We start from the raw sequence: 288358 nt of genomic DNA, 5'->3' as shown, positions 1-288358 counted from the left end.
AAATCTACAATAAAATATATAAATAGTGGAGGATTACCCAAGAATGTCATTGTGCTGATCATTCCTTTCATTTGCTTTTAAATTGCAGAGATTTGTAAATCAGAAAACATTGCTTAATGGTCACACAATATCACGGGTAGTATTGCACTGAAGGCACACTGTGGGGCTGATTTCCTAAAGCTATTTTCAGTGACAAACATCAAAATTAAGAGGTGTTTACTTCAAGCCTTCAATTATGTGAACAGATGTTCCTGTTTTTTCTGTTTTTTTTTTCCTTAATTTTATTTGTATTCCTCATACATACTGATTTATTTATATATTTAGAGTCAGCACACTTTAACTTCCCTGGTCAGCTCCAGAAGTAACCTGTCTGATGTGTTGTAGTGAAGGTACCTATAGATACATAGGCAGATTAGAAAACAATAAGGTGATTTCAAAATAAAGAAATAGGTAGTAAAAACATAAATACTGCTTTTTGTTTTGTTAGAAATTAGAATTAACTGTATGCAAAAACATACAAAAACACAGGAAATATTTTTAAGTCATTTATAACAGTGAAACTTCTGAGTGTATTTTTATCATCTTTCCTTTGCCTGCTGATTGGTAGCTTGCATTAAACATCTGGCCACAACATGTCCCTAAACAGGAAGTTAATAAGAAGTGAGGGTCGTGGGGTCAGCCAGTGTTTCCTTTTCAGAATTCAGTGTTCTGACTGTGCTTGATGGATATTTTATCCCTGGCAAATTACTGAACTTGGAGACGTAATTAGCAAATCTGTTTATTCAATCATAAAGCTTTCCTTTCTTTGGGTCCAGTTCATGAAACATTCTTCCATGAGAAATGTGATGTAGCATAACTAGCACCATTATTTTGGCAGTGCCGCCTACTTTTTTTCCCCCCTATTCCTGTTGGTGGTCCAAATACACCATCATTATACCCAGATAAAAGATAGAAGTAGTCACCATGTGATTTGAGCTTGCCAGTAATTATCCTGTTTTGAGGCAGATGGGCTCGTTGCTTATTCAGCTTTTCTGTGTTAAATAAATCATTTCCTGACTTTTTACATTGATCCCTTTTAACGGCCTTGACTTTTTCATGTTTCCTGGTGGTAAATCTGTATTGGAAGAGAGTGGGATGTTAAATGAAATAGACTCCCTGAATCGGCAAGGCTTCATACATGGAGGAAGCCCATTGTCTGGATGTGTGATACATGATTTGGAGAATTACTGAATCATTTCTAATGTGGCCACAGATGATTTAGCAAGCAGATGATTTCCTGTGAAAAGAAAAGCCTCCTTTGTAGTTTATAGGGAAGCTGGATTCTCTTGTACCTAGATTGAGGCCTGGGTGAAAGCTTAGGCATAATCTTTTCATTTAATTTCACATTACAGTAACAATACATTCATTACCTACAACTGCAGAGATCTTATTAGGACATAATTATTATTTTATGAAGTCAAGCAGATATTTGCTATTAAATAAACACAGTCCACATTAAGAGGTCGGTGAGCAGTGTGCAACGCAAACATCAGGTTTTCTATGCCTAAACACTCTGGGCTTGATTCACTAAGACAAATAGCATGCCTTATCAGAGATAACATGCCTTATCAAAATTAACATGCCTTATCAGTGTAGCATAGCGAACTTATGCCTGCTAATTGGCAATGATGAGAGCTCCACTCATCCTACTTTGATCCCCTGCGAGTTCGTAGTGCTCGCTCTGCTACTCTGATAAGGCATGCTAACTTTGATAAGGCATGCTATTTGCCTAAGTTAATCAAGCCCAGTGAAAGCAAAGTACTAGTGGTGGCATCCTGCTAACTCAAAGACACAAGCATTGATTAGTTATTTGCCTCCTTAACCTCCCTGGCGGTACGCAGATTTAGAGGCTGCATCCGCGGGAGGATTTTTTTAAAATAACAGTTTCGCTATATGCCCAAGCTAGTACTTCGCTAGCTAATTATGTACCCCAAGCCCCCGGCAACCACCTGAACCCCCCGATCGTTGCCAGTAATATTTACCCCTCCGCGATTCCACGAGAGCCACAGCTTCACGATCCAGCTTCACTGTCGTTATGGCAACGATCATGACGTCATGCACAGTCCTGATCCTCCCCATAGCGAAGCCTGCAGCTGATTGGGAGGCTACGCCATCATGGGATCCCTGGGGGGTACGTATAACGGCGGTGATCGGGGGTGATCGGTGGGGACCGGAGGCACTTGGGGGACATAATTATCTAGCAAAATGCTAGCTGAAGCATATTGCACAACTTTTATTTTAAAAAATCCTCCCGGGGCCATACGATCCCCTGCGGCGGCTAGCCTAACACTGTGTTGGGCTTACTGCCAGGGGGGTTAAAACAAAAGGTATTTGTGATCATTCGGATTTAAGTGTGTAACGGTGAGTACCCACAATGCATCACTACTGAATATGCAAATTATCTCTTTATGCCCCTGAAGCCAGGCTTACTTCCAGAACCACTGGTGTATGGCACGCCTATTTCACAGAGCCACATCAACTCAACATGCAGACAGCCTGTTTCGGACTTTTGGTCCTCATCAGTGCATGGCAGGGATTGATATGGCTCTATAGCTCTAGCATTGATTGTGAGAAATATCTTCAGTCCATTTTCATATATATATGTTTTTCTCGTCCATCTCTTCTCTGAAAATAGGATGAATGGGAGTCATGATAAAATCATGCTGACTGGTCAGAATTCTGATATCTTGGATGATGATGAGATAGAGGATGACACGATTCTGGATGAAGATGAGGAAGAGAATGACGCTGCAGAGAAGTCAATGAAAGAACCCAACTCGAGTCTACTTGAAAACTGCCACGACAATGACTTTGAGGAAGAGAGTAAAGTTGCATTAAATTGCAAAGTCTCCCCCAGCAGGTTAGTGCAGAAACAGAGTAGGCTCAAACTCATCTCTAGGCAGGGTTATGTCTGGAACCAGCTGCTTCTAAATACAGTAAATTCCCGCTTATAAGCTGACCCCCCACTTTTTGCCTAACAAATATGCCAAAACCTATAACCTGCTGATTGGCTTACCCCCAATATGCCATCTTCACCCCATGCAGATTCCACATTTAATTGTGCTGTTGGGGGCAGAGTGCACTGCAGAGAGCGCTTCAGCATGAATAAGTACCCCTCCTCATTCCAGCTTGAATCCTCTAGTGTCGTGTCCAACTTTTCAACTGGCGATTAGAGCTTAAGGCTCACTGTCATGTGACCACAGTGAGTCTGTAGCTCTAGTGGTCAGTGTGGAATGCTGCCCAGCAGTAAAGGAGGCAAGCTGGAGCGAGGACATCCTGCAGTAGCGCTCTCTGACTAAAGCTGAACCTCTCACTTTACCCCACAAAATTTGATTGTCAAAAAGCCTATCCACGGTGGTATACATTATGTGTTCAGTTCCAGAGTGCCATAATGTCACTCTAGGCCTGATCTGCAAAAGCATCTCTGGTCGAGACACCAATGGAGACCATAAATTATTAATGTAAACCTGGTCTGGATTTATTTTAAAAAAAAGTCCAGTTAAATGGTACTTTTCTGTGTTATATTAGAATGCAGTAAGTGGTTGCTGAACTAGAAATTGTGGACCTTCACAGTGATCACTCATGATGAATACTCTTTGGCTTGACCATGCTCAAGTATTATTGGTTCACTGTCCATGCAGTCTTAAATGCCTCAAATATCAAAATGTAGTATTGTCCCCCATAGTTTACTCAGTTCAAGGCAATTAGTGAGATTCTCTCATATTCCAACTGTGTTAGCGAAGGATGACATAAAGAAAAAACATTCTTAATTCTTATGGCAACAAAGGTTGCCATAAAAATTCACAGCAGCAGGCTCTGTGGTTGGGGCTGCGTAGGAATCTCATGCTGTTTAGTGTGCAAATATTAGGGGTACAGACAATTGTATGAGAGTACAGCCTGAAGCTCTGAAAGTCCATGCTGCAAGAGATGGTCAAGAAGGTAACAGATACCTTCAAAACAATGAATTTGACATAAGTTAGCTTATTGCTGATCCCTTTCAAATGTTCGACTCTACCATTTAGCAACAAGCGTTAGCTCACACTCACATAAACATTGACAGGGAGAAAAGACATCAGGAGACAGACACTGGCTCTGATCTGCACCTACATTTGGTAAAAGTTGTAGATGGCTGGGCTAGCATGCATTCAACAGGCTTTAGGCAGTACATTTGAATTCGTAGTCTTGGATGCAGCCCTGTGTTGGTGCATTTTTAAAAGTCAGAAAAAAATGAAAACTGTATTGTGTATGGATTGGCTCATCTCTTTAAAGATGTAACATGAAAAGAAAATAGCATGAAAATGGAAAAAAACATTATAAGCAGGTATTCATCTGGGATAAGTGAGGGTGCAGGGCAGTATTGTACCTAATTATTTTGTTTTGTTACCTTGGTTGAACTTGGGCGCTGTCTTTTTTTCAACCAAACTACGGAGCTACCCATATGTAATACTTACGAAGTACTAGCCGTTCATTAGGACATACTGTATAGAAAGTTTCCCTACTCAAGTCTTAACTAAAAATTGAAGTATTTTTTTTAGATAATTCTAAATGAGATTGGCTATTACGTGTTGTGTATGGTTTTGGTAGTGTCTTAAAGATTCATACTCTGTTTACATTTTGTAGGTATGATGATGAAGATTTCAAAACTGGTCTGTCTGCTCTGGACCATATAAGGCACTTCACAGATAGTCTTAAGATGAGAAAAATGGAAGAGTGTCAATATAACGATGATGATCTCGCTGCTTTCACTGCTTCACATTTGGCAGAGGATCTAAAACAGCCACTATATAGGAAATCCAAGTCCCAGGTAATTTGCAGATGATTGCTTGTGAACTAAAAAAAAGTTAACTGTATATTTAAACAATCTGCAAAGAAAGATTTCATTAGAACTATTTTACCACACTGTGTCTGAAGGACCTGGAAGATGATAGATTTGTTTGTGCTTATTGCAAAATCTCTTGAAATAGGCATGTTGCAAGAATGTGGGCACATAAAGTGGGCATCTGGTAGCTCAAAGTTTTTGCTTCTACTTCATCTCTGCTAAAATGAAGAAATTGTGGGTTTTATTGAGTGCCGACTAAAAGATCCATTTGACTTCTGATCATCACATAGTATTCAATAAATCAAATTGAGCGCTAAATGGTACTCCGTTATTTCATTCCATCACCAACACCCATCACAGTGCAGGCTTACCGGCTTCCAAAAGAGACCCAGAGTATAAGGTCTAAGCATCTGTATATTAGCCACAACAATCACAGCTTTCCAATTACGTCTCAAGTCTCCATATGTCCGCCGGCCTCTTTCCAACAGTATGGATGTTCCCAGCATATGTATAATGGGTAAATAAGTAGATCTAAGTGTATCTGTTTAAAAGACCACTATTTATTAATCATAAAAGATCTAATACAATACTAACTTCCGGGCCCTAGCAACAGGGACCCGCAGTAGAATAGCGCATATACACAAGCATATCTCAATCGGGTGCCGTCTTTTCATCCGGGCTAGCGGATGGTGGATGGAAGACTGCACCCCATTGAGATGGAAGCTGTGATCGTTGTGGCTAATATACAGACGCTTAGACCTTGTAATTTGAGTCTCTTTTGGAAGCCGTAAGCCTGCACTGTGATGGGTATTGGTGATGGAATGAAATAACGGCGTACCATTTAGCGCTGACGTTGATTTATTGGATCTGAATGAAGTCTTTCTGAAGACTTTTAACTTGTGGCTTGCTTATTGGACTCTTTTTTAACTTTTGCGCGGATATTGTGTTTATGCATCACATAGTATTGCTTATAAGATCGGCGTAAATAAACACCATGTGGCCTTGAATTTCCCTGCCTTTAGTTACCTGAAACCAACAGTGATAAGAGGCTCTAGGGGAACAACAAGTCTATTCAGTGCAGAAAATAGGAATTTGTTGCAATTATATAGAAAGAGGAAGGGGAGGTGGTGATTATATAGAAGAGAAAAAAGGGAAGGTGGCTTACCTCAATAACAACACATTCATAAGTATAAATATAATGCATTTTTAATAAGCACAGGCAACATGTTTTGTGGGTCTCTGCCTTCTTCCTCAGGTAAAATACAGTGCCAAAGGGTTTCCAAAGTCAGGTGCAGAGCGCCTCCCTTTTTTCTCTTCTATTTGTTTTTAACTCAGTTTTATATACTCCTGGACGCCTCTTACTCTCTTTGTTCTCACAGGAGATGTTTTCATACCTAGTCATCAATAAAATACATTTTTAAGCCCCTAGCAAACAAGAAGATACTAAAAATAAGTTTAAGATTATGTCTTCTTTACCCAATTTTAGTACTTTTTTAATGTCCAGGCACAATACAATGAAAATGTATCTCCTGGGAGAAAGCTCAGAAGAAAAGTTAATTATAGGTACCCTGAGCAGTAGATAAAAATGAAATCAGTACTTACCTGGGGCTTCCTCCAGCCCTCCATAGGCCACGAGGTCCCCCAGCATCCTCCTGGCTCCTCTCCTGGTGCTGCTGGCGACTTCATTACCGGCGACACCGGGGCCCAACACTTCCTGAATGGTGACGTTCAACGTTATCACGCCGGCCGCTACGCATCATCGCGGCACCCAGTGTGACAGTCCTGCCAATGCGTGGCTCAGAGTTAAAAAACAGGACTGTCACGCAGGGCACCGTAATGACGCGTAGTGGCCGGCGTGATGATGCGGAGCGTCACCATTCATGAAGTGTTGGGCCGACACTCTTCCTGGGTGTCGCCGGTAATGAAGTCGCCAGTGGGACCGGGAGAGGAGCCAGGAGTACGCCGTGGGACCTCTTAGCCTATGGTGGGCTGGAGGAACCCTTGGGTAAGTACCAATTTCATTTTTATCTACTGTTCATGGTCCCTTTAAATAGGGACCCTTGACCAAATTCCATCTAGCGGATTACTCTTTGTACCATGGAAGATAAAAGTAAATAAATATAACATTATATTGTAAATTATTGAAACATAGAAGTTAGACAAGCTTTGTATGTTTGTACCTCCAACTATACAAGCATATAAAAATGTGTTTCCTTTTTTTCTTTCAGGCATATGCTATGATGCTGTCACTGTCAGACCAGGAACCACTGCATAGTGCAACCCATAATTCCTCCAGTATGTGGCACAACATGGCAAGGACAGCTGCTGAATCCACTGCTCTACATTCTATGAGCCATGTATGACATCATGATGGTGCCTCTTTGGGACCAAGTCCAAAACTCAGCATGGCTCTTCCATATGGGACTGTTTAGGGAAAAAAAAGACTGAAGAGCAGGATGCCTTACAACCTGCAGGGTCATCACAAAATCTGCTGACCTTAAACTGAATAATTTTAAAAAGAAACTATTTATTCTCATTGTTTTGTTTTGCACAGCAAAGGCAGCTGCTGAAATCCAGAGCAAAAAAAAAAAAAGGTGGACTATGAAGAATATGGACTACGGTGGACGGCAAGTCTTCCAGATCATTTTTGTGTTATCCTAACACATTTACAAGCACTCAAAGACAGAAAACAGCTTTTTTATACAAACTCCTTTGCTACAAATGTGGCATAAAAAGTCGATTCAACGCAGACGATTTCTATAACGCAAGCTTCATGTATTTAAACAGAAGTAGCTATTTACAAATGTACATTATCACTTAATGTAGAAAAATAACAGGGAATCATTTGTTCTTTCCTTAATTATGTCTTAATTACTTTTCTGGGGGAAAGAAATGATGTGTATATTGTGAATTTTACAAAGTTCAATACTCAAAAAAGAACTTAAGTCATTAAAGGGCCATTTTCCACAGTCAATACCACTACTATATCTTACAGTTCAATGTTTGCCAAATCATTTTGTTAACATTTAATTTTAGACAATCATGTCATTGTTTTTGACTTTTTGCCCATGTACTTGTATTTATTTCTTTTTTTTAATGTTTGATTTTTTTTGTCAGTTTAAGATAGCACTGTTACACTTGTTATGTTGTCAGAGGCACTCACAGATTTTCCAGTGTCTGGGAAAAAACAAATTCTGTATGTTTGTGCTGATTGTTGTGTTTCAATCTTTAACATATCCTTTCTTCTAAAATGAAAAATTAGATGCAACTTAATTTTTTTTTTGGAATGCAGTTTTTGTTCTCTTGTACAAATTGTATTAATTTTTTTTTCATGCGCGCATGATTCCTCTGATCAAAACTGTTGCTGTTATTTTTGCTGTTTGTCTGCAAGCTTGTGAGTTGTTATGTTCCCGTTAATCCTATTTGTAAAATGAAGTGTTCCAATCCTGTTTAAAATGTGTATTTTATTTTTTCCTTTGCTTTTGAGGGACCAGATTTAATTTCCATATTTTTTGTAATCTCATTTTGAATTAATTGAGGTACTTTAATTGTTTTGTACAATTGTAATTGTTACACATTCAAGTACATTATTTTGGGAGGACTAAGTACATGAAAATAAAGAACTACATTGCTGGAGGTCACTCTTAATTCAAGTGCTCATAAAAATGTAATGTATCCTTAACTTTTTCAATGTATGTTACTTACTATTGGCATACACAAATCAATATATGCAGTTATATAAAATTGTAATCACACCACATTGTGCACTTTTTGAGGCAATCATTGCTCAATGCATTGATGTGCATTTTTTCCATAAACAGTTGGGAATTCCTAAACTATGACAGCATTCTATGTACATCATGTGGGTACAGTCAGTCTGGTCTATCTCCTCATCACTTAAGCTCTCCCAGTTGGCACAGAGAGAAAATGTAATCTCCTGCCACAGCCTGTCAGTTCTTATGGATCCTTGTATTATTTGTCTTTTAATATAATTCAAGCAAAGCCTTGATCCTTATTATTAGGTATCCATATTAAAATAAAATATAGCCTACCTCCTCATTTCCAGCCAGTCCTGCCTCTAAAATGCTGCAAACAAAGTTAGGGAATGCATCTTGAACACCTTCATTATAACTGACAAAATGCATTCTACATTCATTACACACATGTATGGCAACTGCTGTTTGTCTTGTCCATACAACTGCATCTAACAGTGCAGTCATTCCCTGCTCTGCGTTTATTATGCAGTCTACAACCTGACCCATGCATTGCAAACGTTCCAATATAATCATAAATGTTTCTGCTGTAAACATTTTATCTCCTCTCACATTGCTGCTCCTCACTGATTGACTAAGGACAGTCCAGTGTAACACAAGGATGAGAAGGGAGACGCTGCTGAAGTATGATTAATGCTGTACTCCCATTTGTTTACAAAGCAAGCTAGATATGACAGTGCAGTTTCTACGAGAAAAAAAAGAGTAAGGGATGAAATTACATTAGCATTGGCTTCAGTCAGAGGTAGCAAAGATGGTAATGTCTGAAACAGTTTTCTCTGTATTTAATGTATAAAATTCACTGAAATCAAAACATGGACAAGTATTTACTTATATATGTGTTGTTTTTTTCCTGGGATAGTATGGCTGTCCCTGCTGCTTTAAGCACACATCTGAACAGTCACGTCAACTTAAGAAAGATAAGCAATGTTCATGTGCTGTTTAGCACATTAAAAGTCAATGCAATAGCCATGGTTTGTCTGGGCACTTATTCTGTAGATGCACCAATTCACCAATTTTTGTTTTTTGTTTACTGCATTGACCAAATTGCCAATATTTCAACCACCAATATCATTCCACCACCACCATGTTATAGTATAAGTGTAGTTTTAAAACATTTTTCATGATAAAATGATTTTAAAAAGAGCCCCTCACTCAATAATGCAAATATTTTGTGTAAGTGACTTTAATGTCCTTAATCACTTTTCACATAGCAGTTGCAAGGAGGTTTCTTCCATTCCCCATCTTCAGTGCCACTGTTTGTGAGAAGCAGCCAGGTGGAACCTACAATTCTCTTCAATGTATCTACTCACTCTACCAACTCAGAGGAGCTAAAGCATTTATGTGCCTTCATTGAATAGTCCAGCCATGAAATGATTTAGTCTCCTGACATCATGTTCTGCTTACAGTGAGCTGTTGTAGAGGCTTTACTTGATCGTATAAATCCAGAGAAAAAAATTGCAAGTATTTCTTTGCAACTTTTTGGACCATAATATTATATATAAATAGGATTCTCCAAGATAATCTCAGCATAGAATCAAAAGGTTAGGCAGAACCATTGTATTACTATACAGTAACACACCCAGGGCTGGGCTGAGGCAGAGGCTTGAGAGGTGCCAGCTTCTGGGCGAAGAGACCTGAGGGGGTGCCTGTATCCCCTTAATTCCCCCCTTCTCTATCCATTACAGCGCAGTTGGAAGTGGAGCATGCTGCTGTAGCAGATACTCATGTGTCAGCACCAGGATCTCTATTCAGCCCCATAGCAGTATCACATGTCTATGACTCTTCTATTGGTGTCTCTCATTACATGATACCCCTAGAAGGGGTCAAAGAGAGGCGAAACTGTGACAGGGCTGAAGAGAGATCCTAGAGCCAAGAGGTGAGTAAGTTCTCCAACATGTTTTGCTTGTGACTCTGCATATTGGAGGGGGAAGGGGGGCATGGGAGGGGGAGCTACCTAATACTGGAAGCACATCTGCCTACCTATACTGGGGGGGGGAAATCTACCTAAAACTGGGGACACAACTGGCTATCTGTACTGGGTGGTGTGGGCAGGCTCGGACTGAGCCACCGATGGTCCCATCGGTGGGCCCCGACTGCCCCTCCTCCTGAGGGCCCCAGAGCTAAGAGGGAGGGGGGGCAGCTTGAAAGGGGGGGAATTGGGCACAGAGCGGCGGGGAGGGGGGGAAGCGTCCCCCCCCCCTCCCTCACCTAGGGGCCCCCCCTTCCGCGCACCCCCTCCTCCAGAAGTGCAGCCAGCAGCGAGCGGAGAATAGCTACAGAGATGATGCTATCTCCGCTCCGAGTCCGCATGCCGCTGCCCTGCTGGTCTCTGTCTGCTGTAGTGACGCTGTCCAATCACGCTCTCGCAGTACTTCCTGCGAGAGCGTGATTGGACAGCATCACTACAGGAGACAGAGACCAGCAGGGCAGCAGCGGCATGCGGAGCGGAGATAGCATCATCTGAAGCTCGGACGGTAAGCTATTCTCCGCTCACTGCTGGCTGTACTTCTGGAGGAAGGGGGTGCGCGGAAGGCGGGTCCCCAGGTGAGGGAGGGAGAGGGGGGAGGCTTCCCCTCTGATCTGTGCCCGCTGATCTGTGCCCTCTGCCCCCCTTTCCAAGCTGGGGGAGGGACTTGCATTGTGTGGGGGTATCTCTGCCACCAACCTGATTGCATTGTGTGGGGGTATCTCTGCCACCAACCTGATTGCATTGTGTGGGGGTATCTGCAGCCAACCTGATTGCATTGTGTGGGGGTATCTCTGCCACCAACCTGATTGCATTGTGTGGGGGTATCTGCAGCCAACCTGATTGCATTGTGTGGGGGTATCTGCAGTCAACCTGATTGCATTGTGTGGGGGTATCTGCAGCCAACCTGATTGCATTGTGTGGGGGTATCTGCAGCCAACCTGATTGCATTGTGTGGGGGTATCTGCAGCCAACCTGATTGCATTGTGTGGGGGTATCTGCAGCCAACCTGATTGCATTGTGTGGGGGTATCTGCAGCCAACCTGATTGCATTGTGTGGGGTATCTGCAGCCAACCTGATGGCATTGTGTGGGGTTATCTGCAGCCAACCTGTTTGCATTTTGTGGGGGTATCTGCAGCCAACCTGTTTGCATTTTGTGGGTGTATCTGCAGCCAACCTGATTGCATTTTGTGGGGGTATCTGCAGCCAACCTGATTGCATTTTGTGGGGGTATCTGCCATCAACCTGATTGCATTGTGTGGGGGTATCTGCCGTCAACCTGATTGCATTTTGTGGGGGTATCTGCTGCCATTTGACTACTCGATGAATTATCATGAGGCATGTAACTACTTGAATATTTTTTAATCTAAAATGTATCTGGTCAGACCTAATCTCTGTGAATAACACCGCTACTTATTTTGTGTTTTGTATTTTTTTTTTTAAGTCTGCCCATGACTCATCATGACCACGCCGATGCTTCAGTGCGTGGTGACACCCATTTAGTTTCGCTGCAGCGCGATGCGCGCGCCGCATTTAGACATATCCCTATTGGAGACTGTCCTCAGAATTGCTCACAATCTATTCCCTACCATAAAGTCATGCAAAATTTCTAGAGTACATGTGTATGTGAGCCCAAAATGGGGGGGGGGGGGGAGGGAGGAGGAGGAGAGGGGGGTGGGCCCCAGGCTGAAACTTCCTTGGTGGGCCCTTGGTGTCCCAGTCCGACCCTGGGTGTGGGGTTACCAAATATTACAAAATATGGCTACCTAAAATTGGTGGCACATCTGGCTACCTAGATTGTGTGTGTGTGTGAGGGGCCAAAAACTGGGGGCATTTATGGGTACCTATTCTGGGTGGGGGTATTTACCTAATGCTAGAAGGACATCTAGCTTTCAATATGGGGGCGGGAACATGCCTAATATTGGGGCACATCTGGCTACCTGTACTGGGATAGAGGGGTACCTCATACTGGGGGAACATCTGGCTACCTGGCCTGTACTGGGGTGACCTACGTTATACTGGGGGCACATCTGCTGCCTATACTGCAGCGGGCTTAATCGGGGGGGGGGGAGGGGCGCACTTCGGAATCTCTGCAAGTTTTTCCCATGTACATCAACTAATGTAAGAACTGTCATACTTATAGTCAGGGCGGCAGTAGTGGTAACATGCAACACATAAAGTTGGCTATAATAGTGCAATATATTGTAAGAATTCCTGAAAATGGCAATGAGTTCTGAGTATGTGAATGAAGAGGGAGGTAAATAGTCATTATTGTATTTTTACAGAAAAAGTAACTGATTTGGTTTACTGTATCATCATGATCACCATTTAAGTAGATGAAGGTTGGATAATGAAAGCCATATGCCTCAGGTAGCCACAAAAGGTAATTTTGTAGATTTGGTTTTGATTGATTTAATCAATATCACAACCCTAATTATTGTAACAGCCATTTACTCTAAGAGAAAGCCTGAAGACTAGACATGGCTCGAACCTCCGAATTTCAGTTCGTGAACCTCGAACTCGAACTTCCGCAAGAAGTTTGGTTTGCGCAAACTTTTCGAACTGCAATAGACTTCAATGGGGAGGCGAACTTCCAAAACTAGAAACATTTATGCTGGCCACAAAAGTTATGGAAAAGATGTTTTCAAGGGGTCTAACATCTGAGTTTTTGCATGGATGAGTGGAATACATGCCAAAAGTACCCGGAAAATGTCTGGATTTGACGCTCAGCATCATTTTAAGAGCAGAAATCACATTGCATGCTAAATTGGAGGCCTTAAGTGCTTTAAAACATCTTGTGTATACATCAATCAGGTAGTGTACTTAGTGTACTGGTTCACACTGACAGACCAAACTCACTGTGTAACGCACCGCACACAGCTGTCTGTGTAGTGGCAGCCCTGCTGGACTGGTGCACACCATGACGAGAGTGCAGGTAATGGAGGCTTTCCAACCCATATGGTCGGCGGGCTGAGGTAGCTCAATGACAGAACAGTGACTGTTCAGCTGATCAAATTTGGTCTGGCCACAATGAAGCAACGACCTTATCATCTTGGATGTGCCCCCCCCCCCCGAGACACTCATATAGCCGTCGGTCATTGCTTCATTGTGATACACAAGCCCCTTTACAGGGGCAAGGTAACGATCACGAAGGGGAATTGACACATGTACATGCCTTTTGTTTTGTTGTTGCAGCTGCAATGCAGGCAGAAAAATTAGGCAGGCATGTACACGCACCAGAAAAATTAGTATAGCGGCCGCTTCCACCTGGATTCCTGGACCCTGTTGGTGGTGGCAGAGAAGGCAGTAAAGCGGCCTGCAGGCAGAGATGCTGTGTGGGGGGTGACTTAGTCATGGGGCAGGCAGTCACACGGCATGCAGGCAGAGATGCTGTGTGTGTGGGGACTGACTTAGTCTTCTGGCGGGCAGTAGCCCTCCGGGATCCATGCCTCATTCATTTTGATAAAGGTGAGGTACTGAACACTTTTGTAACCTAGGCAATGTCTCTTCTCAGTGACAATGCCTCCAGCTGCACTGAAGGTCCTTTCTGACAGTACGCTTGAGGCAGGGCAAGACAGAAGTTGGATGGCAAATTCTGACAGCTCTGGCCACCCAGTAGTCTAAGGGTTCATCGCTGCTCACAGACAGTGTCTACATCCACACTAAAGGCCAGGTAATCGGCTACCCGACGGTCGAGTTGTTGGTGGAGGGTGGATCCGGAAGGGCTAAGGCGAGAGACGTTGGACTAAAGAATGTCTACATGTCCAACATCACCATGAGATTGCTTGAGCATCCTGTCCTTGCCTGTGTGGACATGGGAGGAGGAGGATTACTAGCAGGGGCACCTTTATTCCGTTGTGCGGTGACATCACCCTGAAACGCACTGTAAAGCATAGTTGCCAACTTGTTCTGCAAGTGCTGCATCCTTTCTGCCTTCTGGTGATTTGGAAACATCTCCGCCACTTTGTGCCTATACCGAGGGTCTAGTAGCATGGCAACCCAGTACAGCTCATTCTCCTTGAGTTTTTTATACAAGGGTCCCTCAACAGGCTGGACAGCATGGAAGATGCCATCTGCACAAAATTGGATGCAGACATACTATCCATCTCCTCTTGCTCTTCCTTATTGATGTCAGCTAAGTTCTCCTCCTCCCCCCAGCCACGAACAATACCACGGGAAAGTTGAGCAACACAAGCCCCCTGTGACACCTGCTGTGGTTGTTCTTCCTCCTCCTCCTCCTAAAAAAACCACCTTCCTCATCATCTGACTCCTCTTCCCCACACGACTCTTCCTCCTCCTCCTCCTCCCTCTTCTGTGCTGCCGCAGGTGTTGAGGAATTATCTGCTTCTGCTGAGAATTGATCCCACAACTCTTCCTCCTGTTCCTGTTCACGCTCCTCCACAGCTTGATCCACCACTCTACGCACGACACGCTCCAGGAAGAAAGCATATGGAATCAAGTCGCTGATGGAGCCTTCACTGCGACTCACCAGGTTTGTCACCTCCTCAAACGGCTGCATGAGCCTACAGGCATTTCGCATGAGTGTCCAGTACTTCAGCCAGAACATCCCCATCTCCCCAGAGCACGTTCTTTGACTGTGGTTGTAGAGATGCTGTTTGACGGCTTTCTCCTGTTGTAGCAGGTGGTTGAACATCAGGAGCATTGAATTCCAGTGAGTCGGGATATCACTAATCAAGCGTCTCACTGGCAATTTGTTTCTCCGCTGAATATCGGCAAAGCGTGCCATGGCCGTGTAAGACCGCCTGAAATGCCCACACACCTTCCTGGACTGCTTCAGGATGTCCTGTAAGCCTGGGTACTTAGACACTAATCTCTGAATTATTAAATTCAGCACATGTGCCATGCAGGGTACATTTGTCAACTTTCCCAAATTCAAAGCTGAAATGAGATTGCTGCCGTTGTCACACACCACGTTGCCGATCTCCAGTTGGTGCTGGGTCAGCCACTGATCCACCTGTTTTTTCAGAGCAGCCAGGAGAGCTGCTCCAGTGTGACTCTCCGACTTTGAGGCAAGACATGTCTAAGATGGCGTGACACCGTCGTACCTGGCATGCAGCATAGGCCCTGGGGAGCTGGGGCTGTGTAGCTGGAGAGGAGATCACAGCACCGGTAGAGTTGAACTGCCACTCAGCCAAGGAGGAGGATGACAGTGAAAAGGATGTAGCAGGGGGAGAGGAGGTGGCAGTAGGCCTGCCTGCAAGCCGTGGAGGTGTCACAACTAGGTCCGCTGCACAGCCATGTACTCCCTGCTTGCCAGCGGTCACCAGGTTGACCCAATGGGCTGTGTAAGTAATGTACCTACCCTGACCATGCTTGTCAGACCAGGCATCCGTGGTCAGATGGACCCTTTACCCAACGCTTTGTGCCAGAGATGACACCACTTGCCTTTCAACTTCACGGTACAGTTTGGGTATCGCCTTTTTGGAGAAATAATTGCGGCCTGGTATCTTCCACTGTGGTGTCCCAATGGACAAAATTTTTCGGAGGGCCTCAGAGTCCACTAGCTGGTATGGTAAGAGCTGGCGAGCTAACGGTTCCGCCAAGCCAGCTGTCAGACGCCGGGCAAGGGGGTGACTGGAAGACATTGGCCTATTCCACTTAAAGATTTCCCACACAGACACCTGGATGCTGCTGTGTGCAGAGGAGCAGGAACTGCTCAAGTTGAGAGGCGGAGTGGAGGAGGGTGGCTGTGATTGTGAAGGTGCAAGGGAGAAAGCGGCTGAAGATGATGCACCTGAAGGAGGAAGAGAAGAAGGTAGGTGGCTTTGCTTTTGTGTGCTGCTTTTCCTCAGGTGGTCTTCCTATTGCAGTTTGTGCCTTTTCTCCATGTGCCTTCGTAAGGCAGTTGTCCCTACGTGGCTGTTGGCCTTTCCACGGCTCAATTTTTGGCGGCAGAGAGAACAGAAGGCATTGCTCTGATCTGAGGCAGACGCACACAAAAAAAATCCACACCGCTGAGCCCAGGGTTGTGGGCACCACGGTGGCATCAGCAGCTGATGTTGAAGGGCATGTTGGCTGGTTGTCCATAGGTGGTGATACATGGCGCCGGACACAGCCACCAGCTGTCTCTGAGGACGAGCTCCCCCTGCTTCTTTCAGCAACTCATCTCCTCCTACTCCTCTCTGACTCCCCCTCTGAACTGTCCCCTTGGTCATCTTGTCTATTAGGATCCCACGTGGCATCGGTATCATCATAATCATCATAATCATTCTCCCCTGATTCGCTTTCCTTAGACACCTCATAAACTGCACCAACAGCAGGTACTTCATTATCCTCCTCCTCACACCTTACGTCCATAGTGTCGCCTAACTCAGACATACTTTGGGCCAGGGCTGCACGAAATCACGTTAGCACGACCTCGAACAGACCTGCCGGGTGGCCTGCCTCTGGCTCTGCCTCTGCCTGTTGTTTTGTCCATATCTGGGGTGGGGGTGACGTGAAAGGTATGCACTGACTTGACTAATACAATGTGCAGTCACACAGGTGCAGTGAAAGGTATGCAGTGACTGGTATTACAATACAATGTGCAGCTGTCACACAGGTGCAGTTAACAGGTATGCATGGACTGGTATATTACACAGCGTGTGGTCACACAGGTACTGTGTACAATTATGCAATGACTAGTATTACAAATTTGCAGCTGTCATGCACACAGGTACCGTGAACAGGTGCAGTGACTGGTGGTATATAACACTGTGTGCGCTCACGTAGATAGGTAGGTGCACTGAACAGGTGGGTATGCAGTGATTTGGTATTACAAATGTGCAGCTGTCACACACAGGTAGTCACTGAATGTGCTGGGCCTGGCAGTGGCACAGTAGGAATTACCAAGTGGCCAAGGTCCAGCAGCTGCGACTGACTGACAGGGCTGTATATGCAACACAAGTGTCTGTGGGACAAACACACACAAAAAAAATAGATCACAAGGAAAACATTAGCTCTCAAAAGAGCTGTTGAGAATGAGGAGTGCTTTTTAGCAATAAGTATCAGCAAGAAGGAGCAACCTAACAAGCCTGACACAAGAGCCTAACTAAGCTTTCACTATGTCAGCAGGTTCTCTCCCTTTTCTAATTACTGCAGCCACACGAGTGAGTGAAAAGGCTGATGCTGGCTGTGTTTTATAAGGGGGGGGGGCTCCAGGAGGGAGTGTAGCCTGATTGGCTACCCTGTGTCTGCTGACTGTGATGTAAAGGGTCAAAGTTGACCCTAATGATGTAGTATAGGGGGCGGGTCGAACTCGCATATAGTTTGAGGTTCACCGCGAGTGCGAACCACCGAAGTTCACACGAATAAGTTCGCGGTCGAACTGTTCGGGCCATCTCTACTGAAGACATGACATGTATGGAGACCTAAAAGGGCTTTTGAGAATATTATGAAGTGTTTGTTTCTCTAAGTCCATGCCAAGACCGTACTACCCAATCTTTACTTTTCTGGGAGATCACGTTCTTTTAATTAATCCTGTAGTAGCTCAAGGTATGATAGTAAAGCATAGTATGTAATGGTGGCACCTCAACTCAGCATGTGCATGCCACCTAGCACTTCTCTATATGAGATAGGACTGCAGGAACCAGATAGTAGTGATGAGGGAATATGGCCATTTTTGTTTCACATTAATTTTCATGAAAATATCACATTTTAGCACAATAGACAATATTTGTGAAAATATATAGGCATGCCAATAAGAAAACACTCTTTTGAGCAGTTTAGAATTAATGCAAAAATATGTGGGTAAGGGAAAACTCACTTTTGTCAAATGCATTGAAGTCTATCTCCCATATGCAATTAACTTTTTCTCCTGCGTTTTCTTGTAGGTGATATTTTTTCATCTTGTATTTAAACTCCTTTTTTTAGCATTTTGGATATGAGAAAGTGCCAAAAATAGTTTAAAAAGTACTATCAATATTATTTTGTGCATTTTCTTGCTTAACCACTTGCCGACCAGGGGATTTTTCTGTGATCGGTGCTGCGTGGGCTCTACAGCCCGCAGCACCGATCAGGAGTGCAGCAGGGCGATCAGACTACCCCCCTTTTTTCCCCACTAGGGGGATGTCCTGCTGGGGGGGTCTGATCTCCGTCCTGCGCATTGAAGGATAGGCTACAGCCTATCATATGCCGGCAATTCCTGGCCAATCAGAGGCCGGGGATCGCCGATCTGCCTTACAGCGCTGCTGCACAGCAGCGTCGTATGATGTAAACAGCGGGGATTTCTTCCCCGCCTGTTTACATTTTGCCGGCGAGCCGCGATCGGCGGCTCTCCGGCTGTTCACGGAGACACCCTCCGTGAACTGACATGGAAAGGCTGCTCGATCGAGCGGCCGTTTCCATGGTAACACGCAGACTACCAGTTTACGCCAATCGGCGTTAGCTGGTCGTCAAGAGGTTAAAGGTGATAAAATGGCATGGCAAACTATCACATAGGAGAAAACTCAGGAGATAATGTTAATTGCATATGGGCCAATGTGCATGAGGAAAAATAAGACCATTACACAGATGAGAATATGGGCCATATGCAATTCTCTTTTTCATCTGAGTTTTCTCCTAGGAGATAATTTTTCATCTTCTATTTAAAATATTTTTTCACTACTTTGCAATGGAAAAAGTACCAAAAGTCTGTGAAGATGTACAGTCAAAATTATTTTCAGTATTTGTTTGTTTGCTGGTAGTTTAAAAGGCATTTTATTTACAAGTTGCGAAAATTTTACCTAGGAGAAAACTCAGGTGAAAAAGTGAATTTCATATGGCCCTATGTGTGAAAAATATATGAGCCTGCATGCAAAAATACATTTTAAATTTAAAAACAGCTGCGCCTCTGGTAGGATGTCCTGATTCACAACAATACTCTTTCACTGTACCTAGAGTAGAGAAGGCAGGTACATAGCGAGTAACTTCCGGTACAGCACACTGTGCGGAGTTACTTTCACCACATGCAGGATGGGGACACACACTCTACTTTTAGTTCCCTGATCACATGCAATCCTCTTGTTCTTAGGCGTATCAGTAATACATTTCTCTAAAATATACAAATGCAACATAGAAGCGCTTCTCATAGTGTAAAAGACCTTTTTTAATATGGCCTAAAAGCCCCAATAAAAATGATGCGTACCAAACATAGAATAAAATCAGCATATCTCACATATCCATATTATGGCGTACAGGTCTCTCTGCATATTATGGCGTACAGGTCTACATGTTTCGTCACTAGGGGGCGTGACTCATCAGCCCTTGATGAGTTATGCCCCTAGTGACAAAACACGTAGGGTGGAGCTTAGGACACACACGCTACCCCTTCCTGGAAAGCACGGAGGATCTACAAGCAGAGATGTGGAGAGACCTGTATGCCATAATATGGATATGTGAGATATGCTGACTTTATTATATGTTTGGTATGCATCATTTTATTGGGGCTTTTAGGCCATATTAAAGAAGTTTTTTTACGCTATGAAAAGCGCTTCTATGTTGCATTTGTAGATTCTGGATAAGTGTATTACTGATACGCCTAAGAACAAGAGGATTTCTGGTGATCAGGGAACTAAAGGGGGAGTGTGTGTCCCCATCCTGCATGTGGTGAAAGTAACTCCGCACAGTGTGTGTGTTTGCACAAGGGTGTGCTGTACCGAAAGTTACTCGCTATGTACCTGCCTTCTCTACTCTAGGTACAGTGAAAGAGTATTAGTGTGAATCAGGACATCCTACCAGAGGCGCAGCTGTTTTTAAATTCATTGGTTGTGAGGAGAGATTTTCTTACTCAGGGCAGCAAGCAGCCAACTGGACACTGATCTGAGATAAGGTGGAGAGCGCTGTATCATTTAAATAAGAAACAATACATTTTCATTAAAAGCATTGAAGTCAATGGACACGAGTAAATACAATTTAAAAAAAGTTCAGATTTTTACAAGAGTGCATATTTTGCAAAAATCCATTATATTTTTGTTAATATTCAGTTAGTTGAAAATGCAAATTTTGATGCGAAAATTACTTTGGTGAAAATTCAAGCTCATCATTCTTAAAGCAGATCTGAGATGAAAAACGAACTATAAAAAGTAACTTTTCTATATACCTTATCTAAAGTTTAGATAGTTTGCACAGCAAATCTAGCAGCAAACAGCTTTAATGGAATATGATTATTTCTTCCTGTGATACAATGACAGCAGCCATGTTGTTTGTAAACATTACACAGAGGCAGGCTTATCTGCATCTTGAGCAAAAAAACCTAATCCCCCCTCCTCCTCCCTCCTCCCCTCTGCCTCTGAAACCTCTGACTAGTAATACCTCCCCCTCCTCCTGCCCAGACTGAGCTCCCATGAGCCCTTGCTACTGTCTGAATGTGCCTTGGCTCTCTGAAAACCTGTGGGGGTGGCTTGTTTAGTTTATAGGGAATTAGAGTATTAAAACAAAAACAAAAAAGTATTTGGCTTGATGAATGCCCTATAAACAATAGGAAAGGAACACAATTATGCAATGTGTAAAAGTTCATCTCGGATCCACTTTAACTACTTGCCGACTGCTCCACTCCAATTGGCGTGAGCAGTGCGGCAGCCCCAGGACCTCTCCACGCCCATTGACATGAACGGCTGTCTATGGGGCTAGCAGGAGATCGCGCATCTCCTGCTCGGAGGGTGGAGCTCCGCCCCGCCTTCAGTCTCCGAGCGGAGATTTCCGCTCGGGAGACTTAGACGGCGAAACTGCCATCTAATTGCTTTGTACAGAGCTGCGATCTGCAGCAGCACTGTACTGGGGACAGCTGTGTGACACTGGGACACAGGGAAGTTATCCGCTGTGATAGGCTGAAGCCTATCACAGCCGATCGCACTGATTGGCTGGCGGGGGAGGGAAATGGGGTAATAAAGTTAATAAAAAAAATCAGGATTTTATTAAAAAATAATATAAATTTAAATTTTTATAAAAAACAAAACAAAAACACTGTGTGTTGACTGTGGGGGCGATCAGACCCCACCAACAGAGAGCTCTGTTGGTGGGGAGAAAACAGGGGGGGGGGGAATCATTTGTGTGCTGAGTTGTACGGCCCTGCAGCTTGGCCTTAAAGCTGCAGTGGCCTATTTAACTAAAAATGGCCTGGTCACTGGGGGGGTTAACACTGCGGTCCTCAAGTGGTTAAGTAGCAGAAACATGGTCATAGCCTTAATAAACTGATTGGCCCCTGGGTAAGTAAATAAGCTGCACACCTTACTGCCTATGAAAAAAAAAGCATTGAACAGCAGGGAGCAGTGCAGGGCACTCATGAACTAGTTAGCTCAGCAATAGCCTTACACTGTATTGTTTACATTGGTTCCACCTTATCTTTACTAAAAAAAAAACAGTAACAAAAACCAGTGCTAGTTAGAACACTATGTATACCCAAAACCAATCAATCAGTCCATGGTTTGTTATAGAAAACATGCTGCTGTGGAAATGCCTTCCAATAATATTCCAGTACCACTGGGGCAAATCCTTAACCAACTGCCATAAAACTCAGCATTGTCTAGTATAGACAGTCCCCTGCATAAAAACAACTCGAGTTACAGCATTTCAGAGATACAAATGTAGTTGTCTCCATGTGCAAAATACACAGTGCTGTTTTTTTATTACATATTTTTGTTGTTAAATATTACAAACTAACATTCAGTTTGTATCAACTTAAAATATTAGTATCTCATTGACCATCATCTATTGATCATTTCTGCAAACATACAAATCTTCTTGAGCAGGGATAGGGAGAATGTAAAAGTACACCTAATTTGTTGTGGCTGCATATGGTACTGGATAAAGGTACTGTCTTTGACAATGTAAATCAGCGTTTGAATTCTGGCTGAAGCAGTATGGAGTCCTTGGGCAAGTCTCCCTAACAATGCAGGGTGGCCTACTGAACGCACCTTTAGTGGTTGCAGTTCTTAAGCGCTTTGAGTCCAATTAGAGAAAAGTGCTATACATATGTTAACATAATTATTAGATTAACTTTTTGGGAGTTTTTTTGCATCTGTCAGTAATAGAATGGCAAACCAAACCCACCGGAGGCTTCCAAAATGATCACTCACTACTACTTCTGGGAAGAGGGACATATTAAAGAAAGTTGTCTAGTGGGTGCTGCGCCCATGCACTGGGAATTTATGAGATACATGCGGCAATCACTGTTTACAAAAAGTCCCTGTATTAAAATACAGGGAACGTTCATGTAACATATACATTAATGGGAAAGAGGTTGTTACATTACTTTATTTGAGGAGTCTGGTGACACAGGTAGAGGATGGAATTTTGGCACCAGAGGTCCTCCACCCAAAGAAGATAACAGTAGTGCAAGTGCATGAAGACACTGGTAAGTATTCATGGCATTAATATATTAAATTAAAACTGGCAAGGTGAACAAATTAGTTATTAGTATTGGAATCGTATAGTTAACAATACATTTTTGTTAAAGGACCACTATCACGAAAAAAGTAGGCAGTTAAAATCTGACAGAACCAACGGGTTTAGGGCAAGTCCATTTCCTCATGGGGGGATTCTCAGAATTGTCTTTGTTTTCAACAGCATTTCCTGAACAGCAGTTGCAAAGTCTAACTGACAAAATAGTGTGCAAGTGAGTAGGGAGGCTGACTGGTATCTTACTGTTTTTGCAGTTAATCTGCTGTTCAGGAAATGCTGTTGAAAACAAAGAAAACCCTAAGAATCCCCCATGAGGAGATGGACTGGCCCAAAACCTGTCGGTTAGGTCAGATTTTAACTGCCTACTTTTTTCGCGATAGTGGTCCTCTAATAGGAATTTGTTTAAAAAAATGTATACATATAACAATATGATTTTCAACTTGATCGGAGTAGATCGTATAGGAAAAAATCCGCCAGGAAGATTGAGAAATCAGCTATATATGCATGACTATATGATCATTTTTAATCTATTGTGAGCAACTGCTCTTCTATTTTTATACCATTCAATCTGATTTATCTGCTTGAAATATAAAATCGTTCATAAAAATTGTACTGCTAACGGGCCCTGTATGGTGACATACAGTTTGTTGCTTGAACAAAATGCCAATTGCTAGGGCTGAGTTAGAATATTATCCAAAGTCATTTTTGCATTGAAAATTACATTTTCACATGTAAACATACCGATATATTTGTGAATAGGCAGTACATTATCATTTTATACAATGCATTTGAAACAAACTGTCAAATGTCCTATGCAAATTTGTATTTGGAGGAGAAATCCCCCCCCCCCCCCCCCCTCATATACAAACAGTGAAAAGTCCACGGGCCTAAGCTAATGACACTGTATCACGAGAGTCACAGATTAAGGTGGGAGGTACATCAAGCCTCCAAACAACTAAAGTCCATACACATGCAATCCAATCCGGACTCGACTCTTCAGAACCAATTGTGGAATTTATTTGCAATAAATAGCGGTTAAACAGCAACAAACAAGCACAACGTTTCGGGCTGTCTGCCCTTTCTCAATGGCCTCCAAGCACTTGAGAAAGGGCAGACAGCCCGAAACATTGTGCTTGTTTGTTTCTGTATAACCGTTATTTATTGCAAATAAATTCCACAATTGGTTCTGGAGAGTCGAGTCCAGATTGGATCGCATGTGTATTAAATTCTCCCCCCCCCCCCCCTCATTTCTGTTGCAAAAAGAAACATTAGCGTAATATTTTTTGTGATCATGTGCTATATTTAGTTATTTATTTATTATATAGCGCCAACATTTTACGCAGCGCTGTACAGAGTATGAATTATCTTGTCACTAACTGTCCCTCTTTATATATGCCATATTGATCTTTTCCAAGGGTGCCCATTGAGTAGATCGTGATCTACCAGTAGATCGCAAAGGACTTTATGGTAGATCCCAACCACACTACATTTTCTATTCTGTATATGCAATTGTGCTCCTAAAATTGTACATAGGTAGATCATTTTGACTTACTAATTTTTTAAGTAGCTCACAAGCCAAAAAAGTGTGGGTACATCATTTACTATGGCACCAATCTTGTTTGCATGATATAATTCTTAAACATTCTACTTTATACTGGTGGTGTAGCAATAAGGGATGCAAAGGTTCAATCCAAGATTAAAGTTCCTCTTTAAATTCAGTTCTTATCATTTAGTAAAATATTGCCCTGTATTACTAATAAACTGTATATATGAGTGTATGGGGTAAAGCACACATAAAGTTTACAGCGATTTACACAGCATACACGCATCACTTACATTTCCTGATAGAAACGCATGTATATGTTACTGTATATATTCACATACTAACCAACATTACATTACCTTTACTGCTAGCATATGGAGATACAATATGTATAAGCACAAGTTTACACAATATACATTACTTTACTAGTAAAGTAAACTGTGTGGACAAAATTGGATTTCTCTACTATGTATAGTGAGTGAAATAAGTTGCTTGTTTGCCTCTGACCAAGAAATAACCAGTCTATAATTTTAATGGTAGATTCACTATAGGTCGTAAGGCTCATACACACATCAGACTATAGTCTTTGGAAAATAAAAGATCACAGACCAATCTTACCACCCTTCATGTAGTAGGAGAGCCATACTCTACACAGTATAATCTATGGAGCTGAACTCCCCATCAGAAAAAAAATCTTTGCAAGATGCTGCACACAAAGATGCTGTACAGACACAAAAGATCAGTATCTGCAAAAGATCTGTTCCTGCCAAAAATCCATTCCTGCAAATTGCAATGAAAGTCTATGAGATCTGCAGATCATCATACACACATGATTTAACTGACATTTATCTGCAGATCAGATCCACCAGGATGGATTTTCAGATCTGCGGATGATTGCTTGATCTGCAGATGAATGTCAGTTAAATCATGTGTGTATGATGATCTGCAGATCTCATAGACTATCATTGCAATTTGCAGGAATGGATTTTTGGCAGGAACAGATCTTTTGCAGATACTGATCTTTTGTGTCCGTACAGCATCTTTGTGTGCAGCATCTTGCAAAGATTTTTTTTCTGATGTGGAGTTCAGCTCCATAGAAAAGACTGTGTAGGTATGGCTCTCATACTACATGAAGGGTGGTAAGATTGGTCTGTGATCTTTCATTTTCCAAAGACTATAGTCTGATGTGTGTATGCACCTTAAGAGAGGCATTTACCTATTGGGAAGCTTAGTCTGGCACTGCTATTGTATTGGTTGGACGTGAAGCAGTGTCCGTTGCTTTCTTCCTTATGTGTGGTGGTTGAAGGTGGCAACGATTTTATTAACTAGGGAACCAAATAGGGCCTCATTTTCAGTTGCTACACTTACTGATCCTGCTGCTGCCCTAATCTCACTCACACCAGAGCTGGTTTGGAAAGACAGTTAGAAAAGGGCCCTAAGTTTATGCTGCTTTGAGCCACAAAACAAAAACAAAACAAAACAAAAAAATAGCCACAAATGCGCTAGCAGCGCTCCTACTTGTGGGTAAGTCTGTGGGACATCGAGCTTTCACTGGTTAATGCAGAGACAAAAGCAATGCAGCAATGCAAAGAATGTTTGTGGCCTGTAAGCTGGGGAAGCCTCTATGTAGAGTATGTCTAACTGGCAGGTTTTTTTCGTGTCTTACATTCATGTAAATATAAGCTGTTCTCTCACAACCTTTTGATCTCCTGTGCCTGATTGCTGGGGTATTTAGGAAGATACCCATACCATACAGATAAGCTAACCCTACTCCTGCTTCAAGCTGTATTACTAACATTTTCAGTGGCTGACAAAAACGCAGTTTTGTCTACAGGGCATTCTCATTTTACACATGATTAAATTACAAGAATTTGAAAAAAATATAATTTGGCAGATTTGCCATTTTATTTGCATTACATAGGATGCTTAAAATGAAATTACAATTTTGTAGATGGGAAAAAAGCATTCCACTTAGTTCAGCTCTATATATTAGATTTCCTACCTTGATTTGAACAGAGATAAAATGATTCATCCGATCCCTTGCTAACAGCACATTGCCCAGCACTATGGGAGTTGCTGGGTAGGACTAACTTTAGAGAGTGCATGAAACTGCTCTCATTTCATGGCAGGAAAACCTGTTATTTTTGGACCTTATAGATATGCAGGCTAGACATTAAATATGGAAAAAATAATTTTTCATAAAATTCAATTTTAAAATTAATTGTTTAGCACAGATTTGGTATTCTACTGAGATTTAGAGACATATTCACTAAATTGCTGTAAAATTATTTTAATAGCGCTTCCATTCCGTTTAATAATACTTCCATACCATCAATCTCCTGCCACTCATGCAGTACATAGAAGGTATGACAGAGGTCATTCAACAATTAGGCACATTAGGACAACAGAATGTGGGTACCCAACATCATCTGAACTTGGTTTTGGAACAGTTAACGCACAACACATATAAAGTTCAGGAGTACACTCAGAGGCACATTCAAATAATTCTTCAGAAGATGATTGCACATGATAGGAGTCATGCATGGGAAACAGCATGCCTGTCAATGCAGACCGAGTTAACAGCAGATTTTAAGATAATGTCTCAAGCCTTTTCAGAAGTTTAAACTCCTTTACAGCTGAGACTTGACAAGGAGCGATTTATCGATTTTCCTGGGGAAGGATCTTTTGCATGGAGGAACCAAGATGTTTGGGTAAACAGATGGAAAGGGTGCGACAATTCTTTATGCACCGCTACTTCCTTAGTTCCTACCGATGGAGAAACCCAGGTAGTTTTTCCAGTAGTATCCCTGGGTACACCTGTTTCCTCAACACATGTCTTACACCATGACCTGAGAGGTCAACATTTTTTGGTGCTAGACGGGGAGGTGAAACAAGTAGACTTGCCGTCGTGCTGGCATTTCTCAGAGAAGTATCTGTGTTTGCCGGGGCAAGTCCGGTGAAGTGAGGAAATATGCTGGCTCAATAACACAGAATGTACTGCTGCCATTCAAGAGATTCATCCTAAAACCAAACCAATATCTCCTGTGGCTGAAGGAAAAGTTTGTTTTTTAAACATCATGTCTAATGACACAGTCATGGTACATTTTGTTCCGACCAGGTTGATCTTTCGAGGGGAACTTATTGTGTGAGCGGAGATCCCATATGGATCAAGTCATCAAAGTTTGATTACGTCATTCCTCAAATTGTTAAGAGAACTCTAAAGTTCAAAGCTCCACAGGAAGTTCCCATCCTGAGAGATAAAACGCCATGGGACAAATGGGTACAGGTTTTGACACAAGATCACACTTTGTTACAACGGTTAAACAAACAGAACACTAAACTAGAGGTGATATTTCACCATGATCAAGGTGATCTTAAAGAGAGTCTGAAGTGAGAATAAATCTCGCTTCAGAGCTCATACTTAGCAGGGGCATGTGTGCCCCTGCTAAACCGCCGCTATCGCGCCGCTAAACGGGGGTCCCTTCACCCCAAACCCACCCCCGCAAGACTTGGTCGTAGTCTTGGTCGTAAATCTTCCCTTACTGGAGGCAGGGCTAACGGCTGCAGCCCTGCCTCCAGTCGCGTCTATCAGACGCGCATCGCCGCCTCTCCCCCGCCCCTCTCAGTGAAGGAAGACTGAGAGGGGCGGGGGAGAGGCGGAGATATGCATCTGACAGACACACGTGGAGCGGGGCTGAGGCAGTTAGCCCTGCCCCAATGCGGAAGCGCTCCCCCGCTTTACGGAGGGGATTTGGGGGTGAAGGGACCCCCGTTAAGCCGCGGGATAGCGGCGTTTTAGCAGGGGCACACATGCCCTGCTATCTATGAGGTCTGAAGTGAGATTTATTCTCGCTTCAGACTCTCTTTAAAGAGGTTGAACACAAATATAATCAGGTGAGTTCCAGTCTGACATGGTGGAGAAGGTTTCTGGCGATGCTCCAGAGACATTCGGACTGGGCCTCTGCAGTTCAAAATTTCTTCCTACACCCACTGGTCGTAGTGATGGGGATGACAATTTTGGGCATCATACAGGTGAGTTTGTTTGTGTGTGAAATTACGCAAACAAATTAACATGGTTAAGAGATTGGTGCCACATAATCTCATGAACCAATATTTCCAAATTAAGCAACATACGGGGTTATGGGTATAAGTTTCAGTTGTACCTATGATGGAGCTGATTATTTAAAGGCGTTTTTTCTTAGAAGACACGTGGCACTGCTCCTTTGTTTAACAGACAAACAAGTTTCACTTTTCTGTGATCATGCAATTTGTAAGTGATACGCAAGTGACGCAAATGCTGAGAATGTGGTATATAGGGACCTAGAAGTAGGGCATCCCCAGATAGCCTGGTTACAGGAAGGCCAAGAGGTCTTGCCCTCTCTCCCAGGGATAACCATCTAGAGCAGAGGAAGTGTGTGAGCACGAGCATCGAAAAGTGAAACATAAAGAAAGGAAACGGGTGTTGTTGGAATCAGAAGCAGGGATCTGCAGAGTAAGCCTTTTTAGGGGGGGGATGTTATAATTTAAGTAGGCCTCAGTTATTTGGTCTGAGTTTAGGTAAAAGGCTTGGTTCACAGAGTATAGCTTTAAGTAGAGTTTCTCGCAGAAGAGATGATGCAGTCAGTTACCAGGAATATGTTTCTTGTGGAAGGTCATAGGCCTAAACTCCCCCAGACGGTTAGTCGACAGAAAGGTAAACATAGCCAATATTTACCAAACATGGCATTCCTTGTAACTGGGTTAGAGAGCACCCGGAATATTAATTAAGTAGGTGCGTGTCATGACACCACGAGGGGTCAGAGCCAATTGTAGGTTTGGGGGGGGGTGGCTCAGATGATGACACATTTAACTCTTTCCTGGTTGGTATTAAAGCCACTGACGGGCCTACAGAGAGGCACTTCTCTTTGCTGGCTTTCAACCTTTTACTCTTATTTATGTTTTGTCATTTTATATAACTGTATGCTGTATATACGTAGTGTAGATGGAACGTAGGATAGACATAAGAGGAAACCTGATTGCATGCAAGGGAATCAAGAAGCTGCAACGCAAAAGACTTACTACAGAATAATCTGCTTGGCTAAAGATGTAACGAACTGTACTATTTTATTTGTTGACTGAATAAACTCCTAAATCCTGAGGACGCCTTAGACGTTTATCTCCTATGCTGTTGCTGTGATGAGAGTCGAGATCTCACACTTCCTGTGAGATGCGGATCTAAGGAGTTGCTGGTGCCGAACAAAGGTGTTGTGTTGTTGCCCATGGCAACCAACGTATAGTTTCTTACAAAGACATGTTTGACATGAACCAAATACAGCATTTTAGGAAAATAAATTCATAATAACTGCAAAGCATGGAGGTGGAAGTGTCATGGTTTGGGAAGGCTTTGCTGCAGTAGGACCTGACCGGCACACCATCATAGAATCCACCATGAATTTTGCCATGCATCAAAAGGTGCTTGAGGAAAATATGAGGCATCTGTAAGAAAATTAAAGCTGAAGTGGAACTGGACCCTGTAACATGACCCAAAACATACCAGTAAATCCACCAAGGACTGGATCAAAACTAAAATGGAGAGTCCTGGAGTGGTTGGGTCAAAGCCCATATCCTAATCCCATTGAGATGCTGTGGGTTGACTTAAAATAGGCTGTACATGCAAGAAACCCCTCAAATATTTCACAGCTGAAAGAATTCTGCATTGAGTGGGGCCAACGTTCCTCAGACTCATGTCAGAGACAGTTAGATGGCTACAAAAGGCATCTAACTGCAGTAATTTTAGCCAAAGCAGGTAAAACTAGCTATTACGGGTAGAAAGTCCTAACATAGTCCTTTTTTAGAACACACTTTTTTTTAAACATCTTCTGCTATGAGTAAATTAAGGTTCACTTTCTTTTCCAGAGTTAATAAAAATAAAATTAGACATCAGTATGTGAACATTTCTTAATAAAGAACTAAAAATCTAATAGGGCATCCTATTTTTTCACAGAACTGTAAGCAAATTAAGTAAAGGTAAAATGATGCATGAGGAGAAGAATAGTCATGGCAGTTGCAGTTTTTATTTTTTTGTTTTTCTACAGGATTTATGGTTTACATTTGCAAACTATGAATAGCAAGCATGGTTATTCAGTGCAATACCACTGTGTGTTGCATACTCCTTATAGCATCCATTTTAGCCAATCACTACTATTCTGATTTACATCTTAAAAAATGCAAGAGACTTCTTAAAATATGCACAGAAATGCCCCATTCCTTGAGAACCAAAGGAAATGAAAACAAGTTATTTAAAAACATGATATATTGAAATAGGGAAACAAATATAGCAAGGCCTCTTATCTGTGGTTCATTTACTTCACAAATCTTAAGAGAACTGAAAAATATTGCTGTTCATATACGGGACCACATAAAACTGTACACACTGATTTCTCATTTTCCTTTAAAGGATATAAGTAGATAAGTTAAGTTCTCCCTTCCACTAATTGGGCTGCGGCCTGCAATATAATGGGATCATTAAGCCAAACAGCCCCTCATAAAGACTGTGATGTTTTAGGCAAGATAAAGGAAAGCTTGTTCTCGCTTTCTCCTTACCTCACTTTAAAAGAGTTTTTTTTCCTTTTCTCCTAAATATGTGGACAACATATATAGAGGATCTTAAACAGCCTGACTTTTTATTTGTTTGGGAACGGCAAGTTGTATATTTTTATTTAACAAATTCAGCTTATTACTGCAAAGAAAGTTGATTCACAATTGCTTAACGAAGGTAATTTTCCATTTGGGAATTGATTTATTTATTTAGCAGGGACTTTAAAAAAGTCAAAGCATGAACTGATACAGAACACAGAAGCCTATTTATCAAATTTGTTGAGCAATAATACTGTAATAAGCTTGGTCCTGGCCTGTCTTGCTGAAGTATTGCCCTACAAGGAAGGTAGGACAAGGGCTTGAAAGCTGTTTGCCCTGCAGGCAGGCTGTGATTGCAGACCCCTTTTTTATTTTTTATACTATTAAAACTACCTGCATTATCGGTTGCCAAGTTTTAATTAACTACTTTATTGCCAGGAGGTGAGGTTAAGAACAGGCGGGCATGGGATTATTTTTATGAGGATGAAAATGATACACCTCAAATATAAACAAGCAAATGCCATTCTGGCACAACCTGATTACCTTTCTGGAACTTTCATTACTCTAATCTTATGTTTACCAAAGTAAAGAATCCTGTTTATAAATCTGTTTCCTTTTTTAAATATATTCACATACTAACCAACATTACTTTACTTTCACTGCTTGCAACTAGCATATGATGATACAACATTTATGTACATGTCTACACTATACACACTCGCCTAGTAAAGTAAACTATGTGTACAAAAGTGGATTTTCCTGCCATGTATAGTGACAGAAAGAAGTATTTTATCCTCAGCTGATTTTGCTTGTTTGTCCTCTGACCAAGAAATGACCAGACTATAATTGTAATGGTAGGTCTACTGTAGCTGTGAGAGACAGAACAACAACAAAATAACCTTTAAAAGCTCAGTGCGCTAAAGTTAGAGCTTGATGTGAATTCTAATGACTGGGATAAGGATTTGAACCCCTATCAACAGATGACTTAGCACTTGGTGGTAAATAGAGATGGCCCGAACGGTTCGCCGTGGTTCACGATTACGGCGAGCCGGGAACTTTTCCGGAAGTTCAGTTCGCCCCCATAGTGCATCATAAGGATCAACTTTGACCCTCTACATCACAGTCAGCAGGCACATTGTAGCCAATTAGGCTACACTCCCTTCTGGAGCCCCAGCCCCCCTTATAAAAGGCAGGCAGTGTCAGGCATTGGACTCACTTGTGTGCCTGCATTAATCAGAGAAGGGAAAGCTGCTGCAGACTCTCATAGGGAAAGCTTAGTTAGGCTCTTGTAGACTTCTTAGCTTGCTCCTGGCTGATTCTTATTGCTAAAAAAGCACCCCTCAACAGCTCTTTTGAGAGCTAATCTTGTTCTTGTGATCTATTTTGTTTTGTGTGGCCCACTTGCATTATATACAGCCCTGTCAGTCAGTGTCACTGTGCCTGTCCGGTACCTGTCTGTGTGTGACAGGTGCACATTGTAATACCCATCACTGCATATACCTACTACCTGTTGTTCACTTCAGTGCATATACCAGGAGTTCCGAGAACGGCAGCGCCAGCGGGAAGCACAGCGCCAAGAGCGACTGCGCCAGTGGGATCTCCAGGACAAAGAGCTACGGCTCCAGCATGAATTGGAGTTGGCCCAGCTAACCCAATCGAATCAGCACTCTTCACTATGTGTTTCGGTGGAGAGATGCGAACCTCTACCCGTGACCCTCACAGCAAAACTTCCTGCCATGGAAGAGGGCACGGAACGAAACTTTCCTGTATGCACCTCTGAGAGGGTGTACCATCAGGTTCCTGTACCTGACAGCCAGAGAACCCTGGTGCTGGACAGTCACAGAACACTGTCCCAAGACTTGGAAGGAGGTAAGCCTACTGCATTCGCTCCTCCTGGTCCGGTGAGCTTTGTGCCACCGAAACCTGCAGCTGCTGCTATTGCTGCATCCCAGTCTGACACACCTGCCATTCGCATGTGTAAACTTTGTGGCGAGACCGGTCACATACAGTTCTTCTGTCCCAAAAGGGAGAGAATGACCGTCCCTAGCCCGAAGATGGCTAGCAACCCTGACCCATCACCTGCATCACCCTCTGCACTGCCTGTCAGTGTGACAGAGATGCTCTACGGTTCCGGAAATCGTCACAGTGCTCCAGTGGACGACCAGATCATCTTCTGCTCCAGTTCTCCAGAAGCAGATGTCCCCTTGATCTGCTCCCACCTTGCCACAGAGGAAGGTATTCTCCCACAAAAGCTCCTCACCCTGACTGGAGTCAGGCCCAACCACCACAATCCTGTTATCCCAGGTCCCAGGAAGGCCGGATGGGGGGTGGGTTTTCCAGAGCGGGCCGGTGCTGAGATTCCCTTTCCTCCTGTGCTTGGCACTGATCTAGGCACGCTGAATTTTCTGCTGATATGCAGGAGTTCCCAGCAGGACTCCCTGACCACCAGGTACTGTACAAGCGTTTGGGAAACCAGGGAGATGTCAACCCCTTACCTGCTATGGCTACTGTACCTAACGCCGCTGGGCGGGAGGTACCCTCAGATTTATATGTACCAGCAACTGACTGTCTTTTATCTCTTTCTGCACCTGTTATTACTAATGAAATTGCATGTGTCAGTGATAATTGTGATAGAAACGCTGTACATTCTTTGGCCATTACATGCCCTATGGCCAGCCGCATGAACTCAGAGCTGACAGCAGGGATTCCCTCTGACAATTCTGACTTTCAGGCGGGTGACACTCATGCTAAAAATGACATGTCATGTTATGCAAATAATGTTGTGCATGTTTGTGAGAGTACGCTGGATGACGCTTTCAGTGTCACCAGTAGTCCGGACACAGGACTATCTGGAGAAGTCTCGACTTCCCCTGATATCTCTGACCCTCAAACCAATGTCAATATTTTTGATTTTGATTTACCCAAAAGGTGATGTTTATTGTAGTGTACCTGTGCAGACAGACACATACAGTACTGTTGGTAACCTGAGCTCAGAGCCTGCAGGCATTCCTGTCAGCTCTGACCCCAGAGAGTTTGGTTTTCAGCAGCTGACCTCAGATCGCACTAGGCAGCTGGCTGAGATTTGTAGTCCCACATCCGTGAGGATACTACAGATCGACTTCAACCTGGGTGTACTTAATGGCCAGCCCACTAAGCCGCCAGCAGTGGAAGCTCCACTACAGGTGTACAGGGAGAATGGTAACTACTCCAGTGAACCCATTCCCCATGTAACTGACACCCCAGGTGAAAGCATGGTCTATGTGGATCTGTTAGAAGCCCAGTCCGACAGAACGCAGTTAGTTCTAGGAGAGTATGGCCAATTAGGGCAGGAAGACACAGGTCCCCTGTCAGGCTTGATTGCTCCCACACGAGAATTGGCGGATGATGTGAATGTCACCCCCCACCTCTCGTACTCCCAGAAGGCCTCGCTGAAGCGCACTGCGCCCCCACAGCGAAATCTTCGCAGCAACCCTGGGCAGGATACAGCCGTTCACAGAAGGGACCCGGGGACTCCCAAGCCCCTATGGCAGATCCCCTACAGCGCCTCTCCGGAGGTGCAAGCAAAAGTAAAGATGAAGTATGAGGAGATGTTACAGATGGCTGTCCTCCGCAAATCCTCTAGCTCACAGACCACCAGGTTCTGTGAGGCCTATAGGATGCCGGACGACATCCCAATAACCGTTGCGTATCCCATGACTCCTCTCGGTGATCTGTTGGATTGGGGGGCATCCGCCAACTACCTAACGATCATGGATCGGATGCTTCGGATACTGGCAGGTTCCAACTGTGCCTGAGGTGCGCCTGGAATCCAAATTCACCCTGCCCTTGGACTTAAACGCCTCGATGCGGATGTCATTTGGTAGGAGGAATGCCCCAGCCACCTTCCAACAGGCCTGGAACGACCTGTTGAAGGGCAAGCATGGTTGTACAGTCACGTACCCGGATGAAATCCCTGTGTTCTGCCCGACCTGGGAGCAACACTGCGATTACTCGTCCCTGGTACTAGGACAGCTGTCAGCTGACAATATGACCGTTGAACCAGACGCAGATCAGATTGTCATGACAGAGGTATAGGCCTCTCTGGGAACAGCGGGATACTACAGGACATTTGCTGAGTCCTGTAGCCTCCTGGCTAAACCACTGACCAACATGAAAAGGGCAACCCCCAAGGTCATGTGGAACCCGGGCTTTCCCACTGTAATGAGCCCAAGTAGCAAGTTGGTATTGCTTCAGTCAACGTCCTGCTAACCGATCCTTCCCCAATTTTGAAGGGGGGGGGGGGGGGGGGAGATGTGACGCCGTCGATATGACATATCGAATGCGTCATGGAGTTACGAATCCCAGTTTCTTCGCAAACCAACCAAACTGACATTTGTTGGTTTAAAATCCACTTTTTTTTTCTCTTACTTTCTGGCTGCTAACAAACACTGGCTAATTACATAGCTTCTCTCCAAGGGTGGAATTTGTCACCTAGCCTTGCTGGGGGTTATACAGCCCATCCATCACAGATAAGGCTGACATATATCGTAAACCCCAAGTTTCTGGCAGAATGGTGTCTCTAGCATTCTCACCTCCACACAAAACTAGCAAATGCCCAGATCTTATCAGTTTCTCTCTGGAAGCAGATGACCTGCTGTGACCTCAGGAATCCCAATATTCATATGTTCTCCATATTTCCGTCATAATTCCTGGCATAGCAGATCTCCCTGCCCATGAAATCTGCACAGGTTGTGGGATTCCACAGGGCGCTGGTTCTGACAGGTTTACGGACCAATCGGACTGCCAGATCTAGCGTAAGATTGTTTTAAAATAACCCTCTAATACCCCAGGGGTCCGATACCTCAAGTTTGGTATCAACGTTCTTGATAAATTCTGACAAACGTAAAAATGTTACCATATTTAACATAACTTATATGGTTTGCAGATGAGCACAACCTATCATGATTCATTTATATTCTTGTATCTATGAGAGGGGCGGAGATCTCCTGTTCCAAAGAGGTGTGTGATCCACGCCCCCTAACCCCTCCTTGCTGGAGTGGGGGCTATAACTACAGAGAGCCCAGAAAGCTCTGGGTCCCAAGTCCATCATCTGGAATCTTTGTCTATAACATCTGACAGGCCAGCAGGACTCTGGCCACATGGCAAAACCGCCATCTTGGACTTTCAACAAAGACTTGCTATTGCCGCATGGACTACCAATAACGGTATTTGAACTGTATATTAAGACGTTCTGTTTCTTTTCATCTCTACTCTCTATCAAACCAAACTGTTCTAAAGTAAGCTGTGTGTATGTAGTTTAGAAATAAACTAATGATTTTATAGTTCAGTCTTGTGCCTTTTCCGGTCATCTGATTGCTGCTATAACGAATCTGCCCTCTGAAGAGTCAGTCCTACTACCGCATTGTTTTATGATTTGCTTATAACTTGTTGATTTGCTAGCTAGGTTGTAAGGATTAGCTAGTATCCGATTTCCTGTGCGAAATCAATAACTTTAGTTTTCTCGATTGGATACAACCGAGATTGCATCATCTATGGACCCAGTAACCTTTCTTTAACGTCGCATTGCTCACAGTCTTTAAGCCTTCGGAAGTGACTATTACCCGAACGGTGACTGGAGCATGTCGAACGTGATTGGGCTGGCTACCGTATTATGATAGCGTTGGAGACTGTCTGCTCCATACAACCAGACAGTGGTGGCAGTGTATTTACCCGATTTCCAGCGTGAAATCGATATATTTTTAGTTTACAGATTGTACATACAATCAGAATTGTACATGTATGGGCACCTCCAACCGATCTTAACCGTTTACTACGCACACAGTGAATTTGCCTCCAGCAGTCTCGAGTGCATGAGACCTGCATGGCAACAGTGGCCTAGTAATACGGGATTGGTGGATGTTTGTCCAATTACATACTGTCGGCAGCTGCGCGACCAATCTTTGTGATCAGTCTGTTCCCGTACTTCCTGCGTATGCTAACGGGAGCAGATTAGACGGGATTGGCACGCTCTGTCACCTTTTCTTTCTTCCCTCTGAGGATCCAGCAACCGGTCTCGTTGTCCGTCTGTGCCCATACTTCCTGCGTACGCTAACGGGAGCAGATCTGGACGGGATCGCGGGGCTGAATTGTCACAGCCTGTATGCCTGGTCAGTGAAATAGCTATTGTTGGCGCTCTACGTTTCTGTTTCACTAGACTCATTTGACACCACAGTACTGTGTTTTGACAATATTGTGTTAAGCAGATTCACCTATTATGTATGACTTTCAAATTAAAGTGTACCAGAGGTGAGAGGGATATTGAGACTGCTACATTTATTTCCTTGTAAACAATGCCAGTTGCCTGGCAGCCCTGTTGATCTTCTGACATAAGCAGTGTCTGAGTCAAAACCCTGGAACAAGCATATGGCTGATCCAGTAAAAACAGAGTCAGCGGAGTACCTGATCTGCTGCATTCTTGTTCAGGGTCTATGGCTAACGGTATTAGAAACAGAGGATCAACAGGGCTGGCAGGCAACTGGTATTGCTTAATCTCCCTGGCGGTATGACTATTTCAAGATTTTAGGGTCTTTTCTGAACGTTTCAGACCCTAAAATTAGGAAACAATCATGCTACCAGAAAGCCAGCAGCAGCCCAGCACTCACTCACCTCCCTGGGTTCCAGTGCTGCAATTTTATCCTCCGGGTAGTGCTATATCACTTTGATGAGATCAATAACAGCAATCTCACCAGAGTGATTCAGAGCATCCAAGGACAGGAAGAAGAATGGCTACCAACGTCTGGATCCCCAGGAGGTGAGTAAAAGCTCCTGCTGCCCACCATTGACTTGCATTAATGCTCCGGCAGCCAGTCCGACCTCAACTTCGGAATACCACCAGGCTAAAAGGAGATAAATATGGCAGTCTCCATATACCTCTCACCTCGGGTTCCCTTTGCGTAGGATTCTGACTTTTTGCTGAAGTTAGACTACCCCTTTAATTTTAACAAATACATACATATAAGAAGTAAACAAAAAAAAAAGAAAAGAAAAAAAAAAACTTTTTATTGAATAAATACAGGAGGAAAATATTTACTTCAATTTTCAGGAACACCATAACTGCTATTCATAAATTAAATTTATGATTTCATCACTAAATATTTCCTTAGCAAATGAAGAGTCTTTCTATTAGCATTCTGTGGAAAGTTCTGACTAAACTCCTTTTAACAATACATAATCTCAGTGGGGTTATCAGTTAAGACATGCATTGCTGTGGCTCCAATCAGGGCAGTGGGAAAACCAGTTTCTATATAATACCAGGAGAAAAAGTGGAAGTCAGCGATTGATATCAACACAATGATAGGAAAAAGTATCTAGAAGTGCTGGTTACATAATCTCTTTCTTGAAAATGCAACTACATTCAGTTTGAAAGGTCGGCTCCAGCAATACCAGCATGACATTGTGACGCCATTGTTCTCAAGGCTCCACAACAAGAAATGTCTTTAAAAGATACAACACTAATACCTTACTTCACATTATTAACTCCATCATTGACAAAATATCACTTTACCATTAAGGATAATAAAGCAACACATTTCTAATGAATATATCAAGGGAATCATTTATGTTACTCTTCTAAAATCTGCAATAGGTTTTTTTCCTTCTTTTCTTTTATTTTTTTACTACATTATTCATTCTTAGAGGCCTATTTCTGTATCGGCATTAACAATACCAATTATTAGTTGGCATTTTTAATACAAAAAAAAACTGTGTATGTATGAATGGACAGATCTCTAGTGCTGCATTGTGAGTTTTTATCAGCTACTTTTCTAAAAATTACAAACGTTTTCTTTTGTTTTTCTTTTTAACTTCATTGCTCATTTTTAGGTACCTACTTATTAACATGAATTAACAATGCCAACTCTGAATTGGCATTTTAATGCAAAGGGCAAAAAAATAGGCACATTATTTATAAAGATTGCTAATTAACTCAGTTGCCTGCAGAAAAGCTCGATAGGATAAGGTGAACCTTCACCTTAGGGAAAAAACACAAAGCCAACAGGAGACCGATAGCACAATATGTTAGTATTGTTTGGAGTGAAAAAAAGCCAACAAAAAATATACTCACAAGGTGGGGTTGCAATCAGGGGCAACCAACCACTAGAAGCAGATAGGGAACACCAACCCATCTCCACTCAGGAAATCCAGATTTGGCCGGTTGTGATTTGATTGCTAAGTCACTGCAGGCCAAAGGTACACCCACCTCCATGAGAAAGCGGGGAAGGTATAAAACACAACACGGGTGAAGAGGCGCCCAGGAAGGATATAAAAGCACAATAAAATTGTAAAAAAGGAGGTGGCTTACCTCTCCAATGACACTAGCGAGGATAAACAAAAATGAGTTTATTTGCACAGGCAACACGTTCTGTGGGTTCTTGCTTACTTTCTCGGCCAATAAAAGTCCACCAACAGTATTTTTTTTATTAATTTATTTGTTCTTTTGTTTAAAATAAATTTGTGTATTTTTTTCTCAACCCCCCACCCCACAGTTAATCAGCAGGATTGTCTCTTATATCTCTCCCTCTCTCACCAGCCTATGAGATTGATCCTTTTTCTGTGCCCTCCAGAGGACAGCCAAGTAACAGGGCTGTCCCCAGTACAACGCTGCAGTAGATCGCAGTGCTGTACAAGGAAAAGAAATGGCCATTTCTTTGCTGTTCAGTCTGCTAGTGGCGATTGCTACAAGATTGCAGCACTGTGCAAATGATTTGTGCCTCTTTTTTAATATTAACAGCCTGTAAGCTCCGATTGAGGCTGGAAGGCTGTACGCGGGCGTCTCCCCATTCCTCCTGCAGTGAACGGGCACTCGCGTGAGAGCTCGTTCCCTGCTAATCTCGTACACCATGAGATGACGCACCAGTGCATCCCGGAGGAAGGAGGAAGCCACTGTGCGGCCCCCATCCTGTGTTAGGCGGTTGGTGAGTGGTTAAAATTAACACCTTACCTCCGACACAATCCCATAATTACCCAAATAAAAATTTTGAATAAAAAAAAGACAAAATCAAATACATAAATACTTACCATAGGGATTGAACTTTTTAATATGTATGTCAAGAAGGTATATTACTGTTAATTTTGATAATATGGGCTTGTAAATAGTGATGGTTGCAAAACTGAAAAGATGCACCTTTATTTCCCCAAAAAATATTGTCCCCATACATTGTACTAGGGAAATATTTTAAACGTTGCAATAACTGGGACAAATGGGCAAATAAAATGTGGGAGTTTTAATTATGGTAGCATGTATTATTTTAAAACTATAAAGGCCAAACACTGAGAAATAATTAATTGTTTTAAATTTTTTATTATTTTTCCCATTAAAGTGCATTATGAATGAAATAATTTTTAGCAAAATGTACCACCCAAAGAAAGCCTAATTGGTTGCAAAAAAACAAGATATAGATTTTGTTGTGATAAGTAATAAGAAAGTTATGGGTGAATGAATGGAAGGAGTGCTGAAAGGTGAAACATTGCTCTGGTACAGAAGTGGAAAAACCCCTCAGTAGTGAAGTGGTTAACAACATTACATGTCATATAGATAAGAAAATTGTTAATAGCCCAATAGTAACATAAATACTTGTATTTTGCCCTATGTTAGAGTCACCATAATGGCATAAATTATTATGTGGTTAGTGTGGCACAACTTACATTGCGACTTAAAGAGTAACTGTAGTGATAATAATGTAATTAATAAACTTGCTTAATTTTTTTTTTTTTACAATATATTTTATAAATCATTTGGTCAGTGTTTGCTGATTGAACAATCTTTCCTCTCCCTGATTTACATTCTGGAATGTATCACTAGCAACATCTTTAGTTCTGCCAGGTGATCTCTGTGGAATGTTAGTGTACTGAGGGTTCTATGCACAAAGGGAGATACTGCTTGCTTGGCACAATGCAATGTGGTTCCCAGACAGCAAACTGTCAGGGCCATGACCCTAATATCACATTGACATCACAGTGTGGAAGGTATTTCACCACAATATCAGCCTACAGATGTCCCTAATGATCTATTTGAGAAAAGGTAAAGATTTTTATTGAGAAAGGGGGTATCGGATAGTGACTGTCATGAAGTTCAATCCTGGGCTAAACTTCATCTTTAACCACTTGCCGACCGCACGCTTATACCGTGCGTCGGCAAAGTGGCAGCTGCAGGACCAGCGACGCAGTACTGCGTCGCCAGCTGTAGGCTGATTAATCAGGAAGCAGCCGCTCGCGCGAGCGGCTGCTTCCTGTCAAATCACGGCGGGGGGCTCCGTGAATAGCCTGCGGGCCGCCGATGGCGGCTCGCAGGCTAAATGTAAACACAAGCGGAAATAATCCGCTTTGTTTACATTGTACGGCGCTGCTGTGCAGCAGCGCCATAAGGCAGATCGGCGATCCCCGGCCAATCAGCGGCCGGGGATCGCCGCCATGTGACAGGGGACGTCCCGTCACTGGCTGCACAGGACGGATAGCGTCCTGTGCAGCCTCGATCGCCGGGGGGGCCAGGTAGGAGGGGGAGGGGGAGGATTTCGCCGCGGAGGGGGGCTTTGAGGTGCCCCCCCCGCAACACCCAGGCAAGCAGGAGAGATCAGACCCCCCCTGCACATCATCCCCATAGGGGGGAAAAAAGGGGGGCAATCTGATCTCTCTGCCTGCAACCTGATCTGTGCTGGGGGCTGCACAGCCCACCAAGCACAGATCACTCAAAACAGCGCTGGTCCTTAAGGGGGGGGGGGGGGGGGTAAAGGGTGGGTCATCAAGTGGTTAAAAATAGGATTTCACAGTAATTCTTTATGTGACATGTTTTACATCACTTTTTCTGTATAGCGTTTGTACATAATTCTATGATCCTCTTTTGAAATCTCTTTAATAAATAGGACCAATAATACAGTACACACACATAAAAAAATGAAAATGAAATATAAAGAATGACTTTCATGTAATAATGAAATTAAACAAGGGAAGCACTCTTGCTTGGCTATATATCTGCCATGCTCTGGTTCTGTTGGTGACATCCCTATGAATATGGTGCATGAACTTCCTCTCTTCACCAGCAGATGTCCTCATGAACTTTGTCTAGAATCATGTTGTTTCTCTGCCTGCCAGCAGAGGGCTCACTCCTCCTGAACTTGTATTCCTCTACGGACTGTTGTTGGGAGGAGATTTGGAAGCATGAGCACTAATCCAGTTCTAATTCATCTTTCCTGTGTCCTGGCCCTCCTAGCCTGAGTTACCGGTCCTTGTTACCCGTGTCCTGTTTATCCTGTATTCTTGTTCCTTTTTACTATCCTGTGTATGACTTGCTTATCTCTTGAGGATTCTTTGCCAAAGCGAAAACATTGTATGGTTTGATCTCCTATTTTATGACTTGCTTGTATGACTACCCGTCCTACGTCTTGCAAATTGTCTTGTGTATAAATCTGTAAATATCTCTTGTATATATTTACCAGGTTCCAGGGTTTGTGTGCACACTATTGCATATACACTAGGTTACTTTGCATTACTCCTTATGGAAGGAAATCTATTGTATTTACTCCGGTTGGCATCTTGTAACGATTGGTGTCAGCAAAACAGATTTTCTGATTATTGGTGATCTGCAGTATCACCAATAATAGAGATGCTATACCTGATTATGTGGTGATCTGCAGAATCACCAATAATGCTAGTATAGCCAGACACAGGACAACCAATATGAAATAGTGTTTGGTGCAACAGTAATGAGTAATAGGAGATCTCCCGAGGAGCGGGTGATTCAGACAGTACTGCAGTCAATGATCACCTGAGGAGCAGGTGATTCAGACTGTACTGCAGCCAGTGGACACCTGAGGAGCAGGGACCACTGACTGAGCTGCAAGGATGATCACCTGAGAAGCAGGTGATTAAGATTTTACTGCAGCCAGTGGACACCTGAGGAGCAGGGACTACTGACTGTGCTGCAAGGATGATCACCTGAGGAACAGGTGATTAAGATTATACTGCAGCCAGTGGACACCTGAGGAGCAGGGACCACTGACTGTGGTCTACAATGATGGCAGAGATAAAAAAAAATAATATCCCCAAATATATTTAATATTTTCTGTGAATCATATTTAAGTTCATATAGCTTACAATCTTTAGGGAATAATATGTATATTTGCAAATACTGTGGATTTAATCAGATGAAGATTTTTTAATAATAATAATAATTTGAATGTAAAAAACATTAACATATTTTACAGTACTTGTACATAATGTAAGCAGGACTCCAAGGTTTAGATGAACAATCATAAAATGATGTCACAGGAGGTAAGAGATAAGTACCCTGCCCAAAAGAGCTTATAGTCTATGAAAATCTAATAGCTGTGTTCAGCAGATCATGTTCATATTGAAAAACGAACAAAACAAACAAACAAACAAACAAACAAACAAACAAAAACTTACTTTGAAAGTATCTGCGTTAAAAGTCTATAGGAACACATTTCATTTTTATTTTATTTTGTTAAATGATTATATCCCACAGAGTAATACACAGTCTTTGATGTCTCTTCCCAACATTAATTTAGACTTTAGGTAAAAATGACTGGGGCTGGACGGCTGTGGAATGTAGTGCACATCCCCAACAAATAAATAGTTATTCTCTCCCATTTCCTTTTCCTTCGTATTAAATCTAAAATAGGATCGGACAGATTAAGTAAAATAAACTAGTTCTTATGCTGAAAACACTACAGGATGTTACACGCAGCATAAAAAAAGGGATTTCTTTAGTGCAAGTGAAATATCAACAAACTATAATTAGGAGTAAGGGGAATCCCTATGGCTGCGTCTTCAGAACTTTGCACGTTTTCCTGCCTCTAATTAATTTTTGAAGAAACACTAAAGCTTAGCTATGGCCATTTAAAAATAAAAATATGCATGTACAGAAATTGAACAGTTCTACGTGGCCAAAATAATATTATTCTAAGCAACCATTCTTGAGAGTCAGACATGTCTATGTACCATAACTTTGTCAGTGATCTCAAATTACTTTATTTGATTTCTGCAGACCAAATATCAGCTCACCACTGTTCTCCCATAGGCCTCTGAGAGGAAAATGAAGGTGCGAGGTTACCCATTTGCTGTCTGTTCCTGTAAGCAAATTTATAGTGGCTGAAAACATAATGAATTAGCAGCACTGTGCAATGTAATAGAGCCTACACAATGTGCCAACCCTCTCTATAAAGCCAAATTTAAAGTACAAACACTGGCAACAGTTAAAGGAAATTTGTTGGGTCACAATAAATGACAGTACTAATTAAGTTGCCAAATGTATGGCCCTTTGTGGTGTCTGCAATTAACTTCTATAATTCTCAACATAACAGAATGCTCTATCAATTAACCTGCTCCAACTTTTGGACAAACTGTGACCATTTAGGCTTTCGTCCCACAATTATTTTAAACTTCCATGAAACTTTAACATTTTCAGAATCTATTTTTAATGAAGTTAGCAAGTATTATAAGGCTATCTTTCAGGCTGGATTCACAGTCTTCAGTTGCATAATGCATGCAGTGGTGCTCAGCAGAGCTCGAATATTCGAGTAGCTCGAATATTCGAGCTCTTTTTCAGCTATTCGAGCTCGGTATTCGAGCTCCGAATAGCTGGAGATATTCGAATGGGCTATTCGAGTGAACTCGAATAGCACGTTCACTATTCGCGCTATTCGAGCTAACAGCGCTATTCGAGCTCGAATACCGAGCTCGAATAGCGTCATAGCCCAGATTGATGTCCTTAGAGCCAATCAGAGGGCTCCCAGGCCCTCTCACGGCAGCCAATCACTGAGGGGGACCCTGGCCAGCCCCTACCCTATAAATAGCGGCCGCCATGTTCGGTTTTTCAGTCCTTGCCTGACTTTGTACAGAGAGAGATCTGCTCCTTTGTGCTTTGGCTTAGCAAGAGCTTTATTGTGGTCATTCACCTAGCGTTTTTGCTCACATACACCTCCTATATACACCTATATTGTTGTTAGTTAGATAGACATTGTATTTTAGTTAGTAGCTTGTGTGTTACTAGAGAGCCAGCTGCTGCAGGCAAGCTTACACAACTTTAGGCCTCAGGGCCTGCCTGTGTGGGCAGCTCAGCTGTTCTCTCCTGTCCTCTGTTAGTTTATTTCTTCTCATCTATACCAGTATTTCTGCTGTCCTTTACTAGTACTACTGAGTGATTGTATTTTGTACTGTAGTTATATAACTGTACTAGGACTAACAAGGACACTCACTGTCACTGTTTGTTCATAGCTCCTGCGTGTGACCGTGTGTGTGTGCGTGCACTGTCTGTAGTGTACGCACACTCTATTTCCTTCTGATTACTGATTAATTATTGTAATTTCTAGTTGTACTTCCTGACTGTTACTACTTACTTACTGTACTAGGGACACTCACTCAGTCACTGTTCATAGGCTAGCTCCTGCGCGTGTGTGCGCGTGCGTGCACTCACTGTCTGTAGTGTACACACACTCTATTTCCTTGTGATTACTATTGATTATTGTAATTTCTAGTTGTACTTCCTGACTGTTACTACTTACTTACTGTACTAGGGACACTCACTCAGTCACTGTTCATAGGCTAGCTCCTGCGTGTGTGTCCATGTGCACTGTCTGTAGTGTACACACACTCTATTTCCTTGTGATTACTACTGATTACTGAATCTGATTAAGTTGTAATTTCTAGTTGTACTTCCTGACTGTTACTACTTACTTACTGTACTAGGGACACTCACTCAGTCACTGTTCATAGGCTAGCTCCTGCGCGTGTGTGCGCGTGCGTGCACTCACTGTCTGTAGTGTACACACACTCTATTTCCTTGTGATTACTATTGATTATTGTAATTTCTAGTTGTACTTCCTGACTGTTACTACTTACTTACTGTACTAGGGACACTCACTCAGTCACTGTTCATAGGCTAGCTCCTGCATGTGTGTGCGCGTGCACTGTCTGTAGTGTACAAACACTCTATTTCCTTGTGATTACTACTGATTACTGAATCTGATTAAGTTGTAATTTCTAGTTGTACTTCCTGACTGTTACTACTTACTTACTGTACTAGGGACACTCACTCAGTCACTGTTCATAGGCTAGCTCCTGCGCGTGTGTGCGCGTGCGTGCACTCACTGTCTGTAGTGTACACACACTCTATTTCCTTGTGATTACTACTGATTATTGTAATTTCTAGTTGTACTTCCTGACTGTTACTACTTACTTACTGTACTAGGGACACTCACTCAGTCACTGTTCATAGGCTAGCTCCTGCGTGTGTGTGCGCGTGCACTGTCTGTAGTGTACACACACTCTATTTCCTTGTGATTACTACTGATTACTGAATCTGATTAAGTTGTAATTTCTAGTTGTACTTCCTGACTGTTACTACTTACTTACTGTACTAGGGACACTCACTCAGTCACTGTTCATAGGCTAGCTCCTGCGCGTGTGTGCGCGTGCGTGCACTCACTGTCTGTAGTGTACACACACTCTATTTCCTTGTGATTACTACTGATTATTGTAATTTCTAGTTAGTGTACTAGGGGACACACTCACTGTTCACTGTTCACACTTACTGATTACCGATTATTGTATTTTGTATTTGTACTGTACTAATCAGTTAGCGATCTAATCACTTAGTGATTAGTGTCACCTCACCCACCAACCCACTCCATTAAAGTACCCCACTTTTCACCCGCCCTTTTAAAAAACTTTTGTGTTTACGCCCAAAACATCTAAGATGTCTGGAAGTGGCAGCCAGCGCGGTTTGGGCAAGGGGAAGGGCAGCAAGGGAATCAGGAGGAGAGGGAGCAGCATTGTGGCAAGCCGCGGCCGCACCACCATGCACAGTTCCGCAGCAGCAGCGTCAGTGGCTAACATTCCTCCTATAGCCACTGGCCGTGGACGCCTTGGGCACCGCCCAGCAGGAGCATCTGCAACTCACGCTGCAGAGACACAGCAGCAGCAGCGTGTAGCACCTGCTCCGATTTTCCTCCAGCCGGGTCGGAAACGTCCCATTGAGGAAAAGGATGCAGACACTGTGGTGCAACTGATGACGGAGGATGAGCAGCCCGCCATCAGCTCTGCATCCGAGGCCTCCACCCTCACCACCACCACCACCACCACCCCTGTTCGCAGCAGCCGCCCAGCAGGGCCTGGGGAGGAGGCCAGTTCACCGTCACTCGCCGACCTGTCATTCAGCAGTCTTTTGACCCCAGGCATCATGAGTAATTTGTCTGCTGTTGTTGGCGATCTTGAGGAGGAGATGCTGATGGGCACTTTGGGGGATGAGGGATTGGACAGCAAGACTGTGGCGACAGTCAAGCAGCCCATCCATGCATCAGGAGAGGAGTTTGGGGGGTCATCATCCCAGCAGGACATGTTTCAGGAGGGGGAGGATGATGATGACACGGTGACAGACAGAGACTGGGTGTCACCAGCTCCAGGGGATGTCGTCATCAGCAGCTCTGAGGAGGAGGAGGAGGATGCGCTTGTGGGCCTTGCAAGGAGGCACATCATTGCAAGCATTGGCAGCAGTAGGCAGGTCCCACAGCCTGCTGGTGTCTCAGGCTCAGCAGCAGCAGCAGCAGCATCTGCCAGTACCACCACCAGCCGCACCCAAGCCCCCCCCCCCAACCACCACAGGGAGACAGGCAGCAGCGGTTCCATGCCGTAGGGGGTTGTTTTTGTCACCAATCTGGCGCTTTTTCACCATGCCCACTGTGGACAGCAAGTACGCCACTTGCAACCACTGTCAGCAGAAGTTGAGCAGAGGTGCAGACCCCTTAAAGTTCAGCACCAGCTCGCTCATCAACCACCTTGCTGCGAAACATTTCCACAAGCATGAGGAGTTCCAGAGGCTGAAGGCATCTGGTGCTGGCAGTGGCACCACACCCATCACTGCACAGCCTTCAGCAGCAGCAGCAACAGCAGCCACCTGCCCTCCTGCTCCTCCAGCAGCACCAGCAGGAGTGCGGAAACGCACTGCTCCTCCCCCCTCTGCAACTCCTGCCGCCGACACTGAGGCCTGTTCTGGCAGCCAGTCCTCAGTGGCCTCCTCTGCTGTGTCTGCTGATACCCGTGCCAGCAAAAGGCCACGCCAGAGCCTTTTGAGCGAGTCCTTCCAGGGGGTGGTTAGGGCTCTGCCTCCCAGCAGCCGTCGCGTGCGTCAGCTGAACGGCTTGCTGGCACGGGCCATGTGCTCCCAACTCCTGCCGTACACGCTCGTGCAGGAGGGGAACGACATGCGTGCGCTGCTTGCTTGTGCAGCCCCAGACTGGCAGCTCCCCAGCAGACACTTCTTCACCCGCAAGGCCATTCCTGCACTGCACCGCTTTGTGATGGCCAATGTGGAGCGAGGGCTGGAGCACGCAGTTGGTAAAAGGGTCCACGTCACCATGGACTCCTGGAGCAGCCGCTTCGGGACAGGCCGCTACCTGTCCTTCACTGTCCACTGGGTCAGCTTGGTGGAAGGGGGTGAGGATGGGAGAGCAGCAGCGGGCACAGCAGCAATACAGTGGGTGGTGCCACCCCGCAGGGTCAGGGGAACTGCAGCAGGTTCCTCCGATCCTCTGCCATCCTCCGGCACACCTGGCCAAACCCCCCGCCTCAGCAGCAGCGTGAAGGCCCGCCACTGCCAAGCGCTGCTGCACTTGGTCAGCCTTGGGAAGACCAAGCTGACGGCAACCCATGTGTTGGCCAAACTCCAGGAGCAGGAGAGGATTTGGCTGACCCCCAGAGGCCTCAGAGTCGGAGAGGTGGTTGCCGACAATGGGGCCAATCTGGTTGCCGCAATAGACAGGGGAAACCTGACCCACATCCCCTGTCTTGCCCATGTGCTGAACCTGGTGGTGCAGAAGTTCTTGCGCACCTACCAGGGGATGGGCGAACTGCTGGAAACGGCAAGGAACGTTGTGCGTCACTTCGGGCGCTCGGCTGCAGCCTGTGCGAGCCTGGAAGACGTGCAAAAGGAGCTGGAGCTGCCACGCCATCGGCTGATCCTTGACGTTCCGACTCGCTGGAACTCCACCCTGGCGATGTTGGAGCGTCTGGTTGAACAGAAGCACGCTGTCAACCAGTACCTTGCCCTGGCCACTGTTTCCGCCGCTCAGAGAAGGGACAAGACCAGCAACATCCCGTCCATCGTCCCCGATGATGACTGGAGGCACATGCAGCAGGTGTGCTTAGTGCTGGCTCCCTTTCTGCAGGCCACTAACATGGTGAGCAAGGACCATGCTATGGTCTGCGAGTGGGTGCCCCTGGTTTGTCTGCTGAACAGGGCCCTCGATGCTTTGCTGGAACAGAGAGCGGCAGCCTTGGACCAGCAGGAGCGGCAAGCAGCTGCACAGTCCACCTCTGAGGGGGAGGAGGAGGAGGACTTGGTGGAGGTCCCTGACCTTGCTGCTGATGAGGGGGATCAGCACAGTGCAGCTGAGTTGGTGCGGGGGTGGAGAGAGGATGAGGCTGAGAAGGGAGAGGAGGAGGATGAGGACATTACTGCCGCCAATGTGCCAGCACACGTGGCCCGCCTTTTCCCAATGGCAGCGCACATGCTGACGTGCCTGCGCAAGGACCCCAGGGTGATCCAGATGAAGCAGAGGGAGGACATCTGGATCAGCATGATGTTGGACCCACGCCTCAAGGGGAAGTTGAGCCAGTTCCTGCCGCCTGCAGGAGGAGACCCAGCGCAACAAATAAGGAGCTTGCAGCAGGCCCTTGTTGAGCGCTTGGAGGAAGCCTTCCCCCAGCCTTCCACCCCCACTGTCCAGCCAGCACAGAGGCAGCAGCAGGTGCCTGCATCCAGCAGCAAGCGCCCCACAGACCTGCTGTCTCTCAGCAACGAGCTCTACAGGACTGTAGAGGCTCCGGCAGCAGTGACTAGAGAGGAGGTGCATGCAGCAGCATCCTCCTCCGGTCACAGCCAGCGCCTGACCCGAATGGTGGCTGACTACATGGGGTCCTACAGCGGGCTTGACAGCGATGCCCCTGTTGATCCCATGGAGTATTGGGTCAAGCGCCTGGAGATCTGGAGCGAGCTGGCGCAGTACGCCCTGGAAGTGCTGTCCTGTCCCCCTTCCAGCGTGCTGTCCGAGCGCTGCTTCAGTGCAGCTGGTGGCGTGGTCACCGAGAAACGCTCACGTCTGTCTCACAAGTCTGTGGACAGACTGACGTTTCTCAAGATGAACCAGGCATGGGTGGAAGGCGAGTTCCTGGCCCCTGTTGTCGGCGAGAGGGGGACATGAACTGAAGAACCATCATTAATGTGCCTTACCACCCTTTACCACCTCCTGGCTCCTGCTCACTAAGCCAGCCTGGTTCACTTTGACTATTACGTCGCCTGCAGCCACACATTTTACACCTACAGTGGGCTGCTGTGTACTGCCCTTCTGCTGTCTGTCTGTGTTTCCCACTGTCAGGGCACACAGATTTACCTTCTGCTGCCACTCTGCCACCAGCTATTACGTCAAACAATAGCTGCTCACATAATTACTCCTCCATTCCTCCTGCTGCTGCTGCTGTCTGTCTGTGTTTCCCAAAGCCAGGGTACACAGATTTACCTTCTGCTGCCACTATGCCACCAGCTATTACGTCAAACAATAGCTATATATCTGTGTAATTTGTTTTACAAACAAAACCAAAAAACCATAAAAAAAAGGTTTAATTTTTCTGAGGTGCCCGGGTTGAAAACTGTGTTGTCCCAGTTGTGTATTGGACACAATGTGGGCTGCACGACTGCTGTCTGGGACCTCCTGTTGTGTTTATTTACGCCCTGGTATCACCGCTAGGTACCAGGGTTATTATGTCACGCTGCCTGCCTGCTGCCACACTCACAATACTCCTCCATTCCTCCTGCTGCTGCTGCTGTCTGTCTGTGTTTCCCACTGCCAGGGTACACAGAATTACCTTCTGCTGCCACTCTGCCACCAGCTATTACGTCAAACAATAGCTGCTCACATAATTACTTCTCCATTCCTCCTGCTGCTGCTGCTGTCTGTCTGTGTTTCCCAACGCCAGGGTACACAGATTTACCTTCTGCTGCTACTATGCCACCAGCTATTACGTCAAACAATAGCTATATATCTGTGTAATTTGTTTTACAAACAAAACCAAAAAACCATTAAAAAAAAGGTTTAATTTTTCTGAGGTGCCCGGGTTGAAAACTGTGTTGTCCCAGTTGTGTATTGGACACAATGTGGGCTGCACGACCACTGTCTGGGACCTCCTGTTGTGTTTATTTACGCCCTGGTATCACCGCTAGGTACCAGGGCTATTATGTCATGCTGCCTGCCTGCTGCCACACTCACAATACTCCTCCATTCCTCCTGCTGCTGCTGCTGTCTGTCTGTGTTTCCCACTGCCAGGGTACACAGAATTACCTTCTGCTGCCACTCTGCCACCAGCTATTACGTCAAACAATAGCTGCTCACATAATTACTACTCCATTCCTCCTGCTGCTGCTGCTGTCTTTCTGTGTTTCCCAACGCCAGGGTACACAGATTTACCTTCTGCTGCCACTATGCCACCAGCTATTACGTCAAACAATAGCTATATATCTGTGTAATTTGTTTTACAAACAAAACCAAAAAAACATAAAAAAAAAGGTTTAATTTTTCTGAGGTGCCCGGGTTGAAAACTGTGTTGTCCCAGTTGTGTATTGGACACAATGTGGGCTGCACGACCGCTGTCTGGGACCTCCTGTTGTGTTTATTTACACCCTGGTATCACCGCTAGGTACCAGGGCTATTATGTCACGCTGCCTGCCTGCTGCCACACTCACAATACTCCTCCATTCCTCCTGCTGCTGCTGTCTGTCTGTGTTTCCCACTGCCAGGGTACACAGAATTACCTTCTGCTGCCACTCTGCCACCAGCTATTACGTCAAACAATAGCTGCTCACATAATTACTTCTCCATTCCTCCTGCTGCTGCTGCTGTCTGTCTGTGTTTCCCAACGCCAGGGTACACAGATTTACCTTCTGCTGCCACTATGCCACCAGCTATTACGTCAAACAATAGCTATATATCAGTGTAATTTGTTTTACAAACAAAACCAAAAAAACATAAAAAAAAAAGGTTTAATTTTTCTGAGGTGCCCGGGTTGAAAACTGTGTTGTCCCAGTTGTGTATTGGACACAATGTGGGCTGCACGACCGCTGTCTGGGACCTCCTGTTGTGTTTATTTACGCCCTGGTATCACCGCTAGGTACCAGGGCTATTATGTCACGCTGCCTGCCTGCTGCCACACTCACAATACTCCTCCATTCCTCCTGCTGCTGCTGCTGTCTGTCTGTGTTTCCCACTGCCAGGGTACACAGATATACCTTCTGCTGCCACTCTGCCACCAGCTATTACGTCAAACAATAGCTGCTCACATAATTACTCCTCCATTCCTCCTGCTGCTGCTGCTGTCTGTCTGTGTTTCCCAAAGCCAGGGTACACAGATTTACCTTCTGCTGCCACTATGCCACCAGCTATTACGTCAAACAATAGCTATATATCTGTGTAATTTGTTTTACAAACAAAACCAAAAAACCATAAAAAAAAGGTTTAATTTTTCTGAGGTGCCCGGGTTGAAAACTGTGTTGTCCCAGTTGTGTATTGGACACAATGTGGGCTGCACGACTGCTGTCTGGGACCTCCTGTTGTGTTTATTTACGCCCTGGTATCACCGCTAGGTACCAGGGTTATTATGTCACGCTGCCTGCCTGCTGCCACACTCACAATACTCCTCCATTCCTCCTGCTGCTGCTGCTGTCTGTCTGTGTTTCCCACTGCCAGGGTACACAGAATTACCTTCTGCTGCCACTCTGCCACCAGCTATTACGTCAAACAATAGCTGCTCACATAATTACTTCTCCATTCCTCCTGCTGCTGCTGCTGTCTGTCTGTGTTTCCCAACGCCAGGGTACACAGATTTACCTTCTGCTGCTACTATGCCACCAGCTATTACGTCAAACAATAGCTATATATCTGTGTAATTTGTTTTACAAACAAAACCAAAAAACCATTAAAAAAAAGGTTTAATTTTTCTGAGGTGCCCGGGTTGAAAACTGTGTTGTCCCAGTTGTGTATTGGACACAATGTGGGCTGCACGACCACTGTCTGGGACCTCCTGTTGTGTTTATTTACGCCCTGGTATCACCGCTAGGTACCAGGGCTATTATGTCATGCTGCCTGCCTGCTGCCACACTCACAATACTCCTCCATTCCTCCTGCTGCTGCTGCTGTCTGTCTGTGTTTCCCACTGCCAGGGTACACAGAATTACCTTCTGCTGCCACTCTGCCACCAGCTATTACGTCAAACAATAGCTGCTCACATAATTACTACTCCATTCCTCCTGCTGCTGCTGCTGTCTTTCTGTGTTTCCCAACGCCAGGGTACACAGATTTACCTTCTGCTGCCACTATGCCACCAGCTATTACGTCAAACAATAGCTATATATCTGTGTAATTTGTTTTACAAACAAAACCAAAAAAACATAAAAAAAAAGGTTTAATTTTTCTGAGGTGCCCGGGTTGAAAACTGTGTTGTCCCAGTTGTGTATTGGACACAATGTGGGCTGCACGACCGCTGTCTGGGACCTCCTGTTGTGTTTATTTACGCCCTGGTATCACCGCTAGGTACCAGGGCTATTATGTCACGCTGCCTGCCTGCTGCCACACTCACAATACTCCTCCATTCCTCCTGCTGCTGCTGTCTGTCTGTGTTTCCCACTGCCAGGGTACACAGAATTACCTTCTGCTGCCACTCTGCCACCAGCTATTACGTCAAACAATAGCTGCTCACATAATTACTTCTCCATTCCTCCTGCTGCTGCTGCTGTCTGTCTGTGTTTCCCAACGCCAGGGTACACAGATTTACCTTCTGCTGCCACTATGCCACCAGCTATTACGTCAAACAATAGCTATATATCAGTGTAATTTGTTTTACAAACAAAACCAAAAAAACATAAAAAAAAAAGGTTTAATTTTTCTGAGGTGCCCGGGTTGAAAACTGTGTTGTCCCAGTTGTGTATTGGACACAATGTGGGCTGCACGACCGCTGTCTGGGACCTCCTGTTGTGTTTATTTACGCCCTGGTATCACCGCTAGGTACCAGGGCTATTATGTCACGCTGCCTGCCTGCTGCCACACTCACAATACTCCTCCATTCCTCCTGCTGCTGCTGCTGTCTGTCTGTGTTTCCCACTGCCAGGGTACACAGATATACCTTCTGCTGCCACTCTGCCACCAGCTATTACGTCAAACAATAGCTGCTCACATAATTACTCCTCCATTCCTCCTCCTGCTGCTGCTGTCTGTCTGTGTTTCCCAACGCCAGGGTACACAGATTTACCTTCTGCTGCCACTATGCCACCAGCTATTACGTCAAACAATAGCTATATATCTGTGTAATTTGTTTTACAAACAAAACCAAAAAACCATAAAAAAAAGGTTTAATTTTTCTGAGGTGCCCGGGTTGAAAACTGTGTTGTCCCAGTTGTGTATTGGACACAATGTGGGCTGCACGACCGCTGTCTGGGACCTCCTGTTGTGTTTATTTACGCCCTGGTATCACCACTAGGTACCAGGGCTATTATGTCACGCTGCCTGCCTCATTGACTGCCTGCTGCCACACACTCATCCTCCTCCTCCTGCTGCTGAATTTACCTCCTGCTGTCTGTGTGTTTCCACTGCCAGGGAGCACATACAATGGCGCTTCCAACATGCGTGCGCCACCAGCTATTTGTTACGCTCAAAAATAGCTGCATTTCTTTAAAAAAACAAAAAAATTATATATACTTTTTATTAATACTGTGTGATATTATTTTTAGAGGTGTCCGGGTTGAAAACTGTGTTGTCCCAGTTGTGTATTGGACATGATGTGGGCTTCACGACCGCTGTCTGGAACCTCATGCTGTGTATTTACGGCCTGGTACCACCGCTAGGTACCACACAGCCTATTATGTCTCGCTGCCTGCCTCATTGACTGCCTGCTGCCACACAATCATCCGCCTCCTCCTGCTGCTGCTGCTGCTGCTGAATTTACCTCCTGCTGTATGTGTGTTTCCACTGCCAGGTAGCACATACAATGGCGCTTCCAACATGCGTGCGCCACCAGCTATTTATTACGCTCAAAAATAGCTGCAGTTCTTAAAAAAAAAATATAAAAGAGAAATAAGTGAAGAAGAAGAAGACGATATAGAAGAAGAAGGAGAAGAAGAAGAAGAAGAAGAAGAAGAAGGAGAAGAAGAAGAAGAAGAAGAAGGAGAAGAAGAAGAAGAAGAAGAAGATGAAGAAGATGAAGAAGAAGAAGATGAAGAAGATGAAGAAAAAGAAGATGAAGAAGATGAAGAAGATGAAGAAGAAGATGAAGAAGATGAAGAAGAAGAAGATGAAGAAGATGAAGAAGATGTAGAAGAAGAAGATGAAGAAGATGTAAGAAGAAGAAGATGAAGAAGATGAAGAAGATGAAGAAGATGAAGAAGAAGAAGATGAAGAAGATGAAGAAGAAGAAGATGAAGAAGATGAAGAAGATGAAGAAGAAGAAAAAGAAGATGAAGAAGAAGAAGATGAAGAAGAAGAAGAAGATGAAGAAGATGAAGAAGAAGATGAAGAAGAAGATGATGATGAAGAAGATGAAGAAGATGAAGAAGAAGAAGATGAAGAAGAAGAAGAAGAAGAAGACAATATAGAAGAAGAAGAAGAAGATATAGAAGAAGATATAGAAGAAGAAGATATAGAAGAAGAAGATATAGAAGAAGAAGAAGAAGATATAGAAGATAAAAAAAGAATAAGAAGAAGAAGAAGAAGAAGAAGAAGTATATACAGTACTGAACAAAATTCTGGACACAACTTCTCTTTCCACCTTTTTTTTTTTTTAAGGAACATCCCCACATAATCACTTGCTGTTGTTACTTGGAAAAAAAGATGTTTCTTGCATCATTCACCCTCAAAACAAGTGTTGGAAGCTATTTAAGGCCAATTCGAATAGTCAGCTCGAATAATGAGCTCGAATACCGACTCGAATAGTGAGCTCTAAGTCCGAGGTCGAATCGAATAGTAAAAAATATTCGACTCGAATATTCGACTAAATTCGAATAATTTACTATTCGAATTCGACCAAACTCGAATAATAAAAAGGGGTATCCGAGCATCACTAAACGCATGCATTAAAATGAGTGTGAACTGCAATGGAGTTTGGACATAGTCTTTAACCTCTTGCCAACCGCCTAACGCAGGATGGCAGAGAGGCTCTGTTGTTCCTCTGTGATGCCATATGGCGTCATCTTGTGAGGAGCGAGATTTGACGCACGAGTGCAAGCTCCCGTCAGTAAACACAGAAACAGCCTGCCAGCCAGCGATCGGAGCTGGCAGGCAGTTGTTTTTAGCATTTAGTAATTATATATTTACATAGCGCTGACATATTACACAGTGCTGTACCGAGTATAGTCTTGTCACTTAACTGTCCCTCGGAGGGGCTCACAATCTTATCCCTGCTATAGCCATATGTCTAAGTATGTATTGTGTAGTATGTGTATCGTAGTTTAGGCCAATTAAAGGGGAAGCCAATTAACTAATTTGTATGTTTATTTTTTTTATTTCAGTCTGTTTTTTATTAATAAAAAATAAATAAAACCAGGAGCAGCAATGAAGTACATCCAAAAGAAAGATCTATTTGTGAGAAGAAAAGGAAGTAAAATGTATTTGGGTTGTAAGTTGTATGACCGAGCAATAAAAGTTGTGTAGTGCTGAATTGTAAAAAAATGGCCTGGTCACTATAGGGGTATAAACCTCTGGTCCTGAAGTGGTTAAGGTGAGTCTGAAGTGAGAAAAAAAATACTTACCTAAGGAGAGGGAAGTCTTTAAATCCTATAGAGCCTTCCCCTCCCCCTATAGAGCCTCCCCCTTTCCCTATAGAGCCTCAGTACGCTGGCTTCCCGGTTAGCAGTCTCTGATGGGTCAGAGACTGCTCTCTGCCGCTGCAGGAAGAGCTTTGGAAGTCTTTGGGAGCCTGAGTGCTCCCAAACATGGGCCACTCTGTATTGCGCATGCGGGGGGGGGGGGGGCAGGAATGACAGGACCAGGAGAGGAATGGGAAGGCTCTATAGGACCTAGAGCCTTCCCTCTCCTTAGATACCGTAAGTATCTGTTTTTTTATTTCAGTTCAAATGCCCTTTAATAAAAAGCTGACATGTAGCAATTTAGAATAACATGATCCATTACAACACAGAGATGTGAACAGCCTCTAGCTAACATACAGCCTTGTATGGGCAGTGAGTTGAAATGTAGAATTGTTCTGCAATGCAACTGAGCACTGTGAACTAGCCCTCAGACATCTAGGGTGAAATTCAATTATGACAGTAACATAAATATTAGGCCACATCACATACACTTTACTTTAGTGGCTGATTCAATGGCAAGCAATGTTAATATTTGTGTTGAGATTTTATTGTGATCATTTATTCACCTGGTGCATAAAAAAAATCAGCTGGGAGATTTCTATTGTTGTTAGCAAGATTTATTTAAAAAAACATATATCACAAGTTGCCTACTACCAGACTTATTCTAATTTAATTATTGATGTTATTGTAATACTTTTTATAATCAGTGTAACCCATTCCTCACAAGCATTGTTAAAGGGAACCAGAGGTGAGAGGAATATGGAGGCTAGCACACAGTATTTATTTCCTTTTAAATAATACACAATGCCTGACTGTTCTACTGATCCTTTGCCCATAATACTTTAAGCCATAGACCTGAACAAGCATTGTTGACAAATCTGACGAGATTAGCCGCATGCTTGTTTCATGTGTGTGATTTACTGAGCAGAAAAATCAGCAGGACTGCCAGGCAACTGGTATTGTTTAAAAGGAAACAAAAATATGGCAACTTCCATAGGTCTCACACCTCTGGTTCCTTTTAAAGAGACTCCGTAACAAAAATTGCATCCTGTTTTTTATCATCCTACAAGTTCCAAAAGCTATTCTAATGTGTTCTGGCTTACTGCAACACGTTCTACTATCACCATCTCTGTAATAAATCAACTTATCTCTCTCTTGTCAGACTTGTCAGGCCTGTGTCTGGAAGGCTGCCAAGTTCTTCAGTGTTGTGGTTCTGTGATGCATCTCCCTCCTCCAGGCCCCTCTCTGCACACTGCCTGTGTATTATTTAGATTAGTGCAGCTTCTCTCTGCTCTATTATCTTTTACAAGCTGGATAAATCGTCCTCTGAGCTGGCTGGGCTTTCACATACTGAAGAATTACATACAGGCACAGCTGTCTGCACTCTGCAGGAAGAAACAGCCTGACACTTCAGTGGAAGATAGCTGCAGAGGGAAAGAAGCACACAAATGATCTCTTGAGATTAAAAAGGAAGGGTGTATACAGCCTGCTTGTGTATGGATGTATTTTCTATGTGTGGACATACTGTACATCAACCTACTTCCTGTTTTGGTGGCCATTTTGTTTGTTTATAAACAAACTTTTTGAAACTGTTTTTAACCACTTTTAATGCGGCGGGGAGCGGCGAAATTGTGACAGAGGGTAATAAGAGATGTCCCCTAACGCACTGGTATGTTTACTTTTGTGCGATTTTAACAATACAGATTCTCTTTAAACCTTTTTTTACCCTTCAAAGGTGTGTGTGTGTGTGTGTGTGTGTGTGTGTGTGTGTGTGTGTGTGTGTGTGTGTGTGTGTGTGTGTGTGACCTATATATTATATTTCTGCTAATCACCCCGCCCCCTTACCATATTGTGGAAATGTTAGGAGTCACTTATCACCACACCACACATTGGGTGTTTTGAGAATGCTTCACAAGCATAACCTGTCCCATATATTTTTCTTATCAGTGTTATTGCTAGATATTTTGATTCATCCTTTTGGATGATGCTCTGGGCAGGCAAAGTAGCTTTCAAACTTAATCATGTGATTACATATTAACATGTCTGTCATATTATTTTGGAGCATACCCCTTTATTAATGGCTGCTGTGGCCATGTTCCTTCTATGATGGATAACATCATTGCATGCATACCTTGACCCATATATATTTCTGTGAAGTATTCCATAATTCTGTTTCATATGATAGACTTGACCATTTTCAGAAGACCTGGAACCCGTGGATCACTGATGCAGATAATGTAGGCTTGACCAATATATTATATTTCTCCTAAGCACCCCACTTACCATATTGGGGACATGTTGGGAGTCACTTATCACCCCACCTATTGGGTGTTTTGAGAATGCTTCATGCACCTAACCTAGCCCGATCCATATCTCTTTTTCATCAGTGTTTTATTGTTATATATTTGGATTCATCCTTTTGGATGATGCTCTTCTAATGAGCTCAATTGCTTTTTTAATTGACATGCACATATCTGCTATCCAATTCTGGATCTGGAATATGTTACTCCCGCTCTTTACTCAAGTTTTGCTGTCTGTACTAGTCTCTGTAATTACTAAATATAGGGGAAAGAGGCACCCAGGAGTAATAAAATACTTTACAAACAAATAAAATGAAAAAAAGGTGAGGTGGCTTACCTCAAGGAAGACAAACTCACTTAACCTCCTTGGCGGTAAGCCGCGCAGGAGGTTTTCTCCGGCCCTGCTGGGCCAATTTGTTTAATTTTTTTTTTTGCTGAACGCAGCTAGCACTTTGCTAGCTGCGTCAGCACACCGATCGCCGCCGCCCCACGCTCGATCGCCGCTATCCGTCGCGCCATGCGCCCCCCCCCAAGCCCCCGTGCGCTGCCTGGCCAATCAGTGCCAGGCAGCGCTGAGGAGTGGTGCGGGACTCCCAATGACGTCCCGACGCCGGTGACGTTGGTGACGTCATCCCGCCCCATCGCCATGGCGATGGGGGAAGCCCTCCAGGAAATCCCGTTCTTTGAACAGGATTTCCTGATCGGAGATCGCCGAAGGCGATCGAAGCGGGCGGGGGGATGCCGCTGAGCAGCGGCTATCATGTAGCGAGCCCTGGGCTCGCTACATGATATAATAAAAAAGAAAAAAAAAACTGCTGCGCTGCCTCCTGGCGAATTTTTTTATACCGCCAGGAGGGTTAATAGAAGAGTTTATATTGCACTGGCAACTCGTTTTGTGGGTACTTACCCATTTCCTCAGTCCAAATAGCAGTGCAAAACAGTACTAGTAGCCGCAGATAAGGCGCATCTCATTTCCCTCTTTTTCCTCCTGTAATGTGTAATTTTTTATCACCCCCTACCTTCATCCTCACTGTAATTACTGACTGTGGGAAATTGACTCCTTCTTATTTCTTATGCCATCTGATTGAATGTCTGACTGTATCTTTGTGCAAGGTTCAATAAAAAACCTTTGAAACTAAGTTTACATAGAAGCTGCAATTTCTTTGCATATTACTGACAATCTTTATTGGACATACTTTATATTTTTGAGTTGACTGCTAATGACATGCTAATGTTGCTACAGATACTGACTGAACATTCTCAGATCTATTGGTATAACAATTGCCATGTTAAAGGAATACTGTAGGGGGGTCGGGGGAAAATGAGTTGAACTTACCCGGGGCTTCTAATGGTCCCCCGCAGACATCCTGTGCCCGCGCAGCCACTCACCGATGCTCCGGCCCCGCCTCCGGTTCACTTCTGGAATTTCTGACTTTAAAGTCAGAAAACCACTGCGCCTGCACGCCCGTGTCCTCGCTCCTGCTGATGTCACCAGCAGTGTACTGCACAGACACAGACCATACTGGGCCTGCGCTGTGCGCTCTTGATGACATCAGCGGGATCGAGGACACGGCAACGCAGGCGCAGTGGTTTTCAGACTTTAAAGTCTGAAATTCCAGAAGTGAACCGGAGGCGGGGCCTGAGCATTGGGGAGTGGCTGCGCGGGCACAGGATGTCTGCGGGGGACCATTAGAAGCCCCGGGTAACTTCAACTCATTTTCCCCCGACCCCCTTACAGTATCCCTTTAAATCTAAGAGTAACATATCTTCTAAAATTGTCACATCTAATATGCACATTACACAGGGAACCCTGTAGGGGCTGTTTTACTTCACACACTACTGTCACGTCAATGGAAAAAGTGGATTTTTGAGTCAAGCTTCTTACTATAGTATTCCCACTCTTTACTGTACATCCTGTATCTAGTTTCATAAATATATGTCCTGAGCTGCACTCACTTGGGATCACAATTTTGTTTTTATACCGCAGTTCACAGTTTCATATTACATATCTCATACAGGATGCATCATCATATCCTGCCAATAGGACTGACTACTTTTATTCTTAAGACTGTGTAGTAGGTTGGTTGTAGAAAAGATACACAATATATACATTCATTTGTACTATTAGTTATTAAAGTATATTATTGCAATGCATCTTTCTTCCCATTTTGTATGACAAATACTCAACCAATTTAATTATTTCATGTTTGAATGTGCTGTTAAAAGATTTAATGTTTTTTGTTTCATGGTGTTTACTCCACTATTATTGGTAGCGATAGATATATTTGAACCTGTGAATCAATTTAATGTTTTACATTGTGAGGCAAGCATTATTGATTAGTCCATCCTTTTACTTTATTTTATATAAAGAAGAACTGTAAGGAGATTTTTTTTCACAAAACAAAGGAAAAGAGAGTGGGCCATATGCAATTCACTTTTTTTCCTGCGTTTTCTCCTAGGAGATAAATTTTCATCTTCAATTTAAATGAACTTTTTAGCACATTGCAATGGAAAAAATACCAAGTAGTAGGTGGAAATTACTGTCAAAGTATTTATTTGCTTGCTGGTGATTTAGGCCTCTTTGACAGTGCGACGTTAACGACACACGTTAGGGGAGTTCACAACGCAGAGTAACGCCCAGTAATGCAAAGTCTGTGCGACATTCACAGTGCACACGTTGCGTTAGTGAGTAACGTGATGCGTTTTGAAAAAGTGCTGCATGTTGTGCGTTCAGCAATGATTTTGCAGCATTGGAGATGTTGCACATGCTCAGTAATGACAACAATGAATATTGGAAAAAAAAATTACCGCATGCGCCGTTAACATTCTATCTGACTATGCGCCAGTTTCGTGCTATCTGATGCATGCGCCATTTTCATTCTACCTAAAATACATATGTTTTTTGTTTGGTTAGCTACAGCGCATGCTAAAGTAGTTTTTATCGTATTTATTCGCAATAATAATGCATATTTTGTGTGCCCGAAGTGATTTATGTAGTAAAATATAGGTAAAAACATAATTTATATAACAATTTTATAAAGATATGAAATTACTAATAAAGTCAGTCAATAAGGTCGCACCGGAATGCATAATTAAGTGCGATAATGAGGTCGCACCAGTCAGACGTCATTACGGTAATTAGTACCACTATAGATATAATTTTTTTTAATGGTATTTGTTCTTATCAACTACAACATGGTAGGTCATAGAAAGGCAGCAGCACATGGTCGTGGAGGTGCCCATGGAAAGGGAAAAGGGAAGCATAAGCGTTTCTGTTTGACGTGCAGGATCTGGTGGCTAGGGTCCAATCCAAGCCGCAGCTGTATGACCAGCAGCATCCTAAATATCAGGACACTGCTGCCAATGCCATCATTTGGGAGGAGATAACTGCATCATTCTATGAGGATTGGGAAAATTAGGAAAACAAACCTGAGAAAAGTAAGTAGCATTGTGAAACGACATTAAAGTCCCATATTTTGTAATTTATAGATACTTTGTAATTATGTTGTGTTTATTTGTTTATATATAAGAATGGAATGGGAACTATTGATCACAAGTGCTTATTAATCAGGTGTGTGGTGGGAACGCCATTTGATGTCTAATTAACCCCTGGCCTCTCTTCCCACAAGTGTACGTTAACCCCCCTGGGCCCTTGCTGAGTGTTGCATGTTCACCTGTAATGGTGGCTTTATTAGTGGCCTCTTCCTGTGCCTGGCATTGTTCTTGATTGGCACCGTGCCTGTACCACATGTCACCACCACATGCACTGATGTCACTACATGCTCAGGTGTCACATGGTACAGTTGTTCGCTGTGGCATTCATGAAGATGCAGGATAGAGGATGAGGACAGAAATCACACCTGCATGACTGGCGATTATGGAACACTCACCACGGGCCCAGGGAGGCAGATAACATGGGAGAGTGTCGCAAGCACATGAGTCCGGCGCTCTGGTGATTTCAAAAAGATTGATAGTGAAATGTATTGGCAATCTAACTTTATTGTGTGGTTAACCAGTAGATCTGTCTTTGATCAGACTCAATTATAGAGGTATCTATGTCAAAGTCAATCTGCTGGCAAATCGAAGAAGGGTATGGCTTCCTAAAGGTGGCCACACACCATACAATGTTCATTCAATCTGGCTGTACAATCAATCTCCAAGTGCTGTTATACTACATGGATATTGTTACGATTGTATTACAATGGTACATTCCGATTGCATGAAAATTGTATGGTGTGTGGACACCTTTAGAGGTCTTATGGAGTCCATCCCTCAACAGGTCAGAGCTGTTTTGATGCCTCAAAAGCTAACAAAACGATGTATGGGCAGATTTGACCAAGAGACAAATCACTCTCTAATAGAATCTGATAAGAGAGAGATCTGTTAGCTGCCCAGTGCTTATACAACCCAGGCCGATTTCTAATCAATTGAATGCTGAAATTGATGTGGATTTGGCCTTGAGATGCTGCATCTGAATGGCTCACCGCCTCCACACTGTCCCCCTAATGTTAAATGTACCCCCTGGTGGCCAGTGCAAGGTATACATTACCTTTCCGCAGCCTCCTCTTGTACATTACCTGTCCACTAGCTGTGGGTGCACTCTGTTCTTTAAACATGCTGGCCATGTGGTTGCTTGGTAATGTGGCTGCATGTATGTCATCTGACGTCACACACGCACCCTTTATAGGAAACCACGTGGTGCGTGTGTATGGAGAATGGAGTGCACCAGGAGCTTGCGGAGGGACAAGTGGAGGCAGTGGACAGGTAATGTATACCTTGCAGCAGGGGGAAATTTAACATTGAGGGGACATTGATGGTGGTTTAGAAGCATTGGTCAATCGTGCACAAATTGCACACCGTTCCCGCCACACACATGATCAACCAAGTCAGCTCAACATCTTCCAGCACATGCGATTGACAATGCGACCAATTTTCGTCCTGAAATCGGTTGCATTGTCGGTTGGGCATGCACTTTGTGGCGCTGTTTTTCATCTCATTCAATTATAATAATCAAATCGGATAGTCCAAGTAGCCAAGTAGCCTGATGTTTGGCTATCTAAAGGGTATCTATATGCAACATCTGGCAGGTGAATTAGGTGTTTTGGCTGTAGTTACATGATTTGTTATTTGTCGTTTTTGTATTGTAGTTTTGGATGTTCGTGAACGGTGGAGATCGCTTTGCGATAATTACAAGCGGGACTTGGAAAAAGTCAAACATACGGAGCAGAGTGGTGCAGGTTCCTCAACAGGCACATATTGCCATTTTGAGCTGTTGGATTTCTTAAGACCATGCTTTGAGGGACGAGAGTAAGTATTTTGTGCATTATGCTTTGTCAACTAAAAAAGTATGATTATAAAATAAATATCTATATGTATACTTTATCAACAGGACAGAGGATAGTTAATGTCCAAGTTCACAAACAGCAGCTGTGGAAAACATTCCAGACACGGACATGAGTCAGGAGCATGGTCTTGCACAGCCATCCACCTCTCAGACTGAGCAGCCTCTAAGGAAGCGATATCAGCACGAAGCACCATCAAATCGCCAAATAGATAAAAGTATGCTGTCAGCATTTCACCAACTAATGGAGAGATGGCAGCAGCCGCAGCACAGTCAGTCCCAGCTCACTGACCCACAAAAAAGGGCAAATGGTTTAGTCCCATTAATGAATTTAGTGCCTGCACATCTCCATCCACATATATTGAAAGACATAATGGATGTGATAATGAAATATCAGGCACCTCAACCTACTCAGACCGTAGACCTCAACAGCCAAAGTACCTCCCACGACACAATGGCCAAGGCACAAGCAGCTATCAGCAGCTCACATACCACCTTGAACAGCTCACAGGAGACACTGGCCAACATTCATCCACCCATGTTGCCTTTCCAGGCTAGACCGAGATGTAGCATGGGAGCACCAAATGTGATAGGTAGGCCACAAATGACAACTTTAACCACTTGCCGACCGCACGCTTATACCGTGCGTCGGCAAAGTGGCAGCTGCAGGACCAGCGATGCAGTACTGCGTCGCCAGCTGCAGGCTGATTAATTAGGAAGCAGCCGCTCGCGCGAGCGGCTGCTTCCTGTCAAATCACGGCGGGGGGCTCCGTGAATAGCCTGCGGGCCGCCGATGGCGGCTCGCAGGCTAAATGTAAACACAAGCAGAAATAATCCGCTTTGTTTACATTGTACGGCGCTGCTGCGCAGCAGCGCCGTAAGGCAGATCGGCGATCCCCGGCCAATCAGCGGCCGGGGATCGCCGCCATGTGACAGGGGACGTCCCGTCACTGGCTGCACAGGACGGATAGCGTCCTGTGCAGCCTCGATCGCCGGGGGGGCCAGGTAGGAGAGGGAGGGGGAGGATTTCGCCGCGGAGGGGGGCTTTGAGGTGCCCCCCCCCGCAACACCCAGGCAGGCAGGAGAGATCAGACCCCCCTGCACATCATCCCCATAGGGGGGAAAAAAGGGGGGCAATCTGATCTCTCTGCCTGCAACCTGATCTGTGCTGGGGGCTGCACAGCCCACCCAGCACAGATCACTCAAAACAGCGCTGGTCCTTAAGGGGGGGTAAAGGGTGGGTCTTCAAGTGGTTAAGACCCCAAATGCCATGCCAACCACCACGGATGCAAAGATCCCGCCCACCCTTGTTCATATATCCACAACCCATAGCCACTTTCCGGCCCCCAATATCCCAAACACCTATTTCGCCTATTTCTATTGAACCTACAACCATTCCGCCACATACCTACCCTCAGCAATATGGTGAGACTCAGCAGCCTCATATGTACCATACCTATCCCTACCACCAACAATATGAGGAGGCTCCATTGGAACAATACCACAGTTCCACAGCCAAACACAGAAAGTAGCTCCAATGTTGCATCCACACATGTTCAAAATGTTGAAGATGATACTCAATATCTGTGATTTTGTTTTTGTTGGAATATTTGTTGGTTGTAGTGATACTCTCTCAACTATACCAATGAATGTATATATTATTTTTGGAGTAACTTTATCGTATTTGTGTTAACAGTGAAATAAACTGTGAATATGATTTACTATTGTCATTGGATGTGTGTAACATAGATTGACCATGTAAGTGGAACTGCAAGACGAGTCACGAATGTGTTACCACATGTAATGGATGTCCATTGTTACAAACGTAGTAGAACTCTACTCAACGCATAGGACAACTCACATGTGTAACCCATTGCATGACCAAAAATCTTATGTATGTGTTATTTATTAATACACTTATATATAGCCAGTGGCAGCTTCAGCTTCAGATTTTTGGGGGGGCTCAAAGGGGGCACGAGGGCTGGCAGGCCGGGCTTGGGGGGGGGGGGGGATTTGCGGCGCGCATTTGGGCGTGTTCATGATGTCATGTGGGCGGGGCTAACTGTAATGTAGTTGTACCAGCTAACGTAGTTACATGAAAAAAAAATGAAGTAAACGCACATAATGACAGGTAGCCTTTCACCAGTAAATGCACATAAGAATCAGCTTTTCAGCAGTTAATGCACGTAATGACAGACAGCGTTTCCTCATTAAATGCACATAAGAGACAGCTTTTCACCAGTTAATGCACATAATGACAGACTGCATTTCTGCAGTAAATGCACATAAAGGGACAGCTTTTCACCAGTTAATGCACGTAATGACAGACTGCGTTTCCGCAGTAAATGCACATAAGAGCCTGCTTTTCACCAGTTAATGCACGTAATGACAGACAGTTTCCCCATTAAATGCACATAAGAGCCTGCTTTTCACCAGTTAATGCATGTAATGACAGACAGTTTCCCCATTAAATGCACATAAGAGACAGCTTTTCACCAGTTAATTCACATAATGACAGACTGCGTTTCCGCAGTAAATGCACATAAGGGACAGCTTTTCACCAGTTAATGCACATAATGACCGACTGCGTTTTCATAGTAAATGCACATAAGGGACAACTTTTCACCAGTTCATGCACATAATGACAGACAGCATTTCCCCAGTAAATGCACATAAGAGACAGCTTTTCACCAGTTAATTCACATAATGACAAACTGTGTTTCCGCAGTAAATGCACATAAGGGACAACTTTTCACCAGTTCATGCACATAATGACAGACAGCATTTCCCCAGTAAATGCACATAAGAGACAACTTTTCACCAGTAAATGCACATAATGACAGACAGACAGTGTCCCCAGCATAGGTAGCCAGGTGTATAGATGTCCCCAGTATATGTAGCCAGGCGTATAGCTGTCCCCAGTATATGTAGTCAGGCTGGTGGTGGTGGGCTGGGGGCCCCAGGGCACCTCAAGCCTGACTGGTGGTGGGCTGGAGGCCTCATGCCTGCGTGGCTGGTGGGCTGGGGTCCCAGGGAAGCTCAGGCCTGGCTAGTGGTGGTGGGCTGGGGGCCCCAGGGCAGCTCAGGCCTGGCTGGTGGTGGTGGGCTGAGGGCCCCAGGGCAGCTCAGGCCTGGCTGGTGGTGGTGGGCTGGGGGCCCCAGGGCAGCTCAGGCCTGGCTAGTGGTGGTGGGCTGGGTGGAAGGGCTCAGGCCTGGCTGGTGGTGGTGGGCTGGGGGCCCCATGGCAGCTCAGGCCTGGCTGGTGCCAACATCACATGTAAAAAACATCATTAAAGTTGGCTGGCTTGGCTGCCCACCCACCTTGAGTCTTCCTCCTGCTGCTGCTGAGCGGCTGTCAATGGCTGGCTGTCCTCCTCCTCGGACATAGTGTGCCGCGTGCTGTCCGTGAGTGAGTCACTCACTAGTAGTGAGTGACGCAGTCTGGTCTGGTGTGGCTGGCGGCTGCAAAGTCCCCCGGTGCTGCCTGCTGCTGTTTAACTGCTGGCCGTCATACGAAAAGCGGCAGCAAGCCTCTCTAAAGCTGGGCGGGCGGGTCAGGCAGGCGACTGAGGCGAGGCAAGCGCATTGCACACTGTGTGCGTGTAACGTGACGGACGTCTTCATCGTCACGTGACACACAAATGTAACCGCTAGGAACGTTCCTGTGCGGGCCGCTCTACCATACCTCCCAACATTTGAAGATGGGAAAGAGGGACACTTAAGCCACGCCTCCTGTGCGGCCTTAAGCCACACCTCTGCTTTTGCAGGAGGGTGACAATGGGAGGAATGAGTTTGCGGAGGAGGGTGACAGTGGGTTGGAGAGGGTGACACTGGGTGGAAAGGGGGGTGCCAGTGGGTGGGGGAGAAGGTGACAGTGGGTAGGAGGAGGGTGTTAGTGGGTAGAAGGTTGACACTGGGTGGGGAGGAGAGTACCTGTGGGTGGAAAGGAGGGTGACACTGGGTGGGGAGGAGGGTGCCAGTGGGTAGGAGGAGGGTGCCAGTGGGTAGGAGGAGGGTGTCAGTGGGTAGGAGGAGGGTGCCAGTGGGTGGGGAGGAGGGTACCTGTGGGTGGAAAGGAGGGTGACACTGGGTGGAGGAGAAAGGTGCCAGTGGGTAGGAGGAGGGTGTCAGTGGGAAGGAGGAGGGTGACACTGGGTGGGGAGGAGGGTACCTGTGGGTGGAAAGGAGGGTGCCACTGGGTGGGGAGGAGGGTGCCAGTGGGTAGGAGGAGGGTGTCAGTGGGTAGGAGGAGGGTGCCAGTGGGTGGGGAGGAGGGTACCTGTGGGTGGAAAGGAGGGTGCTACTGGGTGGGAAGGAGGGTGCCAGTGGGTAGGAGGAGGGTGTCAGTGGGTAGGAGGAGGGTGCCAGTGGGTGGGGAGGAGGGTACCTGTGGGTGGAAAGGAGGGTGACACTAGGTGGAGGAGAAAGGTGCCAGTGGGTAGGAGGAGGGTGTCAGTGGGAAGGAGGAGGGTGACACTGGGTGGGGAGGAGGGTACCTGTGGGTGGAAAGGAGGGTGACACTGGGTGGGGGAGAAAGGTGCCAGTGGGTAGGAGGATAGTCTCAGTGGGTAGGAGGAGGGTGCCAGTGGGTGGGGAAGAGGGTGCCAGTGGGTAGGGGGGTCTTCAGTGGAGGGGGGAGAATGCCCGTGGGTGGGGAGGAAGGTGCCCCTGTGTGTGAGGAGATTGCCCTGGGGATAGAAGACAGGAAGAAAATGATCGAGGCGCCAGCCGCGCTAATAAGGGATGCGGGAGCCTGCTTTATTCCTCCCTCCCTCCTCCCTTCCTCTGAATGCCCCCACCTGCTGTGAATGTCCCCCCGTAGGCAGTGTGTGCGGAGCAGAGCGGAGCGGTAGGTCCTCTTACCGCAATCCATGCTCACCGGCAACTAGTCTCCTGCTTCATAGGAAGGGAGGAGGGAGGGAGGAATAAAGCAGGCTCCCGCATCCCTTATTAGCGCGGCTGGCGCCTCAATCATTTTTTGTCATCTGACAGCCAGCAGCCAGCCCCCCTCCAATCCTCCTTCTCTTCTTCTGAAAATATGCAAGTACAGACTTGCGGTGGCCACGGCCAGCGGGGGGGCTTTAAGAGGGGCTAACAAGTTGCCAGCTGGGGCTGAAGCCTGGGCAAGCCCCAGTGTAGCGCCACCACTGTATATAGCAATGTTTGTAATGTAATTTTTATAATGGCTAAAAATTACATCACACACAAGGATGGTTATTGTGCAAACATCCACCACCATTGCACATACACATACATTCCAACTTAGAGTGGCTGTGTGTGGCAGGAGATTGAGTGTGCAGGTGTGAGGGTGCAGGGACCAACAAAACAAATATATGGACATATATATGTTTGGTTTGTATCTGGTGTGTATGCACATTTTCCATTTGTGTACAGGTCCATTACAACTTAATTAGAAGTACTGAAGCCATGTTAGAATGTACTAAAAGCCTTTATATTTTTTATTCCCTAAGGAAAAAAAAATAAACAGTAAGAAAACATGAAAAACAATATTTTTAAAAACAATACATTATTCATCCCCTTCAGAGGAAGAGTCCTCAATTATGGCATTTCTTTGCCAGACATGTTGTTGCTGGGCTTGTTGCTGGGCTTGTTGCTGGCCTTGTTGCTGGTCTGGTTGCTGCGGTGGGGCATCAGCAGCCCTCTGTGCCCTTCTCTGTCTTGAAGCTGTATACATAAAAGAAACACACATGTTGGGATCAAATATTGTACATAGACAAGTACAATACTATGTAAATATCATGTTCCAAATTATCATTAAAAAACAACATTCTTTTATGAGTAGTACACAGGCCACACCATTATGTAATTCCAATAGCAAACAGCTAACATCCATCATATTTTACACTACCTTAACTATTACCTAAATAAACATCAGCAGACAGCCTATCTAACCTTATCTTGTTGAGGCTAACATCCTGTACTGCGAGGGTCCCTACCACACTATTCTCTCAGGATGCTTGCATTAACAAGGTAAGGTGAGAGGGGCTGATTGCTGATGTTTAATTCAAACTTTTTGAGCAGAGAGGGGGCAGCCTGTTTGGGGGGGGGGGGGGGGAGTGTTGAAATATTGATTGTGGGTGAGGTGTTTGTACTAATCAAATGGTGTGTGTTGATGTCAATGTGGGCCGTTGGTTTTGGTTTGGTGTACAAAGAGGGCCAGGGCCGTATTTACCATAAGGCACTGTAGGCACGTGCCTACATGCACCTGATGATAAAACAGCGCCTCACTGTCCTTCCAAAGTTACTCCCTTCCACTCTGCCTATGTAGGGTCCCAAGGGGAGTGTACATGATAGGTTACTCACCCAGGTGTCAGCATTCCAGTGACCATTTCTCACTGCAGTTGGGGGCACCTCTAGCTAACTAATAACTGGGAGCACCTCTAGTAACTTAATATTGAGGATAGGTCTGTCTACCTAATACTTATGGAGCCATAGATGGTACCATTTTTTAATACAATCTTATCATTTGTATTTAGTATAAGGGTAATTTAAGTAAATATACTGGAAGGATAATTTAGACAGTTCCCTTATACTACATAGAATTGTTAAGATTGGCTGAAAAAATTAGTACCATGTATGGCCACCTTAAGGGGCAACTGTAGATACCTATAACTAAGTGAGAAATAACAGTTTGGCCATCAATTACACTTGCGGTGGGGTTTGCCAGGTTTTCATGGAGGGTGAAATCTAGGGTGCCAGGACATATGTGCCTATAGGATCCTGTGATGTAAATCCGGCCCTGAAGAGGCCCATTACTATTTTGTGTAAAAATGTGTACTATACAAGATTGAAAACTTCAACAATTGGTATAGGACTTAAGGCATTAACAAGGTCTGCATGACAAGTGGGTAAAAATTACCTTCAGCCAAGTCCCGCCTAATTATGCAGATGTAATCCAGATCCCGGCCCTTCATTTCGGACCACCTTTTTTTTATGGCTTCCAGCGGGTGGTACCGATGGTACTTTCCCAAAATTTTGTTTTGTACCCACATCAGGATCCGCCGCTTCTAAAAAGCGGGTCTGCACCAGATCGTATTGGCATGAAATCATGAGCTAAACATTGAAAAGTAAACAATCAGTCCATATATTGTACAAGCTAAACATACAATCACATGTGTTACAGTCACACTGTAGTAACAGTTTTAGTTATGGTAGAATTAATCATTATTGTTCATAACATCAGTGATTAGGCTATGAAGCATTTCCATTGGCTAGCGAAATGCATTACATCTATATATCACACACAACAGTCCACATTGCACAATATAAATGTAATGAAGTGTGTGTACACAACACAACTATATTCATATAACAGACACAATGAAAACCACATTCCACCATTATGGACAAATATACTTTGCTCAACTTAAGCAGCAGAAATAACAGTATGACAGTGTAAAAACATCAACAATGTACTACATTGAATCATGGTTTAGAATCTTACTTGTGCCAAAAGAAGGTTGTCATCCTCTGTAGTGTAAATGCAGCAGGTGGCATTATTCTATCCGTTGCATCCAATGCACAATACAGGAAGTGTGTACAGTAGCTTCCTGTTGACATATGATTTATAAAAGTCGCATGACCGCTTATCGGCGCATCACATGCGCTGTTATCGTCGTATGTATGCGCCAATATCGTCGCATTGATAATACGTGTGGATTGTCAATGTGCCGTTTTCATTGCATAATGGAAAGTACACAATTTATATTGTTTGATCATTCATGCGCCGTTTTCGTCACATCCATGAAAAAACTAATATTGTATGTACATTCAATTACTATTTTCCCATATTGAATGACTGAATACTTACCACATACAGGATTTAAATTACTGCGAGATTGTTGGTCCCACAATTCAACATGAATGTTGTTAAGCCCCTCTGCCAACAACAAGGCCTATCTCATAGAGGGGACCCTACACTATTTAAATTTGATTGCCTACTAAAAAAAAAGGTAATAAAAAAAAAGTGCATGAAGAAAAAAAAAAAAGGCTAATTGTCCTGCCAATCAACTCGACCCTCATGTAACAAAAAAATGAACCAAATCATCACGGAGTGACAAGCAATCCCTTGTACCCCGTGGTGGGTTTGCCCGGACATCGCGCAGATGGCAGACATCACTGACATCTGGCGATACACCCTCAAGGTCCAAAACAGAATTGTGCAACACGTATGTTGCTTTCACAACAGAGATGGCATTGGAAACATTCAGGTTGATGGAAGTGTGCAAAACTTGCCACTTATTGGCCAAAACACCAAAGGCACACTCCTCAACCTGCTTTGCTCGGGACAAACGAAAATTAAACATGGTACGATTCCTGCAATCCACAGACAAGTACCGAGAAGCAAAAGGGCGCATGAGGTGTTGGCTGAGTCCAAAGGCTTCATCGCCAATGAGAGTGAATGGCCAAGGAGGACCAGTTGTGCCAGGCCAAGGCGTGGGGGCTGGGAAGTTCAAGCTATCATTCATCATGTTGCGGTAAAAATTGGAATGCTGAAAGATGAATGAGTCACCTGAACTCCCATATGACCCCACATCAATATAGATAAACCTTGACTTAGCATCAGCTATAGCTATCAAAACAAGAGAAAAATATTTCTTGTAATTAAAATAATTGCTGCCACTGAATGGAGGCATGACTCGCCGTATGTGTTTGCCATCAATGGCACCTAGGCAGTTGGGGAATTTGGTCTTCTCCCAAAACAAATTGGCAATTTCTTGCCAATTTGCTTCCTCCGGTGGGCGAAGATGCCTAGGTGCCACCCGCAACCAGATGGCTCGGCATGTGTCGTGCACTATGTAGCTGATGGTCGACATCCCCAGCCGGAAAAAAAATGCAGGGAGGAAAATGATTGGCCTGTTGCAAGGTATCTGAAAAGAGAGAAAAAATTTAAAAACCATATCATACAGTAAGCGCCAATAATACATGACATACACATGAAGAATATCCAATAACTACTATCACAATACCTCAAGGTCACCAACAGCTTCTCCTCCGCAGATATGCTCTGCCGAAAGTTGGTGTGACCCTCGGTGAGATCAGACCTCACCAAATCCAGCAGTACATAAAAACTACAATACAGACAAGAAACAAAACATTCATCAACACATAACCACTATTTCACAATAAACATAAAAAATACTTGAAAAATATATATATATATATATATAGATATATATATATATATATATATATATATATATATATTTCCAACAATACATATTACATAGTTTATACTGCATATCTAGCTGCAAACAGTTTCAACAGTTTATGATTATTTATTCCTGTGATACAATGAGGGCGGCCATGTTCTGTTTGTTACATTGTCACAGGCTGAGGGCTGGAGATGCTATCAGCTTGCCTGTGTGTACATTCAGTCCCCTCTCATCATCCCTCCTCCCCTCTGCCTCTGAAATCAATGGCTAGGAACCTCACCCTCCTGCTTCCCACACTAACCTCCCATAAGCAAATTCTACTGTCAGTAAATGGCAAGGCACTGTGAAAAGCGGTAGAAGGACCTTGTTCAGATCATAAGGAATTGTAGTCTTATAACAAAAATTGAAACAAATTCCACAAACAGAATGTCAAATATCCTATATAATAGGAACACAATTAGACAATTACTAATTATTTATGTAGGACACACGTTAAAACATAAAACAAAATTATGCAATTTTACCTGGAAATGGACATCCTCGTGTACTTGAAAAACCTTAAGGAGTCCTGCAACAGGTCAGGAAAGAGGGTGTAAAAATGCCCTCTTAAAGGACGGTCCACTAGTAGGGGATGGACCCAGAACTGCCTAATTCAACGCCTGCAACGAAGAAGATGCATACAAAATAACATGCACATGCCACCAAGCACCATCTCTTCCTCCAAATCCATGTTTCCAACACCAAACAACCCACAATAATATAGTCATCATTGTGTGACAAAAATGGCGCACCCAGAGACGCTTAAAAATGACATCATATCACTCGAATGCAGTGTTCAACGGCGCACAATAACGTCCACCTTTAACTACTACATGCGTTGCGTTAGGGGCACATTGTGTGACCTTAACGTCGCATCTAACGCAACGAAAATATCACCTAGGAGAAAACTCAGGAGATAAAATTAACTGCATATGGCCCAGTGTGTCATAAGGAGAAGAAGGAGATGTGTAGAAAAAGTGCCTCATGCAGCATGGGTGGAATTATGTTTACTATTGGTGCGCAGGGCTAGAGGGTTTTTTTTTATTCCTTTAGTTGAAGACACACTCTTTTTTTCCTTATACAGATATCCAAGTTTATCCAGATTGCTTAGGGCCCTGTTTCACACTAAAAATCGCTGCAAAATCTCTGCTATTTTGACATAATTCTGTTTTCAATTCTCGTTCAGGGAGCGATTCTCATTTCCTGAATGAGAATTGCAAATACAATCATTGAAAAATGTTGCCACGATTTTCAGTATGAAACAGACTGCTTTTCCTACTGTGTAATTTTCTGCCATTTCTGCTATTTTACTGCTCTCCACTAGGCTGCTACATCAGTGCCCGTGTCTAAGTCTCCTATATCTACAGTATTATACCTTGTTACTGATAATAATGGCTCAGTATCTCAACACTCATAGCTCCTACACACTCCAAAATTTATGGTACGGTAGGGAGTGGACCCCCCCAAACTACCTTTGTGCCAAATTGCAGCCACCCCACTATATGTTTGAAGAGGGGCATGGCCCCCTTGTTGGTGATCTTTGGAGGCTCAGTTGTTGATGGGGGAGGAGAGGATACAGAGCAGGATCCAGAGGCTTCCTTCTCCTTAGATAAGTACAGAGGAACCTTGGTTTGAAAGCATAATTTGTTCCCGGAAACATGCTTGTAATCCAAAGCACTCTTATATCAAAGCAAATTTCAGCATAAGAATTAATGAAAACCCAATGGATTTGTTCCATAATCCAAAAACAGCTATAGTAAAATGGTGTATATAAAAAAGGAAACAAGACTTTCACTACAACTAACAGAATCATTGCCATCTGTTCAGTGCTGGGCGTAATGGAAAAAACTACGCTTACGGATCATTACGCGTAATTTTACGCTATTACGCATTACGGAATTACGCTTACGGCGTAGACATTTATCTACGGTTCATGTCTGTAATTACGCATAGCCCTTATGCAATTACGCGTAAGAATACCGTAATGCAGGTTGTTACGTTATTGCCTTACGCGTAATTTCCTACTAGCAATTAATGCGCAAGGCCATGCTCCCAAGCGGAAAAATTGACGCATGGATCAATGTTAGGTAGTCGCCAACTTTAAGGGTTAATAGCAAAGCCCCCTTAATTGCTTAGAGCCTCAAATTTGGAGAATATATTAAGGAGATCAGAAGGAATAAGAGGAAACATTTTATTTTCAAAAAGACCTTATAGTTTTTGAGAAAATCGATGTTACAGTTTCAAAGGAAAAATATATACATTTAAAAACCCGCCGACTTTAACGGTTAATAGCAAAGCCTGCTTAAAATTTAGGAACACCAAATTCCCAGGGTATATTAAGGGGATCAGTGGGAATAAGAGGAAAAAAATTTTTTCAAAAAGACCTTATAGTTTTTGAGAAAATCGATTTTTAAGTTTCAAGGGCAAAAATGTCTTTTAAATGCGGAAAATGTCAGGTTTTTTTTGCACAGGTAACAATAGTGTATTATTTTCATAGATTCTACCAAGTGGGAAGAGTTTTACTTACTTCGTTCTGAGTGTGGGAAATATAAAAAAAAATGACGTGGGGTCCCCCCTCCCAGACCTCTTTAACCCCTTGTCCCCCATGCAGGCTGGGATAGCCAGAATGCGGAGCACCGGCCGCGTGGGGCTCCGCACCCTGACTATACCAGCCTGCATGGTCCATGGATTGGGGGGTCTCGGAAGGGGAGGGGCAGCCAAGCTTTCCCCTCCCCCTCCGAGCCCTTGTCCAATCCAAGGACAAGGGGCTCTTCTCCACCTCCAATGGGCGGTGGAGGTGGAGGCCGCGATTTCCTGGGGGGGGGTTCATGGTGGCATCTGGGAGTCCCCTTTAAAAAGGGGTCCCCCAGATGCCCACCCCCCTCCCAGGAGAAATGAGTATAGGGGTACTTGTACCCCTTACCCATTTCCTTTAAGAGTTAAAAGTAAATAAACACACAAACACTTAGAAAAAGTATTTTAATTGAACAAAAAACATAACCACGAAAAAAGTCCTTTAATATTCTTAATTAACCATTAATACTTACCTGTCCCTTTAAAAGCCAGTTCCCACGCAATATCCTCAGAAATTGGCTAATCAGTTACAATGTAACAAAGTTGTAACTCCACCGCACCCGACGTCTCTCGCCGCTCACCCGCCGGCCGCCGCATACACTTACGCTAAGTCCCCGCCGGCTCCCGCCGTTCACTCCGCCCACACCTGTCACCCATATACATGCTGGCACCCATGGGTGCCAGCATGTATATAGGTGACATGTAGGAGAGGCGGGGAGGGCAGCGAGAGCCGGCGGGACTTAGCGTCCTGCACGGACCCGACAGAGCTCTGAGCTATATAGCTCAGAGCTCTCTAAGCATCTTTGTATTTGGGCTCCAAGGAGCCCCATTGGTCGTTAGCAGACCAATGGGGTTCCTTCTGATTTGAAGGAACCCCATTGGTCTGCTAAGGACCAATGGGGCTCCTTGGAGCCCAAATACAAAGATGCTTAGAGAGCTCTGAGCTATATAGCTCAGAGCTCTGTCGGGTCCGTGCAGGACGCTAAGTCCCGCCGGCTCTCGCTGCCCTCCCCGCCTCTCCCACATGTCACCCATGGGTGCCAGCATGTATATGGGTGACAGGTGTGGGCGGAGTGGACGGCGGGAGCCGGCGGGGACTTAGCGTAAGTGTATGCGGCGGCCGGCGGGTGAGCGGCGAGTGACGTCGGGTGCGGTGGAGTTACAAAGTAACAAAGTTGTTACATTGTAACAACTTTGTTACATTGTAACTGATTAGCCAATTTCTGAGGATATCGCGTGGGAACTGGCTTTTAAAGGGACAGGTAAGTATTAATGGTTAATTAAGAATATTAAAGGACTTTTTTCGTGGTTATGTTTTTTGTTCAATTAAAATACTTTTTCTAAGTGTTTGTGTGTTTATTTACTTTTAACTCTTAGAGGAAATGGGTAAGGGGTACAAGTACCCCTATACTCATTTCTCCTGGGAGGGGGGGTGGGCATCTGGGGGACCCCTTTTTAAAGAAGAATCCCAGATGCCACCATGAACCCCCCCCCCAGGAAATCGCAGCCTCCACCTCCACCGCCCATCGGAGGTGGAGAAGAGCCCCTTGTCCTTGGATTGGACAAGGGCTCGGAGGGGGAGGGGAAAGCTTGGCTGTCCCTCCCCTTCCGAGACCCCCCAATCCATGGACCATGCGGGCTGGTATAGTCAGGGTGCGGAGCCCCACGCGGCCGGTGCTCCGCATTCTGGCTATCCCAGCCTGCATGGGGGACAAGGGGTTAAAGAGGTCTGGGAGGGGGGAACCCACGTCGTTTTTTTTTTATTTCCCACACTCAGAACGAAGTAAGTAAAACTCTTCCCACTTGGGAGAATCTATGAAAATAATACACTATTGTTACCTGTGCAAAAAAAACTGACATTTTCCGCATTTAAAAGACATTTTTGCCCTTGAAACTTAAAAATCGATTTTCTCAAAAACTATAAGGTCTTTTTGAAAAAAAATATTTCTTCTTATTCCCACTTCCCCTTAATATACCCTGGGAATTTGGTGTTCCTAAATTTTAAGCAGGCTTTGCTATAAACCGTTAAAGTCGGCGGGTTTTTAAATGTATATATTTTTCCTTTGAAACTTTAACATCGATTTTCTCAAAAACTATAAGGTCTTTTTGAAAAATGTTTTTCCCTCTTATTCCTTCTGATCTCCTCAATATATTCTCCAAATTTGAGGCTCTTAGCACTTAAGGGGGCTTTGCTATTAACCCTTAAAGTTGGCGGCTTTTTTATATTATATGGGAGCGTAATATTACGCGATTACGGCAGACTGTGTAATTTCAATAGGAGTTTACTGTCTTACGCGTAATTTGTTACGCATAATAACGTAACCTATGGTCTACGCGTAATTAATTACGTGTAATACCGTAACCTTACACGTAACGCTTACGGTGCATTTGTAGTGAATTACGATGCGTAATTACGCTAATGCGTAATTTTGGCCCAGCACTGCATCTGGCTTATCCCAACCTTTTTTTTGGTGTGGCTTTAACATGCAACTTATCCAATGGTAGTTACTTTTGAGGATTTCATGGAAATGTGACTTTGCACAGTCTCTACACTCAGATTAAGTACAATCCTGCAGCGTTAAAAGGTGCGCATACATTAGAACGAATATGGGCAGATTCAACCAAGAGACAAATTTATCTCTAATCGAATCTGCTTAGAGATAAATTTGTCTCTAGTCGAATCTGCCCATACACTACAGGCCGATTCGCGGCTGATTTCAGCATGAAATCATCAGGGAATCGGCTGAGCTGCTGAGTCCGCCCCGCCGCTGCCCCAAAATGTATAAATGTATGCAGTGTAGTACATTTATACATTGTCCTGTAACAGCTCGCCGGGTCCATTCGTCCATCTCGCTGGTAAGCCGCATACACGCTAGCAGCACATAGCGTCTGATGTCAGACGCTATGCGTCTTCGTGACGTCAGACATAGAGCCGCCGATGTGTATGCGGAATCCGGCAAGATGGACGGAAACCGTGTGGAGGCTGACACCGGACCGGTAATGTATAAATGCACTACACTACATACATTTATACATTGCGGCAGCAGTGGTGGGGGTTTCGTCGTCTCGTCGCTCGTTCGCAATTCGGCAGCCGTACCACCGCGCACCCGACCAACCAACTTCGGCCCAAAATTTTCCAGCATGCGCGATCGACTGTGCGGCTGTAACGATCGGTGTAACACAGAGAGGATCTGATCACCGGTGATCTGCAGTATCACCGAGAATACAGATATATACCCGATTATTGATGATCTGCAGTATCACCGATTATCAGATATATCTCTAACCTCTGGACACCTGAGTAATATGAGTGTTTGGTGCAACAGTAATACTTTGAGGAGAGCACCCGTGTCGAGGGTGCCAGGCAGTAAGAGATACTGCCCAAGAACAAGCTCCTTCCAATGGCCTGAGGCTCCCCAAGGGGAGGAGTCAGGCTGAGAGTGGGAAGGACCAGAGTGTGAGTGACACCAATGGTGGAGTGTCACTGACAGATCTGTGAACTATCTCTAAACAGGGGAGATAGTTCTCGAGGTCGGACAGGCCAGGTCGGCAACAGACAGACAGATCAGATACAGAGACAGGAGACAGATACGGAATCCAAAGACAAGCAGGGTTCAGCAACAGAGTATCAGATATAGCGAAGTACCAAATCAGAGATCAAGAGAGTGGTCAGGAAAGCAGGAAGTCATAACAGATAATAACAATGCCTAGTCTGAGGTAGAGTTGGGCGAACATCTAGATGTTCGGGTTCGGGCCGAACAGGCCGAACATGGCCGCGATGTTCGGGTGTTCGACCCGAACTCCGAACATAATGGAAGTCAATGGGGACCCGAACTTTTGTGCTTTGTAAAGCCTCCTTACATGCTACATACCCCACATTTACAGGGTATGTGCACCTTGGGAGTGGGTACAAGAGGAAAAAAAATTTAGCAAAAAGAGCTTATAGTTTTTGAGAAAATTGATTTTAAAGTTTCAAAGGGAAAACTGTCTTTTAAATGCGGGAAATGTCTGTTTTCTTTGCACAGGTAACATGCTTTTTGTCGGCATGCAGTCATAAATGTAATACATATAAGAGGTTCCAGGAAAAGGGACCGGTAACGCTAACCCAGCAGCAGCACACATGATGGAACAGGAGGAGGGTGGCGCAGGAGGAGAAGGCCACGCTTTGTGAGACACAACAACCCAGGCCTTGCATGAGGACAAGAAGCGTGCGGTTAGCATGCTTTGTACCGCCATGCAGTCATAAATGTAATAAAGATAAGTGGTTCAATAAACAGGGACCACGCGGCAACGCTAACCCAGCAGCAGCAGACGTGATGGAACAGGAGGAGGCGCAGGAGGAGAAGGCCACGCTTTGTGAGACACAACAACCCAGGCCTTGCATGAGGACAAGAAGCGTGCGGATAGCATGCTTTGTACCGCCATGCAGTCATAAATGTAATAAAGATAAGTGGTTCAATAAACAGGGACCACGCGGCAACGCTAACCCAGCAGCAGCAGACGTGATGGAACAGGAGGAGGCGCAGGAGGAGAAGGCCACGCTTTGTGAGACACAACAACCCAGGCCTTGCATGAGGTACCGCCATGCAGTCATAAATGTAATAAAGATAAGTGGTTCAATAAACAGGGACCACGCGGCAACGCTAACCCAGCAGCAGCAGACGTGATGGAACAGGAGGAGGCGCAGGAGGAGAAGGCCACGCTTTGTGAGACACAACAACCCAGGCCTTGCATGAGGTACCGCCATGCAGTCATAAATGTTATAAAGATAAGTGGTTCAATAAACAGGGACCACGCGGCAACGCTAACCCAGCAGCAGCAGACGTGATGGAACAGGAGGAGGCGCAGGAGGAGAAGGCCACGCTTTGTGAGACACAACAACCCAGGCCTTGCATGAGGACAAGAAGCGTGCGGATAGCATGCTTTGTACCGCCATGCAGTCATAAATGTAATAAAGATAAGTGGTTCAATAAACAGGGACCACGCAGCAACGCTAACCCAGCAGCAGCAGACGTGATGGAACAGGAGGAGGCGCAGGAGGAGAAGGCCACGCTTTGTGAGACACAACAACCCAGGCCTTGCATGAGGACAAGAAGCGTGCGGATAGCATGCTTTGTACCGCCATGCAGTCATAAATGTAATAAAGATAAGAGGTTCCATAAACAGGGACCGGCAACGCTAACCCAGCAGCAGCAGCAGCACACATGATGGAACAGGAGCAGGCGCAGGAGGAGAAGGCCATGCTTTTTGAGACACAACAACCCAGGCCTTGCATGAGGACAAAAAGCGTGCGGATATAGCAGCAATGCTTTTTGCCGCCATGCAGTCATAAATGTAATACAGATGAGAGGTTCAATAAACAGGGACCGGAAACGCTACACCATCCCAGATGTTCATTGGTCATGTTACTTGGTTGGGGTCCTGGAGTGTTGCGTAGTCATTTCCAATCCAGGATTGATTCATTTTAATTTGAGTCAGACAGTCTGCATTTTCTGTGGATAGGCGGATACGCCGATCTGTGACGATGCCTCCGGCAGCACTGAAACAGCGTTCCGACATAACGCTGGCTGCCGGGCAAGCCAGCACCTCTATTGCGTACATTGCCAGTTCGTGCCAGGTGTCTAGCTTCGATACCCAATAGTTGAAGGGTGCAGATGGATTGTTCGACACAGCTACGTCATCTGACATGTAGTCCTTGACCATCTTCTCCAGGCGATCGGTGTTGGAGGTGGATCTGCACGCTTGCTGTTCAGTGGGCTGCTGCTGCATGGGTGTCAGAAAATTTTCCCTCTCCAAGGACACTGCCGATACCATTCCCTTTTGGGCACTAGCTGCGGCTTGCGTTGTTTGCTGCCCTCCTGGTCGTCCTGGGTTTGCGGAAGTCAGTCTGTCGGCGTACAACTGGCTAGAGGAGGGGGAGGATGTCAATCTCCTCTCTAAAGTCTCCACAAGGGCCTGCTGGTATTCTTCCATTTTGACCTGTCTGACTCTTTCTTCAAGCAGTTTTGGAACATTGTGTTTGTACCGTGGATCCAGAAGGGTATAAACCCAGTAATTGGTGTTGTCCAGAATGCGCACAATGCGTGGGTCGCGTTCAATGCAGTCTAGCATGAATTGAGCCATGTGTGCCAGAGTCCTACCAGAATCCTCATCATCCTCTTGTGAGCGTTGTGATAGTTGTTGTGATGCATCATAGTCGTCACCTTCCTCCTGGTCTGCTTCTGCTGACCATTCGCGCTGAATTGTGGAAGTCCAATGTGCACCGCTCTGGCCCTCGTCAGTGGTGGCATGAAATTCCTGCTCCAACTCCAGCTGTTCCTCCTCCTCTTCTTCGTCATAGCTGCTGGGGCCAGCGTTCCCTGAGGCGGATGGCCTGATGTTGGTACCATCACGCTGATCGTTTTCTCCTTCAGATTCCCCCAGTTGCATCATGACAGCTGTTTCCTTGATTTTCAACATTGACCTCTTCAGTAAACACAGCAGTGGTATGGTAATGCTGACTGAAGAGTTGTCACTGCTCACAAGCAACGTGGATTGCTCAAAATTTTGGAGGACTTGGCAGAGGTCCAACATGTTGGCCCAATCGGATCCACAGAAGCTTGGCAGCTGTCCGGATGCGCCTCGGTACTGCGCCTCGGTACTGCGCCGTCATGTACTGGACCACTGCACTCTTCTGCTCACAAAAGCGTGCTAGCATGTGCAGCGTAGAATTCCAGCGCGTAGGGACATCACACAGCAAGCGATGGTGGGGGAGATTGAAGCGCTCCTGCATCTTGGCGAGTGCCCCCGAAGCAGTACTGGAATTTCTACAATGTTTGGCCACTCGACGCACCTTCAACAGAAGATCGGCCACGCCTGGGTATGTCCTCAGGAACCGCTGAACTACTAGGTTCATCACGTGCGCCAGGCAAGGGATGTGTGTCAGCTTAGCCAACCTTAAAGCGCGAATGAGATTACTCCCATTATCACACACAACCATGCCCGGTTTCAGGTCCAGCGGTGCCAGCCACAAATCCGTCTGTTCCTTTATTCCCTTCCAAATTTCCTCCCCTGTGTGCTGCTTATCCCCAAGGCAGATCAGCTTCAGCAACGCTTGCTGACGCATGCCAACAGCTGTGCTGCACTGCTTCCACGATCCTACTGCTGCTGGGTTAGCGTTTCCGGATGAGGTACAGCTTTGAGATGCGTTGGAGGAGGAGTCAGAGAGGTAGTTGCTGCTGTTGTTATCCAGTGGGAGGGACGGCGGTGCAGCTGTTTGCGGCATGGGCAACACCCGCGCCGTAGCAGGTGAGGAATCGCTGCCAGGCTCCACAAGGTTCACCCAGTGCGCAGTAAGGGAGATGTATCGACCCTGTCCGAACGCACTCGTCCAAGTGTCAGTGGTGAGGTGAACCTTGCAGGCAACGGCATTCTTCAAGCTTCGGGTTATTTTGCTGACCACGTGCTCATGCAACTCAGGCACTGCAGAGCGCGCAAAGTGGTAGCGGCTGGGAACCACGTAACGTGGGATGGCCACTGACATCATGCCCTTGAAGCTGTTTGTCTCCACCACTCGATATGGCAGCATTTCGCAGGCCAGAAGCTTGGCTATGCTGGCTGTTACTGCCACGGCCCGGGGGTCATTTGCTGGCAATTTCCTCTTGCGCTCAAACATCTCCGACACAGACAACTGAACCGTAGCGCTGCACACGGAAGGGCTGTTGGTTGTTGTGTTTGATGAACACTGGGAGACCTCAAGAGCACTACTCCGGAAAGTGACAGTGTCAGCGTCGTCTGATGTTTGTGAATGTTGTGAACCACGCAATGGCTGGGCTACTGCTGCTGCTGAGGCGGGTCTGGTGGTGAGTCTGGTGAACCCAAGGGAGGCAGTGTTGCTGGTACCCTGTCCTGCCGCGTTTGCCCACAGAGTGGGATGTTTGGATAGCATGTGGCGGCTCATGCTGGTGGTGGAGAGGTTGTTAATACTTTTCCCCCTGCTCAGGCGGGTCTTGCACACCTTGCAAATCGCCATGGTAACATCCTCAGTGCAGTCTTCAAAGAAAGCCCAGACTTTGGAGCACCTGCCTCCTTGCTGGCGATTTCTGTTTGCTCCTCTTTTGCCTCTCACTTGAACTTCCACGCTTGTGGTGCCTGAAATTGCGCGCCGCCTACCTTGTGACACAAGGCGAACTCGTGCAGCAGTGGGTTCTTCAACAGACTCATCTGTGCTGCTGCTACGACGGCGATGTTCTCGTTCACAAACAAAATCGGGGTCTATGTCCACATTGTCCATACCCTCCTCTTCCATCTCCTCAAACTCATCATATGTCATTGTGGGGGGCCGCCGCCGTGGAGTAGAGCTCCCCAGAACAACCTCTGCGCAGCTCACTCCAACGTCGTCTTCCAGATCTTGTCGGCCGACCTCCTGCAATTGCAACCCCTCCTGCCCAACTTGCTCTGGGATTTGGGTTTCCGAGTCCTCCTCGGACTCGCCTTGTATTTCAGTGCGCGGTGCATTTCCCACAGTTAATGGTTGTGAATCCGGGCACAACATTTCTGGCTGTTCCTCCATTGACCTTTGAAAGGTGGAAGTTTGTTGGGCTGGGAATAGCTCCTGCGAATACCCCATTGTGTCCTGAGGTAATTCATCGGACTGGTTATCTGGCAGTTGTGTGCGTGGTGTCGCTGCCGGTTGTGTCAGCTTTGTGCCCACTGGCTCCTTGTAACTGGCTGAGGACTCGGACCTCGTGCGTGATGTGCTGGTGCTGCTTAACCCACTGCTGGACGCTTGAGAGGTCATCCAAGTAATTATCTGGTCCTGTTCTTTTGGATCTGTGAGGGTTGTTGTCCTGGACAACATGGGTGGTATTGAGTGGGTTTTCTTGGGTGCTCCCCTGTGGCCTGTACGTGAACCGTCAGGGGAAACACCTCTTCCCTTGCCCCTTCCTCTTTCACCGGATTTCTTCCTCATTTCACTTATCCTTACAGTACACGCTGACTGGCAGCAGTACAGTGGCAGTACAGAAATGCTATACAGTACCACTATTCCCAGCAGCGACACAGAGCACAATGCTATACAGTGGCGGGTGAGCGGTGTACCACTATTCCCAGCAGCGACACAGAGCACAATGCTATACAGTGGCAGGTGAGCGGTGTACTACTGTTCCCAGGCCTAGCAGACACAGAGTGGAAGTAAACACAATGCTATATAGTCTGGCTGAGCGGTGTACACAGAGTGGCAGTACACACAATGCTATATAGTCTGGCTGAGCGGTGTACACAGAGTGGCAGTACACACAATGCTATATAGTCTGGCTGAGCCGTGTACACAGAGTGTCAGTAAACAATGCTATATATAGCGTGGCTGAGCGAGGTACACAGTGGCAGTACACACAATGCTATATAGTCTGGCTGAGCGGTGTACACACAGTGTCAGTAAACAATGGTATATAGTCTGGCTGAGCGGTGTACACAGAGTGTCAGTAAACAATGGTATATAGTCTGGCTGAGCGGTGTACACAGAGTGGCAGTACACACAATGCTATATAGTCTGGCTGAGCGGTGTACACAGAGTGGCAGTACACACAATGCTATATAATCTGGCTGAGCGGTGTACACAGAGTGGCAGTACACACATTGCTATATAGTCTGGCTGAGCGGTGTACACAGAGTGGCAGTACACACAATGCTATATAGTCTGGCTGAGCGGTGTACACAGAGTGGCAGTACACACAATGATATATAGTCTGGCTGAGCCGTGTACACAGAGTGGCAGTACACACAATGCTATATAGTCTGGCTGACCCGTGTACACAGAGTGTCAGTAAACAATGCTATATATAGCGTGGCTGAGCGAGGTACACAGTGGCAGTACACACAATGCTATATAGTCAGGCTGAGCCGTGTACACAGAGTGTCAGTAAACAATGGTATATAGTCTGGCTGAGCGGTGTACACAGAGTGTCAGTAAACAATGGTATATAGTCTGGCTGAGCGGTGTACACAGAGTGGCAGTAAACACAATGCTATATATAGCGTGGCTGAGCGAGGTGCACAGTGGCAGTACACACAATGCTATATAGTCAGGCTAAGCCGTGTACACAGAGTGTCAGAAAACACAATGCTATATATAGCGTGGCTGAGCGAGGTGCACAGTGGCAGTACACACAATGCTATATAGTCAGGCTGAGCCGTGTACACAGAGTGTCAGTAAACAATGGTATATAGTCTGGCTGAGCGGTGTACACAGAGTGTCAGTAAACAATGGTATATAGTCTGGCTGAGCGGTGTACACAGAGTGGCAGTAAACACAATGCTATATATAGCGTGGCTGAGCGAGGTGCACAGTGGCAGTACACACAATGCTATATAGTCAGGCTGAGCCGTGTACACAGAGTGTCAGTAAACAATGGTATATAGTCTGGCTGAGCGGTGTACACAGAGTGTCAGTAAACAATGGTATATAGTCTGGCTGAGCGGTGTACACAGAGTGGCAGTAAACACAATGCTATATATAGCGTGGCTGAGCGAGGTGCACAGTGGCAGTACACACAATGCTATATAGTCTGGCTGACCCGTGTACACAGAGTGTCAGTAAACAATGCTATATATAGCGTGGCTGAGCGAGGTACACAGTGGCAGTACACACAATGCTATATAGTCAGGCTGAGCCGTGTACACAGAGTGTCAGTAAACAATGGTATATAGTCTGGCTGAGCGGTGTACACAGAGTGTCAGTAAACAATGGTATATAGTCTGGCTGAGCGGTGTACACAGAGTGGCAGTAAACACAATGCTATATATAGCGTGGCTGAGCGAGGTGCACAGTGGCAGTACACACAATGCTATATAGTCAGGCTAAGCCGTGTACACAGAGTGTCAGAAAACACAATGCTATATATAGCGTGGCTGAGCGAGGTGCACAGTGGCAGTACACACAATGCTATATAGTCAGGCTAAGCCGTGTACACAGAGTGTCAGAAAACACAATGCTATATATAGCGTGGCTGAGCGAGGTGCACAGTGGCAGTACACACAATGCTATATAGCCAGGCTAAGCCGTGTACACAGAGTGTCAGAAAACACAATGCTATATATAGCGTGGCTGAGCGAGGTACACAGTGGCAGTAAACAATGCTATATATATAGTGTGGCTGAGCGAGCGGTGTACTACTGTTCCCAGCAGCGACACACAATGACTGGGGGGGGACCCTGGCTAGCGTGGCTGGAGAGCGAACTACCCTGCCTGCCTACCCAAAGCTAAACCCACAGAGAAATGGCGGAGATATGACGTGGTTCGGGTATTTATTTACCCGAACCACGTGACCGTTCGGCCAATCAGAGCGCGTTCGGGCCCGAACCACGTGACCCGTTCGGCCAATCACAGCGCTAGCCGAACGTTCGGGGAACGTTCGGCCATGCGCTCTTAGTTCGGCCATGTGGCCGAACGGTTTGGCCGAGCACCGTCAGGTGTTCGGCCAAACTCGAACATCACCCGAGCAGGGTGATGTTCTGCAGAACCCGAACAGTGGCGAACACTGTTCGCCCAACACTAGTCTGAGGTGTGAGCTCCGTGATCATCAACACCCTGGAACTAGTCTGATATATAACAGAGTGGTAATACAGTTCCCTAGTCTTGGGTGTGAGTTCATTGATCATCAACACCCTGGAACTAGTCTGAAGTATAACAACAACAACAACAACAACAACAAATAACATTTGTAAAGCGCTTTTCTCCCGTGGGACTCAAAGCGCATAAGCATGGCTCCGACCATCGTGGTACAGGGGAAGAATTTTATAAATCTGGAAATGCCAGGCTAAACAGGTGGCTTTTCAGTCTGGATTTGAATAGCTCCAGGGATGGTGCTGTCTTTACTGGGTGTGGTAGGGAGTTCCAAAGAATAGGGGCAGCATGACAGAAGGCTCTGTCTCCAGATTTTTTGAGGTGCACTCTGGGAGTGACCAAGTTTATAGAACTTGCTGATCTGAGGTTGTGAGGGGTGTGGTGCAGCTTCAGCAAGTCCTTCATGTATCCAGGGCCCAGATTGTGCAGGGATTTGAATGTCAGCAGTCCAATCTTGAAGAGTATTCTCCATTCTACTGGTAGCCAGTGCAGTGAGCGAAGGATCGGTGTAATGTGACAGTGGCGAGGCTGGTTTGTTAGCAATCTGGCAGCAGCATTCTGCACTAATTGCAGGCGACGCAGGTCTTTTTTGGGGAGGCCAGCATAAAGGGCATTGCAGTAGTCCAGCCGAGATGTGATGAAGGCGTGGACTAGGGTTTGAAGATCCTCTGGGGGAATCAGATGTTTAATCTTTGCAATGTTCTTCAGATGAAAGAAGGAAGATTTAACTACAGATGAAATTTGGTTTCTGAAACTCAATTCCCCATCGATTAGTACGCCAAGGCTGCGCACAAGGTTGGAGCTGTTTATGTCTGAATTCCCAATCCTGATTGGTGTTGCTTTAGGATAGAGCTGTTTTGATGGCGAGCACTGGCTTTGGACAAACAGGACCTCAGTTTTGTCAGCATTCAGTTTCAACCAGTTATCATTCATCCATGCCTGAAGCTCAGCTAAGCAAGAGTTTATTTTTGGGGTAGGGTCTGTTCCACCAGGTTTGAAGGACAGGTATAGCTGTGTGTCATCGGCGTAGCAGTGGTACGTCAGGCCATGTCGTTGGATAAGTGTACCGAGTGGCAACATGTAGATTGCAAACAGCAGAGGGGATAGGATTGATCCTTGTGGCACTCCGAATTGTAGAGGTGCAGGTTTGGACATTATAGGTCCTAGGGATACTCTCTGTGTTCTGTCAGTCAGGAATGATCTGAACCACTGGAGGACTGATCCACTGATGCCACAGTACTCCTGCAGTCTGTTAAGCAGGATTTCATGGTCAACTGTATCAAAAGCAGCTGAGAGATCCAACAGGATTAGGATGGAGCATTCCCCTCTGTCCCTTGCCATGAGCAGATCGTTGCAGACTTGGATGAGGGCTGTTTCACAGCTGTGGTGTTTCTTAAAGCCAGATTGTAGAGGGTCCAGGATGTTGTTTACTGACAGCCTGGTTTCAAGTTGCAGATAGACAGCCTTTTCAATAACTTTACCTAAGAAGGGGAGGTTGGAGACAGGTCTGTAGCTGCTCATAGCATCTGGATCCATGGAAGGTTTTTTGAGAAGGGGCTTGATGATTCCTTCTTTTAGAGAGGTAGGAAACCTCCCTGCTTGCAGAGAGCAATTTACTATTTTGTGAAATGCTGGACCAAGCAGGTCAGGGCATTTCAGCATATGTTTAGTTGGTCCAGGGTCCAGGTCGCAGGTTGTCTGGCGGAGACGACAGAGGGTGTCTGAGATCTCTTCCTCACTAATACTTTTGAAATCAGTCCAGGGTGTTAGGTTGTTTTTGCAGCTATTTCCATTAGTTGCATGAGTCTTGGGTGCTGTGGACTGAATGAGAGACCGAATAGAAGATACTTTGTCAGCAAAGTAGCAGGCAAATTTCTCACATAGCTCCTTTGAGGGAGTTATAGTGGGTTTTAGACAGGATGGATTACATAGTCTATCAACTGTGCGGAATAGTTGGGCTGGTCTGTTGGCGGCCTTTGCGATCTCCTGTGATAGGTAGGAGGATTTTTTCTTGGTGATCGCATTTTGGTAGCTTTCGCGGTGAGAGACAAGGGTGTGTTTATCTTTTGAATTCTGAGATTTTCGCCACTTCCTTTCTAGTCTGCGCACTGCTTTCTTTAGGTCCTTTAGTGAGCTGTCAAACCACCGTGCATGGTGAAGTGGTGTAGATCGTTTGATGCGAACTGGAGCGAGGGCGTCATAGGCAGATGACACTGCATGGTTGTAAATCAGGACCATGGAGTCTGGGTCTGCGCAATGATTGGTTAATGCGTCGAAGTTGAGGATATTCTGAACGTGCTGGGGTGAGACATCTTTCAGTGAACGGTATTTTATGAGTTCTTTATCGCTGGTGCTGTCAGAGAGAAGTGGATGGTGTGGTGGTCTGACCATACCACTGGGTTTATATCCATGTGTGATATTAAAAGTCCGGAATGAAATATAAGATCCAGGGTGTGCCCTTTCGTATGGGTGGGGAGGTTGATAGCCTGAGAGAAACCCAGTTCATTCATTATGAGAAGTAGTTCACTTCCTAGCTGGGAGTCGTGATCATCCACCCATGCATTGAAGTCTCCCAGGATGATCCATCTAGGGTGTTCCACTGTTACGCAGGATAAGAGTTCAGATATTTCCTTAAGAAAGGCTGGACCATTTTTTGGGGGGCGGTATATGAGCAATATGTTGATGTTTACTTCTGCTGACAGTTGAGCTGCAATACATTCAAAGGTTTCAGTGGGGCCTATGGGCAGGGGCCTTATGTTCAAGGAGGATCTGAAGCATATGGCAACCCCCCCACCCTTGCCGACTTGTCTCTCACAGTGCAAGATTGAATAATTGGCCGGCACGGTTGCTTCAAGAGTTGGGCCTGCATGCTTCCCAAGCCAGGTCTCTGTCAAAAAGGTCAAATCAGAGAGCTCTATTAGGTCATGTATAGTTGCAGTCAGCATAACAGGATGGTAATACAGGTCCCTAGTCTTGGGTGTGAGTTCCTTGATCATCAACACTCTGGAACTAGTCTGAAGTATAACAGAATGGTAATACAGTTCCATAGTCTTGGGTGTGAGCTCCTTGATCATCAACACCCTGGAACTAGTCTGAAGTATAACAGAATAACAATACACAGATACTGACAAAAAGGTCTGAGTGCTACCACGTAGTGATCGCAACGGCAGACACCAGAGAAATGACCAGCACCCAGTATATATACTATAGCGCTCTCCAGCACCTCCCCTAAGTGCTGGGCCAATCAGAAATGGTTGAATTGTCAGCTGACCGGCTTGGTCAGCTGACACCCTTCTGGCTGTCATAAAAGTTCTGCCTCTCCACGCGCGCGCGCATCCTTCTGAATCTGAGTGGACTATCAGTGCCAGCCACACCAGACATGTGTTGCAATATATCCGCTGTGCAGGACGCGGAACCAGCCGCACCGCTATCCGAGCATGCGGCGGTTTCTCCGCTTTCAGCCATGCTGACAGATGTAGGCCTATGCGTGCAAACCGCCGTGTCAGATGCGGAATCCGCCGCATTGGACGCGGAAACAGCCGCCTTGCTCTGAGCACCCGCGGCGGCTTTTCTGCGTTTTCTCACAGCGGCCAATTTTTGTCCCGAAATTGGTCGCTTTGTCGGTCGGGCATGCACTTGGCAGCACCAATTTGCATCAAATTCGATTATATTAATCGAATTGGATGCTCGATTAGTTGGTTGGTCGGCTAGTGTATGGCCCCCTTAAGGGAAAAGAGCTATTGGCTCAGTTGTGGTGATGTGACACATGTATACTTTTTTGGTTGTATATCAAGATGTTGCTTGTGTATCAAGTCAAAACTTACCAAAATAGTAATAGTAAATAGCAAAAATGAATGCCGGCCAGAGCGGAGGAGAGCGCCGACGCCGAGGGAACGTCAGGAAGGTGAGTGGATCCTCTTCTTCCACTCCTACCGCTGCTGTTGTAATAGTGATCACTACGATCCGCCAGCGATCATAATAATCACGCGATCAGGAGCCAATCGCTATGGCTCCTGATCACTGAGAGGAGATGTCAGCTGTCATGTGACAGCTTATTCTCCCCTCTCTGGTGCGCACGATTGCGTCGGGAGCGGAAACAGCAGGTGGCGTAAATCCTATACCGCATCAGGCTTAGACAGCCCCAAGTGCAGCATAAGATTTACATTACGCGGTACGGAAAAGGTTGAAGGCAACATCCTCTTTCTTTCTTTATTTTTATTGCATGAATTCAACTTTTCTAATTTTCAAATTTTGCTACCACTTTCTCATCTAAGTGTTTTTTTGTAAAATATATATATGAGAAAGGTTCTTAGCCAGAACAAATCTCCATAACTTCAATGCAGCTTCAGCCTGGCATTGGCGACCACATTACATGAAATATTTAAGTGAGATAGTTTTATTATGTACAGATAATCTCTCTGTTTATTATTGAAGTGTTTAATGACCAGTCATTAAAGTAGATTCAGAAAGGTTTTCACTCAAACCACTAGATTGTCAACTGAGATCACAGACTGTTTCTTTGTGCCGTGAATTTATAATAGTATCTTAGTTTCAGTTTACGTTTAATTTAAACAGTTTGTAGAATGATTATTTTTCTTTGGCATTGTAAAACATTCATTCTCTTTGTTTATGCTGATGAAAAGCCTAGACTTACTCCTGACAGTTAATGTAAATATGATATATCAAGCAGTACAAGGAGCGCAAGAAGGAGCTTTTAGAACCTGTCTCATTTAGCAAAAGATACACACCGCCTGCAGTAAGTGAAAGCTCTCAAAACACAGAACGCGCAGATAAGCAGCAGCTTAACATGTGATGCATACTTTCAGAGTCTTCCAATAGACTTTGCTGAAACTTAGAAAAAAAGGGCAAGGTCAAAAATGTGGATATGTACAATATATACAGCTTCTGTTGGTAGCTGAAAAAGGCTTTCTTCTACATTTAAACAGAAATTGTTCAATGAACATTTACAGTTTTTTTTTAATGTTTAAATGGAAGATTCAGCCAGATTAACAATTGATTAAGTGATAAGTATAGACGTGTGTAATCAAAGCCCATTTCCAGCGCCATTTTAAATACACCATCCAAGACTATAGTAAGCACAGTGTCTAAATGTTATCTTTGGGTGCCATACAAGGCATTTGCAGATACAAATTATATGTTTAAAATGTGCTCATTAGTGATGGTCATGTCGAGGAGAACTCACGGAGAAGCATGTGATTTGTTTGATCAGATGATAGATGGGTAAAGCTTTGATTTGTTGTGATCACACCCTGCTTTAGTACTGGATCATGACTAGCATATCAGAGACTTAAGGCCTGTGCTCACCTAACGATTTTTCCAGGCATTTTCGGAATTCCGCCAGATTGAAAAAGCAATTCCCTTCCGACCAAATGACCAATGGACAAATGACCAATTTCCGCCTAAAAATCCATTAAAGACCATCCCTACTAGAGAGAGAGAGAGAGAGAGAGAGATCTGGGGTTCTCTTCGGACAACTGTTGAACACAAAAGGCAAGGCCATGCCTGGCTACAAATCCTTAGAAAGAGCTCATTTTTCTCTTGGATTGATCATAAAGGTACATGCTAGGCTGGCTTTAGCATGTAGTGTGGTTGGTGGTCTAGGGAGTAAGTCAGATACCTACTACACACTGAGACCTGGGTTCAAATCCCAGCCATGGTATGTAAGGTGGCTTTTGAAAAACTGCAATTCCCTACAAGATGATCTATGATATAAGAATTTTCCGGAAAATTCCGCGGAAATAAAAAGATTTCCACGGAATTCCGTTTGAGAGGTTTAGCAATTCCGTTCCGACTGCCGGAATCGGAATTGACCTAATTCCGGCCGGAATCATGGAATTAACAATTCCGCGGAATCCAGCGAGCATCCCTAGTCGCGTGGCGTCGTGCATTGCATACCCACCGGTTGGAAGATGAAGGAAGGTGGATCGGGAAGGTTGCTCATCGTCAGGGACACCTGACCAAACTGATCACATGCTTCTCCATAAGTTCTCCTAGACATGGTCATCGCTAGTGCTCATGTGATCTGAAACAGCCCTGCTGGAATAGATAAAGGCAATATCTTTGGCTCAGGGCTGCTGTTGCTTCAATCTTCAACAATTCTGTGTAGTTTGGCTGCTTGGGGTTTATAAAATAGATTTTTAAAGTGTACCTACACTCATCATGTTTACTTGCTTCTACTGGGAAGTAAGCAGGATGCTTACTATTGAATCAGATAAAGCCTAGCAAAGAAACGGACACTTACTTAATAAAAGCACTTGCCCTCAATAGGTCTTCTCTCTGAATCCATCTGTCTCCAGGGGCTGATCTGAAGTGGTGTAGTGGTCCCACATTTTGGCCCCATATGACTGCTCTACATGCATGTTCCCACTCCCATCTCTCCAATTTGTATGCAGGCTTTGGGTGGAGTTACTTACAGGGACATAACAAGAAGTACTCAAGCCCCCAAGCAAAACTGTTGTCATGAGGCCCCCTTTTCCCAACACTTCCCTTCCTCTTGTGGCCAGTTACATGTTTCCCTCACAGCACAGCAGAGCAGTGTATACTTACCTGTTCCAGTGCTGCATCAAGTTTCCTCAGTTCTTTTAGGGCAGCTGCACACTGTGTGTCTCTATCTTCCAGTTAAATGACATGCTTCAGGAGCTGAAGAATAATATCGTAGAGCATGTAGCTACTGGGAAGAAGAGAACACCCGATGCAGCATTGGAGCCGGTATATACACTGTTCGCTGTGCTTACTCTGCAATGTGGGGAGAAGAAGTGGACTCCCTTAGCCCTCAGGTCCCACCGCAGTTATGTGAGGCATGGAGGCCATTGATTTGGCAGTAGTTACGTATTATTTTAAATTAAATTAAATTAAATAAAGGTAAAATAATCGAGGTGTAGTGAATGATGTGATTTGGTTCAATGTTCTGTGTATAGCACTGTGCAAAAGCATAATATAAATGTAAAACAACCACAAAAAAAGACCATCTGTATGAAAAATGACACAGTGTAACCCCCACCTTCAGATCAAATTCAAACTTCTTGACCCCCTTTCAAGGCTACACTTACTATCCTGGTCTAAACTCTTCCACCCACTGTCCATCATTACAGTCTGGGCAGGAGACCTGAAGGTTTTTTTAATTTTGCCTGCCATTAAAAGCAATGGGGTTTGCTTTCAATTTCCCTGTGAAAGTTTGCAGTCGAACCCATTGATTTCAATGGAGGGCAAACTTTAAAAACCTTCTGGGCATATTTGCAGCCACAGTTTCATTAAAAAGGTGTCAAAACTGTCCAAAAACCGAGGCAGTGGCATGGCAGAGGGTATCAATGGCAAATGTGCACCCCAAAATACATATTCTGCGCAGCAACAAAAAATAACAGCAGGATCAGTCCTCAAATGGACTATTGGGGTTCTTAGCTGGTGAACTACAAGGAGCATAACACCCATGGAGGCAGCGACACAGTACTGGATCACACATAAATCCTATCTATCAATCTATCTATCTATTTATCTATCTATCCCTCAATCAGCAGCACAACTAACCCTACACTGAATCCAGGCATACTGGCTGCCAGGTTAGTTTATTTTATGGTGTGTGTGTGTGTGTGGGGGGGGGGGGGGGGGAGTTGCAGTAGAAATGCTTAATTGGTTGTCCTTTCCAACCTGACTTAAGGGTGAAGGGTCAAAAATGGTTCCATGTTAAAGTATGGGCAAATGCATCACATAAATTTCACTGTAAGTGTGAAGAGCAAATGTTCGTTGGGAACTGTTCCCAAACAAACATGTTTGTCCTTCATCACCAGACTGTAACTTGTTTACTATGAGTACAAGCAAAGTGTAGCAGCTTATTTCATTCATATTAAGGTTGCCATGCGTTTATCTTTAAAACGGTGTAAACTAAATAATGCAAATGCATTTTATTATTGAGCAGGAGAGCATGTTACTTCAACAAAGAGAGAAGGAGAGAAATAGATGGGGAGAGAGAGATAGAGAAAAAATAACTTCTGGAGATAGGGCAACATAGGACATAAGTAGAAGTATTCTGGGATAGTCCTGTGCCAGCAGAACAATACAGGGATTGAGCAGAGAAGTGACTCTGTGTTTGAACAGTGGAATGACACAACATTTTTTACATGCCTCTTAAATAAAGTTGTGTAGATTTTAGTCTAGTCTCACCCTCTCCTGAGGGCCTGCATTTATGTAATAAACATGGCAATGATGAAAAACTTTAGTAATGGATAGGCTCTATAAATATTTAATATGCACCAATTTACTGAATAAATAGGCAATTCTGCTCATTACAGGACTGTGTCAGAACAGCACAGAATATCTGCCATGAGCTCATGAGCAGCTGTTTCCCTTCTATACAATATTCAGCACAGGTCAGATGTCATGAGGCCCACACTGCATTTGTCAACTGTACCCATATAATGCTTGATGCTAGTCTCTTTATCATTGCCAATTTCTAGTCAAATGTTATTCCTGCATATTGGGATGAGTTAGTTATATGATGTAAAGAAAAATAAATTCCAGCAGTAACAGAAAGTAAGTAAATGGCACAAAGGAAAAGAAAAATTAAGGCCTTAGCAATTTTTCGGCATAACATGGAGTTTTTGTAAAAATGCTGACAGGTAATTTATTATTACCAATTCTATTATATGACCATTTGGGATTTTGATTGTGTACGTAGGTAGAAAAATGCCAGTTTCTCGGAGCGCAGGTCAGCGTGGGGGTACAGAGGGAATTGTCTCAGCTCAGGTTGCATTAGTGTAATTTGCACAACTATTGCAGAAAGAGAAGAATGTTTTCCAGCTCTCTGATGCCGTGAAACAGATCCCTGTAGGTAAGGCCAAGCGTAGACACAATCTGAATGAACTTGTTTTGCCATTCAAGAAGCTGTCTGAATTAATTGTGAAGTTCCCCTGATTATATGGCTGTGCATAATACACCCCCTAATCAAGCCAGGATTTAAATTACAGCCTGGACTGTTTAAATTCTAATGGTAGTCTTGTTTGTCAGAGAACATGCATATTATGGGTCACGGAATTTATTTTCATTATTCCAAGCTACAAAAGAACAATGTTCTAATAAAAGAAAAAAATACAATGCCATGCAGGAATTTGGACATAAACTTACCTGTTAGGAAGTTTGCCTCCATAGTACAATACTGGGAAAATCCATACCCTGACACTAGAATATGAAAAGATGATGGAGAGTTCACACCCTCTCTGTCTTCCCAATAAAAGGAGATGTTACTGGTAGAATATCAAAACTAAACCAAACCAAATCATAAACCAAGACAGTTTACATTCTCTTCACACTTCTAGAGATAAATAAAACTGCCAATTTCATAGTTTCTAGCGAATATGTGTCTCTTTTTGTGTAAACAAAAATGACTTTTTTAAAAGACAAGGCTCCCCATGAAGTCACTCCTCACCCATATAAGCTTATGCCCCAAGTGAATGATTTTATCCTTAAAGTGGGATTGTCACCCATAAAATCAAATTCCATTTACCCACTACTCTGTGTTTATTAATCAGTCTACATCCTGATCCTGCAATTCAAGCATTCCAATATGATCATAATTGTTTCTGCTGTAATTAATCTTATCTCAGTCAACCTGGCTTTATTCTGGTACATTGCCGGTGAGTGGGAAGCTCGTTATCTCCCCTCCCACATTCCTGCTCCTCACTGATTGGCTGAGGACAGTTCAGTGTGACATGAGGCTGAGAAAGGAAATACACCTCACTCCTCTGCAGAAGTTGCTGAAATACGATCTGTGTTGTGCTCACATGTGTTTACAAACAAAACAAGCTAGATATTACACTGCAGGTTCTACAGAAGTCAGTGGGGAGAAGGGCTGGCAATGAATACACCTACACCATTTCAGACAGGAGAAAAAAAAGTAAGGGAGGAAATTACATCAATATTGGCTTCACTCAGAGGCAGTAAAGATGTAAAATGCCTGAAACAGTTGTCTCTTTATATACTATATAAAATTAACAGCTAAAATAGAAATCCTGCTGATGATTCAGTACTCAGAACCACGGCCAAGTTTGTTTCTTACTGAATTTTCCTTCTTGTATTTAGCAATGTACAGTAGTTCTAGACATTGTGAATCCCTTGTAAATGACAGTGTAGCCTTTCATCTTATCATGATTCTTATCATGGTACTCTACTATCTTCTTTCTAAACTCCAGACTGATTTCCTTTGTCTTTGGCATGGTGAATAACAGCATTCCCTTCTATGTGTTCAGGTGCCCTGTTCATTGAAGTCCTCAGAGTCTTTTTATGATTGATGATGATTAAATGTTGTTAGGAAGCTATTGACTACATGTGTTGAAATCAAGGTAGAATAAAGTGCTGGGCAGTTAACTTTATGTACCAGATGGAATAAAAGGAATACAATTTTGGAAAGCATTCACATTGGTGCCCAACGTTTTACTCTACCTTGCTTACTGGACATGCACTTCAGCTGTGAGCACAGTGTGTAACCATTTTCCATCTTCTGGGCTGTGCCAGTATGCAGGTGTGTGTCGGCTTCTCTAATCTTTTGGTGGTTTGACTGCAGGTGTTGTTAGGAAGTCAATTGACTGCACAGGTGTTTTTTCAAACCTGATTGGTTAATTACTGTAAGGCCCCTTGCACATTGCAAGCAATTCCAATTCTGATTTTTAATCGTTTTTTGCAGGCGATTCCGATTTTTAATCGTTACTGCATGCTGCATTTTTTCTGCATTTTTCTCTTTTTCTGGTAGCATTCAGGGAAAATCGGAATTGCAAATCGGAATCGGAATCGCAAATTGAATTTGCAGTGTGCAGGGAGCCTAAGTGTGTTTTTTTAAAGCAAACATTCACACGGGGTTAATATTTTTGACCACTCCATTTTCACTATTTGAAATAAAGCAAAGATGGAGGTGAAGTCAACCAGGGTATTTTTAGCATCACTGCACATTAATTTAGGTGGAATATATTACTGATAATTACTGAGATATCATACCAATATATTACCGATAATTATAATATCTGTAATATTTCACCACTATCCATACCCTCCTCACATTATCCTCCCCCTATGGACACCTAACACCAAACTCCCCCTGTGGACAACTAAAACTAACCTCCCCCTGTGGACAACTAAAACTAATCTCCCCCTGTGGACACCTAACACTAACCTCCTCCTGTGGATGCCTAACACTAACCTCCCTCTCAACACACCTAACACTAACCTTAGCCATATTATAGCTGAACCCTGTTCCTATCCCCTCAAAATAACTTATCACCCCTTACCACCCCTGGCATTGTGTAAGTTTATCCACAGTGTAGCCAAATTCATTACCATTTATTAAGCTGTATTATATTATTTTCTCTAATGATTCGGAGTTTGCTGCTTGGAGGATCTCTCTCTTTTCTGTCATTCTGTCTCGGATACATACATATCATTTTTTGATCTTTATTCACATTTTGTAAAAAGAGACATACATGCACTGTAAAAAGTGAACATAAACATAAAGAGAAGCTTTAAATCTGGAACTGAGAAGACCTGAAAGAGGTGACAGTTCTCTTACGGGACATATCCAGCACTTAGGGTAACTTCAAAATAAACTTAAAAACCCACAGCCATTCCCTATCCTCAGGGCAAGGAATATTCAGGTTACTTAAAACTCATCAGAAGAGCAGTGAACAATTAGTCTACTGAATCTGCTGATTCATTATGAGACATGGAAATGTTTGAATGAATGCATAATGGAGAAATTCTGCTTGAAAGTAGAGGAATATGGAGAACATCGGGAACAAAGCTATCTTGACTTAAATGATTATTTTGAGTCAACATTGCTTAATTCAACTTTTTTTTCACATCTTTGTAACTTATTACACACTTCACTGAGTACACAGAGCAATTCATTGGTGCAAAAGATCTTATAAACTAATGTTCCCAACATACTTGTATAAGCACAGAAACACAAACCTCTAAAGGTGTTCATTAATGGATATTTTCAACAAATTCATTCAGATTCAAAGATTGTCAGCACACCTGAACTGTGATTAACCTTGTTGCATTTTACTTACCTGGGGTTTGTTTCTTTCAGCCCCTGTAGTCCTTGGCATCCTCTGGGTCCTCTCCGTTATCTTGCTGGTGACTCTTTAAGATGTGCAACCTGAATGGGAGCTGTGATGAGTGGGTATGCATGGCCCTTTCCATGCACCCTTCTCGATCGTATTCACACGTGCATGAGCGGTTCCCGAAATAATGATCCGCGCATATGCAAAATGCTCCCAGCGGTGGTAGCACAATTGAGATGGGTGAACAGATGGCAAGATTCACATTCGGGTCTCATATCTTACGGAGTCCACCAGCGAGAGAACGGAGGGGACCCAGAATGATTTACTAAAACTTGTACTGTTAGTGAGTGTCTTAATACGGATATCCTGCGCATAACACATATTCATTATTCAACGGATCCTCTTCTCCTGCAAAGTTTTAGTTACCTGCTGGGCATCCTCTTGTGAATCAGTTAAGGGGCTCCACCTCCCACTGAAAAACACCACTACTCGAGATAGAGAAAACCTGGTGCCGTTTTTCAGCAGAGGTTTCGTGCCAGACATCCGCTTTAAGAATTTGTGCCGGATATCTGCTTTAAGAATTTGTGCTGGATATCCGCTTTAAGAATTCATGCCAGATATCTGCTTTAAGAATAAGTGTGCGTTTTCTGCTTATCACCACTGAACTTAGTGTAGCTTGTGTGAAAGGTAGTGTTTTTCAAGAACAGCACAAATAATGACCTTCCTGGCTGTCAGTATCAAGGCTGTGGAGTCAGAGAAGTCAGTGTCAGAAAAATGTTGTGATTGGCAATAGCCATGGCAGCCAAAGTAATTGCTATGGGGCCTGGAGCACATTGGGCCCAAGTGGTAATTGATGTGTTAACTATTAATTTTCCTGTGTTTCTTCACCCTCTGACTTTACCTCAGTGCCCATAGACTATTTGCAGTGTAACTTGCATAGGAATTCATATCGCCCATGCCCAGTCAATTCATATCCTATTGGGTAAGGACAGGTGGCATCGATAGAGTGCCTAAGATTGCTTTGGGGCCCCATAATCCCTAGCAATGCCTCTGTACCGACTCCACAGCCCTGGTCAGTATAACAATAAGGCCTGCTGGTTTGCAGTTTAACCTTACTGTAAATCTGTACATATCACAATTCTCTCCAAAGTAGTAGTTATGTTCTTGCTTACGCTTTGAACCCTGATTGGTCCATTTCTGTTTTTTATAAACATATGAGTAACAAGTTATGCATGTTTCTTTTGAAGCATCTCAGTGTGGCTGCTAACCTGATTTACATTAAACGGATGAATGAAATAATCATTCATCTCATAAATGTTTACAGTTGTGTAAAAAGCTATTTCAACCCGGGAAAGTGCTTTTCTATAAGTTCATGTGTGCCGCCTCATTATCCGGCTAGCACCAGCTGTGCCTCCCTGCTTTGCATTGTCTCACAGTGACCCTTGCTTCTCTATATTTCATCCCCTCCGAGCTGCTGGTTTGAGTAAAATGTTTAGCTCATTGTGATTAATTCTGCCACAAATTAGCTTGAAATGCTAAAAAGGTAACCTGAGAACAATTGCATTTCTGCAGCACTTGCCAGCAGATGTCTCTTATTTACTTGCTTATTTCATTGCATAATAAGTGAATCTTAAGTAATTGTGTGATCTGACAGATATTTATTTACAATCCTTGATTCATTCAGTGAGCTGGCGGGATGATTTGGAGACCACTGTTTGGAGAGGCAGACGTGATCGGCACTCATGCTTTTATATATCTCCGTGAGCTGCTGCAAATGTCAGGCCGCTAATTAATTGGATTTGGACTTGTTTTCAAATTAAATGAATGGAATCGAAAAGCTATTGATGTACAGCTCAAAGTATGGAAATTATAGCTAGCCACACATGATATATGCATGTTGCAATGAGATCACACAATTATGAAGTATATATATATATATATATATATATATATATTTATATATATATATATATATATATATATATATATATATATATATATATATATACTGTATATCAGCTCTAGCAATGTGTGTTCTATTAGAGAAAGAAAGAAGGCACGAGATGCTAGCACTGGGGAACTGTACCTATCCATGTCCAGCATTCATGTAAACATTGCAGAGACAAGACAAACAACTGAGGCTGGTTATTGAATTGCCCGCCTTCTTCCCCCCATTCCACAGCTGTCTGTGTGGATCCTGGACATGAATAAAGGCTCAGTAGCTCAGTGGCAAGCGAGTTATTTTGCTCAATGGAATTTTCAAGTAGCTGCTACTTTTTCGACTATGTGAACGTAGTAAGAATGTATAGGGGGATAAAAGAAACCAAAAAGCCCTCCTACTAAAAAAGCAAAGCTTGGTGTAATTGCCTTCTTAAAACAGAAGGAAATTTGCAATAATTCAGTTATAAGTGAACATTTGTGGTTACCCACAATGCACTACTACTAAATATGCAAATTAATTTGCATATTTAGTAGTAGTGCATTGTGGGTAACCACAAATGTTCACTTATAACTGAATTATTGCAAATGTCCTTCTGTTTTAAGAAGGCAATTACACCAAGCTTTGCTTTTTTAGTAGGAGGGCTTCGTGGTTCCTTTTATCCCCCTATACATTCCTAGTAGTTTGGGTCACCCTGAGCTGCTTGGCTACTCTGTTGTACTGGTCCAAGCCCTATTGTGTGTAAAACTTAAAGCTATAGGCTTGCTATACACCAGTGGTTCAGGATGCTTGCTTGGCTTAACAAGGGCGAAAAGGGGTAACTTGCATATTTAGTAGTAGTGCATTGTGGGTAATAATCACTTATAACTGAATTATTGCAAATTTCCTTCTGTTTTAAGAAGGCAATTACACCAAACGTAGTAAGAAGACCTTTTAATCATGTGCATGGGTGTGTGCTGAGAGGTAAAACAAGCTGTATATTTAATTTCTGTCACCTGGAATGATTGTTCAGGAGTAAAGACATATTGCTTAGGTCTATGCCTAGCAGCCTGTTCTGTTCTAGTGGTAGAGGAGAGACAGGACAAATCAACAAATTCCTGCAGGAACAATTGAGGTTGGTTGTTAGTCATCTAGCACAAAAGATAACAAACACCTCAGTAATGTCCTACACCTTAATGTCATACACCTTAAGGTAGCCATACATACAGAGATGAGAAATACATAAAGGCAGATTCAACCAAGAGACAAAACTCTCTCTAATCAAATCTGATTTGTGAGAGATCTGTCGTCTGCCCATACACTTCAGGCCTATCCCCGATCAATTTCATGCTAATATCGATCAGGGATTGGCCTTGTGCTGCCTCCTCACCTGTCCAATGCTAGGGCCCCATGTCAAATGTGCCCCCTCCCCCAGTGCCCTGTGCACTATACTTTACCTGACCATGTCTACCGCTTGCTGTGGGCTCTGCCACAATCCACACACATGCGCTCCACGTTGTTGCCAGCGTTTACGTGGACATGTGTGACATCACACACACACGTTACTCCAGCAACCACATGGGGCGCCTGTATGTGGATTGTGGCAGAGCCCAGAGCCAACAGTAGAAACGTATGGGTAAAGTATAATGCATCGGCACTGGGGAGAGGGCACATTTGATATTAGGGGGGACAGTGCCGGGATTTTGTCTCGTTAGTTGCTCACCCCAATATCATTCACAATTACCGCCCCTCATCCGATCGACCACAATGGTCCAACATCTTGCAGCATGTCTAATTGATACATGCAACCAATTTCTGCATGAAATTGGTCGCATTGTCGATCGGGCATGCTCTTATTGAATCAGATGGTCGATCGGCCACCAAGTCATTATAGGTATTGGCCACCTTTAGTCTAAAGACACCCTGGATTTTTGCTTAGTGATTGACTCAGCTGAGGACAATCTAAGGTATTTATATAGCTTAAGATTGTGCCCTTTCTCTACTCCTTTGACTGCACTAGTTTTGTGACCTGGACTAGAAGTGTTCTGTCTTATCCTGTTTTCAGACATACATGTGCTTGCCAGTTTTAGGTGGAAGTCATCAATCTTTCTGAGTATACAAGGAAAATGGAGTATCTAGAGTGCCTACATAAATATGGGGAAAATGTGCTATGCTAAGTTAATGTGAACACAATCTCTGGTGGAGGATAAATACAAGGCTTCATAAAGCAAGAGCATTGATAGCATAGCCACTGCCACCAGAATGACTATTCACCTCCGTATTGGTGGTCCATGTGGGCAGCAAAAGTTAATCTGGCAAAAATAGTCTAGCATTTGAGAGCTAACTTATTACTCATAATATTCCTTATGTAAGCTACCAGCAGAATGTCCTGGGGACAATATATGATAATGCCATAGCAAATGGTACAAACGTTAAAGCATGAGCACCTTCTCCATCCTCCCATGCCCGTTGATTACTAATCATTTAGACATTATACAGGATAGATGCAGATACATGATACTTAATAATTCTCCACTTACAATTATTCTTGGCTAGTGCTGCTTCCATGTGCTTATACTCAGCTGAGAGACTGTACAAATGAATGAACATGGCAAAGGTTCAGTATTTGGAACACTCAGAGCCCAAACACTAGCAAAGGCAATGGTGACAGAATTTGCCTGGGCTTTTGGGGATTACAGTCATATTAGTGCTATTTGGATTTTTTTTAATGTTATCAACCCTAAAGGTGGCCTTCAGAGGAAAATAAAGTCTCTGACTGGCTTCCTCATTCACAGATAAACCACTAATTGGTCAGAGTAGATGTGGGACACTGCTGCAGTCCTTCAGAACACATCAGTCTCCAATAAGGATCTTATTATACATTAGTATGAGACAACCGCGCTTTAATTACAATCTAATCCTAGGCCGAGTCATCATACTTAGCACTAGAAACTAAGATAGTGGCTGCTTAAATTTTTTCAATTTTCTTAACATAGCACTAGAGAGGTCAAAAGACCTATTAGTGATATATCAGGGACCCATACAGTAAATTCTTTTGATCCAAAATATTCCAGCTGTCTTCCCTATCCAATAACCAGTCTGTCAGTGGCCATACTGGAGATATTGAGTTCCTGTTGTAAGATTCTATAGGTGTGAAATTATAAAAGCAACATACAAACAGAGGACCTGAAATGTGTTACCGTATTTCAGACCAATGTAGAAAAAAAAAGAAAAATCTACTGACAATGTAAATATGGGTCAACCAATCTCTTCAATCTCTGTTGTAGCTTGTGAAAAAGACCATCCACACTCAATACAAGGTGACAAGAGGCCCTGATTAGGATAGTTGTTCTTCAACAGACAAATAAAATCACTCAAATCGCTCAAGCTATTAATGTCTATGACAAAGACTTATGGCCCATACTCACGGGCTACAAATGTCGCCGAAACACGCGACGCGCACGTGTTGCGGCGACAGGTCGTCCGTGAGTATGGGCCGTTGAACGGGCGCGCACCCCGAACAGTCGCCCTTCGCTGATGTCGCCAGGCGATTGAAATGTTCAATCGCCTGGCGACAGTCGCCACCGCAACTCCGCCGCAGCTGTCGCTAGTCCGCATGAGTACGCAGACTAGCGACAGCAACCTCTATTGAGGTATGCAGAGCTTCTGGCGGGGGGAGGAGGAACGTCGGCGACAGCTTCCGTCGAGCCATTGGTCCCTCTTCCGCGTGTGTACGCGGAGGGACCTGGCGAGGAGCTGTCGCCGGCCTGTCGCCCGCTTGCTCACGTGTGCTGGCGACAGGCCACTTTTGATGCCCGTGAGTATGGGCCATTACAGGGACGTGTAGGTACAATGAACAGCACATTTTGTGAGGGTTACCAAGGTTCAATAAACTGTAGAGTGAATAATAAACCATCAGTGAAGGAAAAAAAAATCAATAAAGGATAACTTAATGGAATAGCATAAATACAAAACCCTTAGGTCATTAATACAGAAAACTAAAAAGTACACCTTTACAACAAATAACATATGTTGTATAGTAGCCAAATGAGTATAATCTGTCTACAAACAAACTTTTATGCTTCTACTCCTAAAAATTATTTTTTTAGATATCCCATGGTTTATATATTTTAAACATTTACAAACTAGATTGAAGGTTTTGTTGCCTCGGCTCAGTGCCAGTCTAATAAGTGTCCCAGAGTTAGAAAGAGATCAATAGTTCATGTATTGTATCTCCCTTTGATCTCAGAAGTTGTATTCTGCCAGGAAAAATGTTATGGTTATGGCTGTAATCTGCTTATCTGTGATATTTACTGTCTTCCCGAAAAGCTACCGACCAGACAGAAGCTGTCACTTCCATGCCTAGAAATTAACTCTTTCAGGCAGCAAAATAAAGCAAGTAAAACAGCCTGGTTATTAATATGTTTTGCATTGTACACATACACATGTTTATTTCATCATGTAACATGCCGCCTCCGGCACACTTTAAACCTTTGACAATAAAATCCTGAAGAGATCTTGTCAATGGCATCCAATGATGAACATATTCAAGCCAAGACGCAATTCTTGGCAGTCAAAAGATGAAAATCTTTTCCATAGACATTAGCCCTAGTGGTGGGCTGCTAGAGGAAAACAAACCCTTTGCATGGCTGACTTATTTACATCTCAGCCACTCAGGATCTCAGGATACTCTGGCAACTGACTGGCTTAGTTGTGTGCAAGATGGTAGTAAGTCTGGTTTGCCTTTCAAAGCCATCCCTAGAGATTAGAAATGTTACAAAAAAAGATAGAAAGAGCCAATATGGCAGTTGATGCTTGCCTGATAGATAGGGGGGACTGCTATGAACCTTTGGATTGCTGTAGTTAGCAAAGTAATTTAGCATTGATGCACTAAAAATGTACATCGTTTAAACAGTGCCTAATCCTATCCTTCCTGCTTCCCCTAACCCTAATAAAATTAGCCTATCTAACTATGCATGAGACCCTCACCCTAAGCCCCCTAACCCTGACATTGTAATTGTACTTATAGCTTTGCATACTCTGGCAGACAATTTGGGAAATATTGTCATTTTTTGTTTTTACAAAATATGATTGACCATGCCCAAAGTGTTCTCTTTCATCTATAGCTAGTGGTTGGGCAAACCCATTATTATCACACAGTTGTGTCTATGACACCTGGAAGCACCCAAATAGCCTTAATCAGAGGATGACATCCCCTTGATGTTTTGGCCTCATAAAAATATATGGTACACACAAATCGGCACTCACTGGTTAATTGGAAGAAGGACAATTATCCACACAGTCTGTGTATACAGTAACAAAAATTCAATGAGATTCTGGGCACTTGAAATTCACCTGCACACTTCAGCCACATGGAAAGCAAAATAACTGTGAAAGGACCTGAGTGAGAAGTAAAACTTTATAAATAAGTAAATGTCAATCAACAGTGTTCAAACATCTAGCATCAAAATACCTGGAAATAGTCATTTGGTGTAATAAGACCAAACGTTATGGTCAATACCATTGAGGCTATGTTTAGAGAGGAGCCAAAAAGGCCTATGATGAGAGGTACACTATCCCTAATGTGACGCATGGAGATGTTTTGGGGCATATGAAGTACAGGAGCAAAGGGAATTTGGTCAGTGTTCATGGCAAGATGAATGCAGCATATTATCAAAGAATATTGGAAGGCAATTTGCAGTCATCAGCCCAGAAGCTGCTCATGGGACCTATTTAGTCTTTCCAACATGACAATGATCCCAAGTACAAGGCAAAATGGATCCATCCTTGGTTACAGCAGAAAAACAAGTAAAGGTTATGGAGTGGCCATCCCAGTCTCCTGACCTCAATATCACTGAGACACTTTACGGAGATCTCCAATGTGCAGTTCATGATAGACGCCCAAGAAAAAATTTACAGATACTTAAGGCTTTTTTTAAGAACAACAAGTAGCTAAATTGCCATCACAGAAAATTAAGTCCCTCATCCATAACTATCACAAAAGACTACAAGCCATCACTAATGCTAAAGGGACATTGTGAGAAAACGCGGAAAAGCCGCCGCGTGTGCTGACAGCAAGGCGGCTAATTCCGCATCCAGCGCGGCGGTTTGGACACAGAGGCATGCGTCTGGTACTGGGAGTGAACGCGGAAAAGCCGCCGCATGTACTGATAGCGGGGCGGCTGGTTCCGCGTCCAGTGCGGCGGTTTGCACACAGCAGCATGCGGCTGGTGTGGCTGGGTCTGTTAGTTCACACAGATTCAGGAATACGCGCGCGCGCGCTGAGAGGCAGAACTTTTATGATGGCCAAGGGGGGATCAGCTGACCAGGCTGGTCAGCTGACCTCAGAGCTAGTGGCTATTGGTCTATCACTTAGGGTGGCGCCAGAGAGCGCTACTCTATATATAGTTACGGCTGGACACTCACAAGTTGTCTGCCGTTGTGAACACTACGTGGAAGCACTCAGACCTTAGTCAGATCCAACAGTGTGTTTGAACCAGGAGGACCTGGGAATTAACACTGAGCCAGATTACCACTGTATTATTATTGTGTTATACTTCAGACTAGTTCCAGGGTGTAGAGACCATGGACCTCACACCCAAGATTAGGGAACTTGTGTTATCATTCTATTATACATCAGACTAGTTCCAGGGTGTAGAGATCACGGACCTCACACCTAAGACTAGGGTTTGTTTGATATCTGTTATGACCTATTGCTTTCCTGACTATCCCTCCGCTCGCTGATTCGGTACCACGCATATCTGATTATCTGTTGCCAACCCTGCCTGTCTTGGATACTGAACCAGCATTCTGTCTTTGTACTTTATTTGTCCGTGTGTTGCCGACCTGGCTTGCCCGACCTCGAGAGCTATCTCTCTCCTTTAGGAGATAGTCTCCAGATCAGTTAGTGACATCCACCTTCAGGTGTCACTCACTCACTGGTCCTTCCTACCTTCAGCCTGAGACTCCACCCCTTGGAAGATCTCAGGCTGCTGCAAGGTTCTCGTGCTTCTCTAAAGAGCAGTGTTGCCCACACTGCCAAGGATCACCTGCTCATCAGGTGGGTTACTCAAAGTTAATACTGTTGCACCAAACACTCACGATATACATAGGTGTCCAGAGGTTAGCACTATATCTGTATTATTGGTGATTCTGCAGATCATCAATAATCAGTTATATATCTGTGTTCTTGGTGATACTGCAGATCACCAATGATCAAATTCTCTCTGTGTGCTGACACCGATCGTTACAGAACGGCAGACCCAAAACCAAATGGATGCACTCAGCAGCCGTCTTGATGCACTCACCACTTCGGTGGAGAATTACAACCGAGTGCTGGACAGTCATCAGATCCAGATCAACGCTTTGTCTGGGACTGTACATGTCTTTCAGACGGCTGTGGATACAGTGCGATCTCCTCCTAGCACAGACATACGTATGCCTGTACCCGAAAGGTTTTCTGGTCACAGATCTGACTTTCAGAATTTTAGAAATAGAGTGTTGTCATACTTTGAGTTAAGACCTAATTCATCAGGAACCATGGCGCAGAGAATCACATTCATTAAAACTCTGTTGTCAGGGGATTTCCAGACCTGGGCATATAGTCTTCAGACAGGGCATAAGGCCCTAACCTCGGTGGAGGAATTTTTTAAAGCTATGGATATAATTTACGATGATCCGGACATTGCCTCTACCGCTGAGCAGAAGCTCAAGACACTATGGCAGGGCAAGGGTCCGGTGGATAATTATGCAGCGGAGTCCAGGAAATGGGCAGTTTTGGCTAGATGGGACCCATTCGCACTTCTAGACTGTTTTTTGTCAGGGTTGTCAGACGCGGTCTCTGACCTAAAGTTGGGTCATCCTGAGCCGAAGTCCATTGATGAGGCCATTTCGTTAGCCGTCAGAGTTGATCGTCGCCTACGTTATCAAAGACAGACTCGGAGTGGGAACAATGTGAGATATGTTTCTTACGCCGCACCTTCATCTGTTGCATCCCCACCCGTTTTGCCTCCACCAGAACCAATGCAGATTGGTCGGTCAAAATTGTCCCGGCTGGAGCGCAGGCGCAGTGAAACAGAGCAGCTCTGTCTATACTGTGCAGAGGAGGTTCATAGAGTACAGAATTGTCCCAAGAAGTCGGGAAACGCTGCCGCCTAGGTGTAGTCGGAGGTAATACCCTAGGCGCGCAGTCGTTACCTCTAGATGATAAACGTTTGCTCCTCCCTGGTACTATATCTTGGAAGGATAAGACAGAGACTACTGAGGCCTTCATTGACTCTGGCTCAGCAGCCAATTTTATGGATTACGAATTTGCTAAGAAACTGGGCATTCCCATTTCCCCGTTAAAACAACGGATTCTAGTCACTGCAGTGGATGACTCTCCTCTGCAGAGTAAACACCCTCTATCTCAGACCCCAGAGATAAGGGTTACGGTGGGGGTGTTACATAGAGAGAATCTACAGTTTCTGGTCTTGCAGATGACAACCTCCACGATCATTCTTGGTATGCCATGGTTACAACTTCACTCTCCTCAGATCAATTGGGCTTCAGGTCAGCTAACGAGCTGATCTACCCATTGTTATCATCATTGTCTAGCGAGGGTAACATTGGGTTAAACCAAGATTCACATGGAGGGGTTGCCAGACCAGTATTCAGAATTTGCGGACGTGTTTTGTCCCAAGTCAGCAGATAAACTTCCTCCGCATCGTCCTTTTGATTGTCCCATTGATCTCAGGTCTGGTTGTATGCCCCCTAGAGGTCATCTCTATAATTTATCTGGGCCAGAGAAATTAGCCATGCAAGAATACATCCGAGAAAATTTAGCGAAAGGCTTTATTCGTCCCTCTCGGTCACCAGCAGGGGCAGGATTCTTTTTTGTGAAAAAGAAGGATGGAGGCCTCCGTCCATGCATTGATTATTGGGGCTTAAATAAAATTACAGTAAAAAAATTGTTATCCTCTGCCCTTAATAGACGATTTGTTTACCCAAGTCACCAATGCTAAGATTTTCTCGAAGCTGGATTTAAGGGGTGCATACAACCTTGTGCGTATCAGGGACGGTGATGAATGGAAGATGGCCTTTAACACACCCGACGGGCATTACGAGTACCTGGTGATGCCCTTCGGGTTGTGTAACGCTCCGGCCGTCTTCCAAAAGCTGATCAACGAGGTCTTCAGAGAGGTTTTGGGCAAATTCGTCTTAGTGTACTTAGACGACATACTAATTTTCTCCTCCAACCTCTCAGAACACAGGAAACACGTGGGGTTTGTGTTTCGAAGTTAAGACAGAATATGCTGTATGCTAAGTTGGAAAAGTGCATTTTTGAAGTGACCTCTGTCGCCTTTCTGGGGTACATAATCTCGACCTCTGACCTCTCTATGGACCCTGGAAAGGTGTCAGCTGTTTTGGAGTGGCCTCAACCTGTGGGACTGAAAGCTCTCCAGAGATTCCTGGGGTTTACCAACTACTACAGGAGGTTCATAAAGGGGTACTCTACGGTGATTTCACCTCTCACCAGTCTCACCAAGAAAGGGGCAGATACTTATCACTGGTCCCCAGAAGCCCATGCTGCTTTCTCCACTCTGAAGAAATTGTTCTGTTCTGCACCCATACTGAGACATGTTGACGTCACCTTCCCCTTTGTTGTGGAGGTAGATGCCTCAGAGGTAGGGGTAGGGGCTGTGCTGTCTCAGCGTTCCGGTTTGCAGGGAAAACTGCATCCTTGTGCCTATTTGAGAAAAACTACGATATAGGCAATAGGGAACTTCTAGCCATCAAATTGGCCTTTGAGGAATGGCGACATTGGCTAGAAGGGGCAGAACATACTATTACTGTTTACACTGACCACAAGAATTTAGAGTACATTGAGGGCGCTAAGAGACTTAGCCCCCGACAGGCCCGGTGGTCGTTATTTTTCTCAAGATTCAGATTTGTAATCACGTACACCCCTGGTAGTAAGAACATCAAGGCTGATGCCTTATCCAGGTGTTTTGAGCCTGAGACAGCACAGCCCTCAGACCCAGAGACCATTATCCCTCAGAAAGTGGTCCTGGCAGCCACTGAGACCTGGAAAGACTGGGCTGTCACTTTAAGTCCGTTCCAACAAGATGTTCCAGAAGGGAAGCCTGAGGGGGTCATGTTTGTACCATTGCCTTTTCGCCTACAACTGTTGCAGCTGTTCCATTCCCACAAGAATGCTGGGCATCCTGGGGCCACCAGAACTCAGGATCTCATTGCTAGATTTGCTTGGTGGCCATCATTGGCAACAGACTGTAAGGAGTATGTAAGAGAGTGTGCAGTGTGTGCTAGGAGCAAACCCTCCCGTCAGGCACCTGTGGGAACATTGCAGCCTTTACCAGTTCCGAGTGAACCGTGGACCCATTTGTCCATGGATTTTGTGGGCGAACTCCCCAGCTCTGAGGGCATGTCGGTCATTTGGGTGGTAGTCGATCGATTCAGTAAGATGGCCCATTTTGTCCCCCTGAAGGGACACCCCTCGGCCCAGGAATTGGCTGATCTCTTCATCCAACATATTTTTTGGCTGCATGGCATTCCAGAAAATATAGTGTCAGATCGGGGAGTCCAATTTGTATCCAAGTTTTGGAGAGCATTTTGCCATCAGTTAGACATGGAGCTTTCTTTTTCATCAGGCTACCACCCACAGACCAATAGTCAGACCGAAAGAGTCAATCAGTCCCTGGAACAGTTTCTGAGACGTTATGTTGCAGATGCACAGACCGACTGGGTCAAATTTTTGCCGTTTGCAGAATTTGCACACAACAACCTGAAAAGTTCCTCTTCAGGATTTTCCCAATTTCAGGCGGTGACAGGAAAATCACCTAAGTTCACCCCATTCCCAGTGGCTTCTACTCCGTTTCCAGCCCTGGAGAATTGGCAGAGGTCTTTGACACATATTTGGGGAATGGTTAAAAGAAATCTGGGGAGGGCTTTTCAGAACCAGAAGAAACAGGCTGACAAGAGACGTTCCATAGAATGGGAATTTCTTCCTGGAGACTTGGTCTGGGTGTCCACACGACATTTGGCTCTAAAGCAACTGTCACCCAAGTTGGGTCCCAGATTTGTGGGTCCCTTTCCAGTAACCAGAAAGATCAATAATGTCACTTACGTCATTGATTTCCCCACCAGCATGCGAGGTGTGAGATCATTTCATGTGTCCTTGCTCAAGCCGGCAGTGCACGTGGATTCCGCTCCCCCCCCCCCCCCCCGTGTTAATTGATGACCAACCTGAGTATGAAATTGAAAAGATTCTGGACTCACGTCTTGTGCAGAACTCCGTACAGTATTTGGTTCACTGGAAGGGGTATGGCATAGAGGAAAGAACTTGGGTGCCAGACTGTCGTATGCATGCAGAGGAATTAAAGAAGGAATTCCACAACTTGCATCCTGGAAAGCCTGGTGGGAAGTGTCCAGAGTCCACTCCTCAGGGGAAGGGGTACTGTGAGAAAACGCGGAAAATCTGCCGCGTGTGCTGACAGCAAGGCGGATAATTCCGCGTCCAGTGCAGCGGTTTGCACACAGAGGCATGCGTCTGGTACTGGGAGTGAACGCGGAAAAGATGCCGCATGTACTGATAGCGGGGCGGCTGGTTCCGCGTCCAGTGCAGCGGTTTGCACGCAGCAGCATGCGGCTGGTGTGGCTGGGTCTGTTAGTTCACACAGATTCAGAAATACGCGCGCGCTGAGAGGCAGAACTTTTATGATGGCCAAGGGGGGATCAGCTGACCAGGTTGGTCAGCTGACCTCAGAGCAAGTGGCTATTGGTCTATCACTTAGGGGTGGCGCCAGAGAGTGCTACTCTATATATAGTTACAGCTGGACACTCACAAGTTGTCTGCCGTTGCGAACACTACGTGGAAGCACTCAGACCTTAGTCAGATCCAACAGTGTGTTTGAACCAGGAGAACCTGGGAATTCACACTGAGCCAGATTACCACTGTATTATTAGTGTGTTATACTTTAGACTAGTTCCAGGGTGTAGAGACCACGGACCTCACACCCAAGACTAGGGAACGTGTGTTATCATTCTGTTATACTTCAGACTAGTTCCAGGGTGTAGAGACCACGGACCTCACACCCAAGACTAGGGAACTTGTGTTATCATTCTGTTATACTTCAGACTAGTTCCAGGGTGTAGAGACCACGGACCTCACACCCAAGATTAGGGAACTTGTGTTATCATTCTGTTATACATCAGACTAGTTCCAGGGTGTAGAGATCACGGACCTCACACCTAAGACTAGGCATTGTTTGATATCTGTTATGACCTATTGCTTTCCTGACTATCCCTCCGCTCGCTGATTCGGTACCACGCATATCTGATTATCTGTTGCCAACCCTGCCTGTCTTGGATACCGAACCAGCATTCTGTCTTTATACTTTATTTGTCCGTGTGTTGCCGACCTGGCTTGCCCGACCTCGAGAGCTATCTCTCTCCTTTAGGAGATAGTCTCCAGATCAGTTAGTGACATCCACCTTCAGGTGTCACTCACTCACTGGTCCTTCCTACCTTCAGCCTGAGACTCCACCCCTTGGAAGATCTCAGGCTGCTGGAAGGTTCTCGTGCTTCTCTAAAGAGCAGTGTTGCCCACACTGCCAAGGATCACCGGCTCATCAGGTGGATTACTCAAAGTTAATACTGTTGCACCAAACACTCACGATATACACAGGTGTCCAGAGGTTAGCACTATATCTGTATTATTGGTGATTCTGCAGATCATCAATAATCAGGTATATATCTGTATTCTTGGTGATACTGCAGATCACCAATGATCAGATTCTCTCTGTGTGCTGACACCGATCGTCAGGGCCGGATTTGTACTTTTTTCCACCCTAGGCCCACTGTCACCAACCGCCCCCAACATTAACGCTATTTCCCTCTTAAAAATCGCTAGTGGGGTACTGCATATGCACAGCCAAAGCTACACACTTCCTTGATCGTACTCCAATGGCTGGCAGTATTTTACTCATGCGCAGAATACTCCCATCCACAGGAGCACAACTGAGGAGGTGCATGGCAAGGGCCGCACATACGCAGTAGCCCACAACTGGTCTAGTGGGCAAGCTTTTGGATGGGGACATCGGCACAATGTAACAGATAAGGAGAAACCAAGGGACCCGTAAGGCTATGAGGGAATGGAAGAAGCCCCAGGTTAGTAAAATAGAACTTTTCTCCTGTCTCAGGCAGGGCCGGGCCGAGGCATAGGCTGGAGAGGCTCCAGCCTCAGGGCGCAGTGTAGGAGGGGGCGCAGAATTCATTCAGCTGTCATTCCTAATTGTGTTTGAAGCAGAAAGAAATAAGAAAAGGGGATACATAGCAGTGACTGCAAGCCAGATAACTAGATATTAAGGTGTTGGGGAGGTTGTAGGCCCTGTGGCACCTCTTAGTCTAATAGCAATCAGTGTGTGATGGCTGGGGTGGCAGGGATGGAGGAGGGGCCTCTTAGTGTAATAGCAATCAGTGTGTGACGGCTGGGGTGGCAGGGATGGAGGAGGGGCCTCTTAGTGTAATAGCAATCAGTGTGTGACGGCTGGGGTGGGAGGGATGAGGGAGGGGCCTCTTAGTGTAATAGCAATCAGTGTGTGACGGCTGGGGTGGGAGGGATGGAGGAGGGGCCTCTTAGTGTAATAGCAATCAGTGTGTGACGGCTGGGGTGGGAGGGATGGAGGAGGGGCCTCTTAGTGTAATAGCAATCAGTGTGTGACGGCTGGGGTGGGAGGGATGAGGGAGGGGCCTCTTAGTGTAATAGCAATCAGTGTGTGACGGCTGGGGTGGGAGGGATGGAGGGGCCTCTTAGTGTAATAGCAATCAGTGTGTGACAGCTGGGGTGGAAGGGATGGAGGGGCGCACTTTGGTGTCTCAGCCTTGGGTGCTGGAGGACCTTGTCCCGGCTCTGGTCTCAGGTACACTGAGAAAGAAACCTGAGATATAGGCCTCAATTTACTAAGCTTATCAAACACTTTATCAAACGTTTGATAATTTTCCTCATGGGTAAATCTAAAATTCACTAAGGTGTTATAGATTTATTGATCATTTCATCGATAAAACATTCAATAAATCTAGAACACCTTAGTGAATTCAAAATTAGATTTTACCCATGAGGTAAATTATCAAATGTTTGATAAAGTGTTTGATAAGCTTAGTGAATTGAAGCCAAAGTATAAGGTTTTACACTTACCTGGGGCTTCCTCCAGCCACCTTGAATCCATCTGCTTAATTGCCGTCCTCCTGATCCCCTATATTATCCTGCAGTGGAGTCTGTGATCGAGCCCAGTCTTGCGCCACTGCACATGTGTGGTCCCAGGTAGAGATGTTGCGAACTGTTCGCTCGGCGAACATCTCTGGGGCTTTTACTACTTCCGGGTCCCTCTGACCCGGAGTAGTACGCCTGCGCTGCCCGGCAAAGCGCGTCCTAAATCGCGCTCCTGTTGCCGGGCACTCTCTGCGCATGTGCGTGACGTCGTTCATGACATCACGCACATGCGCATAGAGTGCCCGGCAACAGGAGCGCGATCTAGGACGCGCTTTGCCGGGCAGCGCAGGCGTACTACTCCGGGTCAGAGCGACCCGGAAGTAGTAAAAGCCCCATGCTTTCAGAGATGTTCGCCAGCGAACGGTTCGGGAACCGTTCGCTACATCTCTAGTCCCAGGCTGGCCACATACACCCTAGAATTGAAATCCCATGGCTGGGAAAGTTCTGTGCAAATAATGTTGCGCAAATTGCACATGTGCAGAACACTCCCAGCTATGTGTGATTGGTCCCAGTGAATCACGACAGGGCCAGTTGGGGAATTTATAGTGCCAAACTGCGAAAGTACAGGCTGTACAGCGATCAAGGAGCTGGACTACAGGGCTGTGGCTGCTGTACACATCTAAATAGAAGCTCACAGAGTGGACAGAGGCAGATCGAGAGCATTAGAATCCCAGTGTGACAGCCTTATGTATCACAACAAAGAGAGGATGGGGACTGGTAAGAAGCCCCCTAGGTATAGTTATCTTAAGAAATTAGGACATTTGTTTCCGGGGTGGGGGGTCGGCACAGTGAACATCAGTCATACAGTATAGTAATTTCAATAATGTCTACTTACAGCAGCCTTTATCTCCCCTGCTGTCAGACCCTCTGGCATCACACACGCTGGGAGTGAGGTGATCGCTGTGCACAGCAGAGAAACTTTTTTCAAGGAGGGGGAAGAAGGTCTGGACTCTGGAGCTGCACGCTGCCTGCACACTAGGATTCTTATCCATGATAAATCAACCACAGCTGCACCGGGAGACACCAGACCTTCACATCCACTCCACACTCCTGGCTGGCTGACGTCACATTGATTGATGGAGGTTAGAGAGTGTTACGGCTGTATAGGAAGTCACCGCTGCCCGGGGCGGACTTGGGAGAGAGAATCTGCCTGCAAGAAGCTGCAGCCTCACAGTGAGTGCACTGCTCCTAGCTGGCAATCGCAGAGCTGCTCTGTTCACACAGACAGGCTCAGACGGACAGTCAGAGCAGGGCGGCTGCGGACTTCCAGAGTGGGCGAGCAGCTCTTATGGCAGATGACAGGTGCATTCCGCCCTTCGGAATGTAGCAGATTCTGTCGCCCTAGTTCCAGGCCTCGGGTGCCTGCCCCTAAATCCGGCCCTGCCGATCGTTACAGAAATACAAAGCCTTAAGAACCAAGGGTGTATGAACTTTTGGACAGGGACTGTCTCAATATTTTCTTAATTGTTATGATTGTTATGTTTACTTAATGATTAGGTCAATTTTAGATGTCTCATAGTTTAATTAGAATCCCATTAAAAATAAAACAAATGTGTTGCCTGATTAATCAGGTTTTCTTTAACAAATGGTACACATTTTACAAAATCTGCAAGGGCATATACATTCATGAACATGAAAACTGTACTAACCTCTTCCAAATAAAATACACATTGCTACTAATACCAATAAGTTGAGCCAAAATGACTTCGCTATGCTAAAATAAATAGTTTGACCAAGAGCAGCCCTACAGGCGGTTGAGCCTGGAAATTCAACAGGTGAGTCATTCAAGTGAGGTAAGTAAGGCATATTTAAATATAGACCTATAAAAGGGCACTTTTTCCTTCATTCATACTATTTGCACTTCAAACTGTACTGACAACATATCTTCATACTTCAATATTATCTGAAAATGGTTAATATTCTCTTTTTAGATAGATGTGTTGAGAAAAAGTTTGGCTCTTCAACCAAGTTTTAACCAGGATATACTCGGAGCTATAGTCAGTGATTTGATGTACATTTAAAATAAATAAATAAACTCCATGAGGCTTCTTCAGTGGCAGACTAGTCTTGAATCATGCTGGTGATAACAGTACTTTTGCATACACTGGGACTAGGATCCATGCTTGACTCACAGCACATGCCAGTCTAACATTACTGAATGCCCATTTAGATTGTTCCCATTCAACATTCCTCTCTGTTGAACTGTCCCTATTTCCATCTCTCATTTGTTGACTCAAAGAAAGTGGTAGTAAAAGATTCTATAATGAGAATCGGGCTTGCGGTTTGGGATGTAGAAAGTAAAATACAGATGTGAAGGATTTATGTGGACAATTGATATCCCTTGTAAATTTGCACAAACACTGTTACAAAGGAGACAAAGGCGGTGATAAATATCCCAAGGAAATGGAATATTTCCAACGAATACTTGCCATATGTTTCTTGAGAAGTCATGAATGTTAATGGAATTGTACAGAAACTTTATATATATGTATATCAATCAGCAATTTAATAAATATAATGTATAATTGTATGAGAAGCAAATCTAAACACTAATCAAGATATACTGAAAAGAAAAAGAACATTATCATGACAGAAAGACCTCTAGAACAAAATGATAGCATACTGGACAGTACAAAGCTCTCTTGTTTCATTATTCAACTTGTGTGTCTTTCAACAAAGAAATTATGAACTTTACTAGTTAATTTGTATTTCAAGAAATGTTACTCAGAAGAGTACAAGGTTTCAGACTGAGGTCTCTAATAAGGATGAGCTTTGGATTCAAGTAAAAGACAAATTTGACAGAGCAAATTTTGATGAGCAAAAATGCCAATATTCTTTTTGTATGAATTTAAAAAATTAAATGTTCGAGTGAAAATAAAATTTGAAAATCATTTTGCAAGTTCTGAGAAAATACCATAAATGGTTTTGCAAACTTATTTTCGAGGAAGCAGCACAATGGTGAGTATATATTCACAGATATACTCAAGGGGTTGTCTATTGTCTGATTGGTTAATATTGATGAGGTTTCTTGGTCAACAGTATTGCATGGAATCATGGGACTCCAAATATGGAGTAAAAGAAAATACGTACATATTTATTTTTGCATTAGCAAGTGCACTTTGAAAATGGCCCGTATTTTAACAAACCAACATTTTGATTTTCATGTTACTTTCTTATATTTGTTGTTAGTGACCATATTGCAAGATACATGTTTGCAAATATTTTTTCAAAATAGATTTTAAGCATTTTTTGCAGTGAAAATTAATAAATATTTGAGCTCAACACTCAAATTTGATCAAAATAATATGTGTTCATGTTCAGTCAAACAAATGAACTGTGATGTTTAAGGAAAAATTCAAAGGGCTTCCATGAGGACATCACTGGGATCTGAAGTCCTGTCTAGCTTGCTTTTAGCTACATTCATTTTATCACTCTTCAGTGCTTTAGAAATGTTTCTAACTTTAGTGTTGGCCCTTCAAAGGAAAACAAAGCCTTGTGAACAAATATGCTATTGATTGGCCAAGGCACAGACAGCGATAAAAGACACTGAAAACTGTGAAAATGAAGGGAATTAGTTCCTTAAAAAAATGCAGTTGACTTGTACTTAGCCAGTTCACCTCTTCATAGTTTCATTACTTTAGAGCTGGTCCCTACTCACTCTAGCAAACACCTCATGTTCTGCAACCTAAGTTTTAAGCTGAAAGCAATGTTTGGTGCTATAATATGCATGGATAATAATGAAGGACATGGTAGAGTAGGGACCAGTTCTAAGTAAGTGAACCATGAAGGGGTGAACTGAGTATAAAGTAACTGCAATTTATTATTTTTATTGTTTGTTTTTTTTATGGGGGGGGGGGTAATACCATCCATCTTGACAGCTTTCCGTTGCTTTTATTGCTATTGGTTTTCCACCGTGTTGTGTGCCTGTATTTCATGGCAGAGGGTTACTTAGGGCCTGTTTCCACTACACGCTGAATGGATGCAGAATGGATGCAGAAAAACTGACTCCAATGAATGCCTATGGGAAAATCTGCATCAGAAAAATCCAGTTTGGTGGAAACAGGCCCATAGGCATTCATTGGAGTCAGTTTTTCTGCACCCATTCTGCATCCAATCTGCGTGTAGTGAAAACAGGCCCTTACTGTTTACATATATTGAAACAGTAAATATTATCTTCACTGAAGAACCTTTAACTGACAGTTAAAGCAGCTGAAATATGAAATAAATATGAAATAAGCTACATATTCTCACATGCAACTGATATTTTAAAATTATTTTAGGGCCTCAATATATATTTAGTTGAAATGTGGGAAAATTAGTTCTTTCTGTGCCAGAAAGGAAAGCACTTTCATGTATTTTTAATGAAAATATTAATCTAATAAATACCAATGTAATGACTGAGTTATTTACTAAATTGATGAAATTATATTCTAATGCTATAGACTCTGCTTTAAAAAATGTATAGTTTGGGGATCTGTCACTTTTTTAAATGTACAGCCGCCTCCACAGGAGTGTTAAGGAAGGGTTGAAATCTGGCTAAAAATAATGATTTTCACTGGTAGATATACCTTCTATAATATAAACATCAAATGGTGCAAAATGATTTGCTACAAACACTGACCTTACCTTCATTTCTGTTTTCACATCAAGCCTGTTACTTATGGGTAGGAATGAGCTTCAAGTCTCTCCAAAGTCATTTCCTCATTGACATTTTTTAACCTGATGAGAAATGTTCATGAAAATATAATGCATGTTTGCAAGATATACATTTTTGTAAAAATAAGAAATTTCTCCTAAAGGAGTTTTCTTATTCATTTTGAGTTTAACCATTTCACAACTGAGGGGTTTTACCCCTGAAACACCAGCGCTATTTTTACCTTTCAGCGCTGCCTCCATTGTAGTATTTATGTACTATGATTGGTTATTGGGGACTGGAGAGTCCCCATAACCAATCATTGTACTGCAGAGCCGGGGTGTGTGCGCGCGTGCGGGTCGCGGGGGCGCGCGATCGCGCGCTGCACATTTGATTACGTTACATTGTTTTGAATGAAGACGGCTTCTGTTTAAAGCCGTCTTCATTCTACTCGCAATCGGCGAGGCTAATTGGATTTAGGAATGCTCGTTCCTAACATCCAATTAGTCACCTGCTGTGCGGGCTGGCTGGAGTGTGCGCGAGAGTTCCCCGCCCACTCCCAGCAAGTAAATAAACAAGTGCGCCTTTCTCCGTCCCTGGGGGTGAAGCGGTGCGCAGAGGGACGGAGAAATTTAGCACTGGGGGGGGGGTGAAGTGCTTAATGCATTTTGAAAAAGTTTTCTTTTTTTGTAACTATTCCAAGCTATGCAAAAATGTGTTTTCTTTTCCACATTGACTTCAGTGCAGTTGGCAAAAAATATGTTCTTGCTTTCTTACATATTTTCCAGTATATTTTTATCTGTGTAAAAATGTGTTTTTGTTTTCATGCCTTTATGTTTTTGCTAATATTCTCATGTGTGCAAACATGTGAAAGTAAATGGCCTATCATTGCTCATCACTACTTGTGGGTAATATGGGGCAGGTTCTAAAGAGCACTGAAGTACAAATATAGGTTCCCCTGGCTGATGGATGAGCAAATGGGACAGGTTGCAGTGCTTCATTAAGTGTTGGGTTAAATGTGGTGATTTTGGATGTATTACATGAAATAGTATATAGCCTTCCAAGTAGAATGAGAAGTGCTGTCCAGCTGTAGGCAGCATTTTCTGAGATGCTGGCAGATCTGCGGTGAGAGCTAAACAAGGCCCTTAATAATCTTTGGTACTCTATTTCAGAGTATTTCATCCTTTAAAGGCTCAGGTAAGTTAAAGCAGATAGGATACTTCAGGGTCCAGTAATTTCAAGTGGTATCATTAAAACAACATTGGCACTTCAAAGCATGGGCGTAACAATAGGGGATGCAGCCCCTGCTCTCGCCGTGGGCCCAGCCCCCCCCTGGGGCCCGCTCAGGGCTGTTTTGGGGGACTGGAGGGGTTGCAGCATGAGGGGAGAGCTTGGTAGCACGTCAGCGAAGAGGGGGGGTGGTCCCCCCCTCCCTTATCTCGGGCTTTCCCCTCTGTGGTCCTCTCCAGCATTGAATAGTGTGTGTATGCAGGCAGCAGGCAGCGGCAGATACATACCTTCCTTCCATTCCACCGATGTTCCTCTCTCTAGCTTCTGACACGACTTCCTGTATAAACAGGAAGTAGCGTCAGACGCTAGAGAGTGGAATGCAAGAAAGGTATGTATCTGCTGCTGCACGCCACCTGCATACACACACTATTCAATGCTGGAGGGGAGCGCAGAGCATGCTCTGGCTTACTGAAGCCTTTTCTAGTTGCACTGTCTCTGTAATATATCTAATCTTCTTTTCATTGTCAAACCTTGTCGAGCCAGGGAGGAATACGCTGCCTCTGCTGTAATAGGGAGAAGTTATGCACATCCCCTCTATGCCCCCTGCAGACTCTGTGTGTGTGCTGTGTGTATGAGCCACATGCAAGGTCTCTGCTCACAGCCAGCCTGTCTGTGACCTTGTGAACAGCTGTGAGTGCAGAAAGATCAGTTCAAAGCCTAGACAAGCAGCTAAGGCAACAAGTGGGAGAACCATTCCAGCAGTCAAGTCACATTTGAGAGGAGTCTCTACAAATGGGCACCTGTTCTGATGATTTATTTCCTGTTTGGCGGCCATCTTCATTGTTTACGAAAACAATGTATAAAAAAAGTGATTATATCACCAAGAAAGCAGCAGGAGCAGTGAAAATGTCACAGAGGGGGCTAGGAGAAGACAACAAATAGGCTGGTAAGATTTTCACAGTACAGATTCTCTTTAAAGAGACTCTGAAGTATCTAAAAAAAAGTTTTTTTTATTTAATAAATATGCTTAATACTTTATTCCTAACTAAACCAGCGCATCCCCGCCGCAGTACGCTATCTACATCCCCCAAACTACCCCCTACCTCTCCCCCGCAAAATCCTCGACTTTGTTGGTCGTGGATTTTGCTGCCCTAAGTGCTTCTGTGTGAGGCAGGGCTATGGGCTGCAGCCCTGCCTCACACGCGTCTGTCAGCGGCGGATCTCCACCTCTCCCTCACCCCTCTCAGTCTTCCTTCGCTGAGAGGGGCGGGGGAGAGGCGGAGATCCGCCGCTGACAGACGCTTGTGAGGCAGGGCTGCAGCTTATAGCCCTGCCTCACACGGAAGCGTTGCCTGGATTGCCCCCCGGGGAGTTTGGGGGGATTTAGATAGCGTACTGTGGCAGGGATGCGGCGGTTTAGTTAGGGATAAAGTATTAAACATATTTATGAAATAAAAAAACTTTTTTTAGAGACTTCAGAGTCTCTTTAAGGGTGGGTAGCACAGATACACCTGTAGCTGTAATGGTACATTTTTTATCATCACAGAAATGAGAGATTGTGTCAAAAGAAGTGATAGCCATGACCATAAGTGTGCTATTTTTATACATACATACATATTTCAACCAAGAAAAATAACATACTCTTCTTCTTCTCTTTGGCATGTTACGTTGGCAGGAACACACCAGCTCTTTGATCATGACAAACTATTCTTCTTCTTCTCTTTGGCATGTTACATTGGCAGGAACACACCAGCTCCTTGTTCATGACAAACTATTTTTCTTCTTCTCTTTGGCATGTAACGATGGCAAGACTTTGGAGTGACAGTGACAAAATACAAGGCCCAGCTACAAGACAAAACACAAATGCAATAACAAACTACAAAACTACAAAAACAAACTACTAGCCAGGATTTGAACCCTGGTCTCCCATGTCAAAGGCGGTGCCCTTAACCAGTACACTATCCAACCACCACAATGCTGCAGTGTGTTATTACGCCTTGTAATTACAACTAGTTGTAAATAACACCCAACACTACACACACAGTTTCTTCCCACATCCCCCAAAAAATAGAGACTAGTTAACTGGCTTCCCCTAAATTTGCCCCAGACTACTATGGACATGACTATAGGGGAATATGAGTAGTGACAAGACTGTATACCGTGAAAGATGTCAGCACTACATCAATAATACTATAAAAATGTATATATATATATATATATATATATATATATATATATATATATATATATATATGTGTGTGTGTGTGTGTGTGTTTTTATTACAGTATATTTTAGCAGCTACTTAAGATAGACCACTTTATTATCAATCAGGCTAGCTGTTAACAATTGCACATGTGATCCATCCCAGTTTACAAGGGATTGCATGGGAGGATAATTTAACTGACCACTTGACCTGTGCTACATATAAAAACCAATTGACTCAGCTACGAGCTTGTAAAAGCCTATCTCCTATAAATCCTGCATCCTTTCTTAAATAGCCTTCTGGCAAAAGTATGTGTTTTTCTATGCTCTTTTTTTTTCATCCACGACACTGCAGGTTTTCTGGCCAAGCCAACCATACGGTATCATTTTGAATTTCAATGTTCAGCTGTCTTGACTGAAAGAATGAATGTTTGTGGCTGACGTCGGCAAATTTATTTCTGGTGGTTTTGTCTGAACTTTTCCAATCATTTAGTGTGTTGGACAATAATCATTCACTGTGCAAGCTAAAGCTCTCTTGAAAAGGAATTCTGTAACCACAGTAGCAAAGGGTTCAGTTCACCTAATGCTACTTCCACTACTGCTGCAAATATATACCAATAATAAAAATGATCAATACATGTTCTCCACTCTACCACACTGTGGGATTGGTATGCCTGATATGCTAAATATGCTAAAGCTTTGATCAGTAGCATTCCTTGGTTATCTGCTATATTGAGAAAAAGTCCTCTTTAGAAAAAGCACCTGTGAAATGGTCTACGCATAAACCAGAGATCACACATCATACATGTTCTATACATGTTCTAACCTATCACCAGCCATTGCTATGTCTTGATGTGATCTAGCAGATAGTTGCGAGGATTGCTAGCAAATCGTTTTCCGTAAGAGTTTTCTCCCAGGAAATGCTTTCAGTATTTTACTAATAGATAATTAGTATACTTTCTAAGCTCCCAGCAAGAAAGGAATCACTATAAGTTTGATTTTACTTTTTACACATATTTTAGTAGTTTTTTAAACATTATTTTTGTAGATAAGATGAAAAATCATCTCCTGGGATAAAACTCAGGAAAAAAGTTAATGAAATAAGGGTCCTTATCTGTCTTAAATTATGAGTTATCTTCCTTAAAGTGAACCTCCGGACTAAAAATCTACTCAGCAGAACTGAAAAGGCTTGGTGTTTCTTTAACAGTTTCACAGCATCAGAAATTTGTTTTTCTTACCAAAGCATCATTCTTAGCTGCATTTTTACCTAATCTCCACCCATCAAAGAAAAAAAGCCTGGACTTTTTTTCCCTGATGCTGTGCAGAGCATGATGGGATTTCCTATGTTGTTATTCACGTTGCTGAGCAACTGGGAGAGGTGCTCAGGACACAGGACAGTTGGAACTGTGTCTCATGCTCCCTGTCACCTCCTTTCAACCAAAAAGATGGCTGCCATCATGAAATTAAACATTTGCCTGTTCTTTTAAAACAGTGTGGGAAAGAGATTATATTACCTATCTATTTTAATTAACATAACTAATGTAACTTAATGACAGTATGTTTGTTTAGGCTGGAGTTCCTCTTTAAGCTCATATGCAAATAATGTGTCTTTTGAGATAAGTTTTCATCTTATCATCAAAATAACTTTTCAGTGCTTAACAATTGAAAAATGACAAAAAAGTTGGTAAAAAGTAATACTATATCAAACTTATCATGAGTATTTCCTTGCTTGATGGGAGTGTAAACATTATTTTACTAATAAGATGTGATAACATCTCCTGTGAGAAAACTCAGGAGAAAAGTTAACTGAATAGGTGCCTTTGTTTATATCATGAATTATCTTTCTGTGTAGTTGAGATGAAGAAAAGGTAAGATATAAGAGATAATTATATAAGAAACAATTTTAGATCAACCCCTTTATAACCAGAGTATTATGAATGATCTTTCTTTGCTCAATGCTGCAAATACTAATAAATTAAAATAGTGAAATTTGAAGATTTTGAAGCAACTATTCTTTCATTTTTACGGAAATGTGTTTGTAATGGCGATACGTAATTGTTTTTTTAATGATTCTTTGCTTAATAACATTTTTTTTTCAAATGAATCCACTATATTTTAAATTTGTAATTGCGTTTCATACATTTTATATCAAGAAATGTTTTTCAAAATCCTTCATTTCAGTGCAGATGTGTGAGTTTGATGCCTGAGAAGGGAGTAAACTAAGCAAATAATTGGGTTTAATATTATTACTCTGCCCACATGTATGCATAAACATGTCTACCAGACATAGGCCTCAATTCACTAAGCTTTATCAGACACTTTATCAAATGTTTGATAATTTACCTCATGGGTAAAATCTAATTTTGAATTCACTAAGGTGTTATAGATTTATTGAACATTTTATCGATAAAACATTTGATAAATCTATAACACCTTAGTGAATTCAAAATTAGATTTTACTCATGAGGTACAGTAAATTATCAAACGTTCGATAAAGTGTTCGATATAGCTTCGTGAATTGAGGCCATAGTGCCAGATTACCAGGGTGCAATTTTCAGTAAATAGACTGATAGTGTACACACTGAAACACAGAGATCTGTGGCTGGGAACATGCACAGCTTTGCAATATTGCATGTGCAGTTCACGGGGCAGAGGCAGAAAATATTGTTGGTGGTAATTACAACTCAACTAAATCCAAAACTGAACAAAGTAAGTACTAGTAGAAATCAGGTTTAAGTGAATATAAACAGTGTGTTCAAGCAAACAAGCAAGGTGGTAGAGAAAATACTTTTATAACGGGTCAAATGTACTTGTCAGTGCATTACAGCTTGCTTTCTACCCTTGTAGATTTAGTTGGTGAATGTGTCAACCAGAAGTGACCATGTGATTCTCAAAGTCGGAACAATAGAGGCTTGATGTCATTTTTCAGCAAAACATGAGTACAGCTGGTGGTAAAAAGTGGTGACTGAGGCAGTTACAAGGGTGAGGCATGATAATAATTTCTACATCTGTTTCTTTAACTGCACAGTTTGCCACTCAGCTTATCCATGTTCAGCCTTAGACAATTTGTTTACAATTTTTCTGTTGTAGACTTGTAGTTCACAGGAAGTTGGATTTCAAGATCCCCCTCCCGCTCTGAACAGGAAGCCAGTAAAGTATAAAGCGTTTGCACTTGTATGGATAGGTGTACAGCTGCAGGCAAACACAGCTATAAAACTCACTTTTACATTTGAAAATTCAGTGCCAAAAGTAATATCTATAACTTACACTAAACAACATGTGTGCTTTCAGAATTTAACAGCTTCAATTTTTGGTTTAGTTGGGGTTTTAGTGTAATTAGATGAGGTTTACTGAGTAAAATGCTTTACTGGGTAGAATGATTAATGTGTGCATTAAACTGCACAAAGGTAATTTCTTTGAGCTTATGTTTAAGGCATGCAAAATAAGAAGACATCTATTACTTAGGTCAGCGTTAGAAACTTATAGGGATACTGAGCAGGGTTTAACAACACAATTTGGACTTACCTTGGGCTTCCTCCAGCCCACCGTAACCCGCGAGGTCCCACAGCATCCAACTGGCTCCTCTCTCAATCCCAAAAGCGGCTCCATTAATCTGCGACTTCCGCCTGAAGTCCCAGTATGAGTCCCCACCACGCACGTTATGCGTCTTCACGCTGCCCGCTACAAGTCATCACGCCGGCCGCTAAGCGTCATCATGCTGGTCGGCGTGAGAGTCCTGCGCATGGGTGGTTCTTTAACTTTGAAGCGCGCATGCACAGGACTCTCAAACCAACCGTAAGGAGATATAAAGAGGAGGGGACACTGAGAGCCCAATATAGTGTAGTATGTACTGGTATAGGTTTGGTAAATATAGAGTAGATAAGTAATACTTACAAACCAGAGTTACCTCCATGGCACCCACTGTAAATGCAGGTAGGGAGATTAGACCTGTCCACAAATTTAGGATTAAGAAGTCACTCTCTGCTGATCAGAAGACAGAAGGGGGTAAAACACCCCTCCACCTAGGGTGAACACCGGGATAGTATACAGCGAACATAGGCACCAAAAGAATAAAATTCACTAAAAATGTTAAAAGGATAAGGAAGCAGTGGGGAACTTACCTCCTTGAAGCAGACACATTGGGCCATATGCAATTCACCTTTTCACCTGAGTTTTCTCCTAGGAGATCATTTTTCATCTTCGATTTAAAATAACTTTTCAGCAATTTTCAACTAAAAAAGTACCAAAAAGTAGGTAAAAAAGTATTATCAAAATTATTTTTAGTATTTTCTTGCTTTCTGGGGGCTTAAAAAGCATTTTATCGACAAGTTTAAAATTATCACCTAAGAGAAAACTCAGGTGAAATAGTGAATTGCATATGGGCCATAGAATGTCAAATAAAAAAAAACAAATGTATTAACATAATCCAAATATATTGTTGCAATGCGTTCCACAGATGTCATCCTGCTTCTTCAGGCAAAAAAATGGGGAGTATATAAGAGCATAGGGTCTGGGTTACACCAAGCGCCTCTGTCTCACAGTCACCAAGATCAGTAAAAAACAGTGTCTCTCTGGTAGATAAAATAGACAATACAACTCAATGTATCCTCACAAGATTTATTTCACAGAATAAGGGTTTAAACAATGCTTTTTGTGGATCAAGCACCAAAGGAACCCACGTGAGGATGGGCTTTTCTTACATGCCTTTATACTGTATGCTAGTCTGGCAACCCATGTTTGTGAGTATCACTCTATAGACTAATTGTGTTTTCACAAGTGATATCAACTTACTCACCATAAGGGGCTCCTGGTGTCTCTGTGTTTTTTTTTTTCGTCCTTTCTGGAAGGTCCTCGTATCCCCCAGAGCCCAACTCTACATAAAAATGTGGTCCTTTGAGAACAGAAAACACTGTTATGTAAAAATCTATGGGCCATATCCTATTCAAGGTGATAAGTAGCTTGCAGATGCGAGCTACTTATCACCTTGCCATCGCGCGAGGATTACCGGCAAATCCTATTGCCCATATCCTTCGCGCGATAGCCGATCGTTAGGGAGCATTACTCAGGCGAAAGCCTGAGCGATGCTCCCTTTACCGAGCGATGGGGAGTGAGGTTTTCGCTGTGGTGCTGTCCATCAGCACCACGGCCTCACTCCCCACACATGCACACTCGCCCGCCTAACATCCGCCTTTTCTTTAATAAGGAGACCCCCAGAGCTCCCCGTCGGGTCGCCGCACAGTTTAGAAGCCCCCGCGCAGCTCTGCACCGGCACCCCTGTTGGCATACATACCGCCGCAAGCATCTTTGAATCTGCAGCCTGGGCTCCCCATTGGTCCGCTGTCTGAGTCATTTTATTGGTTCAGACAGTGGACCAATGGGGAGCCCAGGCTGCAGATTCAAAGATGCTTTGCCCGGGCTCCTTCTATGCGGACAGTAATTACAGTGTTAGATACACTGTAATTACGCGATGGATTTTGCGGCGAGGGGCGGCGGGTGATCTGCGGCGGTATGTATACCAACAGGGGTGCCGGTGCAGAGCTGCGCGGGGGCTTATAAACTGTGCGGCGACCCGACGGAGAGCTCTGGGGGTCTCCTTATTAAAGGAGACCCCCAGATGCTGCGCGACGACGTGCGTTAGCTAGTTTAGACCTGCTTTTTGCAGGTCTAAGCTAACGCTCATGTCTGCCGGGAAGCATCGCTTCCCGGAGACATGATAAGGGTAATTGGATTTGGTGTTAAGAACTCGCTGGGCGATTATATCGCCCAAGCGAGTTCTTTTCCGCCTGGGGGGTCTAAAGTTTAATTAGATTAGGCGATGCCCCCATCGCCTAAGTTAAGAACTTGCCAGTGCTTAGCGCTGGCGAGTTCAGCAATAGAATATGGCCCTATGTGTCTTGTGAATGTGAACAGCTAGTTATATTTGTAAGGCTTTTAAACATTGATAACCTAGATACTTTTGTACCCAGACTTCTGTTTTATTTGAAATGTGTCCTCCAGTGAAAGGTGCACTTTGGTGAGCCTATAATTTGGTGATTTTATCAGTCATCAAAATAGCTGTATGTTTTGCCACAAACAGACCTCCCATTTTTGTACCCAATGTACTATTGTAGCTGGCACTAATAAAACAATTTTGAAAACTATAATTTAACAGGAATTGGAAGCTTCTGCTTGCTATTAGAGAGACATCCCATGATTCCCAAGATCAATCCAGAAATGAGTTGAGTTTGGCTCTTAATAAAACTTGGCTCATCTCTACTTAATATTCTTATACATATTACTTCAAGTGAAATGAAGATATAACAAGGAACAACACAGCAAGACAAAAAGTGAGACTATCAAACTGAGGAGTCTCTAATTATTGTATTCAAATGTGCATGCTCACAGCTAGAAAGATTTATCACAGCTACTGCTTACAATAAAGTCTTAAAGGATACCTGAAGTGACATGTGACATGATGAGATAGACATGTGTATGTACAGTGCCTAGCACCCAAATAACTATGCTGTGTTCCTTTTTTTTCTTTCTCTGCCTGAAAGAGTTAAATATCAGGTATGTAAGTGGCTGACTCAGTCCTGACTCAGACAGGAAGTGACTACAGTGTGACCCTCACTGATAAGGAATTCCAACTATAAAACACTTTCCTAGCAGAAAATGGCTTCTGAGAGCAAGAAAGAGATAAAAAAGGGGAATTTCTTATTAGTGAGGGTCACACTGTAGTCACTTCCTGTCTGAGTCAGGACTGAGTCAGCCACTTACATACCTGATATGTAACTCTTTCAGGCAGAGAAAGAAAAAAAGGAACACAGCATAGTTATTTGTGTGCTAGGCACTGTACATACACATGTCTATCTCATCATGTCACATGTTACTTCGGGTACCTTTTAAGTGGGATAACATTCCAAAAACTAACATTTTAGTAACTATTTTCCGATACATAAAAGAACATTTGAAAGCATTCCCAAGTACTTTCTATGTGTAAAACATTTATTTAAGTGGAGAGAGCAGTACAGGTTTGCAGGTATCTCTGGATAATCAGTGAATGTAATAATTGTAAGCAAAAATCACTCTGCCCTCCTCCTTTTCTGATGAAAGGATTCAGCTGTTGCCAGGAAAATGTGCCGGTTCAGCAGAGGGATGAAGAAAAGTGCATAATCAAGACACAGGCAAGGAAGTCTCTTGGCAAGCAATGATTACATTTGCTGATTAGCCAGAGAAAGCAAGCCTGTACTGCTCTCTGTCCTGAAAATACAAGTTTTTACACAAAGGCTATGCTGGGAATGCTTTAAAATGTTTTTATGTACCTAAGAGTAGTTACATAAATTTTAATTTCTAAGAAAATTATCCCACAAGACTTTATTCTAAACAGTAGTCATGACAAATCTGAAAATCAAACAAAAGAAATAACCTTTTGAACTCCCTAACACTAAAACCTTATTTCAAACCTTTCCTCTCTCATTTTCAGCTCTTTTGGCTCCTATTTACTTTTCAGAAAACCAAATTTAACAAGCTGTTTGAAAAGCTCATTTGCATAAATAACAACTTTAGTTTTTTTTACCATTTGCTGTACTGGAAAACAGAAAGGGGCTTCAGACAATTTCTTAGTAGGGATAGTCAGTGCTGGGCCGTAATTACACATGAGCGTAATTACGCATCGTAATTCAATGCAAATTTACGTGTAAGCGCTACGCGTAACTTATTGTCTTACGCGTAATTATTTACGCGTAAGCAGTTAAGTGGTATCGTAATTACGCTGTCTACCGTAATTTTACGAAGACTTACGCGTAATTTTACGCGTAATTACTAACGTAAAAACTCCCCTTTTCTAAGAGTAGCCAATCAGTCAACATCCTAAGCGTACGTTTTGATGCATACGAATGATGTGTATGCAATAGCTGTCACATTGACGGCTATTGCGTACACATTGTCCGTATGCATCAAAAAGTACGCATTAATGGGTATTACGGCACTACAGGGAGTGCAGAATTATTAGGCAAATTAGTATTTTTGACCACATCATCCTCTTTATGCATGTTGTCTTACTCCAAGCTGTATAGGCTCGAAAGCCTACTACCAATTAAGCATATTAAGTGATGTGCATCTCTGTAATGAGAAGGGGTGTGGTCTAATGACATCAACACCCTATATCCGGTGTGCATAATTATTAGGCAACTTCCTTTCCTTTGGCAAAATGGGTCAAAAGAAGAACTTGACAGGCTAAGAAAAGTCAAAAATAGTGAAATATCTTGCAGAGGGATGAGGCACTCTTAAAATTGCAAAGCTTCTTAAGCGTGATCATCGAACAATCAAGCATTTCATTTTAATTCATCGAACAATCAAGCATTTCATTCAAAAGCATAGTCAACAGGGTCGTAAAAAGCGTGTGGAAAAACCAAGGCGCAAAATAACTGCCCATGAACTGAGAAAAGTCAAGCGTGCAGCTGCCAAGATGCCACTTGCCACCAGTTTGGCCATATTTCAGAGCTGCAACATCACTGGAGTGCCCAAAAGCACAAGGTGTGCAATACTGAGTCAGAGACATGGCCAAGGTAAGAAAGTCTGAAAGACAACCACCACTGAACATGACACACAAGCTGAAACGTCAAGACTGGGCCAAGCAATATCTCAAGACTGATTTTTCTAAGGTTTTATGGACTGATGAAATGAGTGAGTCTTGATGAGCCAGATGGATGGGCCCGTGGCTGGATTGTTAAAGGGCAGAGAGCTCCAGTCCGACTCAGACGCCAGCAAGGTGGAGGTGGAGTACTGGTTTAGGTTGGTATCATCAAAGATGAGCTTGTGGGGCCTTTTCGGGTTGAGGATGGAGTCAAGATCAACTCCCAGTCCTACTGCCAGTTTCTGGAAGACACCTTCTTCAAGCAGTGGTACAGGAAGAAGTCTGCATCCTTCAAGAAAAACATGATTTTCATGCAGGACAATGCTCCATCACATGTGTCCAAGTACTCCACAGTGTGGCTGGTAAGAAAGGGTATAAAAGAAGAAAAACTAATGACATGACCTCCTTGTTCACCTGATCTGAACCCCATTGAGAACCTGTGGTCCATCATAAAATGTGAGATTTACAAGGAGGGAAAACAGTACACCTCTCTGAACAGTGTCTGGGAGGCTGTGGTTGCTGCTGCTTGCAATGTTGATGGTGAACAGATCAAAACACTGACAGAATCCATGGATGGCAGGCTTTTGAGTGTCCTTGCAAAGAAAGGTGGCTATATTGGTCACTGATTTGTTTTTGTTTTGTTTTTAAATATCAGAAATGTATATTTGTGAATGTTGAGATGTTATATTGGTTTCACTGGTAAAAATAAATAATTGAAATGGGTATATATTTGTTTTTTGTTAAGTTGCCTAATAATTATGCACAGTAATAGTAACCTGCACACACAGATATCCCCCTAAAATTGCTAAAACTAAAAACAAACTAAAAACTACTTTTAAAAATATTCAGCTTTGATATTAATGAGTTTTTTGGGTTCATTGAGAACATGGTTGTTGTTCAATAATAAAATTATTCCTCAAAAATACAACTTGCCTAATAATTCTGCACTCCCTGTACGCGTAACATCGTAGCGTAAGTGCCTACATTACAGTATCCTTACGCGTAACTGCGTAAGTTAACACGTAATTACAGTGATGAGCGTAGATAATTTCCTACACCATAACCGTAATTGCATAATACGTAATAGTGTAAAATTACGCGTAATGATCCGTAAGCGTAGATTTTTCCATTACGACCAGCACTGGGGATAGTACAACATGAGCCCATGTTTATCTTGTCATGTCACATGTCACTTCAGGTGTATTTTAATCACTGAAGATGCAATGCCATTGGAATAGGTGGTAAACTCCTAAATAGTGAAATGTCATGTGATATATCCAAATATTGTATTTAAGGGTACAACACTTAGTTATTATTATGCTGCTTACTTTGTGTAAGCAATGTTTTTTTAATGATCATCTTTAGTAATGTGTGACTCTTTTCATCACTGTAAGTGATGATCTGCAAGCACTTCCATGTTTGAAATACGGGGCATGTAAAAAATGTATAACATATGTAGATACTCAGGTCTAAATAACCATCAAGGCTGTTATATGGCTCCTGGGTGATATATAGTATGAGGTGAAAACATGAGGGCTTCATCAAAAAGAACCTCATTATTTTAGGAAAGCGTAACAGCTCTAGATCTAAATCCATGTTCCTTTCTGGTGTGCACACGTATCGAATGGAGATACGTATTCCATTTATTAAACAGAGGTTATTGTTTAACTTTATATGGAAAACTTTCTCACTGCATGCAAGCTCTACATTTTTATTGATTTTGCCAAGCAACCAATAAAATGTAAAATCAGTGCAGTCTGCTTTACAAGGAACACAATTTAATGTTGAAGTGTATCTTAAGGCAGGATGCCTTCTAGCCACCAGAAACTAAAACCACCTAAACACATGTTCAGCAATATTCTGTCTCCAGAATTCATTTTTTTTATTTAACACATATCACTTGTGCTACCCCTTTACTTAGCTTGCATGTTTATTGAACTGCTGCTATCTGTACATACTGTAGTTTATATTTTTATACACCTTGCATGGTGTTATAAAGAAAATAAGAAAACAGATTAGGTAAACAGCATTATAGGTAGCTTTCTCATTGCATGTCAAGGCATCTGTGTCTTTATGAAGGTGCCCACCCACAACTAAATCCAACAGCTTTGCTGGGTTTAAGGCTCCAGACTAAGAAGTTTAGGGTCAGCAAGACACAAGGGGCGGTTTATATTTGTGAGCAGAGCTTAACACATTCTTTGGTGTAGTTTGGGGGATTTGAAACAATCCATAAGTGAGTGGCTGAAAAAATTAGGCTGACCGTGGCGAGTAACAAATGGACATCCAGTGGTGGCATTTTTCTCTAGACCTCCATAGAGTAAGACTGCTGATGAGGTATGGCCAGAAATACTTATATCTGATTGCACAAAAATTCCTATTTACGATTTTCTGTTTTTCCGATTTTTTGAGGAGTGTTTTATTAGTCATTTTTTTGCAGCAGGGAATGCAAAAAAATGAAAAAAAAATTGAAATGAAAATGAATGAAAAACAGAAATCGGAAAACAAGAAAATCAGTCTTGTGATTGGTCTGAAATTATTTTTTTTCATCTTATCTACAGAATAACTTTTCAGCACTTAGTGATTGAAACAATACAAAAAACAGTAGCTAAAAAAGTAATAGCAAACTATTTTGAGTATTTTCTTGCATAGTGGAAGAGAACATTTCTGCATTCTCTGATTGATCCAATGCTTCCAAGTCCTGTGATTGGGCTAAAATTACCGAGTTGCACTAAAGTCAGATTCCCACAGAATTCCGAATTCCAATTTCCATTTTCCTTTTTCCGAATTCCAACCCGAAATAAGGATATCGGAAATGCGAAAATTTCAATTCCGCAGAATCAGAATGAGCATTCCTACTGCTGATATAAGAGTATAGAGATAAGAAAAACGATTAGTAGTATAAATGATTGCCACTTTTCTGGAGCTTCTCCACATGTCACACATGTTGCACTTCCACTCTGATGTCTGAGCCTACTTTCTTCCTTTCCCCTTACTGCTGGAGAACAGGCTGTTAAATTGTTTTTTGTGAATACCAGAAGCAGCAGCAGATGCAACATCTGAACATTAATGATGTAATATAGGTTTGTGAAGAGTAGAAGTTGATGGTGAGAAGTGAGAATGGGGAAAGACAACGGGGACAGTGTTGGTTCAGCACAATAATGTCACTGAAATGGTGGAAAGTAGAAGCTCCACATTACGACTTATCATGGACTTTTCCTTCACACATACATTTTGTTGTGGATCTCACTAAAATCCCTGATATTTCCCTCTGTTATCTTCTGTCACCTACTGACAAACTGGGAGGTGAAGGCAATATTATATCATCTGGAAAGCTGGCTGCCGACTGCCTACTAAAAAAGTAATCTTCCTCCCAAAACATTACATTTTTAGTTGTCTTTAGTCACAGATCATTCTTTTTTTACTTCATCTTCTTTCATGACTCCTTACTGTCACTATAAAAGTAGGACCAGGAGGCAGAATATCAGTATATTAGATATACACCGTGCAATTATGATTTGATGGGTAGCCGTGGATATGCAAAACACATGACATACACATGACGTAAAACACAAAAATAAGTCTGTTAACTCAGTCTTCAAATTACTTTCTCTACCTCCAGTGGAATTTCAAATACAAATAAAAGCAATGAATATTCTCCATTTTAATATAACTTATTTGATTGAATTGGAATATAAATCACCCGTTCAGTGGGAAATGGCCAAAACTGTCTAACCCACACTGCAAACCTGAAGACTCTCCAATGAAGTCCGGAGCTCTGTGGCCACCCCCACTAGCCTGTGTTGCCATAACCTTTCTGCAGCTCAGCTGCCGTCTATCAGGCTGCAGTTGCTAAGCTGGGGGAGGGCTGCCGCAATATGGGGGGGGGGGGGTCAGATAGCTCTGAACTTCAATGGAGAGGCTTTGGGTAAAACCACTATGCTACAGAGTTTAACACCTATGGTCATTTCCTGCTGAATGGGTAAATTATATTCCTATTCAATTGATGAGGTTACATCATTAGAGTACTATATAAGGAACATTAATTGCATCTTACACTACACTGGAGTTTAAGCATGGACTGATATAGATGGAAAACCTTCTTGCTAAACATTTTAATTGAAAACAGAATAAATACTTGCTGTCCTTGGGGGTTTCATAAATGTGTACACATGCTAGATTTGTACATCACCATTAATAATAACAATGAATACAATAAAAATAAAAAGGTAAAGTTAGATAACAAACTGTTAATAAATGACGTCAGTAGTGAAGCGGAAAGCTGTTATATATTCTTATTATGGTCACTTTCTGCATTCAGGTTGAGGGCAATGTGAAACTGTCCCATTCAGTGTAGTTAAATAGGGTCAGTTTGGCAATGGAGAAAAACACAGATGGCAAGCGTAACAAGTAAGGTGAGATAATGCAACAAAAAAGCTTTGTGAATCAGCTTCATGGTGTCGGCTTTCCATTTTCCTTTTAGTAGGAGTCTCGTGCGCTAGACTATGGTGGCTTGTTTAGTGTACTGGTTAAGGGCTCTGCCTTTTACGTGGGAGACCAGGGTTCGAATCCTGGCTAGGGTCCAGTAGGGAGTTCAAGGCAAGACTCCCTAACACTGCAGGGTGGCCTCTTGAGTGTGTCCCAGTGGCTACAGCTCTTGAGCGATTTGAGTACGACAGGAGAAAAGCGCTATACAAATGTTCGGATTATTATTATTAGATATAGTATTTAATATTCCCAACTTGCCAAATGTGGCACTGTGTGGTGCTCCTGATAATGCTAAAATTCCTGGAAGAGATGGATTAAGATGTAATGGGGCCCTAGGCAAGGTAGTAGATGTGGGGCCCCCTCGTGGTCCTCTTGGTACACTAAAGTGGAGAGAGGTTAAAATAAATCTGAAGTGAAAATACATTTTTGATATAATGAATTGTATGTGTAGTACAGCTAAGAAATAAAACATTAGCATCGCAGATATTGTTTCCAGTACAGGAAGAGTTAAGAAATGACAGTTGTTATCTATGCAAAAGAGCTTATCTGAGCTCCAAGACAAAAAAAGTAAGGGATAGCACTGTCTTTTGAAGCTTTTATCTTAAGTGTCTCTCATTGTTTCTGTTTGTTTATGGTTTTTCCTGCAGAGGAAAGTTCAAAAGGTCATTAGCTCTGTTCTGTGAAATCATTTAAAATGCTAAGTGTAATGTGTAAACTGTACATATTAGAGAATGATGCAATGTTGAAAAAAAGCTATGTAAGCAACACCTCACTAATTAGAGCTAAGGTCCCATGCATCAATTAGGTCTGGGACCTATATATAATGTGTCCCAATAAGCTGAATATCAATTAACACACTACAAGAAAAGGTGCCCAATCTAAATACTATTGTAATTAAGTCACAAATCATCACAGCTTAGTGTAAAGCAATAAAGTATATTTATTGAGGACTTATCCAAAACACAAAAAATAAGTTAAAAACAATTATTAAAACCACCTACTTAATCCAATTGTAATTGGAAATCTCTGTAGCAGCAGGACAATAAAGTGCCACAGTGTCTGTAAAGTGATATGTAAAAAATTCAATGTGCTGTAAATTGCACAACCCTCAAATACCAGTTTACCAAAATTACAAAAATACAACCATGAAAAACTGCAGCAAACTACAAAAAGGTACACAAAATACAAACCATGTATAAAAAATGTAAGTCCTCAATAAATATACTTTATTGCTTTACACTAAGCTGTGATGAGTTGTGACTTAAAAAAAAAGCTACGTACCTGAAAATAAAAATATGAGACTCTTTTCTCTGCCACTAATGTTCTATGAATTATCCGTACTACACATACAATTCATTATATCATACGTTTTTTTTGTTGTTTTTTTTTTTTGCTTCAGTGTCACTTTAACCACTTCCCGACCGCCTAACGCACAGGGGCGGCCGGGAAGTGGAGCCCGCAAGGACCAGCTCACCCACAGAGGCGGCGGTTGTTGTAAGGGCATGGGCGGAGCGATCGCGTCATCCGTGACGCGATCCTCCGCCGGCGCCTGTCTCCGCTCACCCGCCGCAACATCCCGCCGGCCATACGGAAGCGCCGGCGTGATGTTAACCCTGCGATCGCCGCATACAAAGTGTATAATACACTTTGTAATGTTTACAAAGTGTATTATACAGGCTGCCTTCTGCCCTGGTGGTCCCAATGTCCGAGGGACCACCAGGGCAGGCTGCAGCCACCCTATGTCGCACCCAAGCACACTGATTTCTCCCCCCCTGCCCCAGATCGCCCACAGCACCCCTCAGACCCCCCCCCCTGCCCACCCCCCAGACCCCTGTTTGCACCCAATCACCCCACTAATCACCCATCAATCACTCCCTGTCACTATCTGTAAACACTATTTATCCCCCCCCCCGCGCCCTGCCCCCTCCTGATCACCCCCACCGCTCAGATTCAATCACCTGTCAATCACCTGTCAATCACCCATCAATCACCCATCAATCACCCCCTGTCACTGCCACCCATCAATCAGCCCCTAACCTGCCCCTTGCGGGCAATCTGATCACCCACCCACACCAATAGTTCGCCCGCAGATCCGAGTCGTCAGATCACCTCCCAAGTGCAGTGTTTACATCTGTTCTCTACCCTAAACACCCACTAATTACCCATCAATCACCCATCAATCACCCCCTATCACCACCTGTCACTGTTACCCATCAGATCAGACCCTAATCTGCCCCTTGCGGGCACCCAATCAACCGCCTACACACTCAGATTGCCCTCAGACCCCCCCCTTATCAATTCGCCAGTGCATTAGTTACATCTGCTCTTCCCTGTAATAACCCACTGATCACCTGTCAATCACCCATCAATCACCCCCTGTCACTGCCACCCATCAATCACCCCCTGGCACTGCCACCCATCAATCTGCCCCTAACCTGCCCCTTGCAGGCAATCTGATCACCCACCCACACCAATAGATCGCCCGCAGATCCGACGTCAGATCACCTCCCAAGTGCAGTGTTTACATCTGTTATCTACCCTAAACACCCACTAATTACCCATCAATCACCCCCTATCACCACCTGTCACTGTTACCCATCAGTACAGACCCTAATCTGCCCCTTGCGGGCACCCAATCACCTGCCTACACGCTCAGATTGCCCTCAGACTCCCCCTTATCAATTCGCCAGTGCATTAGTTACATCTGTTCTTCCCTGTAATAACCCACTGATCACCTGTCAATCACCTGTCAATCACCCATCAATCACCCCCTGTCACTGCCACCCATCAATCACCCCCTGGCACTGCCACCCATCAATCACCCCCTGTCACTGCCACTCATCAATCAGCCCCTAACCTGCGCCTTGCGGGCAATCAGATCACCCACCCACACCAATAGTTCGCCCGCAGATCCGACGTCAGATCACCTCCCAAGTGCAGTGTTTATATCTGTTCTCTACCCTAAACACCCACTAATTACCCATCAATCACCCCCTGTCACTGCTACCTATCAGATTAGACCCCTATCTGCCCCTAGGGCACTCAATCACCCGCCCACACCCTCAGAATGCCCTCAGGCCCCAGCCCTGATCACCTCGCCAGTGCATTGCTTGCATCTATTCCCCCCTCTAATCACACCTTGAGACACCCATCAATCACCTCCTGTCACCCCCTAGCACACCTACCCATCAGATCAGGCCCTAATTTGCCCCGTGTGGGCTCCTGATCACTCGGCCAAACCCTCAGATCCCCCTCAGACCCCCTTCCGATCACCTCCCCAGTGCATTGATTGCATCTATTTTCCCCTCTAACCACCCCCTGAGACACCCATCAATCACCTCCTGTCACCCCCCCCCCCCCCCCTAGCACTCCTATCCATCAGATCAGGCCCAATACAGCCTGTCATCTAAAAGGCCACCCTGCATATGACCGGTTCCACAAAATTCGCCCCCTCATAGACCACCTGTCATCAAAATTTGCAGATCCTTATACCCCTGAACAGTCATTTTGAGACATTTGGTTTCCAGACTACTCACGGTTTTGGGCCCGTAAAATGCCAGGGCGGTATAGGAACCCCACAGACTGACCCCATTTTAGAAAAAAGACACCCCAATGTATTCTGTTAGGTGTATGACGAGTTCATAGAAGATTTTATTTTTTGTCAAAAGTTAGCGGAAATTGATTTTTGTTTTTTTTCCACAAAGTGTCATTTTTCACTAACTTGTGACAAAAAATAAAATCTTCTATGAACTCGCCATACACCTAACGGAATACCTTGGGGTGTCTTCTTTCTAAAATGGGGTCACTTGTGGGGTTCCTATACTGCCCTGACATTTTAGGGGCCCTAAACCGTGAGGAGTAGTCTAGAAAACAAATGCCTCAAAATGACCTGTGATTAGGACGTTGGGCCCCTTAGTGCACCTAGGCTGCAAAAAAGTGTCACACATGTGGTATCGCCGTACTCAGGAGAAGTAGTATAATGTGTTTTGGGGTGTATGTTTACACATACCCATGCTGGGTGTGAGAAATCTCTCTGTAAATGGATAATTGTGTGTAAAAAAAATCAAACAATTGTCATTTACAGAGATATTTCTCCCACCCAGCATGGGTATGTGTAAAAATACACCCCAAAACACATCATACTACTTCTCTACGGCGGTACCACATATGTGGCACTTTTTTACACCCTAAGTACGCTAAGGGGCCCAAAGTCCAATGAGTACCTTTAGGATTTCACAGGTCATTTTGCGACATTTGGTTTCAAGACTACTCCTCACGGTTTAGGGCCCCTAAAATGCCAGGGCAGTATAGGAACCCCACGAATGATCCCATTCTAGAAAGAAGACACCCAAACGTATTCCATTAGGAGTATGGTGAGTTCATAGAAGATTTTATTTTTTGTCACAAGTTAGCGGAAAATGACACTTTGTGAAAAAAAACAATTAAAATCAATTTCCGCTAACTTGTGACAAAAAAATAAAAACTTCTATGAACTCACCATACTCCTAACGGAATACTTTGGGGTCATTTACCTCTGTAAATGACAATCTTTTGATTTTTTTTACACTCAATTGTCATTTACAGAGTTATTTCTCCCACCCAGCATGGGTATGTGTAAAAATACACCCCAAAACACATTGTACTACTTCTCCCGAGTACGGCGATACCACATGTGTGGCACTTTTTTGCACCCTAACTGCGCTAAGGGGCCCAAAGTCTTTCTTTTGTTACAAAAGAAAGCTTTATTAGTGACAAGAAAAGGAGCCAAAATTCATTTAATTGGTAGGTTGTATGAGCGAGCAATAAACCGTGAAATCTGCAGTGGTCTGAATGGAAAAAAAGTGGCCGGTCCTTAAGGGGGGTAAAGCCCACGGTCCTCAAGTGGTTAAAGAAGGTGGCAGGTGGGCCCCTTGACAGCCACTGGGCCCCAAGCACCTGCCTAGGTTGCCTGGTGGATGATCCTGCTCTGGCAGTTGGCACAGCCTTCTCTCTCCCCCATTACATTTTTAGCTGGAAATACACTGATTTCTGTCACTTCTTCTGCTTGATGCTTTCTACATCGAGACATCCTGTATAGCTGCCTTGGAGCAAGCATGACTTCACTACATTTGCCTACATAAAATAGTAGCAACACTGGTCCACAGCTAGTTACACACTGTCTGTGGTATTTACATAGTGAATTGGATATTGTTGAACCCCACATGTGTCTGTGAAGATGAGAATTACATATTAGCACATCCAAGGATTTATTGTGCACCGAGGAAAAAACTGCTCATGTTTTATTCCTCGACTGGTTTACCTTAACTTATATTTAGCTTCTTTTACACTTCAGACTAAATCTTCAGCCAGTTAAGTTACATACTGGAAGAATGAATCCATTTCAAAGGGCCCAGGGGATTGAAGTCTTGTTTCTGGAAGTCACTCAAACTCCAGAAAAGCCATCAGGGTTCATGTAAGAGAGAGGTCATGTGTACTTGGAATCTTTACATCCCATCTTAAAATGTAATTGGTTTTATTATTATTGAATGTCACACCTTCTCAGCATTTTTCATAAACTATATTCCAAACCAATTTTCTAGCCAATGTTTGGTGGCTAGAGTGAAACAAATATGACCTCATAAGAAATTACACAGCTGACATTGGGAAATCCGCAACCATAATGTTACATATAAGTAATAAATGTTATATAAACAACGATCATTTGCGGCTTTGGAAGATGATGACTCTTTTCTAAAGTTCTGCTTCTGACACTGACAGAGGGATTGTTTTCTTCATAAAATCCCCAATATTGGTGAGATACTTTGGGAGGTAGCATAGGCCCAGTGGAAGTAATTGTTTTGCAATATATTTTTCTGGTTTACAAAAGCTTTAACTTCACTTCTGGCTAGTAAACAAACTCTGCAGTCAATCAAAGTGGTTTACTATAGGTTAGTATGTAGATGGAATGGCAAGATTGCTGCAAAAGACATCTGGATCAGAGATGTAACAGTAGCCTCCAGACCCCTGTCATCACGGCTAGGGGGCTAAAGGGGGCAGCTCCTGTGATTTGCATAGTATCAGCAATGGAAGTTAATACATTACCTACTTCCAGCGTTGGAACAGGTCCTCCTCACTCTCTGCATTGTAGCCGCATGCTGTGCAGCGATCTCCTTGTAATGTATAAACCTCCACTGCTGCTACTGCGCTACATGGAAATGGGGGGGTTGTTAAACAGTGTACATAGATGATCTAGTTCAGCTAACTTTGTAGGGGAAAGGGGAGGGAGGGTTCCAGCCGGGGGGGGGGGAGGAGGTAGTGGCCCTATTGTTTTTCTGGGGGCCTGGCAGATTCTTGTTATGCCCATGATCTGGATCATGCTGAGTAGGCTCATCACACACCTGGCCCTCACAGTCATACATGCTTATGTGAAGGAAAGAAGAAGGAAAGAAAGCCAGACAGTCTGAAAGAAAGACCAGGCCATCTTTATGATTTGTTTCATGGTCAAGTTCTGATGCTCATGTGTGCTTTGTGGGCACATTCAGCAATGGATGGGGTCAGTATGGGCACTGAGACTTGTCTGTAACTGTACACTACCATAAGCAACCAGCTGTGATGATACTGAGTGTTTTGACACTTTTTTCCCCATAGCCAGAAGTACATTTTTCAGCTATTGAGCTTCTTATGGGGTATCACATTGGTTTGCCTCCACACTCCCCAGTCATTAGTTCACCAGGAACACAAAACTTGCTATTTTGGAGATACCGTGGCCCACTCATGTCAGATGTCGAACTCCAGTCTTTCAGGGTCGAGGTCCTCACACATTTTTGGGACAGTGCAAATTAATTTATGGGACTGAGTCAGGAAAGGTGTGGTCCATCAAGGAGAAGACATTTTTCCGTTTCTCTGTCCATCCTAAAAACTCAATAGCCCATTGTAATTGGAAATTTTTAAATGCAATTGCAATTGTAGTTCACAAACCACTGTACTAATATCCACTACTGTAATAGTCCTCTGTAACACACACACACAAAATTCCATTTCTAAGGCACAATAAAAAAAAATACTAAATGTGTAAACATTTGAATATCTTTGAGCTTGATGCACAAAAGTGTGGTAATATTGCCGTGCAGACAGTGCACGGCAATATTGCCATTGCTACCAGCACTGCGTACCATGAGTTACACTATTAGCATTACCCGTAGTACGTAAGTAGAGATGGCCCAGCCTTGGAGAACTCATGGAGAAGCACATGATCAGTTTGATCAGTTGATAGATTTGTAAGGCTCTGATATTCTGGTCATGATCATGTGTTAAACCAGGAAGTCATCACAGCAAATCAGAGGCTCACAAATCTATCAGCTGATCAAACTGATCATGTGCTTCTCCATGAGTTCTCCAAGGCTGGGCCATCTCTATACGGGAGTAGCATGACTGTTAGTAATGCTTGTTACTATAGCAATGGTTGCGCTAATCGAGTACCATGGATCATGTTAACTTTGTAACTGGACCATGTAGCAATGGACAGCAATATTACCATGCTTAAGCCCAATATCTTTTAAAGGGAACCTGAAGTGAGACGATATGGAGCCTGTCATATTTATTTCCTTTTAAACAATACCAGTTTCCTGGCAACCCCGCTGATCTCCTTGGCTGCAACAATATCTGGATCACACACTGAAAACTAGCATGCAGCTAATCTAGTCAGATTTTAGTCAGAAAATATGAACTGAATGCTAGTTCAGGGGCTATGGAGAAAAGTATTAGAGGCAGAGGATCAGCAGGATAGCCAGGCAATGCACAATTGCTTAAAAGGAAATAAAGCCAATACTATAATGATTAAAATTGGGCATCCTGAATAATGCAGTACATTTTACTACGTGTCTTTGCAGTGCCTCTTTAAAACACTACCAGCCAAGAGAATGAGATTGAGGCGTGCCACCTGGGAGATGCGCATGCGCAGGAGCCTGCGAGCTGAGTCTGCGATTTCAGAGGGGCACAGTGGCTGAAAAACAGTGAGGGGGGCCAGGAAGACTTCAGGGGGCTGGAAGAAGCCCTAGGTAAGTTAAACGTGGGATGCACAATGAATAGAGCTGAATGCAATACAGTACATGCAATGTATTACACTCACAGTGTATGCACATTATTCTGCTTACTGCAGTTTAGTGAATATACCACTTCCTGTCTAGCAGTAGGTACATATTAATAAATTGACAGAGACAGATGGAAAGGTTATCACATTGGGTACGATCCAATTCACTTTTTCTCCTAAGAGATCATTTTTCATCTTCTGTTTAAAATAACTTTTGCACTCTGCAAGTCCAAAAAGTACCAAAAAAGTAGGTGAAAAAGTACTGTCAAAATTATTCAAAGTTTTCTCTTACTTGCTGGTGGTTTAAATACATTTTATGAGGAATCAGGAAATTAAGACGCATGAACCAAGTGGACAAAAAGGGCGCCACCATTTTTCATCTTCTGTTTAAAATAGCTTTTGCACTCTGCATGCAAGTCAAAAAGTACCAAAAAGTAGGTGAAAAAGTGCTGTCAAAATTATTCAGAGTTTTCTCTTACTTGCTGGTGGTTTAAATACATTTTATGAGGAATCAGGAAACTTGGGCACATGAGGCAAGTGAACATAAAAGGGCGCCACCATTGACTCTCATGTTAAATATTGGTTAATGGGCGCCTAATGAATAATAACGTTTACAATGGACGCCTGGTGAATAATTATGTTTACAAACATACTTACCATAGTTATTGTTTCTATCTACGTAAAGTTTAATAACTAAAATTATATCATCTGAAAAATACTAATTCTCCTCAAATAACGAAATATATCGATTTTAAAAATAATTTGATAAACAATATGGGAGTTTTAGGGTCAGGCAATACTAGGGGAGATTTTAGGCTTAGTAAAGTATTGATAACTAAAACGATATTATCTGGAAAATACAAATACTCCTCAAATAACTAAATATATTAATTTAAAAAAATAATTTATATAAGCGATATGATATGGAAGTTTTAGGGTTAGACACTACTAGGGGAGTTTGACGGTTTAGGCACCTCCAGAGGGGTCTTTGGGTTTAGGCACCACCAGGGGGGTTTTAGGGTTAGGCACCACCAGGGGAGGTCTTAGGGTTAGGCACCACCAAGGGGGTTTTAGGGTTAGGCACCACCAGAGGGGTTTAAGGGTTAGGCTTCACCAGGGGGGGTCTTAGGGTTAGGCACCACCAGGGGTGTTTTAGGGTTAGGCACCACCAGGTGGGTTTTAGGGTTAGGCACCACCAGGGGGGCCTTAGGGTTAGGCACCACCAGGGGAGGGGTTAGGGTTAGGCACCACCAGGGGGTTTTTAGGGTTAGGCACCACTATGGGGGGAGGTCTTAGGTTTAGAAGGGGGGGTCTACGGGTTAGGCACCACCAGGGTAGTCTACGGTTTAGGGATAGGTAGAGGGAAGGTTCTGTGTGAGAGTAGGGTTGGTTTAGGTGTTGTAAAATATTAGTAATATTTACTAATGTTTTACTATAGTCATTATGAATATACTTATTTTTTTTTCCATTGTTACAAACAATATTTTCAGATTTATTACATATCATACAATTATTACGATTATACATATATTATCATTTCCAGTATTCTAAACAATATTTTCAGATTTATTTTTTTTACAAGAAGAAACGATAAAATATGGTTTCATTTGCACCATGCGCCATTTTTTCCAGGCGCCCTTTTTTGATGTACTAACATGGCATGTCGTTTTATCCTATCATACGTGATAGGATAGAGCAGAGTTAATTATTTTTAAACATAAATATAAGTTTGAAGCATTACGTACAGCACCCCGGCTGCACCTCTTTAACTGTCTGTTTCTACACAAAGGTAGAATGCTTTGACTGTAAAACTGCAGCCAAGCTAAGCACACATCTCATATTTCACAAACCTGATTTTCCTTCATTATGTGTGAAAAAGTTAGAAATGCACTTTAAATATACTTAATGTATATTTTTAAAAGCATAATCAACTTTAACTACAGATAGTACTACATGTCGTATTTACAGAACGTATAAAATATATGCATACTGTACATTCACAAGCACAAAAATAACAAGGCTTTTCATTACTGATATATAGCAATATATTACATGTATATCAACACACCAGATGTATAATGTCCAATGTGGAAATCAAACTCTAGTCCCTGGGGTCTAAGTGGGTTTACTGTTTAAATTTGGTAAGCTGTATTAATATTTTGCCATGTGTGGAAGTTTAAGGAAAGAAAAAAGAAAATCTGGGCCTTTGGATTGTGGGTTTGGCTTTGTTAGCGAGTTACCAAGGAAAGAAGGGGTTAGAGAAGCCCCAAACATGTGGTACTACAATAATGTAGCTGGAGGTGTAAATGAAGACAGGCCACAAAATGTACCAAGCTGTTTATTTTAAGTGTAGAAGTACTTATTAGCTAAACTGACTAAACATAGGCATAGAATCACACATTACATAGGATAATATCAAGTATGGGACACAAAGGATCACATCAGGGATGGTGACAGACCCTAGGGGAGAGATATTACTGGCTTGATAAATCAATTATAAGAATTGGTCTCTGCTGATTTATCACGGTAAGCCATTGTCCAAGAAAACTGTCTACAGTGGCGTAATAATAGGGGCTGCAGCCCCTGCATCCAAGGGGGGGCCGGGGCCCCTCTGTGGCCCACTCAGGGCCATTTTGGGAGGCAGGAGGGGTAGCAGCATGAGGGAAGAGCATGGCCACACATCCGTGGGGAGTGCAGACAGTCCCCACCTCCCTCACTTCAGGCTCTCCCCTCAGCGCTCCCCTCCAGTATCAATCAGTGGCAGCAGGTGGTGGGCAGGAACACATACCTTCATGCGTTCCACGCTCCGGAGGTTCCCCTCTCTAAGTTTAAACAGGATGTAGCATGAGGTACTTAGATAGGACCTCCGTGGTGGATGGAGGTATGTGTTCCTGCCCACTGCCTGCTGCCACTAATTGATGCTGGAGGGGAGCGCTGATGGGAGAACCCAAGGTGAGTCCCCCCTCCTCACCGATGTATGGCCCTGCTCTCCCCTCATGCTGTGACCCCCTCCTGCCCCCAAAAACAGCCATGAGTGGGCCCAGGGGGATCCAAATTTTTGCAGTCGGCCCGGTGATTTCTTGTTATGCCCCTAACTGTCTACATGGGATAATGGAACAGTAAACATTCATATTAAAAACAAACAAATCTATGGGGAATAATCATTTCTGATATTATCTTCCTAATAAAGCTAAAAGGGACTGTTCTGCTGACACAAATATAAACTAACATGTAATATGCAATCATGAGGGCTGGTTCCGATGGACAACTGCTTGAGTCTGTGCACTTTGTTTACCGCCGGGATCCACTGCATCCTGCATTGAGATGAATGGGAGTGTTCATCTCAATGTGTTTACTGATGATTGCTGTTGATTGCGTAAGCACTGTGGTGGATTAAAATTTCTGAGACACTGCGAGTAGCTGCTAACATCAGCTGTGTTTGTGGCTCCATATCCCCTTGGGAGCTCAAAAATCACCTATGAACCATTGAAAAATTATGGCAAAAGCATTTCTGCTCAGTAGCAGAAAAGCATTTGACATTGGTGAACACCTTTTGGCCTGTGTCCTCACAGACTCTCACAGACTGAGTGGCTGACTATCACTTTTGTCTGTTGCTGCTCTCTGTCTGAGAGCTGAATTGATTCACTAGATCTGAGCACTGATGAGGTTGTCTACATTTCAAAATCAGGTAAGATTCTGTGATATGATGTCAAAATGCTGAATAGCCGTGCATGAAAAAAGGGCACCAGGAAAAAAGGGCCCGGCTGGATAACGAAATGGCACTGGGGAATAACGAAATCTTAATAATGATAAATATCGTTGTCAAACTTGGTTAACGACAAAAATACAGTTTTAAAAACAGACGGGAGATAATAACAAAAATATATTAACGTTAAAAATCGTTACGTAATTCAACAATACAGTTTAACCCAACCCTACTCTTACACAGAGCTCTTCCCTGGTGGTGCCTAAAACTAACCACTCCCCAACTTCCCTGGTGGCGCCTAACCCAAACCACCCCTCGGTGGTGCCTAATGCTAACAACTCCCCTGGTGGTGCCTAACCCTAAACAACCCCCTGGTGTTGCCTAAAACTAACCGCCACCCAGGTGGTGCTTAACCCTAACCACCCCCCCTGGTGGTGCCTAACCCTAACCACACCCTCTGCAGAAACACCCTTTTACACATAGAAACGATAATATATTATATAATGTAAAATCTGTTCATACAAATGAAATAATATGACAAAAACTATAACGTTGCAAACTTCTAAAATAATAACATACTTCAAAAACTGTAATGTTCTAATGTTGTTAACGATATTTATCAGGTGCCCTTTTTTCTGCTTTTTGTGCCATATTAATGATAATTGCATTAGAGTCTATGATGGCGCCTTCGCCCACCCTCAGCCAGCCCCCCTTTTTTCCTGTCCCTACAGAGTCATATATGAGCCTCTTTATGCTACAGTCACTTTTATAAGGTTTTGATACAGTTCTGTATCATGCCTGAAGAAGAAACGTATCGTTTTGAAAGCTTGCAATAAACGATGCACAGTTAGTCATTTAACCACTTCAGCCCTCAGTTGTTTTCACTTTATGCATCCGATCAATGTTCACCTCCCATTCATTAGCCTATAACTTTATCACTACTTATCACAATGAACTGATCTATATCTTGTTTTTTCCGCCACCAATTAGGCTTTCTTTGGGTGGTACATTTTGCTAAGAGCAATGCATTTTAACATGAAGAATAAGAAAAAAATGAAAAAATTCATTATTTGTTGGTTTTCGTCCATTATAGTTTTAAAATAATACATGCCTCCATAATTAAAACTCAAGTATTGTATTTGCCCATTTGTCCCGGTTATTACACCATTTAAATTATGTCCCTATCACAATGTATGGCAACAATATTTTGTTTGGAAATAAAAGTGTGTTTTTTCCGTTTTGCATCCATCACTATTTACAAGCTTATAATAATAAAAAAAAAATAGAAATATTTCATCTTTACATTGATATTTAAAAAGTTTAGACCCTTAGGTAAATATTTACATGTTTTTTTTTTAATTACACATTTTATTTGGGTATTTTTGGGAGGGTGGGATGTAAACAGTAATTTTTTTTTTGTAAATATGTGTTGATTTTTATTTTTTTTTTACATTTAGTTGTAGTTTTACTTTTTGGCCACAAGATGACAGCCATGAATTTGTTTACATGACATCAGTCTAAGCGTAACATGTACGCTTAGAGCGATGTAGGGGGACGTAGGAGTCAGAAAAAGCGAAGCTTCCGAGAGAAGCTGTTGCTTTTTCTGCGGGGGAGGGGGATCAGTGATCGGGCACCATAGCCCGATTTATTGATTCCAGGGCTAGTGATCCACGGCCAAGAGCGCACGTGCACACGCGCGATCGCCCGCAGGAGCGCACATGGCCTCCTGGACGTAGCTAGTACGTCCAGGAGGCGAAAGTAGTTAAGGTATTACCTGAATAAATGTCTGTTGGTTTGATGTCTGCATACCTACTAATATTTACATTTCTACATAAGTTAGGCCCCGGATACCTGAAGGATTTGTCCAGCTTAAAACTATAATCTTCTGTCATGCTGTACCTACCCTTAGAAATGCTTTGCCACACCCAATAAAGACAGCTCCAAACCTTGAGGCCACCGACTTAATTGGCATTAATGATCACATAACTTTCCCCTGTACCATATTCTAAATCACAACTATGTATTGGTCTGAGAAAAGTGTATGCACTTTGAGTCCTATGGGAGAAAAGCACTTCACAAATGTTTTATTGTTGTTGTTGACTACAGGTTGATAAATAATACCACAGAAGTCATGGCGGAATGCTAGGAGGTAGGCCACAGAGGAGGAAGTTGCAGTAATCCAGATGTGGAACAATTTGGACATACACAAGTAGTTTGGTTGTGTCCCGTGTGAGTCAACTCAAGTATTACACCCTAGCAGCAGACCAGGGGACCAAAGGTTATTGGAGTGTGGTGAACATTGATTATTATGTCAGACAGGCCAGATAAATCATGTGATGAAGAAATAACTGTTTCGGTTTTGTCTATGTTAGGTTTCAGAAAGTGGAAGCATGTAAATCTCTTACTAGAGCCCATGGCTATGCAGCAATGTAACGTCACTGAATCTGTTATACTGTTTTCGAACATGATTGATGAATGTTAGCTGCGGTAGTGTTTTTACCCCTTCACCAGTGGTGCTCAGCAGAGCTCGAATATTCGAGTAGCTCGAATATTCGAGCTCTTTTTCAGCTATTCGAGCTCGGTATTCGAGCTCCGAATAGCTGGAGCTATTCGAATGGGCTATCCGAGTACACTCGAATAGCCCATTCACTATTCGAGCTATTCGAGCAACCCGGCGCTATTCGAGCTCGGTACCGAGCTCGAATAGCGTCATAGCCCAGATTGATGTCCTTAGAGCCAATCAGAGGGCTCCCAGGCCCTCTGACGGCAGCCAATCACAGAGGGGGACCCTGGCCAGCCCCTACCCTATAAATAGCGGCCGCCATGTTCCGTTTCTCCGTGCTTGCCTGAGACTTGTACAGAGAGAGAGTTGCTCCTTTGTGCTTTGGCTTAGCAAGAGCTCTATTGTGGTCATTTACCTAGCGTTTTTGCTCACATACACCTCCTATACACACCTATATTGTTGTTAGTTATTTAGACATTGTATTTTAGTTAGTAGCTTGTGTGTTACATTAGAGACAGGCAGCTGCTGCAAGCTTACAGGTTTAGGCCTCAGGGGGGCCTTGCCTCTGTGGGCAGCTGTCCTCTGTTTATTTCTCTCATCTATACCAGTATTTCTGCTGTCCTTTACTAATAGTATTGTAGTTATACTGTACTAGGAGTAGGACACTCACTGACTGTCACTGTTTATAGGCTACTAGCTAGCTCCTGCGTGTGTGCACTCACTCACTGTCTGTGTGTACACACACTCTATTTCCTTCTGATTACTGATAGATTATTGTTAGTTAGTTGTACTTACTTACTACTTACTCTTACTGTACCCGTAGGGACACTCACTGTCACTGTTCATATAGGCTACTAGCTCCTGCGTGTGCGCACTGCACTCACTGTCTGAGTGTACACACACAACACACACTCTATTTCCTTCTGATCGCTGATTGATTATCGTAATTAGTTAGTTGTACTTACTGTTACTACTTACTCTTACTGTACTAGGAGTCTAGGACACTCAGTCACTGTCCATAGGCTACTAGCTCCTGCGTGCGTGCACTCACTGTCTGAGTGTACACACACCCACACTCCATTTCCTTCTGATCGCTGATTGATTATCGTAATTAGTTAGTTGTACTTACTGTTACTACTTACTCTTACTGTACTAGGAGTCTAGGACACTCAGTCACTGTCCATAGGCTACTAGCTCCTGCGTGCGTGCACTCACTGTCTGAGTGTACACACACCACCCACACTCCATTTCCTTCTGATCGCTGATTGATTATTGTAATTAGTTAGTTCTACTTACTGTTACTACTTACTCTTACTGTACTAGGAGTCTAGGACACTCAGTCACTGTGTTCATAGGCTACTAGCTCCTGCGTGCGTGCACTCACTGTCTGAGTGTACACACACCACCCACACTCCATTTCCTTCTGATCGCTGATTGATTATTGTAATTAGTTAGTTCTACTTACTGTTACTACTTACTCTTACTGTACTAGGAGTCTAGGACACTCAGTCACTGTGTTCATAGGCTACTAGCTCCTGCGTGCGTGCACTCACTGTCTGAGTGTACACACACCACCCACACTCCATTTCCTTCTGATCGCTGATTGATTATTGTAATTAGTTAGTTCTACTTACTGTTACTACTTACTCTTACTGTACTAGGAGTCTAGGACACTCAGTCACTGTGTTCATAGGCTACTAGCTCCTGCGTGCGTGCACTCACTGTCTGAGTGTACACACACCCACACTCCATTTCCTTCTGATCGCTGATTGATTATTGTAATTAGTTAGTTCTACTTACTGTTACTACTTACTCTTACTGTACTAGGAGTCTAGGACACTCAGTCACTGTGTTCATAGGCTACTAGCTCCTGCGTGCGTGCACTCACTGTCTGAGTGTACACACACCACCCACACTCCATTTCCTTCTGATCGCTGATTGATTATTGTAATTAGTTAGTTCTACTTACTGTTACTACTTACTCTTACTGTACTAGGAGTCTAGGACACTCAGTCACTGTGTTCATAGGCTACTAGCTCCTGCGTGCGTGCACTCACTGTCTGAGTGTACACACACCCACACTCCATTTCCTTCTGATCGCTGATTGATTATTGTAATTAGTTAGTTCTACTTACTGTTACTACTTACTCTTACTGTACTAGGAGTCTAGGACACTCAGTCACTGTGTTCATAGGCTACTAGCTCCTGCGTGCGTGCACTCACTGTCTGAGTGTACACACACCCACACTCCATTTCCTTCTGATCGCTGATTGATTATTGTAATTAGTTAGTTCTACTTACTGTTACTACTTACTCTTACTGTACTAGGAGTCTAGGACACTCAGTCACTGTGTTCATAGGCTACTAGCTCCTGCGTGCGTGCACTCACTGTCTGAGTGTACACACACTAAATTTACTTGTGATTACTACTGATTATTGTAACTGCTAGTTGTACTTCCTGACTGTTACTACTTACTTACTGTACTAGGGGACACTCACTCAGTCACCTCACCAACCAACCCACTCCATTAAAGTACCCCACTTTTCACCCGCCCTTTTAAAAAACTTTTGTCTATACGCCCAAAACATTGAAGATGTCTGGAAGTGGCAGCCAGCGCGGTTTGGGCAAGGGGAAGGGCAGCAAGGGAATCAGGAGGAGAGGGAGCAGCATTGTGGCAAGCCGCGGCCGCGGGCGCGCCACCATGCACAGTTCCGCAGCAGCAGCAGCAGCGTCAGTGGCTAACATTCCTCCCATAGCCACTGGCCGTGGACGCCTTGGGCGCCGCCCAGCAGGAGCATCTGCAACTCACGCTGCAGAGACACAGCAGCAGCAGCGTGTAGCACCTGCTCCCATTTTCCTCCAGCCGGGTCGGAAACGTCCCATTGAGGAAAAGGATGCAGACACTGTGGTGCAACTCATGACGGAGGATGAGCAGCCCGCCATCAGCTCTGCATCCGAGGCCTCCACCCTCACCACCACCACCACCACCACCACCCCTGTTCGCAGCAGCCGCCCAGCAGGGTCTGGGGAGGAGGCCAGTTCACCGTCACTCGCCGACCTGTCATTCAGCAGTCTTTTGACCCCAGGCATCATGAGTAAATTGTCTGCTGTTGTTGGCGATCTTGAGGAGGAGATGCTGATGGGCACTTTGGGGGATGAGGGATTGGACAGCAAGACTGTGGCGACAGTCAAGCAGCCCATCCATGCATCAGGAGAGGAGTTTGGGGGGTCCTCATCCCAGCAGGACATGTTTCAGGAGGGGGAGGATGATGATGACCCGGTGACAGACAGAGACTGGGTGCCACCACCTCCAGGGGATGTCGTCCTCAGCAGCTCTGAGGAGGAGGAGGAGGATGCGCTTGTGGGCCTTGCAAGGAGGCGCATCATTGCAAGCATTGGCAGCGTCCCACAGCCTGCTGGTGTCTCAGGCTCAGCAGCAGCAGCAGCAGCATCAGCCAGTACCACCACCAGCCGCACCCAAGCCCCCCCCCAACCACCACAGGGAGACAGGCAGCAGCGCTTCCATGCCGTAGGGGGAAGTTTCTGTCACCAATCTGGCGGTTTTTCACCATGCCCACTGTGTACAGCAAGTACGCCACTTGCAACCACTGTCAGCGGAAGTTGAGCAGAGGTGCAGACCCCTTAAAGTTCAGCACCAGCTCGCTCATCAACCACCTTGCGGCTAAACATTTCCACCAGCATGAGGAGTTCCAGAGGCTGAAGGCATCTGCTGCTGGCAGTGGCACCACACCCATCACTGCACAGCCTTCAGCAGCAGCAGCAGCAACAGCAGCCACCCGCCCTCCTGCTCCTCCAGCAGCACCAGCAGGAGTGCGGAAACGCACTGCTCCTCCCCCCTCTGCAACTCCTGCCGCCGACACTGAGGCCTGTTCTGGCAGCCAGTCCTCAGTGGCCTCCTCTGCTGTGTCTGCTGATTCCCGTGTCAGCAAAAGGCCACGCCAGAGCCTTTTGAGCGAGTCCTTCCAGGGGGTGGTTAGGGCTCTGCCTCCCAGCAGCCGTCGCGTGCGGCAGCTGAACGGCTTGCTGGCACGGGCCATGTGCTCCCAACTCCTGCCGTACACGCTCGTGCAGGAGGGGAGCGACATTCGTGCGCTGCTTGCTTGCGCAGCCCCAGACTGGCAGCTCCCCAGCAGACACTTCTTTGCCCGCAAGGCCATTCCTGCACTGCACCGCTTTGTGATGGCCAATGTGGAGCGAGGGCTGGAGCACGCGGTTGGTGAAAGGGTCCACGTCACCATGGACTCCTGGAGCAGCCGCTTCGGGACAGGCCGCTACCTGTCCTTCACTGTCCACTGGGTCAGCTTGGTGGAAGGTGGTGAGGATGGGAGAGCAGCAGCGGGCACAGCAGCAGCAGCAACACAGTGGGTGGTGCCACCCCGCAGGGTCAGGGGAACTGCAGCAGGTTCCTCCGATCCTCTGCCATCCTCCGGCACACCTGGCCAAACCCCCCGCCTCAGCAGCAGCGTGAAGGCCCGCCACTGCCAAGCGCTGCTGCACTTGGTCAGCCTTGGGAAGACCAAGCTGACGGCAACCCATGTGTTGGCCAAACTCCAGGAGCAGGAGAGGATTTGGCTGACCCCCAGAGGCCTCAGAGTCGGAGAGGTGGTGGCCGACAATGGGGCCAATCTGGTTGCCGCAATAGACAGGGGAAACCTGACCCACATCCCCTGTCTTGCCCACGTGCTGAACCTGGTGGTGCAGAAGTTCCTGCGCACCTACCAGGGGATGGGCGAACTGCTGGAAACGGCAAGGAATGTTGTGCGTCACTTCCGGCGCTCGGCTGCAGCCTGTGCGAGCCTGGAAGACGTGCAAAAGGAGCTGGATCTGCCACGCCATCGGCTGATCCTTGACGTTCCGACTCGCTGGAACTCCACCCTGGCGATGTTGGAGCGTCTGGTTGAACAGAGGCACGCTGTCAAACAGTACCTTGCCCTGGCCACTGTTTCCGCAGCTCAGAGAAGGGACAAGACCAGCAACATCCCGTCCATCGTCCCCGATGATGACTGGAGGCACATGCAGCAGGTGTGCTTAGTGCTGGCTCCCTTCCTGCAGGCCACAAACATGGTGAGCAGGGACCATGCTATGGTCTGCGAGTGGGTGCCCCTGGTTTCTCTGCTGAACAGGGCCCTCGATGCTTTGCTGGAACAGGGAGCGGCAGCCTTGGACCAGCAGGAGCGGCAACCAGCTGCGCAGTCCACCTCTGAGGGGGAGGAGGAGGAGGACTTGGTGGAGGTCCCTGACCTGGCTGCTGATGAGGGGGATCAGCACAGCGCAGCTGAGTTGGTGCGGGGGTGGAGAGAGGATGAGGCGGCAGAGGAGGAGGATGAGGACAGCACTGACGTCGATGTGCCAGCAGACGTGGCCCGCCTCTTCCCAATGGCAGCGCACATGCTGACGTGCCTGCGCAGGGACCCCAGGGTGATCCAGATGAAGCAGAGGGAGGACATCTGGATCAGCATGATGTTGGACCCACGCCTCAAGGGGAAGTTGAGCCAGTTCCTGCCGCCTGCAGGAGGAGACCCAGCGCAACAAATAAGGAGCTTGCAGCAGGCCCTTGTTGAGCGCTTGGAGGAAGCCTTCCCCCAGCCTTCCACCCCCACTGTCCAGCAGCCAGCACAGAGGCAGCAGCAGGTGCCTGCATCCAGCAGCAGCAAGCGCCCCACAGACCTGCTGTCTCTCAGCCACGAGCTCTACAGGACTGTAGAGGCTCCGGCAGCAGTGACTAGAGAGGAGATGCATGCAGCAGCATCCTCCTCCGGTCACAGCCAGCGCCTGACCCGCATGGTGGCTGACTACATGGGGTCGTACAGCGGGCTTGACAGCGATGCCCCTGTTGATCCCATGGAGTATTGGGTCAAGCGCATGGAGATCTGGAGCGAGCTGGCGCAGTACGCCCTGGAAGTGCTGTCCTGCCCCCCTTCCAGCGTGCTGTCCGAGCGCTGCTTCAGTGCAGCTGGTGGCGTGGTCACCGAGAAACGCTCACGTCTGTCTCACAAGTCTGTGGACAGACTGACGTTTCTCAAGATGAACCAGGCGTGGGTGGAAGGCGAGTTCCTGGCCCCTGTTGTCGGCGAGAGGGGGACATGAACTGGCTGCCGGAACCATCGTTAATGTGCCTTACCACCCTTTACCACCTCCTGGCTCCTGCTCACTAAGCCAGCCTGGTTCACTTTGACTATTACGTCGCCTGCAGCCACACATTTTACACCTACAGTGGGCTGCTGTGTACTGCCCTTCTGCTGTCTGTCTGTGTTTCCCACTGCCAGGGTACACAGAATTACCTTCTTCTGCTGCCACTCTGCCACCAGCTATTACGTCAAACAATAGCTATATTGGTTGCAAAACCAAAACCAAACAAACCATTAAAAAAAAAAAAGGTTTAATTTTTCTGAGGTGCCCGGGTTGAAAACTGTGTTGTTCCAGTTGTGTATTGGACACAATGTGGGCTGCACGACCGCTGTCTGGGACCTCCTGTTGTGTTTATTTACAGCCCTGGTATCACCGCTAGGTACCAGGGCTATTATGTCACGCTGCCTACCTGCTGCCACACTCACACTGCTCCTCCATACCTCCTCCTGCTGCTGCTGCTGCTGTCTGTCTGTGTTTCCCACTGCCAGGGTACACAGATGATTTACCTTCTGCTGCCACTCTGCCACCAGCTATTACGTCAAACAATAGCTGCTCGCCTACTCCTCCATTCCTCCTCCTGCTGCTGCTGTCTGTCTGTGTTTCCCACTGCCAGGGTACACTACACAGATGATTTACCTTCTGCTGCCACTCTGCCACCAGCTATTACGTCAAACAATAGCTGCTCGCCTACTCCTCCATTCCTCCTGCTGCTGTTGCTGTCTGTCTGTGTTTCCCACTGCCAGGGTACACAGAATTACCTTCTGCTGCCACTCTGCCACCAGCTATTACGTCAAACAATAGCTATATTGGTTGCAAAACCAAAACCAAACAAACCATTAAAAAAAAAAAAAAAGGTTTAATTTTTCTGAGGTGCCCGGGTTGAAAACTGTGTTGTCCCAGTTGTGTATTGGACACAATGTGGGCTGCACGACCGCTGTCTGGGACCTCCTGTTGTGTTTATTTACAGCCCTGGTATCACCGCTAGGTACCAGGGCTATTATGTCACGCTGCCTACCTGCTGCCACACTCACACTGCTCCTCCATACCTCCTCCTGCTGCTGCTGCTGCTGTCTGTCTGTGTTTCCCACTGCCAGGGTACACTACACAGATGATTTACCTTCTGCTGCCACTCTGCCACCAGCTATTACGTCAAACAATAGCTGCTCGCCTACTCCTCCATTCCTCCTGCTGCTGTTGCTGTCTGTCTGTGTTTCCCACTGCCAGGGTACACAGAATTACCTTCTGCTGCCACTCTGCCACCAGCTATTACGTCAAACAATAGCTATATTGGTTGCAAAACCAAAACCAAACAAACCATTAAAAAAAAAAAAAAAGGTTTAATTTTTCTGAGGTGCCCGGGTTGAAAACTGTGTTGTCCCAGTTGTGTATTGGACACAATGTGGGCTGCACGACCGCTGTCTGGGACCTCCTGTTGTGTTTATTTACAGCCCTGGTATCACCGCTAGGTACCAGGGCTATTATGTCACGCTGCCTACCTGCTGCCACACTCACACTGCTCCTCCATACCTCCTCCTGCTGCTGCTGCTGCTGTCTGTCTGTGTTTCCCACTGCCAGGGTACACAGATGATTTACCTTCTGCTGCCACTCTGCCACCAGCTATTACGTCAAACAATAGCTGCTCACATTACTCCTCCATTCCTCCTGCTGCTGTTGCTGTCTGTCTGTGTTTCCCACTGCCAGGGTACACAGAATTACCTTCTGCTGCCACTCTGCCACCAGCTATTACGTCAAACAATAGCTATATTGGTTGCAAAACCAAAACCAAACAAACCATTAAAAAAAAAAAAAGGTTTAATTTTTCTGAGGTGCCCGGGTTGAAAACTGTGTTGTCCCAGTTGTGTATTGGACACAATGTGGGCTGCACGACCGCTGTCTGGGACCTCCTGTTGTGTTTATTTACAGCCCTGGTATCACCGCTAGGTACCAGGGCTATTATGTCACGGCGAGCTGCCTGCCTCATTGACTGCCTGCTGCCACACACTCATCCTCCTCCTCCTGCTGCTGAATTTACCTCCTGCTGTCTTTGTGTTTCCACTGCCAGGGAGCACATACAATGGCGCTTCCAACATGCGTGCGCCCACCAGCTATTTGTTACGCTCAAAAATAGCTGCATTTCTTTAAAAAAAAAATTGAAAAGAGAAATACGTGAAGAAGAAGAAGACGATATTGAAAAAGAAGGAGAAGGAGAAGATGAAGATGAAGAAGAAGATGAAGAAGAAGATGAAGAAGATGATGAAGAAGAAGATGAAAAAGAAGAAGAAGATGAAGAAGATGAAGAAGAAGAAGATGAAGAAGAAGAAGATGAAGATGAAGAAGAAGAAGAAGATGAAGAAGAAGAAGAAGAAGAAGATGAAGAAGATGAAGAAGAAGAAGAAGAAGAAGATGAAGAAGATGATGAAGAAGAAGATGAAAAAGAAGAAGAAGATGAAGAAGATGAAGAAGAAGAAGATGAAGAAGATATAGATGAAGAAGAAGAAGAAGATGAAGATGAAGAAGAAGAAGAAGATGAAGAAGATGAAGAAGATGAAGAAGAAGAAGATGATGAAGAAGAAGAAGAAGAAGATGATGAAGAAGAAGAAGAAGAAGAAGAAGAAGACAATATAGAAGAAGAAGAAGAAGAAGATATAGAAGAAGAAGATCTAGAAGAAGAAGAAGAAAGATAAAGAAGAAGAAGAACAAGTATATACAGTAACACTACTGAACAAAATTAAGGACACAACTTCTCTTTCCACCTTTTTTTTTAAAGGAACATCCCCACATAATCACTTGCTGTTGTTACTTGGAAAAAAAAGATGTTTCTTGCATCATTCACCCTCAAAACAAGTGTTGGAAGCTATTTAAGGCCAATTCGAATAGTCAGCTCGAATAGTGAGCTCGAATACCGACTCGAATAGTGAGCTCGAAGTCCGAGGTCGAATCGAATAGTAAAAATTATTCGACTCGAATATTCGACTGACCTCGAATAATTTACTATTCGAATTCGACCAAACTCGAATTTTAAAAAGGGGTATTTGAGCATCACTACCCTTCACTACTCAATGTCATCATTGGCTGCTCACCTGATCATGGAACTCTCCTTAAAGCTACATAAGACAGTCAAGTTTGGTTATAGTTGAATATGCTGGTAGGCTTGCTTTAAAGGGATACTGTAGGGGGTCGGGGTAAAATGAGCTGAACTTACCCGGGGCTTCTAATGGTCCTCCGCAGACATCCTGTGTTGGTGCAGCCACTCACCGATGCTCCGGCCCCGCCTCCAGTTCACTTCTGGAATTTCTGACTTTAAAGTCAGAAAACCACTGCGACTGCACGCCCGTGTCCTCGCTCCCGCTGATGTCACCAGGAGTGTACTGTGCAGACACAGACCATACTGGGCCTGTGCTGTGCTCTCTTGATGACATCAGCGGGATCGAGGACACGGCAACGCAGGCGCAGTGGTTTTCGGATTTTAAAGTCAGAAATTCCAGAAGTGAACTGGAGGCAGGGCCGGAGCATCGGTGAGTGGCTGCGCCAACACAGGATGTCTGCGGGGGACCATTAGAAGCCCCGGGTAAGTTCAGCTCATTTTCCCCTGACCCCCCCTACAGTATCCCTTTAAAGTGAACTCGAGGTGAAAATAAACTGATAATATAAACTATTATATTTATCCTCCCACTCCTAAAAATTACTTTTTTAAGTATCCCATGGTAAAAGTGTGTTGAATGTTTTACTGTTTCTAATCAGTGGCAGCCTATTAGGTGTCCCAGAGTTAGAAAAAGGTCAATAGTTCATGTATTTTATCTCTCCCTGCACTCAGAAGTTGTATTCTGCCAGGAAAATGTTTATGGCTGTAATTCGCTTATCAGTGATGTTTACTATATTCCCAATAAGGTACCGACAAGACAGAAGCTGCCTGGAATTTAGCTCTTTCAGGCAGCAAAATAAAACAACCTGGTTATTAATGTTTTGCACTGTACATACACATGTTTATTTCATCATGTTACATATCACCTCGGGTACACGTTAAAGGTGGAGGAACTTTTTTCCTAGCAGCCCAAAAAATTGTATCATTTTTACATGAAATTCAGAGCTTTCCTGGTCTATTATTGGGCTGAGGAGATGGCATTGGCCTGCTCTCCATGTACTAGAGAGTTCTCCACACCACAGTAAACATAATAGCTGAGTTATGATTGGTTGATAGGAGTAGAGCTCTTTTCTAAATCGCTTGTTGTATTGAATGCCCACCTTGAGCTGCAATGTGCTGAAAGCACAGCTGCTAAGCCTAACCTGGTGCCATTAGAGAAAACACCAGCTGAACACAAATTAAATATAGCATTTTTTTCCACCTTTGATATGTCCACTGGAATAAAGCAGTCATTTAAACGGGATACTACTAGAAGCGCATTAGCAGCAGCTTGCTGGGTTTTGTGTATGGCATTGAAATTAAATATCCATATGGAAAGCATTCTCCAAAGGATTTTTATCTGCTTCCTTCCACGGTAGAATAAAATTCACAAAGTATTAGGTTATTTACAGGACATTTCTTCACATGTAGTTGAAACATTAAGTTTCATTTTGGACAAACAGCATTAACTAAGATAAAGGAGTCTTCCTATCAAACTCCTAGTAAATCTTTAGGGGTTTCATTGTACATTCAGGCTCCAATTTAGGCAAAGCAGGGACTGTGGCTGTTTTACAGGTTATTTCTGCCTTGCTTATTTATATAGATTAAACAACACAGATCGTGTAATGACCTTAGAGGAAGTATAAATCTCCTAGTGATTGGTAAGGACTCTACTCAAAAATACTCCACAGTGTTCCCTTCTATTTTTATACCTTCCTTAACTGCAGCAGGATATATTGCTTTTGATAAAGAGGAAAAAGTGAGTTAAAGCAGCGGTTGAAAAAGAAATGTCTCTAAAACAGCAGCAGTGTTTGATACAAATATGAAAGTACAAAGCATGAAGTAACTGAAAGTAGTGGTGCTCAGCAGAGCTCGAATATTCGAGTAGCTCGAATATTCGAGCTCTTTTTCAGCTATTCGAGCTCGGTATTCGAGCTCCGAATAGCTGTAGCTATTCGAATGGGCTATTCGAGAACACTCGAATAGCCCATTCACTATTCGAGCTATTCGAGCAAACCGGCGCTATTCGAGCTCGGTACCGAGCTCGAATAGCGTCATAGCCCAGATTGATGTGCTTAGAGCCAATCAGAGGGCTCCCAGGCCCTCTGACGGCAGCCAATCACAGAGGGGGACCCTGGCCAGCCCCTACCCTATAAATAGCGGCCGCCATGTTCGGGTTTTCCATGCTTGCCTGAGACTTGTACAGAGAGAGATCTGCTCCTTTGTGCTTTGGCTTAGCAAGTGCTCTATTGTGTTCATTTACCTAGCGTTTTTGCTCACCTACACCTGCCATATACACCTGTATTGTTGTTATTTAGATAGACATTGTATTTTAGTTAGTAGCTTGTGTGTTACATTAGAGACAGGCAGCTGCTGCAAGCTTACAGGTTTAGGCCTCAGGGGGGCCTTGCCTCTGTGGGCAGCTGTCCTCTGTTTATTTCTCTCATCATCTATACCAGTATTTCTGCTGTCCTTTACTAATAGTATTGTAGTTATACTGTACTAGGAGTAGGACACTCACTGACTGTCACTGTTTATAGGCTACTAGCTAGCTCCTGCGTGTGTGCACTCACTCACTGTCTGTGTGTACACACACTCTATTTCCTTCTGATTACTGATTGATTATTGTTAGTTGTACTTACTTACTACTTACTCTTACTGTACCCGTAGGGACACTCACTGTCACTGTTCATATAGGCTACTAGCTCCTGCGTGTGCGCACTCACTGTCTGAGTGTACACACACAACACACACTCTATTTCCTTCTGATCGCTGATTGATTATTGTAATTAGTTAGTTCTACTTACTGTTACTACTTACTCTTACTGTACTAGGAGTCTAGGACACTCAGTCACTGTGTTCATAGGCTACTAGCTCCTGCGTGCGTGCACTCACTGTCTGAGTGTACACACACCCACACTCCATTTCCTTCTGATCGCTGATTGATTATTGTTATTAGTTAGTTCTACTTACTGTTACTACTTACTTACTCTTACTGTACTAGGAGTCTAGGACACTCAGTCACTGTGTCCATAGGCTACTAGCTCCTGCGTGCGTGCACTCACTGTCTGAGTGTACACACACCACCCACACTCCATTTCCTTCTGATCGCTGATTGATTATTGTTATTAGTTAGTTCTACTACTTACTGTTACTACTTACTGTACTAGGAGTCTAGGACACTCAGTCACTGTGTCCATAGGCTACTAGCTCCTGCGTGCGTGCACTCACTGTCTGAGTGTACACACACCACCCACACTCCATTTCCTTCTGATCGCTGATTGATTATTGTTATTAGTTAGTTCTACTACTTACTGTTACTACTTACTTACTCTTACTGTACTAGGAGTCTAGGACACCCAGTCACTGTGTCCATAGGCTACTAGCTCCTGCGTGCGTGCACTCACTGTCTGAGTGTACACACACCACCCACACTCCATTTCCTTCTGATCGCTGATTGATTATTGTTATTAGTTAGTTCTACTTACTGTTACTACTTACTTACTCTTACTGTACTAGGAGTCTAGGACACTCAGTCACTGTGTCCATAGGCTACTAGCTCCTGCGTGCGTGCACTCACTGTCTGAGTGTACACACACCACCCACACTCCATTTCCTTCTGATCGCTGATTGATTATTGTTATTAGTTAGTTCTACTACTTACTGTTACTACTTACTGTACTAGGAGTCTAGGACACTCAGTCACTGTGTCCATAGGCTACTAGCTCCTGCGTGCGTGCACTCACTGTCTGAGTGTACACACACCACCCACACTCCATTTCCTTCTGATCGCTGATTGATTATTGTTATTAGTTAGTTCTACTACTTACTGTTACTACTTACTTACTCTTACTGTACTAGGAGTCTAGGACACCCAGTCACTGTGTCCATAGGCTACTAGCTCCTGCGTGCGTGCACTCACTGTCTGAGTGTACACACACCACCCACACTCCATTTCCTTCTGATCGCTGATTGATTATTGTTATTAGTTAGTTCTACTTACTGTTACTACTTACTTACTCTTACTGTACTAGGAGTCTAGGACACTCAGTCACTGTGTCCATAGGCTACTAGCTCCTGCGTGCGTGCACTCACTGTCTGAGTGTACACACACCACCCACACTCCATTTCCTTCTGATCGCTGATTGATTATTGTTATTAGTTAGTTCTACTACTTACTGTTACTACTTACTGTACTAGGAGTCTAGGACACTCAGTCACTGTGTCCATAGGCTACTAGCTCCTGCGTGCGTGCACTCACTGTCTGAGTGTACACACACCACCCACACTCCATTTCCTTCTGATCGCTGATTGATTATTGTTATTAGTTAGTTCTACTACTTACTGTTACTACTTACTTACTCTTACTGTACTAGGAGTCTAGGACACCCAGTCACTGTGTCCATAGGCTACTAGCTCCTGCGTGCGTGCACTCACTGTCTGAGTGTACACACACCACCCACACTCCATTTCCTTCTGATCGCTGATTGATTATTGTTATTAGTTAGTTCTACTTACTGTTACTACTTACTTACTCTTACCGTACTAGGAGTCTAGGACACTCAGTCACTGTGTCCATAGGCTACTAGCTCCTGCGTGCGTGCACTCACTGTCTGAGTGTACACACACTAAATTTACTTGTGATTACTACTACTGATTATTGTAACTGCTAGTTGTACTTCCTGACTGTTAATACTTACTTACTGTACTAGGGGACACTCACTCAGTCACCTCACCAACCAACCCACTCCATTAAAGTACCCCACTTTTCACCCGCCCTTTTACAAAACTTTTGTCTATACGCCCAAAACATTGAAGATGTCTGGAAGTGGCAGCCAGCGCGGTTTGGGCAAGGGGAAGGGCAGCAAGGGAATCAGGAAGAGAGGGAGCAGCATTGTGGCAAGCCGCGGCCGCGGGCGCGCCACCATGCACAGTTCCGCAGCAGCAGCAGCAGCGTCAGTGGCTAACATTCCTCCCATAGCCACTGGCCGTGGACGCCTTGGGCGCCGCCCAGGAGGAGCATCTGCAACTCACGCTGCAGAGACACAGCAGCAGCAGCGTGTAGCACCTGCTCCCATTTTCCTCCAGCCGGGTCGGAAACGTCCCATTGAGGAAAAGGATGCAGACACTGTGGTGCAACTCATGACGGAGGATGAGCAGCCCGCCATCAGCTCTGCATCCGAGGCCTCCACCCTCACCACCACCACCACCACCACCCCTGTTCGCAGCAGCCGCCCAGCAGGGTCTGGGGAGGAGGCCAGTTCACCGTCAGTCGCCGACCTCTCATTCAGCACTCTTTTGACCCCAGGCATGATGAGTCAATTGAATGCTGTTGTTGGCGATTTGGAGGAGGAGATGCTGATGGGCACTTTGGGGGAGGAGGGATTGGACAGCAAGACTGTGGCGACAGTCAAGCGTCCCATCCATGCATCAGCAGAGGAGTTTGGGGGGTCATCATCAGAGCAGGACATGTTTCAGGAGGGGCATGATGATGATGACCCGGTGACAGACAGAGACTGGGTGCCAACACATCCAGAGGATGTCGTCCTCAGCAGCTCTGAGGAGGAGGAGGAGGATGCGGTTGTGGGCCTTGCAAGGAGGCGCATCATTGCAAGCATTGGCAGCGTCCCACAGCCTGCTGGTGTCTCAGGCTCAGCAGCAGCAGCAGCAGCATCAGCCAGTACCACCACCAGCCGCACCCAAGACCCCCCCCCCCCCCCCAACCACCACAGGGAAACAGGCAGCAGCGCTTCCATGCCGTAGGGGGATGTTTTTGTCACCAATCTGGCGGTTTTTCACCATGCCCACAGTGTACAGCAAGTACGCCACTTGCAACCACTGTCAGCGGAAGTTGAGCAGAGGTGCAGACCCCTTGAAGTTCAGCACCAGCTCGCTGATCAACCACCTTTCTGCGAAACACTTCCACCAGCATGAGGAGTTCCAGAGGCTGAAGGCATCTGGTGCTGGCAGTGGCACCAATCCCATCACTGCACAGCCTTCAGCAGCAGCAGCAGCAACAGCAGCCACCCGCCCTCCTGCTCCTCCAGCAGCACCAGCAGGAGTGCGGAAACGCCCTGCTCCTCCCCCCTCTGCAACTCCTGCCGCCGACACTGAGGCCTGTTCTGGCAGCCAGTCCTCAGTGGCCTCCTCTGCTCCGTCTGCTGATTCCCGTGCCAGCAAAAAGGCACGCCAGAGCCTTTTGAGCGAGTCCTTCCAGGGGGTGGTTAGGGCTCTGCCTCCCAGCAGCCGTCGCGTGCGGCAGCTGAACGGCTTGCTGGCACGGGCCATGTGCTCCCAACTCCTGCCGTACACGCTCGTGCAGGAGGGGAGCGACATGCGGGCGCTGCTTGCTTGTGCAGCCCCAGACTGGCAGCTCCCCAGCAGACACTTCTTCGCCCGCAAGGCCATTCCTGCACTGCACCGCTTTGTGATGGCCAATGTGGAGCGAGGGCTGGAGCACGCGGTTGGTGAAAGGGTCCACGTCACCATGGACTCCTGGAGCAGCCGCTTCGGGACAGGCCGCTACCTGTCCTTCACTGTCCACTGGGTCAGCTTGGTGGAAGGGGGTGAGGATGGGAGAGCAGCAGCGGGCACAGCAGCAGCAGCAACACAGTGGGTGGTGCCACCCCGCAGGGTCAGGGGAACTGCAGCGGGTTCCTCCGATCCTCTGCCATCCTCCGCCACACCTGGCCAAACCCCCCGCCTCAGCAGCAGTGTGAAGGCCCGCCACTGCCAAGCGCTGCTGCACTTGGTCAGCCTTGGCAAGACCAAGCTGACGGCAGCCCACGTGTTGGCCAAACTCCAGGAGCAGGAGCGGATTTGGCTGACCCCCAGAGGCCTCAGAGTCGGAGAGGTGGTGTCCGACAATGGGGCCAATCTGGTTGCTGCCATAGACAGGGGAAACCTGACCCACATCCCCTGTCTTGCCCACGTGCTGAACCTGGTGGTGCAGAAGTTCCTGCGCACCTACCAGGGGATGGACGAGCTGCTGGAAACGGCAAGGAACGTTGTGCGTCACTTCCGGCGCTCGGCTGCAGCCTGTGCGAGCCTGGAAGACGTGCAAAAGGAGCTGGATCTGCCACGCCATCGGCTGATCATTGACGTTCCGACTCGCTGGAACTCCACCCTGGCGATGTTGGAGCGTCTGGTTGAACAGAAGCACGCTGTCAACCACTACCTTGCCCTGGCCACTGTTTCCGCAGCTCAGAGAAGGGACAAGACCAGCAACATCCCGTCCATCGTCCCCGATGATGACTGGAGGCACATGCAGCAGGTGTGCTTAGTGCTGGCTCCCTTCCTGCAGGCCACAAACATGGTGAGCAGGGACCATGCTATGGTCTGCGAGTGGGTGCCCCTGGTTTCTCTGCTGAACAGGGCACTCGATGCTTTGCTGGCACAGGGAGCGGCAGCCTTGGACCAGCAGGAGCGGCAAGCAGCTGCACAGTCCACCTCTGAGGGGGAGGAGGAGGAGGACTTGGTGGAGGTCCCTGACCTGGCTGCTGATGAGGGGGATCAGCGCAGTGCAGCTGAGTTGGTGCGGGGGTGGAGAGAGGATGAGGCAGCAGAGGAGGAGGATGAGGAGGACAGCACTGACGTCGATGTGCCAGCAGACGTGGCCCGCCTCTTCCCAATGGCAGCGCACATGCTGACGTGCCTGCGCAGGGACCCCAGGGTGATCCAGATGAAGCAGAGGGAGGACATCTGGATCAGCATGATGTTGGACCCACGCCTCAAGGGGAAGTTGAGCCAGTTCCTGCCGCCTGCAGGAGGAGACCCAGCGCAACAAATAAGGAGCTTGCAGCAGGCCCTTGTTGAGCGCTTGGAGGAAGCCTTCCCCCAGCCTTCCACCCCCACTGTCCAGCAGCCAGCACAGAGGCAGCAGCAGGTGCCTGCATCCAGCAGCAGCAAGCGCCCCACAGACCTGCTGTCTCTCAGCCACGAGCTCTACAGGACTGTAGAGGCTCCGGCAGCAGTGACTAGAGAGGAGATGCATGCAGCAGCATCCTCCTCCGGTCACAGCCAGCGCCTGACCCGCATGGTGGCTGACTACATGGGGTCCTACAGCGGGCTTGACAGCGATGCCCCTGTTGATCCCATGGAGTATTGGGTCAAGCGCATGGAGATCTGGAGCGAGCTGGCGCAGTACGCCCTGGAAGTGCTGTCCTGCCCCCCTTCCAGCGTGCTGTCCGAGCGCTGCTTCAGTGCAGCTGGTGGCGTGGTCACCGAGAAACGCTCACGTCTGTCTCACAAGTCTGTGGACAGACTGACGTTTCTCAAGATGAACCAGGCGTGGGTGGAAGGCGAGTTCCTGGCCCCTGTTGTCGGCGAGAGGGGGACATGAACTGGCTGCCGGAACTTAGTACCATCGTTAATGTGCCTTACCACCCTTTACCACCTCCTGGCTCCTGCTCACTAAGCCAGCCTGGTTCACTTTGACTATTACGTCGCCTGCAGCCACACATTTCACACCTACAGTGGGCTGCTGCTGTGTACTGCCCTTCTGCTGTCTGTCTGTGTTTCCCACTGCCAGGGTACACAGAATTACCGTCTGCTGCCACTCTGCCACCAGCTATTACGTCACAACAATAGCTGCTCACACTGCTCCTCCATTCCTCCTGCTGCTGCTGTCTGTCTGTGTTTCCCACTGCCAGGGTACACAGAATTACCTTCTGCTGCCACTCTGCCACCAGCTATTACGTCAAAACAATAGCTATATTGGTTGTAAAACCAAAACCAAAAAAAACCAATAAAAAAAAAAAAAGGTTTAATTTTTCTGAGGTGCCCGGGTTGAAAACTGTGTTGTCCCAGTTGTGTATTGGACACAATGTGGGCTGCACGACCGCTGTCTGGGACCTCCTGTTGTGTTTATTTACAGCCCTGGTATCACCGCTAGGTACCAGGGCTATTATGTCACGCTGCCTACCTGCTGCCACACTCACACTGCTCCTCCATTCCTCCTGCTGCTGCTGTCTGTCTGTGTTTCCCACTGCCAGGGTACACAGAATTACCGTCTGCTGCCACTCTGCCACCAGCTATTACGTCACAACAATAGCTGCTCACACTGCTCCTCCATTCCTCCTGCTGCTGCTGTCTGTCTGTGTTTCCCACTGCCAGGGTACACAGAATTACCTTCTGCTGCCACTCTGCCACCAGCTATTACGTCAAAACAATAGCTATATTGGTTGTAAAACCAAAACCAAAAAAAACCAATAAAAAAAAAAAAAGGTTTAATTTTTCTGAGGTGCCCGGGTTGAAAACTGTGTTGTCCCAGTTGTGTATTGGACACAATGTGGGCTGCACGACCGCTGTCTGGGACCTCCTGTTGTGTTTATTTACAGCCCTGGTATCACCGCTAGGTACCAGGGCTATTATGTCACGCTGCCTACCTGCTGCCACACTCACACTGCTCCTCCATTCCTCCTGCTGCTGCTGTCTGTCTGTGTTTCCCACTGCCAGGGTACACAGAATTACCGTCTGCTGCCACTCTGCCACCAGCTATTACGTCACAACAATAGCTGCTCACACTGCTCCTCCATTCCTCCTGCTGCTGCTGTCTGTCTGTGTTTCCCACTGCCAGGGTACACAGAATTACCTTCTGCTGCCACTCTGCCACCAGCTATTACGTCAAAACAATAGCTATATTGGTTGTAAAACCAAAACCAAAAAAAACCAATAAAAAAAAAAAAAGGTTTAATTTTTCTGAGGTGCCCGGGTTGAAAACTGTGTTGTCCCAGTTGTGTATTGGACACAATGTGGGCTGCACGACCGCTGTCTGGGACCTCCTGTTGTGTTTATTTACAGCCCTGGTATCACCGCTAGGTACCAGGGCTATTATGTCACGCTGCCTACCTGCTGCCACACTCACACTGCTCCTCCATTCCTCCTGCTGCTGCTGTCTGTCTGTGTTTCCCACTGCCAGGGTACACAGAATTACCGTCTGCTGCCACTCTGCCACCAGCTATTACGTCACAACAATAGCTGCTCACACTGCTCCTCCATTCCTCCTGCTGCTGCTGTCTGTCTGTGTTTCCCACTGCCAGGGTACACAGAATTACCTTCTGCTGCCACTCTGCCACCAGCTATTACGTCAAAACAATAGCTATATTGGTTGTAAAACCAAAACCAAAAAAAACCAATAAAAAAAAAAAAAGGTTTAATTTTTCTGAGGTGCCCGGGTTGAAAACTGTGTTGTCCCAGTTGTGTATTGGACACAATGTGGGCTGCACGACCGCTGTCTGGGACCTCCTGTTGTGTTTATTTACAGCCCTGGTATCACCGCTAGGTACCAGGGCTATTATGTCACGGCGAGCTGCCTGCCTCATTGACTGCCTGCTGCCACACACTCATCCTCCTCCTCCTGCTGCTGAATTTACCTCCTGCTGTCTTTGTGTTTCCACTGCCAGGGAGCACATACAATGGCGCTTCCAACATGCGTGCGCCCACCAGCTATTTGTTACGCTCAAAAATAGCTGCATTTCTTTAAAAAAAAATTTGAAAAGAGAAATACGTGAAGAAGAAGAAGAAGACGATATTGAAAAAGAAGGAGAAGGAGAAGATGAAGAAGAAGATGAAGAAGAAGATGAAGAAGAAGAAGATGAAGATGAAGAAGATGAAGATGAAGAAGAAGAAGAAGATGAAGAAGAAGAAGATGAAGAAGAAGATGAAGAAGATGAAGATGAAGAAGAAGAAGAAGATGATGAAGAAGATGAAGAAGAAGAAGAAGAAGATGAAGAAGAAGAAGATGAAGAAGAAGAAGATGAAGAAGAAGATGAAGAAGATGAAGAAGAAGATGAAGAAGATGAAGATGAAGAAGAAGAAGAAGATGATGAAGAAGATGAAGAAGAAGAAGAAGAAGATGAAGAAGATGAAGAAGAAGAAGAAGAAGATGAAGAAGAAGAAGAAGAAGATGAAGAAGATGAAGAAGATGAAGAAGAAGATGAAGATGAAGAAGATGAAGATGAAGAAGATGAAGATGAAGAAGATGAAGAAGATGAAGAAGAAGAAGAAGATGAAGAAGAAGAAGAAGAAGATGAAGAAGAAGATGAAGAAGATGAAGATGAAGAAGAAGAAGAAGATGATGAAGAAGAAGAAGAAGAAGAAGAAGAAGATCTAGAAGAAGATTAAGAAAGATAAAGAAGAAGAAGAACAAGTATATACAGTAACACTACACTACTGAACCAAATTAAGGACACAACTTCTCTTTCCACATTTTTTTTTAAAGGAACATCCCCACATAATCACTTGCTGTTGTTACTTGGAAAAAAAGATGTTTCTTGCATCATTCACCCTCAAAACAAGTGTTGGAAGCTATTTTGGGCCAATTCGAATAGTCAGCTCGAATAGTGAGCTCGAATACCGACTCGAATAGTGAGCTCGAAGTCCGAGGTCGAATCGAATAGTAAAAAATATTCGACTCGAATATTCGACTGACCTCGAATAATTTACTATTCGAATTCGACCAAATTCGAATTTTTAAAAGGGGTATTTGAGCACCACTAACTGAAAGTAATATTAAAGCTATGTTTAAACATTAATTATGACCTATATTAGTGCTATGCAAATTATCTTGTAATTTAGTGATATAAAATTAACTTTTTCAGCCTACAGCCTATTATGCATATCTTAATGAGCCTATAAACCCAAACTGCAGTTTTTCCCAAATATAAAATCAATACATTTTTGTGCTGTCTCTAAAATACAGTATGTCTTGACTCCTGCCCAATGACAACCCTTTACCTCCCATATCCCTGCATGAGTAAGTAGCTGCACAAAGCAGAAAGCATTGCAATCCTGGAGGAGTAAAAATCTGTAGTAACAATCATACTTACACACCTAGTAGGCATTGTGTTGTCAGTAAGCCTGTGGGATTTATCTCTGCTTTAAATTAGGGTAGAAAAAAAATATAAAAAATATGAAATACATAGATCTAAAGAGGGGTCACTTTTTTAAGCAACAAAACAAGAATTTCACTTTAAACTGTAACTTGAAACAAACATTGTATTTTAGTTTTAGGTAGATTTGGACAAGGGCTAAGAGACCTGATGGGTTTTCATTTCTGTTTCTGTCTTTGTTAAACAGAATTATGCTTACTTCCCTTCTCTTTAGTGCAAAGGGAAGTTAGTAAATTAATCTATATCATTTGTAATCCCTTATCGTTCAATCAAAATAAGAGATTTCGTTACTGTCTGTGCCTCTAATTAGAACCACTTCCTGTTCCCTGTGGCTCTTTTTCTGGAACAGGAAGTAAGTGTACCCAAAAGATTCATACCAGCAATGGCTCGACTTTCTAAACTTTCTAAACTCTTCCCAAAGCTGAACTGAACAATTTTTGCCTGTATGTAAGGAGACAAAAATAGAGACGGGAGCCCCCAATAGTGTATTATTGGTGATGAATATTGGTGTAATAAGCAAATCAGAATTATACTCACTAACACGGGTTGCCGAGAACCAGGCAACCACTATAAGCGTATATGGGGATATTAGACCTGTCCCCACTCAGGTTTAAGAAGTCGCTCTCTGTAGCAGGAAAAAAGAGGGGGTTTACACACCCATCCACCAGGTGGATAACAATGTATGATAACAACAGAGGCGCCAACAGGATAAAAAAGGAACCGTATTTAAAAACAATAAAACAAGGGGGTAAGGGTGGACTTAATTCCCCAATATTCAAACACAACCACTGTGATCAATATGCAAAAAACATTTAATCTGTACTCCAAAATAAACAGTTGCAACGCGTTTCATGGGTCTCAAGCCCGCTTCCTCAGGCAAAACACAAAAAGGGAGCAGCTCAGAAGTTGTGTGCTACATTTGCACAACTTCTGAGCTACTCCCTTTTTGTGCTTTGCCTGAGGAAGCGGGCTTGAGACCCGTGAAACGCGTTGCAACTGTTTATTTTGGAGTACAGATTAAATGTTTTTTGCATATTGATCACAGTGGTTGTGTTTGAATATTAGGGAGGTAAGTCCACCCTTACCCCCTTGTTTTATTGTTTTTAAATACAGTTCCTTTTTTATCCTGTTGGCGCCTCTGCTGTTATCATACATTTTTGCCTGTAGTTGCATTTTAAACACAAAAGTGTGTTCTTTAAAAAATGTAATAAAGCCTACATATTGCTTGTTAAGAGCATATCCTATATGGTTTTGCAATATGGCTGTCTTAGATTGGCTCACAGTTTTATTTAGTCTTTCTCGGCTTGCAGTGTTAAGCTTGCATGCTTAATAACTTACTAAGGCACCTCAGACTGGGAAATGCTGCAAGGCAAAGAATGACTACAAGAAAGATTAGGTGGAACGTGTCATATAAACTAAAGGATTATGGGATTATGCATCCTAATGGAAACTTCTATTTAGTGTTATGCAAAAGGTTCACCTATTACAGGAGTAAAGGTTCTTTACGTGTTCACCCTGAAGGATATGGGGATGAGTAGGAATTTTCTGTATATTTGGTAGGGAGCAAAAGCATACATTGCTTTTAGAACATAAGACAATGATGCATTTGAGAATGTCTGGAAAGTCTCAGACACAGAGTTTTCACAGTGGAAAATACTTTCTAACATCTCTTGGTATGGTGATGTGTTGAAATTCATACTTTATGGAAGACTACATGTTTATCATAATTCTGAGACAGTTCCTCAGAGAATCTTGGCTGTCTTCCTTCCAGAGGACATTCGGAATTCATTTGAAATGAGTATTAGTAGATTTGTTGTTAACATGAACTTTATTAGAAGTTAACAGCAGGAAGTGTACAGATTTTCTCAGGAAACTAGACTGTGTTTGAGAGATGTAAAATGTATGTGTAAGGATAAATTCCTATAGCCCCATAATTCTCTGCATGTCATGTGTTAGCTGCATACATACTATATATTTTTGGGACCAGAAAGATCTTTTGCATTTAGACAACTGATGTGAGTAAAGTTGGGCTTGCACTTATTAAAAATTGTGTGTGTTTTCTCGAATGTGAGAAAACGCATCTGGCACACATTGTATTTCTACTGTAGGCCCTGTCAGGAATATATTGGGGTGCTTATGATGTAAGGATAACAGGAACATATTCTTCCATTTTTTCTGCCTGTGTTCCATATAGGTCGGCTAGAAGGGAGCTGTGGCCATTGATTGCTTGGGGCAAGGAAGTGGGTATTGTCTGGACCATAGGAAATGCTTTGAGTTTCTGCTAATGGGATTATCTGCCTGGCGTTTTGAACTCAGGAGACGGCCCATTGTCTCAATACACAAAGCAAGCCTAGGCAGAAAAAGTCTAACACATGTCAACTTGTGGTGAAGAAACCCTATTTCACTGTGAGGAAATTAAATTATTGGAGGAAGTCTTTTCATGTATGTGGGCTATAGTACCTTTTTTGTGGATGTTAGATCTCTAGAAATCCAATTATGACTGAGGATGTAATTAAAACCTAGTTCCTCCCCTCCCCAAGGAAGTTGCAGCCTCCAGGCGTAGCTCAGAGTATAAAAAGCAGAGGCAGATGCCTAGTGACTATCTGCTCTTGGAGTTAGCGCATAGCTAGAGTTGATCTCGACTTCTGGTCGAACAAGCGCCATGCTCCTGCCGACAACGTTGAGACCTTCAAGTTGGTAAAGTTTTTTTTAATCCCCATTTTTATTTTACGCAAATATCCGTGTGTGTTATCTTTGTAACTTTTATCTTGTAACTTTTTTTACTTTGTCTTTTTGTAATCTTTGTATATATTAAGTTCTGCATTGTTCTATGTTTTTATGGAATATTAAATCATTATTTAATAAGCTTGACTTCTGCTGTACTAAACTAACACTCACAGGGCCGGATTTCTACTTTTTACCGCCCTAGGCCAGATGTCAACCACCGCCCCCCACCCCCATCTATAGTAGGGGAGAGGAAAAGAAAGAGCATAAGATCGGAGAAAGGAGAGTGGAAAGGTCGGAACTCAGGATGGGAGAGGAAAACGCAGGGAACACAGGATGGGGGAGGAAAACGCAGGGAACACAGCAAGGGGGATGAAAACACAGGGAACACAGGATGGGGGGGGGGGGGGTAAGCAGGGAACACAGGATGGGGAGGTAAGCAGGGAACACAGGATGGGGAAGGAAAACGCAGGGAACACAGGATGGGGAAGGAAAACGCAGGGAACACAGGATGGGGAAGGAAAACGCAGGGAACACAGGATGGGAAAGGAAGATGCAGGGAACACAGGATGGGGAAGGAAAAGGCAGGGAACACAGGATGGGGAAGTAAAACGCAGGGAACACAGGATAGGGAAGGAAAACGCAGGGAACACAGGATGGGGAAGGAAACCGCAGGGAACACAGGATGGGGGAGGAAAATGCAGGGAACACAGCATGGGGGATGAAAACACAGGGAACACAGGATGGGGGGGGGGGGGGGGGTAAGCAGGGAACACAGGATGGGGAGGTAAGCAGGGAACACAGGATGGGGAAGGAAAACGCAGGGAACACAGGATGGGGAAGGAAAACGCAGGGAACACAGGATGGGGAAGGAAAACGCAGGGAACACAGGATGGGAAAGGAAGATGCAGGGAACACAGGATGGGGAAGGAAAACGCAGGGAACACAGGATGGGGAAGTAAAACGCAGGGAACACAGGATAGGGAAGGAAAACGCAGGGAACACAGGATGGGGAAGGAAACCGCAGGGAACACAGGATGGGGAAGGAAACCGCAGGGAACACAGGATGGGGAAGGAAAACGCAGAGAACACAGGATGGGGGAGGAAAACGCAGGGAACACAGTTTAGGTGAGGAAAACGCAGGGAACACAGTTTAGGTGAGGAAAACGCAGGGAACACAGCGTGGGGGATGAAAACACAGGGAACACAGGATGGGGGGTACGCAGGGAACACAGGATAGGGGGTAAGCAGAGAACACAGGATGGGGGGTAAGCAGAGAACACAGGATGGGGGAGGAAAACGCAGGGAACACAGGATGGGGGAGGAAAACACAGGGAACACAGCATGGGGAGGAAAACGCAGGGAACACAGCATGGGGGAGGAAAACGCAGGGAACACAGCATGGGGGAGGAAAACGCAGGGAACACAGCATGGGGGAGGAAAACGCAGGGAACACAGGATGGGGGGTAAGCAGGGAACACAGCATGGGGGATGAAAACACAGGGAACACAAGATGGGGGAGAAAAACGCAGGGAACACAGGATGGGGAAGGAAACCGCAGGGAACACAGGATGGGGAAGGAAACCGCAGGGAACACAGGATGGGGAAGGAAAACGCAGAGAACACAGGATGGGGGAGGAAAACGCAGGGAACACAGTTTAGGTGAGGAAAACGCAGGGAACACAGTTTAGGTGAGGAAAACGCAGGGAACACAGCGTGGGGGATGAAAACACAGGGAACACAGGATGGGGGGTACGCAGGGAACACAGGATAGGGGGTAAGCAGAGAACACAGGATGGGGGGTAAGCAGAGAACACAGGATGGGGGAGGAAAACGCAGGGAACACAGGATGGGGGAGGAAAACACAGGGAACACAGCATGGGGAGGAAAACGCAGGGAACACAGCATGGGGGAGGAAAACGCAGGGAACACAGCATGGGGGAGGAAAACGCAGGGAACACAGCATGGGGGAGGAAAACGCAGGGAACACAGGATGGGGGGTAAGCAGGGAACACAGCATGGGGGATGAAAACACAGGGAACACAAGATGGGGGAGGAAAACGCAGGGAACACAGGATGGGGGGTAAGCAGGGAACACAGGATGGGGAGGAAAACGCAGGGAACACAGCATGGGGGAGGAAAACGCAGGGAACACAGCATGGGGGAGGAAAACGCAGGGAACACAGCATGGAGAGGAAAACGCAGGGAACACAGCATGGGGGAGGAAAACGCAGGGAACACAGCATGGGGGAGGAAAACGCAGGGAACACAGCATGGGGGAGGAAAACGCAGGGAACACAACATGGGGGAGGAAAACGCAGGGAACACAGCATGGGGGGTAAGCAGGGAACACAGGATAGGGGGTAAGCAGGGAACACTGGATGGGGGAGGAAAACGTAGGGAACACAGCATGGGGGAGGAAAACACAGGGAACACAAGATGGGGGAGGAAAACACAGGATGGGGGGTACACAGGGAACACAGGATGGGGGGTAAGCAGGGAACACAGGATGGGGAGGAAAACGCAGGGAACACATGATTTGGGGGAGGGAGCAAAGGACGAGAGGCATAAAGAGAGATGGGAAGAGAAAACAAGATAGGGAACAGCAAAAAAAGAAAGAAAAGGTACATAAAGTGGGACAAATAGGAGAGGAAAACAGAGTCATTAGGAAATTAGCAGAAACTCTGAGACAGAACATTCCTGAGCAGGGGACAAGTCAGCTTATCTAAATTGCAGCTATCTGTCTGCAATTATCATTACTGCTTCCTTACTTGTACATGCACTTGTCCTCTGACTAGTCCCAAGCAAATGTTCCGTCCCCAGCAATAGCCATTGAATCTCCCGGCAGTGAGGAAGGAACGTCACACAAGCAGCTCAGCAGGGCAGTAGAGAAACAGGGCGGAGCACGTGGGGAGACTGTGAGATGAGCTGCAGCCAGGCAACACACACATGTGAAAGTTGCCGGCTGGGTCATGGCTGTGCCCCGACTGTTTATTTCATCATCACCGCTGCCTGACTCACTCAGGTGCCCGATCCGGCCATCCATTCAGCCTGCCCGCTGCTATGAGCAAACTTGCAGGGCAGCCGTGGATGGGTACTGCGTACTGCACTGGTGGAGGAGGAGGATTGCTTCTGAGGAGGCAGGAGAGTGTGCCACTGGCAGACGGGCGGCAATACACGGAAGCGCGGTCGGGGCTTTTCACTGTCTACAGCACAATAGGCTTACTGCCCCTCAGCCGCCCTAAGAAAGGAGCATTTATCTGGCGCCCTAGGCCCCGGCCTCGTTGGACTTGCCAGAAATCCGGCCCTGAACACTCATAGCCTAGAAGAGACTGAAGTGTAACCGTGTATAAGTTCATGCCTAGTTGTATGTTTGAGCAACACTACCGTATGAAATTGTAATTGCATTGTGTGTGGGGGCGTTTGTCATACGTTGGCCTAAGCGCGCAGCTGACCCAACGTATGAACAACGCCAGTGCGAGTAGCGACAGCAGAGTGGCTAACAGTATCGTTTGGAACGACTGTTAGTGGGTCTTTGCTTCACGACAGTGTAAGATTGCAACTGTGTGTGTGTGTGGGTGCGTGGCGTTCCCGTATTTGGCCTAAGCGCAAAGCTGACCCAAATACGAAAACGCGGAGTGCGCGCTGAGGACTCAACAGCAGAGTGGAAGTGTCTAGCGAACAGCTAGTGGTGGCAGTGAGAGGTGTTCTGAGGGGTCCCAGCCGTGTTTTAGCTTGGCTAAGGCTGCTTCCCCTCTCAGTCTGGTCAAACCCGAAGTCGGGAACCGTATACGCAGGCGTGCCGCGGGCCGGTTCCTGACATAATTGGCTAGCAGTGGTGGGATCGTTTGGTACATTAGTACGCAGTTTAGCTCGCTATTCTGAGTACTAAAGGCTGGAAGCTTGCTAGAAGCAACTAGCCTACAGAAGTCGACTCAGTGCAGAATCTATATACTTTTTTTTTTTGTTCAAGGATACACACTTGGTATTTGCTGTCCCTCCCCCTTTTTCTTTTTTCCTTTTGCAACACGATGGCTCAGAAAGCATCCAGCTATGCAAGGCAAAACAAAGAGATGCTACTCCACCTGTGTGAGCACAAAGGCATCGAGACGGTGAGCGGCCAGACTAAGGAGCAGTTGGTTCGTGCCCTCGAGGAACATGATGAGGCAGAGCAAGCCCACGCTTCAACGTCAGCGGATGCAGCTCACGACATGCCAGAGGAGGAATCGCTCCCGCCACAGAATGCGAGTGGAGACGATGTCCTGGATGATCCACCGAACACGGAGATGACATCTCTGGAAGCTGATCTACAGCTACTGAACTCGGCTGATCCTGAACTGCGCCTAAAGCTGATCCTACTGCACCGACAGGCAGAGAAGGAACAAGCGGCACAGCGACTCCAGGCAGAGAGGGAACAAGCTGCCCAGCGACTCCAGGCCGAAAGGGACAGACTCCGGGCAGAGGAGGGAAGAGCTGAACGGCAACACCAGCTGGAGCTGGCTAAACTTCAGCAGCAGAACCGGTCTGCTGGACCCGCAGAACGCGAAGGTGAGCGAGTCCACAGAATCCCCCTGGATAAGTTCCCCGCTATGGACAAGGACTCTGACATCGACACTTTCCTACAGGGGTTTGAAAGGACTTGTCGGCAGTATGGGGTGCCCCGTGAGCAGTGGGCACGATACCTCACACCAGGGCTGAGAGTCAAGGCCCTGGAGGCGTTTGTGAGTCTCCCCCAGGAGGAAGAAACAGACTTTGAGGCAATTAAGAAAGCCATCATTGCGCGATACCACCTCACGCCAGAGGTGTATCGCAAACGTTTCAGGACAGTGCAGCGAGGTCCTAATGACAGCTACCTGGATCATGCTTGCAACCTGCGCACTGCCTTCCAGCAGTGGCTAAAAGGACTGTCAGTTAAAACCTTGGATGCCTTGCAGGAGCTGATGATAAAAGACCAGTTCCTACACACCTGTCCTGTTGAGGTCCGGCTGTTTGTGCTAGATCGAGAACCAAAGACAGTGGATGAGGCTGCGGAAATGGCCGATGCCTACTCCGCCCATAGAGCACCTGAGTCCCGGAGGACTACTACGCCCAGCTGGAGAGGAGAACAGATTGCTAAACCTGTTTCACCCAGCACCCAGAGGAGGCAAGCACCGCTGTCTCCTGGATTCAAGCAACCTGACACTCGGAAATGCTTTGTATGTGACAGGGTGGGTCATATCAGCACGACTTGCCCAGAGAGGAAGAGGGAGGCCCCAAAATCCAGTGAGGCCTCAAACGCCAGTGAAGTCCTAACGGCTTTGTGTGCTACCAGGAATGCCACTGGCTATGCAGAGAATCTGCAGCTTGTCACGGTTGGGGGTACAGTTGCCACTGGGCTGAGAGACACTGGAGCAGAAGTGACTCTCATACATCCCCAGCTTGTGAACCCGGAGCAGTACATACCTGGGAAAATGATTGCTGTCAGAGGAATTGGGGGTGTCACCCCAGCAATACCCACCGCCTTGGTCCACCTGGATTGGGGGGCCGGCAGCGGACTGAAAGAAGTTGGGGTAACTGACAAAATCCCCACCAACGTTTTGCTGGGTACTGACCTGGGACGGTTAGTGGCCCGGTATGAGCCTACCCCAAACCCTGTGGGGCCTGCATCCCCAGCAGAAGTTCAGGACTCTTGCAAGGTACTGTTTGATAATGCTGTGCAAGTGGGGAATGCTGGCGAGGCCCCAGGGGCTATGGACTGTGTACTAGGAGCCAGCCCTAGAGAGTCTCCAGTGCCTAGGCCTGGAGTGGAACCTGTTGATACCAAGAATGCAGAAACTGATGAGGTCATTTATGACGCACGGACTATCGAGGCGATCGAGGCAGGAACTGTTGATGATACTTGTGAAGTGCTGAATAGCAATGTGTGTAATAATACAGATAATGTGGATGTTTTATGTGATGTTCTAAATGTCAATATGTATAAGACGGATAATGTTGATATCATATGTGTTGTGCTACATAATGATGCTTGTCCTGTGGACACTCCGTCGGCTGCAGGAGTAACCAGCAATGGTTGCTGGGCTGCAGCAGGTGGACTGTCCACTGAAGAGGCAGATGGCACCAGGCCAGATCTTTCCCCTTCAGATGGTTTCAAGACCAAAGGTGATGTGGTTTACGATATGGGTAAGGTGGGCGCTCCCTCAGCTGCCGTGGTAACCCGCAGCGCTAGCGAGTCTACAGCAGAGGGACTGTCCACTGAAGTGACAAATGTTGCTGGGTCAGCAACATCCAGTTCGGAACCTGGCCCTGAGGGCCCAGGGGCCTCTCCGTCTGCAGCCTTCCTGGAATGCGTGACAGGCAGCACTGAGCTCTCTGGGGCTGTTCGATTTGACAGCCGCCTGGAACAGCTCAGGGGTCTGGCCAGCAGGTCACCAGCTGGGAGGGGCGGGCTGAGAGGGTCCTGGGAGGTTATTCCCTCGGAGCTGTCTGAAGTGGAGGAGGCAGACCGGCAGATACTCGTTCCCCAAAGGGACCAAGAGATAGCTCCTGCCACTATAGAGAGAATGCGTGTAGCGACGGTTGGAACCCTTCCCCAGTTGCAGCACAGTCTCTATGGTTGCGAATTCACGGTCGCCACTGACCCTCATTCCTCGGGTTGGTTACGTCAGGTTGCCAAGGGCAACAACACATTGCAGCAACCTGACCTAGCTTTCCATTCCTGTAGCTTGGAGCTAAGGAGTTACCCCCCCAGGCCCGGCCGTCAGTGTCGGCTCTGGCAGGACGATTCGTTAGAATCATTTGCCGGCGCCGTCTGGAAGAGGGGGCGTGTCAGGAATATATTGGGGTGCTTATGATGTAAGGATAACAGGAACATATTCTTCCATGTTTTCTGCCTGTGTTCCATATAGGTCGGCTAGAAGGGAGCTGTGGCCATTGATTGCTTGGGGCAAGGAAGTGGGTATTGTCTGGATCATAGGAAATGCTTTGAGTTTCTGCTAATGGGATTATCTGCCTGGCGTTTTGAACTCAGGAGACGGCCCATTGTCTCAATACACAAAGCAAGCCTAGGCAGAAAAAGTCTAACACATGTCAACTTGTGGTGAAGAAACTATTTCACTGTGAGGAAATTAAATTATTGGAGGAAGTCTTTTCATGTATGTGGGCTATAGTACCTTTTTTGTGGATGTTAGATCTCTAGAAATCCAATTATGACTGAGGATGTAATTAAAACCTAGTTCCTCCCCTCCCCAAGGAAGTTGCAGCCTCCAGGCGTAGCTCAGAGTATAAAAAGCAGAGGCAGATGCCTAGTGACTATCTGCTCTTGGAGTTAGCGCATAGCTAGAGTTGATCTCGACTTCTGGTCGAACAAGCGGCATGCTCCTGCCGACAACGTTGAGACCTTCAAGTTGGTAAAGTTTTTTTTAATCCCCATTTTTATTTTACGCAAATATCCGTGTGTGTTATCTTTGTAACTTTTATCTTGTAACTATTTTTACTTTGTCTTTTTGTAATCTTTGTATATGTTAAGTTCTGCATTGTTCTATGTTTTTATGGAATATTAAATCATTATTTAATAAGCTTGACTTCTGCTGTACTAAACTAACACTCATAGCCTAGAAGAGACTGAAGTGTAACTGTGTATAAGTTCATGCCTAGTTGTATGTTTGAGCAACACTACCGTATGAAATTGTAATTGCATTGTGTGTGGGGGCGTTTGTCATACGTTGGCCTAAGCGCGCAGCTGACCCAACGTACGAACAACGCCAGTGCGAGTAGCGACAGCAGAGTGGCTAACAGTATCGTTTGGAACGACTGTTAGTGGGTCTTTGCTTCACGACAGTGTAAGATTGCAACTGTGTGTGTGTGTGGGTGCGTGGCGTTCCCGTATTTGGCCTAAGCGCAAAGCTGACTCGAATACGAAAATGCGGAGTGCGCGCTGAGGACTCAACAGCAGAGTGGAAGTGTCTAGCGAACAGCTAGTGGTGGCAGTGAGAGGTGTTCTGAGGGGTCCCAGCCTTGTTTTAGCTTGACTAAGGCTGCTTCCCCTCTCAGTCTGGTCAAACCCGCAGTCGGGAACCGTATACGTAGGCGTGCCGCGGGCCGGTTCCTGACAGGCCCCGCAGAAAGACACCTTTGCTTGTCTCCCACCCTCCCTTCGCTTGTTCAATGGTCCTACCCAGAGTGTTGCCAGATTATTCCTATGATAATATTCCCAGCCATATGTATTGCAAGTATGTACCTATCTTTGAAGCCAACGTAAACTGAATATAAACTCAAGAGGTAATTAATTGTATGTGTAGTAGCAAAAGTGTAGAACTATACTTGTGTCTCACATTATTTTAATTCTCATCTTAAGGGGTTACATTTTGACTGTGAAATTTGCACAGCAGCCATGTCAGTTGGAATAAAATCTGGCTCATTCAGCTCCTAACAAAAATAAATAATTAGCTTGGGAGCCTGAGAGCACTCTCTTGCTATCAGCATTGTTTGTATATTGGTATGAAAGTATTTTGCTTTCTATTTACCTTTCAGGAGTGATCCAGCTGTTGGTAATGCAGGGTACAGTAAAACTAATGTAAACGGCAGTAGATATTTCCATTAGTGCAATCTGATTGAGTTGCAATTTTGTCCCGAGCAGAATCGTTGTCATGCTGTGTTTTGGATGCAATTGAGCTCTCTATACTGAGGGTAGTAGCTCAATCACAATCGCAGTTGCATTCATGAAAATTAGCTTGAATCGCGAGCGCATCGCAGTGCGATTGCATGTAGGACTAGTAGTGTGTGTAGCCTTGTTTTTCTCATCATGTTACATGTCAGTTCAGGGATGCTTTACAAGTAGAAGTATTAACTGATAAAATAAAAACAATACTGCTGCAGAAACAGAAACCCTATTAATCTTCTATACAACTTGCTAGGACCAAGGTGGGAGATCTTTTTAGAGTCTAACAGTGGAGATGGGTAAGCAAGACTGCTGCTACTACAGCCTTACTGTCTTTTTATGTTACCAGGGAAGAGTTCAAGGTCACTTAAAGTGCATGATAAATTAAAAGTACATTTTTAATTTGTGTATGCAAGTTTACAGAGGATACAGCATGCCTATAAAATGTGCTGCTCTGAAAACAGATTACACCACACTGCAGCCAACAGCAACAGTACATCCTTTCTCTCATCTTCCAAGCAAGTAAAGGAGACACCACTTACATCCTGGTTAGTTAAGTATTACAGAAAATGGTGGGATTTCTTCACAAAAAAAACCTTATATGATTTGCAAATGATCTTCACAGCATTTACAACATTAAACAGCAAATTAAAAATAATAATATCTAAGATTTCAGTTTAAAGGCTTAACAATTTGAAACATTATGATTTCACAAAGGTATTCTTAAATTGCTATACTATTCTCATACTGTAAAGCTATCTTTAGCATATACTTCAAAAACTGTGACTCTGCATTTTTAAGTAACAGACTAGAGATGGCCCGAACGGTTCACCGGCGAACGGTTCCAGGCGAACTTTGGGTGGTTCGCGATCGCATGCGATCCCGGAAGTTCGGTTCACCCCCATAGTACACCATTAGGGTCAACTTTGACCCTCTACATCACAGTCAGCAGGCCCATTGTAGCCAATCAGGCTACACTATCTCCTGGAGCCATCCCACTCCTTATATAAGGCAGGCAGCGCCGGCCATTATAGTCGTTCGTGTCCCTGTAGTAATTAGTGAAGGGAAAGCTGCTAGCAGACTCTCATAGGGAAAGATTAGTTAGGCTCTTGTAAGCTTGTTAGCTTGCTCCTGGCTGATTGTTATTCCTAAAATAGCACTCCACAACAGCTCTTTTGAGACCTAATCTTGTTCTTGTGGTTTTTTTTTCCCCTGCACCTTCCACCCTTCCTTCCTCCCCTCCTCCCTTCCTCCTTCCCCTCCTGTCTTGTCTTTCAGGGATTTGTAGGATGTCAAAAGCCAGCTTACATACATTGGCCAGGAATCGAACCCAGGTCAACTGCTTTGAAGGCAGCTATGCTCACCACGATACTATCAACGCTACATGCTGAAGCCAGCCTAGCATGTACCATTGGGATATACCCAAGAGAAAAATGAGCTTGCTTAGGGATTTGTAGAATGTCAAAAGCAACCTCACATACATTGGCCAGGAATCGAACCCAGGTCAACTGCTTTGAAAGCAGCTATGCTCACCACTATACCACCAACGCTACATGCTGAAGCCACCCTAGCATGTACCATTGGGATATACCCGAGAGAAAAATGAGCTTGCTTAGGGATTTGTAGGATGTCAAAAGCAACCTCACATACATTGGCCAGGAATCGAAGTCAGGTCAACTGCTTTGAAAGCAGCTATGCTTACCACTATACCACCAACGCTACATGATGAAGCCAGCCTAGCATGTACCATTGTGATATACCCAAGAGAAAAATTAGCTTGCTTAGGGATTTGTAGGATGTCAAAAGCAACCTCACATACATTGGCCAGGAATCGAACCCAGGTCAACTGCTTGGAAGGCAGCTATGCTCACCACTGTACCACCAACACTACATGCTGAAGCCAGCCTAACATGTACCATTGTGATATTGCAAGCTCATTTTTCTCTTGGGTATATCACAATGGTACATGCTAGGCTGGCTTCAGCATGTAGTGTTGGTGGTATAGTGGTGAGCATAGCTGCCTTCAAAGCAGTTGACCTGGGTTCGATTCCTGGCCAATGTATGTGAGGTTGCTTTTGACATCCTACAAATCGCTAAGCAAGCTCATTTTTCTCTTGGGTATATCACAATGGTACATGCTAGGCTGGCTTCAGCATGTAGTGTTGGTGGTATAGAGCTGAGCATAGCTGCCTTCCAAGCAGTTGACCTGGATTTGATTCCCGTCCAATGTATGTAAGCTGGCTTTTGACATCCTACAATCCCCAGAGGTACCTTTTGGCACTGAAATGTCTTCACTTCATTCTTTGATGTACTTTCCGATTCATAAACTGAGTACTTAACATTTAACCACTTGCCGACCAGGGGATGTTACACTGATCGGTGCTGCGTGGGCTCTACAGCCCGCAGCACCGATCAGCAGTGCAGCAGGGCGATCAGACTACCCCCCTTTTTTCCCCACTAGGGGGATGTCCTGCTGGGGGGGTCTGATCGCCGCCGGCTGCAGTTGCTTAGCGGGGGGGGCTCTTCAAAGCCCCCCTCCGCAGCGCTTTCAGCCCTCTCGCCAGCTCCCTCCCTCTCCCTTCCCCTGTGTGCTGCGCAGGACGGATTTCCGTCCTGCGCATTGAAGGATAGGCTTCAGCCTATCATATGCCGGCGATCCCCGGCCAATCAGAGGCCGGGGATCGCCGATCTGCCTTACGGCGCTGCTGCGCAGCAGCGCCGTATGATGTAAACAGCGGGGATTTCTTCCCCACCTGTTTACATTTTGCCGGCGAGCCGCCATCGGCGGCTCTCCGGCTGTTCACGGAGACACCCTCCGTGAACTGACATGGAAAGGCCGCTCGATCGAGCGGCCGTTTCCATGGTAACCCGCAGACGACCAGTTTACGCCAATCGGCGTTAGCTGGTCGTCAAGAGGTTAAAGATATAAATAGATGCAGTATAGCTAAATAAATTAATACCATAAGTTTACCTAGTAGTAATTTATCTGTCAATATACAGTATATAGACATTATGTAGTATAAGCAATGTATTCCTGTGCATAGAACATGTGTACATTATATTTTCTTATGCTGTTTGTGTATGTATAGCTCTAGCAATTACTAGCTCCTTGTTACAAGGATTTTCCGGGATATTTTGGTTTTATTTTCTTAATGGCAAACATATGGATACCTCTTCCTAAAGAAGATATTTTACAATAGTTTCAACAATGGTGGCCATTTGGCTACATCACAACATTTTTGCTGCAGATTTAATGGCACGTCAAGCGGTACAGTATCTGGTGGTGTGGTTTTAACTCTTTGCACTCCATGCAGCGTATGCAAGTAGTGGATGATTGGTGTCTGGACACCTTCTGGGGAAAAGACACAGGAAACAAAAAACACGTGAGCCCAATAGTGTAATATGTTTAGTCAAAATTGTCAATGTAGAAGATAAGAATCTACTCACAAGAGTGGGTTGCAGGGGGGCAACCGACCACAGGAAGCAGGTGGAGACAATTAACCCGACTCCACTCGGGGAGGTCACTAAGGACCTGGATGCGGTCGCTCTCCTTGGAAAAAAGAAGGGAGGCAGATGTCCACCGTGGTGTAAACCACATATGTTCTGCCTCCACCCCTCACACGGGTATCGTATGGGGGTTAGGGATGCACTAAATGGTTTAAAGAGGCGCCCTGGTGGTATATAAAAGCGTTTAAAAGCAGTTTTAAAACCGAGAAAGGTTTGAGGTTGCTTACCTCAAGGACCACAAATCTTTGTAGGGACAAAAGATTTTATTGGTAGCACAGGCAACGCGTTTCACGGGTCTGAGCCCGCTTCCTCAGGCCAATAGCAGTGCCAGGCCAATTGAAATAGCAAGCTAAGGGAGCCTCCTAGTTTACCTAGTAGTAATTTATCTGTCAATATACAGTATATAGACATTATGTAGTATAAGCAATGTATTCCTGTGCATAGAACATGTGTACATTATATTTTCTTATGCTGTTTGTGTATGTATAGCTCTAGCAATTACTAGCTCCTTGTTACAAGGATTTTCTGGGATATTTTGGTTTTATTTTCTTAATGGCAAACATATGGATACCTCTTCCTAAAGAAGATATTTTACAATAGTTTCAACAATGGTGGCCATTTGGCTACATCACAACATCTTTGCTGCAGATTTAAAGGCACGTCAAGCGGTACAGTATCTGGTGGTGTGGTTTTAACACTTTGCACTCCATGCAGCGTATGCAAGTAAACAGGCAATAGTCAGTTGTTAGTCAGCGTCCAAGTATTTTTTTCTCTATTGGGAATTATCAAAATGTAAGCTGAAGTGAGAACAAAAAGAAATACACATTTATAGCCATTTAGCCACAGTGAGATAAGCAGCTACTACTTTAGCATGCTGGCTGGATATTTTAATGTTTAACCAACTCTGACACAGGAGACCTGGGTTTGAATCTCAGCTCTTCCTGTTCAGTAAGCCAGCACCTATTCAGTAAGGAGTCTTGGGCAATACTCCCTTACACTGCTACTGCTATAAATGTTGTCTTGTCTTAACATCCTGCTTATTATATATGTTCTCCCTTTTACTGCAAGTAATTACAGTTTAGTTGACCAAAGAAAGCTTTTTCTATCAAGAAATTTTCCTTTGAATACTGCATGGTCATGTGATCAAAGACTTCCCTGATTGGTTGATCTCTGGGTGCCAAGGCTGTGAGCTAAACTAAGGCCCAGGAAATGAGAGCACAATTGGGTGAGTGCAGAAAAAAAATTGAATCATCAATGACCCCACTTGGCACGCTTCAGGCCTTCTATATTCATTACAGACCCTCTCCTGCACCACTTGTCCCTGCTAGTTTTATCAGCAATAACAAAGTCTGTCTTAGGGAAATGACATCATTAAAACCTTGTGCTGGTACCCACCTCTATCGTACCAAAGATTTTTTTTTCAATTTTAATGGTGTGATCATATCTCTTACTTTCTTTTCCATGGTTTCATTAACTATTTACTTTTTTAATTTTTGTGTTTTGGTATGCTTTAATTAAAGTATTTTCTATGTGTGGTTTTTTTTTTTACTACTTTTAGGCTACTTACACACCAAGACGTTTTAGGGGACGTTATGGTCGCATAACGTGCCCCTAACGCAACGTATGGTGGTGTTGAAGTTGGACGTCAGATTGAGCTGCGTTATGCAGATCTCAAAGCAGCCGCTCCAAATTAGTGATAGGAAGTCCGGATCTTTTTAAGGATTCGGATCATTTGAATCAGATCATTGAAAAGATCCGGATCTTTGAACCGAATCATTTGAATCATTTTACTAGGGAAGCAGACTGGGGGTGAAATGACTAGCAGGACAGGACTTTCCCTGCACTGTACATTCTGTATGTTCCTGTTTCTTCCAGACAGACATCCACTGTGAACCAAATCTTTCATTGTGATGATCAGTGTTGCCAACTCATCCCTTTAATTACTGACACATATGAATTATACAGGTTTCGTGGTTAGGTAGATGCAGTTAAGGCACTGATTATGTATAAGTAGCCCCAGAACCTGTATAACTTAGATGTGTCAGTAATTAAAGGGATGAGTTGGCAACACTGGTGATGATCCGGATGATTTGATTTACAAAAAAGATCCGGATCAAATGAACGATTCGTTCATGATCCGATCAACACTACAGTCCTACCACGAGTCTTTGCAGTGCAGTGAATATTAATTAGCCATGTGGCTGGCTGCGGAGGAGGAGGGGAGACCTCCTCCTCCAAAATTACTGAGCATGTGCAAGCAGTCTAACGCTGCTTAGCCCAGTATAACGTACAGCATGCAGCACTTTGTTTAAACGTGCTGCGTTACAATGTAACCCAACTTGTTACTGTGAACAGCAACATTGATTTTTACAGTGCTGTGAGTTAGGCTGCGTTACTGACTGCTGTAACGTGGGACTTTAACGTCCCACTGTGAAACCAGCCTTAACCATTTGTGGGAATGGGTTAGTGGTAGTTATGTACTCCTAAACTCATTCCACATTGGGGACAGGGCAATTACACAGAATCTCATTTGTAAAGGATGATTTCTCAAATAAGGCCCAATTAGGTGTATATGTATACAGTATATTAAGTAGTATTATACATATAGGGCCCTCCTTAAATAAACTTTGTTTTATTGCAATGTCAGCCATACAGACTTCCCTGGTGATCTATTCAAGAAAAGGTAATGATTTCTCATGTGAAAGAGGGTATCAGCTACTGATTGGGATAAAGTTCAGACCTTGGTACAGCTCCTCTGTGAACAACAGATCTGCAAGTAAAAAAAGAAATAACAAATCCAGATCACCACATTTTTATAAATAGGCTTTTTAATCTGATAATCCTCTTGCTGCCTGTAAATACCAGACAATCAAATAATGGCAATTTTGATATATTTTTCCCATTCAGCATGGTAGTCAATTTAGAGGCGGTGATCAATGTATATCACCTAGGGTCAGTCATGCAGCACCATGACTTTATCCACCATTTTGCACCTTGACACACTCTCTAGCAGTGGTTTTCAGTTTGCCTCATGGTCTCTATATTTTCCCTGCTAGCATAGACCCTGAGTTGTTTTGCCATGGAAAATATAGAAAAATTGGCACAGGACTACTGCTTATGCTAATATTTCTATGTGGCGACGGAGGGGGGGGGGAGAAATAAACTTCCTGAGGTGTCACTAATCATAAAACAAGTGCTAGTGTTACCCGTTGCACCAAGACAATTCAATATTAATGATGCCATAAACAATGTGAACATTACAAAGATGTCTGGATCATTTTCCAGTTATCATTTCCTAACTTGGCTATTTAACAATGAAACTGTGTTAGGGCCCACTTCCACTAGCCACAAATTTTTGGGCATTTCAGTCAGGCGATTTTGGAAGTAGAAGGGCAGCCTATTAAAATCAATAGGCTGCATCTGAATTGAGTTGATTGATGGTCATTTTGTGCTCCTTCCATTTTCGAACAATCGCACCAACAGTTGTCACCTTCTCTCCCAGCTTCTTGCTAATGGTTTTATAGCCCATTCCAGCCTTGTGCAGGTCTACAATTTTGTCTCTGACATCCTTGGACAGCTCTTTGGTCTTTCCCATGTTGGAGAGTTTGGAGTCTGCTTGATTGATTGATTCTGTAGACAGGTGTCTTTTATACAGGTGACTAGTTAAGACAGGTGTCCTTAATGAGGGTGACTAATTGAGTAGAAGTGTCTAACCACTCTGTGGGAGCCAGAACTCTTAATGGTTTGTAGGGGTTCAAAAACTTATTTCACTCAATGAAATGCAAATCAGTTGCTATCTTTTATTTAAGGTTATTTTTTCAATTTTCCTTTTGATGTGCTATCTGCCACTGTTAAAATAAACCTACCAATGAAATGATACTGTTCTGAGACTTTTCATTTCTTTGTCATTGGACAAACTTACAAAATCAGTGAGGGGGTCAAATAATTCTTTCCTCCACTGTATACAATCTAGATGTCATCCAATGTTGATCATTTACGGAACATTTATTCATATATCTGTATCCTTCAATAATGGCGCCTATTGTTCAATCTTAATATTTGCTATACTGTTCATTGCTTCCTGCGGTCCAGCAACACAGAAATAAAAACATGTACATGTTAAATTTTCATCAGGCTTATTTCCAGTTTGGCAAAGTGTTATTCTTCTCGGTACCTATTAACCAAGTCTTAAACTAAATCTTGCAAACATATTGATTGATATCTACTTATGATGCAGGTTGTCTTAAAACAGTCTCTTTTTTATTCCTGAGCTATGTCCAAAAATGCACAGATCAAAGCTTGAGCCTTGTTACTTTCATGTTTGGCATATGAATGGGCTGGCAGTCACCATTGTGGTCTTGGCTAGGCTCTCCTTGTTTTCATTTTCTGATGTGAAACAGTTGGGAATCACATATCCTCGAACAGTTCCATTTATAGTGGACTAAATAAAAACTGTCTCAATAGCCTGCCAGGCATTTGAAAGTGCCAGTCGACACAGCTTTTCAAAAGTTATTGGCTGTGGCATGTTTTTGTAAATGGAAAAATATGCTATTAGCGTGAATGTATGGGAGAAAGCTGAATATAAATGCCCACCTTCCATTTATTTGTTGTGAAATGTTGCATTTTATGTCACAGTGGCTATGCTTTAGCTGAATGAACCTACATTGCCATTGTATTGAACAGTAATTTAAATTAGTAGAACCCTCGGAGGGATTTGCCTCAGTAAACCTATGCAGTGCTCTTTCAGTACACAGACATATGACACTGCTGTCCGGCACTGAGCCTGATGCATTAAAATTCCATACGAAGGAAATTCAAAGTAAAAACATTTTTTTCTGTCTTTTTGTAGTACAGTAGATAATTTCTTAATGTTTGTTAGATTTTATTTTCCACTGCTATGCAGATTTTGATGGGCATGTGATTGCATAAGAAACGTAGTTCTACTGCTTGGCTTACTTACTTTCTATTCCTTTTATTCTAAGTGAATGAAAGAATGGTTAGTAGCTGTACTTTATCCACTGTCCATAGTGCTGATCCTGTGTTCTTATAGAATTGGCACTGGACCAGCGCAATTTTATTTCTACTCATTTTTTTCTCAACAAACTAGCTTATTTTTTTAAATGTAATATAGTATTTATAGCGAACCTGAAGGGAGAGGGGTATGGAGGCTGATACATTTATTTCCTATTAAAGGGAACCTTCACTGAGAGGAATATGGATGTTTCCTTTTAAAGAATACCAGTTGCTTGTCAGTCCTGCTGATCTCTTTGGCTGCAGAAGTGGCTGAATCACACACCTGAAACAAGCATGCAACTAATCCAGTCTGACTTCAGTCAGAGTACCTGATCTGCAGTCTTGTTGAGGGACTGTGACTAAAAGTATTAGAGATACAGGATCAGCAAAAGAGTTAGGCAACTAGTATTACTTTTAAAGGAAAAATCCATTTCCTTCTCAGTTTAGGTTCCCTTTAACTGCTTGTGGACCACAGGCTTACACCTCCCTAGTGACCTGGCCATTTTTTACAATTCAGCACTCTGCAGCTTTAACAGTTTGCTGCACGGTCATACAACTTAGCACACAAATTAATCTTGCCTCTTTTTCTTGCCGCCAACAGAGATTTCTGTTGGTGGGTTCGGATTGCTGCTCCAATTTTTGAATATATTTTTTTGATTAATTTTATTGTTATTTATTTTTACAAAATGTTTCTATTTTTTATTTTTATCCTCCCCCCTCCCTTCCTCCGAGATCCACCCCCTATGATCACCTCTCATAGGGCTTGATTCACAAAAGCGTGATAACTCAGTTATCGCACCTGAAAGCTTTGCACATGCTAATTAGGGTGCTAAGTAGTTTGCATGTGCAAACTACTTAGCACCCTAATTAGCACGTGCAAACTACTTAGCACCCTATTTAGCACGTGCAAAGCATATTAGCATTTCACTGGCGTGCTAAAATTTTGCACGCTTTAGTGAATCAGCCCATGAGAGGTATCTGATTGTGAGCCTCCACTGGTGACAGCTCAGTGACAGAGCTGTCCCCTGTACAGCGCTACACTAGATCGCAGTGCTGTACAAGTAATTTTGTACCACCACAACGGTGATAGTTCCCCAGTATTCACGCGCTGACATCACTCACTACAGTACCATAAAAACAGGTATAAGAGGCTGTTTTACTGTTTATTACTGTTTATTGTGGTATAAGTATTAATGGCATTGCTGCTAAAGTACTGATATTTATTGCTTTGATTATAGCATGCATACGATCGTGTGCATCATTGTGCAGTAAATAGTAAAATATCCAAATGATAATCTGAGGCTGGGTTCACATATGACAGCGCAAAAAAGTAGCGTTTTAGAATGTTGCGTTTCTGATTTAGTATTGCGTATTTACTGCGTTTTTCTTGCATTTTGCGTGCATTTTAATGTGTTTGCGGTTTGCTAATGTAAAACGCATATGCGTTTTGTATGCATTTTTTTTTTATTTATGCAAATCACTAGGAAGACAATAGGAAGTGGAAACACATCAGAGATCTTTACTTTTTAATTAAAAACGCATGAAAAACGCAATGCATATGTGTTACCATAGACTTTCATTATGTACGTTTTGGCAGCCAGCCTGCATATTATGCAACACTACCAGGGTTTGCAGAACACATACTGTACAAACACAGTGAAACACAGCTTCTTCTGCGTCCTATAGACTAACATTGCTGCATAAAACACAGCGTTTCCAGCTACGCTAGCGTTTCTGCTATGTGTGCGCCCGGCCTCACAAATATAAGAATTACAATTAGAAAACATGAGGAAGAAGGAAAAAAGGATCTTTGCAAAGTAATCTTACAGTCTACAAGTTTGGAATTCTCAGGCTAAATGCCTCATAAGGCTCTTTGTATTTGTTACCCAGATAAGGATAACTTCAGATACCTGCTGGAGCTGCCTACAGGACCACAGTATGGCTGAAATTATACAACACAGAGCATTACTCCAATATATGCTACAGGTAAAAGGGACTTCCAATTCACATTTTACACAACTTGCCATTTTCACAGTAGGGTCACATTGTTTATTGACTAGATGAGGCTTTGGTATCCTAGCACTGATCATCATATTAACTAGTAAGGAATTTGAATGCCATAACCTTTTCCATCCATAATGTGTTCATGCAGGGGATTCTACTTAAAGTACAACTTCCTCAAGAGGGAACATTACTGAAAAATTGTAGCAGGGAAAATGAACATTGCAAAGTAAAAAAGTTACAAGATAAACCAAGACATGATTGATACTCACCTGCAGACCTGCAGGTCAGCAACTTTACTACTAGCAGGCATGGAACAAAAATCGACTGCACCAACTGCCCTTACCTGTAAACACACCCACTAACAATGTGATATGAGGTTCACAGCAGGGAACTCTCATGGCCATGGTAATGACATCACACTGTGGAAGGAGTTTCTCCTCAATATCAGCCACACAGATGTCCCTGATGATCTATTCAAGAAATGGTAAATATTTTTTGTGGGAAAGAAGGAAATGGCTACTGATTTGGATGAACTTCAGTTTTGCATTGAAGTTCCTCTTTAAAAAATGTCTCAGCAATCTTAACTGATCAAGGTTTCAGGATGTAGATTCTACATCCTAATTAGCCCCCCCCCCCCCCCCCCCCGTGTGTTCTATGATGTAAAATCTATGTCCTGACCATGCACAGTCACGAGAATGGTAAAGTGAATGATTGTTGCTTTTAGCTAGCAACAATCATTCAATAAAGTTAGGAAAAAAAAGTTGTAAAAGTAAAAAAAAATATGTAAAGTGACATAGTTCCAATAAAATAAAAAGTTTTTTTTTTAATTCCCCATTCATTTTTAACCCAAACCTAGCCTATTAATCCATTATTTACCCCTACAATACCTAAAACCTGTTTATAAATGTTTAATGACTGCCTCCAGTAGCGATCGGATGCAATTGCTTGGGCGAAAGTTTCAGGCCCCAATGCTCTACAGATGTAATGCTCTGCCATTGCCTAGTGATGCATCTGTACAGCTCTATGCCCCCTGAACTGTCGTCCTAGCGAAGGCATTCAATCGCCACAGACGCGCAGATTGGGGATAACGGTCCACCACATGCTCAACTAATGTAAATGTGGCATATGGGGTATAATTTTAATCGGGAAGGGCCAAATAATGTATTTGTAAATGTTTTATAAATGTGGGATGTGTGATGTGAAAATTAGGAAGGGTGAAAAATGAAAAAAAAAATAGTTTTCTGCATTTATGCCTAATTTTCCCCCATAAATGGACTATAAAATGGACTATAAAACAAAATAGTTTTGGGAGAAAAATATTACCCCAAAAAAGCCTATATTGTACTGAAAAAAACAAGATATGTATCACTAAGATGGCATAGATAATTAAAAAGTTACTGCTGTATCAAAACGACACAGCTAAAGTGTCAAAAATGTCAGTCCGTTCCGGCCCACGTGGCGGTGATTGACAGCACCGATCACGCAGGCGCAGTATGACGTCAGGTCGCTCTGACGTCATCGCCGGGGACCGGGTCGGAGCTCTGGCGAACGGCTGCGGGCAGAGCTGCGGCAAGGGACGTGCTGGGAGCTTGGGGCTGGAGGAAGCCCCTGGTAAGTAACGCTTATTTTCTTACATTTTGCCTGACAACTCTTTTAACGTGTACAAACCGTGGAACGAGAACCAGTTAAAGCCTAATTCCATTCACTGTATTGTCCCCCCAACTACCTGAACACTGCAGTTTAGTGCTCGTTTCACAACCCTATAGCTTGGCCGGTTTGCTGCAATGACACTTAAAATTCTTTAAACCCTAACCAACCCTTATTTATAGCATAAAATAAAATAGAAACTTGTTGCAAAATGTTTTTTATATGCATTATTACTATACTTTTTATTCCTACTAGTACTACAAAAAAATAATTAGTCAATGTATGGGTATTCTTAGTGGTGTACCTAGAGTATTTGACACCCAGTGCTGATTATTTACAGACATGACATGATTGTGTATTCTGGAAACGGCTGCAAAAGATGTCAGTGCTAAATAAATACTTAATAACAATAATTTCAAAGTCCAGGGTCGGTAAGCACACCAATTTTTCCCAATTCCAAAGTATTTTATTCTTTACATCACAAGTCAACACACAGTTTGACAATTGTTTCGGGGCCACGGAGGGTCTCCTTCATCAGAAAGTGCAGACTAGTGAAGTCTGCACTGAATCTGCACTTTCTCATGAATGGGACCCTCCGTGGCCCCGAAACAATTGTCAATCTGTGTGTTGACTTTTGATGTGAAGAACACTTTGGAATGAAAAAATTGGTGTGCTAACCGACCCTGGACTTTGAAGTTATTGTTATTAAGATTGTCAATCTGTGTGTTGACTTGTAATGTGAAGAATAAAATACTTTGGAATTTACAAATTGGTGCGCTAACCCAACCTGCACTTTGTTGTTACGAACTGGGTGTGGCTTGCCACCGAGGTTATGCATCCAATTTTTGACGTTTGGAAAGGTGTGCCACTACTGACATACCACTATGTTTAAAAATAATAATATGGTAAGACATTAGACTATGGTAAGGATTAGATTGTGAGCTCCTCTGAGGCACAGTCAGTGTCATGACTTTGTACTCTGTAAAGTACTGCAGAACATGTCTGTGCTATACAATTACATAATAATATGATAGGATTTTAGACTATGGTCCAGTGCTTTTTATCCCCCTCCCTTCTTCCCTCTACTAGAGGTGTTAGTAGCCCCGTTGTGTTTCTGTGCTCGGCTCACCCAGCTGAGGCAATGAATGCAGAGTATTGTGTGAGCGGAAGGCGAGCTGTTATCTCACCTGCTCCACCATGCAGGGATGTGCCTCCTCTTGTCACCACTCAGCTCCCCCCCTCGGAGCCATCGCTCAATATGGCTCTGTGCTATCAGGGATGGTTGGAAATGCTGATTTTCGACTCCACAGAAATTCCGATTTCTGCCAATGCCAATTACCGATTTCACAGATTTTTATTTGTTTTCCGATTTCCAAGTATTTTTTTTGCGGGGTAATTTTTTGCATTTTCTGATTGGCCAAATACTTCCAATTTGACTCTGCATTCTCTGATTGGTCCAATGCTTTCGAGTTCTGTGATTGGGCTAAAATTACCGAGTTGTGGTAATGCAGCATTTCCACAGAAATCCGATTTCCGTGTTCCGTTTTTCTAATAATTTTTTGGGGGTTAATTTTTTGCATTCTGCAAGAAGTTATAAATCAGGATGATACCATTTTATAACTTCTTGCTTTTATTGATGGCTAACACGGTACAAAACCCTACTGCTACTACTTTTTGCATTCTCTGATTGGCTAAATATTTCCGAGTTGACTATACATTCTCTGATTGGTCCAATGCTTCTGAGTTCTGTGATTGGACTAAAATTATCGAACTACAGTAGTGCAGCATTTCCGCAGAAATCTGATTTCCGAGTTCCGTATCCCGATCGGAAATACGGATTTCCGATGGGAAATGTGGACATTTCAATTCCACAAAATCTGAATGAGCATCCCTATGTGCTAGTGCACAGGCGTGAATTATCTGTACCTGTACCTGTACCTGCACAGTGTGGCCAAGCCCTTGTCAATGGTGTTTTGGGGTGGTCCCAGTGCTGAAAGGCAAGGATGAGGGGGACAAGGGAAGCCACTAGATTATCCAGAGGCTTTCTTCTACTTAGGTAAGTATCCATTTAGTGCACTTTTTTTCAATACAGATACACTTGAACCCAAAAGATAATACTGCCATGGTGGCTGGATGGTGTAATGGTTAATGGCTCTGCCTCTTACACAGGTGACCAGGGTTTGAATCTCGGCTCTGCCTGTTCAGTAAGCCAGCACCTATTCAGTAGGAGACCTTTGGCAAGTCTCCCTCACACTGCTACTGCCAATAGAGCGCGCCCTAGTGGCTGCTGCTCTGGCACTTTGAGTCCGCCAGGAAAAAAGCGCGATATAAATGTTATTTGTCTCGTCTTATGTGGAAGACATGAGTGACAAAACTTTCCCTGTTTGAGCGCCTGTGTTTTAGGGCTAGGAGTGGGAGAGATCATGTGACTGTAGACCGGTGAAGCTGATCGTCCCAATTTAATCCCAGTTCAAGTAAAAAGAGATGTGCTCAAAGCTATTGGGGTTGCCTGATATCATCTCTCCGCTCCCCAGGCACTGCTGATGTTGTGTACATGGTGGCATAGTTTCCATACATTGTTAAGTAATTGGATCCAGTAATCCCGTCACACCTACTTACAATTATGTCAGCGCTGAGAGTTTTTTTAATAAAAATAAATGAACACATGTGCAATTAAATCCTGGGTGCTACAAGATGTGCCACCACACTTGGCATTTTATTTTATGAGCTAAAAGCACACATATGGTTTGCGTGTTTCCACAACAGCTGAAGAATGTAGCACCACCATTCCCGCTCTGTTCCGAAACATGAAGAATCTTGGAACATATCTCAACAATATCCTGTTTTAGCTGAAGCTTTCTAAATCTGGTCTCCACTCCACTAAGTGGCTTTGCGTGATCAATCATGTAGAAGGACATCCCACGTTCGGTACAAAGGAAATCTTTCATACATTAACGTGCCCACCTACCATGAACCAGCTAAGGAAGCAGCCTGAGATACCAAAATGTTTATTTTTCTGACAGAAATGAATTAAATGAATTTATAAAAACAGTGTTCCAGTCTTGCAAGTGCTTTTTTAGCTGCGCCACAAAGAGCAGGCTTCTAATGCTCTTTTGCACAAAGTTCAAAATGTCTTCAGTTACCTTTGAGCAGTTAGTGGTGAGTCTTAATGAAGGCGTTTAGGAGCACGGTTATACTAGACATTCATAGCCATGAAGGTCAAAGAATAAATGGGCACAAAAGACCCTTTAAAAGGAGCTTGCAGAATGCAAATGTTCATTATGTACATATTAAGAACACACACGCACATTTATGCTGCCTTCAATATAAAGATGTAATTGTTTGATTACAACCAGACATTCCCCCTTAGTAATTGAAAGATGTTAGCCAACGAATTATTAGAGCACCAAATGCCATAGGCAAACACTTGTAACACAGCCATTGACAGCTAGCCAAAGAGCAATATAAAATGCTATTTTTTTTTAAAGAAAAAAATGTGGCTTATTTGCATGCTTGCTACAGTTAAGTTAATGGAAACAAGGCTTTCTGTTTGGTGATTCATGGTGACAGTAACAGCAATCTGTCAGTATCTGTAGAGAAAAGACAGCTGAGAGCAATAAGACATTTGCAGTCACCTTGCTGGCTGCCTGAGTGAGTTGTTCCAGGAAGGTAGGAAAAGAAAGCTCTGTATTGTTGCAAAGCTAACCCATTGGGAGAGGAGACGTCCAATAATAACATTACTGTACCACTGAATCAGAATTTACAACGTCTGACAAGCTGGAGCTGTGGGACAAAAGAGACAACATTAGAGAATGTGTTCCAGAAGATAGGACTAGATGCTCATGTTTCTGTTCTCTTATTAGCGCTGAACCTAGGATATCAGGAAACTGACAAAATACAGTATGGATTTCATCTGGACATACATTAAGATTACATATTTACTGTTACTATTATCTGCATAAAACAAGTATAACATTAGAGTAAAGTCAACAATATTACCTTTAGATCTGTGTTACTGCTCTTACAACTGACTTTAGCTATTACACTTTTCCTATCACCATTACGAATTCATACTATTGTCACTACAGGTAAAGGATATATGGTGCTAGTGTTCTTAATTCTTACATTCCACCTATTCCTACCTACCCTTTCCCTCTCTCTTCTTCCTCCTAAATTCCTTCTCCAACCTCTTCATCCACATTTACTTTCTTCTCTTCATTCACATCCATTTCCTACTGTTCATTCACATCCATTTCCTTCTCTTCATTCACATCCACTGCCTTCTCTTCATTCACATCCACTGCCTTCTCTTCATTCACATCCACTACCTTCTCTTCATTCACATCCACTGCCTTCTCTTCATTCACATCCACTACCTTCTCTTCATTCACATCCACTGCCTTCTCTTCATTCACATCCACTGCCTTCTCTTCATTCACATCCACTGCCTTCTCTTCATTCACATCCACTGCCTTCTCTTCATTCACATCCACTGCCTTCTCTTCATTCACATTCACTGCCTTCTCTTCATTCACATCCACTGCCTTCTCTTCATTCACATCCACTGCCTTCTCTTCATTCACATTCACTGCCTTCTCTTCATTCACATCCACTGCCTTCTCTTCATTCACATCCACTGCCTTCTCTTCATTCACATCCACTGCCTTCTCTTCATTCACATCCACTGCCTTCTCTTCATTCACATCCACTGCCTTCTCTTAATTCACATCCACAGTCTTCTCTTCATTCACATCCACTGCCTTCTCTTCATTCACATCCACTGCCTTCTCTTCATTCACATCCACTGCCTTCTCTTCATTCACATCCACTGCCTTCTCTTCATTCACATCCACTGCCTTCTCTTCATTCACATCCACTGCCTTCTCTTCATTCACATTCACTCCCTCCTCTGTTACTACTATTACTATACTACTAATTACTTCTACTGCTACTGACACTTCTACCATCCATTGTCAACTAAACCAAATACAAAGCTTAGTCGTGTTGCCTCTGCAACTGGAAACTACTTCAGCACAGTGGTCAACAAAACTGGTTTCGTGAATTTTTTATTTTGACATTGTAATTGATAGTAGTAATAATAATAATAATAATAATGCATGGCATCAACAAAACTGAAAAAAACAATTTTGTTTATATTAAGGAAATTAAAGGAATACTATCGATTCACATATTTTTTTCAATTGACACAGGAATTGTTTGGGAAGTGCTGCTAAGTACTGGTGTATACATTTTAGTAGCAACTTGTTTGTTTACTGTTATCAAAATACATTCAAACTTTACTGACGCCAAAACTGACGGCTGACTGAGCCATGAGGAGAGGGGAAATTCCCCTCACACTTGATCAGTTAACTCTATGTGTAGCTCTGTGTGTGACAGAGAAGAGCTCCCAACAGCTTCAGCTCCTGTGTCCTGTGTTTCTGACTGACCTGTCTGAAGAAAGCAGAGGAAATGTAACTAATTGTCACAGCTTTTTCATACTGTTTTTGCTTTCAGAGTTTGATATGTTTGATATTTGCTTTCTGTAGTCTGATATGCAACTCTGGCTGTGCATTGAAGCAGACACCCCTTCTGCAATTGATTTGTCCCAATATAGCTAAATCCTACCCCCAATAAATTACAGCTTTTGCCTCTGATATTTAACATGAAAAGTAGGAAAATGTTTACACAGCTACTTAGACATTATTTGTACATTGTCATTTTAGAACACTTGGATATCAATAGTATTCCTTTAATGATGTTCTTCTAATAGTAGCAATATAGGATTGAACAAGACTGGATGTAAGGTTCCAAGACCATGGTTCATAAAAAAAGAGCCAATGTCTGCTGTCAACTAAGAAAAAATAAACAAGGCAGAATTAAAACTATCTGAGGGATGAGGCATCATAGAGACACACTAAAGATATGTATATTCTCCAAGTTGAATTCCAATCTTAACCACTTCAGGATCACAGGTTTTTCCCCTTAAAAACCAAAACAACTTTCACATTTTAGCACTCCTCCCATTCATTCAGCGATAACTTTATTGTTACTTATCACACTGAAATGATCTATATATTGTTTTTTTCGCCACAAATTATGCTTTCTTTGGGTGATAGTTTTTGCTCTGAATTATTTTATTTTATATGCATTGTAAAGGGAATAATAAGAAAAAAAGAAAACAAAATTATTATTTCTCAGTTTTCAGCCATTATAGTTTTAAAATAAAATGTGCTTTGGTACATAAAACCCACACATCTTGTTTGCCCATTTGTCCGGTTTATTACAATGTTTAAATTGTGTCCCTAGTACAATGTATGGTGATAATATTTTAACTGGAAATGAAGGAGCATTTTTCCATTTAGGGATTTTTAATACTTTTTCACTTATTACAAGAACTTTTTTTTGAAAAAATATACTCATGACATCCGTATTACAAAAGTCCCTAAGGTAACTATTTATGTAAAAAAAAATTAAATGATGTAATTTTTTTATTTTTTTTTAACAAGTGTTTTATTTCTGTAACTGTGGGGCAGGGATGGAAGGGGTTAAAAGTAATAAAATAAAATAAAAATATAATAATAAACTTGCTATGGAAAACAGTATAGTGGCATAAATAGGTGTATTTTACTTTTTGGCCACAAGATGGTGCTATTGAGATCGTGTTTCTATTAATAGAACACAGCCGAACATGGAAGTGTCGGGTCTCAGAGCTTATGCGACGTTAACAAGCTCTGCGAAGACACGGGAACGGTGATCGGGATTGAGAATCAAAAGATTCTCACATCCTGATCACAGATGGAGGGGGCTGCGACGGTGGATCGGCGGAAAACAGCTCGGGGATAGTGAATGCGACGGTAAGGCAGCAGTACGCATTTCTACGCCCCTGATCCGCACGTGAAGTTTAAAGGGGCGTGGATATGCGTACCAAGGATCCTAAAGTGGTTAAAGTGTACTTGAGGTGACTTGGGACTTGATGAGATAGACATGTGTATGTACAGCATGGGGTGTAGTGGATAGCATTCTCGTCTTGCAGCGCTGGGTTCCTGGTTCAAATTCCAACTAGGCCACTATCTGCATAGAGTTTGTATGCTCTCCGTGTGTCTGCATGGATTTCCTCTGGACACTCCAGTTTCCTCCCACAACCTACAAATATACAGATAGAATACTGATAGAAATTAATTGGCTTCCCCCTAAAATTGGCTATGATAGACACAAGACTATGGTAGGGATTAGAGTGTGAGCCCCTCTGAGAAACAGTTATTTATTAACCACTTTACCCCCGGCGGTACGAATTTCTCTGTTCCTTTTTTCCCTCCTAAAAAACCAGGGACGGAGAAATCCGTACCTTCCGCGCTACCGCCGCTGTCCGCGCTACCGCCACTCGTGCGCGCGCACTTGCCGCTCATGCACACCGCCGCCCGCTCGCCCGGAGATCAATGAATGGGAAAATACATTCCCGTTCGTTGATCTAAGCTCCCGCAATGATCTGCTGCTTCTTTCAGAAACAGCGCGATCATTGTGAGTCTCCCAGCCTCCTACTGCTTCCTGTAAGCGTCCTTCCGGTCGCTTACAGGTCGCATGTAAACATACTCACTATGGCCATCTTGTGTCCAAATAGTAAACTACACCGTAATGCATTTTACACATAAAAATAAATTGTTTTACATAATAAATTAACTCATTACCTCCCACACTCCCCATTTTTTTTTTTTAATTTAAAAAAAAAAAAAAAACCACAATTAAAAAAAAAACATAAATAGTTACCTTAGGGACTGAACTTTTTAAATATTTATGTCAAGAGGGTATAACACTGTTACTTTATAAACTACGGGCTTGTAATAAGGGATGGACGCAAAACTGAAAAAAATGCACCTTTATTTCCAAATAAAATATTGGGGCCAAACATTGTGATAGGGACATAGTTTAAACGGTTTTATAACCGGGAATAATGGGCAAATACATTTCATGGGTTTTAATTACAGTAGCATGCATTATTTAAAAACTATTAAGGCCGAAAACTGAAAAATAATAATTTTTCCCACATTTTTTCCTATTTTCCCATTAAAACACATTTAGAATAAAATAATTCTTGGCATAATGTCCCACCTAAAGAAAGCCTAATTGGTGGCGGAAAAAACAAGATATAGTTCATTTCATTGCGATAAGTAATAATAAAGTTATAGACGAATGAATGGACGGAGCGCTGAAAGGTGAAAATTGCTCTGGTGTTCAAGGGGTAAAACCCCTCAGTGGCGAAGTGGTTAATATTAAGCATTTATATAGCACTGAGATCTTCTGAAGCGCTGTACAGAGTATATAGTCAAGTTAATAATAATAATACAAAGGCAAGCACACAAATAACTAGACTGTGTTCCTTTTTTAATTTTGCCTGAAAGAGTTAATTTTTAATCATGCAAGTGTCAGTTTCTCATTAGCCCTGTTGGACCATAGCGTAACCCTCACTGATAACAAACTACAGCCATAAAACATTTCCTGGCAGAGAACAGCTTCAAAAAGATCAATGGTTAATATAGTTTAGCTGTGGCACATGGAAAGACTATGCCATTGAACAGAGACAATAAAACATTAATCTACTTTTTAAGTTTCTAAGCATGAAATAAAAACTGGGATATCTAAAAACTCAAGGAATAGGAGAATAGATATGTTTACCTCATCACTTTATTTTAACCTCAGGTTTACTTTAGGAAACCAACCTAGCTGATAAAATTGTGTTTTCAGTTACAGAGAGATCATGGTGAGGAAATGAACACCCTACTGTGAGTCAGAAGCAAGCCAGTCGTTTGTCTCAGTCCTAACCACAAGCATGAATGGAGATCTTTGTGACCAATATAATAATACTGCAGATGATTGTATAAATCAACACTCCTTAGCCCATGCTACAAGCACTCTCTGTCACAGTACAGGTTTCCTGTCCTTATCAGTGCCAAATTTATTATTTTCTCCATGGAAAATAAACACAGCAAAGGCCTAATTTGCCAAAGAGCACAATTTTCACTTTGGCTGGTTTTAGTTTAAATGACTAGACTACCATAACTAATACTTCTTGCTTGCATATTTGTAGAGAATAAGTATGCTGTCTTCCATAAAGTAGACTTCCTCTTTCAATGTGGCCTAAAAGATGGTTCAGGTGTCTCCTATACATTCTGAAAAGATATGTATAAGTCATGGTGTTAAAGAACTTGAGACATAATCACACTTTTTTGAGGGGAAACTGCAATCGCCAGTGAAAAATTCTGTAATCTCCCATTATCCAGCGGGATGCCGCCTGTCTAAGCAGGACGGACATAAAAATAGCAGTAGAGATAACTGGACACTGGACTCACAAGTTAAATTTTTTTTAATGTATTCAAAATGTAAAACATTTACAAAAACAGTAGAGTGGCCTACAGTGGATGCAATTACAATGTTGTAATGGACACCATTTGACATGACATATTTGAAATAAAAATGCTGATGACCTACAGTCTTTAAACATTGAAAATATACTTTTGGAATGACACTTTCTTTAGGCCTCTTGGAGGACTGGCGTTCTATGATGTTGGACAGGAAGGATGGTGTGGCTGTGTAGAGTGAAGTCATTGTCAACGTGGCATAAACAGCTGAAATATTTGAAATGTTGAAATTTTAGGTCACAAAAACGTTCAAAATGTAATAGATAAATGTGTAAAGACACGCATTTCTGGTCTCTGTAAAAGTGGTTGCAAATAGTAATTTTTTTAGGCAGGTAACCACAGAGGCCATACTAAGACTTTTATTTGAAACATTTGAGAAAGTACAGTATATTGCATTTTTGGCATTTACACATGAAAAAAAAGGCTTTGCATAAAAAATTAAATTTTTGTGGAATATATCACCCATGCTCAACCTCCACCATGCCATTGCCCGGGTTTCGGTACACTTTGTACACCTTCCTTAAAGAAATTGTGGCTCAAGAGAAGCCAGGAAGGTTTAGAAGTTCACCTACCATTTAAGTCAATAGGGCTCACCACAAATGGTTGGTTTGGGAAAGTTCACAATGACGATCACAAACGCGTTCGCGAACACGAAATCGCAATGTTTGGCCATCACTAGCGCTGAAAAGTTATTTTGATCAAAATATTACAACTGAGGAGAAAAAGTGAATTGAATAAGAGCCTTCAACTCTTCCTTATCTACAGCCATTAGATATCAAATGGTATCAAATTTAGCAGATCTCCGGTTGTTAATACGCCTGCCTGCAAGTTTCATTTCAGCATTTGACTCATCTAAATCAACATTCCACATAGTATTCAGCATATAACTTAAATAAATAAGGGAGCAATATGCAGCTTTGTTGCTTTGTTGCACTTCTTTCCCAATTGTGAACCGGTCACCTATTCCATACTCATAGCTTCATTAAGATCCACAAGCTCCTTCTGCATGACAAATTAGCAATCCAGAAAGTTCTCTGACATAGGAGTACATTCACTAAACTGCGGTAAGCAGAATAACATGCATTACGTCTTACCGCATGATGAGTAGAAAGTAATGCAATATATTACATGCAATGCACTACGTAGTAAATCAACCCCATAGTGTCAAGCAAAAGATTTCACCCGTTTTAAAACTGACCTACAGGATTGCAATAAATGTTGCAAACTTATTTCTCTACAGAATCCGGCAAACTGCCCAAAGACTTTTTAATCTCCAACATCTTAAAATCATTTCTAGACAGCAAATCGATTTTTGAAACTACTCACCACTTAGCATATATCCCGCCTTCCCCCCCCCCCCCCCCCCCCACACACACACACACAGACTTTTGGAGGAAAAAATAGGGCAAAAGCTATGAGCTAATTGTACCGCCATTGCCTCCAGTGCAGAGCACGGATTTGTAGCAAGCTGACAGGTGAAGACTGCATGTACAAGCATGTAAAGCTACTTGTCCTCACTCCCCCTTTCATCCTTTAGTATTTTGTGCAGCTTCTAAACTGGACACTAGAGATCCAGACTCAGTGTCATGTGACCGCCGTGAGCCTGTAGCAGTGGCCAGTTCAGAATGCTGCATGGGAAACTAGAGGAAGCAAGCCAGAGCAAGGACAGGTAGCTATATATGCTGAAGCGTACTCTGGAAAGTGCAATCTGCATGTGGGGAGCCCTACCTAGCCCCCACAAAAATCACCCATGGTATATATCACCCATGGATAGGCTAAGCCCCCACCACACACACTTTTCACCTACAATTTTTGTGTCAAAAAGTCGGCCTATATGCAGTGCTACTGTAAATGGTTTAAATCTTTTGCAGAAGCTTTTATATGTACCAATTTGTTAAGTGTTTATCGAAATAGAATATTTTGAGTTTTTAATTCTGTTCTTCAGGGATTTATATAATAAAAATGAGAAAGCCCTGTAATCAATGAAAAAACATTCATTTTACCTTGCATTAATTATTTTTTTTTTAATAATTAAGTGCTTCTGTACATCGTTAGCCTCCTTGTTCATCAACTTTTATTTATTTCATCATGCCTGACAACACTGTGGCGATATGGGCATGCATGCATGTGTGTGGTGTGAAAATGGGTGGGGGAGGTGGGGAATAAAAAAAAGATTCAATAGAAAAAAATAGTGCCCTCTTCCAGTTAACTCATTATTGACCATGCATCTTGATTGGCTATGAAGGCAGAGCCAAAGAGTATGGGAACCTAGCCTTTGCGAGTTTATTGTACTATCTAGTCAACCCTTTATAAAGGGGGTGACCAAATAGTCATGCCTACTTACATAAATAGGTTAAACATATCTTTCAGAAGACCCCCTATAAATTCAGCAGACCCCCTTAACATACGGGGAAATTGGAGTCCAATGCACCACAAGTTCATTATAGCATGTCATTTTCTTCTCAGTGTTGTTGCAAGTCTCAGAGTTTCTTCTCCAGGACCACCTTTTGATCTACCACCCACATGTTAGTGGAAGTCTGCTACACTGCTTATACTGCTGTCTGTAGCAGGTGCTTTTGTGTGACTTAAAATATGATGCCAGCAGCATCCTCTTCAAGCTCCAGTGCTCTGGTGTTGTAAAACCTCTGGTCCTGCCTATATTTTTAGGTTTGTTTGGTAAAGATAGCTTAGTGGCATCAGGAAATTCAAATAAAGTTACCAGCGATTATTTCAATTTCCTGCTAAATGTACATTATCCAGCAACCACATCCCCTTTCCACACTATACTGCTGAGCCTGTAATCTGGACCACCTAGATTACATTACATGATGGATACTACTGGCAGTGTCTCTTAAACTAATGTAGAAGACTTCAAGAAATGCATTGGAATTTTGGCTCCAATCAGCAGGACAATATTATAAAGCAAAACAGAAGACACTAGTAATTTAAAAGTTTTTTTGGCAAAATGCAGGTAGTGGATTAAGATAGGACACCAAGAGGTATCCAAAAGACTAGCGACATTACATAGAAAATAAAATATTACACCAACCATGTGGTTTTGACTCTCTTTAACCACTTGATGACCCAGCCTTTACCCCCCCTTAAGGACCAGCGCTGTATTTGCTGATCTGTGCTGGGTGGGCTCTACAGCCTCCAGCACAGATCAAACACCAGGCAGAGTGACCAGATCGTCCCCCTTTTTTCCCCACTAGGGGGATGATGTGCTGGGGGGGTCTGATCGTTCCTGCCTGCGTGTGGCTGGCGGAGGGCACTATAAACACCTGCAAAAGATTCCTGAGGCTTTTAAAAACTCCCAGCCTGGTTCATTACTCAAAAACCGCAATCATGGGTAAGACTGCCGACCTGACTGCTGTCCAGAAGGCCATCATTGACACCCTCAAGCAAGAGGGTAAGACACAGAAAGACATTTCTGAACAAATAAGCTGTTCCCAGAGTGCTGTATCAAGGCACCTCAGTGGGAAGTCTGTGGGAAGGAAAAAGTGTGGCAGAAAACGCTGCACAATGAGAAGAGGTGACCGGCCCCTGAGGAAGATTGTGGAGAAGGACCGATTCCAGACCTTGGGGGACCTGTGGAAGCAGTGGACTGAGTCTGGAGTAGAAACATCCAAAGCCACCGTGTACAGGCGTGTGCAGGAAATGGGCTACAGGTGCCGCATTCCCCAGGTAAAGCCACTTTTTAACCAGAAACAGCAGCAGAAGCGCCTGACCTGGGCTACAGAGAAGCAGCACTGGACTGTTACTCAGTGGTCCAAAGTACTTTTTTCGGGTGAAATTAACTTTTGCATGTCATTCGGAAATCAAGGTGCCAGAGTCTGGAGGAAGACTGGGGAGAGGGAAATGCCAAAATGCCTGAAGTCCAGTGTCAAGTACCCACAGTCAGTGATGGTCTGGGGTGTCATGTCAGCTGCTGGTGTTGGTCCACTGTGTTTTATCAAGGGCAGGGTCAATGCAGCTAGCTATCAGGAGATTTTGGAGCACTTCATGGTTCCATCTGCTGAAAAGCTTTATGGAGATGAAGATTTCATTTTTCAGCACGACCTGGCACCTGCTCACAGTGCCAAAACCACTTGTAAATGGTTTACTGAGCATGGTATTACTGTGTTCAATTGGCCTGCCAACTCTCCTGACCTGAACCCCATAGAGAATCTGTGGGATATTGTGAAGAGAAAGTTGAGAGATGCAAGACCCAACACTCTGGTTAAGCTTAAAGGGATACTGTAGGGGGGTCGGGGGAAAATGAGTTAAACTTACCAGGGGCTTCTAATGGTCCCCCGCAGACATCCTGTGCCCGCGCAGCCACTCCCCAATGCTATGGCCCCGCCTCCGGTTCACTTCTGGAATTTCAGACTTTAAAGTCTGAAAACCACAGCACCTGCGTTGCTGTGTCCTCGCTTCCCCTGATGTCACCAGTAGTGCATGACGCAGGCACAGACCATACTGGGCCTGCGCAGTACACTTCTGGTGCCATCAGCGGGAGTGAGGACATGGCAACGCAGGCGCAGTGGTTTTCAGACTTTAAAGTCGGAAATTCCAGAAGTGAACCAGAGGCGGGGCCAGAGCATTGGGGTGTTGCTGCGCGGGCACAGGATGTCTGACCATTAGAATCCCCGGGTAACTTCAACTCATTTTCCCCCGACCCCCCTACAGTATCCCTTTAAGGCCGCTATCGAAGCATCCTGGGCCTCCATAACACCTGAGCAGTGCCACAGGCTAATTGCCTCCATGCCACGCCGCATTGAAGCAGTCATTTCTGCAAAAGGATTCCCGACCAAGTATTGAGTGCATAACTGAACATAATTATATGAAGGTTGACTTTTTTTGTTTTAAAAACACTTTTCTTTTATTGGTCGGATGAAATATGCAAATTTTTTGAGATAGGAATTTTGGGTTTTCATGAGCTGTATGCCAAAATCATCAATATTAAAACAATAAAAGGCTTAAACTACTTCAGTTGTGTGTAATGAATCTAAAATATATGAAAGTGTAATGTTTATCAGTACATTACAGAAAATAATGAACTTTATCACAATATGCTAATATTTTGAGAAGGACCTGTATATCAAAGCAGTTTATCACGCTCTTTGGCAACAGTTAAAACACAGGTTCCCATATAATGCTGGATACACACCATGCGTTTCCGCGTTCGATGCGTCCATCGATACTCATCGATTTGATTATTTCCGACATGTCCGATTCAAGCTTCGATGGATCGTTAGGTCGATTTGCCATACTTTACATGGCAATTGACCTAAAAATCATCGTAAATGCTCGGAAATAATCGAATCGACGCGTATCGACGGACGCATTCGACGCGGAAACGCATGGTGTGTATCCAGCACAAGAGAAATGCATTTTATGTATGAAGCCAGGCATTCTAATCTAGAGAAGTAAATCAAATTAGTTAAAAGGGGTCCTGGTAAAAAGGACACCGCCATAAAGCCTGATTAGCAGGGGCATTGTTAGCCCCTAAGATCAGTGGCATGTGCCCCAAATCTATCCTGGGGTGCCCCGGATGTCCCTCAGGCAGAGTCAGGCAGCAGGTGGTAGTACTCACTCACTCCAGCCACTTGGTCTCCAGATTCTGCAGACATATTCTCTTCCAGGCTTCTCCCCCTTCTCCACCACAACACCCAGCATACCCAATAGAGGCACCACAACACCCAGCATGGCACCACACAGGTCATCTATGTAGGCATACTAGGGGCTGTGGTGCCATGCTGGGTGCTGTGATACCTTTATGGGGGCATGCAGGGAGCTGTGGTTTTACTATGGAGGCATGCTAGGAGTTGTGGTGCCTCAATGGGAGGCCCATAGGAACATGGGAGGGCGTCCACTAAAAGATCAGGGAATGATATGGGGGTACTGCCAGAAAGCCTGGCAGCAGACCAGCATGTCTATAAGAATGCCAGACCAGCCAGCACGTAAGCCAGATAACTCTGGCTTACTCTTTAAGTGACACTGCCTATTTATGTGATATGCTTCATTTTTTCTAATTAATTGAGAGGGGGTCGTCATACAAAATTTAGGCCACTTAGACTGCTGTTAAGTTCATGTAAATTTGGCTCCATCCATGACCACACCCACATTCCTGTGCATAGCCACACCCATTTTTCAGCTGGAGTGCCAAAAAGTGCCCCGGATCTCTTGGGATCCTAGCAACTCCCCTGCTAATTAGCAGCTAACACATGTAAAAAGGGCACCAGATAAAATATCGGTTACAACGGTTAACCTCTTAGTGTTTATAGCTGTTGCCCACTCTTTGTAGCTGCATTTTGCTTCTTTCTATTTGTGACTAAACTATTGCTATGCTATCCATAATTATTGAATATGTACTACTATATTGCAGCTTCAAGAAACTGTATTTATAGTGAAATTGAAAAGGATGGGGGGAGGGGCTAAGGTTAGGCGCCACCATGGTGGGCATAAATACAGTTTTGAGATAACCAGATATTCATTTCAGACAACCAACATGAGTCTGAAGATGCTCTTTTCAGCACATCCTACACTATTACTATGGAAGCAGAATTTGAATCACTTAATATGTCTACAAAATCATGGCTGGCTGTAGGTATAAAAATGAACATATTTTTATACATCTACGAAATCATAGCTGGCTGTAGATTGAAATAGAAACTTTTTAGTACATTCCAAAGTTACTTGTGAATCAATCATACATGGTATATCAATTTTTAACAACTTGGGTGCTGACAACCTGCTGACAGTTGTAATAAACGCTTTATAAATGAGTGTTCAGTACAGACAGCATACACTGTCCAGGAGTCAATAGTGTACGGTATGTTACAATACTAACGGTGTTATACAATTCAGAATCAAAACTTAATGGCAAAATGCCACTTCATAACTAACTGTGAGCACATGATCATAATGGGTATATCACTTCTCTATATTGCCCTGCAGGTCAATGCATTTCTTAGATTGTTAAAGAGGAACTGTAGTGAACCTAATGAATACAATTGCTTATTTATTTTTATTTTTTTTACAAGATTAATTTATAAATGGTTTAGTCAGTGTTTGCCAATTGTAAAATCATCCCTGTATCTGACTTGCATTCTGATATTTATCACAGGTGGTGACTTCTTTAGTCCTGTCAGGGGATGTCTGCGGAATGTTTGGTTACTGAGAGTTCTGAAGCCAGTACAAAACATACTTGGTCTTGGGGGGGAGGGGGAGAGATTTTGCGTAGCTAATCAGCTAAACATCACTAGGAGGACAGGGCTACATTCCATACAGAACAATATATCAATAAATGAAGTGTTTCTGATGCTGAAACCAAGAAGATTACAGTGAGAGTGGGTATCCTGAATAATTTACTGCATTCTACTATATGTAGTTACAGTGCTTTATTGGGGAGATGAAGCTTTTTTACTGCTCCTGAGTCCAGGCTTGCATCTCTTCCTTAACCTCATCATCAGAAGGGAACCTGTGACTACATCGTGCCTCTATAAGGACACAGAAATTGTGACATTACAAGGCTCCAGAACTGCACTGTAAGGGGCCTATGAAGATTTTATTCAAAGCTGCAGTGTCCTCATTGTTGCGGCATCTGCATGTAGTCATGCTTTGCCATAGTACAGCAGGATTGTTTATGACAATATTACTCTACTTAGGCTACAAACTGAAGGATTTACTATCTCCCAGGATAGACATACCTCCCAACTTTTTGAGATGAGAATGAGGGACACTTAAGCCACGCCCCTGCCACACCCCTGATCCCACCACAGGCATACCATAAAGATTTCATAAGAAAACTATGTTGTTTTATAATTCAAACCACACTGGTCCTTTCTGTCCTGGTTCATTTTCCTTCATATTAACATTTTAACCACTTACCGACATTGTAACGTATTAAAACGTCATGTTTGAGCCTGTTAACGGCGACATGACACTTTAATACATTGCGCGTTCCCGCCCCCGTTTCCATTGGGATTCCGTGTTCAGCGAGTCCTCTACCCAATCGCAATGCCTGGAATGAATGGACATGACTGTGATCAGCAGCCACATCCATTCATCAAACAGGAAGCCGTCACAGTGTAGTTAAATGTAGAAAAAAAAGTGAACACTTCCTATAACACTTCCTTTGTTTCTTACTTTGTACAGCGCCACGGAATATGTTGGCGCTTTATAAATCAATAATAATAATATTAATAATATATGTGTACGCTATCGCCATCTTGTGGCCAAAAAGTAAAATTACACATACAGGCACATACATACTTACACAATACTAATAAAATTAATAACTTACATTACCAAAGGCCCCCCCCCCCCCAAAAAAAAAACCCTCGTAAAAAAAACAGTTTAGAAAAAACTACATAAATAGTTGCCTTTGGGACTCTACTTTTTTCTATATTTTATGAGGGAAAATTACTTTTACTTTACATAGGAGCTTGTATTATGGACCGGGCAGAAAAAAACAAATCAGACAATTAACACCTATATTTCAAAATAATATATTGTCGCCATACATTGTGATAGGGGCATAATTTAAATGGTTTAATAATCGGGACAGCTGGGCAAATAAAATGTGTTAGTTTTATCCACAGGAGAACGTTTAATTTTAAAACTATAATGGCCGAAAACTAAGAAATAATGAATGTTTTCCATTATTTTCTTATTTTTCCCATTAAAACGCATTTAGAATAAAATAATTCTTAGCAAAATGTACTACCCACAGAAAGCCTAATTGGTGGTGAAAAAAACAAGGCATAGATCACTTTCTTGTGATAAGTAGTAATAACGTTATTAGGGAATAAAAGGGAGGAGCACTGACAGGTGAAAATTGCTCTGGTCCGTTAGGGTAAAAACCTTTGGCGGTGAACTGGTTAAAATTAGTAGTATATCAATTTAAAGGATCGGAATAAAGTTTAGAGTCAATCAAATACATTTTTAGAAGAGAAATATATATATATTTAGGTAGAAATAGGGACAAAGTCCTGAAAGATGGGCAAATGAGGAGGAAAGAGGGACAGAGGGACAGGGCTACCAAAGAGGGACTGTCCCTCCAATAGAGGGACAGTTGGGAGCTGTGGGATAGCACAGTATGCTGCACAGTTTAAAGTGCATCTATCTCCCTGAAAATGTTCCAGATTAGGGCCCCTTTTCCAAAAAAGAAGGTCTGCATGACTTTCTTGGCAGAGGGTGGTCATCATTGGGCCATTTTTGATGGGTATTTCCACATTTTGCCTTGTCTTTTCCAGTTTACAATGTGTCGTGTATGTGTGTTTGTACATGTGTGTGTGCGTGTGTGTATTCTCTGACCGCTGATTGTTTGCAGTGAGATAATTATTATTATTTAGTACCGGTATCTACAGTTTATAGCGCCCACATCTTCCGCAGGGCTGGACAGAATATATTGTCATTTCACTTAACTGACCCACAAAGGGGCTCTCAATCTAATTCCTACCACACTCATATGTCTATGTATGTAACCTGTAGTGTATTATCATAATTTCTGTTTTTTAATTCTCTCTGTTATTAGTTAGGCACACAGCAGGGACAGTTTGGTCGGAAACTGATTGTGCTGAAAGAAATACTGTAACTGAATTAGTCCACAAATACAGAGTCAGCATATGGTGAACCACCAAGATTATAGTGGTGGACCAATAGGAAGCTCAAATTCCTCCATGCCTTGTTAAACCAGATCCTTTATAAGGATGAAAACACCTTTCAAGTAAAAAAAAAACACAGAAATTTCAGCACATACCACCCAAACTATGAGAATTTTAATGCAAAGCTAAATTGATAGTTCCTAGGCAGATTTTTTTGTGTGCAAAGCCAATCCTTAAACACTACACACCTATTCACCTACCAGTATGGCTTGGAATGTGTGAGGAAACCAGCAACACATGGAACACATCTAAAGTCCCTGTGGATAGTTTTCTTAGCAGGATTGAACCCCAGCCTAGAGCTGAATGGCAAGAGTGCTCAGCACTTCACCCTGCTAAGTTCTGGACAAGAAAACCATCTCTACAGAGGAAACGTAGGGTGGGCCGAGCACTCATTAATACCACAAGAGATACTGTCCTGATTGCATGGCTCTTAAGCTGGCCATACACTGGCCCGATTCGCCGCCGTTTCGACAGCAGATTCGATCACTGCTGCCAATCGTTCGCGCTACACGCCGAATTTCGATCCTTTTCGTCCGATCCCGTCGATCGCTCCGTGCGGAAAATTAGCGTCGATCGCCCGCGGGTAGGGAGCGCGTCGCTAGCGGCGTTCGAGTACCCGACGACCGACGCAATAGAGCCGCATACATTACCTGCTCCGCCGGCACGACTACCCCCGGTCACCGCTGCTCCGTGTCTGCGCTGGTCTCCAGCATGCTTCAGTTCCTCCTGCCCAGCAGGAAGTGTAACTACTGTTTAAACTTCCTGCCGGGCAGGAAGAAGTAAAGCATGCCGGGGCCAGAGACCAGAGCGGAGACGGAGCAGCGGGGACCTGGGGACTGGAGTCGCGCCGGCGGAGCAGGTAATGTATTCGGGCATGCGGGCGGGGGGAGCGGCGGCAGCACCACCACCACCACAACAGATTGTGAACGGTTTCAGGCTGAAATCGGTTCACAATCTGTTTGCAGTAAAGGTAGCCATACGATCCCTCTCTGATCAGATTCGATCAGATAGGGATCTGTCAGTTGGTCGAATCTGATGTATGGCTACCTTCACAGTGTAATCTATATTGTGATATAGCTCACAAATCAAAATAAATGTACTATTTTGCTGTTATTATATACATTTGTTATTATTGATATGGAAGGTTAAGCAGACCATCTGACCAACTAATAACCCGATTTATCCCCAGTTAGACACAGTTTAAATGGCAGCGTAAACGTTTGATCAGATATCAGGCACACAATATTGGCGTGCTGGAGATAGAATAAAGTTGTCCAACAGCCCACGTATATTTTTCCATTTGGTGCTACAACTCAAAAGAAATGAATGCATCACTGCAGGCTAAAACCACATCTCACTGCTTTTGATTACAAACATAAAATAAAATTGAACAAAATCATTCATATCAATCAAGGATGGTTAGGATTTCTAGGTCATTTAAAAACTTTGAACTACTTCTATAAATCCCTTTGTAGGTGCTGCACTTTTATTTCTACCAACATACCCTGTATTGCAGGTTATACTGTACTTTTTCTTTAAGTTTTACTTTCTTTTTGTGCGTGTTTTTTTTTTCAGCCATCTTTTATCAAAGCAGGGTGGACAAACAGTGAACAAGCTACATACTGCACACAACAAGTGACATGGATATTTTTCTTTTAATGTCATATTATTGTAGCTGTGTTGTTGCATTTGTAGTATAAAAAAAATGGTTAGGTACTGTATGTGGCACTCTTTTTAGTATTTTTTAGTACTGTTAGCAGTTATTCGTTCTCTTAGTCAGTCCTACAAACTCTGGATTTTCAGTTGTTTTGGAGTGTGATGAAAATCAGTTGTTTTTGAGTCTAACAAAAGGAGTAAAAAGTCCTGAAAGCTAATACTTCAAGAAATTACTGTTACTGAAAATAAAAAGGTTAGCACATAGTCTTTTTAAATATTCTTTAAAAATAACTTTTTCAAAATATAGAAAAAAATGAATTTAATCCAAAAATGTCTTGGTGTAACAACAGCAAAATAGAAATAGCTAATAATACTAATATGGAATGTTTTTTTTATTTATTTAGTATTTATATAGCACTTTACAGAGTATATAGTCTGTCCCTCTGAAGGCTCAGCGCTACAAGCTCAAGGGTGTTATCTACTATACTACTAATAACATAAACCGTAGATTATAATGGTATAACTTTCCCAACATTACTTAAATAAGCAAATTAAAAAAAAATATGTTCACAGTATACTTCATGTCAATAACAGCCTTTCACCTGTAATCTTTTATGTTAGAAATGGTACAACTAAAGCTACCCACAACCATACATACAAGAACATTCAGACATACAAATAAGGTTTAATACACATTTGCAACAATGGTCATCCGAAACAGTCCTTCTTGATCATCTCAGGAAGCCTTTTCCTGTATAAACATGTTGCATGGCTAACTGCCGATAAGCCTGTGATACTGTATAGAGAGAGGAGGGGAGAGGACAAGCAAGAGCAATTGGGCGTGGTTTTCAGTTTTGCTTGATTGCTAGCAAGCAGATGTCTGGCTTCAAGGAACAATTGTACACACTTTGAAAAGTCATTCATAAAGATTACAAATTATTGTTACAGGTGACCTTAGAAAGTTTATGTGAGCCTTATGATCTGACCAAAGCCTCAGGACTCTATATGTTAACTCTGCAAACACACCAGTTCATGTTTGTGGTAAGGAGTAGTGGGGTGGGAGGAGCAGGACATTTTAGCAGTAATTACCAAGGAGGAAACACTATAGACCGAGCAAGTCTTGATTGACTTCAATTGTGAAGCTTATACAGGCATTAGATAATATCCTGATCTGACCAAAACAAGTGTTGTCTCATATAGCCCTGAGAAAATGCAATTTCAGGAGCAAACATATATTCTCTTCTCAAAAATACACAGCTAAGGCAAACTGATTTTAACCTTCAATATAGAAACTTAAAAAAATGTACTTAAAAAAACTGTGTATGTGTTATAACATATAATTTTACTATTGATATATAATTAAATCACCACAGCTGGGATATGTTTACAGTCTTGAATACTTTGGAATATCTTGCATTTAAAGTTTAACTTTAACATCAGATATACAGTATATATATATATATATATATATATATATATATATATATATACACACACTCCCACATTATTTTGTTTAGTCATAAAAAATGGTGCAAAGGCTCTAAGAAAGTTTTTAGTAAAAGAGAATATAGAACAGATTGTGATGATATAAAAGCTAAATGTTAGGGTATACAGTAAAGGACACTGAAGTGTTTCTGTGATATTTCATGTAAGTTTAGATTCCCAAAAAGACAACACTGCACATACCCAAATCATTCTATGACACTGAAGAGAAAAAAACAACGTATGATATAATGAATTGTTTGTGTAGTACAGATAATTCATAGAATTAATAAGTAATAAAACATTAATAGCAAAGGAAAGAGTCTCATATTTTTATTTTCAGTTATATCGGTTTTTTTTACACATTTGCAATTCCAAAACAACACTCTGTATTTTAAACTATAAAACAGAGCAGAGCTAATGATCCTTTGAACGCCCCTGCAGTAACACCTTATCTGAAGCTGCCTCACACTGTTTCTTTGATGTATAAGTGCTTCAGAAAATAGGACTGTCTCCCACCTGAAGTTGGGTCAGAGAGCTCAGAGAAGCTCGTTTGCATAGAAAACAACTGAAATTTCTTAACACTTCCTGTACTGGAAACAATATGAAACTCATATCTTTGCTACTAATGTTCTCTTAGCTGTCCTACACATACTATTCATTATATCATACATTTATTTTAACTTCAGATTATCTTTAAGATACCAGTAGTTTGTCATTTCAGGAACCAGTAAATTACCATGAAAACGAAAGTTACTTTTATTGCCTTAACAATATTTTGTATTAGCATTATTATTATTGTATCATTAAAAAACAAATCTGTATTGTCCATTTGATGCTGCAATTACCACATCATTATGCTGTAATCATCAAATCTTACTGTTGCAAGGAATGAAGCAGTTCTAAGGAAAAGCAGTTGAAAAAGTATAATGATTTTAATTACTAATTTTCTAAAAATGTCAGTTATCCAGCTGTGATATTCATCCACTGGATATGAATCATTCTAATTCAGTAAGTCAGAGGAAAGCCAGAATACCTGATCAAGGTGGGTGTTTTACAAAGTATTTTAGTTGAAGGATTAGAATTACATCCGAGAAGCTACAAGGTTTTTAAAGTGAGGCTAGAAATGGCAGTCTCCCTGTTTCTTCTTTCCAGATAAGTGTGCTTTAAACATGATAATCTTGGATGTAACAGTTCTCTTGTGATGGTAATGCTGCCATCTAGTGACAAACTACAGGTTTGTTAATGTTCTCAGTGTACATACCAATCAAAATACCAAGAAGACTGAATGGGCAAACATGAAAAAAGTATGTGTGGGAAAAGCATATTAATTGCTTTTCTGGCATTGTAATTTCATGGATAAGTAGAGAAGGCATTGATTCCTAACCATTTAAAATCCTTCTTGTCTGCAAACATCTGCTATTGACATTGCTCATTTTCTTGCATGCTTTGAAAACGTTACACCCCTCATTAAAATTCAGACTTCTTCAAGTGCTTGAAAGCATCTCGTGCAAACTAATGTCGGGAAAAGCTAGGGTGACCCTAAAACTACCATGATCATATTTAATACTTTTACTATGACTGGTAGGCTTGACTAACCCAAACCCACTCTGCAGTTTCCAAATATAACTTCAGAGTGTGGGCTACAGCATTGAAATCTGCAGCTGCAGCTACTGCAATGAATCTCACTGAGATTCAGCCATTCTTGGTCTGGAAGTTCCAAAGAAAAAATTCAAGGGAGACTCAACCCACATAGTTAGCACCATTGATGACTGAAAAATGATCCTAAAATGCTAAATAGCTTTATTCGGAAGGCAGAATTGGAATTAGCAAATCACAAAACATTTAACACAGCTACTGGTTAACCACTTGAGGACCGCAGTGTTAAACCCCCCTAAACACTCCCTCCCCCTGTCAGCCAAGTAGCGTGATCAGCTATCACAGGCTGAAGCTGATCACTTCCCTGCTACTGGGCTGTCCCCAGTACAGCGCTGCCTTAGATCGCAGCACTGTACAGCAATAAAAGATGGCAGTTTCGCCGTCTAACAGTCTCCCAGCAGCAAGACTGAAGGCGGAGCGAAGCTCTGACATCAGAGCGGGGATGGCAAACCATGCCCCAAGGACCTTACGCTGATTGACGTTAGGCGGTCCTGGGGCTGCCGCTGCGTCCACGCCCATCAGTGTGACGCGGTCGGCAAGAGGTTAAATGACACAATTTTTTAAAACTTTGATTTGCTAATCCCAATTTCTGCACGTTGGTCAAGATTAGCATACAAGGAGACATTTTTGTTTACCACTAATTAATAATATACAATATCTGATGCGCACTAGCTGCACCTTAGTCAGCTTGCTGGTGGTGTGCCTCCTGCTCATGTTAACAATAGTACAGCTCAATACCACAGTACAGGCAACACTCAAATTCATATGTAATAGCAATAAAGTGCCACAAAGTCTACAACATGAAGTCCTTTTCCTTCTCTGCAAATGTTTCAAGGTCCCTCTTCTTGCATATTAAAGTACACCTCCACCACACCCATTCCAAAGCCACTTACCAGATGCGATGACCTATCTATCTATCAGTGCTGTGCATTGAGGATATTCCAGGGTCACCCCTGACCTCCACAATCAGACACAATTGACTCCTTATTCCACCTTCAATATCCCATTCATGGCCAATGTGATAAGTTCAAATAAAAACCATATCATAGCGAAATGCTGTAGAACTATTTATTAGTATAAAAGGGCAGTGCATTCACATAAAATGATTTGTAAAACAGCATAGAGTTTTATGTATGGGCTCTCCCCCATTCAGGCGGCCTAGGCTGGCTCCTCCCAATGTGCTGTCCTCGCAGTGTATGGTCGACTGCCGCACACACAGTCTCCAATCTCCATCTCACCGCTTCTCAACACAGCTTGCTTCACTAGTTCTCATGCACTGCCACATCAAGAAAGAAGACACACGACAAAGAAAAACTAAATTATTTTTATCTCGCCATCTATATCCAGCTCCCGACCACCTAACACCAATGAGCGGTGGAAGTGTGGCTGCTGGGTAACCGTCTAACGCCATTTGGCATCAAAGTGCAGTGAACGAGATTAGCAGAGAATGCGCACTCACTCGTGCACATGTTCCCTGCACATAAACACAGTGGAGATCCGTGATCAGGCATGCTTCCCCCCCCCCCCCCACTGTGTCAGTAACATGCTGTGTAACAAACAGTTAACTGTTTCCAGGCTCGATCAGCATACAGTGAACAGGATAAGATCTGTAAAAAATACTCTCTTTCAGTCTGAGTCTATGTAGGCATTAAGTAAACTAAGGGTTTTATCTATTTGCTATAAATACCTCACAATACTTGCATGATCCCTTGTAACTGACTGCTTGAGGACCATAGACTTACACCCCCCTAATAACCATGCCATTTTTTACAATTCAGCACACTTGAGTTTTGATAGTTAGTTGCACGGCCATACAACTAAGGATTAGCGTTGATCGAACACCCAGATATTCTGGCTCGGGTCAGCTCGGCCGAACATGGTCCGGATGTTCAGGATATTCGGCCGAACACCGAGCCTAATTGAAGTCAATGGGGACCCGAGCAGGCCTGAAAGAACTTGCAAAATGAGGGAAACTTCTGCAAAATGGGTTAGAAATAGTGTGGGGGGGGGGGGCATTTACACATAGATCTTAGGCTCAGAATAAAAGCATGTTTGCAGAGCAGTGTGCCAATTATACTTGACTGCCAATAAAACAAAAAAAACTCCCCAAAAAAGGCATACGTGTATGTGGAAAAGCTGCACAATGCCAATGCAGTTTATCGCCATGCATTTATAAATTTTATACAAATAAGATCCTGAAAAGCTGTCCTAGTACCAGTGGGACCGGCGAGGCCACACTTTGTGACACAACCCAGGCCTTGCATGAGGATAAAATGCAGGCTTAAAGCAATGCATTTTGTCGCCATGCATTGATAAATATAATAGAAATTAGATATTCCTGAAAAGCAGTCCTACTAATGGGACCGGCAACGCTAACCCAGCATACATGATGGAAGAGGAGGTACAAGAGAACAAGGCCACGCTTTGTGACACAACCCAGGCCTTGCATGAGGACAAAATGCATGCTTAAAGTGAACCCGAGGTGAGAGTGACATGGAGGCTGCCATATTTATTTCCTTTTAAGCAACACTAGTTGCCTGGTTGTCCTGCAGATCCTCTGCCTCTAATATTTTCAGGCATAGACCCTGAACAAGCATGCAGCTGATCAGGTGTTTCTGACAATAATGTCCAACCTGACAAGATTACCTGCATACTTCTTTCTGGTTTAATTCACACACCACTGTGTTCAAATAGATCATTATGGCTGCCAGGTAACTGGTATAGTTTAAAAGGAAATAAATATGACAACCTCCATCTCATTCTAACCTCAGGTTCACTTTAAACCAATGCATTTTGCCGCCATGCATTGATAAATATTATACAAAGGAGATATTACTGAAAAGCAGTCCTGAGCGCGCTCAAGATGGCAGCCTCTCCTTTTACCTGCTCCACACCTTGTCTCAGCTCTGGGAAGCATTAATCACTTATATGCACAGAAGGAACAAAAATACTTACAGATTCTGCACCATGAAATTTCTGGCTACAACTGGAACCTTCTGGGAAACGTGGAAGTTTATGGATGGCTAAGTTACAAGCTGGATTGTACTCACCATGAAAGTCCTGTGTAGCTGACCTTGGTTTTGGAGTCCTGCATGGGATTGGGAAGCTGATAATCCACACAAACAAACAAAAGCCTTCTCTACTCCTACAAGGACACACAATGGAATAGGATTTCTCCACCTGGATACTCATGAGGTCCACAGCTTCAAACAAACCAACACAATAAAAAGCATGTCCATGCAACACAGCAAGCAGATCTCCTACCTTCCCAAGTCTTCTTCCCAAGGTAAGGGAATTCATCCTCCTTCCCCAAACAGAAGTAATATCTTTCAGCTGGCAATCCGTTTTTGCAGACTGTACAAATACTTTAAATGCATTCAGAGGCTGAAATTATACTGACTCCATTGCCTTTCTAAGTAAACCTTAGTAGGCCCCATGCTTCTGCATATCAATGGACTTTTCACACCTATTCTAGCAGATTGTGAAGGCCAGCATTTGCTTTTGTCTACCCCCCACTGATAAACAACAACAATCAAAGGAAGAGCTTACTTAACCCATTCCTTCCCAAAGAGCAATGTTAATCTATACAGCCAGCTTCTTACTATCTCTCAGGCCATTGAGAGCTGCATCTCACATTGGAAAAAAACAAGCTAATTTGCTGGAATCTCTAGGGATTTTAAATAAAACGCACAGAGGTAAAAAAGGCGGCCAGGCCCATAAAAAGTGCCACACTCAGTCTCAGTCCAACTTCAGGGACCCAGGTCCATTCAAAGAAAAGAACTTTCCAGCGATCTCTAGTGATGTGTACTGGAAATCAGAGGCTGAAAGTAGCAGAAGTTACCATGTCCCTAGTCAGAGATGCAGTAACACCCTGGCAGTGAACCCAGTCGCCATTGCTAAGCCCCATGCAGTCACTGCATTGCTCTGCAATGCCCGCTCTATAAACAATAAGACAGCCATTATTGCGGACCTTATTCAGACATGCGATTTTTCATGCATCACTGAAACCTGGATTGATGCCAATGCGGGCCCCACATTGGAAGCAACCATCCCATACAATTACTCAGTCCTAAGTGAGGGAAGACGAGACCGCAGAGGAGGGGGTGTAGCAATTTGTGGCAAAACAACTCTGCAGCTCAGGGCCCTGAATGTTGGCTCAACAAAGTCCTTTGAATGTATAGGTGCCCAGATCTCAGCTGGTAAAGGCTTCAAAATTTTAGTGGTTTATCGTCCCCCCGGAGATGCTGACCCTTTCCTACAGGAATTCCCAGAACTTCTGGCCATGCTGGCTCTGTCTTATCCGAGATGGATCATCCTTGGTGACTTCAACATCCGGGCTGATAACACTCAATCACAAGATGCAAATGAACTAATAAATCTCATGGGTGGACTAGGCTTCACACAAGTTGTAAAATCAGCTACCCACAGAGGAGGGCATACGCTAGACTTACTGTTCCACCTCGGAATGGACATTAGTAACATAACAGTAACCCCAGTGGTGTGGTCAGACCATCACATAATACAGTTTACTATTGAACATCACCCCATCAAGCAGCTCCCTAAAGAAACAATCAAAACCCATCCCCTGAGTAAATTAACACCGGAGAGGATAACTGCCAACCTGGATTTTACAAATCTGCTCCACAGTCAAATGGACCCAAACTCTCTAGTAACCCAGTACAACAACACGATATATGAAACACTTGACAGTATTGCCCCATGGCGCACCAAATCAGCAACCAAAAAGCAGAAAGCTAATTGGTTTGACAAAACCATCATGGATCTAAAAAAGAAAGGGCGCAGACTAGAAAGACAGTGGCGTAAATCAGGGACTGGGGAGCACAAATCTAGCCTAGTTCAACACCTCAGACAATACCAACAAGCAATAACCAAGAAAAAATCAGACTTTATCTCGCACAAAATATCTACAGCCAACAACAGAGCTGCTCAACTCTTCCACACAGTGGAATCACTCTGCAATCCTTCCTGCCTAAAAGCCCCAACCACATACTCCAGGGAAAGATGTGAAGAATTCTCTGCCTTCTTCACAAACAAGGTGTCTACCATCCGTGCCAGCATTACACCAACAACATCAATTGACCACTGGACGTTGCATATGCCTACTACCGTACCACCATGGCAAGTCTTTGACACTCTGAGTGTAGAAGATTTTGGAATTCTCATTCAAAGTCTCCGCCCCACTACCTGCGACCTGGATCCTGGCCCAACTGGATCCTTAATGCAGTGCCCAGTGCTGTTCAGGCCAGCACTTCACAAAATCACTCAGTGCTCCTTGCAAAGTGGACTTTTCCCAGAAGAACTAAAGAAAGCAATCATAAAACCCCTCCTGAAGAAACCTTCACTAGATCCTGATTCTGTAACCAACTACAGACCTGTGGCGAACTTACCATTCCTATCAAAAGTTATCGAGAAAGCAGTCGCCAACCAGCTAGAAGCCAGGCTTACAGATAACAACATCTTTGATACTTTTCAGTCAGGATTCAGGAAAAGGCACAGCACTGAAACAGCATTAGTCCGAGTAATGAATGATCTACTTACTGCAAGGGACAAGGGTGATTGCTCAATTCTGATTCTTCTTGACTTGTCAGCAGCATTTGATACTGTGGACCATGAAATACTAATCCAGCGACTGAAGAATTACTGTGGCCTAAGGGGTACTGTTCTTAGCTGGTTTCAGACCTTCCTATCTGGCAGGACACAGCAAGTATGTCTGGGCACACACTACTCTAATCCAGTGCCACTTGCCTATGGAGTTCCACAGGGTTCTGTACTATCACCATTACTCTTTGCAGTCTACATGCTCCCACTGGGCAAAATAATCCAGAACTATGGTTTAGGATACCATTGTTATGCAGATGACACACAACTGTATCTGTCCTTCAAGCCTGGCACCCAAGACCCATCAGCATCCATAAATGCGTGTCTAGTGGATTTACAAAATTGGATGAACACCAGCTGGCTGAGGCTGAACTCTGACAAAACAGAGGTGTTGGTGGTAGGTGGTCCACACATGATGGATAAAGTTCAAAACGCTCACCACCTCAAACTAGCAATTGGGGGAGATACTGTACAGTATAAAGACTCTGTGCGAAACCTTGGGGTGATCCTGGATGGAAATCTAAAACTCAGACAGCAGGTATCAGCTGTCGTCAAGTCTTCCTTCTTCCATCTAAGAAATATAGCGAAAATCAAACACCTTATCCCAGCTGAAGACCTACCTGCCCTGGTTCACGCATTTGTATCCTCCCGCCTAGACTACTGCAACGCCCTGTTAATCGGATCTACAGATAAGGTTCTGCGCCCCTTACAGCTAGTACAGAATGCTGCAGCCAGACTCCTAGCCAATGCCCCCCGCAGCTCACACATCACCCCAGTACTGCAAACTCTTCACTGGTTGCCAGTAAAATGGAGAATCAATTTTAAGATCTGCCTGCTGACATTCAAGGCTCTACACCACATGGGACCCAAATACATAGCGGATCTATTGGAACTTTATGCCCCTCCACGCACCCTCCGCTCTGCCAACAAGATGAAGCTGGTTATTCCCAGGATACACTTAACATTTGGTGCTCGGGCCTTTTCCTATGCAGCCCCTACTCTATGGAACTCACTTCCACAATCAGTACGAGAGGCTCCTTCTCTGGACAGCTTTAAAAAAAGGCTAAAAACTCACCTCTTTTCCCGAGCCTTTGAGACTGCATAATGCAGGGTCACAGCGCTTTGAGTCCCCAGGGAGAAAAGCGCTATAGAAATATTATTGTTATTGTTGTTATTGTTATATGGGACCGGCAACGCTAACCCAGCACAGATGTTCATGGTGCTTGGTCGGATGGTCTACATTTGCTGTGGAGAGGCGGATACGCCTATCTGTAATGATGCCTCCAGCAGCACTGAAACAACGTTTGGACATAACCTCTATTGCGTACAGTGCCAGTTCATGCCAGGTGTCTAGCTTAGAGACCCAATAATTAAAGGGGACTGATGGATCGTTGAACACGGCTACGCCATCTGACATGTAGTCCTTGACCATCCTCTGCAGGCGAGCGGTGTTGGAGGTGGAACTGCGCGAATGCTGTTCTGTGGGCTGCTGCCTGGGTGTCAGAAAACTTTGCCACACTTTGGACACTGCCGATACCATTCCCTTGTGGGCACTAGCTGCAGCTTGTGTTGTTCTTTGCTCCCCTCCTAGTCCTGGGTTAGCGGAAGTCAGTCTGTCAGCGTGGCTGCAGGAGGATGCAAATCTCCTAACCAATTTCTCCACAAGGGCCTTCTGCTACTTTTGCATTTTTACCTGTCTGACACTTTGTTCAATCAATGTTGGAAATTTTTCTTTGTATCGTGGATCCAGAAGGGTATAAACCCTGTACTCTACGTCCGCCAGAATTCGGGCAATGCGCGGGTCGCGTTCAATGCAGCCTAACATGAACTGAGCCATGTGTGCCAGAGTCCCAACAGGTTGCTTGTCATCATCATCATGTTCTGTGCTTGCTTGTGATGCACCATCACCAGCATCATGCCCACCTTCTTCCTCGTCTTCTCCTGGCCATTCCTGCTGAATTGTGGAAGTCAAACGTGCACAGCCATGTCCCTCGGCAGTAGAGGCATCCATGTCCTGCTCCAACTCCAGCTGTTCCTCGTCCTCTTCATCATACAAGGGACCAGCAGTTCCTGAGGCAGATTGCCTGATGTGGATAATATCACGCTGTGCGGTGTCCTCTCTGAATTCCTCATCTTCCATCCTGATTGCGTCTTCCTTGGTCTTCAACATTGATTTCTTCAGTAAACACAGCAGTGGTATTGTAATGCTGACTAATGAGTTATCACCGCTCACAAGCAACGTGGATTGCTCAAAATTCTGGAGGACTTCGCAGAGGTCCAACATGGTGGCCCATTCTGAACCACAAAAGTTTGGCAGCTGACTGCCTCGGTACTGCTCCATCAGGTACTGGACTACTGCACTCTTCTGCTCACAAAGGCGTGCTAACATGTGCAGCGTCGAATTCCAGCGCGTGGGGACATCACACACCAAGCGATGGTTGGGTAGACTGAATCACTGCTGCAACTTGGTGAGTGCGGCCAAAGCGGTACTGGATTTGCGAAAATGCTTTGCCATTTGTCGCACCTTCTGCAGAAGATCCGCCACGTCTGGGTATGTCCTCAGGAACCGCTGAACCACTAGGTTCAAAACGTGGGCCAGGCAAAGGATGTGTCTCAGCTTTGCCAACTGTAACGCACTAATGAGATTGCTCACATTATCACAGGTTCCAGCCACAACTGGGTCTGTTCCTGTATTCCCTTCCAAATTTCAGCACCTGTGTGCTGCTTATCTCCAAGGAAGATCAGCTTTAACCACCCTGGCGTTCACTTTCCCCAGGATTTCCGTGCAAAAAGTGTTTCAATTAATTTCCAGTAATTTTCAACCATTTTTTTTTTGCAATCAATTTTTTTTTATATTCAATGCAATACAGGTTATTGTATTGAATTCAATAAAAAAAAGTGTTTGCTGCAAGATGTTGATGACGCTGTGTGACCCTGGTGCCATCAACGCCGATTGGTGGGGGACATGTCATCGCCGAGGAACATGTCATCGCCGAGGGAGAAGCAAAATCCACCAAGGGACATGGAAGAAGGCACTGGGTAAGCAATCAGAGGTACGCGATGAGTGATCAGCATGCCAATGGTGAGTATAAGACCCAGATGTGTAGCCAGGTATATAGGTAGCCAGATGTGTAGCCAGGTATATAGGTAGCCAGATGTGTAGCCAGGTTTTAGGTAGCCAGATGTATAGGGAGCCAGATGTAAGGGTAGTCAGGTGTATAGCCAGATGTATAGAGAGCCAGATGTAAGGGTAGTCAGGTGTGTAGCCAGTTATTGGTAGCCAGGTGTGTAGCCAGATGTGTAGCCAGTTATAGGTAGCCAGATGTGTCGTCGTCCCCCTCCCGATTCCCTGCTCCCCCGTCTGAAGCCCCTCTATGGGGGGCTCCCCCTCTATGCGGTGGTCGGGGGGTCCCTTATATGCGGCGGGGGTCCTTTTCTGTATGGGAGTTGTTCCCCTTCTGTGCAGGCTGGAGGCCAGGCGGGGGCTACCCCTCTATGCGGTGGGCGGGGGGGGGTCCCTACTGTACGGGCTGGTGACTGGGCAGGGACTCCCCCCTCTATGGTAGGAGTCCCCTTCTATGCGGGCGGGCTGTGGGTGGCCTCTCTCCCTCCCTCGTACCATCTCCTCTCCCTCCCTCCCTCCCTCCCTCCCAAACTCCTCTTCTTCAAACCCCCCCGATCTGAAGCCCTTTGAGGTCTACTCACCCGAGGGCTCGCTCCAGCGGCAACAGCAGCACTTCCTCCTCCATCGCTGAAGTCTCGTTCTCTTTGTAGTTACAGTACGAGGCTTGGTGACGTCACCAAGCCTCGTACTATAACTACACAGACCGGGACTTCAGCGATGGAGGAGGAAGTGCTGCTGCCGCCTCTGGAGAGAGCCCTCGGGTGAGTAGACCTCAAAGGGCTTCAGATTGGGGGGGTTTGAAGAAGAGGGGATCGGGAGGGAGGGAGAGGAGATGGTACAAGGGAGGGAGAGAGGCCACCCACAGCCCGCCCGCATAGAAGGGGACTCCCCCTATAGAGGTGGGAGTCCCCGCCCGGCCACCAGCCCGCACAGAAGGGAGACATCCCCAATACAGAAAGGGGACCCCCGTCGCATAAAAGGGACCCCCCGCCCACCGCATAGAAGGGGGAGCCTCCGCCAGCCCTGCAGAACTCTGCCCCGCTGATCCACTGCCCAGGGATTCCCCAGGGTGGCTGGATGCTAGTTCTGCACACTGGGGGTAGCACAGATCGCCACCCGCAGCGTGCAGTCAGGCATCCAGCCATCCTGGGGAATCCCTCTGATGAGGGAAAAGTAAAGCCGGCAGGGCAGACAAACAGAAGATCTCCCTTGGAGTATTGACAAGCTCAGCTCATCAATACCGCTTTCAGCATGTTTCTGCTGGATGAGCCAGGCTTGTCAATACCGCCAGGAAGGCTACTAAGGCCTGCTGATGCATGGCAACAGCTGTGTTGCACCGCTTCCATGTACCTATTGCTGAGTTAGCGCTGCCGGATGAGGTAGAGTTTGGAGAGGCGGTGGAGGAGAAGGAGCAAGAGAGGTAGGTGCTGTCATCAACTCGTAGGGACGCAGGTCTGGCTATTTGAGGTGTTGGCAAAACCTGTGCCATAGCGGGTGAGGTGTCGCTCCCAGGCTCCACAGGTTCACCCAGTGTGCCATAAGGGAGATGTACCAACCCTGGCCAAACGCACTCGTCCACATGTCAATGGTGAAGTGAACCTTGCAGACAACTGCATTTTTCAGGCTTCCGGTGATGTTTGCGACCACGTGCTCCTGTAATGCTGGCACAGCACAGCGTGCAAAGTAGTGGTGGCTGGTAAGCACGTAACGTGGTGGTCTGGTCATTGACATCATGGATTTGAAGCTCTCTGTCTCCACCACTCTATATGGCAGCATTTTGCAGGCCAGGAATTTGGCAATGCTGGCTGTTAGTGCCATGGCTCGGGTGTTGCTTGCTGGCATTTTTCTCCTGCACTCCAACATCTCTGGGACAGACAACTGAACAGTAGGCTCGCACACTGAAGGGCAGTTGATTGTTGTCGTCGATGACTGGGAACAGTCAAGACCACTACTGCTGCGACTGACATCGGGTACTGATGGTTGGCCAACACGTAATGGGCTGCTGAGGAGGGTCTGGTGTCAAAAACGGAGGCTGTGTTGCTGGGGGCTGGAAGCGAGCCAGTACCCTGGCCTTGTGTGTCTGCCCACAGATTGCGATGTTTGGCTTCCATGTGCCGGCGCATGCTGGTGGTGGTGAGGTTGTTGACATTTTTCCCCTGCTCATTGTGGTCCTGCACACCTTGCAAACCACCTTGCAAACCAGTAGTCGTTACTTGTCATAAAGAAAAATGAAATAAACTTTTTTTTTATGGGCACAAGTTTTCTCAGCTAGCCCTGAAAGTACTGCTTTTTTATACAACACTAAGGGCCCTTTTCCACCAGCGGCGTTTGCGATGCTGAATCGCAAAATCGCAAACCGCTAGTGATTTTTTAAATTGCTACGGTTTGCATAATAACATGGGAGTCGCGGTAGGCAATTTCCACTACCGCGATTCATTTTTTAATCAAACCAGATTGCGACGCGGAGCGATCTTTGCCGCGATTTTGCTATGCAGTACAGTGCATAGCAAAATCATGAATACAATTGCCGGATGTTTCCTGCACTTTGCGATTCAGCAATCGCTAGCGTTTGAACGCTAGTGATTGCTAGTGGAAAAGGGTCCTAAGCAACAGTAAAATTCAATAAACTGTGTTTTTTATGAGCACAACTGTTCCCAGCTGGCACTAAGGCTGCTTACACACTAAGACGTTACAGGCGCACGTTAGTGCAGCCTGTAACGCTCCCCCAACGCACAGCAATGTAAAACAATTGGGCTGTTCACACAGACCACGTTGCGTTACATGTAACGCTGCACGTTCTGCCGAAAGTGCAGCATGCTACGGCGTTACAGCGGCTTAAGCCACGTTAGACTGTTTGCACATGCGCAGTCATGTTGGGGAGGAGCGGAGAGCGGCCAGGCACATGGCTAATTAATATTCACTGCACGTTGTGACGTGCATTGTTTACTTCCTGGTGCGGCCGCTCTGTGCGGCGATTGGCCGGCGGGACCACGTGATGCCGCATGCGCCCAAGAGTATGCATCACGGCATCACGGACGCCAGAGTGAGCTGCACAACGCGGCTCACTCTGACGTCCACATAGAAGAGCACCAGGCCTTGCGTTAGGTGCACGTTATGCGACCTTAATGTAGCACCTAACGCAACGTCTTGGTGTGCAAGTAGCCTTAAAGTACAGGGTTTTTTTCAACAATAAGCAACAGTAAAATTCAATAAACTGTGTTTTTTATGGGCACAACTGTTCCCAGCTGGCACTGAAAGTACTTTTGTTTTCAACAATAAGCAACAGTAAAATTCAATAAACTGTGTTTTTTATGGGCACAACTGTTCCCAGCTGGCACTGAAAGTACAGTTTTTTTAAACAATAAGCAACAGTAAAATTCAATAAACTGTGTTTTTTATGGGCACAACTGTTCCTAGCTGGCACCAAAAGTACTGTTTTTTAAAACAATAAGCAACAGTAAAATTCAATTAACTTTGTTTTTTTATGGGCACAACTGTTTCCAGCTGGCACTGAAAGTACAGTTTTTTTTACACAATAGGCAACAGTAAAATTCAATAAACTGTGTTTTTTTATGGGCACAACTGTTCCCAGCTGGCACTGAAAGTACCGTTTTTTTTTCAACAATAAGCAACAGTAAAATTCAATAAAGTGTGTTTTTTATGGGCACAACTGTTCCCAGCTGGCACTGAAAGTACTGTGTTTTTTTTCAACAATAACCAACAGTAAAATTCAATAAACTGTGTTTTTTATGGGCACAACTGTTCCTAGCTGCACTGAAAGTACAGTTTTTTTTTATTCAACAATAAGCAACAGTAAAATTCAATAAACTGTGTTTTGTATGGGCCAGCTGGCACTGAAACTGGGACCAAATATGATGGGCACGGTGGCTGCTGGCAGTGGTGAGGTAGGTGCACTGTGGCAACAAAAAATATGGGCACTGTGGCTGCTGGCAGTGCCTGCTGGCAGTGGTGAGGCAGGTGCGCTGTGGCTGGCCTGGCAACAAAAACAATGGGCACAGTGGCTGCTGGCAGTGCCTGCTGGCAGTGGGATGGCAGTGCCTGCTGGCAGTGGTGAGGGAGGTGCACTGTGGCTGGCAACAAAGAAGATGGGCACTGTGGCTGCTGGCAGTGGTGAGGCAGGTGCACTGTGGCTGGCCTGGCAACAAAAAAATGGGCACAGTGGCTGCTGGCAGTGCCTGCTGGCAGTGGTCTGTCAGTGCCTGCTGGCAGTGGTCAGGCAGGGGCACTGTAGCTGCTGCCAATGCCTGTCAGTGGTGAGGCAGGGGCTCTTTGGCTGCTGCTGGCAGTGGTGTGGCTGAGGCACTGTGGCTGCTGCTGGCAGTGGTGGTGAGGCTGGGGCACTGTGGCTGGCCTGGCTGGCAGTGCTGGCACCTAACCGCTAGCTCTGTCTCCTACCCACCCCAAGCTAAACCCCCATGCGAATGGCGGAGCCAGCGCGCGTTCGGGTATTTATATACCTGAACCCCGTGTCCCGCTCGGCCAATCAAAGCTATGGTCACATCCAGCTAGGCTGTGTGACCATAGCTGTGGAAAAAGCATCGTCGCCGCTTATTGGCTGCCTGCAAAGGCACCAATAAGCGAGGGGAGGAGACCGATGCGGTGCTCGGCTGTGCTCGACCCGAACCCGAACACCCCAATGTTCAGGGAATAATGAACAGTGCCAAGCACTGTTCGATCAACACTATTTAGGATACAAATGAATCTTTCCTCTTTTTCTTGCCACCAACAAAGCTTTCTGTTGGTGGCATCTGATTGCTGCTGCATTTTTTTAAAATTAATTTTCTTGTATTTTTTTAAATGTGTACTTTCTTTAAATTATCCCTTCCACCCTCCCTCGCCTCGAGTACCAGTTAGTGCTATCGCCTCTCATAGGCATCACCCTATGAGAGGGATCGCGTTGTTAGCCTCTCCTGGGGACAGCTCAGTGACAGAGCTGTCCCCTGTACAGCACTGCAGGAGATCATACCGGCTTTATTTTTCCTTTAACAGCCTGTCAGCTGCGGTCACGGCTGGCAGGCTGAACACGGCGCTCCGTTCCGTGTCCTGGCAAGGAAGGATTGCGCATGCGCATTCCCTGCTAATATATGCTCCCAGTACTTGAGGTGTTAGGCGGTCCTGGGGGAGCCACTCTGCGGCTGCCCATCGGCATTAGGCGGTCGCAGAGTGGTTAATGTATCTGGATGACCCTTATATTTGCAAACAAAAAAAATCTCAATCACCTTCTGATTGTATGTTATAACATTGTCTGTTAACAGGAACAGAGACTGAAGAATTACAAGCTGAAAAGCTTATTGTTTTTCTTTAAATTAGTAAATAAACTAGAGTTTGTATTTTACAAACTCCAACAATACTTATAAGAAATTACACACACAGACTTTTTCTACATCTGCCTCTTCCCCCTCCCCTTGCTTGTACAGTTGTGAGACACAGGGTGGGGTCTGAAATGATTTGTCTGTGATCTGTCCACACAGTAGCACCATCATTTGGATAATCTGCTCTGCTCAAAAGCCTCTGAGTTTTGTTTGTGATGTTTACATTTTGTTCCTATCATTACTAGGAACTAGTCATTGCTGAATGAGTTAGCCTTAATTTTATCACCTGAGTTAAGCAAAATAACTAAATATCTATGTAATTCTGGTGAACTGGTTATTTACAATTTGCATAAACCCCTAAACAGGGGAGCATTTGAAAACCAATACTATTGCACAATCAATCAAGGGTCCAAATTCTCATAATGCATAACAAATGTATTTATAGTATCAAAACACATATAGAAACCCCAATTCCCAACTCCCTCCCACCTAAAAACAATGCCTGTTTGAATTTGGAGCGCCCCTTTCATCCATACAAACACACACAACCAATGTATAGTCCTTGGCCAGGTATGAATAGTTAAGTTGACTTTGCAAGGAATGTTAAACTATCAAAAGTCCTCAAAATAGCAGCTTCATCCTCTGTGTACTATTGGGGACTAGAGTTGGGCCGAACCTCCGATTTTAGGTTCGCGAACCGGGTTCGCGAACTTTCGCGGAAGGTTCGGTTCGCGTTAAAGTTCGCGAACCGCAATAGACTTCAATGGGGATGCGAACTTTGAAAAAAAAAAAAAATTATGCTGCCCACAAAAGTGATGGAAAAGATGTTTCAAGGGGTCTAACACCTGGAGGGGGGCATGGCGGAGTGGGATAGATGCCAAAAGTCCCCGGGAAAAATCTGGATTTGACGCAAAGCAGCGTTTTAAGGGCAGAAATCACATTGAATGCTAAATGACAGGCCTAAAGTGCTTTAAAACATCTTGCATGTGTATACATCAATCAGGTAGTGTAATTAAGGTACTGCTTCACACTGACACACCAAACTGTTCACTGAACAGAACAGGTATGCAGTGGCGGGTTCACTGAACAGGTATGCAGTGGCAGGATCAATGAACAGGTATGCAGTTGCAGGATCACTGAACAGGTACGCAGTGGCAGGATCACTGAACAGGTATGCAGTGGCAGGATCAATGAACAGGTATGCACTGGCAGGATCACTGAACAGGTATGCAGTGGCAGGATCACAGTACAGGTATGCAGTGGCAGGATCACTGAACAGGTATGCAGTGGCAGGATCACAGTACAGGTATGCAGTGGGCTGAGGGCTCACTGAACAGAACAGGTATGCAGCCAGGAAGAAGTTAAGCCTAACTAATCTTTCCCTATGAGAGACTGCAGCAGCTCGCCCTACTCTCACTAATGCAGGCACACGAGTGGCCATAACGGCCGCCGCTGCCTGCCTTATATAAGGGGGGGTGGGGCTCCAGGGGCTAGTGTAGCCTAATTGGCTACACTGGGCCTGCTGACTGTGATGTAGAGGGTCAAAGTTGACCCTCAGGTGCATTATGGGGCGAACCGATTTTTTGCGAACTTTTGCCGCAAAACGTTCGCGTGCGATACCCGCACGCGAACCACCTAAGTTCGCGCGAACCACGTTCGCCGGCGAACCGTTCGGCCCAACTCTATTGGGGACACTACCCATGTTTTCCAACTTCACAATGGTTTATGCAGCTCCACAATATGAATCCACACTGATTAATATAACAACTTGTGCAGTCACTAATCACATCTGCCGCTCTGCTGCAGCTCAAAGAGAGGCTTGATACACCTTGCAAACTTCACAGCTATTCATCGCTGCATAGCAGCACTCACCACCTCTTCAACAACCTTTGATTTTTCAGGTTACTTCCTCATTCGGCCAAAATCTGCACAAAGAACTAATACGTGAATAAAAAGCAAATTTATTATATAACTAGCTGATGACCCAGCATTTCCCAGGTATGTATTTAGTTGTTGTTAGGTACACTTTTTCTATCCTTGACACACAGTCACTCAATGACCAAGTTTGTGAGCTTTGGCACCCTTAGCATCAATAATGGAGAATGGAAGCAACAACAACAAATAACATTTATAAAGCGCTTTTCTCCCGTGGGACTCAAAGCGCATAAGCATGGCTCAGACCATCGTGGTACAGAGGAAGAAATTTTATAAGTCTGGAAATGCCAGGCTAAACAGGTAGCCTTTCAGTTTGGATTTGAATAGCTCCAGGGATGGTGCTGTCTTTACTGGATGTGGTAGGGAGTTCCAGAGAGTAGGGGCAGCATGGCAGAAGGCTCTATCTCCAGATTTTTTGCGGTGCACTCTGGGAGTGACCAAGTTTACAGAACTTGCTGATCTGAGGTTGTGAGAGGTGTGGTGCAGCTTTAGCAAGTCCTTCATGTATCCAGGGCCCAGAATGTGCAGGGATTTGAATGTCAGCAGTCCAATCTTGAAGAGTATTCTCCATTCTACTGGTAGCCAGTGCAGTGAGCGAAGGATCAGTGTAATGTGACAGTGGCGAGGCTGGTTTGTTAGCAATCTGGCAGCAGAATTCTGCACTAATTGCAGGCGACGCAGGTCCTTTTTGGGGAGGCCAACATAAAGGGCATTGCAGTAGTCCAGTCGTGATGTGATGAAGGCGTGGACTAGGGTTGGAAGATCCTCTGGGGGAATCAGATGTTTAATCTTTGCAATGTTCTTCAGATGAAAGAAGGAGGATTTAACTACAGATGAAATTTGGTTTCTGAAACTCAATTCCCCATCGAGTAGTACGCCAAGGCTGCGCACAAGGTTGGAGCTGTTTATGTCTGAATTCCCAATCCTGATTGGTGTTGCTTTAGGATAGAGCTGTTTTGATGGCGGGCACTGGCCTTGGACAAACAGGACATCAGTTTTGTCAGCATTCAGTTTCAACCAGTTATCATTCATCCATGCCTGTAGCTCAGCTAAGCAAGAGTTTATTTTTGGGGTAGGGTCTGTTCCACCAGGTTTGAAGGACAGGTATAGCTGTGTGTCATCGGCGTAGCAGTGGTACGTCAGGCCATGTCGTTGGATAAGTGTGCCGAGTGGCAACATGTAGATTGCAAACAGCAGAGGGGATAGGATTGATCCTTGTGGCACTCCGAATTGTAGAGGTGCAGGTTTGGACATTATAGGTTCTAGGGATACTCTCTGTGTTCTGTCAGTCAGGAATGATCTGAACCACTGGAGGACTGATCCACTGATGCCACAGTACTCCTGCAGTCTGTTAAGCAGGATTTCATGGTCAACTGTATCAAAAGCCGCTGAGAGATCCAACAGGATTAGGATGGAGCATTCCCCTCTGTCCCTTGCCATGAGCAGATCGTTGCAGACTTGGATGAGGGCTGTTTCACAGCTGTGGTGTTTCTTAAAGCCAGATTGTAGAGGGTCCAGGATGTTGTTTACTGACAGCCTGGTTTCAAGTTGCAGATAGACATCCTTTTCAATAACTTTACCTAAGAAGGGGAGGTTGGAGACAGGTCTGTAGCTGCACATAGCCTCTGGATCCATGGAAGGTTTTTTAAGAAGGGGCTTGATGATTCCTTCTTTTAGAGAGGTAGGAAACCTCCCTGCTTGCAGAGAGCAATTTACTATTTTGTGAAATGCTGGACCAAGCAGGTCAGGGCATTTCAGCATATGTTTAGTTGGTCCAGGGTCCAGGTCGCAGGTTGTCTGGCGGAGGCGACGGAGGATGTCTGAGATCTCTTCCTCACTAATACTTTTGAAGTCAGTCCAGGGTGTTAGGTTGTTTTTGCAGCTATTTCCAGGAGTTGCATGAGTCTTGGGTGCTGTGGATTGAATGAGAGACAAGCAGTTTACATTGTTTTATTAAAATCAAGCAAACAAATCAGTTTGGCAGTTTGTGGATCTGCCCTCTTCTCTAAATTTGAACCCCAGTCACCAATGACAGACTGTACCAGGTTTGAAGCTTCTTCCATTAACAGTTTAAGAATAGCAACAATTTTAATATTTGCCTTGAAAATCAATACGTGAATTTAGATTGGCTGTTAGGCTCCACCAACTTTCCTGGATATTAATCCCAATCACCCAGTGACTGACTGTACCAAGTTTGAGAACCCTGCCATTAAAAGTTTAAGATGCAGTTGCAGTTTAAATATTTCTATTTAAAATATTATTGTGGTTGGCTCCGCCCAATTTTTCTAACCTTGACACACAGTCACTCAATGACCAAGTTTGTGAGCATTGGGGTCTTTGTCATCAGTAATGTGAAAATGAAAGCAGTTTATCAATAAAGCCAATCTGATTGGCTGTTTGTGGCCCCCTCCCTTTTCTGAATTTGAACTCCAGTCACCAAATGACTTACTGTACCAGGTTTGAGGCCTCTGCCATTAACAGCGTAAAATGGCTACAATTTAAATATTACCCTTGAAATTCAATAGGTGGATTTTGATTGGATATTGTAGGCTCTGCCCACTATATATTATTTCCTCTGAATTTTTATCCTCGGTCACCAAGTGACTAACTGTCCCAAGTTTTGGGACTTTGGCTTTATTACTGTGAATAGAATGGCAGCCTTTTAAATTTTCCCATTGACGTGAAAGGGTGAAATCTGATTGGCTGTTTGTAGCTCTGCCCAGATGTGAAGGGGGGACATGAGACACCCAGAACATATCATCCCAGGTAGTAAGGTATCTGCATACCAAGTTTCGTTGAAATCGGTCAAGGCGTTTTTTGAGTGATCACATACACACACACACACGTCCAATTTTATATAGAGAGCGATATCAATAAAAATATAACATGTCAAATAAAGATGTAATACATGTAACAATATACAATCATAAAAAAATCTAACTAACCACACAGGACAGCAAAGCAAGTTGAACACAACAATATCTAAGGGCTGTGTTATGACTCAGTTGCTGTCAGCTGTAATGCAACGGACACCTGATGCGATGTGTAGCGCATGAGAAGGAAATTTTCATGTTTCCCTATGGGTCAGCTTACATCTATACATTATAACAGAAATATTTTTTTTTTTACTATGCACTGCTACGTCCATTTTTGTGTGCATTGCAGACCTAATGCATAGAAAAGTAGATTTAATAAGTACAGAAACTGAAAGAGCGCCGAACAAATGATTATTGGAACCGTATCAGTTGTTATCAGTTGCCAGTGTAACCCAGCCTAAGAGCTATGAGTTGCTGAAGCCTCTTGGCATGGTAAATAGTTTCCACAATGGGGGTGTAGTAGCGGTTGTCTGAACTGATGCCTACAGGTTTTGCCAGCATCCCCTGGCATCATCAGGACAATGGGATGCTTAAATGGCTGGAACTATAAAGATGTGCTATAAAGATATGCATCATTTCCTAATATATAGTTGCTGTATTTTTATAATGGCATTTTATTGCACTCAGTGTTAGGATAATCTCATAATTCTTACAGTCTGCATGCAATCAGTTTCAGCAGGATTTTAAAAGGTTACATAAAGTGAAGCTGCTAATGCTAAATAAATTCAAGTGCCAACTCCAACATATGGCACCGTGGCAACATGGGAGTGAACAACCTACACCTTCAACAAGGCTCAGAAAATAGTGTCTTACAAATGCCAGGTTACTTAAAATAAGGTTATTACAGGAGTTGCAAAAATGTATTCAAAAACAAAAGTCCCATGCATGTAGTACAGCCAGCCACATCCTCTGCATGCACAAACTGACTTGATTTTCCATTTTACTGACATGCCCCTTTAGGATAATCGTCCCTGAGTTTGTAAGGAAGAGCACTTTTTTTAACATATGGATTTTAACAGAGCCCTAGTCACTCCATCAGAGGACACATCAGCAGTGGTATGAAAGAGAATAACAGCTGTATTGTGTAGCCCCAGGCTGTTTTGTGGTACAACCACACCATGATCTGTATATAGGCCCCTCTGTTTATGGATATTCTCCTTTGGAGAGGATAGGGGGATTTGCTAATGCCATTAAAAACATTATACTTCTTTAGTTCGCAAGTCCTCTGTGGATAGAGGAAGAATGTGTTACCGTGGCAAGATAACTTCAAGTTCCTAATAATGAGCTGTGATTGTTCATGATTCATCCTGCAGACTCAACCCAGGCTTCTCGGCCCCTCTTTCTTCCTTTACATAGTAACAGAATTACCCAGGAATGTAGGACTTTGTTTCAACTTTGTACTATCTTTCTTATAACGTGCAGCTGCAGAACAATCCCAGATAAAACCTTGAACTCATTCAGTATTTCTTCTCTGTGGGCATCTAGGGTGGCAAAAAAAAGTAAATTGAATGAGCAGTAAGGGCTATTAGATAGAATCACATTTAATAACATCTCAAAAGTGCTGCATGTAGAATGTTTTCAGCAATTGTAATTGTGATTTTGTAAAAAGTATAGAAAAATAAAAGTTCTCTGCTCTGAGGAATGATAAAATAGACTGTAGAAGCCAGTGCTGGGCGTAATGGAAAAAGCTACGCTTACGGATCATTACGCGTAATTTTACGCTATTACGCATTACGGAATTACGCTTACGGCATAGACATTCAATTTCGGTATATGTCTGTAATTACGCATAGCCCTTACGCAATTACACGTAAGAATACCGTAATTCAGGTTGTTACGTTATAGGCTTACGCGTAAAATCCAACTAGCAATTAATGCGTAAGGTCATGCTGCCAAGCTGAAAAGTTGACGCATGGATCAATGTTAGGTAGCCGCCGACTTTAAGGGTTAATAGCAAAGCCCCCTTAAGTGCTAAGAGCCTCAAATTTGGAGAATATATTAAGGAGATCAGAAGGAATAAGAGGAAAAAATTTTTTTTCAAAAAGACCTTATAGTTTTTGAGAAAATCGATATTAAAATTTCAAAGGAAAAATATATACATTTAAAAACCCGCCGACTTTAACGGTTAATAGCAAAGCCTGCTTAAAATTTAGGAACACCAAATTCACAGGGTATATTAAGGGGATCAGTGGGAATAAGAGGAAAACATTTTTTTTCAAAAAGACCTTATAGTTTTTGAGAAAATCGATTTTTAAGTTTCAAGGGCAAAAATGTCTTTTAAATGCGGAAAATGTCAGTTTTTTTTGCACAGGTAACAATAGTGTTTTATTTTCATAGATTCCCCCAAGTGGGAAGAGTTTTACTTACTTCGTTCTGAGTGTGGGAAATATTAAAAAAAAAAACGACGTGGGGTCCCCCCTCCCAGACCTCTTTAACCCCTTGTCCCCCATGCAGACTGGGATAGCCAGAATGCGGAGCACCGGCCGCGTGGGGCTCCGCACCCTGACTATACCAGCCCGCATGGTCCATGGATTGGGGGGTCTTGGAAGGGGAGGGGCAGCCAAGCTTTCCCCTCCCCCTCCGAGCCCTTGTCCAATCCAAGGACAAGGGGCTCTTCTCCACCTCCGATGGGCGGTGGAGGTGGAGGCCGCGATTTCCTGGGGGGGGTTCATGGTGGCATCTGGGAGTCCCCTTTAAAAAGGGGTCCCCCAGATGCCCAACCCCCCTCCCAAGAGAAATGAGTATAGAGGTACTTGTACCCCTTACCCATTTCCTTTAAGAGTTAAAAGTAAATAAACACATAGAAAAAGTATTTTAATTGAACAAAAAACATAACCACGAAAAAAGTCCTTTAATATTCTTAATTAACCATTAATACTTACCTGTCCCTTTAAAAGCCAGTTCCCACGCAATATCCTCGGAAATATACTAATCCGTTACAATGTAACAAAGTTGTTACAATGTAACAACTTTGTTACTTTGTAACACCACCGCACCCGACGTCACTCGCCGCTCACCCGCCGGCCGCCGCATACACTCTAAGTCCCCGCCGGCTCCCGCCGTCCACTCCGCCCACACCTGTCACCCATATACATGCTGACACCCATGGGTGCCAACATGTATATAGGTGACATGTGGGAGAGGCGGGGAGGGCAGCGGAGCCGGCGGGGACTTAGCGTCCTGAACCCGACAGAGCTCTGAGCTATATAGCTCAGAGCTCTCTAAAGCATCTTTGTATTTGGGCTCCTTCTGATTTGAAGGAACCCCATTGGTCTGCTAAGGACCAATGGGGCTCCTTGGAGCCCAAATACAAAGATGCTTTAGAGAGCTCTGAGCTATATAGCTCAGAGCTCTGTCGGGTTCAGGACGCTAAGTCCCCGCCGGCTCCGCTGCCCTCCCCGCCTCTCCCACATGTCACCTATATACATGCTGGCACCCATGGGTGCCAGCATGTATATGGGTGACAGGTGTGGGCGGAGTGGACGGCGGGAGCCGGCGGGGACTTAGAGTGTATGCCGCGGCCGGCGGGTGAGCGGCGAGTGACGTCGGGTGCGGTGGAGTTACAAAGTAACAAAGTTGTTACATTGTAACAACTTTGTTACATTGTAACTGATTAGTATATTTCCGAGGATATTGCGTGGGAACTGGCTTTTAAAGGGACAGGTAAGTATTAATGGTTAATTAAGAATATTAAAGGACTTTTTTCGTGGTTATGTTTTTTGTTCAATTAAAATACTTTTTCTATGTGTTTGTGTGTTTATTTACTTTTAACTCTTAAAGGAAATGGGTAAGGGGTACAAGTACCTCTATACTCATTTCTCCTGGGAGGGAGGGTGGGCATCTGGGGGACCCCTTTTTAAAGGGGACTCCCAGATACCACCATGAACCCCCCCCCCCCCCCCAGGAAATCGCGGCCTCCACCTCCACCGCCCATCGGAGGTGGAGAAGAGCCCCTTGTCCTTGGATTGGACAAGGGCTCGGAGGGGGAGGGGAAAGCTTGGCTAAAGGGGACTCCCAGATGCCACCATGAACCCCCCCCCACCCAGGAAATCGCGGCCTCCACCTCCACCGCCCATCGGAGGTGGAGAAGAGCCCCTTGTCCTTGGATTGGACAAGGGCTCGGAGGGGGAGGGGAAAGCTTGGCTGCCCCTCCCCTTCCGAGACCCCCCAATCCATGGACCATGCGGGCTGGTATAGTCAGGGTGCGGAGCCCCATGCGGCCGGTGCTCCGCATTCTGGCTATCCCAGTCTGCATGGGGGACAAGGGGTTAAAGAGGTCTGGGAGGGGGGACCCCACATCGTTTTTTTTAATATTTCCCACACTCAGAACGAAGTAAGTAAAACTCTTCCCACTTGGGGGAATCTATGAAAATAAAACACTATTGTTACCTGTGCAAAAAAAAATGACATTTTCCGCATTTAAAAGACATTTTTGCCCTTGAAACTTAAAAATTGATTTTCTCAAAAACTATAAGGTCTTTTTGAAAAAAAATTTTTCCTCTTATTCCCACTGATCCCCTTAATATACCCTGTGAATTTGGTGTTCCTAAATTTTAAGCAGGCTTTGCTATTAACCGTTAAAGTCGGCGGGTTTTTAAATGTATATATTTTTCCTTTGAAACTTTAACATCGATTTTCTCAAAAACTATAAGGTCTTTTTGAAAAAAAATGTTTTCCTCTTATTCCTTCTGATCTCCTTAATATATTCTCCAAATTTGAGGCTCTTAGCACTTAAGGGGGCTTTGCTCTTAACCCTTAAAGTCGGCGGCTTTTTTATATTATACGGGAGCGTAATATTACGCGATTACGGCAGACTGTGTAATTTCAATGGGAGTTTACTGTCTTACGCGTAATTTGTTACGCGTAATAACGTAACCTACGGTCTATGCGTAATTAATTACGCGTAATACCGTAACCTTACACGTAACGCTTACTGTGCATTTGTAGTGAATTACGATGCGTAATTACGCTAATGCGTAATTTCGGCCCAGCACTGGTAGAAGCAGCATTCAGGTTCTCCTTTAACAAACAGAACTGCAAATGATAACTGGGAGACCCTCTCTGTGGGCCTTCTGATAAAAGTCGGGATTCACAAACCAGACTCTTTGGACACACCAGGGTACTGTGCAAAGAAATTGAAAATTTGTTATAGGTTTGGTAGTAAAAGCTTTGCACAAAATAGCTTTGTACAGTGATCGAAAAGCAATTCTGCAGTGACCCTAAACTTTGTATTAAAGTGCAAGCGCTTAAAGAAAAAATGCAGGCACCGCGAGTGCGATTTCAGGAAATTGCAATCACAATTACTCCATTGACTATCATTAACCTAATCCTTTTTGAATCACCAGCAATTCTAAAATGTTGCTAAAAGCGCTGTAGTGGGCCCCAGGCCCCAAGTCTGGAGCATCTCAGAAGCCTAGATTCACCTCTCCAGCAGAGGGGGACTAACAAAAGGTAATGTATAACAATGGAAAGATGTACTACATAGATGATCTGACAACCTTTACAGATACACAGTGTACAGTATGAGTCAGAAGCTGTATGTTTTATTCCCTTACAGCAGACCTGGACAGGAAGTAGTCCCAATTTTAGATGTGTTAGCTGAAGCTTGAAATTGCGAGCTGACTACCAGATCAAACCACAACTCTCTCTTATACAAATAAAAACAGAATGTTGCCTTCTTAAAACAGAAGGTATTTACAAGTATTCAAGTTGGAGTGAGCTCTGAGATGTCACCCAGTGCCTCACTGCTGAATATGCAAATCATCTCTTTGATGTCCCTGAAAGCTTAACACATCTCAAGAACCGCTGGAATGCAAAGATGTGTCAGCTTGTCAAGCTTGTGAGCTCATCCCTACCATGAGGCGCACTTATGGAACTGGAAGACCCCTTTAATTAAAAAACATAAATGAGTATGGGGTACATTAGAACCCTTTTTCCATTCCAAGAAAGGTTTAAAAAATAAAAGCATCCAAATACAAATCTGCACTCATTGCTCCCTTGCCACACTGTGCTAATAAACTCCCCTTGTAGCTATTTTATCATCAATAATGCAATAATAAATCCACTAATGGTCATTGATACCAACAAGGTTTAGGTATGAATACATGTGGATGAATTTACCATGAATGAGGGGTCTTCTCTGCCCTCCTTATAGCTACTAGACTCCAGAACATGCTGATCTGGAGGTCTGACTGAATATGCGGGCAGCCAGCGGAGCAAGAGGGACAATGATACAGAGGGAGAGCCGGTCTGCTTTGTGTGAGTGAGCGGACGGCCATTGCAAATCAGCAGACAGCCAGCGCAGATCTATATGTGGCCTTTAATTGAGGTATGCTGATGTGTGCAGTTTGCTATTATAGTCACTAACTGCCCTCAGAGGAGCTTACAATCTAATCCCTACAGTCATGTCACTGGGGGCTTTGTAGGATGCTGTTGGTTAAGGGTTGGCTGGTGATAGTGGGCCTTGAGGAATAAAAAGTTAAAATGCGACCCTGTTCAATATACAGTATTGCCCACACCCTCCTGTTAGAACTGTGGTGTATGGAAAAGGAAGAGAGGCATAAGAAGCTGAAATACTAATATGATGCACAGCACAGGTGCTTAACTACAGATCATGGAACACCCATCAAAATGTAATAGGTCCCTGTAATGTTTACACCCCAGCCCCCGTCTCCCTTTGGTGACCCCCAGATCATAAAGATCCCTCTGCTAGAGGTCATATAACAAGTGTGGCCACAAGATCCCCTGATCTGGAGAATGGAGCCTGTATCAGAAGGAGGGAAGGTAAGTAACTGGTTCATCCCAGAGATCTAGGCCCCCTTTCAGAGCTCGCTCCACTACAGTTACACTTCTAATGCTGCAGCACCAGCAACCCTGCAGAACATGTACAATGCTGCTACAGGTAAAGCATCAGCATGCAAGCAAAAGGAAACCAGGGTATTCTGATTAGGGGTAATTTAGGCACTGAATTTGTGTATTTATTTATGTCATCAGTTCAGTGAGTTGAATCAGTTGCTATAAAAGTGTTGTGCCCATTGCTAGATAGAAAAATAATAATTTAAAATAGTTCCCTTCCAAAAAATGATTTTTTTAACCATATACAGTATATTAATATTAATACCTGGTTGATCCTGCTCTTAAAGAGAGTCTGAAGCGAGAATAAATCTCGCTTCAGACCTCATAGATAGCAGGGGCACGTGTGCCCCTGCTAAACCGCCGCTATCCCGCGGCTTAACGGGGGTCCCTGATCCCCCAAATCCCCTCGTTTCAGCGGGGGAGCGCTTCCTGGTTGGGGCAGGGCTAACCGCCGCAGCCCTGCCCCACGCGTGTCAGTCAGCGCGTATCTCCACCTCTCCCCCGCCCCTCTCAGTCTTCCTTCACTGAGAGGGGCGGGGGAGAGGCGGCGATGTGCCGCTGATAGACGCGACTGGAGGCAGGGCTGCAGCCGTTAGCCCTGCCTCCAGGAGCGACCAAGTCTGCGACCAAGTGTCGCAGTGGGGGGTTTGGGGGTGAAGGGACCCCCGTTTAGCGGCGCTATAGCGGCGGTTTAGCAGGGGCACACGTGCCCCTGCTAACCATGAGCTCTGAAGCGAGAATTATTCTCACCTCAGAGTCTCTTTAATGCCTGGCATGAGGAAGTTAGTGGAAGCCCTCTGCCCATGACCTAGTCACTGGTAGGGATGCATCACCATGGCAATAGCTGATGTGTCACTCTAAAATGGACCAAACTGTACTGCTTTTACTAGCCCAAACACACTGTCAGTAACATTCTTGTACCCGACAGTTGGTACAACGGTTTTCTGGTGGGAGTTTGCTATTTTAAGCCTGTTGATGTGTCTAAAAGCTGTAAAAGTAAATAGATTACTTAAATTACATGTCTAGCTAATTAGTTATTAACGTGGACTACGCCTGCGATTATTAGGTTTTTATTTATTATGCTAGTTAGAAAGTCTTTCTTCTTCAGCCATGCATCAGTATAGTTTCTGACTGTCAGTTTGAGAAGTGCACAGCATTTATAAATTAACATGAAAGCTCATGATGGTGTTTGAGGTCACTGTAATGGTCCATTCAATCACAAACCCATGGGCCATGCTATGTTCCTTTACACTGTGGTGGCAATTAGGACAAAAGAAACATGATGCAACACAGATGAAACCGTTTCATATATAGGTTCTTTGCAAGTGAAAAACTTTCATTTTATTCAAAATTCAGGCACTTTACTTAAGGTTAAATAGCCATGTTATTCCATATAGAGAGAGAACCATTGTCTTTTTAGATTAATTAGGGAGCTATCCTATGTTAGAAGAACAGAAACATAGGGGTTGTGTAAGTTCCAATCTGTTCAGCTATCAGAGATGGACTTGTTTTGGTTAGGGGTGAGCAAACAGTCTGTCCAAATTAGGATATGCCTCAGATCTGGCAAATCTGGACCAAGTGGATGTGCACGAATCAGTATGGGTAATGTACAAAGTTCTGTGCTTTTTGGAATTAATCAATTTAAAAAATCTGGATGCCTGCTCCTTCTTTGGTTTTGGCTCCATGTTGCCAGTAGAGTGGACATTCCTTCCCCAACATAGAGCAAATCAGTAGTTCCCATCTGTCTCCTCCCTGTGCTGAAAGAGTTGAATCCTTTGAGGTCTGAAACTTAAGTCACTCCCTGCTCAAAAACTGAAGATGTGCAATGTACAAAATTATTTTCCATAGTTACCTGATGGAAATCATGTAAAAAAAATGAGGCTTAAAGGATGTCTGAGGCGATTAATTAAATCTAGTTTTACTTACCTGGGGCTTCTTTCAGCCCCTAGAGAGCACGGGCTTGATTCACTAAGACAAATAGCATGCCTTATCAAAGTTAACACGCCTTATAAAAATTAACACGCCTTATCAGAGTAGCATAGCGAACGTATGCATGTGCATGTGCATAAGACACCAGCCCATCTTTAAACTAAGCTCGTAAAGCATACATGAAATGGCGTGATATGAGGAGATTAACATGGGTACATATAGTACCAATGCTGCTGAGAAACTGTCTTCATTTTTATTTAATTATTTAATTGCCAGGGTTAACAAATTATCAAAGCAGATGAGGCAGTTGGATTAAGCAGTCAAATGCAGATGCAGCTCTCCTGAAAAATAAATGAAAGCCAAAATACATGTATTTGACTGAACAAACGCTCCTGATAACAAAAAAAAGTTCTGAAAAGTTAAAAATAGGTAATTATTTCTGTGTGTGGGAACTGAGAGAATGAGTCACAGTGATGTTGTTGTTGCTATTTAAACTGCAGACTTAAAGCAGAAGGATCAGCCATACTATGAAAGGGAAAAAAACACATATATAAGTAGTGAATGATTCATGATCTCTGCCCCCAATTGACACTTATATTAGCTGCAGATATAGGAGACAAGGGTAGTCACTTCCTTGTCAAAAAAGTAAATGATAAACAGTTTTTCTTATTCTGCGCTTCAACCTCAATAGTCATAGTAATAATTCAATACAAATCTTTGCATATGAACAAATGAACATTTATTAAAATAGCATAAAAACATACTTTCCCTGGTGCTGTGTACACAACATCTGTAAGGCGCTGCAGCGTCATCACACCCAGCTTACAAATCTCATGCACACAAAAACATGCATACAGAAAAAGGGGACAAGATTGTGTCCAAAAGTAAAAATGAGAATAGAAAAATAAAAAGGTAAATGGCAAAATAAGACCCAAAAATAATTGAAGGTTTCAAAGCTTTCTTAGTCTAGACTGCTATAGTTGGGTGCAATATAATTGCAATCTTCTTGGGTGCAAACAGATTGATACAACCGGAGCCTGATGCACTATGGCTCGTTTACGATGATAATACGTAGCTTAATTGTGTGTGAGTACTCGTGTAATGGCATAGTTCATTCAGTAAATATGGCTTGAAAATGGTCCGGAGCGGACTGCGTAGTCCGCTCCGGCCCACGTGTCGGTGATTGACAGCACAGCTCGCGCAGACGCAGTACAGAGAGCGACCTGGAGGTCGCTCTGATGTCATCGCCGGGGACCGGGTCGGAGCTCCGGCGAAAGGCTGACGGCAGAGGTGCGGCGAGGGACATGCTGGGAGCTTGGGGCTGGAGGAAGCCCCCGGTAAGTAGCGTTTATTTTGTTTAAATATGCCTGATGACTCCTTTAACTACTTACATAACAAAGGTATTGTACTGTCCACCAGTGATGAGCGAAAATGCAAATATTCTTTTTGCCGAATTTTCGCTGAAATAAGTACAATTTTCACTTCGACAAGCTAAAATTCGCCCGAATATTTTCGCGTTTATTTTCGCCTAATGTCCGCGATTTTCGCGGTAAATTGAAAAGCCCCCTTACAAGCTAGAATCAAAAAATTAGCAGAGTATGTTAAGGAGAACAGTGGGTATAAGGGGAAAAGGAATTTTTCAAAAGACCTTATAGTTTTGGAGAAAATCCTTTTTAAAAGATACCACAGCTTAACAAACAGAAAGATCCAGTGTGTAGGGGGTTAAATGTACACACTGTGACCTCCTCCTGCCCCCTCCATCTGCTGCCGTTCGTGGAAGATTCATGCCGGTGTCCCAGCGACTTGCTTGACCCTTGACCTGGATATAAATCTTTGTCTCTTCACTTCTGGTGGCGCATAGCTATGGGCTCAGAAGCACGCTGTCCCCTGCGTCTACTCTGGGCTGCGTGTGCGCTCCATTACACCAAGCGTCACATGACGTGCACGCGCACTCCCAGCCACGGATTCGGTAGCCCAGGAATCAATGTATCGGGCTATGGTGCCCGATCGCTGATTCCTCTCCCCCGCTGAAAAAAGCGACAGCTTCTCTCAGAAGCTACGGTTTTTCTGAGACAATGGCCTCAATTCACTAAGATCATGCTGGAGATAATAAGGCAAGAGAAAACTTACCTCCACACAGTAAGAGAGTTATCTTATCTCTTCATTCCTTACGTTACCTCTTCTGTAGTTAATTTACCTCCTCTGTAGTTAATTTACCTCCTCTGTAGTTAAGTTACCTCCTCTGTAGTTATTTTCACACTCAGTTAATGAACAGCCTGTCTTTAACTCTGGAGTTATTTTAAGGATTAAAGAGTTAACTTAAAGACAGAAGAGTTAACTTTAGGTTTGCCTGAGGTAAAATGTTTCCTGAATACTACATGCCTTATCACCATGGTAACAACTCTAGAAGAGTTGCCTTTTTTCCAGGCGCCCTTTTTTGATAGACGCGCTGCCATCATCCTAGATGGATAAACAATATCCCTAGGAGCCAATTTTGCAGATTGCGGAAAAATTGCACTCATGATGTAGACTATCAAAGACAATCTAAAATATTAACAACTAAATTCAGGGTTAAAGGCTATAAACAAGATCGCATCCATGCAGCAATGATGGAATATCAGAACAAGGAAAAAGAAGCCTTTAAACAAAGTAACACAAATAAAAATAAAAATAAAAACTAAACAACTCCCTCCAGGAGTGGGCCCACTTTCATAACAAAATACACTGAAAGCTCGAGAGAAATTCAGGGCATCTTAAGAAGAAACTGGCCTATCTTGCTGCAAGACCCTATAATAAGAGACCTGTTGCCTGAGACACCTCAGATAATTTTCAAAAAAGCGAGATCTTTGAAAAAGTCATCGCACCAAGAAAAATTGTTCTAAAGGAACCGACGACTTGGCTGAAGAGTAATGTGATGGCAAATTTCAGATGTCGCACAAGTAGGTGTGGATGCTGTGTATTTATGAGACATAAGTTCAAAAGCATTCCAAATCCAGAAGGCCCTTGCATACCCCTGATGCAATTTATAAACTGTGCCACAAAATGTGTGGTTTACCTGCTGCAATGTAAATGTAACAAAAGGTATGTAGGCAGGACCACACGGGAACTCAGAGCCCGGTTGGGAGAACACAAATGCAATATTTTGGCCAAATCTCACAAACATAGTGTGCCACGCCACTTTCAACAATGCCATCAAGGGAACCCTGAGAGTTTAACAATTACGGGTCTCGAACATATACCAGAATTCCTCCCCATGGGCCTGGGATACAAGAGACTATGTGAGCAGAAGGTATACTGGATTTTTCGCCAGAACACACTATCCCCAATAGGCCTAAACGAAGACCTTGAGTTCCAGAGTTTTATAAACTAAAACCGTTAATAACCGGAAAATCCGGTAACATTAAGAACATAATTTACTGGTGGTACAAGTTACGTTGTTGTTTTTTGAAAAAAATATTTTTTTGTGTATGCTATATAGCAATTCCTTTTGTAGGGTCTTAATGACCCTTGATAATTTTATCCCATATGGTGATTTCATCATAGTAGCCTACAGTTATGATGTAGCAGTATAAACTTTTGAGCCCTCCAAGTTTTGGTGACAGACCGCAGTAAGGTCTGATATGAACCATTGATCGAGTTTTGTTCTGATTTATGAATGTTTTACTATTTATGACCATGAGTTTTATTTGCAGATTGCACTTGAATGTCTGGGTTGCGGCCCACCGTGTTATATAGTTGCTGAGTTAACTTCGGCCGCTGCGTATTACGGTCTGCCTAGAACATGACCTGACATTTCAATGCACATGAGCACTTTATTTCATTGTACCATAGCCAAAGCTAAAGGTGGCATTATTAATTAAACGCATTATGATCACCTTCAGTTAGGTCTTATACGATCGACTGAACCGTCTGCTCCAACTATGTAATTCATAATCAAAGTGTAGTATTTGGTTTTTGTTGTGTGTTTCCCTGCAATAAGGGGACCATACAATCTGGGTACTTGGTGGTCCTAATGGCTAATCACTGCATTTTATGCTTGCCTGCAGTAAGATCAGACAGACTCAGGCATATTTGGTTTTAATTGTATTCTTATTTTTATTTGTATTTTTATTTGCATTTTTATCTTTGCCAAAAAAAGTTTCTATCTCTAATATTTTAATTTTTATGATGACTTTAAACAAAATACTGACTGCAGTAGGGTCTGATGCTAGAGTCCCTCCTCAGACTAGTTTAGCGTGAACACGCACATATTCCTTTAGTGTCCACATTATGTCCTGCCCACTATCATAAAGCACATGATCCCGTATGGATAGGTTTTATACCTCCCGGAATGAACTACATGTAACATCCTAAACGGAGATGAATTATAATGTATAAACTTGCTAAAAAATTCATTCCAAAATTAAAAACTAATGCTGTAATTCTAAACAGGTCACACAATGCATATTATACTGTATATAGGTAATAGATCCATCTACGGATGGCATGTAAGCGCATCACGTAATAGTGAAGGCACTTTTTAATGTTTTTTCAATAAAGTTTTTGAGATTTTAATCCCCGCCCCCTGGCAACTCCTTTGCCAAGAGAGCTACACTATGTAAATCAGGCCCTCTCTACAGAACGTCACCTGAGGAAGGTCTGGTTAGACGCCGAAACCTGTAGTGACATCAGAAGGCACAGGCTGTGCACCGCTCTCCCCAGACGGAAGTCCTCTCGTATTTCCATCTACACCACCAGCCCTGGCCAGGGTGGTTGAGGCTAAGACGACCGGCCAGGAGGATATATGAGCAACGCGCATATTAAATGTAAGTGAAACACTTAAGTGTGTATAATCAGCATACCCAGTTTAATGCACTATCGGAGCACTCTCTGTCCCTTCGTACCCTCTTGTTTTCACTAGCTGCTGACACCATCCAGTACAAAGGAGCAGCACCGAGTGCATTTTTAAAGGGCCAGTGCTATATTGTAGAGCGCAAGTGAATTTTTTTCTTGTTTTTTGCAACCTCAGTCTGTCAGACTGAAGTTGGCTCAGACCAATCAGTGAGAAGCAGAAATGTAGGAAGGGAGATGACAAGCTTCCCTCTCTTCTGTCCTCGGCGACGGCAAAAGAAAAGAGCCTGGGGGACTGAGAGAAGTTAATTACAGCAGAGACATTGGAGAGCTTGAACTGCAGAGTGGGAATACTGGCAGCATTTTAAACACACTGCAGTGTTTGGTGTGGAACTGAAGATCTTAAAAAAACAAAGAGTTTCACTTTCCTGGGGCTTCTTCAAGCCCCCAGCAGGCATCCTGTCCAGCTCCAGTCCTTCACGATCTTCCGTGCTCTCGCCGCCAGCTAGTTTCATTACCCATTTCCAGAAAGAAAAACTAGAAAAAGGACAACCGAGAGCACCCGATAGTGTTCAAGTGGAAAAAGAAATAAACCATACAGAAAGAAGTATTTTATTATTTGAAATTACCAATAAGTACTTACCTTTTAACCAGTTGAACACTGAGGGTTTTTTACCCTTTTGGACCAGAGCAATTTTCACCTTTCAGTGCTCCTCCCTTTCTTTCACCAATAGCTTTATCACTACTAATCACAACAAAAGGATCTATTTTTTTTCACCACCAATTAGACTATCTTTGGGTGGTACATTATGCTAAGAATTATTTCATTCTAAATGCATTTTAATGGGAATAATAAGAAAAAATGGGAAAAAAAACATTATTTTCGGCCATTATAGTTTTAAAATAAAATCTTCTACTGTGAATAAAACCCACACATTTTATTTACCCATTTGTCCTGATTATTGCAACATTTAAAATATTTCCCTAGTACAAAGTATGGTGCCAACATTTTATTTGGACATAAAGGTGCATTTTTTCAGTTTTACGTCCATCACTAATTACAGCCCATAATTTAAAACATAACAGTAATGTAGTGGGCAGAGCCAGCCAGCATAAATGCACTCACGTGCCCCTGTATTCCGGGCACACCACGTGGTTTTCAACATGCTGGATGATGTATGGAGGAGCTTGAATGGAGGCGCGAAGAGGGTATTGAGCCACACACAGCTAGCCCAGCAATGGTCAGTGGAAGCCTCCGATTGAATCATATATTTGGAGGCATTGTCCTCACTCTCCCTATTCCACATCTCTTGATCTTGTGCTTGTGCAAGCTTTCACACTTCTGCAAGATATACTATCTGCATATTTGATTACAGCAGTGACCTCTACATTAAATGTTAGTCACAATGTGTGGACATTGAGTAATTATAGTTCAAGTAACTGGAAAGAGAGGATATGCTAATCAGTAAAGAGGATTGAGTGGTTGTGTGATACAGGCCTGTGTTGTGCGCTGGTGCTGGGCCCACACATTGGAGGCAGTATAAGGTGGGCGACTAGATTGGCATAGGCAATTGGGCAAGGCTACACTGACACTGCACCCTAATGGGTTATACATTATATTGTTTATGTTGTGCTACATATGTTTTTGACTTATTAATGGGCCTGCAATCCCATGCTCTTCAAACCAACCATGCACATAAGAAAAGTTTTTGTACTATGCACGTGTAGCAGCTCTTGGGTTAATTTAGTGTATTTTGCTGTTATCAAGTGTACCTGAGTGGCTCCCCTAATTGGGTAGTGCAGTAATTGCCCCTCTCTTCCAGATCCCCCATATTATGCACCATGCAGGCTAGTATAGTTTATGGTGCGGAGCCCAATTCAGGCCGGGCTCAGAATTCTGGCTTTACAAGCCTGTATGGGTGACAAGGAATTAAAGAGGCTTGAGATAGAGGACCCCACACTGTCCATTTTCTTAAAATGTAATAAAATGTTTAAAAACATGTTAATATTAAGTATACTGCAGTCATTTAACCATGTTCAAAAATGTTTTTCCTATCTACTTTTATCCTATCTATTTTCTCAAAAACCAAAAGGTCTTTTTGATTTTTTTTCTCCTTGTTCTCTCTAGCAAACCTTGAAAATGTAATGATGATAGTTGGTACTGTATGAGGAATGTGCTATTAACCACTAAAGTTGGCATCATTGACCTAAATGTAATTTTGCAAAACTGGTTTGCAGAAATTTCGCAGAACCATTGGAAGTTTGAAGGAATACTTGTGCTGATTTCACTCATCCCCAATAACCAGGGTAGAAAGTTACTGCTAGTAACTACACTATATTAAACTTTGCATTTAGGTATGATTGTATTCAGGCATTCTACTGAATGTGACCTATAGCTCATGTGTGATCCAATATAATATGGCCTGATCCTACTTACTATATGCTGCAGCCAGACAACCCTTCAGGTTCAGTTACTGCAATGTAAGAGGCTTTCCAAGGTGCTGAATGTGTCCAGCTCCAGGAAAAGAACAATGTGATGGTCTCTATTGAAGTTATACCATCCATGTCTCCCCAGTTATAGAACCAGGGAATGATCATTGAGACTTGGTGAGCATGATGAGCACTTTAAGCTATATTTAGCACCTGCAATCAGTTAATTTTTCATCTTCTATTTAACTTTCCAGCACTTTTCAACTAAAAAAAGTATAGACATTTTTTTTTAAAAAAGTGCTATCAAAATTATTTTCAGTATTTTCTTGTTTTCCGGTGGCTTAAAGGGCATTTTATTGACAAGTTTAAAAATATCACCTAGGAGAAAACTCAGAAGTGTGAGAGCATTTGATACCTGTAAGTTGCTACTATTTTTGGGTTCCTTCTCCAGGTCTCATCCTGAGCTGTTGCTCGAACAAAGCCTCTGTTGAAAGCAGCATGGCACCTATTGTGCTACTTTTGGTTTTCTGCAAGCTCTGCTTCAAAACTGATGTGGTGCTACCTCACTGCTGCCAGTCACACCTATATTTATGATGCAGTCAGGAGATACAGCTAATCTTCTTCTTCCAGAACTGAAAGTTCAGATAAGCTACTTGGATAATAAACTATTACGATACTCAGAAGACCCCTGTACACATTTGCCAAGTTGGGGGCACTTATGCAATGTCTTCAAAAGTTAGGACAATTATATAGCATCAAAAACTCCCATTTCTTAACAATGTGCAATTTACCAGGCCATGAGGTTTCCAAAGAGCTCCAATATCAAATATTAGTAAGTGTGGTGCTTTTCAATGAGGTAGGCTATGACACTCCTCTTTGCAAGGAAACACTCTCTACTGTTGTCAGCCATAGGAGCTGGTAAACAGAGCTGAGGGAATCCCTCAAATTCACATTGTATCTCTCGCCTTGTTACCAAGGTGTCTTATCAGTGAATGCCTCCTCTGTAGATAATGAGACATTAAAACACAAATTAAATAGTTTATGTGTGATATGCACATGGGTGCTAATTTATTCACATTATTATGCTCTAAATTAATGCAATTTTTCTCATGGGAGTTTAATGTTAGTGAATCATAAAAGTGAAGACAGCAATATCCTAAAAAAATACTTGTATTCAAGGCACCACAGATCAATCTTGCTGTCCCTCTTTTACCAATTACCAGTTCTTTGTCAGTGTGCTTATACTTAAGTGTAATTAAAGTCAAAACTTCTCCCTGATCAATATTTTAATATACTTGTAATATTTGATTGTAACTCAATTTTAAGACCCTGCTTTTCACCCCTGATATGTATAGCTTTATAACACTAAACTAACTGCAGTATGTTGTGATCTCTGTTTGAATTATGTACTCCCAAAGTGTTCTATCTCCCATTTACTCTTGGAAATTGGCCCTTTGCAATCCTTAACATTCATGTGAAGATTGTTACTAGCACTTAAGCCTACTTTAAGTATAGGTGGGCACTAGTTAGTTTAGGGGACCCAGCAGGAAACCTCATGGGGAAATTCCATTAAAATGATTGGGTAGATAGCACCCTTTTGAACTGCTAGGTTTCAGATAAATTGTAGTAAACTATGCCCACACTGTTCGGCCAATCATAACGTCTTCTTCTGTCGAGGGTGCTGCGGCTGTAGAACTGCTTCCTATAAGGTTTCCTGATGGGTTTCCTAAACTAAACTAGAGCCTATAGGTGTTTGGGACAGCCATGTGTCTGTTTTTGCAACTGTAAACAATACAAGTAAAATGAAAGCATCTCAAAAAGGAGGCTAAAGCAATAAGGTACATATACAGCACTAATTTTAAGATATATTTAACCATATTTAAAGAGAGTCTGAAGCCATAAAAATACCTCTTTTTACTGGCCAGTTATCTTAAGCAATAAGAGCTGAAACACTGCATTCCCACGGAAAAACAATGTATTTATACCCCTGAAATCTTAGGGCAAAATTTGGTGATCTTTCCAGGTAGAGGTAGGGCTTTGCGCAGTAGCTCTGCCTCTGCTCAAATCAATTTCCACTGATCTCTGCCTCTCCCCGCCCCTCTCAGTCTTCTGTCACTTAGAGGGGTGGGGAGAGGGGGAGATCGGCGCAGATCGACTGAAATGGAGGCAGAGCTACAGCGCAAAGCTCTGCCTCCTCCGGGCAGCAAAATCCATGACCTGGAAAGTCATGGAATTTTGCCCCGGGGTTTTGGGGTATGAATACCTCGTTCTGCCGTGGGGATGCGGTGTATCAGCTATGATCTCAATGCTTAATAGAACTGGTCAATAAAAAGAGGTATTTTTTATGGCTTCAGACTCGCTTTAAATGTACTAACACTTACAAGTTAAGGCAAACAGTTCACATGCAAAAAACTAGAAAGCTAGCTGTGCACTTTTACTGAGGCTGTAGGAAGAATAATGTTTCCCCTGGTAATGTCAGGCCCTACTGTAGCCATGTGTGGTACTTCACCACCTTCTGTAAAATATTCAAAAAATTCTACACAAATGCCAGCTCTAGAGAACTATGTCACAAATTAAATAAGAGTGTAGGATTACTATGCAAATCACCGCGGGCCCCATTAGTCATTTACCATAGCACATTTGTTATTGGTGTGAATGACAAAGACCAGACGATATAGAGAGATTTTATAAACTCGGCCTACACAGTTGTTCAGAAATGTTCTGTCACTCTTCTTGGTTTGACATGAAATATTAAACACTGTTTAACAAAACCATGCTATTGAACACAGATGTGTTATATACATTTCTTTCTCCAAATGCACCAGAGTTTGTTCCTTTAAGATGATATATTTATGTATGATATATCATTATGCATTTCAGATATTCACATACATAGTAAGTATCAATAATCGCACTACTCTAATACCATAAATGCACATGAGGGCTTGTTTTGTAAATGTAACTTTTGACTTATTTTTGTATCACATTTTTGTACTGAAGCTGTCTTCTGCATTTAGATGCCAGTAGTGCCACCTTATGGCTTATGTGAAAATAGCTCAATTCTCAGATTACAACACTGGTTTCTCTGTAACATATTTTCAGTTTAAATTGTAACTTACTCATTTTTGAGTCAAAGATGTAATATGTTCTCAAGTATGTGTACAAATCTAATCTGACTAGTTGTATATGATGTCTGCTTCTGTCTTTTAACCCTTCATACCACTCATTAAGAAAATGGTCACAGGTCAGGAGAAGTGCAAAGACTCCTATTAAAATATATTTTTAATTAAAAAAAAACTAGACAACTACAGTTATTACATTTCATTGCCATCCTCTTCCTCTTGTATTTTGTTGCTCATGCTTCTGTTTTTGTCATGTTATTGATATGTTCCCCACAGGAAAAGGTCAGACAGTAATAGACCACTTTCTATAACTTTTTAATAGAAAAAAATCACGTTTTTGTTTGCATTTTGCAGCCATCAAGAAGACACCTCTGGTAAATGGAAATAACTTGATTATTTAATTAATACTGATTCACCAACTCATTCCAAGGAAAAAAAACATTTTTTTCAAGCTTCCTGTGTGTACAACAGTTCACACAATATAAGGAAGCATCTTGGTTCAGCTAACTTGTTTTTCTTCATTATAAGATTGTATTTGATTCATACATACAGAAGTACCCATCTGGTTGGTAGGTACATATTTAAAATAGTGTTGGTTTTGGAGTAGATTAAAATATTTCAGATGGTGGTTATATTTTTTCTTTTTGTACACTGCTGTTTCATGACTTAACACTGAATACTGCAGTAAACATGTAATTATGTAAAATTAATGTATGCATGCTAACCTTTTGTACCCTCAAAGACAAACACTCAGAGACTTCCACATGGAGTAATAAAAGTGCTGCCAGCATTGTCTAAAATAGGAAGTGTTAGTTCACAAAAGACTGTGATTAATTTATGGACACTCTAATACAAAGTTGCAGCTTTTTCTTATTGTGGTCACCAAAAGGCAACAGTATTAATAGAGTAATAATATAGCATTTTTACATGATTCTCTATTTACAACTGTTTTTGTTTTTTTTTTACAATATTAACATTAACAGCTATGTGCATACATGTTCATCAGTTAAAATGTAATATTAAAGGGGAGCTCTTAAATGTCTCATTAAGTTGAGCACTGAATAGGAAAATACCTATAAGTCAGTACCAAATTTGTTTTTATCCCCCTTTAAAAGCCTTCAGCTGCACAAGGTTTAAAATTCCTCAAACGTTCTCTCATCTATACGTCCCATGCAAGTTCAATGAATCAAAAACAAAAACTAAAAACAACAACATATTGCTTGATTAATAGCGTCAAATGTAATAAAGTTATTTTGAAAAACCATAGAAGGGATGGATTCTACATAGCAGAAATTATTCATACAGCAGGAGGAGTAAAACATGTTCTGGAAGTCAAATTAAACTAATACAATGAAACATAAAAGTTTAAAAGTAAGGGAACAAAATATTAAAAAAAAGTTGCAATGAGTAAAATAACAAGATGGATATTTTATCCAACATAATCTGGAATTATCCTTTAATTAATAAAACTCTTAAAGTTTATTACAAATACTGGGGTGTTTTCGTGTTTTTTGTTTTAATTTCGACATACAAATAGAAATAGAAATTTAGGAGCTGATTTATTAAACTAAAATAGTTTACTTTAACAAATCAGCTCCTAACTTTTTCCTAACTATATATTTATATGTTTCAAATTTGTCAAAAAACAAAGCACAAAAAAACCCCAGTGTTTGTAATATAATTTTAGATCCTTGTTTGGTAGACCAATACAGTTGTACAAAACATGGATCTCCTTAAAAGTCAGGTCATTTTTTTTTTCATTTGAATTACTAAAGGAGAAGTGCATTGAAACACAATGTAGATAAGCTGTGTTGCGATAACTATAAGAATAACCCCTCCTTATGTAGCCAACTTAATATAACTACATGTATTATATGAAACAGAGAACTGTTTTGAATCATCTTTATTTTATTATTGTTATTGCTCATGTTTCATGACTAGTGATGGCTATGTCTTGGAGAACTCATGGAGAAGCATGTGATCAATTGGGTCACGTAAAAGATGTGTAAGTCTCTGATTTCCTAACCATGATCATACGCTAAAGCAGGATGTGATCACAGCAAATCAGAGCTTTGCCAATCTATCAGCTGATTAAACAAAACATATGCTTCTCCATGAGTTCTCCTAGACATGACATCACTATTCATAACTTACTATCTGAGATATTTAATGAATATTAGAACATCTGCGGCATTTCATCTGCTAAAATGACAGGCATTTTGAGTTACGGTATACAAGATATAAAAGTACTTCAATAGTTATCCCATTGCAGTAGCTTTTGTAAGTTTAGTTATATAAGTGAAGGTAGATACCAAACATTGTAGTTCAGAAGAACACACACACAAACTTTAATGTTAGTAAATGTGAGATAAAATGAATTACACAAATTGACATAGCCATACAATCAGTGTTATGCGTAATCTATTTGGACGGGGAGTCGGAAAACAATTGGTAGATTGATACACATGTACATGATACCAATGCAATTCAAGAATTTTGAGATGTCTACATTGATCTTCATTAGCAAAAACAAAACAAAAAACAGAATGTTAGGAGATCATTTAGAAGTTAAATATATAGTTTCCTTTAGTGAAACAGCAACTTTGATTGCACGAATCTGAACTTATAGCATAAGAGATGGACAACTGAGCTGGAAAGGAACAAGGGGATGTGGATAGCAAAGGTGGGACAATACATAACAAAGTGATATGTGGTAGTGGTAGCTATTTCCAGCTAAAAGTACAGCAAATGAGCTTTGGAAACATTCTGGATACACTCCTATGAGTATGAGGTACGTTTCTAATGCTCATCCCATTCTCCAGCCTCCATTATTTATTTACAGAGTCACAAAGGCAATCTCTGCTAGATTAATACCTTTCTAGATCCCAGACAGCTCTTTCATGCCCTATCTAGGAAACCTGTTGTCCGTACAATAATAACCACTGTTCAGCATCTTTGTTAGCTTTGCAATGCACAGTAGAGGTCTGTGCATAGTATGTCACTCTAAAAAGGTTATGACAAGTCCCCTTGTTTGCAGATGACAAATGTTCCTTTTGTGTCATGTTTATCTCGAGACAGTGATAAGCGATGTTACAAATTGTGTCCTTGATCCTTGATCATTTTTTTCAGCTGTCATAGGACAGAAAACCAGAAAATGCTGAAATATTGAGTCTGAAAGTAACTGCAAAAAAGGAATATACATGAGAAAGTACAGAGATTGTGTGTACACTAAGTCTAGGTTCACAGTGGGACGTTGGGTTGTGATGTGACGTTAAAGTCACAACACAGCATTAAAAAAAAAGGTGGTAATGCACATTAATGCTGCAATACTGTTGCATACAGTAGATACAGTAAAGCATACACGCAATGAAAAGTATGTTTTCCTGTATCTGGTAACGTGTGCGTTTGGAGGTAACACACTGCAGCAGTGCGTTACCATAACGCTACACATTACAATGCGACACTAACACACAGTGAGTGTCCCATAGGCTTATGATTGCAGTGCAATAAGACTTTGTAACACAGCTTTGTAACATCCCACTGTTAAACTTAACCTAGCCCTAAACGTATTCGATCATTTAATATACCTGTTTGTTATCTATGTTTTTTTAGCACGTGTTAGCAAATTTTGCATACTGGTCAGCAGTTTATTGTAACACTGTTGCAATAAATCGTTCTTAATTGGTTAAAGTCAGAGGAATGTGTTAGAGAAGTTAAATGGTGGTATTGTTATACTTTGGTTTACTGACAATAAATTCTCCTTTAGTGAAAGTGAAATGTTGTGTTCCCTTAAGCAGAAAGAAAAAAAAGCGTAATTTGAACAGGGTGACCTACCAAAAGTTCTACAAATCAGGGAGTCGGGGCCCACTTTGTACAACTATAATATAAGGTGAAATGTAAAATCTACAAGAGCTTTCCTGATTCATTACTCAATAAAGATTCTAAAATAAAATGTAATTGATCACAATTAACTTTTAAATAAATGTAGTTAATTTTTTGTACAGCAAAATACTCCCATCCCTTGTATATCTTTCCATCTGGAGTTGATCTTAGTAAAAAGTCCTCTTTAACCACTTGAGGACCTAGGGCTTTCTACCCCTTAAGGACCGGCCACTTTTTTTCCATTCAGACCACTGCAGCTTTCACGGTTTATTGCTCGCTCAAACAACCTACCACCTAAATGAATTTTGGCTCCTTTTCTTGTCACTAATAAAGCTTTCTTTTGATGCTATTTGATTGCTCCTGCGATTTTTACTTTTTATTATATTCATCAAAAAAGACATGAATTTTGGCAAAAAAATGATTTTTTTAACTTTCTGTGCTGACATTTTTCAAATAAAGTAAAATTTCTGTATACATGCAGCGCGAAAAATGTGGACAAACATGTTTTTGATAAAAAAAAAACCCATTCAGTGTATATTTATTGGTTTGGGTAAAAGTTATAGCGTTTACAAACTATGGTGCCAAAAGTGAATTTTCCCATTTTCAAGCATCTCTGACTTTTCTGACCCCCTGTCATGTTTCATGAGGGGCTAGAATTCCAGGATAGTATAAATACCCCCCAAATGACCCCATTTTGGAAAGAAGACATCCCAAAGTATTCACTGAGAGGCATAGTGAGTTCATAGAAGATATTATTTTTTGTCACAAGTAAGCGGAAAATGACACTTTGTGAGAAAAAAAAAAAAAAAAAGTTTCCATTTCTTCTAACTTGCGACAAAAAAAAAATGAAATCTGCCACGGACTCACTATGCCCCTCTCTGAATACCTTGAAGGGTCTACTTTCCAAAATGGGATCATTTGTGGGGTGTGTTTACTGTCCTGACATTTTGGGGGGTGCTAAATTGTAAGCACCCCTGTAAAGCCTAAAGGTGCTCATTGGACTTTGGACCCCTTAGCGCAGTTAGGCTGCAAAAAAGTGCCACACATGTGGTATTGCCGTACTCAGGAGAAGTAGTATAATGTGTTTTGGGGTGTATTTTTACACATACCCATGCTGGGTGGGAGAAATATCTCTGTAAATGACAATTTGTTAATTTTTTTTACACACAATTGTCCATTTACAGAGATATTTCTCCCACTCAGCATGGGTATGTGTAAAAATACACCACAAAACACATTATACTACTTCTCCTGAGTACGGCGATACCACATGTGTGGCACTTTTTTGCACCCTAACTGCGCTAAAGGGCCCAAAGTCCAATGAGTACCTTTAGGATTTCACAGGTCATTTTGAGAAATTTCGTTTCAAGACTACTCCTCACGGTTTAGGGCCCCTAAAATGCCAGGGCAGTATAGGAACCCCACAAATGACCCCATTTTAGAAAGAAGACACCCCAAGGTATTCCGTTAGTAGTATGGCGAGTTCATAGAAGATTTTATTTTTTGTCACAAGTTAGCGGAAAATGACACTTTGTGAAAAAACACAATTAAAATCAATTTCCGCTAACTTTTGACAAAAAATAAAATCTTCTATGAACTCACCATACTCCTAACGGAATACCTTGGGGTGTCTTATTTCTAAAATGGGGTCATTTGTGGGGTTCCTATACTGCCCTGGCATTTTAGGGGCCCTACACCGTGAGGAGTAGTCTTGAAACGAAATTTCTCAAAATGACCTGTGAAATCCTAAAGGTACTCATTGGACTTAGGGCCCTTTAGCGCAGTTAGGGTGCAAAAAAGTGCCACACATGTGGTATCGCCATACTCGGGAGAAGTAGTACAATGTGTTTTGGGGTGTATTTTTACACATACCCATGCTGGGTGGGAGAAAGATCTCTGTAAATGGACAATTGTGTGTAAAAAAAATTAAAAAATTGTCATTTACAGAGATATTTCTCCCACCCAGCATTGGTATGTGTAAAAATACACCCCAAAACACATTGTACTACTTCTCCCGAGTACGGCGATACCACATGTGTGGCACTTTTTTGCACCCTAACTGCACTAAGGGGCCCAAAGTCCAATGAGTACCTTTAGGATTTCACAGGTCATTTTTGTTTCAAGACTACTCCTCACGGTTTAGGGCCCCTAAAATGCCAGGGCAGTATAGGAACCCCACTAATGACCCCATTTTAGAAAGAAGACACCCCAAGGTATTCCGTTAGGAGTATGGTGAGTTCATAGAAGTTTTTATTTTTTTGTCACAAGTTAGCGGAAATTGATTTTAATAGTTTTTTTTCACAAAGTGTCATTTTCCGCTAACTTGTGACAAAAAATAAAATCTTCTATGAACTCACCATACTCCGTACGGAATACCTTTGGGTGTCTTCTTTCTAGAATGGGGTCATTTGTGGGGTTCCTATACTGCCCTGGCATTTTAGGGGCCCTAAACCGTGAGGAGTAGTCTTGAAACCAAATGTCGCAAAATGACCTGTGAAATCCTAAAGGTACTCATTGGACTTTGGGCCCCTTAGCGTACTTAGGGTGTAAAAAAGTGCCACACATGTGGTACCGCTGTACTCAGGAGAAGTAGTATAATGCGTTTTGGGGTGTATTTTTACACATACCCATGCTAAGTGGGAGAAATATCTCTGTAAATGACAATTGTTTGATTTTTTTACACACAATTGTCCATTTACATAGAAATTTCTCCCACCCAGCATGGGTATGTGTAAAAATACACCCCAAAACACATTATACTACTTTTCCTGAGTACGGCGGTACCACATGTGTGACACTTTTTTGCAGCCTAGGTGCGCTAAGGGGCCCAACGTCCTATTCACAGGTCATTTTGAAGCATTTGTTTTCTAGACTACTCCTCGCGGTTTAGGGCCCCTAAAATGCCAGGGCAGTATAGGAACCCCACAAGTGACCCCATTTTAGAAAGAAGACACCCCAAGGTATTCCGTTAGGTGTATGGCGAGTTCATAGAAGATTTTATTTTTTGTCACAAGTTAGTGAAAAATGACACTTTGTGAAAAAAAACCAATAAAAATTAATTTCCGCTAACTTTTGACAAAAAATTAAATCTTCTATGAACTCGTCATACACCTAACATAATACCTTGGGGTGTCTTTTTTTTCTAAAATGGGGTCACTTGTGGGGTTCCTATACCGCCCTGGCATTTTACAGGCCCAAAACCGTGAGTAGTCTGGAAACCAAATGTCTCAAAATGACTGTTCAGGGGTATAAGCATCTGCAAATTTTGATGACAGGTGGTCTATGAGGGGGCGAATTTTGTGGAACCGGTCATAAGCAGGGTGGCCTTTTAGATGACAGGTTGTATTGGGCCTGATCTGATGGATAGGAGTGCTAGGGGGGTGACAGGAGGTGATTGATGGGTGTCTCAGGGGGTGGTTAGAGGGGAAAATAGATGCAATCCATGCACTGGGGAGGTGATCGGAAGGGGGTCTGAGGGTTTGGCCGAGTGATCAGGAGCCCACACGGGGCAAATTGGGGCCTGATCTGATGGGTAGGTGTGCTAGGGGGTGACAGGAGGTGATTGATGGGTGTCTCAAGGTGTGATTAGAGGGGGGAATGGATGCAAGCAATGCACTGGCGAGGTGATCAGGGCTGGGGTCTGAGGGCATTCTGAGGGTGTGGGCGGGTGATTGAGTGCCCTAGGGGCAGATAGGGGTCTAATCTGTTAGGTAGCAGTGACAGGGGGTGATTGATGGGTAATTAGTGGGTGTTTAGGGTAGAGAATAGATGGAAACACTGCGCTTGGGTGGTGATCTGATGTCGGATCTGCGGGCGATCTATTGGTGTGGGTGGGTGATCAGTTTGCCCGCAAGGGGCAGGTTAGGGGCTGATTGATGGGTGGCAGTGACAGCGGGTGATTGATGGGTGGCAGTGACAGGGGGTGATTGATGGGTGGCAGTGACAGGGGGTGATTGATGGGTGATTGATAGGTGATTGACAGGTAATCAGTGGGTTATTACAGGGGAGAACAGATGTAAATATTGCACTGGCGAATTGATAAGGGGGGGTCTGAGGGCAATCTGAGCGTGTAGGCGGTCGATTGGGTGCCCGCAAGGGGCAGATTAGGGTCTGATCTGATAGGTAACAGTGACAGGTGGTGATAGGGAGTGATTGATGGGTGATTGATGGGTAATTAGTGGGTGTTTAGAGGAGAGAATAGATGGAAACACTGCGCTTGGGTGGTGATCTCATGTCGGATCTGCGGGCGATCTATTGGTGTGGGTGGGTGATCAGATTGCCCGCAAGGGGCAGGTTAGGGGCTGATTGTTGGGTGGCAGTGACAGGGGGTGATTGATGGGTGATAGGTGATTGGCAGGTGATTGACAGGTGATCAGTGGGTTATTACAGGGAAGGACAGATGTAATTAATGCACTGGCGAATTGATAAGGGGGGGGGGGTCTGAGGGCAATCTGAGCGTGTGGGCGGGTGATTGGGTGCCCGCAAGGGGCAGATTAGGGTCTGATCTGATAGGTAACAGTGACAGGTGGTGATAGGGGGTGATTGATGGGTAATTAGTGGGTGTTTAGAGAAGATAACAGATGTAAACGATACATTTGGGAGGTAATCTGACGGCGGGTTTGCGGGCGATCTAATGGTGTGGGTGGGTGATCAGATTGCCCGCAAGGGGCAGGTTAGGGGCTGATTGATGGGTGGCAGTGACAGGGGGTGACAGGGGGTGATTGATGGGTGATAGGTGATTGGCAGGTGATTGACAGGTGATCAGTGGGTTATTACAGGGAAGAACAGATGTAATTAATGCACTGGTGAATTGATAAGGGGGGGTCAGAGGGCAATCTGAGCGTGTGGGCGGGTGATTGGGTGCCCGCAAGGGGCAGATTAGGGTCTGATCTGATAGGTAACAGTGACAGGTGGTGATAGGGGGTGATTGATGGGTAATTAGTGGGTGTTTAGAGAAGATAACAGATGTAAACGATACATTTGGGAGGTAATCTGACGGCGGGTTTGCGGGCGATCTAATGGTGTGGGTGGGTGATCAGATTGCCCGCAAGGGGCAGGTTAGGGGCTGATTGATGGGTGGCAGTGACAGGGGGTGACAGGGGGTGATTGATGGGTGATAGGTGATTGGCAGGTGATTGACAGGTGATCAGTGGGTTATTACAGGGAAGAACAGATGTAATTAATGCACTGGTGAATTGATAAGGGGGGGTCAGAGGGCAATCTGAGCGTGTGGGCGGGTGATTGGGTGCCCGCAAGGGGCAGATTAGGGTCTGATCTGATAGGTAACAGTGACAGGTGGTGATAGGGGGTGATTGATGGGTAATTAGTGGGTGTTTAGAGAAGATAACAGATGTAAACGATACATTTGGGAGGTAATCTGACGGCGGGTTTGCGGGCGATCTAATGGTGTGGGTGGGTGATCAGATTGCCCGCAAGGGGCAGGTTAGGGGCTGATTGATGGGTGGCAGTGACAGGGGGTGACAGGGGGTGATTGATGGGTGATAGGTGATTGGCAGGTGATTGACAGGTGATCAGTGGGTTATTACAGGGAAGAACAGATGTAATTAATGCACTGGTGAATTGATAAGGGGGGGTCAGAGGGAAATCTGAGCGTGTGGGCGGGTGATTGGGTGCCCGCAAGGGGCAGATTAGGGTCTGATCTGATAGGTAAAAGTGACAAGTGGTGATAGGGGGTGATTGATGGGTGATTGATGGGTAATTAGTGGGTGTTTAGAGGAGAGAATAGATGTAAACAATGGATTTGGGAGGTGATCTGATGTCGGATCTGTGGGCGATCTATTGGTGTGGGGGGGTGATCAGATTGCCCGCAAGGGGCAGGTTAGGGGCTGATTGATGGGTGGCAGTGACAGGGGGTGATTGACGGGTGATTGATGGGTGATTGACGGGTGATTGACAGGTGATTGACAGGTGATTGACAGGTGATCAGGGGGATAGATGCATACAGTAAACAGGGGGGGGGTGGTCTGGGGGGGGGGTCTGGGGAGAATCTGAGGGGTGGGGGGTGATCAGGAGGGGGCAGGGAGCAGGGGGGGGGATAAAAAAAAAATAGCGTTGACAGATAGTGACAGGGAGTGATTGATGGGTGATTAGGGGGGTGATTGGGTGCAAACAGGGGTCTGGGGGGTGGGCAGGGGGCGGGTCTGATGGGTGCTGTGGGCGATCTGGGGCAGGGGGGGGAGAAATCAGTGTGCTTGGGTGCAGACTAGGGTGGCTGCAGCCTGCCCTGGTGGTCCCTCGGACACTGGGACCACCAGGGCAGGAGGCAGCCTGTATAATACACTTTGTAAACATTACAAAGTGTATTATACACTTTGTATGCGGCGATCGCGGGGTTAACATCCCGCCGGCGCTTCCGTATAGCCGGCGGGATGTTGCGGCGAGCGAGCGGTGACAGGCGCCGGCGGAGGATCGCGTCACGGATGACGCGATCGCTCCGCCCATGCCCTTAAATGGACCGCCGCCTCTGTGGGTGAGGCCGTCCTGCAGGGCTCCACTTCCCCGCCGCCCCTGTGTAGTGGGCGGTCGGGAAGTGGTTAAATTAGGAAAATCCGCCTCATCGCATATAGAATGTTAAGTAAACAAAAGCTTTTTATCCTCCTGCAACACGATTAATATATGGCGGGATTTACCAGTATATAGTATAAATCTGGTTTATCTATGGATATCTTATACCATCTCTCTTATGTACACCTAACAGCAAGGAGCATGGTCAGCCCATTGGTATAAAAAGGTAAAATTATCTTGTTGCATCACAATAAAAGAATTATTGGAAACATTAATACATTTTAATTAGGGCCTGAGCCCACCAACGCAATTGTGTCCACTTTTCAGTTACACATCAATATTACAGATGATGAAAAGCAGACAGAAGCGGACACAACTGTGTTAGTAGGCTCAGGCCCTTGGGGTCAATTCCATTGCAACACAGAGCCACACATGTTGCTTGTCACTCCCAGGGGGTGGAGCTTGCAATCCCATTCATTATAATGAATGGGATGGCGGGTGAAATCACCCCGTAATGCAGGCAACCATGTGCTGTGATTCAGTGGTGAATCACAGTGCATGAGTGGAAACATCAGATAGTGCAGTCTATGCACTGTCTGCTGTCCTTGCGATTGTGTTTTCATAAGGGCGGCTGAAAGAGCGCTATATGGAAACGAGCCCTTAGGGTTCTTCCACACTATGCACACTATGCTATAGGATCACAGTGCAACATTGCCTAAAAGTGTAATGTGACGCATACAGTGAAGAATACAGTACAATGAAAGTATGCTTCACTGCCACTGTAAATGCGCACGTTGAACGGTGCAGTGCATGTTGTGCATTACTCGGATGGTATCCACCACACCCAATGTGAACCTACTGTAGAAATATCCTTGCACTGCGAATCTGCCATGACATTGTCCTTTGCAACAGACACAGTGTGAAAGGACCCTTATGGTTAGCACTGCTTGCTTGAACCAGACTATCCAGTGAATTAGCTATGTAACTTTCTCATTTTCAGGTCCTGATTTATACTTAATGTGAGGACATAAAAATAGTAGATCTGCACACTGGGCAATAGGTTTGCTAAGGCTTAGACATACATCAAGGAGAGAACACTATATTGCCCATATTAAGCATCACACTATGGGCTTGATTCACAAAGCCGTGCAAACTGTTTAGCACGGGTATGCTAAACAGTTAGCACAAGAAGCAAATCGCGGCAAATTGCGCACGCAAAATTCCGCAAACGGCACTTCACGTGCTAACTGTTTAGCACACCCGTGCTAAACAGTTTGCACGGCTTTGTGAATCAAGCCCTATGTAGGAAAATATAACAATTTTTATAGAACAATACTACAGCACAACCATATAAAATTCAATGAAAACAGAGGAAATCACATCACTGGCTGATGATCAATAGAGATGGCCCGAATAGTTTGAAGATCGTGTATTTACGCTCGCCGTGAATGGCGAACACATGTCGCTCTTTGACCCACCCCTATACATCACCATTGGGCTAAACTTTGACTCCTTACATCACAGTCAGTAGGCAAATGGCAGCCAATCAGCCTGCACTTCCTCATGGACCCACCTGCCCCCTAGAAAAGCGCAGCAGCGTCCGCCATGTTCCAGTCTGTGTTCGGCTGGAATAGCTAGAGTAAGTGAGAGACATTGCTGGAGATAGGTATAGTGGTAGTTAGGCTTGTTTATTTTGATCCTTGCTGGCTGATAGTAGTTTAATTATCCCAAACAGCCCTTCTGAGGGCTACTTCATTGTTCTGCATTTTTTTTGTGTGTGTGTGCGACACTCCACAGCCCACAGGCACCCACCATTGTGCCCAGTGCCCACTACAAGCACAATAGTGCTCCAGGGCCTGTGTTATTATCACTGTATTGTGTTTGAACTACTGTTGCAGCATTCTCAGTGTCTGTATGTTAGTGCACAGAATGCACACTGGCAAACAGAGATGGCTTGAACGGTTCACTGGCGAACTTGTTCGTGCGAACCCCAGCGGTTCGCATTCGTGGCAAACCGCAAACACAAAGCGATTTCAACCCGCCCCCTATACCACATCATTGGGCTAAACTTTGACCCTCTACATCACAGTCAGCAGACACATGGCAGCCAATCAGGCTGCACTCCCTCCTGAACCCCCGCCCCGCCCTATAAAAACGCTGATGTTTCAGCCATCTTCTCACTCTGTCTGCTGCCTGCTTAGTGAGAAAAGGGAGAGACATTGCTGCAGAGATAGGGAAAGCGTTAGTTAGGTCTTGGTAGCTTGCTCCTTCCTGATATTTGTTGCTGAAAAGTCCCCCCCAAAAAGTTCTTTTTTGAGCTAATGTTCTTGCGATGTGTTTTTTGTGTGTGTGTGCCACTAACACTGCATATATACAGAGCTAATGTTCTTGTGATGTTTTTTTTTTTTTTGTGTGTGTGCCACTGACACTGCATATGTACAGCCCTGTCTGTCGCAGCTGGCCCATGCTATACTGTGCCAGGCCCAGCAAAGTCGCAGCTAGCCCCTGCTATACTGTGCCAGGCCCAGCAAAGTCACTGCATAACTTTCACTGCATCTGTGTGACTGCACATTTTATTATACCAGTCAGTGCATATCTTTCACTGCATCTGTGACTGTACATTGTATTATACCAGTCAGTGCATACCTTTCACTGCATCTGTATGACTTCACATTGTATTATACCAGTCAGTGCATACCTTTCACTGCATCTCTGTGACTGCCATTGTATTATACCAGTCACTGCATACCTTTCACTGCATTTGCGACTGCACATTGTATTATACCAGTCAGTGCATACCTTTCACTGCATCTTTGACTGCACATTGTATTATACCAGTCAGTGCATACCTTTCACTGCATCTGTGTGACTGCACACTGTATTAAACCAGTCACTCGGAACTCGTTGTCAGAAACAGGTCGTAGCAGTGTCCGGCAGCATGTATCCAGGGGCGTATCTAAGTAAGATGGCATCCATGGCAAAGTATAAACATCGTGCCCCCCCTCCAAATAAACAGCATCCTGACTTCCCTTCCAGGGCCTTCACGCCATCAGGACACATATAGATACCAGAATTTAAAGTGATTTGTTTTTAAAGCCAGATTAGCCTAAAGAGAGATAAGGCTCTGGGTCCTATAGAGCCCTCCTGCTCCTCTCCCAGTCCCCGTTTTCGACCAATTTGGTCAAATACTGCTCTCTCCACCACAGAAGGTAGGCTTCAAAATGTGCTGCTCCATACATCGCACGTGTGAGCACCCTCTCTCATGCACTCGCAGTATGGAGGACTTGGTTCCTGAAGACCTCCGAAGTCCCACGCAGCGGGGGATTCAAATAGAGGAGCTGCCGCTGCAACAAGGGAAACGGGAGAGGAGAGGTAAGGCTCTATAGGACACAGAGCCTTTCCCGCCTTTAAAAAAAATCCCAATTACTTTAGCAACAGCAATAACCACAATGCCTCCAGATACATCAATTAACTACCCATAGTACCCAGGTGCTAGAATTAAGTAATCACATGTCTCCACTCTTCAGATAAAAGAATTAAGTAGTCACACCCCTCCAGATAAAAGAATCAAATAGTCACTCACCTCCAGATTAAAAAAAAAGTAGCCATGTGTCCCAAGATAAAAGATTTCAGTAGTCACATACTCCCGTCCCCGACAACAATATTAAGTAGTCACAAGCAGCCAGACAAAGTAAAGGAAAGTAAAGGGAAGTAAAGGGAACCTGAAGCAAAATGTACTGTATATGGAGGCTGCCGTAAACAATACCAGTTGCCTGGCTGTCCTGCTGATCTATTTGGCTGCATTAGTGTCTGAATAACACCAGAAACAGGCATGCAGCTAATCTTGTCAGATCTGACAATAATGTCAGAAACACCTGATCTGCTACATGCTTGTTCAGGGTCTGTGGCTAAAAGTATTAAGCCCCATCTATAAAATACTATTCTTTGCCATTGCAAATCGAATTGAATCAAATCCAGATCGGACATGTAGGATTTAATCGGATGGTAAATAGAATTGTAATCGAATCGCACAAAGAATCGTATCATGTAGATTGGGCTTTAGAGGTAGATGATCAGCAGGACAGCCCGGGAACTGATATTGCTTGAAAGAAAATAAATATGGCAGCCTCCATATACCTCTCACTTCAGGTACCTTTAAGGGAACCTTAACTAAAGTGAAAAAAAAGAAAAAAAAAAGGTTTCACATATCTGCGGCTTCTACCAGCCCCTACAGCCATCCTGTGCCTGCGCAGTCACTCCCGGATCCTCTGGTCCCCCACCTCCAGCTACTTTTATTTTTGCTGACTCGGGAGTCGGCGGGCTGCCACGTGTATCATTGCACTCGTTACCGAAGGTATAGGATGCTATTACGGATGTCAACACGTATTTTTGTATGCGTTGCAGGTGTCTTGCCCCCATACAGGTAATAAGACATGCCACCCCTTCCCCAAGGCACTGAGAGATGTCTGTCTCCCCCACTATAGATAGAGATGTTACCCCCCTCCCTCGGAATAGGTAGGCAGAGGTATCCCCCAGACTAGTAGTAAGGAAGGGCAGTGAGGGACAACAGTGTACAGACAGCAGAACAGGATACATGCAGTGCACAAGTCACAACCATGCAGTGACTCACTAAGCTCATGCGTAGTGCCGTTTCAGCTGCTGCTCCATTGGCTCTGCTGTGATGCTATCACTAGCTCAGCTGAGTCCCTATGTAATGCCACATGGCAAAAGCCAGTCCAGCGAAGAGGGGGGGGGGGGGCGCCCAGGGTACGTGCCATGCGTGCACCCCCCAGATACGCGTCTGCATGTATCACCACCTATGGACAGCCAGCCAACATGCCCTTCAAGGTCAGCTGCTGCCACCATCACCAAAATGCCATCATCCCAGGGCTCAACGGTGTGGACACATGATGAAAAAGCACAAACAGCAATGGGATGACCACCTGAGGAAAAGCAGCACAGAAATGCAAAGCCACCCTCCGCCTCCTCCTTCCTCCTTCAGGTGCAGCATCTTCAGCCACTTTATCCCTTGCACCTTCACAGCCACCCTCCTCCACTCCGCCTCTCACCGTGAGCAGTTCCTGCTCCTCTGCCCACAGCAGCCAGGTGTCTATTAAGGAAATATTTGAGTGGAAGAAGCCAATGTCTGCCAGTCACCCTCTTGCCCGGCGTCTGACAGCTGGCTTGGTGGAACTGTTAGCTCGCCAGCTGTTACCATACCAGCTGGTGAACTCTGAGACCTTCCGAAAATTTGTGGTGATTGGGACACTGCAGTGGAAGATACCAGGCTGCAATTATTTTTCTAAAAAGGCGATACCCAAACTGTACTGTGATGTCGAAAGGCAAGTGGTGTCATCTCTGGCAGACAGCATTGGGTCAAGGGTCCATCTGACCAGGGATGCCCGGTCTGATGGATCTAGGGGGGGGGGGGGGCAGGTGGGTCTCTTTCCCCAGGCACAGTTTGTTGAATTCTTAAAAAGGCGGCAAAATTTGGATGGGGAATGGCAGTTTAGGCGCCAAAATCTGACCTTGGCCCAGGCGCAACTTGGTCTGGAGCCATCCATGTCTGCAAAGCATGGTCAGGGCAGGTACATTACCTTATACAGCACATTGGGTCAACCTGGTGACCGCTGGCAAGCAGGGAGTACGTGGCTGTGCAGGGGACCTAGTTGTGACACCTCCATGGCTTGCAGGCAGGCCTGCTGCCACCTCCTCTCCTTCTCCTCCTACTCCTCCTGCTACATCTTGTTCACTGTCCTCCTCCTCCTCCTCAGCTGAGCGCTACTCTACTGCTGCATTCTCCTTTCAAACTGCACCCCCCCCCCCCCCCCAGCTCTCCAGGGCCTATTCCACATGCCAAGTACGAAGATGTTACGCCATCTTGGACATGTCTTGCCTCAAAGCTGAGAGTCACACCAGAGCAGCACTCCTGACCGCTCTGAACAAACAGGTGGATCAGTGGCTGACCCCGCACCAACTGGAGATCGGCAACGTGGTGTGTGACAACGGAGCAATCTCATTTCAGCTTTGTGTTTGCGCAGCTTGACACATGTACCCTGCATGGCACATATGCTGAATCTTATAATCCAAAGATTTGTGTGTAAGTACCCAGGCTTACAGGAGGTCCTGAAGCAGTCCAGAAAGGTGTGTGGGCATTTCAGGTGTTCCTACACAGCCATGGGGCACTTGGTTGATATTCAGCAGAGAAACAACTTGCCGGTGAGGCGCTTGATTTGCGATAGCCCAACTCGCTGGAATTCAATGCTCCTCATGTTTGACCGCCTGCTACAACAGGAGAAAGCCGTCAACGAGTATCTGTACAGCTATGGTCAAAGATCAGGCTCTGGGGAGCTGGGCATTTTCTGGCCAAAGTACTGGACGCTCATGCGTAATGCCTGCAGGCTCATGCGGCCATTTGAGGAGGTGACAAACATGGTAAGTCACAGTGAAGGCACCATAAGTGACTTGATCCCATATGCTTTCTTCTTGGAGTGTGCCGTGCGTAGAGTGGTGGATCAAGCTGTAGAGGAGCATGAACAGGAAGAGGAGGAAAAGTTGTGGGAACCATCACGACCAGAACTAGATTTTTCGTGAACACCTGCGGCATCACAGAGGAGGGGGAGTGGGAGGAGAAGTCGTCTGGGGAAGAGGAGTCAGATGAGGAAGGTGTTTTTTTTGAGGAGGAGACAGAAGAACAACTGCAGCAGGCATTGCAGGGGGCTTGTGCTCAGGGACGGATCTAGACCAAGTTGCGCGTGGGGCAAGGTCAGGTTTTGGCGCCTAAAGGTCAGGTTTTGGTGCCTAAACTGCCATTCCCCATCCAAATTTTGCCGCCTTTTAAAGAATTCAACAATCTGCGCCTGGGGCAAGAGACCGTCTGCCCCCCCCCCCCCCCCCTAGATCCGTCCCTGCTTGTGCTGCTCACCTTTCCCATGGCATTGTTCGTGGCTGGGGGGAGGAGGAGAACTTACCTGACATCACTGAGGAAGAGCAAGAGGAGATGGTTAATAGGTCGGCCTTTGACTTTGTGCAGACGGGGTCTTTCATGCTGTCCAGCCTGTTGAGGGGGAAGCAGTAAGAAAGAGTGCATATGGTTAGTGAACAAAAAGGGCACCACCATAGACTGCAATTCAAAATATCGGTTATTGGGCGCCCGACAGGAAATTTGGGCACCCGAGAAATAGTGGTTGCAGGGAACGTGTTAACAAAAGTTTTCATTTACAGAATAAGGTTTATTACAAATATCGTTTACAAGTTCGTTTTAACTTTGTGGTTTACTTATTTTTCCGTTTTTAAATTTCGCTTTCAGGGCTGTAACAAGTAAATTTTCATTTACCAACAGGGTCCAGTACTCCAGGTGGATTCCTGAATTTTTAAGGCCGCTGCTAGCAGCTGCCACTAACAAAAAGAATAATAATTTTTCTGGTGCGTGTACATGCCTGCCCAACTTTTCTGGCTGCACTGCGGCTGCAACAACAAAATAAAAGGCATGTACATGTGTCAATTCCCCTTCATGATCATTACCTTGCCGCGGTGAAGGGGCTTGCGTATCACAATGAAGCAATGACCTATATGAGTGTGTTGGGGGGCACACCCACAATAATAAGGTCATCACCCTCCGCCTTGCCCCTGTCCAGGTGTTAGAGCCTTTGAAACTAGCTTTCCATCACTTTTGTGGTCAGAAACAGTCTTTGTAGTTTGTGAAATTCACCTGCCCATTGAAATTTATAGAGGCTCACGCAGTTTGCGCAAATCAGAACTTTTTCCGGAAGTTCGACGTTCCCGAACCCAAAATCTGATGTTCGCGACATCTCTAATGATAAAATAGATAGGTATAATCATATAATACACCAGCTCAAAGAAGCCCTCTATCAGTGATAAATACTGTCTATGATAGCAATCACCTGATGTGCTCAGTATTGAGCACAATCACGCAATTAAACCTGGAGTCAAATATGTTAGCTCATATACCAAGTAAATTTAAGGTACATGAATATACATAGTGCCACATAGAGACAATAAATACAAACAACAGTGTATATCTACAAAAAAACTGCATTCAATTTACAATAATAAAAACAAGTGCACTATGATGCCAGGAGGAGCGGTGGTGTAGAATAAAGGAGGAAAGTCATGCTTCACCTTTTTGCTGTACAAGGAACTGGAAAGAATGGCCAGTGCGGAGGAGGAAGATCCCAGCAGACTGTTCCACCGGTATTGCGGCAGTCATGCTACTTTGTCAAGAGGAGGAGCGCAACCAGGAAGTAAGTAAAGGAAGTGAGGGAAGCGGACACGCGCACTCCTTGTCTGTAACATAGATATAAGCAGCCCTATAGGATTGGCACCTAAATATAATATAATACCAATGTTTTGAAAAGGAGGAAATACTAAAGAGGTTAGTTCATGGACCATATAAACGCATGTAAATATATCCAAAATGGGGGAGAAGAAATGAAAAATCAGAATAAGGATACACAGTTCATGGAGGAGCAGTCATAGATATAGTCCATAAAGAAATCATCAATGAGTTTGAAATGTTCACATCCACAAGGGATCCACAAATCCCATCAGTATAAGTTAAATAAGAGCAGGGTGGTCAAATACCATTACTGACCATAATTTGCACTTTTTGGCACATAATGTGTGAAAATATGTATATTGTGAGAAAGCCACATGCCTCATATCAACATTGGATAGGTACAGTACATTTTCTTAAAAGAGAAAAATACATGTGAGCCTCAAAAGATATATATATGTTAATCTCAAATATACTAATCAAAGATTATCAGAAAAATCAGTCTCCTCATTCAATCCATGGGGAGATTTAGTTTTCAACACATAAAACCATTGGGCCTCTTTTTGTAATAATTTTCTGACCAGATTCTTATCTGCATATAGTCACTTTGACCTGCTCCAAACCCATCACAAATGTGTTGGAATAGGAACCCCCATGATGCTGTAGAATATAATATAATATTGGACCAGTGCTGCTGAATATCTAATATTAGACCAGCACTTATGTCTTGAGGGAATTTTTGGTCTGACCCACATATAACTTGGGGCATAAAAATTTAGAAGCACAAATGACCACTTTTGATTTACAATTAATTAATTGTTTTAGTCGATATTGTTTGAAATTGGAAGAGTCTGAAATGTTTACTTGTTTCCTCACGAGGGGGTATATGTTGCATGAGCCACTTAGGTAACTGCCACAAAGAGAGTTCCCATGTGACCTCTCACCCATAGATCTAAAGTGGCTGCAGCAAAGTCTGTCCTTTATGTTAGGGCATTTTTTAGCTGTGACCGAAGAGTGTGGGGTTACAAAACTTTTAAGCCCAGGATCTGATGTCAAAATTGGCCATGCACCCTTAGGTGCCCAGCATTATTACCAGTAAAATTAGAGTGTGCTGCCTGCCTATGCACAGAAAATGTAGAGGCCTTTCTTTTGTGTATCAGGCCCATAGTATACTTGTCCTTCTAATATTTTGTCTGAGGTACTTTTTTATTTTTTTCATTGCAAGGGTTAAGAAAACAGTGCTTTTAACTATGCAAATGAGGCAGTCACATGGCAATTGAATTTAGTCACAGCTCTCCTGTAAAGTAAACAGAAGCTAAAACATTTCTCTCTGCCAGGCTAAACACTGACACAACACAAGGCTATAAAGTTCAAATGCTGCTATTTCTTTTGTTTTGCAGCTAAATTAAAGCAGAGCTGAACTCAGAACGTCCTCTCTGTTCTGCAAGATAAGCAACAGCATAATTACCTTTAAAGAAAAACATTTTCTTGCTACAGTTTATAACTCATGCTGAGAGTCTTCAGAGTGGGAACTTCCTGGTATCCTGGGAGCACAAAAAGGGATAACCTCCTGTGTTTACATATTAGCTCAGAATTCAGCAGAGTTGGCCAACAGCTGACACCTCAAATTACACTTCCTCATTTCTTTAAACACATACAGGGTGGAAACAGAGTGAATATTTCTGTGTTCTCATTGGCCTCGATTCATCAACACTTAGCAAATTTGTTAACAACAGTTTGGTAAAATACCGAATTTGTTAACTTCATTTCAGGATTCATCAAAGTTATCTACAGCTGTTAGCGAACATTCGGTAACGATTCGGTAACGATTCGCTAAAACGGAATAAAGTGCAATTCATGAAAAAGAAAGTGGGCGTGGTTTAGCGTTACATTTAGGATTAGTTATCTCCTTCACTGCTCTGTCGTTATTCCTGTCAGATCATTGCTGACAGAGAAGATGGAGCCATTTGAAGTGGTTATGTATCAGCTGACAGTGATTCAAAGGCACAGAAGGGCAAGAATAAGGTCTGCAACCATATACATTTGTAAGAGAATATATTTATTTGCTATAACACGACATCTGCATTTCTCTTGAATCATCTTGTAAGAGAACACAGGCAGTGTCAGGGTTAACTAATTTGCTAGCTGCACTATAATTTTTTAGAAAAGGCTCCTATCAAATTGTGGGATTGTCCCAACCACTTCCAGAATCCTGGTCCAGGTGTAAAGCCCTATTCAGAATGTTGCTACGTAGTGCTCAAGGGACTGCCTTTTACCCACAATTCCATGGGAATCTTATGACCTTGTGTTAAAGTACCACTGTAAAATGGAAATATCGACATGTTACCGAATGGTTACCGAATTGTTATCGAATTCACACCGAATGAGGAAAAACCTTGATGAATACAACTAGAAATCGCTAAACTTCGAATTCGGTAATTTAACAAACTGGAAAAAGTTATCTCAAAGAGAATGATGAATCGAGGCCATTGTCTCCTGTGCAAGAGTTCAGGTCCACTTTAAGCAGATTTTACAACACAATGACATAGCTGCTTTTAAAATTTTGTCTCAGAAATTCAGCCCTTAAGTTGAAAATAAAAAATATAAGGCTCTAGAAAATTTGTATGAATCATTAGTAGTAAACATACTGTATAATTAATTATCTTGTAAGTTTATTTTCAGTTCAGGATTACTTTAACCACTTCAGCCTATGGGTGTTTTCACCTCAAGGACAAAAGCAATTTTCCCCTGTCAGCGCTCTTCCCATTCATTTGCCAATAGCTTCTCTACTGATCAAACGTAAATGATCTATGGCCTCGATTCATCAACACTTAGCAAATTTGTTAACAACAGTTTGGTAAAATACCGAATTTGTTAACTTCATTTCAGGATTCATCAAAGGCCTCGATTCATCAACACTTAGCAAATTTGTTAACAACAGTTTGGTAAAATACCGAATTTGTTAACTTCATTTCAGGATTCATCAAAGTTATCTACAGCTGTTAGCGAACATTCGGTAACGATTCGGTAACGATTCGCTAAAACGGAATAAAGTGCAATTCATGAAAAAGAAAGTGGGCGTGGTTTAGCGTTACATTTAGTATTAGTTATCTCCTTCACTGCTCTGTCGTTATTCCTGTCAGATCATTGCTGACAGAGAAGATGGAGCCATTTGAAGTGGTTATGTATCAGCTGAGAGTGATTCAAAGGCGCAGAAGGGCAAGAATAAGGTCTGCAACCATATAAATTTGTAAGAGAATAGATTTATTTGCTATAACACGACATCTGCATTTCTCTTGAATCATCTTGTAAGAGAACACAGGCAGTGTCAGGGTTAACTAATTTGCTAGCTGCACTATAATTTTTTAGAAAGGCTCCTATCAAATTGTGGGATTGTCCCAACCACTTTCAGAATCCTGGTCCAGGTGTTAAGCCCTATTCAGAATGTTGCTACGTAGTGCTCAAAGGACTGCCTTTTACCCACAATTCCATGGGAATCTTATGGCCTTGTGTTAAATTACTGCTGTAAAATGGAAATATCGACACGTTACCGAATGTTTACCGAATTGTTATCGAATTCACACCGAATGCCGAAAAACCTTGATGAATACAACTAGAAATCGCTAAACTTCGAATTCGGTAATTTAACAAACTGGAAAAAGTTATCTCAAAGACAATGATGAATCGAGGCCACTGGCCTCGATTCATCATTCTCTTTGAGATAACTTTTTCCAGTTTGTTAAATTACCGAATTCGAAGTTTAGCGATTTCTAGTTGTATTCATCAAGGTTTTTCCTCATTCGGTGTGAATTCGATAACAATTCGGTAACCATTCGGTAACGTGTCGATATTTCCATTTTACAGCGGTACTTTAACACAAGGCCATAAGATTCCCATGGAATTGTGGGTAAAAGGCAGTCCCTTGAGCACTACGTAGCAACATTCTGAATAGGGCTTAACACCTGGACCAGGATTCTGAAAGTGGTTGGGACAATCCCACAATTTGATAGGAGCCTTTTCTAAAAAATTATAGTGCAGCTAGCAAATTAGTTAACCTCAGGGTTAACACACTGCCTGTGTTCTCTTACAAGATGATTCAAGAGAAATGCAGATGTCGTGTTATAGCAAATAAATCTATTCTCTTACAAATTTATATGGTTGCAGACCTTATTCTTGCCCTTCTGCGCCTTTGAATCACTCTCAGCTGATACATAACCACTTCAAATGGCTCCATCTTCTCTGTCAGCAATGATCTGACAGGAATAACGACAGAGCAGTGAAGGAGATAACTAATCCTAAATGTAACGCTAAACCACGCCCACTTTCTTTTTCATGAATTGCACTTTATTCCGTTTTAGCGAATCGTTACCGAATCGTTACCGAATGTTCGCTAACAGCTGTAGATAACTTTGATGAATCCTGAAATGAAGTTAACAAATTCGGTATTTTACCAAACTGTTGTTAACAAATTTGCTAAGTGTTGATGAATCGAGGCCACTATCTTTTTTTTTTTCGCCTCAACTTAGGCTTTTGGGGGATGATATTTGTTTTCAGTAACTACTTTATTTTCTATGCATTTTATAGGAAAATATAAGAGAAAAAAATACACAATTTCTCCAATTCCATCAACTATAATTTTAAAATAAGCAATGCTACTTTAAATAAAACCCACACATGTTATTTGCCAGTTAGTCCCGGCTATCATAACACTTAAATTATGTTCCTAGTACAATATATGGCAACAATATATTATTTGAAAATAAAGGTGTATTTTCTCTGTCTTGTGGTTTTTGTATCCGGTTTATAACTACAAGCCCTTATTTGCTAACATAACAGTAATAATGTATACTTTCATGATGTACGTATTAAAAAAGCTGAGTCCCCCTAAGACAACTATGTATGTATTTTTAAAAAAAACTTGTATTTTTTTGTTGTGTTTGTTTGGTAACTGAAGGTGGGTAGAAGGGATTAACTTTATTAATTTTTAAATTTACCCTTAGTGTATTTTTACCTTTTCGCTAAAAACTTTTTTTCTGGGTTTCCAGGACGTGTCCATTTTTTTTCACTTTACTTTCACTATTATGAATGGACATGGCCCCTGAACAGGGTCCTGTCCAATCATTCCAGGCACTGCGATTGGATCAGGAAACATTACTTTCCCTTCCTCAATCACCGGTGCGTACAGGCCACCGGGAACGAGCAGCAGGCACATGCAGAAGTGCACGCGCCCGCAGCAGAAACACTGGATCCATATACGCATCCAGATAGACCAGAGCAGCTGCTATCTGGACGACTATAGTTGTCCAGATAGGCTTAAGAGATTAAATGAAAAATTGAATTATACTTTTGGTGCCCCTAACATCTCGACTGGGCAGTTAAATGTTTCAGTATGTAATGGAACCTTATGATTTCAATTTTAAGCCGCTGTTACTGGACGTTTTGTCAAGTTTCTGTTTTACTACTAATGTGTGGGATGGTCATCTAGGTGTACTCTAGTCCCTTGCACCCTGGAGACAACTATTATAGCAAAGATGCTAATTTGTTAAACTTTTCTGTTGCCATTTCCTAAAAAAGAAACCTTTGGGCAGTTTGTCTCTATCAGGAGTGCCAGATTAGACCCTTAGGCCCCCTTCACACATGATAGAATTTGTATGAAAATCGCATTTTTCCGAATTTGCATTCACCGCACATCTAATGCAAGTCAATGGCATTGTACTTGTATGTTTTAATGCAAATTTTCACATCCAAATTTTCTGTAGAAAAAAAAATGGTCTACATCTATGCTTTTTTTGGAATAGATATGTGAATCGCATACAATACAAGTCAATGGAAATGCAAATTTTCACACTCCAAATTCAAACATTTGCATACAAATGTAAAGTTAATGACATACATTCATGTAAATTAACTTTATTGACATGAATGAAAAAAAAATCAGAATGTGAAAATGAGCTTCAAAGATTCAAACAAACAAACAAAAAAAAAAGCTTCAAAAGTAACAGTACATGGTTTGACTCAGTTTATCCTTAGAAACACCAGGGATCAGCAGAGACCCCTGGTATATCCCCAGGCAGTGGTGGTCTGTCCCCTATTGAGCATTGCATGTATGTCACTCCTAATAAGGACAAATCATGACCCGATCAGCTAGAGTTAAGGTCACAGACAACTAGAAATATTTTTTTTTTTAAAAAAGGGCAAGACAGCAATGTAAGTGTCCACCCATCCACCCCCCCCCCCCCCCAGTAATCTAATAAATGTAACAGTCATAATCATTCTAATCCAATCAAAGCAAGTGGCCCACAGAGTATTCTTTATAGACTCTTCCGAAAGGCTTGATAGAAGAGCTATCTACAGATATATCTGTAACGCCACTCAACTGCCACTAAACACTATGGCCTATATGCAATTAACTTTTTCTACTGAGTTTTCTCCTAGGAGATAATTTTTAACATCTTTTTAAAATAATTTTTCAGCACTTTGCAATTGAAAAAGTACCAACAAAATTATTTTAAGTATTTTTTCTTTCTTGCCAGTGTTTGAAAAAGCATTATATTCACAAGGGCCCATATGCAATTCATTTTTTCTCCTGAGTTATCTCCTAGGTGATATCCTAACACCTTGGCCTATATGCAATACATTTTTTAACCTGAGATAATTTTCATCTTCTCTGTAAGATACATTTTCAGCATTGTACAATTGAAAATGTACCCAAAAGTTGGTGAAAAAGTCCTATCAAATTTATTTTGAGTATTTTCTTGCATGATTGTGGCTTCAAAGGCATTTTATGACAAGTTAAATAAAGTAAAAGTATCACCTAGGGAAAAACTCAGGAGAAAAGTGAATTGCATACGGCCCCTTGTCATACAATGTCTTTTAAACAACCAGCAAGCAAGAAAATACTCAAAATAATCATGATAGCACTTTATTGCCAACCTTTGGGTACTTTTTCAATTGTAAAATGCTCAAAAGTTATTTAAATAAAGGATGAAAATTATCTCCAACAGATAACTCAGGAGAAAAACTTAATTGCATATGGCCCAAGGTGTGAAAATATCACATTGGAGAAAACACAGGAAAAACGTGAATTGCATATGGGCCCATGGTTCCTATGCAATTTGTTCTCCTGAGTTTTCTCCCATGGGATATTTTCACTTCTTATTAATTAATAAAATATCCTTTAAGCCAGAGCTCCCCAACTCTGTCCTCAAGGCCCACCAACAGTACATGTTTTGCAGAAAACCACAAAGATGCACAGGTGAGGTAATGAATGTCTCAGCAGAGCTGATTACCGTATATACTCGCAAGCAAGCCGACCCGCATGTAAGCCGACCCCCCAACTTTCACCTGAAAAAACAGGGAAAAATGATTGACCCCCATATAAGCCGGGGGTAGGAAATGCTGGCCGCCTTATTCCCCTAGTGTGTCCCAGTATAGCTAGTATAGTGCCCAGTATCGCTAGTATAGTGCCCAGTATAGCTAGTATAGTGCTCAGTATAGCTAGTAAAGTGCCCCAGTTTAGCTAGTATAGTGCTCAGTATAGCTAGTATAGTGCTCAGTATAGCTAGTATAGTGCTCATTATAGCTAGTATAGTGCTCAGTATAGCTAGTAAAGTGCCCCAGTTTAACTAGTATAGTGCTCAGTTTAGCTAGTATAGTGCTCAGTTTAGCTAGTATAGTGCTCAGTATAGCTAGTATAGTGCTCAGTATAGCTAGTATAGTGCTCAGTATAGTGCTCAATATAGCTAGTGAAGTGCCCCAGTTTAGCTAGTATAGTGCTCAGTTTAGCTAGTATAGTGCTCAGTATAGCTAGCATAGTGCCCCAGTATAGCTAGCATAGTGCCCCAGTATAGCTAGCATAGTGCCCCAGTATAGTCCGTATAGTGCTCAGTATAGCTAGTAAAGTGCCCCAGTTTAGCTAGTATAGTGCTCAGTTTAGCTAGTATAGTGCTCAGTATAGCTAGTATAGTGCTCAGTATAGCTAGTATAGTGCTCAGTATAGTGCTCAGTATAGCTAGTGAAGTGCCCCAGTTTAGCTAGTATAGTGCTCAGTATAGCTATAGTGCCCCAGTATAGCTAGCATAGTGCCCCAGTATAGCTAGCATAGTGCCAGTATGGGTAGGTGGGTGGGTAGGTAGTTAGTGCCCCTCCCCGCCCCCCCCCCCCCCCCCCCCGCGGCCGCCGCTGCTATTACCTTAGGCGGCACCGCTTCCTCTATCCCCGTCCTGCTCCAGTAACTAACAAATTCACAGCAGCGCGCCCCTCGCTGCTGTGATGACGGAGGAAACCATAGAGAGCGGCTTCCTGTAGCGGCGATGCCGTTACTATGGGAACCGCTCTCTATGGTTTCCTCCGTCGTCACAGCAGCGGGGGGCGCGCTGCTGTGAATTAGTTAGTTACCGGAGCAGGACGGGGATAGAGGAAGCGGCGCCGCCTAAGTTAATAGCAGCGGCGGCCGCGGGGGGAGCGGAGAGGGGCACCACCTACCCACCCACCTACCCATGACTCGCAAGCAAGCCGACCCCCCAACTTTTGGGCCACTTTTGGGGGGTGAAAAATTTGGCTTGCTTGCGAGTATATACGGTAACTACCTCTGTGGATTTCTACAAAATATGCACTGTTGGTGGGCCTTGGGGACAGGGTTGGGGAACACTGGGCCACTGGCCAGAAAGGAAATAGATGTAGTAGTTTTTTACCCACATTTTGGGACTTTTTCAATTGCAAAATGCTAAAAAGTTATTTTTGTAGAGATGATAAATTATTATCTTCTGGGAGAAAATTCATGAAATGAATTTATTTAAATAAAGGCCTGTGTCCTCTATAGAGCATCCACAGCAATGATATCAGTTGTGCCACAGAGTCCCAATGCTAGGGCCATTACTGTTAAAATAAATCCTTTTAGCACATTTTTCATGTATGCTAGCTTGTCGGTAGTTAAGGTGGCAGATGAGGTCTTATTGCTCAAATCTAAGATGGTGCAGGATGAACCCTACCAATAGGGTTTGGGTCTTCAGAGGTATACAAAACCTCAGAGTGGAGTCACTGTACATATAAATGATTTGTCCAATTACAGGTTTTATTTACCTTTGAGAGCCCACTCTTAAATAAAAGGTTCGGAACCATGCTGGTAGACATGCTAGCTGGGTGGTGAAGCTGGCCTTAATCAATATAACCCAAGGTCGGTCTTCACTGATTTCAGGAGGGTAAGGATTAAGGCTCTGCTGACAACTGATGCCTCATTCTGCACTTGAATGTAATTGAAGCAAATCTGAGCAATACTAACAATAATGTACTAATACATGATATAGAAGTTTGGGATTTCAGTATGTCTGCTCAAGATCTAATAAAAACACCCCCCCCCCCTTTTCAAAAACATTTTTTTAGAGAGGGTGGCGTGCTAAATGTGTTGCAGCAAAATTTGGAGTTAAAGGAGTGGACGTGGCACACTAAGTGCCCTGCAACAAAAATTGGGTTTGGCCATAACAGGATATGATCAGAGCTAACTGTAATGTAACAGTGTGACTCATAGGCAGTGTGCCTGATTTTCCTCCCTAAACAGGGTTAGGCTACTGCCCCTAAAAGGTACATAGACAATGTTTCCGCCCTGAGAGAAAAACAAAAACATACACACACAATAAGACACTGCACCCCCTCCCCTCCCGCCCCAAACCTAAGGAAGCATTTTATCCAGGATGTGGTGAAATGTAAGTTTTGCATAATGGATGTGCAGATGATATGCAAAGCTGCTGGAGCTGCTGGAGCTTTTATCATCTCACCCCTACCTTGGAGAAACCCAGTGCTGTCTGCTCTTAGACCCCTCCCCCCAGGTATGCCACTGTACATATATATATATATATAACATTGGCACAAGTTACCCAACAATGGTGGAATACTGGACCTGTAATGAGGCAAATTTAATTTGCCAAGAAATGTTCTACATCAGCTCAAATACAAATTAAAGGTTTAATGTAGGCATTTCAGTTTTTTTTTTGTATTAGCCCATTCCTAGTTAAGCCAATTTCATCAGGTTTACACAACAATAAGATATCTCTAAAATGACAAGAGTAGAGCAGACAAATGCTGTCAGGATATTAATTCAGAATAGTGACTTTAATTGATACACTAGATTTGTGTGCCTTGCAGTCTTCTTCAGTGGTAGAACAATCACACATTTTGCCAAAATGTGTGGTAAAACTTAATGGTTTCTCATAAGCTTTTAGCAGTGGGGGTGATGTCAGACAAAGCACATGATTCTTTGCTATGAAAATCTAACTAGGCGAAATTTGACAATTTAGGGCCACTTTTATTAGTGCTTTCTTCCCTTTTAAGGCTTTCCTAGTAAATCTTTCAACAAATGAACACAGAGCGACATGAGAAGGCACATGTTTTCTGTCTTAGGTATGTATTTCACACCTAGGTCAGGCATACAACAGAAGCAGCTTATATGACAAGAGACAGAGTCTCTCTCTCTCTCTCTCTCTCACACACACCACACACACACACACACACACACACACACACACACACACACACACACACACACACACACTCACACTCACACTCACACACACAAAGATAGAAAAAAAAGCTTTTTGCTCTCGAAGAACTTATTTAATTGAGTGGCAAAACATGTAGGACTAATATGTAGGCTTTAGTATACATCAGAACCCCGATAGTTGTAAAGGTCAGTCAAATAGATTAAAAAGAAGGTTTAGTTAGTTAGTTAGTTAGTTAGTTAGTTAGTCAGTTGCTTATATTTTTAAGTCAAACATTTACTGAATAAATAAAAACTGTAATAAACTAAATGTTTAAACTGATTTGGATGTAACTAAAGATGGACTCCTAAAATGTTGAAAATGAGAACATGATGTCATTTTTGTGGGGTTTTTCGTACTTGATTCAGAGGCTCCAAAGTAAAATAAAATGATTAAAAATGATGATTTAAAATGGTTGAGGTAAAGGCAAACTTAACTCCTTCTTGAGGAAAAAAAACTCAATGGTGATTCTAAAGGTGGCAACTAACGGTCCATTTTCTGGCGAAAGATCGTTCGAACAATCAGAAATTTTGATCGGATTGGTTGTAAATAATCTCAGTTGATGGGCACAATCGATTACAAACGATTATAAAAATAGTCGTCTGATTGGATTTTTGTTTTGTTGGATTTTCTTGTTGGTTGTGATAGATAGGAAGCAAAGGTTGGTTCTTTGATGGTGTAATGAACGATTTTTCTTCCGATTAGAATTTCTGATCGCTCAAACGTTTTTTTCTTGCAAGACATTTGACCGTTAGTGGCCACCT

At 43.8% G+C, this 288358-nt stretch overlaps 2 protein-coding genes across 6 annotated transcripts in view; one reads left to right on the top strand and one right to left on the bottom strand.

Moving 5' to 3' along the window:
- The window catches only part of MECOM (MDS1 and EVI1 complex locus), a 732499-nt gene extending 724155 nt beyond the window's left edge, over positions 1-8344 (top strand). For all 5 annotated transcript variants that reach the window (XM_068280971.1, XM_068280968.1, XM_068280970.1 and 2 more), the window contains 3 exons: positions 2675-2899; positions 4660-4843; positions 7087-8344. In XM_068280971.1, the coding sequence (XP_068137072.1) occupies positions 2675-2899; positions 4660-4843; positions 7087-7221 (544 nt within the window). In that variant the 3' untranslated portion in view covers positions 7222-8344. The remainder of the gene's footprint in view (positions 1-2674; positions 2900-4659; positions 4844-7086) is intronic.
- A 61849-nt stretch (positions 8345-70193) lies between these two features.
- Positions 70194-200675, bottom strand: LOC137504728 (uncharacterized). Its single transcript, XM_068233313.1, has 5 exons — positions 200634-200675; positions 74144-74232; positions 73668-73758; positions 72762-73557; positions 70194-70351 (listed from the first exon to the last, which is right to left on the bottom strand). Exons 1-5 carry the CDS (start codon positions 200673-200675, stop codon positions 70194-70196), a joined length of 1176 nt encoding a protein of 391 aa, XP_068089414.1.
- Between the last annotated feature and the right edge of the window lie 87683 nt (positions 200676-288358).

This window comes from Hyperolius riggenbachi, chromosome 4 (genome assembly GCF_040937935.1).
Source record: "Hyperolius riggenbachi isolate aHypRig1 chromosome 4, aHypRig1.pri, whole genome shotgun sequence".
Lineage (NCBI taxonomy): Eukaryota > Metazoa > Chordata > Amphibia > Anura > Hyperoliidae > Hyperolius > Hyperolius riggenbachi.
Note: the sequence above shows the minus strand (reverse complement) of the source record. Positions and strands in the feature narration are given on the sequence as shown.

Bases quoted from the DNA above. Each gene is read 5' to 3' on its own strand.
- LOC137504728 (XM_068233313.1), bottom strand. From the start codon at position 200,675: ATGGATGTGAATGAAGAGAAGAAAGTAAATGTGGATGAAGAG. The intron at 73,759-74,143 runs GTTAGTGTGGGA...TCTGTATTGTAG, and splicing joins GTAGAATTTGCTTATGGGAG to TTTTTATGTACTGCTGGATT. The intron at 70,352-72,761 runs GTACAAGGGATT...TTATGTATACAG, and splicing joins CCGGGCAAACCCACCACGGG to CTTCAAGACAGAGAAGGGCA.